General features: G+C 47.9%; 1 protein-coding gene across 1 annotated transcript; it reads left to right on the top strand.

The window, feature by feature from the left end:
* Positions 1 to 134,788: 134,788 nt before the first annotated feature.
* On the top strand, positions 134,789 to 243,346 carry LOC140429215 (interleukin-6 receptor subunit beta). Its single transcript, XM_072515934.1, has 15 exons — positions 134,789 to 135,060; positions 135,178 to 135,231; positions 143,028 to 143,148; positions 157,866 to 158,038; positions 159,572 to 159,702; positions 196,515 to 196,647; positions 203,451 to 203,536; positions 215,571 to 215,790; positions 215,892 to 216,074; positions 221,736 to 221,855; positions 221,973 to 222,134; positions 223,930 to 224,073; positions 225,969 to 226,065; positions 234,443 to 234,524; positions 239,102 to 243,346. Exons 1-15 carry the CDS (start codon positions 135,015 to 135,017, stop codon positions 239,588 to 239,590), a joined length of 2,241 nt encoding a protein of 746 aa, XP_072372035.1. The 5' UTR covers positions 134,789 to 135,014; the 3' UTR covers positions 239,591 to 243,346.
* The last annotated feature ends 26,990 nt before the right edge of the window (positions 243,347 to 270,336 follow it).

Below are 270,336 nucleotides of genomic sequence, written 5' to 3'. Positions count from 1 at the left end.
CCGGGACCCTCATATCTCCCAAAGCTCCTTCACCTTATGACATGTCTGTCCCCCTTATTCTCAGAGTGCCATCCAGTGTTAAGTAATGGGTTGAGAGACGTTGCAATTAGTTGTCTCATTTATGTTAAGTATCCATTAATTGACACTGATATGTAAAGGGGCTTCAGGTGGCCTCTGTCAGGTGATGTATAGTTAGAGTTTTGTGCAAAGGCTGTTGGAATGAAATAAATGGGTGTTTGTGAAAAAGGAACAGAACTTTAGACTCTTCATATCACAGCAACTAAAACATCTGACAATTGGTAGCAGAGGATGGTTGCTGTGTAAATGTGAAGGGTTGAAAGATACAACTTTTCCAGATCAAACCAAGGAGTGAGTGAGAAAAGAAAAAAAAAAAAGGATATATGGCTGAACCGAGGATAAAGATGGCTGGATATGACTATCCTCCCTTATTTTCTGAAAGGGAATCGTACGACCAATGGAGAAGTGCAGTAGTTATGTGGACTAAGGTAACTGCTTTGGGAAAGAGAAAACAAGGTATGGCATTGGCTCTTTCTCTACCATATGGCAGTAAAATCCGAAACAAAGTGCTTTCTGAGCTGGAATTGGAAGAGTTAGACTCAGAAGAGGGTCTGGAGACTTTATTACATTATATGGATAAGATTTATAAGAAAGATGACTTGTTAAGTGCGTATGAAGCATGGCCGGATTTTGATAAGTTCCGGAAAATGGAGGATATCTCCATGGAAGACTATATAATGGAATTTGGCAGACTATATAAAAGGCTACAGAAACACAACCTGGAATTTCCACAGTCTGTGTTGGCCTTTAAATTACTTGACTGTGCTAGAGTGAGCAACATGGATAGGCTCCTGGTTTTGACAGGAGTTCAGTTTACTGATAAGGATACCTTATTCGAACAGATGACAAAAGCTTTACAAAAGTTTCTGGGGAAACATTTGATTCCGATGGCTCTGATGACCCAAATAGGTCAGCGTGCAATAAGGCAGAATATGGAAGATACACTACTAACAGGATGGCGAAATCGTATGGCTACGAACAGGGCTCAAGACTATAGAAGGAGACCGAGACAAGGAAAATATGAAGACAGAAACCCAGTTAGAACCTACGATGAACCCCAGAAATGCACGGGGCATGATAAATCGATGTTTTCTATGTGACTCTCAATACCATTATGCTTTCAACTGTCCAACTCGTTATGATAGAGTGTTTGAAGCGACACATGACACAGAAGAGTCAGAAGAGAAAAAAGATAGTGACCAGAAAGAAGGCATTGTCCTATTGACAAGCAGTTTTACACCGGTAATGAGGGTGTTGGTTGCAGAATCCCTTCAACTGTGCTGTATTGGACAGTGGCTGCACATCTACTGTGTGTGGAATTGACTGGTTAAAATGTTACCTGGACTCGTTGAATGCTGAAAATTGTAACAAGGTTAAGGAATTTGAAAGTTCCACAAGTTTCAGGTTTGGGGATGATAATTCTCTGAAGTCGCTGAAAAGAGGGTGATCCCTTGCAATATTGCCGGAGTGAATCATTTCATTAGCACAGATGTTGTATCAAGTGAGATACCTTTGCTTCTGAGCAGACCGTCGATGAAGAAAGCACACATGAAACTGGATATGGAACAGGATAAGGCAACAGTTTTTGGAAAGACGGTGGACTTACAATTTACACAGTCGGGACACTATTGTATTCCATTACTGACAAATATTATTTCAAGTGGAGTGGCTAAGGATGTGTTAATGGCTGATAAAAAGCTTGTGGTATTAAAACTGCATAGGCAATTTGCACATCCGTCTCCTCGGAGGCTGAAAGATTTATTAAAGGATGCAGGGTTAAGGGATGACGACTATACTAAACTGATAGAACAGGTTAGTGACCAATGTGAAGTTTGTAGGAAGTACAGAAGGACACCAGCACGACCGATAGTAACCCTACCTTTAGCCAGGGATTTTAACAACATTGTCCTCCTAAAGCAGCAGCTAACACAGAAGGGGTACTCTGGAAGTTGAACAAATGTGTATATGGATTAAATGATGCATCTAGAGTCTGGTATTTTTCGGTTCGGTCAGTTTTGTTAAATTTAGGCTGTTGCCAGTTGAAAGCATATCCTGCAATGTTTTACTGGCACTACAAAGAAAATCTTTCTGGCATTTTTATGATGCATGTCGATGATTTTTTGTGAAGTGGGACTAGTGATTTTGAAGCTATTGTAATCTCTGGTTTGAGGAAAGAATTCAGGGTTGGAAGTCAGGCTTCCGTTGCATTTAAATATATTGGACTGGAAATTGGACAGACTAAGTTAGGGGCAACTTTACGTCAGCAATCTTATTTGGAAAGCATCACCCCAATAGCAATTAGTCATGGCCGAGTTTCACAAAAAGACGCAATGGTTTCAAAGACAGAAAAAGAGCAACTGCGAAGTTTTATTGGGCAACTGAACTGGTTAGGTCGACAGACTAGACCGGACGTGAGTTTTGATGTCTTAGGGTTGAGTACAAAAAAATGAATGATCCCAAAGTGGAAGACATAATAAGAGCAAATAAAGCGTTGGCCAAACTAAAAATACAGGAGTGTGTTTTGAAGTTCCCGATTTTAGGTGACCTTAAGCGCTTGAGTTTATAGTGATGCGTCCTACGCAAATTTATGTGATGGGGTTTCAAGCGCAGGAGGTTTTATAATTTTCCTTTTGGGGAACAATGGTAAATGTTGCCCGCTTGTGTGGGAAACAAAGAAAATAAGGAGAGTGGTAAAAAGCACTTTGGCTGCTGAGAAGTTAAGCCTTGTAGAGGCGGTGGATATGGCCTTTTATATAAGTATGATATTGACAGAAATTTGGGGATTAGGGGATTTGGGTAATATACCTATTGACTGTCACATCGACAATAAATCCCTGTGGGAAAATGTGCATTCCACAAAAAGTGTCAATGAAAAGAGGATACGGATAGACATCGCAAGTTTGAAGCAGATGTTGGACAGAGGGGGAATAACAAAAATTAAATGGGTCAACAGGAGCTATCAACTGTCAGACTGTTTTACGAAAAGAGGGGCAAGTTCACAGAAACTTTTGGATATTGTTAATGAAGGGCGCTTGTTCCTGTGACTGTTTTTTTTCTCTCGTCCAAACAAAAAAAAACGGGGGGAAATCATGTGTGTGTTTTTGAGTTTCTTGAAATTTTGTTTTCACCTAATTATTTTTTTTCTCCAAGGAAGGGGAGACTGTTAAGTAATGGGTTAAGAGACATTGCAACTAGTTGTCTAATTTATGTTAATTATCCATTAATTGACGCTGATATGTAAAGGGGCTTCAGGTGGCCTCTTATGTTCTTATGTTCTTTTGCACAAAACTCTCACTATACATCACCTGAGATGTATAGTGAGAGTTTTGTGCAAAAGAACATAAGAACATAAGAACTAGAAGCAGGAGCAGGCCATCTGGCCCGTCGAGCCTGCTCCACCATTCAATGAGATCATGGCTGATCTTTTTTGGACTCAGCTCCACTTTCCGGCCTGAACACCATAACCATTTAATCCCTTAATTCTTCAAAAAACTATCTATCTTTATCTTAAAAACATTTAATGAAGGAGCCTCTACTGCTTCACTGGGCAAGGAATTTCATAGATTCACAACCTTTTGGGTGAAGAAGTTCCTCCTAAACTCAGTCCTAAATCTACTTCACCTTATTTTGAGGCTATGCCCCCTAGTTCTGCTTTCACCTGCCAGTGGAAACAACCTGCCCGCATCTATCCTATCTAATCCCTTCATAATTTTATATGTTTCTATAAGATCCCCCCTCATCCTTCTAAATTCCAACGAGTATAGTCCCAGTCTACTCAACCTCTCCTCATAATCCAACCCCTTCAGCTCTGGGGTTAACCTAGTGAATCTCCTCTGCACACCCTCCAGCACCAGTACGTCCTTTCTCAGGTAAGGAGACCAAAACTGAACACAATACTCCAGGTGTGACCTCACTAACACCTTATACAATTGCAGCAGAACCTCCCTAGTCTTAAACTCCACCCCTCTAGCAATGAAGGACAAAATTCCATTTGCCTTCTTAATCACCTGTTGCACCTGTAAACCAACTTTTTGTGACTCATGCACTAGCACACCCAGGTCTCTCTGTACAGCAGCATGTTTTAATATTTTATCATTTAAATAATAATCCCTTTTGCTGTTATTCCTACCAAAATGGATAACCTCACATTTGTCAACATTGTATTCCATCTGCCAGACCCTAGCCCATTCACTTAGCCTATCCAAATCCCTCTGCAGACTTCCAGTATCCTCTGCACTTTTTTGCTTTACCACTTATCTTAGTGTCGTCTGCAAACTTGGACACATTGCCCTTGGTCCCCAACTCCAAATCATCTGTGTAAATTGTGAACAATTGTGGGCCCAACACTGATCCCTGAGGGACACCACTAGCTACTGATTGCCAACCAGAGAAACACCCATTAATCCCCACTCTTTGCTTTCTATTAATTAACCAATCCTCTATCCATGCTACTTTCCCCTTAATGCCAAGCATCTTTATCTTATGCAGCAACCTTTTGTGTGGCACCTTGTCAAAGGCTTTCTGGAAATCCAGATGTACCACATCCATTGGCTCCCCGTTATCTACCGCACTGGTAATGTCCTCAAAATTTCCACTAAATTAGTTAGGCACGACCTGCCCTTTATGAACCCATGCTGCGTCTGCCCAATGGGACAATTTCCATCCAGATGCCTCGCTATTTCTTCCTTGATGATAGATTCCAGCATCTTCCCTACTACAGAAGTTAAGCACACTGGCCTATAATTACCCGCTTTCTGCCTACCTCCTTTTTTAAACAGTGGTGTCACGTTTGCTCATTTCTAATCCGCCGGGATCACACCAGAGTCTAGTGAATTTTGGTAAATTATCACTAGTGCATTTGCAATTTCCTTAGTCATCTCTTTTAGCACTCTGGGATGCATTCTATCAGGGCCAGGAGACTTGTCTACCTTTAGCCCCATTAGCTTGCCCATCACTACCTCCTTGGTGATAACAATCCTCTCAAGGTCCTCACCTGTCATAGCCTCATTTCCATCAGTCACTGGCATGTTATTTGTGTCTTCCACTGTGAAGACCCACCCAAAAAACCTGTTCAGTTCCTCAGCCATTTCCTCATCTCCCATTATTAAATCTCCCTTCTCATCCTCTAAAGGACCAATATTTACCTTAGTCATTCTTTTTTGTTTTATATATTTGTAGAAACTTTTACTATCTGTTTTTATATTCTGAGTAAGTTTACTCTCATAATTTATCTTACTCTTCTTTATAGCTTTTTTAGTAGCTTTCTGTTGCCCCCTAAAGATTTCCCAGTCCTCTAGTCTCCCACTGATCTTTCCTTCAATTTGATACTCTCCCTTATTTCCTTAGATATCCACGGTCGATTTTCCCTCTTTCGATCGTCCTTCCTTTTTGTTGGTATAAACCTTTGCTGAGCACTGTGAAAAATCGCTTGGAAGGTTCTCCACTGTTCCTCAACTATTTCATCATAAAGTCTTTGCTCCCAGTCTACCTTAGCTAGTTCTTCTCTCATCCCATTGTAATCTCCTTTGTTTAAGCACAAAACACTAGTGCTTGATTTTATCTTCTCACCCTCCATCTGTATTTTAAATTCCACCATATTGTGATTGCTCCTTCCGAGAGGATCCCTAACTATGAGATCCTGAATCAATCCTGTCTCATTACACAGGACCAGATCTAGGACCGCCTGTTCCCTCGTAGGTTCCATTACATACTGTTCTAGGAAACTATCGCGGATACATTCTATAAACTCCTGCTCAAGGCTGCCTTGACCGACCTGGTTAAACCAATCGACATGTAGATTAAAATCCCCCATGATAACTGCTGTACCATTTCTACATGCATCAGTTATTTCTTTGTTTATTGCCTGCCCCACCATAATGTTACTATTTGGTGGCCTATAGATTACTCCTATCAGTGACTTTTTCGCCTTACTATTCCTGATTTCCACCCAAATGGATTCAACCTTATCCTCCATAGCACCAATGTCATCCCTTACTGTTGTCCGGATGTCATCCTTAAATAACAGAGCTACACCACCTCCCTTACCATCCACTCTGTCCTTCCGAATAGTTTGATACGCCCAACACCTCGTCTTTTTGGATCTCAATGTGACCCAGGCTATCTACACACCTTTCTCCAGACTCAGCATCCACCAATTCCTTTTCTTTGGTGAATACTGATGCAAAGTATTCATTTAGTACCTCGCCCATTTCCTCTGGCTCCACACATGGATTCCCTTGCCTATCCTTCAGTGGGCCAACCCTTTCCCTGGCTACCCTCTTGCTTTTTATGTATGTGTAAAAAGCCTTGGGATTTTCCTTAACCCTATTTGCCAATGACTTTTCGTGAACTCTTCTAGCCCTCCTGACTCCTTGCTTAACTTCCTTCCTACTTTCCTTATATTCCATACAGGCTTCGTCTGTTCCCAGCCTTCTAGCCCTGACAAATGCCTCCTTTTTCTTTTTGACGAGGCCTACAATATATCTCGTTATCCAAGGTTCCCGAAATTTGCCGTATTTATCCTTCTTCCGCACAGGAACATGCCGGTCCTGAATTCCTTTCAACTGACATTTGAAAGCCTCCCACATGTCAGATGTTGATTTACCCTCAAACATCCTCCCGCAATCTAGGTTCTTCAGTTCCTGCCTAATATTGTTATAATTAACCTTCCCCCAATTTAGCACATTCACCCTAGGATCATCTTATCCTTGTCCACCAGCACTTTAACACTTACTGAATTGTGCTCACTGTTCCCGAAATGCTCCCCTACTGAAACCACCTGGCCAGGCTCATTCCCCAATACCAGGTCCAGTACAACCCCTTTCCTAGTTGGACTGCCTACATATTGTTTTAAGAAGCCCTCCTGGATGCTCCTTACAAACTCTGCCCCGTCCAGGCCCCGAGCACTAAGTGAGTCCCAGTCAATTAAATGAAAAATCCCAAAGTCCCTTCCAGCTTTCCAGCAGAGGCTCATTTCTCCCTGCCATGCCAGCTCGAAACTCACAGTGTCCTTTGACAATTGTTCCATTCCTCCCAAGTTTTCACGGATATGGGGCTGGATTCTCCATCCCGCACCGCCAGATTTCTGGTTCAGCACACCGGTGGGATGCTCCGTTTCACCGGCTGGTCAATGGGGTTTCTCATTGTGGGGCAGCCCCACGCTATCGGAAAACCCCCGTGCTGCCGGCAAAATGGAGCATCTTGATGGCGGAGAATCCATGTCTTGATATTCACCAGCTGGGCACACCTTGCCAAGTTCCCTGTTTCTTAAATCTTCAAGAGCCCAGTTGGTTCTGCTTCCTTTCTCATGAGCAGAAACCAAACTCTGAGAAGCGGCGTGCTTGGTCTTTAACACAAAACAGTGCTTCCTGCACCTCCACAGCAGCAGCTACTTTGTTCCAGCATCTGAGCTGCAGCTGACCCTTTATCTGTGAGATACTGTGAAAGACGTTAAACTAACACTCCGCCTCAATGAGTTTCTGTTTGAATTTCTCTCACCAGGCAGAGATGTTTATCAGACATATATTACTTTTCAAAATTCTCTGTTTTGCTTTGAGTTAAATGGGACATTTTAAAACATCATCCTATAATGTTCACCATTCAAGCCAATTCCCAATTCCCTCTGCCTCTGCACGGTTTAAACAATTGTACGATCGAGTTGATATCGGTCTTTCATCATCCCAATTCTGCCAAAGTATATCATGTCATAAATATACACCAGTATATCATGGTGCAGACACACACACTGATGGACACACAGCAAGACCAATCACCACACACAACACCGCAGCCAATCACCAGTTAGAGCACACTCACTATGTAGACAGAGGGCATCAGAGTTCCCGTTCATTCAGGATGCAGCTTCTCATAAGGACAGAGCTTACAGCACAGTTCTTCACCATGTGCTGAGTGCATAGACTGGTTAGGACAGGCATAGGTCTTTAGTTTAATCGAACATTGTGTTAACCCACAGTGAAAGTATGTTCAACAGTTTCTAACTTAATAAAATAGTGTTGTACTATTTTAAGTGTTGGTGGCCTGGATGTGTTCCACGGATCCAGAGCACCAACACAACATGATACCAGGAGTTGAGGGATGTTAGAACTTTAAAAAATATATATATTTTACTCAAATTATTTCGGCCAAACAAAACAATACAAAGGTTTTCCCTTTTTACAACAATAAAACAATATAAATAACAGTGACCGTTTTAACAATAAATAATATATAAACTAAATGGCAACTGCCATAACAAAAATAATAACTCTCCAGATAATAAAATCAAACAATCCAATATACATAACCAAGTACAAATATCTATACAAAAACCACCCCTGAGGACCCACCCGAGCCCTCCCCCCACCCCCCCCCGCCTCCCCCCTGGGTTGCTGCCGTCACCTTCCCATTTCCTTTATCGTTCTGCGAGGTAGTCAATGAACGGTTGCCACCGCCTGGTGAACCCTTGAGCCGAACCCCTTAGCCCGAACTTTATCCGTTCTAGTTTTATAAACCCTGCCATGTCATTTATCCAGGTCTCCACGCCCGGGGGTTTGGCTTCCTTCCACAAAAGCAATATCCTTCGCCGGGCTACTAGGGACGCAAAGGCCAAAACATCAGCCTCTCTCGCCTCCTGCACTCCCGGCTCTTCTGCAACCCCAAATATAGCCAAGCCCCAGCCTGGCTCGACCTGGACCCCCACCACCTTCGAAAGCACCTTTGCCACCCCCACCCAGAACCCCTGCAGTGCCGGGCATGACCAAAACATGTGGGTGTGGTTTGCTGGGCATCTCGAGCATCTCCCACACCTATCCTCTACCCCGAAAAATTTACTGAGCCTTGCTCCGGTCATATGTGCCCTGTGCAAAACCTTGAATTGTATCAGGCTTAGCCTGGCGCACGAGGACGACGAGTTTACCCTACGTAGGGCATCAGTCCACAGCCCCTCCTCAATCTCTTCCCCCAGCTCTTCTTCCCATTTTCCCTTCAGCTCATCCACCATGATCTCCCCCTCGTCCCTCATTTCCCTGTATATATCCGACACCCTACCATCCCCCACCCATGTCCCTGAGATCACTCTATCTTGAATCTCCTGCGTCGGGAGCTGCGGGAATTCCCTTACCTGTTGCCTCGCAAAAGCCCTCAGTTGCATGTCCCGAAATGCATTCCCTTGGGGCAACCCAAATTTTTCCGTCAGCGCTCCCAGACTCGCAAACGTCCCGTCTATGAACAGATCTCTCAGTTGCACAATCCCAGCTCTCTGCCATGCTCCAAATCCCCCATCTATTCTCCCCGGGACAAACCTATGATTATTTCTTATCGGGGACCGCACCGAGGCTCCCATCCTTCCCCTATGCCGTCTCCACTGCCCCCAAATTTTCAGTGTTGCCACCACCACTGGACTTGTGGTGTATTTCTTCGGGGAGAACGGCATCGGCGCCGTCGCCAGTGCTTGTAGGCTGGTTCCTTTGCAGGACGCCATCTCCAATCTCTTCCACGCCGCTCCCTCCCCTTCTCCCATCCACTTACACACCATTGAGATATTGGCGGCCCAGTAGTATTCACTTAGGCTCGGTAGTGCCAGTCCCCCCCTATCCCTGCTACGCTGCAAGAACCCCCTCCTCACTCTCGGGGTCTTCCCAGCCCACACAAAACTCATGACACTTTTCTCGATTTTCTTGAAAAAAGCCTTCGTGACCATCACCGGAAGGCACTGAAACACAAAAAGGAATCTCGGGAGGACTACCATTTTGACCGCGTGCAACCTACCCACCAGTGACAGGGGCACCATGTCCCATCTCTTAAAATCCTCCTCCATCTGTTCCACCAATCGTGTTAAATTAAGCCTATGTAAGGTTCCCCAACTCCTGGCTATCTGAATCCCTAAGTACCGGAAATCTCTTGTTACCTTCCTCAGCAGTAAATCATCTATTCCCCTGCTCTGCTCCCCCGGATGCACACAAACAACTCACTCTTCCCCATATTCAATTTGTACCCCGAGAATTCCCCAAACTCCCTGAGTGTCTGCATTATCTCAGGCATCCCCTCCACTGGGTCCGCAACATACAGCAATAAATCATCTGCATACAATGATACCCGGTGTTCTTCTCCTCCCCTGAGTACTCCCCTTCACTTCCTGGAGCCCCTCAGTGCTATGGCCAGGGGCTCAATCGCCAATGCAAACAGTAGCGGAGACAGGGGACACCCCTGCCTCGTCCCTTTATAAAGACGGAAGTAGTCAGACCTCTGCCTGTTCGTGACCACACTCGCCACCGGGGCCCTATACAGCAGCTGTACCCATCCAATAAACCCTTCTCCAAAACCAAATCTCCTCAGCACTTCCCACAGATAGTCCCACTCCACTCTGTCGAATGCTTTCTCGGCGTCCATCGCCACCACTATCTCCGCCTCCCCCTCTGGTGGGGGCATCATCATCACCCCTAGCAGCCTCCGTATGTTCGTGTTCAGCTGTCTCCCCTTAACAAACCCAGTTTGATCCTCGTGGACCACCCCCGGGACACAGTCCTCTATCCTCGTTGCCATCACCTTGGCCAGGAGCTTAGCATCTACGTTTAAAAGGGATATGGGTCTGTAGGACCCACACTGCAGCGGGTCTTTTTCCTTCTTCAAAAGGAGCGATATCGTCGCCTCCGACATAGTCGGGGGCAACTTCCCCCTTTCCCTGGCCTCATTAAAGGTTCTCGTCAAAAGCGGGGCCAGTAGGTCCATATATTTCCTATAAAATTCCACCGGGAATCCGTCCGGTCCCGGGGCCTTCCCCGCCTGCATGCTCCCAATCCCTTTTACCACCTCCTCCATCTCAATCTGTGCTCCCAGTCCCGCTCTCTCCTGCTCCTCCACCTTCGGGAATTCCAGCTGATCCAGGAAACACATCATTCCCTCCTTCCCTTCCGAGGGCTGAGCCTTATATAACCTCTCATAGAATGCGTTGAACACCCCGTTCACTCTCTCTGCTCCCCGTTCCATCTCTCCCTCCTCATCTCTCACCCCACCTATCTCCCTCGCTGCTCCCCTCTTCCTCAATTGGTGGGGCAATAGCCGACTCGCCTTCTCTCCATACTCATACTGTACACCCTGTGCCCTCCTCCACTGTGCCTCTGCCTTACCCGTGATCAGCAGGTCAAGTTCCACATGTAACCTTTGTCTTTCCCTGTACAGTCCCTCCTCCGGTGCCTCTGCATATTGCCTGTCCACCCTCAGAAGTTCTTTCAACAATCGCTCCCTTTCTTTACCCTCTTGCTTCCCTTTATGTGCCCTTATGGATATCAGTTCCCCTCTGACCACCGCCTTCAATGCCTCCCAGACCACTCCCACCTGGACCTCTCCGTTGTCATTAAGCTCCAAGTACCTTTCGATACACCCCCTCACCCTTAGACATACCCCCTCATCCGCCAATACGCCCATATCCATTCTCCAGAGTGGGTGCTGTTCTTTTTCCTCTCCTACCTCCAGGTCTACCCAATGTGGAGCGTGGTCCGAAATGGCCATGGCCGTATACTCCGTCCCTGTCACCTTCGGAATCAGTGGCCTTCCCAAGATAAAAAAGTCTATCCGTGAGTATACTTTGTGAACGTGGGAGAAAAATGAGAACTCTTTACTCCTACGCCTACTAAATCTCCAGGGATCTACTCCTCCCATCTGCTCCATGAAGTCCTTGAGCACCCTGGCCGCTGCCGGCCTCCTCCCGGTCCTGGACCTCGACCGGTCCAGCCCTGGATCAAGCACCGTATTGAAGTCTCCCCCCATTACCAACTTTCCCGCCTCCAGGTCCGGGATACATCCCAACATACGCCTCATAAAATTTGCATCATCCCAGTTCGGGGCGTATACGTTCACCAGAACCACCGCCTCCCCTTGCAATCTGCCACTCACCATCACATATCTACCCCCACTATCCGCCACTATGGTCTTTGCCTCAAACAGTACCCGTTTCCCCACTAAGATAGCCACCCCCCTATTCTTCGCATCTAAACCTGAATGGAACACCTGCCCCACCCATCCTTTATGTAGTCTGACCTGGTCTATCAGTTTCAGGTGCGTCTCCTGCAACATAACCACATCTGCCCTTAATTTCTTTAGGTGTGCGAGTACCCGTGCCCTATTAATCGGCCCGTTCAGCCCTCTCACGTTCCACGTGATCAGCCGGGTTGGGGGGCTCTTTACCCCCCCCCCCTTGTCGACTAGCCATCCCCTTTTTTAACCCAGCTCCTCACCTGGTTCCCACGTACCCGTATATCCCACCGACGGTGCCCTCCCGCCTCGACCACCCCATCCCATAACAGCTCCCCCTTCTCCTTAGCAGCAGCAACTCAGTTAACCACCCCCCCCTCTCCGCTAGATCCCCCTCTAGCGTAGTTGCACCCCCCATGTTGCTCCCAGAAGTCAGTGAACTCTGGCTGACCTCGGCTTCCCCCCTTGTCCTCGGCCCCCACTGTGCGAGGCCCCCTCCTTCCTGCGTCCCCGTTCCCGCCACAATTACCATAGCGCGGGAGCAAAGCCCGCGTTTCCCACTCGGCCCCGCCCCTAATGGCGCATTTCCCTTCTCCTTCCCCTTTCCGTCCCACCGGCGCCCACAGTTCCTCATACTTCCCCCCCCCCCCAACATGGGGAAGAGAGAAAAGTTACAGGATCACAGAATTAACAAATTGAAAAATCCTCCCCCCCCTTTCCCCTTCCTCGCCCCACATAATCACCCTACCACTTTGTCCCAGAAGCTCTTTCTCTCGCCAGACTATTCCAGCTTCTCGTCCACAATGAATGTCCACGCCTCTTCTGCCGTCTCAAAGTAGTGGTGCTTCCCTTGGTGCGTGACCCACAGTCTCGCCGGTTGCAACATTCCAAATTGAACCTTCTTTTTGTGAAGCATCGCCTTAGCCCGATTGAAACTTGCCCTCCTTCTTGCCACCTCCGCACTCCAATCCTGGTATACGCGGATCACCGCGTTCTCCCACCTACAGCTCCGAGTTTTCTTCGCCCATCTGAGGACCGTCTCTCTGTCATTGTAGCTAAACCTCACCACTATATCTCGAGGTATTTCTCCAGCATTTGGTCTTCGCGCCAGAAATCGATAGGCTCCCTCCACCTCCAAAGGGCCCGTCGGAGCCTCCGATCCCATTAGCGAGTGAAGCATCGTGCTCACATATGTCCCGACGTCCGCCCCTTCTGCGCCTTCGGGAAGACCCAGGATTCTTAAATTCTTCCTCCTCGAGTTATTCTCCAGTGCTTCCAACCTCTCCACACACCTTTTGTGCTGTGCCTCGTGCGTTTCTGCCTTCACCACCAGGCCCTGTATTTCATCCTCGTTTTCAGCAGCCTTTGCCTTCACGACCCGAAGCTCCAGCTCTTGGGTCCTCTGCTCCTCCTTTAGCCCTTCAATCGCCTGTAGTATCGGGGCCAACACTTCCTTCTTCAACTCCTTCTTCAGCTCTTCCACACAGCGCCGCAGGAACTCTTGTTGCTCCGGGCCCCATAACAAACGGCCACCTTCCGACGCCATCTTGCTTTGAGCTTCCCTTCCTTGCCGCTGCTCCAGAGGATCCTCCGTAATCCGGCCGCTATCCTCTCCCTTTTCCATGCATGTCCGGGGGGATTCCCTTCTGGTTTACCGTACAGTGTTTTTGGCCGTTTAAATTGCCGTTGGGGCTCCTATTAAGAGCCCAAAAGTCCGTTCCAACGGGAGATGCCGAAACGTGCGACTCAGCTGGTCATTGCCGCACCCGGAAGTCGTTAGAACTTTTTAGACCTACCTGCAAGTGATCTGCCTTCCACCAGCATACAGCCATACTGCAAAATGGACAGCATCCGCCCGCCTCCGCCGCTCCGCATCACCGGTAACCTAGGGCCAAATGGAAGATATTCAAACAACGCTTCCAGCTCTACCTTGAAGCCACAGACCGGGAAGCTGCCTCAGACACCAGGAAGATCGCTCTCTTCCTATCCACAGCCGGGGAACATGCCATCCACATTCTCAATTCTCTCACCTTTGCTGATGGTGAAGCTAAATCAAAATTCAAGACGATCCACCTCAAGTTTGACAGTCACTGCAACATCGAGGTGAATGAAAGTTTTGAGCGCTATGTATTCCAACTGCGTATGCAGGGTAAGGATGAACCTTTCCAGTCCTTTCTCACCCACCTCCACATCCTTGCGCAGTCCTGCAATTACGGGCCCACCTCCGACTCCATGATATGCGACCAGATCGCTTTTGGTGTTCAGTCCGACCCCCTACGCCAGCAGCTCCGCAAGGTAAAGCAGCTCACCCTAGCGATTGCCATCGAGACCTGCGTGATACACAAACACGTCATTAGTCGGTATTCCCATATCCAAGCGGCTGAAACGGCGCGGCAAGGTCCCCATGAGGCAGAACGGGTCCAAGCAATCGAGTAACTCCAGGGCCTCAGCCTGGATGAGGGCCGCCATTTTGCGTGCTTTTCGCGGACTCCTGCGCTTGTGCGCACCGAACGAGGGGACGGCGACGTCGACGAACGTACTGCGCAGGTGCGCACCACGTACGACTGCACCGCGCATGCGTGGTGGTGCAGCGAATGTACTGACGCTACAACGTGCGGCAACTGTGGCTCCGCCCACTTAAAGCGGCAATGCCCTGCCAAATCCCGACGATGCCTGAGATGTGGCAAACTTGGCCACTGTGCTGCTTTATGCAGATCAGCTCAGCCTGCCAACGCTTGTCGCTCCAGCCAGCCTCGCAGGAATGTCCGGGCCATTCAACCCACGGTCACCGAGTCCGATTCGGACCTGCTACCCGATAATGACACCGAGGACCCGAAGGCGCCTTTTCGAGTCGGTATTGTTACAAAAAACAGAGTGTCCCCGAAGCAAAGAATCCAGCATCTATCGGTATACAACATTGATCCAGACGATGAGTGGTGTGCCACCCTTACGGTCAACCGGTCCCAAATACGATTCCGCCTGGACACTGGTGCCTCTGCCAATCTCATTGCGCGGTCTGATCTCCAAAGCCTCCGTGTCAAACCAGCCATCCTCCCATCAGCCTGCCAGCTATTAGATTATAATGGCAATGCCATTGCTGCCAGCGGCTCATGCCAACTTGAAGTGACGCACAGGTCACGCAAAGCCATCCTTCCCTTTGAAATCATCAAAAGCCTCCCTGCTTGGCGCGCAGGCATGCAAGCTGTTGAACCTAGTTCAGAGAGTTCATTCCCTCTCTCCTGCTGACGCGTCTGCCTTTCACGACACCGGCTTCAGGGTGCAGCTCGACGCCATTATCAACCAGTACCACACCGTCTTCGAGGGCATGGGCATGCTCCTGTACACCTACAAGATTTTATCAAAACCGAATGCCACGCCTGTGGTGCACACACCTCGCAGGGTCACAGCACCCCTTAAGGACCGCCTCAAGCAGCAGATGCAGGACCTCCAGAACCAGGGGATGATTTCCAAAGTCACGGAACTGACCGACTGGGTCAGCTCCATGTTATGTGTAAAAAAGCCCCACTTATCAGCGCTTCCAGTCGGCCCAACCACGGGAGACCCTGCAGCCCCATGAGTTGGTCACGTCACCATTGACCAAGGTGGGAATCGACCTGTTCCACGCGCTGGGTAGGGACTATGTCCTGATCGTGGACTACTTTTCGAATTACCCGGAGGTGATACGGTTGCACGACTCACCTCGTCTGCAGTCATTCGTGCATGTAAAGAAATCTTTGCTCGACACAGCATCCCGCTCACGATTATGTCGGACAATGGCCCCTGCTTTGCCAGCTAAGAATGGTCCAACTTTGCCAGGTGGTACAATTTTTCCCATGTGACGTCCAGTCCCCTGTACCCCCAATCCAACGGCAAAGCGGAGAAGGGAGTACATATCGTCAAACGGCTCCTATGCAAGGCTGCCGATGCTGGGTCCGATTTCTATCTTGCATTGCTGGCCTATCGCTCCGCCCCACTGTCCACTGGCCCGTCGCCAGCCCAGTTACTCATGGGTCGCACCCTGAGGACGACGGTGCCGTCCATCCATGTCCCAGACCTCGACCACGTTCCGGTCCTTCACCGGATGCAGCTGTCTCGTGCACAGCACAAGGCAGCTCATGACTCCCGTGCAGCTGATCTCCCTGCTCTGGCTCCAGATGACAATGTCCGCGTCCATCTTCCGGATGGTGGCTGATCTGCAACCGCTGTTGTCCTTCGGCAGGTGGCCCCCCGCTCGTTCCTGCTTCGTCTACCGGATGGCTCTATTCTGCGTCACAATCGACGCTCCCTTCGTCTCGTTCCACGCTCTCCACATGATCCTCCAGTGTGGCTTCGCCCTCCTGCTGACCCTGCCACGGACTATTCAGAGCTCCCTGTCACTCTGCCTCCCGCTGACTTTGACGCAGTCCAGCCCGCTCCTGAACCAGCCGCTCTCGACCCACCCTTGAGGCGGTCAACCAGAATTTGTCGCCCACCTCAGAGACTAAATTTATGAACTTTTCGAATTTATGGACTCTCTGAATTGTTTCGTTTCTTTGTTTGATCGTTTCCCTGGTTTGTATATAGTGTTGATCTCGTTACTCTTGTTGCATACTGCTTCTCTGCACCAGGCACCTTCCCATGTAAATAGCTTAGTTCTCATGTACGTAGTTCTGTAAATATGTCTTCGCACCCCACACATAGTTCGGAACATTCTCACCACGCATTATTTATTGCCACACACATACATTTTTTTATAAAAGGGGGGGATGTCATAATACCAGTATATCATGGTGCAGACACACACACTGATGGACACACAGCAAGACCAATCACCACACACAACACCACAGCCAATCACCAGTTAGAGCACACTCACTATATAGACAGAGGGCATCAGAGCTCCCGCTCATTCGGGATGCAGCCTCTTAGAAGGACAGAGCTTACAGCTTACAGCACAGATCTTCACCATGTTCTGAGTGCATAGACTGGTTAGGACAGGCATAGATCTTTAGTTTAATCTAACATTGTGTTAACCCACAGTGAAAGTATGTTCAACAGTTTCTAACTTAATAAAATAGTGTTGTACTATTTTAAGTGTTGGTGGCCTGGATGTGTTCCACGGATCCAGAGCACCCAACACAACACATCACTTTACGGTTTTCAGTATTAAATTTCATTCCCACTTGTCTGCCCATTCTGCTAGTCTATCTGTGTCCTGTTGAAGTTAATTGATTTCATCCTCACTGATTGTCACTCTTCCAAGTTTGGTTTCATCAGCGAATTTAGAAAATAAGGAGCAATAGTAGGAGCCCACTGGGTCCGTTGAGGGTGCAAATATATACATTCTTACGTAATTCGAAAACTATATACAATACTCCAGGTGCACCCTGACTAATGCTCTGCACAATTGCAGCAAGGCTTTTGGGCTGGAGCCTCCATTTGGGAGACTATGTTCTCCCACCGGAGCTGAATTGCACCAGTTTTAGGATCCCCTTGCAGTTGTAAAGCGGGATGCAATTCAGTCTTCCATACCATGCAAATTTATCCCAGGGAATCCCGCTATTGGACCGCCACCTTGAGTGGGCGACCCGATAGCGAGGTCCCGCAGGCGGCACCCTCGCTCCTGCACTACAAATCAGCCCCAAACCCCTCCGCCCACCGCAAATCAGCCCCACCCTCCCCGCCCCCCAGCATTGCAAATCGGATCCGATGCCCTTCCCACCACAAATCAGCCCCCGATCCCCCTCCCACCACACAGCAGCCCCCCCCCCCCCCCCCCCCCCCGATTGCCTCAGTTCCCTCCTACCCACAAGTATGGTGTCCCAATCTGCCAGCCCCACCGACCAGGGATCCCTGTAATAGGGGTCCCTTCCCAGAGACTCCTATAAAAGGGCTAGCCCCCAGGACCCCTCTATTGGGTGACCCTCCCCAGGGACCCATGTAATAGGGGGACCCTCCCCAACGATTCCAGTAATGGGGGACCCCCACAGGAACTCCTATATTAGGGGGACCCTCCCCAGAACCCTTGTAATAAGAGCATCGCCCACAGAGTCCCCTGTAATAGGGGGACCACCCCCACAGGGACATCCTGCCTAAAGGAACCCCCTCCACGGATCCCCCACACACGGACCCCCCCCCCCCCCCCCCCCCCACACACAGACCCCCCTCCAGTAAAGGGACCTGTGTTTGGAAGTTAGAGAAACGTCCAGACAACGGAAGTAGTGATGCACTATCAATTACCACAAAGACGAGAGTAGTGGAATAATCGAGGCTTTATTGAGCAAAGATGTTGTGCCTCCTGTAGCTGCCTACTGGGTGGAGCCAGCAGGCAGGGATTTACCCATGTACCTCTAGTATATGTGTCTTACAGTAATACATAGAATACAGCTAGTGGTGACTACCACAAGGAGGAAGCATTATAGTTGCAATACATACCTTGCAGCTCCACGTGTAAAATAATCAAAAGAAAGTAGCTATGCCTGCATCTAGTTCCCACAGATCCACAGTCTGCAATCCACTCCTAGCTTTTGAGTAGTGGTCTGTGATTGACAGCTCGTAGAAACCATCTGCAGCTTCGATCCATTCATAACCTTTCACGCTTCAGTGGCCTAAATGGTGAAACCACATTGTCTGTAAACATTTACCACATCAACTAGAGTTAAGTGCAGGGAAATCACATGCTTGAGTGATTTCATTCGTACATTAGTGCACTAGTGCAACTGTCGCCCTATTGGTCCTCCACGAGCTCCAGCACGCCAGGGCCACCATTATAGAGACCACAAGTGAACTGCACCCACGTGATTCCTGGCTGTACAGACTGGAGGATCACGGGAGGGTGCACAAAAGGCGCGAGCCTGCTAAACAATTACAAATGGCTCATTATGACACACTTGAAAGGGCAGCACGATGGTGCAGTGGTTAGAGCCCAGCCCAGGGTGACCGTCTGTATGGATTTTGCACATTCTGCCCGTGTCTGCGTGGGTTTCATCCCCACAACCCAAAGATGTGCAGGGTAGGTGGATTGGCCACACTAAATTGCCCTATACTTGGAAAAATTAAAAAAAGAAAGAAAAAGATTACGACCCACATGCATTTATTTACATGCTCCCGCTGGAGTGCAGCGTGGAAGTCATTCACGCAGCCAGCGGTGGGACGGAGCGTGTCGATCTTGCCCCGACACCCGATTCTCCATTTCATCGGGAAAGCATTCCGGGCAGGAGAATCAAGCCCCATTACTCCTGTACTCAAATTCATTTTCATTGTAGGCCAACTTACCATTTGTCTTCCTAATTCCTTGCTGCACCTGCATGTTAACATTCAGTGATTTATGGACAAGGACACCGAGGTCTCCTTAGACATCAACACTTCTCAATATCTCATCATTGAAGAAATACCCTGCATTTTTGTTTTTCCTACCAAAGGGGATAACGTCACACGTCTCCACATTATACTCCATGTCATGTTTTTGCCCACTCATTTAGCCTGTCTAAATCCCCTTGAGGTCGCGTTGCATCCTCTTTGCCTCAACTCACATTCCCAAGTAGGTTTATGTCATCAGCAGACTTGGGAATATTGCGTTTGGTTCCCCACATCCTAATCATTGATATAGTCCTTCTTCTATCCCCACCCTCACATCCCTTCACCACCTAGATGCAAGCAACCCAAACCAGGCAACTCACGCACTCATAGTTCATAATTTACATGGTTGTCTAATGTTTGGATATGTTTCAGGCCTGATGGAAGGACTTCTTCACAAATGAAATGCAATTTAGATAAATTCAATAGCTTAAGTCATATGTCAAAGTTATTCGCAGGACTTTGTTGAGCGCTGGACTTTCTGTCAGTCACAAAACATCCGTTTCTGACAGTCTTGTCACACGAGGTCAGTTTGCTGTTTCGGTGAACCCAAAATGGAATAGGTTTGAAGGGCTTACGAGGTTGTAGTTTTCTGATCTTTTGCAGGCAGAGATGTAAGCCTCCCCCCAGCAACCGCCCCCCCCCCCACCCCCAAGTCCTCTAACAGTGTCCCACTGTTATAAACCGCAAATATCTCACAGGGTGAGAACGATCAACTTCCCCGTGAGCCTTGCAGAATCCGAGCTCCCCCATTCAGGGGCAGGGGACCTTTAGGAGGGCACGGTAGCACAGTGGTTAGCACTGTTACTTCACAGCACCAGGGTCCCAGGTTCCCAGGTTTGATCCCCGGCTTGGGTCACTGTCGGTGCAGAGTCTGCATGTTCTCCCCGTGTCTGTGTGGGTTTCCTCCGGATGCTCCAGTTTCCTCCCACAAGTGATTTCCCGAAAGACATGCTTGTTAGGTGAATTGGACATTCTGAATTCCACCTCAGTGTATCCGAACAGATGCCGGAGTTTGGCGACTCGGGGATTTTCACTGTAACTTCATTGCAGTGTTAATGTAAGCCTACTTGTGAAATTAATAAAGATTATTATTAAGCAATGTACAGTTGTATGGTCTATAAAGCCGGCCAATAAATAAACTAAGTTTCTTTGAACTACTCTGTGTTGACTCCTTTGTGGCACAGTGGGCTAAACAGCTGACTTGTAATGCAGAACAAGCCCAGCAGCGCGGGTTCAATTCCCGTACCAGCCTCCCCGAACAGGCGCCAGAATGTGGCGATTAGGGGCTTTTCACAGTAACTTCATTTGAAGCCTACTTGTGACAAAAAGCAATTATTATTAAAACCCACCAGTCTCACAATTGTGGTTTCTTTACTAAATTTGATGGGCCCCACCCTGCTTCATTGTTCCTGGATTACTGGATCCATTGTTTCGAGACAACCATCTTGGTGAGTTAAGATAATTACTTTCTTCTTTTCAAAAAGACCCATTCACTTCAGGAATGTCTTCTGATGGTTTTTAGGATCGGTGTAATTTGTATCTCTTAGCTTGGAATATATCTGGTGAGACAGCGAGTCCATTTTTGAATGCACAGAAGAGGCCACCTGACTGTTGATGGCTAGAGGAATGAATGGAGGCATGCCCTAAGTACAACAATGTTAACTTCATAACCAACTCAAAAATCCACGAGAACAAAAAAAGACTGGTCCAGGAGAGACAGGACCCTCTTAAACTAATCAAGAGCCAAAACGCTCGCCTGAAACAAAAAGGCAGAAGGAGAAAATCAATTCTACTGGACAGGTGGTAGGGCAAGGATCAACTGAAACAGATCATGTGCTAAAAGTTATTCAATGAACAGGTATCGGCTCAGAAGCTCAGAGAGACTCATAGGAACTAGAATCCAGGTAAAACAAAGGATTGAGGAATGCGAGAGGAAATAGGCCCATCACAAAGTGTGAATATTGGAATGGTTGAAGCACCAGAAATAAAATACCAGAACTGGAGGCTGTGGTGCGTGGCATTCGAGATCTATGATGTGGCAGGAAAAACGGTCAAACTCTGGGGATGGAATTGGTCATAACACTCAGGCACGTAAGTGTTCAACAAAGGTAAAGTGGGGGCAGCACGGTGGTGCAGTGGTTAGCATTGCCGCCTCACGGACCGAGGTCCCAGGTTCAATTCCGGCTCTGGGTCACTATCCGTGTGGAGTTTGCACATGCCCCCCCCCCCCCCCGCCCATGTTTGCTGGGTTTCGCTCCCACATCCCAAAGATGTGTAGGGTAGGTGGATTGACCCCTTAATTGGGGAAAATGAATTGGGTACTCTAAAATTAAAAAAAGATTTTAAAAAAAGAACAAAGATAAAGTGGATAAGTAAGGCTAAATATATGCCAATAGTTTGTCCCACTTGATGCACTATCAATTACGACGAGACGAGTGTAGAGAGTAATCGAGGCTTTATTACACATAGATGTGTGGCCTCCTACAGCTGCTGCCAAAATGGCTGCAGTTCGGAGAGCACACACATTTATACTCCGCCTACTGGGTGGAGCCAGCAGGCAGGGATCTACCACCGTACCCATCGTACAGGGGCCTTACTGTAATACCCTTGTATGCAGTGCAGTATATACAATATAATACAACAGTGGTGACTACCACATTCACCCCCTGTTAAAAATGAGTCCAGTGGGGGTGGTGGAAAACTATTTATATACAGGTTGTCATTAAAATTTCAGAGAAGGTTACATATTTAGACGATCGGGCGCCTTGATGCGTCATTGAGAGCGCCCCAGTGCTGGTGGCGAGTCAGGCATCGACTCGGTCGTCGGTGACTCCGGGAGCGTGTCGACATCCTCTTTATCCCCGGGTGGGACCAAGGGGAGGACGGATTGTCCTGGAGCGGGGGCTGTGGTGGGGTGTGCTGGGGGGAGGGTGGCGCCGGGGCAGAGGGGGTGGTGTGTGGGGACCCAGCTGGTGCCAGGTCCCTGAGGGATACTGTGTATTGGCGGGCGTCGGGGTACGCTACGGAGGAGTACTGCGGGTTTGCGTGGAGTAGCTGTACCCTCTCAACCAACGTGTTGCCTTGTGGAGCCGCACATGCTTGCAGAGGGGAACGGGTCCTGGAGCTGTCAGCCATGTTGGGAGCAAAACCCCCGGAGGTTGACTTCCTGGGGAAGGCAAAGAGACGTTCATGTGGGGTTTCGTTAGTCGCCCTGCACAGGAGCGACCGAATGGACTGAAGTGCGTCGGGGAGGTCCTCCTGCCAGCGGGAGGCCGGGAGATTTCTGGACCGTATGGCCAGCTGGACAGCCTTCCAGACCTACCCGTTCTCCCACTCCACCTGTCCGTTTCCCAGGGGTTGTAGCTGGTCGTCCTGCTCGAGGCAATGCCCCTGTTGAGCGGGTACTGGCGCAGCTCATCGCTCATAAATGAGGATCCCCGATTGCTGTAGACGTAGGCGGGGAAGCCGAACAGAGCGAAGATGGTGTTGAGGGCTTTGATGTCGGTGGCAGACGTCATATTGGGGCATGGGATGGCGAAGGGGAATCTGGAATATTCGTCGACCACATTGAGAAAATACGTGTTGCGGTTGGTGGAGGGGAGGGGCCCTTTGAAGTGCACGCTGAGGCGTTCAAAGGGGCGGGAGACCTTCACCAGGCGCGCACGGTCTGGCCGGTAGAAGTGAGGTTTACACTCCGCACAGACCTGGCAGTCTCTGGTGACAGCCCTGACTTCCTCGATGGAGTAAGGCAGATTGCGGGCCTTAATGAAGTGATAAAAGCGGGTGACCCCTGGGTGACAGAGATCTTCGTGCAGGGTCCGGAGTCGGTCCACTTGTTTGCTGGCACATGTACCTCGGGACAGGGCATCAGGGGGCTCGTTGAGCTTACTGGGGTGATACAAAATGTCGTAATTAAAGGTAGAGAGCTCGATCCTCCACCGCAAGATCTTATCATTTTTGATCTTACCCCGCTGTGTGTTGTTAAACATGAAGGCAACCGACCGTTGGTCTGTGAGGAGAGTGAATCTCCTGCTGGCCAGGTAATGCATCCAGTGCCGCACAGCTTCAACGATAGCTTGGGCCTCCTTTTCGGCAGAGGAGTGCCGAATTCCAGAGGCATGGAGGGTGCGGGAAAAGAATGCCACGGGGCTGCCTGCCTGGTTGAGGGTGGCGGCCAGAGCGACGTCTGATGCATCGCTCTCGACTTGGAAGGGGAGCGTCTCGTCGACCGCGTGCATCGCGGCCTTGGCGATGTCGGCCTTGATACGGTTGAAGGCCTGGTGATTCTCGGCCATCAGTGGGAAACCGGTGGAGTGGATGAGTGGGCGGGCATAGTTAGGGACCCACTGGGCGTAGTACAAAAAGAACCCCAGGCATCGTTTGAGGGTCTTGGGGCAGTGGGGAAGGGGGAGATCCATGAGGGGGCGCATGCGATCGGGGTCAAGCCCCAGAACTCTGTTCTGAACCACACAGCCGAGGATGGCTAATTGGTTTGTGCTGAACACACACTTCTCCTTGTTGTAGGTTAGGTGAGGAGTTTGGCGGTGTGGAGAAATTTGGAAAGGGTAGCGTCGTGGTCCTGCTGGTCCTGGCCGCAGATGGTGACGTTATCCAGGGAGGGGAAAGTGGCCCGCAGTCCGTACCGGTCAACAATTCGGTCTATCTCCCGTTGGAAGACCGAGACCCCGTTAGTGACGCCGAAGGGAAGCCTAAGGAAATGGTAACGGTGGCTGTCCGCTTCAAACGCGGTGTACGGGCGGTCCGCCTTGCGAATGGGGAGCTGGTGTTAGCAGATTTCAGGTCCACTGTCGAGAAGACCCGGTACTGTGCATAAGAACATAAGAACTAGGAGCAGGAGTAGGCCATCTGGCCCCTCAAGCCTGCTCCACCATTCAATGAGATCATGGCTGATCTTTTGTGGACTCAGCTCCACTTTCCGGCCCGAACACCATAACCCTTAATCACTTTATTCTTCAAAAAGCTATCTATCTTTATCTTAAAAACATTTAATGAAGGAGCCTCTACTGCTTCACTGGGCAAGGAATTCCATAGATTCACAACCCTTTGGGTGAAGAAGTTTCTCCTAAACTCAGTCCTAAATCTACTTCCCCTTATTTTGAGGCTATGCCCCCTAGTTCTGCTTTCACCCGCCAGTGGAAACAACCTGCCCGCATCTATCTGTCTATTCCCTTCATAATCGTATATGTTTCTATAAGATCCCCCCTCATCCTTCTAAATTCCAACGAGTACAGTCCCAGTCTACTCAACCTCTCCTCGTAATCCAACCCCTTCAGCTCTGGGATTAACCTAGTGAATCTCCTCTGCACACCCTCCAGTGCCAGTACGTCCTTTCTCAAGTAAGGAGACCAAAACTGAACACAATACTCCAGGTGTGGCCTCACTAACACCTTATACAATTGCAGCAGAACCTCCCTAGTCTTAAACTCCATCCCTCTAGCAATGAAGGACAAAATTTCAATTTGCTTTCTTAATCACCTGTTACACCTGTAAACCAACTTTTTGCGACTCATGCACTAGCACACCCAGGTCTCTCTGCACAGCAGCATGTTTTAATATTTTATCATTTAAATAATAATCCCTTTTGCTGTTATTCCTACCAAAATGGATAACCTCACATTTGTCAACATTGTATTCCATCTGCCAGACCCTAGCCCATTCACTTAGCCTATCCAAATCCCTCTGCAGACTTCCGGTATCCTCTGCACTTTTTGCTTTACCACTTATCTTAGTGTCGTCTGCAAACTTGGACACATTGCCCTTGGTCCCCAACTCCAAATCATCTGTGTAAATTGTGAACAATTGTGGGCCCAACACTGATCCCTGAGGGACACCACTAGCTACTGATTGCCAACCAGAGAAACACCCATTAATCCCCACTCTTTGCTTTCTATTAATTAACCAATCCTCTATCCATGCTACTACTTTCCCCTTAATGCCATGCATCTTTATCTTATGCAGCAACCTTTTGTGTGGCACCTTGTCAAAGGCTTTCTGGAAATCCAGATATACCACATCCATTGGCTCCCCGTTATCTACCGCACTGTTAATGCCCTCAACAAATTCCACTAAATTAGTTATACATGACCTGCCATTTATGAACCCATGCTGCGTCTGCCCAATGGGACAATTTCCATCCAGATGCCTCGCTATTTCTTCCTTGATGATAGATTCCAGCATCTTCCCTACTACCGAAGTTAAGCTCACTGGCCTATAATTACCCGCTTTCTGCCTACCTCCTTTTTTAAACAGTGGTGTCACGTTTGCTAATTTCCAATCCGCTGGGACCACCCCAGAGTCCAGTGAATTTTGGTAAATTATCACTAGTGCATTTGCAATTTCCCTAGCCATCTCTTTTAGCACTCGGGATGCATTCCATCAGGTCCAGGAGACTTGTCTACCTTTAGCCCCATTAGCTTGCCCATCACTACCTCCTTGGTGCAATCTGATTGACCGTAACAGATATGCGTGGGAGGGGGTATGCGTCGAGCTGCGTGTACCGATTGATGGTCTGACTGTAGTCAACGACCATCCTGTTTTTCTTCCCCGTTTTCACCACTACCACTTGGGCTCACCAGGGGCTGTTGCTGGCCTCGGTGATACCTTCCCGCAGCAGCCGCTGGATCTCAGACCTGATGAAGGTCCTCGCCTGCTCCTGGTGGCAACAGGTTTGTAATCTGGGGTGAGGTTTGCAAACAGGGAAGGCGGGTCGACGTTAAGGGTCGTGAGGCCGCATACAGTAAGGGGTGGTAGGGGCCCGCCAAATTTCAGGGTTAGGCTCTGGAGGTAGCACTGGAAGTCCAGGCCGAGTAGCAAGGCAGCGCAGAGGTTGGGGAGTACGTAGAGCCGGAAGCCGCTGAACTCTACGCCCTGGATGGTGAGGGTGGTGATGCAGTACCCCCGGATCGCCACGTAGTGGGATCCGGTGGCCAGGGAGATTCTTTAGTTAATGGGATGTACCGCGAGGGAGCAGCGCCTTACCGTATCGGGGTGGATGAAGCTCTCAGTGCTCCCGGAGTACAGAAGGCAGGATATCTCATGCCCGTCGACCTTCACCTTTGTCGACGCGGTCGCAAGGTTGTGCGGTCCGGACTGGTCGATCGTGACGGAGACGAGACACGGCTGGTCGTCGGCGGTTGCAGGCGATGAGCGGCCTGATGAGATGCTTGACGGGCAGGGGTCCTGAGGCGGGGAAGATGGCGGCGCCCACGGGCCGCACGTGTCCTGGAGCAGGCAAGATGGCTCCGCCCATTGGTTGTGAGGCAAGCAAGATGGCGGCGCCCACGGGCCGCACGTGTTGTGAGGGGAGCAAGATGGCAGCACCCAAGGGCCACATGTAGTCTGAGGCGAGGAAGATGGCGGCGCCCCTGGCCGCACGCCAGGAGTGCAGGGGCAATAGCGGCGATTGAGTGGGCCTGGCACACTGCAGCAAAATATCCTTTCTTGCCGCAGGCCTTGCAGAGCGTGTTCCACGCCGGGTAGCGCTGCCGGGAGTGTTTTGTCTGTCCGCAGAAGTAGCACTTGGGTCCCCCGGGGTTGGTTGGCTGCCGTGCGGCGCAGGCGTAGAGTTGGCTGGGGCCGGTCGCTGATGGGGTCCACGATGGGGTGGCCGCTGGCGGGGTCCACGATGCCCAGGAGGGTCGGGGGCATACGCCTGTACGTTGCGTGAGGCGACTGTGAGCGAGAGCGCTTGTTTCTTGGTCGCTGCGAGGTCAAGCGTAGCCCCTTCTAAGAGGCGCTGGCGGATGTAGGCTGACCCTATGCCCGTAATGAACGCATCTCTCATTAGCAGGTTAGAATGTTCAGCGGCCGAAATGGCCTGGCAATCACAGTCTCTCCCCAGGGCGAGCAGGGCATGCCAGAAATCTTCCACAGACTCACCGGGGAGTTGGTGCCTCGTGGACAGGAGGTGCCTGGCATAGATCTTGTTGGTCTGCTGAGCGTAGTTCTCCTTCAGTATCGTCATGGCCTCAGCGTAGATAGGCGCGTCCTGGATGAGGGGAAAAACATCAAAGCTCAGCCGCGTGTACAGTGTCTGGAGTTTCTGTGCTTCTGGGATTGGGTCTGTCGCAGATGCGATGTATGCTTCAAAGCAAGCTAGCCAATGTGCAAAGTCCTTTTTGGCATTGTCTGCTTGAGGATGCAGCTGCAGGCGATCCGGCTTGATGCGGAGATCCATCTTTGTAAAATCTCTGTGTGATAAATTGATGCACTATCAATTACGACGAGACAAGAGTAGAGAGTAATCGAGGCTTTATTACACAGATGTGTGGCCTCCTACAGCTGCTGCTGAAATGGCTGCAGTTCGGAGAGCACACACATTTATACTCCGCCTACTGGGCGGAGTCAGCAGGCATGGATCTACCCCCGTACCTGTAGTACAGGGAGGGGCCTTACCGTAATACCCTCGTATGCAGTGCAGTATATACAATATAATACAACAGTTGTGACTACCACACCACTGTGAGACTAACACTAGGCTATTCAGTAGGCCTCCAGGCCAGCATAAGAAGCAGACAGTAATATCATCGAAGTCAGCTTCAGCCATCGCCATTGTACTGGATCCTGGGTCTCTTTCTCCATTCAGCAAAAGGGCACTTGATTTACCGGTAGCTATCAGATCCTGAGAATTTCGAGAGACACAGTAGACACCACGGCTGCCGTAGTTTGGACACTTTTCTCTCTCTCTCGCCCACTGCCAGTAAAGGTACAGTCTGTGATTTTGTGGATGTGAAGGCAGTGACTGATCCCGTGCCACTACCTCGATGAGAGTGGAAGAAAAGCTCCCCTCACATTGTTGCAAATTCGAGCAGTAGGCTCGAGTCACATCTGTCAGTTGCCACATGTCCTGGGACTGAGGTTTCTGTCAGGCTTGCTGCTGGAGGCACTCGGCAATCTGCCTCTTGTAGGCTCAATTTCATTCAGGAAGTCTCACTAGTCTCTTTCTGTGAAATAGTAACATCTGTGTTTCTGTCCCTCTGTTGTCCCTGATGTGTTGGGTACTCTGCTACACAGACGAACCAACACGGTTGCGAATGGTACAACTCAGTTTTATTGCTAACATTTATTTACAGTGGTAAACTGGTTACTGAGGTTCAATCATAACCCTAGAATCTGTGGACCTATTCCTAATACTACCTTGTAGTGGCACTCAGCACATGGTGGATGTCTGAGTGGCTTGCTATGAGCTCTGTGCCCTGAGCTGTCTCCTGCTGGAATGCCCAGGAAGTGTCGTGTTCCTGGTTTTGTACTGTGTATGCTCTTGCCTGTGATTGGCTGTGGTGTTGTGTGTGTGTTGATTGGTCCGTTGATCTGTCCATCAGTATGTATGTGCTATAATGTTCACCTGAATATCATGACATCCCCCCTTTTGTACAAGAACATGTGCCTATGTGGTTATAAATAGAGATGTGCACTGAGTGCAGCTGAATGTGTGTGTGTGCAATATCTACAGCATGTACATGGGGCTAAACTCTCTACAAGGGGCGATGTCGGGTCCGACATAACAACTAGGTTGTACCATAAACAAAGAACGGGGAAATGTTGAACGACAAAAACGAACTCCCGTAACGACAAGGAAGAACACAAACATATTAACACAGTGGTATTATGAGTTCAATGTACAAACAGGGTCATAAGTCTAGTCTAGTAGCTGGGCGACGAATTCGGGCTGACCGCCTCAAGGGTGGGTCTGGATCCACCGGCTGAGGAATGGGCCTGGTCACGGGCGACGGCGGAAGGGGCATGGTGGCAGGAAGCTCCGCGAAGTCGATATCAGGAACAACAGGAGGGCGCGGTGTCAGGGTAAGTTCCCGTAGCGAGCGTGGAATTAGTCGAAGAGCCCGGCGATTGTGCCTACGAATGGAGCCATCAGGCATGCGAACCAGGAACGAGCGGGGAGCCACGCGTCGGAGAACTTCGGCAGGTGCTGACCAGCCGCCTTCTGGTAGGTGGATGCGGATGTCGTCTCCAGGCGCCAGGGCGGGAAGATCAGTTGCCAGTGTGTCATATGCCGTCTTCTGGTGAACGCGCTGCTGTTGCATTCTGTGTAGTACCGGAGCATGGTTGGTTGTGGATACCAGAATGAATGGCACAGTGGTCCTGAGGGCGCGACTCATCAACAGCTGGGCTGGTGAGAGGCCAGTGGCTAGTGGGGCCGAGCGATAGGCCAGCAGGGCTAGGCAGAAATCCGATCCGGCAGCAGCAGCCTTGCAGAGGAGCCGCTTGATGATGTCAACGCCCTTTTCCACCTTTCCATTGGATTGGGGATGCAGAGGGCTGGACGTCACGTGTGTGAAGCCATACGAAGCAGCAAAGGACGACCATTCCTGGCTGGCAAAACAGGGCCCATTGTCCGACATGACAGTAATCGGAATGCCGTGGTGAGCGAAGGTGTCTTTGCAGGCCCTTATGACAGCGGACGATGTTAAATCGTGCAGACGTATGACCTCTGGTTAGTTGGAAAAGTAATCAATGACAACAACAACAAACAACAAAGAACAAAGAAATGTACAGCACAGGAATAGGCCCTTCGGCCCTCCAAGCCCGTGCCGACCATACTGCCCGACTAAACTACAATCTTCTACACTTCCTGGGTCCGTATCCTTCTATTCCCATCCTATTCATATATTTGTCAAGATGCCCCTTAAATGTCCCTATCGTCCCTGCTTCCACTACCTCCTCCGGTAGCGAGTTCCAGGCACCCACTACCCTCTGCGTAAAAAACTTGCCTCGTACATCTACTCTAAACCTTGCCCCTCTCACCTTAAACCTATGCCCCCTAGTAATTGACCCCTCTACCCTGGGGAAAAGCCTCTGACTATCCACTCTGTCTATGCCCCTCATAATTTTGTATACCTCTATCAGGTCGCCCCTCAACCTCCTTCGTTCCAGTGAGAACAAACCGAGTTTATTCAATCGCTCCTCATAGCTTATGCCCTCCATACCAGGCAACATTCTGGTAAATCTCTTCTGCACCCTCTCTAAAGCCTCCACATCCTTCTGGTAGTGTGGCGACCAGAATTGAACACTATACTCCAAGTGTGGCCTAACTAAGGTTCTATACAGCTGCAACATGACTTGCCAATACTTATACTCAATGCCCCGGCCAATGAAGGCAAGCATGCCGTATGCCTTCTTGACTACCTTCTCCACCTGTGTTGCCCCTTTCAATGACCTGTGGATCTGTACTCCTAGATCTCTTTGACTTTCAATACTCTTGAGGGTTCTACCATTCACTGTATATTCCCTACCTGCATTAGCCCTTCCAAAATGCATTACCTCACATTTGTCCGGATTAAACTCCATCTGCCATCTCTCCGCCCAAGTCTCCAGACAATCTAAATCCTGCTGTATCCTCAGACAGTCCTCATCGCTATCCGCAATTCCACCAACCTTTGTGTCGTCTGCAAACTTACTAATCAGACCAGTTACATTTTCCTCCAAATCATTTATATATACTACAAATAGCAAAGGTCCCAGCACTGATCCCTGTGGAACACCACTGGTCACAGCCCTCCAATTAGAAAAGTATCCCTCCATTGCTACCCTCTGCCTTCTATGGCCTAGCCAGTTCTGTATCCACCTTGCCAGTTCACCCCTGATCCCGTGTGACTTCACCTTTTGTACTAGTCTACCATGAGGGACCTTGTCAAAGGCCTTACTGAAGTCCATATAGACAACATCTACTGCCCTACCTGCATCAATCATCTTAGTGACCTCCTCGAAAAACTCTATCAAGTTAGTGAGACACGACCTCCCCTTCACAAAACCGTGCTGCCTCTCACTAATACGTCCATTTGCTTCCAAATGGGAGTAGATCCTGTCTCGAAGAATTCTCTCCAGTAATTTCCCTACCACTGAAGTAAGGCTCACCGGCCTGTAGTTCCCGGGATTATCCTTGCTACCCTTCTTAAACAGAGGAACAACATTGGCTATTCTCCAGTCCTCCGGGACATCCCCTGAAGACAGCGAGGATCCAAAGATTTCTGTCAAGGCCTCAGCAATTTCCTCTCCAGCCTCCTTCAGTATTCTGGGGTAGATCCCATCAGGCCCTGGGGACTTATCTACCTTAATATTTTTTAAGACACCCAACACCTCGTCTTTTTGGATCACAATGTGACCCAGGCTATCTACACCCCCTTCTCCAGACTCAACATCCACCAATTCCTTCTCTTTGGTGAATACTGATGCAAAGTATTCATTTAGTACCTCGCCCATTTCCTCTGGCTCCACACATAGATTCCCTTGCCTATCCTTCAGTGGGCCAACCCTTTCCCTGGCTACCCTCTTGCTTTTTATGTACGTGTAAAAAGCCTTGGGATTTTCCTTAACCCTACTTGCCAATGACTTTTCATGACCCCTTCTAGCCCTCCTGACTCCTTGCTTAAGTTCCTTCCTACTTTCCTTATATGCCACACAGGCTTTGTCTGTTCCCAGCCTTTTAGCCCTGACAAATGCCTCCTTTTTCTTTTTGACGAGGCCTACAATATCACTCGTCATCCAAGGTTCCCGAAAATTGCCGTATTTATCCTTCTTCCTCACAGGAACATGCCTGTCCTGTATTCCTTTCAACTGACACTTGAAAGCCTCCCACATGTCAGATGTTGATTTGCCCTCAAACATCCGCCCCCAATCTATGTTCTTCAGTTCCCGCCTAATATTGTTATAATTAGCCTTCCCCCAATTTAGCACATTCATCCTCGGACCACTCTTATCCTTGTCCACCAGTACTTTAAAACTTACTGAATTGTGGTCACTGTTACCGAAATGCTCCCCTACTGAAACATCTACCACCTGGCCGGGCTCATTCCCCAATACCAGGTCCAGTACCGCCCCTTCACTAGTTGGACTGTTTACATATTGTTTTAAGAAGCCCTCCTGGAAGCTCCTTACAAACTCCGCCCCGTCTAAGCCCCTGGCACTAAGTGAGTCCCAGTCAATATTGGGGAAGTTGAAGTTTCCCATCACCACAACCCTGTTGTTTTTACTCTTTTCCAAAATCTGTCTACCTATCTGCTCCTCTATCTCCCGCTGGCTGTTGGGAGGCCTGTAGTATACCCCCAACATTGTGACTGCACCCTTCTTATTCCTGATCTCTACCCATATAGCCTCACTGCCCTCTGAGGTGTCCTCTCGCAGTATAGCTGTGATATTCTCCCGAACAAGTAGCGCAACTCCGCCTCCCCTTTTACATCCCCCTCTATCCCGCCTGAAACATCTAAATCCTGGAACGTTTAGCTGCCAATCCTGCCCTTCCCTCAACCAGGTCTCTGTAATGGCAACAACATCATAGTTCCAAGTAGTAATCCAAGCTCTAAGTTCATCTGCCTTACCCGTAATGCTCCTTGCATTAAAACATATGCACTTCAGGCCACCAGACCCGCTGTGTTCAGCAACTTTTCCCCGTCTGCTCTGCCTCAGAGCCACACTGTCCCTATTCCCTAGTTCTCCCTCAATGCCCTCACCTTCTGACCTATTGCTCCCATGCCCACCCCCCTGCCATACTAGTTTAAACCCTCCCGTGTGACACTAGCAAACCTCGCGGCCAGGATATTTATGCCTCTCCGGTTTAGATGCAACCCGTCCATCTTATACAGGTCACACCTGCCCCGGAAGAGCTCCCAGTGGTCCAGATAACGGAAACCCTCCCTCCTACACCAGCTGTTTAGCCACGTGTTTGTCTGCTCTATCTTCCTATTTCTAGCCTCACTGGCACGTGGCACAGGGAGTAATCCCGAGATTACAACCCTCGAGGTCCTGTCTTTTAACTTTCTGCCTAGCTCCCTGAACTCCTGCTGCAGGACCTCATGCCCCTTCCTGCCTATGTCGTTAGTACCAATATGTACAACGACCTCTGCCTGTTTGCCCTCCCCCTTCAGGATTCCCTCTACCCGTTCGGAGACATCCTGGACCCTGGCACCAGGGAGGCAACATACCATCCTGGAGTCTCTTTCACGTCCACAGAAGCGCCTATCTGTGCCCCTGACTATAGAGTCCCCTATTACTATTACTCTTCTGCGCTTTGACCCTTCCTTCTGAACATCAGAGCCAGCTGTGGTGCCACTGTTCTGGCTGCTGCTGTTTTCCCCTGATAGGCTATCCCCCCCGACAGTATCCAAAGGGGTATATCTGTTCGAGAGGGGGAGAACCACAGGGGATTCCTGCACTGACTGCCTGCCCTTTCTGGTGGTCACCCATTTCTCTGCCTGCACCTTGGGTGTGACCACATTTACATAACTGCGATCTATGACGCTTTCCGCCACCTGCATGCTCCTAAGTGCATCCAATTGCTGCTCCAACCGAACCATGCGGTCTGTGAGGAGCTGCAGTTGGGTGCACTTTCTGCAGATGAAGCCATCCGGGACGCTGGAAGCCTCCCGGACCTGCCACATCTCACAGTCAGAGCACAGCACCCCTCTAACTGACATTGCGTCAATTAATTAAAATTTGTCTTTTTTTTTTTTAATACTTTTTTTTTAAATTGCAAAGTTACTGTCAACTATCTGTTTCCTAGCACTAGATTTCTAATAGAAATGCGATAGCTAACTATAATACTCTCCGATCTCTGGCTTAGATATCCTCTAAATTATAATTAAGTTATTATGTTTAATTAGTTCCCAAATACTCAAATTTTTTTTAAATTTAGGTTAGAATCCCAACCAGCCACTCTGGCCACAGCTTTTCTGTGATGTCACTTCAGTTTCCCCCCGACACACACAATTTGAAAAAAGGTATAAAAGTAAAAATCACTTACTTACCTTCTGAGTGTCTGAGATGTTCTCAGGTTCTCTCGCTGACAGAGACTGCTCCTCCACCTCCGATCCTTGACCTGCACAATGCTAATAATATAATAATATAATATGGCACTTACCTTACACCAATGGGTCTTATTATTAGGTTAGAGGAGGAGGGCGGGTGGGAGACACTACACGTGTAGTGTCTCGGGTTTCCTCTCCACCAGAATTTATTGGTTGAGGGGGGGGGGGGGACTTGCCAGAGGTCGAACTTCCGGTTCCCGCCTTATATAAAAACAAATAAAACAGAAAAGAAGAACAGACACGGGACCAGGTAAGGCTTTTTAAATTCACTACTCACCTCCCAGAAGGCCCCTGCGCACCGCTGCCGCCGAAATCCAAAGGGCTGCTCCTGTAAAGGTAAGAGCTTTTAAACTCACTACTCACCTCCCAGAAGGTCCCTGCGCACTGCTGCCGCCGAAATCCAAAGGGCTGCTCCTGTAAAGGTAAGAGCTTTTAAACTCACTACTCACCTCCCAGAAGGCCCCTGCGCACCGCTGCCGCCGAAATCCAAAGGGCTGCTCCTGTAAAGGTAAGAGCTTTTAAACTCACTACTCACCTCCCAGAAGGCCCCTGCGCACTGCTGCCGCCGAAATCCAAAGGGCTGCTCCTGTAAAGGTAAGAGCTTTTAAACTCACTACTCACCTCCCAGAAGGCCCCTGCGCACCGCTGCCGCCGAAATCCAAAGGGCTGCTCCTGTAAAGGTAAGAGCTTTTAAACTCACTACTCACCTCCCAGAAGGCCCCTGCGCACTGCTGCCGCCGAAATCCAAAGGGCTGCTCCTGTAAAGGTAAGAGCTTTTAAACTCACTACTCACCTCCCAGAAGGCCCCTGCGCACCGCTGCCGCCGAAATCCAAAGGGCTGCTCCTGTAAAGGTAAGAGCTTTTAAACTCACTACTCACCTCCCAGAAGGCCCCTGCGCACTGCTGCCGCCGAAATCCAAAGGGCTGCTCCTGTAAAGGTAAGAGCTTTTAAACTCACTACTCACCTCCCAGAAGGCCCCTGCGCACCGCTGCCGCCGAAATCCAAAGGGCTGCTCCTGTAAAGGTAAGAGCTTTTAAACTCACTACTCACCTCCCAGAAGGCCCCTGCGCACTGCTGCCGCCGAAATTATTGGTTGGGGGGGTTGGTTGGTTGGTGACGATTACATAGTCCCTGCCAAGCGCGTGAAAAAGGTCCACACCCACCTTCGCCCAGGGGGACGTCACCAGCTCATGGGGCTGAAGCGTCTCAGGAGGTTGCGCCGGTTGAAACCTTTGGCAGGTGGGGCAGATGAGCACCATATTGGCAACGTCATCACTGATGCCCGGCCACTATACCGCCTCTCGGGCCCTCCGTCTGCACTTCTCGACACCCAGATGGCCTTCGTGTAGTTGGTCGAGGGCCAGCTTGTGCATGCTGTGCGGAATTACAATCCGGTCCAGCTTTAGAAGGACACCATCAATGACGGCCAAGTCGTCTCGGACATTGTAGAACTGCGGGCACTGCCCTTTGAGGCACCCACTCGTCATGTGGCGCATCACCCGTTGTAGAAGGGGGTCAACCGCAGTTTCCCGGCGAATACGGGTCAGACTGGAGTCGTCAGCTGGCAGATTTGCCGATGTGAAGGCCACCTGCGCTTCGACCTGACAGACAAACCCCTCCGAATCGGGGGGTGTGCCCACTGCTCTGGATAGGGCATCCGCAATGATAAGGTCCTTTCCCGGGGTGTAGACCAGTTGGAAGTCATACCTCCTGAGTTTAAGTAGGATGCGCTTGAGGCGAGGGGTCATCTCGTTCAGGTCCTTATGTATGATGCTGACCAGGGGGCGATGGTCAGTCGCAACGGTAAACTGGGGGAGACCATACACGTAGCCATGCAACTTGTCTATTCCGGTCAGCAAACCCAGGCACTCCTTTTCGATCTGCGCGGAGCGCTATTCTGCGGGGTTCATGGCCCGCGAGGCATAGGCGACCGGGGCCCATGACGCAGTGTCATCCCGCTGTAGGAGCACCGCCCCAATGCCGGACTGGCTGGCATCAGTCAAAATTTTAGTGTCACGAGATGTGTCGAAAAACGCCAGTACTGGGGCTGTGGTGAGCTTAATTTTGAGCTCCTCCCATTCCTTCTGGTGTGTGGGCAGTCACTGGAACTCCGTGGACTTCTTGACGAGGTGGCGCAGAGCCGTCGTGTGGGAGGCAAGGTTGGGAATGAACTTCCCCAGGAAGTTGACCATGCCTCGGAAGCGTAGCACTGCTTTGTCTGCCAGCTGCGGCATGGCTGTAATGGCGCTGACCTTGTCTGCATCCGGACGGACTCCTGACCGGGAAATGTGGTCCCCCAGGAACTTCAGCTCGGTTTGGCCGAAAGAACACTTGGCTCGGTTGAGGCGCAGTCCGTTTTCCCGTATGCGCGCAAAGACGATTGATGTGCTCCTGTGGTGTGGTGGATCAGATGATGACGTCGTCCACGTAGACGCACACCCCTTCGATGCCCTCCATCATCTGCTCCGTGATCCTGTGAAAGACCACGGATGCTGAGATGATGCCAAATGGCATTCTGTTATAGCAGAACCTGCCGAAAGGGGTGTTGAAGGTGCACAGCTTTCGGCTGGACTGATCCAATTGAATCTGCCAGAAACCCTTCGAGGCATCTAGTTTTGTGAAGATTTTAGCCCGGGCCATTTCGCTCGTGATCTCTTCCCGTTTGGGTATGGAGTAGTGTTCCCTCATTATGTTGTTGTTGAGGTCTTTTGGATCAATGCAGATCCAGAGCTCGCCGGAGGGCTTCTTAACACACACCATGGATCTGACCCATGGCATGGGCTCCATGACCCGGGATAGCACCCCTTGGTCCTGGAGATCCTGCAGCTGCTGCTTGAGGCGGTCTTTGAGTGGCACTGGGACCTTGCGAAATGCGTGAATGACCGGGGTGGCGTCCGGTTTGAGCCGAATTCTGTAGATATAGGGCAGTGTTCCCATGCCCTCGAATGCCTCCTGGTTGTGGGCGAGGAGCGATTGGAGCTGTGCACTAAATTCTGGATCCGGGAAGTCAGATGTGCCTTCTGGAGACAGAGCGTGGACTCGTTGCACGAAGTGGAGAACCTTGCATGCCTGTGCGCCTAGCAGGGAGTCCTTTGATGACCCGACTATCTCGAATGAGAGTGTGGTCGTGTGTGTGTTGTGTGTCACCTGGAGCTGGCAGGATCCTATAGCCGGGATAACGTTCCCATTATATTCGACCATCTTGCAATGGGATGGCCGAATTGGTGGTCTGACCTTCATGGTGTAGAAGGCTGACCATACTATGAGGTTGGCGGAGACGCCAGTGTCCAGACGGAATGTTATCGGTGATCGGTTGACCGTTAAGGTGGCACACCATTCATCACCCGGATTGACAGTGTTCACTTGCAAAGGCCGGTGGGTCCTGGCTAGAGACATCCGGTTCCCATCAATGACCGCAACACGGAAGGCGTCCTGGTCGTCTGTGTCACTGGTCTGGATATTGTCTGGGTACGACTCGTAGTAAGGAGGCTGAATGGTCCATGTGGTGTTGGGCGTTCTGACACACAGATGAGCCAACACAGTTGTATATGGTACAACGCTATTTTATTTAAACTTTCTATGTACAGTTTTGTCTTGATACTCTGCACGTGGGGATTCCCTGTTTGTGATGTTAAAACAGGTCGTGTCCGTGTCCTTGTCCCCAGACCTACTGTCCACCAGGTGTCGTGTTCGTGCTTTTATATGGTTCCTGTCTTTGTGTGTGATTGGTTGTGGTGTTGTGTGTTCTGATTTGTCTGTTGGTGTGTCCATCATGATGTGTGTGTTTGAATATCATAACAGTCCGCACATCCCTGCGAGGTTGTTGGAATTGGGGAACATTGGCCGGTTGAGCTGCGCGACAGCAGGCAGCGTAGTGGCCCATCTTGCCACAGCGGAGGCATTGTCGGTTTCTTGCGGGACATTGACGCTTTAAATGTGCGGCTCCGCAGTTGCCGCACGTCGTGACGTCATGGCGTTCGTTGCGCCACCGCACATGCGCATTTCGGTCTTGCATCGAGCGCGCCTGCGCATCACATCCCTCTGTGTCGATGTCGTTTTTGGTGCGCACAAACGCGGGAGGCCTCGAAAAGCACGCAAAATGGCCGCCCTCGTCTCGGCTGGGGGCCGGGAGGAATTCGATCGCCTGGACCCGTTCGGCCGCGTAGGACCCCTGCCGCGCCAATTCGGCCGCTTGAAATTGGGAGTAGCAGCTAGTCGCGTTTTCATGCAGGACACAGGCTTTGATTGCGGAGGCTAGGGTGAGGCCTTTTATTTTTAAGAGCTGCTGGCGTAGGGTGCCCGAGGTGACCCCAAAGACGATCTGGTCCCAAATCATGGAATCGGAGGTGGTGTCGTAACCGCAGGACTGCGCGAGGATACGGAGGTGTGTAAGGAAAGATTGAAAGGGCTCATCCTTACCCTGCAGGCGCTGCTGGAAGAGATACCTCTCGAAACTCTCGTTGACCTCGACGTTGAAGTGTTGGTCGAGTTTGAGAAGGACCGTCTTGTACTTGGTCTTGGCCTCACCTTCCGCGAACACCAGGGAGTTGTAGACATGGATGGCGTGTTGACCTGCCGTGGAGAGGAGGATGGCGATCTTTGTGGTGTCCGAAGCGCTCTCCTTTTCGTTGGCTTCCAGGAAGAGTTGGAAGCGCTGTTTGAACAGCTTTCAATTAACGCCAAGGTTTCCAGCGACTTGTAGCGGCTGCGGTGTGCTGACGGTGTCCATGGCGCAGGATGGCAGATTCCGGAGGATCCGTAGGTAGGTCCCACAGTTACTCCTGGTACTATAATGTGTTGAGTACTCTGCTACACAGACGAACCAACACGGTTGCGAATGGTACAACTCAGTTTTATTGCTAACATTTATTTACAGTGGTAAACTGGTTACTGAGGTTCGATCATAACCCTAGAATCTGTGGACCTATTCCTAATACTATCTTGTAGTGGCACTCAGCACATGGTGGATGTCTGAGTGGCTTGCTATGAGCTCTGTGCCCTGAGCTGTCTCCTCCTGGAATGCCCAGGAAGTGTCGTGTTCCCTGTTTTGTACTGTATATGCTCTTGCCTGTGATTGGCTGTGGTGTTGTGTGTGTGTTGATTGGTCCGTTGATCTGTCCATCAGTATGTATGTGCTATGATGTTTACCTGAATATCATGATAGTCCCCTTGCTCCTTGTTTGGTTTCCTCTGGTGTTCTTTAATATACATTCTTAGAATATGGCAGGAAAACACTCATTTAATATCTAATCACGTTAGCTGGCCGTCAACTGAGAAAGCAAAACATATTTACACTTTTTCATTGCTTCCCAGTTGTTGCTACAGCCTTCAGTCAGTTAAAAAGCTCTACTGCAATTTCCATGCACCCATTTTACTCAAATTCTATGCTAACCACCGCTTCAATCGATATGTGAATGAGCGGACCCAGGGGAGTTAGCATGTTACTACATTTGCAGGCACGTTACACTTTTGTTTTCCATTGGTGGAACTGACAGTATGAAATCCTGAGGTGACTCGATGAAGTCCAAGGCTATAATCTAATCTTGGTGGTTCATAACCTTTGTTTCTAAGGCTAATCTGCGATTACAGTTAGATTTCTGCACAAGTCAGTTCATCATCAGAAACATTATTGGTTTCGCTGAAGGTTAAAATGAACAGATTCTACCGATGGGGTTCAACAGTGTACACAAGTACCTTGCAGAAATAGTCTTCAGCAAAAAATGTGCACACTGACTCATGCAATCTGCAAAGCCCATTCCATTCTGAAATTAATTTCTGCAAAACGTGTTGATTTCTTGTACCTATTAGTCTCAGAATAAATATTTGTACAAAACTGGAAAATGTGAGATTTTGCAGTCTGGGGAGAATTACTGTAATGAGGTTATATCTAGCACCTTAGTATTTTCTCACAAGTCACATAACAGTGGTGTGATGCCATGTGGTTATTGTTAACGTACTCTCTAAGTACCGTCTACTTGTTTCCAGGTATTTTATCAGATAAATCAGTTCAGTTAGTAATATGCCTAAATTGGTAAAGTTGTATGTATATCATTCAATAAGATTACAAATACATTGAGGGTAACTAAACTGCCTAACCAAAAATAATGGACATGATTTAACCACGGTGTTGTGCCCGGTGTGGATCTGGGTGCACCGGTTGAATGGTGCGAATTAGTTTGTGATCTAACCGACCCACTCCTGATGGCGCGTTCTGGATCATGCCCACATTGGCGAGTATATGATTCACCATAATTTGCATCAATTTCCATCTCATTAGCGAGATTGGATTGGATTGGATTTGTTTATTGTCACGTGTACCGAGGTACAGTGAAAAGTATTTTTCTGTGGGCAGCCCAAACAGATCACTAAGTACATGAAAATAAATTAAAATAAAAAGAAAATACAAAGCAGGGCAACACAAGGTACACAATGTAAATACATAGACACCGGCATCGGGAGATGTTTACAGGAGTGTAGTATTAATCAGGTCAGTCCATCAAAGGGTCGTTTACGAGTCTGGTAACAGCGGGGAAGAAGCTGTTTTTGAGTCTGTTCGTGCGTGTTCTGAGGCTTTTGTATCTCCTGCCCGATGGGACAAGTTGGAAGAGTGAGTAAGCCAGGTGGGAGGGGTCTTTGATTATGCTGCCCGCTTTCCCTAGGCAGCGTGAGGTGTAGATGGAGTCAATGGATGGGAGGCACGTTTGTGTCCCTGCCTCCGTTGCATTCGATTGAAGTCGCTTGGTTGGGAGGCTGAAGAGTTCCAGGTCGGGGGTCACCCCTGGGCTGGGGGAGTGAGAGGCATTTTGTCTGTGAGACCTTCAAGCCACCTTTAAATATTGTGAATACCCATAACAGCGGCAACGACAGCTGCTGCCTGCCTGTCCTACTGAACACGGTGTACTAATGAGTCATTCAAGAACACTATCGTTTTCCATCTGGTTTTGATGGCATCCAGTTTGTTCTTAATAGTTTTGTTCTTTTTTGAAATTATATCTTCATCTTTATCATAGAACATAGAAAATACAGCACAGAACAGGCCCTTCGGCCCACAATGTTGTGCCGAACCTTTGTCCTAGATTAATCATAGATTATCATTGAATTTACAGTGCAGAAGGAGGCCATTCGGCCCCCTGAGTCTGCACCGGCTCTTGGAAAGAGCGCCCTACCCAAACTCAACACCTCCACCCAACACCAAGGGCAATTTTGGACACGAAGGGCAATTTATCATGGCCAATCCGCCTACCCTGCACATCTTTGGACTGTGGGAGGAAACCGGAGCACCCGGAGGAAACCCACGCAGACACGGGGAGGACGTGCAGACTCCGCACAGACAGTGACCCAAGCCGGAATCGAACCTGGGACCCTGGAGCTGTGAAGCAATTGTGCGATCCACAATGCTACCGTGCTGCCCTTAAAAACAAATAAATCTACACTATATAATTTTACCGTAATCCATGTACCTATCCAATAGCTGCTTGAAGGTCCCTAATGTTTCCGACTCAACTACTTCCACAGGCAGTGCATTCCATGCCCCCACTACCCTCTGTGTAAATAACCTACCTCTGATATCCCTCCTATATCTCCCACCTTTCACCTTAAATTTATGTCCCCTTGTAATGGTTTGTTCCACCCGGGGAAAAAGTCTCTGACTGTCTACTCTATCTATTCCCCTGATCATCTTATAAACCTCTATCAAGTCGGCCCTCGTCCTTCTCCGTTCTAATGAGAAAAGGCCTAGCACCCTCAACCTTTCCTCGTAAGACCTACTCTCCATTCCAGGTAACATCCTGGTAAATCTTCTTTGCACCTTTTCCAAAGCTTCCACATCCTTCCTAAAATGAGGTGACCAGAACTGTACACAGTACTCCAAATGTGGCCTTACCAAAGTTTTGTACAGCTGCATCATCACCGCACGGCTCTTAAATTCAATCCCTCTGTTAATGAACGCGAGCACACCATAGACCTTCTTCACAGCTCTATCCACTTGAGTGGCAACTTTCAAAGATGTATGAACATAGACCCCAAGATCTCTCTGCTCCTCCACATTGCCAAGAACTCTACCGTTAACCCTGTATTCCGCATTCATATCTGTCCTTCCAAAATGGACAACCTCACACTTTTCAGGGTTAAACTCCATCTGCCACTTCTCAGCCCAGCTCTGCATCCTATCTATGTCTCTTTGCAGCCGACAACAGCCCTCCTTACTATCCACAACTCCACCAATCTTCGTATCGTCTGCAAATTTACTGACCCACCCTTCAACTCCCTCATCCAAGTCATTAATGAAAATCACAAACAGCAGAGGACCCAGAACTGATCCCTGCGGTACGCCACTGGTAACTGGGATCCAGGCTGAATATTTGCCATCCACCACCACTCTCTGACTTCTAATGGTTAGCCAGTTCGTTATCCAACTGGCCAAATTTCCCACTATCCCATGCCTCCTTACTTTCTGCAGAAGCCTACCATGGGGAACTTTATCAAATGCCTTACTAAAATCCATGTACACTACATCCACTGCTTTACCTTCATCCACATGCTTGGTCACCTCCTCAAAGAATTCAATAAGATTCGTAAGGCAAGACCTACCCCTCACAAATCCCTGCTGACTATCCCTAATCAAGCAGTGTCTTTCCAGATGCTCAGAAATCCTATCCTTCAGTACCCTTTCCATTACTTTGCCTACCACCGAAGTAAGACTAACTGGCCTGTAATTCCCAGGGTTATCCCTAGTCCCTTTTTTGAACAGGGGCACGACATTCGCCACTCTCCAATCCCCTGGTACCACCCCTGTTGACAGTGAGGACGAAAAGATCATTGCCAACGGCTCTGCAATTTCATCTCTTGCTTCCCATAGAATCCTTGGATATATCCCGTCAGGCCCGGGGGACTTGTCTATCCTCAAGTTTTTCAAAATGCCCAACACATCTTCCTTCCTAACAAGTATTTCCTCGAGCTTACCAGTCTGTTTCACACTGTCCTCTCCAACAATATCGCCCCTCTCATTTGTAAATACAGAAGAAAAGTACTCGTTCAAGACCTCTCCTATCTCTTCAGACTCAATACACAATCTCCCGCTACTGTCCTTGATCGGACCTACCCTCGCTCTAGTCATTCTCATATTTCTCACATGTGTGTAAAAGGCCTTGGGGTTTTCCTTGATCCTACCCGCCAAAGATTGTTCATGCCCTCTCTTAGCTCTCCTAATCCCTTTCTTCAGTTCCCTCCTGGCTATCTTGTATCTCTCCAATGCCCTGTCTGAACCTTGTTTCCTCAGCCTTACATAAGTCTCCTTTTTCCTCTTAACAAGACATTCAACTTCTCTTGTCAACCATGGTTCCCTCACTCGATCATCTCTTCCCTGCCTGACAGGGACAAACATATCAAGGACACGTAGTACCTGTTCCTTGAACAAGTTCCACATTGCACTTGTGTCCTTCCCTGACAGCCTATGTTCCCAATTTATGCACTTCAATTCTTGTCTGACAACATCGTATTTACCCTTCCCCCAATTGTAAACCTTGCCCTGTTGCACGCACCTATCCCTCTCCATTACTAAAGTGAAAGTCACAGAATTGTGGTCACTATCTCCAAAATGCTCCCCCACTAACAAATCTATCACTTGCCCTGGTTCATTACCAAGTACTAAATCCAATATTGCCCCTCCTCTGGTTGGACAATCTACATACTGTGTTAGAAAAGCTTCCTGGACACACTGCACAAACACCACCCCATCCAAACTATTTGATCTAAAGAGTTTCCACTCAATATTTGGGAAGTTAAAGTCACCCATGACTGCTACCCTGTGACTTCTGCACCTTTCCAAAATCTGTTTCCCAATCTGTTCCTCCACATCTCTGCTACTATTGGGGGGCCTATAGAAAACTCCTAACAAGGTGACTGCTCCTTTCCTATTTCTGACTTCAACCCATACTACCTCATTAGGGTGATACTCCTCAAACTGCCTTTCTGCAGCTGTTATACTATCTCTAATTAACAATGCCACCCCCCCCCCACCTCTTTTACCACCCTCCCTAATCTTATTGAAACATCTATAACCAGGGACCTCCAAAAACCATTTCTGCCCCTCTTCTATCCAAGTTTCCGTGATGGCCACCACATCGTAGTCCCAAGTACCGATCCATGCCTTAAGTTCACCCACCGTATTCCTGATGCTTCTTGCGTTGAAGTATACACACTTCAACCCATCTCCGTGCCTGCAAGTACTCTCCTTTGTCAGTGTTCCCTTCCCCATTGCCTCATTACACGCTTTGGAGTCCTGAATATCGGCTACCTTAGTTGCTGGACTACAAATCCGGTTCCCATTCCCCTGCCAAATTAATTTAAACCCTCCCAAAGAGTACTAGAAAACCTCCCTCCCAGGATATTGGTGCCCCTCTCATTCAGATGCAACCAGTCCTGCTTGTACAGGTCCCACCTTCCCCAGAATGCGCTCCAATTATCCAAATACCTGAAGCCCTCCCTCCTACACCATTCCTGCAGCCACGTGTTCAACTGCACTCTCTCCCTATTCCTAGCCTCGCTATCATGTGGCACCGGCAACAAACCAGAGATGACAACTCTGTCTGTCCTGGCTTTTAACTTCCAGCCTAACTCCCTAAACTTGTTTATTACCTCCACACCCCTTTTCCTACCTATGTCGTTGGTACCAATGTGCACGACTTCTGGCTGCTCCCCCTCCCCCTTAAGGATCCTGAAGACACGATCCGAGACATCCCTGACCCTGGCACCCGGGAGGCAACATACCTTCCGGGAGTCTCGCTCACGACCACAGAATCTCCAATCTATTCCCCTAACCATTGAATCTCCTACAACTATTGCTTTTCTGTTCTCCCCCCTTCCCTTCTGAGCCCCAGAGCCAGATTCAGTGCCAGAGACCTGGCCGCTAGGGCCTTCCCCCGGTAGGTCATCCCCCCCAACAGCATCCAAAACGGTATACTTGTTTTGAAGGGGAACGGCCACGAGGGATCCCTGCACTGTCTGCCTGTTTGTTTTTTTCCCCCTGACTGTAACACAGCTATTCTTGTCCTGTACCTTGGGTGTGGTTACCTCCCTGTAACTCTTCTCAATCACCCCCTCTGCCTCCCGGATGATCCGAAGTTCATCCATCTTCAGCTCCAGTTCCCTAACACGGTCTTTGAGGAGCTGAAGTTGGGTGCACTTCCCGCAGGTATAGTCAGCAGGGACACCGGTGGTATCCCTCACCACCCACATCCTACAGGAGGAGCATGCAACTGGCCTAGCCTCCATCCCCTCTTACCTGGCAGAATATAGCTGCCCTGTGGACTAACTAGATCTCCGCCCTCCGACTCTGCTCCCAGTCAGCTACACTTTCTGTAAACTCCTGGCTCTCTTCTCACTCTTTGCGGAAATGTCGGAAACAAAATGAAAGGAGCACCTTACTCCCTGCTCACCTAACTCCCTCAGTCACCAAACTCTCATTATAGCACTCAAAATGCACCAAATTCAGCTCTCCCTCGGTCACCAAACTCTTACTATAACACTCAAAATGCACCAAATTCAGCATTCAGTGCAAACAAAGTCTGCACTGTCGGGGATCACTTTTATACTGTGAATCTAGCCTCTGAAAACTGGCCTAATCCAATTAACTAATTAACAAGCTCCAGCTGCAAGTGCCTACAAGTAGAAGCTTGTTTAAAGCCGATTGAAAATTCACCTTCTTCTAAACCAAACAGCAACTTTTAAGTTAATTAACTAAATAAAAGAAAGACTAAACTTTAGATAAAAATGAAGCCTGAAACTCCCTCGGTCATCAAACTCTTACTATAGCACTCAAAATGCACCAAATTCAGCACTCAGTGCAAAAACCAATCGGACACTTCAAGTCCTTGGTTGCAATGAGACCGATGAAGAACTGTTCGTCAGGAGACATCTCATCAATCGTGTCGACTGATCATATTTTGTCCACTGCAGGACGCGAAAAACACTGTATCGTAAAATGGCCAACACGGCCGCACCTGGAACAGACTTTTCCAAAGGCCGGACATTGTCATGGGCCATGTCGATTGCCACATTTCTGGCAAAGATGGCGGCTCCTGTCGGCCGCTGAAAATAGCCGCCCGTACTGAGACAACATTTCTTTATAATGTGTGTCACAGTGCTAATGGCACTGGCGTCTTCCTCTATGTTGGCACCAAAATCCTTTGAGCTGATTTGCTGTGCAGCTAACTCACTTGCAAGGCAAATCTTTATTGGTTGTTCCAATACCAAATCTTCTTCCCACCACAACCTCTCACGAAGCTATAAAATAAATGGCAGAACCATCGGGACCATAGGGACAAAGAGAGATCTGGGCGTGCAGGTCCACAGATCCTTAAAAGTGGCAGCACAGGTGGAAATGGTGGTAAAGAAAGCATAGGGCATGCTTGCCTTCATAGGATGGGGTATCGAGTATAAAAGCTCAAACATTATGTTACAATTATACAGAACGTTGGTTAGGCCACATTTGGAATACTGTGTCCAATTCTGGTCATCGCACTACCAGAAGGACGTGGAGGCTTTGGAGAGAATACAGAAAAGATTTACCAGGATGTTGCCTGGTATGAAAGGTATTAGCTATGAGAAGTGATTAAATAAACTGGGATTATTCTCCCGAGAGAGACAGAGGCTGAAGGGCGACCTGATAGAAGTTTGTAAAATTATTAGGGGTATAGATAGGTTGGAGGCTTTTTCCCAGGGCGGAAATGACAATTATAAGGGGGCAGAAGTTCAAGGTGAGGGGGGGGAAAGGGTCAGTGGAGATGTGCGGGGGAAGTTTTTTACACAGGGTAGCACAAGTGGATAGCACTGTGGCTTCACAGCGCCAGGGTCCCAGATTTGATTCCATGCTGGGTCACTGTCAGTGCGGCATCTACACATTGTCCCCGTGTCTGCGTGGGTTTCCTCCCGGTGCTCTGGTTTCTTCCCACAGTCAAAAGACAGGTGCAGGTTAGGTGGTTTGGCCGTGCTAAATTGCCCTTAGTGACCAAAAAAAAAAGGTTAGATGGGGTTATTGGGTTACGGGGATAGGGTGGAAGTGAGGGCTTAAGTGGGTCGGTGCAGACTCGATGGGCCGAATGACCTCCTTCTGCACTGTATGTTCTAGAAGGTGGTGGTGGTCTGGAATGCACTGCCAAGTAAGGTGGTTGAGGCAGATACGTTAGCGACCTTTAAGACTTATCTGGTTAGGCACATGAACAGACGGTGTATAGGATACAGATAGGACACGTGATTGGCGCAGGCTTGGAGGGACGAAAGGACTGTTCCTGTGCTTTATTGTTCTTTGTAGCTTATCATTTGATATACCAAACACAATTTGATCGCAATCATAGAAGATTTCAGACGACTGAAATTGCAGGAGTGGGCCTTCAGCCTCAAGTCAGTGACAAACCTGTTGAAAGATTAACCGGGTTTCTGGGTATGCGAACGGAACATGTATCTCTCGAATGCCTCATTCTTTTTGGGGGAGAGCAATGTCGATCAAAGTACCCAATGACTTCATCATATCTCTTGCTCTCCTCATTATCAAAAGCAAAAGTATTATATATTTCAAATACTTGTGGACCCACCACCGTGAGCAGCAACGCAATTCGCCTTTTGTCAGGCTGTGCCTGCAGACCTAGGACTGATACCTGGAGCTTAAACTGCTGTTTGAAGACACGCCGCCAGTTTTTGTCTATGTTACCCGATACTTGAATCTGGTGAGGTGCCTTTAAACCTTCCACTCGAACTTCAGTGTCTTTTACTGCGTTGAGTCGACAATGGTGCCAGTTCACCAGGTCGGTTATTCAGCCGATTTAACTTTGCTTCTTCCGACATTACCCTCAAATCTTCAGCACTTCTGGTACCATGTTATGTTCCGTGTTCTTGTCTTGCAATGAATCATCAGAACTGCCAGTGACTTAGCCAGATGATTTATTAATGTACATGTGGTAAGGTAACGATCAGAAGACCAAGTTATTACAGTGTTACATTAGACTCTCCTGGAATTACCCTTATGTGTCACTGTCCTTGTGTACGCCTTACAAACTTCCTCTGGTAGCCGGATGTCATCTGCCAGATCTCTGCCACCACCTGCTGGTGGGAGGTCGCACTGCTGAGTACATGTAATGTTATCTACAGGCATATCACTCAGGTAGTACTACCACAGACCGAGCTGGCTGAGTCTTAAAGGATATAGCTGCTGGGCTGGGACTGCAGCAGGCTGTGAGGGAACGATCAAGAGGGAAAAACATAGAAACATAGAAAATAGAAGCAGGTGGAGGCCACTCAACCCTTCGAGCCTGCTCTGCCGTTCATTATGATTGTGGCTGATCATCAGGTTCAATGCCCTGGTCCAGCCTTCCCCCCCAATATCCCTGGATTCCTTTAGCCCCAAGAGCCATACCCAATTCCTTCTTGAAATTACACAATGTTTTGGCCTCAATTACTTTCTACGGTAACGAATTCCGCAGATTCACCACTCGCTGGGTGGAGAAATTTCTCCTCACCTCAGTCCTAAAAGGTTTACCCCTTATCCTCAAACCATGAACCTGAGTTCTGGACTCCCCCAGCATCCGGAACATTCTTTCTGAATCTCCCCTGTTAGAATTTTGTAAGTTTCTATGAGATCCCCTCTCACTCTTTTAAATTCCAATGAATATAATCTTAACCGATTTAATCTCTCCTCAATTGACAGTCCTGCCATCCCAGGAATCAGCCTGGTAAACCTTTGCTGCACTCCCTCCATAGCAAGAACATTCTTCCTCAGATAAGGACACCAAAACTGCACACAATACTTCAGGTGTGGCCTCACCAATGCCCGATACAATTGCAGTAAAACATCTCTATTTTTATACTCAAATCCTCTCATTATACTCTCATCCTCACCAGCTGCCTTCTGCAGATGCATCTGTCCATGACGGTATCGGTAGAATTGACCACCACACAGTCCTTGTGGAGACAAAGTCCTATCTTAATACCCTCCATCATGTTGTGTGACACTACCACCGTGCTAAATGGGATAGACTTCGAACAGATCGAGCGACTCAAGACTGGACATCCATGAGGTGCTGTGCGCCACCAGCAGCAGCAGAATTGTACTCAGCCACAATCTGTAACTTCATGACCCGGCATATCCCCCACTCTACCATTAGCACCAAGCCAGGGGATTAACCTTGGTTCAATGAAGAGTGTAGGAGTGCAAGCCAGGAGCAATACCAAACATACCGAAAAATGAGGTGTCAACCTGATGAAGCTACAACACAGGATTACCTGTATGCCAAACAGCATAAGCAGCAGGTAATAGACAGAGCTAAGCAATCCCACAACGAACGCATCAGATCTAAACTCTGCAGCCCTGCCACATCCAGCTATGAATGGTGGTGGACAATTAAACAGCTCACTGGAGGCGGAGGCTCCACAAATATTCCCATCCTCAATGATAGAGAAGCCCAGCACATCTGCGCAAAAGACAAAACTGAAGCAATCACAACAATCTTCAGCCAGAAGTGGCGAGAGGACGATCCATCTCGTTTTTTTTCTGGAGGTCCCCAGCATCATAGATGTCAGTCTTCAGCCAATACATTTCACTCCACGTAATATCAAGAAACAGCTGAAGTCACTGGATCCCGCAAAGGCTATGGGCCCTGGCAATATCCCAACAATAGTATTGAAGACGTGTGCTCTAAACCTTGCCGCACCCCTAGCCAAGCTATTCCAGGACAGCTATCACACTGGTATTTCCCGGCAATGTGGAAATTTGACCAGGTGTGTCCTGCACAGAAGAAACAGGACAATTCCAACCAAGCCAATTACCGCCCTATCAGTGTACTCTCCATCATTTGGATTGGAGTGGATTTGTTTATTATCACATGTACCGAGGTACAGTGAAAAGTATTGTTTTGCGTACAGTCCAGATCGTTTCATACATGAAAAATGAACATAGGGCATACATAAATACACAACGTAAATACATAGACACAGGCATCGGGTGAAGCATACAAGAGTGTAGTACTACTCAGTAGAGAAGATGTGTGAAGAGATCAGATTGGTCCATAAGCGGGTCATTTAGGAGTCTGGTAACCGCAGGGAAGAAGCTGTTTTTGAATCTGTTAGGACATGTTCTCAGACTTTAGTATCTCCTGCAAAGTGATGGAAGGCGTCATCAACTGTGCTATCAAATGACACTTACGTAGCAATAGCCTACTTACAGACATTCAGTTTGGGTTCCGCCAGGGTCTCAGCTCCTGACTTCATTACAGCCTTGGTTCAAACATGGACAAAAGAGCTGAATGCCAGAGGTGAGGTGAGAGTGACTGCCCTTGACATCAAGGCAGCATTTAACCTATTCTGACATCAAAGAGCCCGTGCTAAACTTGAGTCAATGGGAATCATGGGTAAAACTCTCCTCTTGTTGGAGTCGTACCCGGCACAAAGGAAATTGGTTGTGGCGGTTGGGGGTCAATGATCTCAGCTCCAGTGCCAGGGGGAACAGCCAAGGTGGGTGTGGAGGTGGGGGGGGGGGGGGGGGGGGGGGGGGGGGTGTGCAGGGTCTGCAGTGCAGATTGGGACCTGGTTGTGTATGGGGTTTGCACCATGCTAACATGTCTGGCTTTCCCGCCCTGCAGACAATGGACCTCAGAATCCAACCAGGAATAGTGGCCTTCATCCTGGTCGTTGCAGCCCTGAGGGATGCACTGAGGCTGTACAAGCTGGAGCTGCTTGGGGAGGACCTTGCAGTGGTGGAGCCTGCGCCAGAAGAACAGGAGGCAGCCGATGAGGGTAGGGAGCCGGCTGCCCAACAGGTCGAGGAGGAGGAGGTGGGAAGGCGGAGCCGCATGAGGCCTCGTGTGGACTGGCAACGCCCATCATTTGAGGACCTGCTGGATTGGCAATGCCATCGAAGACTAGCTGAACAGGGAGACAGTGCGACGTATCTGCCAGATCATGGCACACCTGGCACAGCGAGGGTATGGAGGAGGACACCCAGTCCTGGTGGCTGTCAAGGTGGCGGTCGCCCTGAACGTTTACGCCATGTGGGCCTTCCAGACGCCAATTGGAGACTTGTGAAGGATCTCACAGAGCTCGTTGCAGAGGAGCATGGGCTATCACGGAGGCCCTATATGCCCAGCCGCCACAATACATCAAATTCAATGAGCACCGAGCCCACCAGGTGCCTGAGCAGTGGGGTTCGCTGTCATCGCCGATATGCCCCAGGTCCACGGAGTGATCGACGGGATGTATGTCGCCCAATTAGCACCAGCCCATGACAGGCCAGTCTTCATAATCCAAAAGGGGTTCCATTCAATGAATGTGCAGCTGATATGTGGCCATGAACTGTGCATCATGCACATCTGCACTCGATATCCGGGCAGTGTGCATGACGCGTTCATCCTGGCACACTCAACAGTTAATGCCTCTTTGAGGCTCACCCCCGGCTGAGGGGTTGGCTCCTGGGTGACGCGAGTTATCCACTGTGGCCATGGCTGATGACGCCTATTTGGAGGCCACAGCCCGAGCGGAGACCCGCTACAACGACGTCCATTCTGTGACCAGGGGCATGATCGAGTGGTGCTTTGGCATCCTGAAGATACTGTCCAGACTGCTCTGGAGGGGCCCTCAAGGAGAGTCTCACACATCGTGATGGCCTGCTGCATCCTCCACAACACCACGCAGCAAAGGGACTGGAGGAGGAGGATGCACGGCAGTCCTCATCCGACGAGGAGGATGCAGGAGAGGGTGCGGACCGGCAGGACATGGAGCCCAGGTAGGCATTGCCCCATCCACCACCTGCAAACAGCTCTCCACCAACACTACCCCACCACCCTCACACAACCGCCTGCCCCCACACTCTGCCCCCTCCACCTCCACCCGCCATCCCAACTCGCGGTCCAATCATGCGTCTTTTCTTGTATCTTGCAGGATCATCTGGCAATCAGTCATGCCCTAAACAAAGAACAAAGAAAAATTACAGCACAGGAACAAGCCCTTCGGCCCTCCAAGCCTGCGCCAATCCAGATCCTCTATCTAAAACTGTCGCCTATTTTCTAAGGATCTGTATCCCTCTGCTCCCTGCCCATTCATGTATCTGTCTAGATACCTCTTAAATGATGCTATCGTGCCCGCCTCTACCACCTCCGCCGGCAATGCCTAACAGACCTGGTGGCTGTCAAGGTGGCGGTCACCCTGAACGTTTACACCATGTGGGCCTTCCACACCCTCTGGGTAAAGAACTTTCCACGTATATATCCCTTAAACTTTTCCCCTCTCACTTTGAACGTGTGACCCCTAGTAATTGGGTCCCCCACTCTGGGGGAAAAAGCTTCTTGCTATCCACCCTTTCTATACCTCTCATGATTTTGTAGACCTCCATGAGGTCCGCCCTCAACCTCCGCCTTTCTAATGAAAATAATCCTAATCTATTCAACCTCTCTTCATAGCTAACGCCCTCCACACCAGGCAACATCCTGGTGAACCTCCTTTGCACCTTCTCCAAAGCATCCACATCCTTTTGGTAATGTGGCGATCACAACTCCACGCAGTATTCCAAATGTGGCCGAACCAAAGTCTTATACAACTGTAACATGACCTGCAACTCTTGTACTCAATACCCCTTCCGATGAAGGAAAGCATGTCGTATGCCTTCTTGACCACTCTGTCGATCTGCGCAGCCACCTTCAGGGTACAATGGACCTGAACACCCAGATCTCTCAGTTCATCAATTTTTCCCAGGGTTTTTTCATTTACCGTTGTTATGGGCGAGGTGTTTTCAGAACCCCAAAATGTATCATGGAGTTCAACCAACTTCTCCTTTTAATGGATTGTTGCTTTTGAAGCACACGGCTTGTTCCCCAGGTGTGATATTACAATTATTAACACAAAACAATGTTTATTCCATGAACTCAACTTAACCTGTTAAATAAACATTGGATCCCTTAACACCCCTTACTTCAAAGATAACCCCGAAAATAATACAACACTAAATAATCCCTCAAAATGTTCCTTCAAACATCCAAAAGGCTTAAAACCTTCAAAACAGCAACACACCAGGTCACAGTTAATATATATATTTTGTTTCTCATAGAATTTACAGTGCAGAAGGAGGCCATTTGGCCCATCGAGTCTGCACCGGCTCTTGGAAAGAGCAACCCACCCAAGGTCCACACCTCCAACCCAGCAACCTCACCCAATACTATGGGCAATTTTGGACACTAAGGGCAATTTAGCATGGCCAATCCACCTAACATGCACATCTTTGGACTGTGGGAGGAAACCGGAGCACCCGGAGGAAACCCACGCACACACAGGGAGGATGTGCAGACTTCGCACAGACAGTGGCCCAAGCCGGAATCGAACCTGGGACCCTGGAGCTGTGAAGCAATTGTGCTATCCACAATGCTACCGTGCTATTGGATGGCAAAGATATATCAGCTTGGTTGACTTCAGCTCCAGCACCTTGCTTTTCTTCCTGCAGCTCTCTGGAAACACACAGACACACACAAGCTGCTTTTTCAAACTGAAACCAAAAGCAGAAGTGAGCTCAGCTCCCCCCAACCTCTGACATCACTTCAGTAATATGATCAACTCCATTCCTTAAAGATACATTGCTTAAACATCCATTTCTTAAAGGTACTCTCACATGACACCTCCCCCAAGGAAAAAAAGATAAACCATCAACTTCAAGATGGTTTCATTTTTCACCTTTGCACCATCAATTGAAAAATGTACACAGTAAATATATCTTTTCCTTTTTAAACAAAACAACACGCAAACAGGCATAATAATAAAGTCAATTTTTCCTCCAGGTTAACAGAGATTGAGAGTATGCTTAAAAATGACATAATTGAAGTGGGTTGCAGCCAATGGAGCTCACCCATAGTGATGGTACCTAAACCAAATGGTACTTCTTCCTCCAACAGAGACCCTTCTCGATCGACAGTCTCTTTGAACAAGAAAGTCTCTGCACGATCCATCCATTCCTCTATTCCTCGGCATTTCTCTTTAGATTCAGATACTTTAGTTCAATCTGACCACAGAGCCCCTTGCAATTCTCCAATACAGGAACATTGGTTACCACAGCTTTCGGGCAGTCAAATGCCTGTTGAAAGTCCGCTGTCCATTGAAATTTTTGACGTTTCATTAGCAAGTCCATCAGTGGAGTAATCACGCCACAAAACCTTTGCACAAAGGTTCGATCAAATTCATTCATGTTAAGAGATCGCATTGTCTCCCTTCGTCTTGAGGGTATCGGAAACTCCTCAAGGAAAGTGATTCGGGCTTCTCCAAATTCATTTTCGGCTTGGTTAATCACCAAACCCGCCTCCTGAAGTCGATCGAAAAACTCCATACGATGTTTAAAACGTTCTTTCCATGTCTGGAAGTTGAAAATAAAAGCAGATTGTCCCACTTTCTCAATGCAAATCTTCAAACGTGGGATAGGATAAGAGTCCGTTCTTGTAACTGCATTCACCTTACTATAGTCCACACACAACCGTTGGGTACCATCTGGTTTAGGTACCATCACTATGGGTGGACTCCATTGGCTGCAACCCACTTCAATTATGCCATTTTAAAAAATATATATATTTATTAAAGTTTTTTAACACAATTTTTCTCCCTTACAAACAATAATCCTCCCCCCCTCGTAACAAAAAAAAACGAGAAATCGCGCAGAGCAAGATATATACATGGCAAAATGATATATTTACACAGCTTTGTGCACTGGCCCTCACCCGTACGTGCCAGTTTCCCCAACCCTTCATGTTATCTCTTGCTCATCCACCCTCCCAGGCAGTCCCCCCTTCCCCCCCCCCCCCTCCCTCCCAGGACGTCCCCTCCACCCCCCAAGGTTGCTGCTGCTGCTGACCGACCTTCCTCTAACGCTCCGCGAGATAGTCTAGGAACGGTTGCCACCGCCTGTAGAACACCTGCGCAGACCCTCTCAAGGCGAACTTAATCCTCTCCAACTTTATGAACCCAGCCATATCCTTTATCCAGGCCTCCAGGCTGGGGGGGCTTTGCCTCCTTCCACATTAGCAAGATCCTTCGCCGGCATACTAGGGACGCAAAGGCCAGAATGCCGGCCTCTTTCGCCTCCTGCACTCCCGGTTTGTCCACTACTCCAAATATTGCTAGCCCCCAGCTTGGCTTGACCCGGACTTTCACCACCTGGGATATTGTTCCCGCCACTCCTCTCCAGAACCCCTCCAGTGCCGGGCATGACCAAAACATATGGACATGGTTCGCTATGCTCCCTGAGCACCTTCCACATCTGTCCTCTACCCCAAAGAACCTACTCAACCTCGCCCCCGTCAAGTGAGCTCTGTGGACCACCCTAAATTGTATCACAATTTAGCACACAAGCCTGGCACACGAGGAGGAGGAATTAACCCTACCTAGGGCATCAGCCCACAGACCTTCCTCGATCTCCTCCCCCAGCTCCTCCTCCCATTTACCCTTCAACTCTTCTACCAGCGCTTCCCCCTCTTCTTTCAACTCCTGGTGTATTTCCGACACCTTGCCCTCCCCGACCCACACGCCCGAGATCACCCTATCTTGAACTTCTTGTGCCGGGAGCGACGGGAATTCCCTCACCTGTCGCCTCACAAAAGCCCTCACCTGCATATATCTAAAGGCATTTCCCGGGGGTCAATTATGCCATTTTTAAGCATACTCTCAATCTTTCTGTTAACCTCTGCCAATTTTAAAGGAGTAAGTCTATATGGATGTTGTTTGATAGGAACAGCATTTCCCACATCTACATCATATATGGCCATTTGAGTACTTCCCAATTTATCTCTACAAACTTGCCCATGTGATATCAATAACTCTTTCAGGTCAGTTTGTTTTCCTCTGGAAGGTAATTTAACAATTTATCTCAATTTTTAAGAACATCCTTATTTTCCAATTTAATTTGAGGTATGTCAAATTCACAGTCATCTGGATTTGGTTCATCACTTTGAGTTAGAATCATTAAAACCTCCTTTTTCTCTCCTTCCCTTTCAAAGTACCTTTTAAGCATATTCACATGACACACTCGGTGAGTCTTCCTTCTATCTGGTGTTTTTACCACATAATTCACCTCACCTAATTTTAAAACCTAGCTTTTAAAGGCTCCCTTATCACTGGTAACAACACTAAAACTTTATCCCCACTGGCAAAACTACGAACTTTGGATTTCTTGTCCGCTACCCGTTTCATCACATTTTGTGCAACTTTCAAATATTGTCTAGCCAATTCACCTGCTCTATTTAATCGTTCCCTAAAATTTGATATGTAATCCTATAGTGTAATTTCCTATTTCTCACCCACCAATTTTTCCTTAATCAATTTAAGTGGTCCTCCTACCTCATGAGCAAAAATTAGTTCAAAAAGACTAAATTTGGTAGACCCATTAGGTGCATCCCTAATTGCAAACAATACGAATGGAATTCCATTATCCCAATCCTCTGGATAATCTTGACAATACGCCCTCAACATTGTCTTTAATATCTGATGCCACCTTTCTAATGCTCCCTGCGATTCTGCATGGTACGCAGTTGATTTAAATTGTTTTATTCCTAAGCTATCCATAACTTCTTTGAATAACTTTGAAGTAAAATTTGATCCTTGATCCGATTGAATTTCTGTGGGTAGTCCATATCTAGTAAAAAATTTAAGTAACTCCTCCACAATCCTTTTAGCTGTAATATTACGTACTGGAATGGCCTCTGGAAGCCTCGTAGACACATCCATTATAGTCAATATTGATTCCCACTTTTTGTTTTCGGAAGCGGTCCTACACAATCAATTAGGACCCTCGTAAAAGGTTCCTCAAATGCTGGAATGGGTATTAAGGGCACTGGTTTTATCACTGCTTGAGGTTTCCCTATCACTTGACATGTGTGACATGATTTACAAAATTTAACTACATCTTTATGTAGTCCAGGCCAATAAAAATGTTTCTGGATTTTAGCTTGAGTTTTCCTTATTCCCAAATGACCTTCCACTGGTACCTCATGTGCAACTCGCAACATCTTCTTTCTATACCCTACCGGCAATACTACTTGATGAACTTCTGCTCACTTTCCAACCGCCTGCATCTGTACAGGTCTCCATTTTCTCATCAAGATATCACTTTTACGGTAATAACACTCTGGTATACTTTCAGATTCCTCTTCCGTATATGCTTTCTGATATATCCGTTTTATTTCTACATCTTTCTGTTGTAACTCCGCCAATTTTCCTTAACTAAAAATATCCGCCTCATCCTCCACCTGTTCTTGTTCTTTTTCAACCATCTGATCAAAAATCGTTTCAGATAATTGCACTTTAACTTCATCTTCACTCTTTGATTTCTCCTCTTGTCTTAACCTGTGACTTTGCGACCTTGTTACTACAGAATCTGGAAAATTCCCAGGATATTCATCTTTCAACCCTTCAGTTCTCTGATTTTCCACTGGCTTATCAAACACAGTAGACATCACTCCTACCTGCAATCCAGCTATATCATTACCCAAGATAAACTGTATTCCTGGACAAGATAGTTTATCTTTTTCTCCTACTACCACTTCACCACTCTTCACTGGACTTTCCAACCTTACCTTATATAATGGAACACTATTCCTCTCACCCTGAATTCCACATATCACCACCTTTTCTGGCAACATTCTTCCCAAGCTACATAATTCCTCATTTCTTACCATTAAAGATTGACTAGCTCCTGTATCTCTTAAAATTGTTACTTCTTTGCCTGCTCCTCCTGATACACATAGTAAACTTTACCCACACAAGTAAATTCTTTAAAGACGTCTGGCACCTTCTCAACAATTACTTCTTGAACAGGCTGTACAATCATTTGCACCTCCTTCGCTTCCCTTGGGCGTTCCTTTACCACTCTAACAAATCCCACTTTCTTATCCTGTGTTACCACATCATCCTTTCCAGTGCTTTTCTTCAACCACCAACACTGTGACTTTACATGGCCTAGTTTATTACAGTGAAAACATTTGAATTTTTTCATTTCTTTTCCACCCTCCTGGATTTCTTTCTTAATCTGAGGTACACTCTCTTTATTGTCTCCCATCAGATCACCTTTACCTTTACCACTTGAGTATTTCTCATGTCACCAGTTTCTAAACCTCACCGGCTGAAACTGATGTCGGAAACCAATCTTTGATTTATGAACTAATTCATAATCATCTGCCATTTCTGCTGCTAATCTCGCAGTTTTAACCGTCTGTTCTTCCACATGAGTTCTCACTACATCAGGAATTGAATTTTTGAACTCCTCCAAAGGTATAATCTCCCTGAGAGCTTCATATGTTTGGTCTATTTTCAAAGCCCTTATCCACCTATCAAAATTACTCTGTTTGAGCCTTTCAAACTCCATGTATGTTTGACCAAATTCTTTCCTTAAATTTCGAAACCTTTGTCTGTAAGCTTCAGGCACTAGCTCATATGCACTGAAGATGGATTTCTTCACCTCCCCATACGTTCCAGATACCTCCTCCGGTAGTGATGCAAACACTTCACTAGACCGGGCAGCACGGTAGCATTGTGGATAGCACAATTGCTTCACAGCTCCAGGGTCCCAGGTTCGATTACGGCTTGGGTCACCGTCTGTGCGGAGTCTGCACATCCTCCCCGTGTGTGCGTGGGTTTCCTCCGGGTGCTCCAGTTTCCTCCCACAGTCCAAAGATGTGCAGGTTAGGTGGACTGGCCATGATAAATTGCCCTTAGTGTCCAAAATTGCCCTTAGTGTTGGGTGGGATTACTGGGTTATGGGGATAGGGTGGAGGTGTTGACCTTGGGTAGGGTGCTCTTTCCAAGAGCCGGTGCAGACTCGATGGGCCGAATGGCCTCCTTCTGCACTGTAAATTCTATGATAATCTATGATAATCTACCTACCAGCTTTGTTTGAATAAGTAATACCCACATGCCCTGTGGCCATTGCATTTGTTTAGCTACCCTCTCAAATGAAATGCAAAAAAATCTACCTCTTTCGCATCAAACCTTGGCTATGCTTGGACATATTTAAATAGATCCCCACCACGTCTTTGACTATGACACTCTGTCTCATTATCTTCATCCATCTCCTCCAACTGTACGTGTCCCTTTGCGTCTGCCATATTTTAACTGATTTTCATGTTTCAGAGCCATTGTCCGAAGTTCAACTCTCTCTTTTTCCCTTTCCTCTCCATCTCTTCCTTTGTTTCTTTCTTCTCTCTCCTTTTCTTTTTCCTCTCTATCTCTTTCTTTTTCTTTCATTGCATATTCAAGCTGCTTGAATTCTTTTTCATGTTCAAGTTGCTTTAATTTTTTTTGATGTTCAAATTGCTCAATCTGCAACTCGAGCTTTGCCATATCTGATGAGTCAGAATGTATCACAGGCAAACATAAATGCGCAGATACCGCATTAAGTACCTCATCTTTTCGTATTTTGCTAGGCACTGTTAACTGCAATGCTTTTGCCAAACCTAACAGTCTGTTTTTACTCTCTGTCCGTAAGGTATCGCGTGTTACCGCGTCCAACCCCAAAAACTTCTGAGCCTCCGAAAGAGCCATCGTTCACATTGTTCACTCTCCCCACTTAAACTAAAATACCATACCGGAAAAGCAATAATCATTCACTGTCTTTAAGTTCACAAAAGCCAATCCAATAGATAGACTTTTATCCCCCTCGAGCCCCCAATTGTTATGGGTGAGGTGTTTTCAGAACCCCAAAATGTATCATGGAGTTCAACCAATCTCTCCCTTTAATGGATTGTTGCTTTTGAAGCACACGGCTTGTTCCCCAGGTGTGATATTACAATTATTAACACAAAACAATGTTTATTCCATGAACTCAACTTAACCTGTTAAATAAACATTGGATCCCTTAACATCCCTTACTTCAAAGATAACCCCGAAAATAATACAACACTAAATAATCCCTCAAAATGTTCCTTCAAACATCCAAAAGGCTTCAAACCTTCAAAACACACCAGGTCACAGTTATATATATATATATTCTGTTGGATGGCAGAGAAATATCAGCTTGGTTGACTTCAGCTCCAGCACCTTGCTTTTCTTCCTGCAGCTCTCTGGAAACATACAGACACACACAAGCTGCTTTTTCAAACTGAAACCAAAAGCAGAAGTGAGCTCAGCTCCCCCCAACCTCTGACATCACTTCAGTAATATGATCAACTCCATTTCTTAAAGGTACTCTCACATGACACCGTATAGTTCACTCTTGAATTGGATCTTCCAAAATACATCGCCTCGCATTTGCCCAGATTGAACTCCATCTGCCATTTCTCTGCCCAAGTCTCCAATCTATCTATATTCTGCTGTATTCTCTGACAATTCCCTGCACTATCTGCTACTCCACCAATCTTAGTGTCATCTGCAAACTTGCTAATCAGATCACTTATACATTCCTCCAGATCATTTATGTATATCACAAACAACAGTGGTCCCAGCACGGATCCCTGTGGAACACCACTGGTCACAGTTCTCCATTTTGAGAAACTCCCTTCCACTACTACTCTCTGTCTCCTGTTGCCCAGCCAGTTATTTATCCATCTAGCTAGTACACCCTGAACTTTACTTTCGATTAGCCTACCATGGGGAACCTTATCAAATGCCTTACTGAAGTCCATGTACATGACATCTACAGCCCTTCCAACATCAATCAACTTTGTCACTTCCTCAAAGAATTCTATTAAGTTGGAAAGAAATGACCTTCCCTGCATAAAACCATGTTACCTATCACTGATAAGCCCATTTTCTTCCAAATGGGAATAGATCCTATCCCTCAATATCTTCTCCAGCAGCTTCCCTACCACTGACGTCAGGCTCACCGGTCTATAATTACCTGGATTATCCCTGCTTCCCTTCTTAAACAAGGGGACAACATTAGCAATTTTCCAGTCCTCCGGTACCTCACCTGTGTTCAAGGATGCTGCAAAGATATCTGTTAAGGCCCCAGCTATTTCCTCTCTCACTTCCCTCAGTAACCTGGGATAGATCCCACCCAGATCTGAGGACTTGTCCACCTTAATGCCTTTTAGAATACCCAACACATCCTCCCACCTTATGCCGACTTGACCTAGAGTAATTAAACATCTAATCCTAACCTCAACATCCGTTATGTCCCTCTCCTCGGTGAATACCGAAGCAAAGTACTCGTTAAGAATCTCACCCATTTTCTCTGACTCCACGCATAACATTCCTCCTTTGTCCTTGAGTGGGCCAACCCTTTCTCTAGTTACCCTCTTGCTCCTTATATATGTATAAAAGGCTTTGGGATTTTCCTTAACCCTGTTTGCTAAAGATATTTCATGACCCCTTTTAGCCCTCTTGATTCCTCGTTTCAGATTGGTCCGACATTCCCGATATTCTTCCAAAGCTTCGTCTGTCTTCAGTCGCCTAGACCTTATGTATGCTTCCTTTTTCCTCTTAGCTTGTCTCACAATTTCACCTGTTATCCATGGTTCCCTAATCTTGCCATTTCTATCCCTCATTTCCACAGGGACATGTCTGTCCTGCACTCTAATCAACCTCTCTTTAAAAGCCTCCCACATATCAAATGTGGATTTACCTTCAAACAGCTGCTCCCAATCCACATTCCCCAGCTCCTGCCAAATTTTGGAATAGTTGGCCTTCCCCCAATTTAGCACTCTTCCTTTAGGACCTCTCTCGTCTTTGTCCATGAGTATTCTAAAACTTACGGAATTGTGATCACTATTCCCAAAGTAATCCCCGACTGAAACTTCAACCACCTGGCCGGGCTCATTCCCTAACACCAGGTCCAGTATGGCCCCTTCCCGAGTTGGACTATTTACAAACTGCTCTAGAAAACCCTCCTGGATGCTCCTTACAAATTCTGCTCCATCTAGACCTCTGACACTAAGTGTATCCCAGTCAATGTTGGGAAAATTAAAATCTCCAATCACCACCACCCTGTTGCTCCTGCATCTTTCCATAATCTGTTAACATATTTGTACCTCTATCTCACGCTCGCTGTTGGGAGGTCTGTAGTATAGCCCCAACATGGTTATCGTACCCTTCCTATTTCTGAGCTCTGCCCATATCGCCTCAGTGCTCGAGTCCTCCATAGTGCCCTCCTTCAGCACAGCTGTGATATCCTCTCTGACCAGTAATGGAACTCCTCCACCCCTTTTACCTCCCTCTCTATCCCGCCTGAAGCATCGATATCCTGGGATATTTAGTTGCCAATCATGCCCTTCCCTCAACCAAGTCTCAGTAATAGCAATAACATCATACTCCCAGGTACGAATCCAAGCCCTAAGTTCATCTGCCTTACCTACTACACTTCTTGCATTAAAACAAATGCACCTCAGACCACCAGTCCCTTTGCGTACATTATCTGCTCCCTGCCTACTCTTCCCCTTAGTCACGCTGACTTCATGATCTAGTTCCATACAGGCTTTAGTTACTACCTCCTTATTGTCCACTAACCTACTCCCGTAACAGCCTCCCCGAACAGGCGCCGGAATGTGGCAACTAGGGGCTTTTCACAGTAACTTCATTTGAAGTCTACTTGTGACAATAAGCAATTTTCATTTCATTTGGTTCCCGTCCCCCTGCCACATTAGTTTAAACCCTCCCCAACAGCATTAGCAAAAGCACCCCCAAGGACATTGGTTCCAGTCTGGCCCAGGTGTAGACCGTCCAATTTGTAGTAGTCCCACCTCCCCCAGAACCGGTCCCAATGTCCCATGTAGCCATCTGGGATGGCCACTTCCAGAATACAAAATGAACGCTCACAAAGACTGTAGGGAACTGTGGACAATGTTAGGAAAGCAAGCAGGCATAGAGTCTGTATGCATATTGGAAAGACAGCTCCCAGATGGAGCTGAAACTATAGGTCAATTAACATATTGATGGCCCATCTCCGGGAACAAAGGAAAGACAGCCAAGCAACCGATACTGCTCCAGACATCCCGGCGCCAGTTCCCCAAACCGAAAGCACAAACAAAGCCAGGCCAACGGCCACCAAAGACACGCTCAGCCATCAGGGCACCCACCCCTTTATTGGTCAAGATCAATACCAGTGACCAAGAAGCAGCCCAATTAATTGGGGCCAAGTTTAAGGCCCGCCTAAAAGTGCGCAAAGCCCCTCCGGGTATAAGACGGAACCCCCATGAGAGAATCGCTCTCTTGGACTTGGCTCTCAAAGCGGAGAGACCCATCCACCAGCTGCACCAGAAGCAAGTAAGTCCAAGGTCAACACTCGCTACCAGACGGATGACCTTAGCTGTTCTCCTGTACCACTTCGAACTCAACAGCCTCAGATCCGAACAACGGCTATTGTTCCTCTGACTGAGTGGGCACCCGAAGCTAAGTACAGGCGTTAGCATTAGAGATGGTTTAGTTTGTAGTACTTTGTGCATGTGTAGATCTTACTGTGTGTGTAAATAAATAGTATTGACTTTGAACTAACTAACTGGTGTATTGGCTCTTTGATCAGTATTCGGGTTTGAACCTTGTGGCGGTATCGAGAGATGCCTGCCGAGTCTAAAGCAAACATAATTAGGATTAAGGAAGGCGATCATATTGACCGCCATATTCATAATCAGAGAAACAGAGCAACGTTACTGGCGACTCTGGTGGGATTTGACCTAGAAGTGAGTAGTCACTCCGAGAGAACCCAAAATTTGAATTAGATTCCAATTGGAAACAGAAAAACCACACGTGTAAGACCAATACTGATCAAACCTCCAAGATTCATAAGTGTGTTATTTGCATGCGTACTAACAGGGATATAAGGTAAACCTGAGTGATTTTGTTGCGTAAAACTGTCGGGAGTTTTGTAGGCCGGAAATTAGCATAAGCCGTACCCGTGTTTACATCACCACTTTATCACCCCCTGTTCCAAATTCGGTAGAGACCCCAGAGATAGCGATAGAAATGGCAATGAAGGCAATAGAACGCCTTATGAATCCCCAAGAATGTGAGGTCGCAGCGACCAGTAGAGTAGGACAGTGTCCCGTATGGGAGGAGGAGATTAGAAAGTACCTCAAAAGGAAAGGATGACCCTTTGGAGCGAATTCTGCGCAAATGATGAAACAGGAAGGAGACTTCTGGTTCGACCCTCGAGCCATTAATCAGAACAAAGAAGTTAGGGAAGTCCTGCAGCGACACAAAGCAGCATTTGCACAGCACAAGCAGCGACACAAAGCAGCATTTGCACAGCACAAGCAAGATAGCTGGCTTGGTGAACATTACAGGTCCCGACCCCAAACCCCAAAAGCAGTACGGTTTTCCCTAAGAAGCAGAGGGAGAAATCTCAAAAGTTATCCAATGGCAATTGTATCCTGCTTGGCACAATTGCGAGGCACAGAGGAGGTCGTTAGGGCGCTCCACAGAGAGATAGAGGAGAGAGACAGAAATAGTGAGGCGATGTGAATGAGTTTGAGAAGGAGAATATGGATTTGAAAGAACAGTTAACAGCAAGGGACAGAGAGGTGGATGATGCCAAGTGGGCACACCAGTCTTGTCTCGCCCATTTGAGTAGTTTTCAGACCCAATATGATAAGGCCTACCAGGACATGCAACGTGCGGTCTATGTAAGACAAGAAACAGAGCAACCGGTAGAGAAATTGCAGAAACAATGCAATGATTTGAAAGTAGCCCTACGAGCACTCCACACTTCCACGACGGAACAAAGGCAGAGCTCCGTAGATCACGCAAAGTGCTGGAAGCAAATTGCAGAATTGCAATCTCTGCTTTCTGTCCAGAATGGGTTTCAAAGTACGTTTGGACCCCAGTTAGACCAGGAAAACGGCCCCGATTGGCAGGAGTTAAATGAAACTGCCCACATATACGTACATGGGACATGTATGCAAGAAAAACCCCAGAAAAGGAAAGCGCCCCAACCCCCGACTGAACAGGCAGAACACATCCCCATGAACCCTGTAACCACACACCGCAGGGCCGCAGCAGAAGGAAATGCACATTTCCTATATATAACCCCGTTAACCGTGACCCAATTAAGGAACGCGTGTGGAAAAATTACACCGTTCCTTCCCATATCAGACCCCCGCCAATTTTTCGCTAGAGTTAAACAGCAGACTACCATGTACGGCCTGGATGAAAAGGAGCAAAGTGAAGCTCACAGGTTTAAGCCTCGAACCTTCAGCCGTGGCAGCGCTTCCCGACCCACAGAATGTAGGAGGAGGCACACTCCAAGAGATGCACACAGTAATCCTAGATGCAATCGGCTATAACAGAGAAGACCTCGTAGAAGGCCTAAACAAGTGTAGGCAAAAGAAGACAGAGCACCCCACAGCGTTTGTTGGACACTTGTGGATACATTTTACAGCGGTATTCGGAGAGTTAGCCCGCGCCCATTTGTCCGCGGGTAATATGGCCAAATGGGCTTGAATCCTAGTCTCTCATGCGACAGAGGCAGGACAGAGAGCTTGCGCAAATTATGACCCCTCAGACGAGGCGCACAACAAGAAATGGGCGTTGAGGAGATTGTCCCACACTTGGGAACAATACGTCCAAGGCAAAACCGCATTTGCAAAACCAGAGGAAGAGCAGGCAGACATGAACCCAGTTAAAGTGCACCAGAACCCCGCATGGGTAAATGAGGGCAGGAACAGCCCACCACAACCAAAACCCCAGGAATGTTGCAACTGTGGACAATTAGGACACTTTGCACGAGAGTATCAAGCGCCCCAGAAGCAGCAGAGAAACCAACAGACAGGCACCCTAAATAAGAATAGGGCAAAGCCAATCCATAGCGTTAGCGCCCGTTCAGAGAACGCAGACATGAACGGCACCGACTGACGGTGTTCTGGCTCCCCAACTTGGGTCTGCGATACCCTTTGGGACAAGTCCGGTAGACCGGTCGTAACAGGCAAAGTCCGGGGACACCCCATAGAATTTCTTTGGGACTCAGGAGGGTCCCGCACCACACTCAATTCCTCCATGATGTTTCAGCGAGACACGTGGCCCACAACAGACACCATCACACTCAGCGGCTTTACAGGTCATTTACAACAAGGACACATCACAGCCCCTGTAGCGATACAAATAGGGGCAGCACGGTAGCACTGTGGATAGCACAATTGCTTCACAGCTCCAGGGTCCCAGGTTCGATTCCGGCTTGGGTCACTGTCTGTGCGGAGTCTGCACTTCCTCCCCGTGTGCGCGTGGGTTTCCTCCGGGTGCTCCGGTTTCCTCCCACAGTCCAAAGATGTGCAGGTTAGGTGGATTGGCCATGATAAAATTGCCCTTAGTAACCACAATTGCCCTTAATGTTGGGTGGGGTTGCTGGGTTGTGGGGATAGGGTGGAGGTGTTGACCTTGGGTAGGGTGCTCTTTCCAAGAGCCGGTGCAGACTCGATGGGCCGAATGGCCTCCTTCTGCACTGTAAATTCTATGATAATCTACGAAAATAGGGAACATTACAACTAAACACCCCGTAGTTTTGGTCGATCTACCCCAGACAGCTGAACACATGCTAGGAATCGATTGTATGAGCTCCCATAACCTCTCTTTTGATCCAGTTAATAACTGTGTATGGAAAATGGCAAAGGCAGCACGAGCCCCCACCACGCTCACAGTTGGAGACTATGAAAACAGAATTAGCTTAGTCGAAGACTTCTGGTTCAACCCACGAGCCATTAGTCAGGACAGACAAGTTAGAGAGGTCCTGCAGCAACACAAAGCAGCATTTGCACAGCACAAGCACGACTGTGGCAAAATAGCTGGCTTGGTAAATATTACAGGTCCCGATCCCAGAGAGTCTGCTTGATCAAGGCGTACTCCGATCAGTAGCCTCCACAAATAACGCACGTCAGGAAACCCAATGGATCATGGCGACTGACCATTGATTACCGGAAACTGAACAAAGTAACCCCAGTAGCAGCCCCCACCGTAGCCACGAGTCCTGAGACCATGCTCAAACAGGGACTCCAGTCAAAACTATTTTCGGGTTTGGACATTAGCAACGGCTTTTGGTCCATTCCATTGGATAAAGCGTGCCAGTACAAATTCGCCTTTACATTCCAGGGACAACAATATACGTGGACGTGCCTTCCACAAGGCTTCCACAACTCCCCCTCCATTTTCCACTGACAGCTGGCAAATGGACTAGCAAAATTTTCCCGCCCCAATTGTCTGGTCCAGTATGTAGATGACTTGCTACTACAGACAGACACAAAGGGAGAGCACATTTTGCTTCTCGCCGAACTCCTAGTACTCCTAAAAGAAATTTGATGTAAAGTCAACCCCAAGAAGGCCCAGATTTTGTAGGAAAAAGTGATTTACTTGGGTACAGTAATCACACATGGTAAACGCGAGATCGAGCAAAAGAGAATTAACTTGATCATCAAATTGCCCCTTCCCCATAACGTAACAGCCCTCCGGTCATTTTTAAGACTGATTGGCTACTGCCGAAACCATATCGATGGTTTTGTCACAAAAGCAGCGCCCCTTTCCGAACTTCTCAAGAAGCAGGCACTTTGGGAATGGCTTCCACAGCACACGGATGCTGTGGATGCTTTAAAAAGAGCCCTCAGCACAGCCCCTGCATTACAGGTCCCAGATCCACTTTCCCCGTACGCAATCGAAGTTGCAAGCACCGACCGAACCCTTTCGCCCGTGCTCCTCCAGGAATGCTATGACCAATTACGGCCCATGGCATACGCCTCACGCGTGTTAGATCCTGTCAAGCAAGGATTTTCTGCCTGCGAAGGGCACCTGCTAGCAGTTTTCTGGGCAGTACAGTACTTCGCCTACATTACAGGACTCAACCCCATCACCATTCTCACTGAACACACCCCAACACAGCTATTATTAGACGGTCGACTTAAAGATGGCAGTCAGCCAAATCCGCGCAGCCCATTGGACCCTTCTTTTACAGGGACAGGACATTACAGTTAAAAGAACCAAGACCCACACATTCCGAGCCGACAATTTACAATATGCAGGTACCCCACATGAGTGTGAGATCATCACCACAAACCATAATTCAGGCCCATTTATACCTAAGTCAGCTCCCAGAAAAGCAGGTAATACACCCCAGAGACCCCAGCCCACAGACACATGCGCACCCCTGGAAATTTATGTGGATGGCTCCTCCACAGTTTTGAACGGAAAGCGAATTACCGGTTGCGGCATTTACGTAGAGGACGCGCAGGGATGAGATTTCACTAAAGTTGCCAGGACATCTAGGCTCGTAGGTAGCAGAACTGCCAGCCATAGCATACATTGTACACCACCCTGACTCGTTTCCGACCCCGGCAGACATATATTCGGACAGTTTATATGTCTGTAATAGCTTAAAGGAATTACTACCCCTGTGGGAAACTAGAGGATTTGTTTCCGCAGATGGAAAGCCCCTACCCTCAGCCCCATTACTCCGGCATATCCTCGAGACAGCCTAAAATAGGAAATATGGCATAATTAAGGTTTGCAGTCATCACTGTTCTTCCCCCCCTGGTAATGTTAAAGCAGACGCCCTAGCGAAGGCATGTTCCAGACATGGTTACTTTTGGAACCCCCCCCGGGAGCACCCCAATACATGCGGTTCAGGTCTCACAGACCAACATTCAGGACCTAGCAAAGGCCCAGAAGGAAGATGAAAAACGCAGAGGAGTTTTAAAAGGAAGCTTCCCAGCCCCGTATGACAAGTTTAAGAACACAATCACCACACACGACGGTGTGATTTTGAAAGAAGGCATTTATGTAGTTCCCAGCCAGGACAGGAACCAGATTATTTGTCAATTCCATGACAATCATGGACACCAAGGCATTGAACCCACCCTAACCCACCTCAGACCTCGGTGCTGGTAGCCTGATTTAAAAACCGATGTTACTCACTACATTGAAAATTGCTTGATCTGTGCCCAGAACAATCTGGACAGATATGCAAGAAAGGCTCAGCTTAGTCACACCAACCCCGTTAATGGCTCCTGGACGAATTTGCAGATAGATTACATAGGACCCCTACCCCCCCTGCAGAAATGGTTATAAGTATGTGTTGGTGGTCATCTACACCTTCACAAAATGGGTGGAAGATTTTCCATCGAGAACAAATACGGCCAAGACAACAGCTAAACTACTAACACAGCACATCATTACAAGATCGGGCCTCCCACGCAGTATAGAGTCCGATCAAGGCTCCCATTTTACAGGACGAGTAATGAAAAACGTCTTCACAATCTTCGGAATCAGGCAGAAGTTTCACATAGCCAACCACACCCAGTCAAGCGGCATTGTAGAGAGGATGAATAGATCTCTAAAAGCCAACCTCAGGAAAATGGTACAACAGAACAACAGCACCTGGGACTCAGTTCTCCCATTTGCACTGATGTTCTTACGAAACACGGTATCCACGTCCACAGGATACACCCCCCACACCCTCATGACCGGATGCCCCATGAAAGGGACAGAGTATTTATTAGGACTGGATTTGGCCAGCCCCGCACAGTCACCGCCCTCGCGCATGTAAATGCTGTACAGCAGTTAATTGAGAACATAAAGGCAGCCCAACTCGCAGCAGCCGGGAGAAGATGATGACATAGAGTCTGACTCCCACCAAACAAATCCCTTTGCGACCCTGTTCGCTACTGAGCAATGAGGTGTCTACATGATGGAAAAAAGGAACAGATGGAGAGATACGGTGTCCTTTCTGATGGAACCTGCACCATGTTTGTTGTATGTTTGTTCGTTTAATGTACATGTTTGTTGTTTGTGAATTTGAAAGTTTTTCATGGCCCCACACCACCACTATTTGACGACCAATGACTGTTAATTGAACAAGTTTGTTGACAGACAACCGTTCAGAGGTACTAGTTTGTCGACAGACACCACTCATAGCTACTCTCCTGATTCGATCATGAGAGGCAGCCCCCCACGACGACCACATTCTTACCCGTTCATGCTGGTCGCTCAGGCAGTGGAGAAACGGCACTGGTTCCCGCCCTGCCTGAGGACCCCCTCTGGTCAGCTACGCTCGGGTAGAGCACATACGGCACTGATCACCGTCCTACCCGAGGATTCCACCCATTTCTTACCAGCCGCGTCCCATACGCACTCCATTTTGGCTTGTTACGTTCAAAATTCTTTTGTTTGTTTTTGGCGACCCTTAGGTTGCTTACGTATGCTATTTACATCCTCAAACACTAGGATGGTAGATCGCACAGGCTGCGAGACAGCTCGCACTATGTCAGTATTTTTCTTGGATGTCTTGTCCAAAATATTCGGTTTAAAACATTTTTTTTTTTAAATGAGTGAGTCACAGATGGTGACCAATCATAATGGGTAATTGGCAACAAAGGACAGACAGACATACGAGATCTTAAGCAAGATAATAACAGATATTATGCTTGTGTCCATAGAACCTCCGGAACCTCAGGAACCCCAGAGGAAGAAAAAAAAGAAGACAGAAAGACGGAGAGATGAAGACAACCTTCATGTTCACCTGGACCTTAGCGGGATCCCTTCAGTTGCACGCGGACGCTACCCCCCTGACCCCTACCACACAGGCCGTGAATGATTCCCACCCCTACCATTCACTACACCCCGAGATAGTTAACCCCGAGACAGCTACCGACACCACGACCTGATGAGACACGTTCATAACCTGGTATTCACTATCGTACATAGTAGAATCACTCTTAGTACTGGCGATAATCTGCAGTGTCGTGCAGACACTTAGAATCAGAAAATGGCGAAGGAGAGCCTCCCGCTCTCGCACCCCGGTATACACGTTTCGGACTTCACCAAACCCCCCAACCCCTCGAGTGAATTAAAGTGCATCCGCTTTTTTTCATGCGTGTTTTGTTCAATAAAGAAATGTAAACCTCTGTGCTTGACTGCCAAGCCAGAGAAACTTGTGTTGCTGCTATTTGTACATTTAAGATGTTGTAGATTATTTTTGATTGTTTGAGTGGAATTAGTTTATTGAGGATAGTTAGAGGTTCCAGTTTTTTTATTTTGTAATGCATGCCTGAATGTCATAGCGCCCAGTAGAGTTTTATACTGATGTATGTAAGTAAAATGATTTTAGGTAAAATTTGTGTTTCATAGGATAGGGCAGTGTCGAGCCTGTGAAGTGCTTATGGGTGCCCCGCTTGGTCAGAGAACGAAGACGACGCAGTAATGTGATCCTTCACGCTTAGCGTTGAGAATCACAAGGAGAGAGTGTAGCCATCTGGGATGGCCACTTCCCGATTACAAAATGGACACTTTGCAAAGATTGCAGGGAAAATGGACAATACTGAGAAAGCAAGCAGGTGCAGGGTTTGTCTGTTGATTGGAGCCGCAGCTCCCAGACAAGACCGAAACTGCAAAGCCATTACCACACTAATGGCCCATCTCCGGGAACAAAAGAGTAACATTTGAGTAAACGATACTAAGGCAAACACCCCGGCACCAGAGGAGACCAGAACAAAGCAGGCCAACGGCCACCTAGGACACGCCCAGCCTTCAAGGCACCCACCCCTTTATTGGAGGAAATCGATAGGAGCGATTGAGAAACGGCCCAATTAATTGGGGCCAAGTTCAAGGCCCGCCCAAAAGCGCGCGAAGCCCCTTTTGGGTATAAGAAGGATCCCCCAAGAGAGAATCGCTCTCTTGGCTCCGGCTCTCATCGAGGAGAGACCTGCCCAAAAGCTGCACCAGAACAAGTAAGTCCAAGGTCAATGCACACTACCAGACAGACGATCTTAGCTGTTCCCCTTCACCATTTCAACCCCAGCAGCCTCAGAACCGAACAACGGACATTGTTCCTCTGACTGAGTGGGCCCCCGAAGCAAAGTATAGGCTTTAGCAGTAGTGATAGTTTAGTCTGTAGTATTTGTGCATGATTATATTTAACTGTGTGTGTAAATAAATCAGCTTTTGACTTTGAACTAACTAAACGGTGCATCAAGTCTTTGATCAGTATTCGGTTTCGAAAGATACCAGGCGGTATCGAAAGATACCTGGCGACTTTAGAGCAAAACGTAATTAGAATTAAGGAAGGCGACCATATTGGCTGCCATATTCAGAGCCAAATAAAGAGAAACACAAATTAGCCACATGCCCTGTGGCTGACCGTCTGAGATCCTCGGGTGAACAGGACATCTGTTCTGGCCTTGACCAACTCTAGGAGCCTTCCCAGGTCTGAATCCCTGAACCATGGGGCTGGTTGTCTCGGGGCCACGGCTGTGAGCCGAGTGGGGTTGGCTGTGCTAGAGCAGTTTAAGTGCTGCTCTACCTTGTTAGCGGGGGGCTGGCTTGTGTGGTCCCGACGAATCGGCTGGCGAGCCATGATTTGCAGCCTGAAGTCTGTGAGGCCTCCTTAAGTGGACAAATTAACGTTGGATTGCAGTGCCGGCCTCATTGGGCTGAGCATCGGGAAGCTCGTGGCCCACTCGCTATCACACTTAGAAACCTTTACATTGAATCACGCCCTTAGTTTCCCAAACAGAGAATGACACCCCTGGAGTCGCTGAAAAGGTGTATGTTAAATGAGGATTGAATTGTAAGAGAAAAATGGACCATTACCATGATTCTCAGGAATTATACCTTCAGCCTACTGGTCCAATAAGCATCAAACATACCACCTGACACTAACCCCCAAAAGTCAAATGCATTGTGGTACATTATCTCCATTGTTCTTTCATTTCCTCACCGGGTCGCTCCCGCTCAAGGTGTTTTGTTTTGTCCTTTCCGCATCTAAAGGGCGAGGTTTTGGATGGAAAGAGGTGTAGGAGTTCCTGGAGAAGGTGTAACTCCTCTGGTGTGGCTGGTGGATGGATGCATGAACTAGGAGTGGGGCAAGAAGAAAAGAGCTGCTGGAACAGGAGAGTCTCCGTGGTGCACCACAGGATAAGATGGCCGAGGGCAAAGTTCTTGTTCTGCCCGCCCAGTGGTCAAAGGAACAGTTGGTGGACTTTCTGAACACTAAATTCAGCCAGCAGAGGAAGGAGGCACGGGAGGATGTGGTCAATGAGTTGGAGCCGGTGAAAGCAGGGATTGAGAGAGTGGAGCAGAGGCTGGGGTCCCAGGGCCGGGCGATCCAGAAAGTGGAGGAAGCGGCGGGGTAGGACGAGGAGCAGTTGGCCTCATTGGTGGCCGAGGTTTAGGGTGATGTGGGAGATCCAGAAGAGGCTGAAGGAGAAAGTGGAGAATCCAGAAGACAAAGCCTGAAGATCATTGGGATGCCCGAAAGCATCAAAGGTGCGGCCGGCCTTTGACCGGGCCCTGGAGGTCGACCAATCGCACAGGGTGCTGATCAGGAGGCCGCAAGCCGGCGAGCCGCCAAGGGCGATGGTGGTGCAGATGCACCGCTTTCTGGATGAAGAGAAGATTCTCCGGTGGGTGAGGCAGATGAGGAAGTGCTTCTGGGAAGGGAACAAGCTGCGGGTGTACCAAGACCTGGAGGCAGAATTGGCGAAGATGAGGGCCGGGTTTAATCGGGTCCAAGCTGCCCTCGTCAAGATGGATATGAAATTTGGCATGCTGTACCCACCCCACTTCCGGGTGCTTTCCAGAAGTGAGAGCTCTACTTTGGCATGCGGAGGAGGTGATGGAGTTCATGGACTGGGAGGAGAAGAAAGACATTGAACTTTGGAGGAGTTTGTGAGGATGTACAATTTTTTGTTTTCTTTTCTCTGTTCTCAGGAAACCTTTCACCTTGAAATGTCCTTTTGTTCTTGATGGCCCCCTCCCCTGTTGTGGGAGCATCAAGGTGAGTGCTCCTTTTTCTGTTTATTGGGAGAGTGTGGAATGGGGGGGGGGGGGATTCTGGGGCCTTGGAGGGGGGCACCATGCTCGCTGGGCGGGCTGATTAATGGGAGTGCAGTGGGGGGTGGGCAGGAGATGGAGGTAGGGGAGGGGATGGGGAGGTTGTTTTGTTTGGGAGAGGGGGAGGAGGGTTGCTGCCAACGGTGTGGTTGGTGTGGCACAGTTGGAAAAGGATCAATGACGGTGGATAGTTGAAGGTGGGCCGGGAGGGTGAAATGACACAACCGGAGGCAGGCTCAAAAAGGGATATGGCTGGTCAGTAGGTATGGGGGGGCAGGGAGCCCCCCAACTAGGCTGGTCACGTGGAACGTGACGGGGCTGAATGGTCCAGTCAAACAGTCACGTGTGTTCGCGCATCTGAGGAGTCTAAAGGCGGATGTGGCCTTTTTACAGTAGACACATTTGAAGAAAGGGGACCAGGCAAGGTTGAGGAAGGGTTGGGTGGGGCAGGTGTTCCACTCGGGACTGGATATGAAGACGAGGGGTGTGGTAGTCCCACTGTTGTATTATATTGTATGTATGGGTATTACGGTAAGGCCCCTGTACAACAGGTACAGGGGTAGATCCCTGCCTGCTGGCTCTGCCCAGGAGGCGGAGTATAAACGTGTGTGCTCTCTGAACAGCAGCCATTTCATAAGCCGCTGTAGGAGGCCACACATCTCTGTGTAATAAAGCCTCGATTACATTCTACTCTCATCTCGTCGTAATTGATAGTGCAACAAGGGGGTGGCGGTGCTGGTAAATAATCGGGTGGCGATCGAGGTGGGGAACATTGTGGCAGATCCGCAGAGGGGGGGGGGGGGGTTCGTGATGGTGAGTGGGAAGTATTTCCAAATTGACTTTTTTGTGGTAGACCGGATGTTGTTGGGGGAGGTGGTCAATTCGGAATATTCAGCGAGCGTGGTCTCAGACCACCCGCCGCACGGGGTGCAACGGGGGGTGGGGCAATGTCTGTAGTGGAAGTTGGATGTGGGGTTGCTGGCGGATGAGGAGGTGTACGAACGGGTGCGGGCTGCCATCTGGGGGTATGTGGAACCTAATGGCACGGGGAAGGGTACGGCTGCCACGCTGTGGGAGGCACTCAAGGCAGTGGTTCAGGGGGAGTTTATTTCCATTCTGGCGCACAAGGAGAATGGGTGGGCGGAGATGGCAAGGCTGGTTGAGGAGATTTTGTGGGTGGACATTTCACTTCTAGACCCCCAGCTCTCACTTGCTTTTCATAGCGTTTTCTTTCCCTTCCGCCCTCGCCCAGTCTTCTCACTCTCCTCACACCTGGTCTGACCTACTCTTCCACTCCCACTTCTCCTATTGCTTTTCTCATCGCTCATTTGCACCAACCCCATGTTATTCTTTATCTCTGACACTCACTTTCGAGAGACTGAAAGGGAATTGATGTGAAACCCAGTCATTTTCACGGCGCACTGTGTAACTGTCACGGTGCAACGGTGTCAAATATGAAACTGGTTGATTTCTGAGCAAAATAGACAAATGCATCAAAAGCAGAGTAGTTAAAGAATCAACTTCAAATGCACGACGTAATCATTTCTGCTTTAAAAAACAGATTATGCTGCAATTGCAGCATTCCTTTCAATGATGTCATTTCCTCAAGTTCAAACGTTCAACGGCAATCACCTATCAAGATCTCAGGAACTAAGCTGATTCCTAGAAAAAGAGCCGATTGGCTGATTTCCTAGCAAGAATGTCAATCTAAATAGAACATAGGAAATCGGAATGGTTTTACTTTAACCCATTTTATTGTGCTTATCCAAATTGAATCAGATGCTGGTTAATATTGGAATTCAAAGATGACATGCTGCGGGTGATTTGAGCCTGCGTCAGCTGTCAGAGAGCATACTGTGGGCAGACAATTCAATGAGAATTGAAAAACAAGATTCTCTCCGGCAAGATGGCCATTTCCGATCTTCCACGTCCCGTGTCCTCCTTGCTGGGCTGGTGGTGATATAACCACCGAGGGATTTCCCTTCCAGAGCGGCAGTCGGAAAGTGGGTGGGAGCAGGTAAATCCACAGGGTCAGCACAGGAGGGTGACTAAGGTTCTTGGCTGGGGTCCCATGAGAGGCCCGGCTGCATGGGCAGAATGGGGTCTCTAAGAGGGGGTGTTTTCCAGCCTCATGAGGCCTGAGGACCCTCACACAAGGGTGAGGACGTTTGCAGTGAGAATGAACCCCACACTCAATCACCACTGTGAAGCCAGAGGGCATGAGCTGCATGGAAGTTCAAGTCCACTGGTTATGGATGCCAGGCTGTCAGAGATTAGTGTCTGGGTGGCTTGTTTAATCTGCATGTGAGCTGGGGTTGGGGGGAGCGTTGGCTTTGGGTTAGGGACCACTAAGACTCGAGGGTCAAAGCCCTTCATTCAAGTGGAGTTGAGAGGGACAACTGTAGGGAAGAGGCTATGGTGTGACAGGCAGGGAGTGAGACTCAGTGGAAAGTTGCTCACACGGGGGAAGAACATGGGTGGATGCCCCAGATCCTGAGAGGACTGAGGGTCAGTTTCTCAGGAATTCTCATCGTTCACTTTGATGTTCTCTTCCTTTCAGTTTATGTTTCTGAGGAATCATGGAGCCAGTTGAGTTGGCTATTCTATTGATTGCGATCGAGCAGCAGCGACATCGACGCGTTGTTGCCCTCGGCCAGGAACAGCACTCTGTACAGGAGGGGAAGGCAGGGACCATTGATCTTCCTGGAGCAGGGCCACATATGGCGGAGCCTCAGAGCGACACTACCAGCCATGAGTGTTCCAATGTAAAACTTCCTACCTCCAGATACCAGAGCACCAGTGCCGGAGAAGACTGCCTCTGTCCCAGGAGATGGCGGAGCATGTGCCAGGTGATACAAGAGTTGGCACCACATGAACTGAGAGGTCGCCTGTGGCCCTGAAAGTTACTGCCTCTCTCAACTTCTATGCCCGTGGCTCATTTCAGGGCAGCATGTGTAACCGGTGCGACATCTCCCAGTTAGCCCGCAAAAGTGCATCAGGGAGATTAGCAATCCATTATTCGCGAGGGCCCACAAATACGTGGACCAGGACCAGGCCAGAATGCCAGTACCATGGGCCTTCCACATATAGCAGGCATGCCCCAGGTGCAGGGTGTCATCAACTGCACCCTCTTGGCTCTGTGGTCTCCATGGCAACACGGGTGCCATTTATGAACCGCAAGGGATGCCACTCCTTCAATGTCCAGCTCGGCTGTGACCACAGGATGCACGTGGTGCGTGCCCGTTTCCTGCGGAGCGTCCATGATAATTATATCTTGGGGTGCTGGCAGATCCCAACCATATTTGAGGGAGAGCAGCGGCTGGAGGGAGAGCTCCTCAGGGACAAAGAGTACTCCCTCAGGAGGTGGTTGATGACTCCAATGTGGAGGCCACAAACACCCACTGAGACTCGCTACAATAAAGCTAATATGTCAACATGTGCACGGGTCAAGTAGGCGATTGGACTGCTCAAGTTGCGGTTCTGGTGCCCGGACCGGTTGGGGGAGCTCCCCAAGACAGCCCTCAGAGAGTGTCCCGCATCACAGTGGTCTGCTTCACTCTATACAACCTGGCACTGCAGCGGATGAGCAGCTGGACCAGGAGGAGGTGGAGGAGTGCCATGTCTCCTCGGATAAAGAGGAGATTGAAGAGGGTGGCGAGGGTCAACATGCAGAGGGGGAGGAAGAAGGACCTTGGGCGATAACCGGAGCCCGCACAGGGCGAAGGGTTAGGGATATCTTGGCATCTTGGTTTGGAGTCGACCAGGCTAGGGTGCGGAGGGCTGTCCCATCATGGGATTTGACATCAACTCACTATTGTGGTGCCTGCAGGAAGTGCTTGTAATGGTTCCAACATTCATGGGCAGGGTGCTAAAGGCATCAGCTGAACTCTGCAGGAGAATGATGCTGACTTGCATTGAGGACAGAGCGCTGTTCTTCATCCTCAGCAATATTGCTGATTCCTTTTTATAAATTCATTTACGGGATGTGGGCATTGCTGGTTAGGCCAGCATTAATTGCCCATCCCTAGTTGCCCTTCAAGAGGTGATGGTGAGCTGCCTTCTTGAACCGCTGCAGTCCCTGAGGTGTAGGTACAATGTTGTGAGGGAGGGAGTTCCAGGATGTTGCCCCATCGACAGTGAAGGAACGGCGATATATTGCCAAGTCGGGGTGGTGAGCGACTTGGAGGGGAACCTCCAGGTGGTGGGGTTCCCAGGTATCTGCTGCTCTTGTCCTTCTACTAGTGGTTGTGGGCTTGGAAGGTGCTGTCAAAGGAACCTTGGTGAGTTACTGCAGTGCATCTTGTAGATGGTACACACGGCTGCCACTGTTCGTCGGTGGTGGAGGGTTTGAATGTTTGTGGAAGGGGGAGCAATCAAACAGCTGCTTTGTCCTGGGTGGTGTTGAGCTTCTTGAGTGTTGTTGGACTGCACTCATCCAGGCAAGTGCGGAGTATTCTAATACACTCCTGACTTGTGCCTTGTAGATCGTGGACAGGTTTTGGGGAGGTCAGAGGTGTGTTACTTGCCATAGGATTCCTAGCCTTTGACTTGCCCTGGTAGCCACAGTATTAATATGGCTAGTCCAGTTCAGTTTCTGATCAATGGTAACCGTCAGGATGTTGATTGTGGGGATTCAGCGATGGCAATGCCAGTGAATGTCAGGGGGCGGTGGTTAGGTCCTGCCTGACAAACAGCTGAACATGTCCTGCCAATGAACAGGCTAATCATGGGCTCAGAGATGCTGGATGATAAATCTCAGTTACTACTGCCCTCTCTGACGTTAGGGGTCCTGGTGTTTTCTTTCAGCTTACATAATAGGTGGACAGGCTCCCAAAACTGTGTCAGCCCTTGGCATCCTCATCACTAGAGAAGAGTGGCTGAGAATGAGAGGCATGAACATTGATGTTGTGAAGGTTGCGGGGGGGGGGCACTGCTATTCTCCACGGGGATGAAGTGCTGAGTGTGCCCCAGGGTTTTGTGGACCATTGCACAATGAAATGACCATGTGGAGGATCTGTATGTGAACAAAGTGATGTTTAATAAAAAAGCAATATTACAATGGTGACTCATCTCTACTAGTGCCTAGATCCACCTGTGCCCACTAGGTGCCTTACTCTACGCCACCCTACCGCGACGTCTCGGTGAATCCTCAGGATTCACAGCTGAGGTTGAGGCAGCATGCTGCCTTCCATACCTTGTTGCCTAGGATGTCTGAGAACTTGAAAGTCCTGGCCTGTTTTCGGGCTGCACAGGTCTTCTCGTGCTGCCCTCCTCGGTGTACAGGGTTGGATGCGTGTCGCACACAAGGAGGGGGATGTCAGATGGGCTGGGCACCCCACGGTCGCCTGCTGGTAGGCCTGGGATGTGCCCCAGGTCATCTGTGCCCCTCCATTGGATAGAGGGGCAGCTGAAGTGAGATCCTCTTGAAGCCCTGTACCATGGAGTCCATGCGCTCATCCATGAAGGTCATCGCAGACGCAACCCTCGCAGTGTTGGCCTTCTTGTGTTGGAGTGATGGCAATGGGACTCTTCTAGTCGACCTTGCAGTTCGAGGAGGGATGCTATCGTCCCTTCCTGATGCTCGCAATTCTGCCTTTGCAATTCCCGCAGCTCTGGGATGACCGGATCCAGGGGCACGTCACCAGCCAAGGGATCAGCTGAGTCCTAGGCTCCGGCATGCCTCCGAGTGTTGGTTTCCTGGGACGTTCCTTCCTCTGGCTGCTGTGGATCTTCAGCTATGTGGTGCTTACCAGTCGGTGACCCAGAAGCCTGCCTATTCGTTAATCTCACCAAGATGTGAGTATCTGCGCTGGCGGAGCATGCGGGTGACAACTCCTCGATGCTCGTCTCCAAGATGTCTTCCTCAGGGGCTGTTTAGCACAGGGCTAAATCGCTGGCTTTGAAAACAGACCAAGGCAGGCCAGCAGCACGGTTCAATTCCCGTAACAGCCTCCCCGAACAGGCGCCAGAATGTGGCGACTAGGGGCTTTTCACAGTAACTTCATTTGAAGCCTACTTGTGACAATAAGCGATTTTCATTTCACTCATTTCAGAGCTGCTCGGGTCTGTATCTAGAGCATGTTACAGCCTTCTGGAATGTTACAGCCTTCCAGACGTAACATTGAGTTCAACAACTTCAGACCGTGAACTTTATCATCCGCCTTTACCCCACTTTGATTTCTGTCAATTTCTTCCATCAATCCATATTCCCCTCACCGCTGTCTACCCTCCCCCATCCCACCCCACTAGGGCCATCTGTTTCCTGTTCTAGGTTTGAAACACTGCCATTATTACATTCTGATCTCTCGATGTGCCACTATCAGCACCCTTCTTGGCCATGATCACCACTGTTTACATTCCCTTTGTCTTTTTGTCCACGGCATCGTTGTCTATCTCCACCTGGTCCCCTATCCAGCCCCACTGCTCTACCCACCACGCACCCACCCCCCCCTCCCCCGCCCACATAACAGTATAAATCTGACCCTATTTCCAGTTCTCTCTAGCTTTGACAAAGAGTTATCCAGTCTCAAAATGCTAGCAACCTTCTCTCTCTATTCAGGTTAATCCCAGAGCTGAAGGGGTTGGATTACGAGGAGAGGTTGAGTAGACTGGGACTGTACTCGTTGGAATTTAGAAGGATGAGGGGGGGATCTTATAGAAACATATAAGATTATGAAGGGAATAGATAGGATAGATGCGGGCAGGTTGTTTCCACTGGCGGGTGAAAGCAGAACTAGGGGGCATAGCCTCAAAATAAGGGGAAGTAGATTTAGGACTGAATTTAGGAGGAACTTCTTCACCCAAAGGGTTGTGAATCTATGGAATTCCTTGCCCAGTGAAGCAGTAAGGCTCCTTCATTAAATGTTTTTAAGATAAAGATCGATAGTTTTTTAAAGAATAAAGAGAAAGTGGAGCTGAGTCCACGAAAGATCAGCCATGATCTCATTGAATGGTGGAGCAGGCTCGAGGGGCCAGATGGCCTACTCCTGCTCCTAGTTCTTATGTTCTTATGTTCTATAGATGCTGTCAAACCTGCTGAGATAATCCAGGATTTTCTGTTTTTGCGATCGAGGATGTCACGCCTCTGCTTCACACCATCCAGGAGATTGGCGTTTTATTACTGGGCTGCCAATACGGAGAAGGTGTTGGGGTGGTGCGGAGATCCGGGATCTACCTGGGTGTAAGTGGAGTCTGTGTTGGGTAGAGAGTCCAGTTTGGGGGTGCTGGTGACGGCGTCTCTGCTATTTGCTCTTGCAAAATATTCATCAAATCCAACAGTTGTCTCCACTTAAAAAATATGGAGGCACTTCAAGTTGGGGTCAGTGTCAAGGTTGGCCCCCATTGGTGGAAACCATCTGTTTGAGCCGATGATGTTAGATGCAACATTTGGAGGGATGGAAAGGGAAGGGGCTGGAGTTTGTGAGTGATTTATTCCTGGAGGGGTAGTTTTGACAGCTTGGAGGAATTGAAAGGGAAAGTCGGCCTCTCAGGTTCGGATGCATTTAGGTACGCCCAGGTATATTTGACGGACATTCCCAGTGAATCTTCCATCAACCCTACTGGGAAGAATTTATCCTGTGCTGGTGGATACGGATGGATTTTGGGAAGGATCTGGTCTCAGTGGAAAGGGTGAAGGCCAAGTGGGAGGAGGAGCCGGGGCCTATATTAGAGGGGGAGGTGTGGAGTGAGGCCCTTCGCAGGGTGAACGCAATGCCATCCTGTGCGAGGCTGAGCTTAATCCAGCTCAAGATACTGTTTAGGGCCCACTTTACGAAGGCCAGAATGAGTTGTTTCCTTGTGGGGGTTGAGGAAAGATGTGAGGACTGTTTGAGGTGGCCTGCGAGTCACATGCACATGTTCTGGTCCTTTCCCAAGCTTGTGGGGTTTTTGGGTTTCTTTTTTCAGCACCGGTGATTCTGAACATTGAGCTGGAGCCCTGTCCTTCTGGTGGCTAATTTGGGGTGTCGGACCGGTCGGAACTGTGGACAGGGGAGGGGGCAGATGTCCTACCCTTCGCCTCGCTGGTTGCTCCGAGGTGAATCCTAATGAGTTGGAGGCTGGTGACGCCACCTAGTGTTAGGGGTGGCTGTGTGACTTTTTTTTCTTTGAAAAAAATTTAGAGTACCCAATTCATTTTTTCCAATTAAGGGGCAGTTTAGCGTGGCCAATCCACCTACCCTGCATATCTTTGCGTTATGGGGCGAAACCCACGCAAACACGGGGAGAATGTGCAAACTCCACGCCGACAGTGACGCAGAGCAGGGATCGAACCTGGGACACCACTGAATTGTATTGTATTGTATTGTACTGTTGTATTGTTACATGCTGGGCTTGTCCCTGCTGGCTCCGCCTGTGGCTCCTCCCTTCGGGCTCATGTATAAAGGTGGCTGGTCTCTGCCTCTGATCCAGTTCGGGATCAGAGGCCAGGAGGCTTTCTGTTTAGTGTATTATAGCCTCAGTTACGTTCATTACTCATCGTGTGTTCATTGATGGCATATCAATTTAATACAGTAAACATCTGATATGAATTCATCACTCAAGCCTGATCGCCTGGAGCTGGACCCACAGGCAGCCGACGCCACTGCAACTTTCGAGCACTGGCTAAGCTGCTTCGAAGCGTACTCGGATCCTTCACCGAAGATTTCACTGACCTCCAAAAGAAGCAGATCCTCCACGCACGGGTGAGCCCGCAAGTCTTTCTTCTCATCAGGGACGCCCCCTCGTATACGGAGGCGATAATGCCGCTGAAGGGACACTATGTAAAGTCCGTGAACGAGGTGTACGCCAGGCACCTTCTTGCCACGAGACGACAACGCCCTGGGGAATCACTAGCAGAATTCCTGCGTGCCTTGCGGGTACTCTGCGGAGCTGTGACTGCCAGGCGGTATCGGCTACACAACACACGGAGCTGTTGATCAGGGACAGTTATGTTGTGGGCATGAAATCCGCCAGCGATTGCTAGAAGGGGGTACACTCGGCCACCCAGAGACAGTGCAGCTCTCAATCTCGCTGGAGGTGGCCTACCAGAACATGGAGGCCTACACCTCCGACCGCACGGCACCCTTGTCGACCTCGTGGGCGCCGCCATCATCCGACCTGGGTGCGGCGCAAGCCTGTGCCGCGCAGGAGCCCGCCAACCCCGGAAGCCCCAAGTGCGATTTTTGCGGCCAGGGTAATCATCCCTGACAATGCTGCCCTGCACAGAACGCGACTTGCAAAGGTTGTGGGACGAAGGGCCACTTTGCGAAAGCCTGCCAGGCCCGATCTCTCCCTAAACCTTCTAGGCCCAGCAGCGCTACTTGCTGCCTGTCGGGGCCGTCCCCAGCTGCTGCGCCACCTGCCACGTGCGACCCATGGGCGCCGCCATCTTCGCCGCAATCTTCGATTTCGACCGCCACGTGCGACCCATGGGGCCTCCATCTTTAACGCCATTTTGTATTTCACCCGCCACGCGCGACCCACGGGGGCCGCCATCTTTGATGCCATCTTGGGACCACCCCGCAGCCTCCCGGGAGCCCTGCCCACCCCATCACCTTCCGAAGCTCGCCTCCATCACGCTCGACCAGTCCCGGCCTCATCACCTCACAAAATCGACGATGACCGTCCGGATCAACGGGCACGAGACGGCCTGCCTTTTCGACTCCGTGAGCACAGACAGCTTCATACACGCAGATACGGTAAGGCGCTGCTCCCTCCCAATCTTATCCGTGACCCAGAAAATCTCCCTGGCTTCCGGATCACATGCAGTAGAAATACGGGGGTACTATGTTGGGACCCTTACTGTACAAGGCGTAGAGTACACTAACTTCAAACTCTACGTCCTTCCCCATCTCTGCGCTGCCCTATTACTGGGGCTAGACTTCCAGTGCCACCACCAAAGCCTTACTTGAAAGTTCGGCGGACCCCTGCCCCCCCTCACCGTCTGTAGCCTCGCAACCCTTAAGGTCGCCCCACCCTCGCTCTTCGCTAACCTCACCCTGGACTGTCAGCCCATCGCTACCAGGAGCAGACGATACAGTGCCCGGGACAGGACCTTTATCAGGTCGGAGGTCCAGCGACTCCTACGAGAGGGGATCATTGAGGCTAGTAACAGCCCCTGAAGAGCCCAAGTGGTGGTCGGCAAGACTGGGGAGAAGCACTGGATGGTCATCGACTACAGTCAGACCATCAACCAATACACGCAGCTCGATGCGTACCCCCTCCCCCGCATATCTGACATGGTCAATCAGATTGCGCAGTATCGAGACTTCTCCACAGTTGACTTGAAGTCTGCGTACCACCAGCTCCCTATCCGCCCGGAGGACCGTCAATACACTGCCTTCGAGGCAGATGGCCGCTTCTACCACTTCCTCAGGGTTCCCTTCAGTGTCACCAATGGGGTCTCGGTCTTCCATCAGGAAATGGACCGAATGGTTGACCAGTACGGGCTGCAGGCCACGTTCCCGTACTTAGATAATGTCACCATCGGCCATGACCAGCAGGACCATGCCAAAAACCTCCAGCACTTCCTCCACACCGCCAAACTTCTGAACCTCTTACAATAAGGAAAAATGCGTTTTCCGCACAACCCGCCTAGCCATCCTTGGCTATGTTGTGGAAAACGGAGTCCTAAGGCCCGACTCCAACCACATGCGCCCCCTCCTGGACCTCCCACTGCACCAAGGCCCTGAAGAGATGCCTGGGGTTCTTCTACTATGCCCAGTGGGTCCCCAATTATGCGGACAAGGCCCGTCCACTTATTAAATCCACCGTCTTTTTCCCCTGTCAGCTGAGGCCCGCCTGGCCTTCAACCGCATCAAGGCAGATATTGCCAAAGCCGCGATGCACGCTGTGGACGAGTCCATTCTGATCCAGGTGGAGAGCGATGCGTCGTACTTTGCACTGGCCGCTACCCTCAACCAGACGGGCAGGCCCGTGGCTTTCTTCCCCCGTACCCTCCATGCCTCCGAAATTCGACACTCCTCCGTCGAAAAGGAAGCCCAAGTCATTGTAGAAGCTGTGCGACATTGGAGGCATTACCTGGCCGGCAGGCGATTCACTCTCCTCACTGACCAACAGTCGGTTGTCTTCATGTTCAATAGCACACAGCGGGGCAAGATCAAGAATGATAAGATTCTGAGGTGGAGGATCGAGCTCTCCACCTACAACGACGATATCCTGTATCGACCTGGGAAGCTCAATGAGCCCCCAGATGCCCTATCCCGCGGTACATGTGCCAGCACACGAGTTGACCGACTCCGGGCCCTCCACAATGACCTCTGTCACCCGGGGGTCACCCGTTTTTTTCACTTCATCAAGACTCGCAACCTGCCTTACTCCATCGAGGAGGTCAGGGCCATAACCAGGGACTGCCAGGTCTGCGCAGAATGCAAACCACACTTCTATTGGCCAGACAGAGCACATCTGGTAAAAGCCTCCTGCCCTTTTGAATGCCTCAGCACGGACTTCAAAGGGCCCCTCCCCTCCACTGATCGTAACGTGTACTTCCTCAACATTGTTGACGAGTACTCAAGATTTCCCTTTGCCATCCCATGCCCTGACATGACCTCTGCCACCATCATCAAGGCCCTGCACAGTCTTTTCACCTTGTTCGGGTTTCTCCTTCATGAGCGACAAGTTGCGTCTGTTCCTGCTCAGCAAGGGCATCACCCCCAGCAGGACAACCAGCCACAACCCCTGGGGCAACGGACAGGTGGAGAGGGAGAACGCGACGGTCTGGAAGGCCGTCCTCCTGGCCCTACGGTCTAGGAGTCTCCCAGTCTCCCGCTGGCAGGAGGTCCTCTCTGATGCGCTCCACTCCATCCGGTCGCTCCTGTGTACGGCCACCAACGAGACTCCTCACGAGTGTATGTTTGCCTTCCCCAGGAAGTCCACCTCCGGGGTCTCGCTCCCGTACTGGCTGACAGTCCCAGGGCCCGTCCTCCTCCGGAAGCATGCGAGGAGCCATAAATGAGATCCCCTCATCGAGAAGATCCTGCTCCTCCATGCCAATCCACAATATGCCTACGTGGCACGCAAGGACGGACGGCAGGACACAGACTCCCTCCAGGATTTGGCACCTGCAAGTTCCCCAGCGACCATCACCAACACCCCCGACCCTATACCGTCTTCCCCCACCTAACTCAAGAACTGGCACCCGCAGGCCCACCGGCGACCATCACCATCACCCCCGCCCATACACAGCACCCCCCTCCACCGACTCAACATCTGGGTGAAGAAGACAATGACGACACGCTCCCGGACGTGCAGGTCTCGGTGTCCACACCACAGCCGGGACTGAGGCGATCATGGCGGAAGGTCAAAGCCCCCAACAGACTCGACCTTTAAGCCCACTTCACCCCCGCTGGACTCTTTTTTTTTTTAAACACGGTGTGAATGTGGTAAATCACTGTATTGTATTGTAACATGCCTGGGCTTGTCCCTGCTGGCTCCGCCTGTGGCTCCTCCCCTCGGGCTCATGTATAATGGTGGCTGGTCTCTGCCTCTGATCCAATTCGGGATCAGAGGCCAGGAGGCTTTCTGTTTAGTGTATTAAAGCCTGTTACGTTCATTACTCGTCGTGTGTTCATTGATGGCATATCAGGGTTGAGGAAAGGTGCTTGCACTGTTTGAGGCGGCCCGCGAGTCACGCACACATGTTCTGCTCCTTTCCCAAGCTTGTGGGGTTTCTGGGTTTCTTTTTTCAGCACCATGTCGGTGATTCTGAACATTGAGCTGGAGCTACACAACTCACCAGAACACTGGTCCTATCACGGTTGAGCTAACGACCATCTCAAAAATATGACTCTCACTTTCTTTGATACTGATGCCAGTGTCCCATGAGTTGAAACCAACTTCTCCCACACCAATCTTTGAGCCACACATATAACTCTCTAATCTTATTAACCCAATGTTAATTTGCTTGTGATTCAGGAAATAATCCAGAGTTTATTACCTTTTGAGTTTCTGCTTTTTAAATTTAGCCCCTAGCTTCTCATACTCCCTCATCTTTCCTGGTCTTACCAAAGTTGTTGATACCTTTGTGGAACAAGATAACTGGATCCTCTCTTCTCCCAATGCAAATCTCTTCCCAGCCCTGAACAGATGGCCTGAATCCTGGTACTGGGCAGGCAACGCAACCATCTGGACTCTCGCTCTCGGCTGCAGAGAGCCCAATCTATACAGCCTCCAACGATCACTACATTCCTATTTACTCTCCAATTGAATGATTGATTGCCACACTGACACATGTCAAAATTTTGTATTAAAAACAGTAACCATTACAGTTGTCCAAGGCCGAACGGTACAAACACTAATTTTGCTTTGGAGAAACTGGGTACCCTCACCTCTGTACCAACATATGGGGAGGGGGTGGGGGTAGGATATTCTGATTATTTTTTTACTATGTTAAATGGTAAACAACACAGCTGTACCAAAACAAACAGTACAAGCACTAAACTTTGGGTTAGAGAGACCAGATACCCTCGCCTCTGTACCAACTGAACATAGAACATAGAACATTACAGCGCAGTACAGGCCCTTCGGCCCTCGATGTTGCGCCGACCTGTGAAACCACTCTGAAGCCCATCTACACTATTCCCTTATCGTCCATATGTCTATCCAATGACCATTTGAATGCCCTTAGTGTTGGCGAGTCCACTACTGTTGCAGGCAGGGCATTCCACGCCCTTATTACTCTCTGAGTAAAGGACCTACCTCTGCCATCTCTCCTATATCTATCTCCCCTCAATCTAAAGCTATGTCCCCTCGTGCTAGACATCACCGTCCGAGGAAAAAAGCTCTCACTGTCCACCCTATCCAATCCTCTGATCATCTTGTATGCCTCAATTAAGTCACCTCTTAACCTTCTTCTCTCTAACGAAAACAGCCTCATGTCCCTCAGCCTTTCCTCATAAGATCTTCCCTCCATACCAGGCAACATTCTGGTAAATCTCCTCTGCACCCTTTCCAATGCTTCCACATCCTTCCTATAATGCGGCGACCAGAATTGCATGCAATACTCCAAATGCAGCCGCACCAGAGTTTTGTACAGCTGCAACATGACCTCTACCAATAAAAGCTAACACACGGTACGCCTTCTTAACAACCCTCTCAACCTGGGTGGCAACTTTCAGGGATCTATGTACATGGACACCGAGATCTCTTTGCTCATCCACACTGCCAAGAATCTTACCAGTAGCCCAGTCCTCTGTCTTCCTGTTAGTCCTTCCAAAATGAATCACCTCACACTTTTCTGCATTAAACTCCATTTGTCACCTCTCAGCCCAGCGCTGCAGCTTATCTATGTTCCTCTGTAACTTGTAACAGCCTTCCGCACTGTCCACAACTCCACCGACTTTAGTGTCATCTGCAAATTTACTCACCCATCCTTCTACGCCCACCTCCAGGTCATTTATAAAAATGACAAACAGCAGTGGCCCCAAAACAGATCCTTGTGGTACACTACTAGTAACTGGACTCCAGTCTGAACATTTCCCGTCAACCACCACCCTTTGTCTTCTTCCAGCTAGCCAATTTCTGATCCAAACTGCTAACTCACCCTGAATCCCATGCCTCCGTATTTTCTGCAGTAGCCTACCGTGGGGAACCTTATCAAATGCTTTACTGAAATCCATATACACCACATCAACTGCTTTACCCTCATCCACCTGTTTGGTCACCTTCTCAAAGAACTCAATAAGGTTTGTGAGGCACGACCTACCCTTCACAAAACCGTGTTGACTATCTCTAATCAAATTATTCCTTTCCAGATGATTATACATCCTATCTCTTATAAACCTTTCCAAGATTTTGCCCACAACAGAAGTAAGGCTCACTGGTCTATAGTTACCGGGGTTGTCTCTACTCCCCTTCTTGAACAAGGGGACAGCATTTGCTATCCTCCAGTCTTCTGGCACTATTCCTGTAGACAAAGATGACTTAAAAGATCAAAGCCAAAGGCTCAGCAATCTCCTCCCTAGCTTCCAAGAGAATCCTAGGATAAATCCCATCCGGCCCAGGGGACTTATCTATTTTCCCACTTTCCAGAATTGCTAACACCTCCTCCTTATGAACCTCAAGCCCTTCTAGTCTAGTAGCCTGAAACTCAGTATTCTCCTCGACAACATTGTCTTTTTCCTGTGTGAATACTGACGAAAAATATTCATTTAACACCTCGCCTATCTCCTCAGACTCCACGCACAACTTCCCAATACTGTCCTTGACTGGCCCTACTCTTACCCGAGTCATTCATTTATTCGTGACATATCTATAGAAAGCTTTAGGGTTATCCTTGATCCTACCTGCCAAAGACTTCTCATGCCCCCTCCTGGCTCTTCTTAGCTCTCTCTTTCGGTCCTTCCTAGCTAACTTGTAACTCTCGAGCGCCCTAACTGAACCTTCATGTCTCATCTTTACATAAGCCTCCTTCTTCCTCTTGACAAGTGTTTTGACTGCTTTAGTAAACCACGGTTCCCTTGCTCGACCACTTCCTCCCTGCCTGACAGGTACATACGTATCAAGGACACGCAGTAGCTGTTCCTTGAACAAGCTCCACATTTCCATTGTGCTCATCCCCTGCAGTTTTCCTCTACATCCGATGCTTCCTAAGTCTTGCCTCATCGCATCATTCCCCCAGATACAACTCTTGCCCTGCGGTATATGCCTATCCCTTTCCATCACTAAAGTAAACGTAATCGAATTGTGGTCACTATCACCAAAGTGCTCACCTACTTCCAAATCTAACACCTGTCCTGGTTCATTACCCAGTACCAAATACAATATGGCCTCGCCTCTCGTTGGCCTATCTACATACTGTGTCAGGAAACCCTCCTGCACACATTGGACAAAAACAGACCCATCTAAAGTACTCGAACTATAGCGTTTCCAGTCAATATTTGGAAAGTTAAAGTGCCCCATAACAACTACCCTGCTGCTTTCGCTACTATCCAGAATCATCTTTGCAATCGTCTCCTCTACATCTCTGGAACTTTTCGGAGGCCTATAGAAAACCCCTAACAGGGTGACCTCTCCTTTCCTGTTTCTAACCTCAGCCCATACTACCTTAGTAGACGAGTCCTCATCAAACGTCCTTTCTGCCACCGTAATACTGTTCTTGACTAACAATGCCACCCCTCCCCCTCTTTTACCATCTTCCCTGAGCTTACTGAAATATCTAAACCCCGGCACCTGCAACAACCATTCCTGTCCCTGCTCTATCCATGTCTCCGAAATGGCCACAACATCGAAGTCCCAGGTACCAACCCATGCCGCAAGTTCACCCACCTTATTCCGGATGCTCCTGGCATTGAAGAAGACACACTTTAAACCACCTTCCTGCCTGCCGGTACACTCCTGCAACTTTGAAACCTTACTCATGACCTCACTTCTCTCAACCTCTTGTATACTGGAGCTACAATTCAGGTTCCCAAGCCCCTGCTGAACTGGTTTAAACCCTCCCGAAGAGCATTAGCAAATTCCCCCCCCCCCCCCCCCCCCCCCCGAGGATATTGGTACCCCTCTGGTCCAGGTGTAGACTATCCCGTTTGTAGAGGTCCCACTGGCCCCAGAATGAGCCCCAATTATCCAGAAATCTGAAACCCTCCCTCCTGCACCATCCCTGTAGCCACGTGTTCAACTCCTCTCTCTCCCTATTCCTCGTCTCGCTATCACGTGGCACGGGTAACAACCCAGAGATAATAACTCTGTTTGTCCGAGATCTAAATTTCCACCCTAGCTCCCTGAATTCCTGCCTTACATCCCTATCCCTTTTCCTACCTATGTCGTTGGTACCTATGTGGACCACGACTTGGGGCTGCTCCCCCTCCCCCTTAAGGATCCCGAAAACACGATCCGAGACATCACGCACCCTGGCAACTGGGAGGCAACACACCAACTGCGAGTCTCTCTCATTCCCACAGAATCTCCTATCTATCCCCCTAACTATGGAGTCTCCAATGACTAATGCTTTACTCCTCTCCCCCCTTCCCTTCTGAGCAACAGTGACAGACTCTGTGACAGAGACCTGTACCCCATGGCTTACCCCTGGTAAGTCCCCCCCCGCAACAGTATCCAAAACGGTATACTTGTTACTAGGGGGAACAACCACAGTGAATCCCTGTACTGACTGCTTCCTCCCACCCTTCTCACCGTCACCCATCTATCTTGATTCTTCGGAGTAACTACATTCCTGAAGCTTCCATCTGTGACCACCTCTGCCTCCCGAATGATCCGAAGTTCATACAGCTCCAGCTCCAGTTCCCTAACGCGGTTTCTGAGGAGCTGGAGATGGGTGCACTCCCCTCAGATGAAATCAGCAGGGACACTGACGGCGTCCCTCACCTCAAACATTCTGCAGGAGGAACATTGCACTACCTTCCCTGCCATCCCCTCTAGATAAAAAAAGAAAGAGCTTACCTGTTATTCACTCCCCTTCTCAGCAAGCACTCACTCAGCAACCTCTGCGCCCCGCACAATAACACCCGAGGGAAAATAAAAGAAAAACTACTTACCAGTCACCAGCCAGTCCCTTACCTGCAGGCTGTGACATCACGGTTCAACTTCTTGCGACTTCTACCTGCCTTCCTCTTGGAGAGGAAGGGGAACAGGGAAGGGGGGGTGGTGGGGAGAGAGAGGAAAGAAGGATGGTGGGGAGGGAGGGAGAGTGGGGTTGGTGGAGGGGGTCCCAACAGGGCACTGCCTGAACTACCTTTGGAGGCAGGGGGAAAAAAAGAACCTTTGATTATGATGTGTAGATTCCGAGAGTCCCCCGGGGGGCTGAGAGGCGACATATTGTCGGCTGCCATGTGTCAATGTACTATTAATCACTGTATATGGTCATTACCTTGTTAAGGGACTTGCTAGTTAAACATGTCACATGGTTATCCTATAAACACAGACAGCGAGGACACTTTGGTGGGAGAGCATTTTGTGGGTTAGTTAGGCCAGACTGAGTTGATTGTTCCATTGTATCCCCTGTTTGATGCTCCAGTTGATACCGGTACGCCACCAGTAGTAGGGCCTAGCGTTGGATCCGGGCCGAAGCTATTGGTGGTATTGCTTTGTCTTCTTTCAACAAACCAAGCAATGGCTTATGGTCTGTAATTATTGTGAATTTCCGCCCGTACATGTACTGGTGAAATTTCTTCACCGCGAAGATCACAGCCAGTCCTTCCTTTTCGATTTGGGCGTACTTTCGTTCTGCTGCTGCCAGAGTCCTGGAAGCAAATGCTATAGGTCGTTCCTGTCCGTTTTGCCCTCTTGTGCCAAAAGTGCACCAACGCCATATGGAGAAGTGTTGCACGTGAGCACCAACTCTTTCCTGGGGTTGTAGTGTGCCAAGATGTTCTCTGAAGAAAGCTGTTCTTTTATCTTCTTGAAAACCCCGTCTTGGTGGGCGGACTACTCCCAGGTTTGCCCCTTTTTTAGTAATTGGTGTAGGGGGTCCAAGATGGAAGCTCTGTTCTGTATGAACTTTCCATAATATGTCACCAGTCCTAAAAAAGACCTTAACTCCTGGATTTTGGTGGGGGCCAGGGCATCTTTAATCACCCTCACCCGAGCCTCCAAAGAGTGTAGCCCTGATTTGTCAATCTTGTACCCCAGATAGGTTACTTGAGGTGCTAGGAAAACACATTTTCCCCTCTTTGGGAGCACACCTGCTGCTGAAAATCTCCTAAGGACCTCCTCCAGGTTTTGCAGGTGTTCTGCCTTTGTCTTTCCTGTAATGAGGACGTTGTCTAGGTAAATGGCGACTTGTGGTCGCCCTTGCCATATATTCGCCATTGTCCTCTGGAATATCGCACAAGCTGACGATATGCGTGGCTCATCTCCAGCTTTGAGAATAGGAGTCCTCCAACCAGCTTTGCATACAAATCCTTAATCCGGGGAACTGGGTATTTGTTCAGTTGTGAGTAGCGATTAATCATTTGTTTGAAATCTTCACAAAGGCGGACCGAGCCGTCCGGCATAAGGATAGGCACCACGGGTGCCGCCCACTCTGCAAACTGGACTGGTTTTATTATTCCCTCACGCTCTAATCGTTTTATTTCCATATCGACTTTCTACCTTAATGCGAAGGGTATTGGTCGGGCCTTGTGGAACTTTGGGACTGCCTCTGGACCTACATGCAATGTCGCCTTTGCTCCCTTTATTGTTCCGAGCACTTCTCAGAAAACCTCTGGGTAGTTGCACAGGAGTTCGCTCAGGCGGCCATTTTCCAGCTGGAAAATGTTTACCCAATCCAGCTGGATCGCTTTTAGCCAGTTTCTTCCCAATAAGCTCGGCCCCACACCTTTCACTACGATTAAAGGCAGCATAACCAGTTGCTCTCCATAAGCCACAACATGTGTTATGCCCAACACTCTCAGTGGTTCCCCTATGTATGTCCTCAGTGTTGCCGAGGTCCTGGTTAAGCATAAGAGTTGGAGTCCAGTATGAATTTTCTTGAATACTGTATCCCCCATTACTGATACGGCTGCTCCTGTGTCGACTTCCATCAGTGTGGGATGTCCATTCAACCTTATGGTTAATTTAATGGGTTTTGATTTCATCATCGTTACACAATTTAGTTGTTCCTCGTCGGAGGTAGGTGGGGCTTCTAGGGTATGAATTCTCCTGTACCCCGGCCTACGTGACCTTCTCCAAGATGATGGTTTTGGGCTTCTATTTCTCCTTTTTGGCTCTGATCTCTGGCAACAACTACAATATTTTGCCGGGCGAATGGCTGCAGAGGATGCTGTCTGTCTGGATCTAATTTTCCCTTGCTTGGGAGGGCTTCTGCGAGTGGGCCTGGTGAACTTAGTATCCGAGTCATTCCTGAGGGTGGCTATGCAGTTGCCTATCCCCCAGCGGTAGTCCCTTAACTCAGTTTCACTGATAGGGGCGTCTACCTCCATCGGGGCGTCTACCTCCATCGGAGTACCCTGTAACACATGCGTCCCGCTTGCCGCTTTTTCTAAGGACAAAGCCAGCTGCTATGCTTGTTTGCAATCCAGCTCGGCCTCTGTTAACAGACATTTCTGGACTGCTAAATTCTTTATTCCACATACCAAACGGTCTCGGAGCATCTCATTTAGCGTCAGGCCAAATTCGCAAGCAGGGGCAAAGACTTTATCGTGAAACAGTTGAGTATCAGTGGAGAACCTTCCAAGCGATTTTTCACAGTGCTCAGCAAAGGTTTATACCAACTAAAAGGAAGGACGGTAGAAAGAGGGAAAATCGACCGTGGATATCTAAGGAAATATGGGAGAGTATCAAATTGAAGGAAAAAGCATACAAAGTGACAAAAATTAGTGGGAGACTAGAGGACTGGGAAATCATTAGGGGGCAACGGAAAGCTACTAAAAAAGCTATAAAGAAGAGCAAGGTAGATTATGAGAGTAAACTTGCTCAGAATATAAAACAGACAGTAAATGTTTCTACAAATATATAAAACAAAAAAGAGTGGCTAAGGTAAATATTGGTCCTTTCGAGGATGAAAAGGGAGATTTAATAATGGGAGATGAGGAAATGGCTGAGGAACTGAATAGGTTTTTTGGGTCGGTCTTCACAGTGGAAGACACAAATAACATGCCAGTGACTGATGGAAATGAGGCTATGACAGCTGAGGACGTTGAGAGGATTGTTATAACTTAGGAAGTAGTGATGGGCAAGCTAATGGGGGCCAAAGGTAGACAAGTCTCCTGGCCCTGATGGAATGCACCCCAGAGTGTTAAAAGAGATGGCTAGGGAAATTGCAAATGCACTAGTGATAATTTACCAAAATTCACTAGACTCTGGGGTGGTCCCAGCGGATTGGAAATTAGCAAACGTGACACCACTGTTTAAAAAAGGAGGTAGGCAGAAAGTGGGTAATTATAGGCCAGTTAGCTTAACTTCGGGAGGGGGGGGGGGGGGGAAGATGCTGGAATCTATCATCAAGGAAGAAATAGTGAGGCATCTGGATGGAAATTGTCCCATTGGGCAGCCGCAGCATGGGTTCATAAAGGGCAGGTCGTGCCCAACTAATTTAGTGGAATTTATTGAGGGCATTAACAGTGCGGTAGATAACGGGGAGCCAATGGCTGTGGTATGTCTGGATTTCCAGAAAGCCTTTGCCAAGGTGCCACACAAAAGGTTGCTGTGTAAGATAAAGATGCATGGCATTAAGGGTAAAGTAGTAGCATGGATAGAGGATTGGTTAATTAATAGAAAGCAAAGAGTGGGGATTAATGGGTATTTCTCTGGTTGGCAATCAGTAGCTAGTGGTGTCCCTCAAGGATCAGTGTTGGGCACACAACTGTTCACAATTTACATAGATGATTTGGAGTTGGGGACCAAGGGCAATGTGTCCAAGTTTGCAGATGACACTAAGATGAGTGGTAAAGCAAAAAGTGCAGAGGATAGCGGAAGTCTGCAGAGGGATTTGGATAGGTTAAGTGAATGGGCTAGGCTCTGGCAGATGGAATACAATGTTGACAAATGTGAGGTTATCCATTTTGGTAGGAATAACAGCAAAAGGGATTATTATTTAAATGATAAAATATTAAGACATGCTGCTGTGCAGTGAGACCTGGGTGTGCTAGTGCATGAGTTGCAAAAAGTTGGTTTACAGGTGCAACAGGTGATTAAGAAGGTGAATGGAATTTTGTCCTTTATTGCTAGAGGGATGGAGTTTAAGACTAGGGAGGTTATGCTGCAATTGTATAAGGTGTTCGTGAGGCCACACCTCGAGTATTGTGTTCAGTTTTGGTCTCCTTACCGGAGAAAGGACGTACTGGCGCTGGAGGGTGTGCAGAGGAGATTCACTAGGTTAATCCCAGAGCTGAAAGGGTTGGATTACGCGGAGAGGTTGAATAGACTGGGACTGTACTCGTTGGAATTTAGAAGGATGAGGGGGGATCTTATAGAAACATATAAGATTATGAAGGGAATAGATAGGATAGATGCGGGCAGGTTGTTTCCACTGGCGGGTGAAAGCAGAACTAGGGGGCATAGCCTCAAAATAAGGGTAAGTAGATTTAGGACTGAGTTTAGGAGGAACATCTTCACCCAAAGGGTTATGAATCTATGGAATTCCTTGCCCAGTAAATCAGTTGAGGCTCCTTCATTAAATGTTTTTAAGATAGAGATAGATAGTTTTTTGAAGAATAAAGGGATTAAGGGTTATGGTGTTCGGGTCGGAAAGTGGAGCTGAGTCCGCAAAAGATCAGCCATGATCTCATTGAATGGCAGAGCAGGCTCGAGGGGCCAGATGGCCTACTCCTGCTCCTAGTTCTTATGTTCTTATGTTCTCTGCCAATCACCTTAATCTTGTTAAAAAGTTTGTAACTGACTCTCCAGTGTCTCGGAATGCTGAATAAAACCGGTGCCTTTGCAGGATCAGAGGTGGCTTAGGGTCATAGTACTCTTTTACTATGTCCGCCAATTCCTGGAAAGTTTTCAGGTGGGATTCTCCCCTACCCAGTGGGGCATGTGGTCCCGGCGCCGAGGAGTGGCGTGAACCACTCCGGCGTCGGGCCGCCCAGAAGGTGCGGAATCCTCCGCACCTTTGGGGGCTAGGCCGGTGGTGGAGTGGTTTGCGCCGTGCCGGCCGGCACGGAAGGGGCTTGGCGCCATGCCAACCGGCACCGAAATGCCTCAGTCAGCCGGCACGAGTTGGCGCATGCACGGGATCGCCAGCGTGTGCTGGCGTCATCCCAGCGCATGCCATGGGGGGGTTCATCTCCGTGTCGGCCATCGCGGACTGTTACACCGGCCGACGCGGAGGAATAGAGTGCCCCGACGGCACAGGCCCGCTGGCCTCCGATCGCGGGCCAGGCCACCATGGGCCCGCCCCCCCCCCCCCGAGGCCAGATCCCCCCGTGCCACCCCCAGGACCCCGGAGGTCGCCCGCAGAGCCAGGTCCTGCCGGTAAATACCTGTCATAACATACACCGGCGGGACCAGCCAAAAACAGGTGGCCACTCGGCCCATCACGGGCCGGAGAATCACCGGGGGGGGCGACAACGGAGCTGCCAACGGCCCCAGACTGGCGCGGCGTCATTCCCGCCCCCGCCAAATCCCAGGCACCGGAGAATTTGGCAGCCGGCGGGGGCGGGATTCACACCGCACCCCGGCAATTCTCTGACCCGGTGGGGGGTCGGAGAATCCCGCCCTTCGTGTCCAGTGCCTCCAGAAAAGTGAGACTGCGCACATTTGCAAAGGCTGCTGGCTCACGTACGGTCAGCAGAATGACCCGTTGCTTTTCATCCGGAATTATATCGTTTGCTCTAAAGCGGTACTTCATCCGCTTTACATATTGGGCCCAGTCTTCCACTGCAGAGTCAAAAGAATCCAACTTCCCAAATAAAGGCATTTTGCCTGTCAGTGGCTTACCCTCAATATGCGGCAGCTGCTGACGAGCATGTTTCGTCGGGTCGTTCTGTTTTCCTCATCGCCACTGTAATAAGTCCACGGAGGCAGAAGTCCCGTCACCAGAATTCCTTTTACTTACAAACCCAACAGCTGAACAACCATGACCATTCAGTCTGCTATCTACACCGGGAGTGCAGAGGATCTGACTCCCTGTTGTATACACAGAAAGGGGTTCCCTGATTGGGCCACTGATCAGGGAACTCGTATTCGAATTGGCCAATCTCAAAGGCCTGGCCTAAGTCATTACAGTTTTACAAAAATTTGCTGATTATTTGATGCTGCTATTGGTGGAGATATTTGAGGATTCGGTGGCATGGGGGACTCTTCCTGAGACAATGATGCTGGCGTCTAGTTTGTTTCTGCTAAAGAAGGATAAGGACCTGGTGGAGTGTGGGTCTTACTGCCCGATCTCATTATTGAATGTGGATGCCAAGATTCTGGCAAAGGTATTCGAGGTGAGGTTGGAAGGGTGTCTCCCGCATGTTATTGGGGAAGATCAGACGGGTTATGTGAAGGGTAGCCACGTGTCGTCTAATGTGAGCCGACTTTTGAATGTGGTTTTGTCCCCGACAGAAGATGGGGAGCAGCAGGTCTTTGTGGCATTGGATGCTGGGAAGGTCTTCGATAGGGTGGAATGGAGGTATTTGTTGTCTTTGTTGGAATGGTTTGGAATAGGGCCTAGGTTTGTGATGCGGGTTTGGTTATTTTATAAGGTGCCTGGTGTCCATACAAACAATGTGAGTTTTGCATATTTTCAGTTGCATTAGGGAACGAGGCAGGGTGTCCTATGTTCCCCCACTTGTTTGCGTTGGTGATTCAGCCTTTGCCATTGCCCTGAGAGCTTCAGAAAGGTGGAGAGGGATAGTGAGGGGGGAGGGGGGGTCGAACAAGGGTGTCCTTGTATGTTGATGACCTTCTCCTATATATGTCGCATCCTATCCTCACAATGGGGGATATTATGGCGCTGCTGCGGCGATTTGGGGCCTTTTAAGGGTGTAAGTTGAATTGGGAGAAAAGTGGACGGATTCTCCGAGCATCTGCACCGAAATTGTGCTCGGAGCGGGGCGGAGAATAGGGTGTCAGTCCCACAATTGGGTCCGATGTTTTCCCGCGATTTTCCACGGACCGTGTTGGCCGAGTTCCCGCCAGTGTGGTTCTAACATGGTTCTATCCGGTGGGAGCTCGGAGTGCCGGCTGCGGACCCAGTCTGCGGCCGCCCTGGTGGGGCACGGGGGATATGTCGCCTGTGGGGGGACCCCAGGATGGCCAGGGTTCCGATCGGCGGGCGCACGTGATCTGGGGGGGGAGAACCTATATTTTGGGGGCCGGCTAGCTGTGTGGGTCCGCCATATTGCGCGGGGCTGGCGCCACAGGCGGCCGCCGTGCGCATGCACGGACCCGCGGCCGGAAGTGCAGGGCCCCTTATCGGCAGCCGGAGCTGCCTGGAGCACTCCGGCGCCCTGCTGCCCCCTTCAAAATGGAGAATCACTCTGGACTTTCTCCAAGAAAGTCCAGAGTGATTTGCGCCCGTTTTTTCACGGGTGTGGTGACATAGACCCATTTTCAGAGAATTACGCCCCGTGAGTTTTTCCCGGAAACTCAGCTGGGGAGAGGGGTTCCCATTTTAGATGCTTAGGGATGCAGGTGATTGGGATTGGGCATGGCTGAGGAAACTGAATTTTCCGAGCCTAGTGAGCAAGGTTAAAGCGGACTTGCAGAGGTGGGACAGTCTCCCTCTGTCCTTGACTGGCAGAATTCAGTCGGTAAAAATGAATGTTTTGCAGCATTGTTTGTTTTTATTTCAGTGCTTGCTGGTTCCCTGGCCAAAATCCTTCTTTGGGGAAGCGGAGAGATTGATCTCTATATTTATATGGGTGGGAAAGGTAGCTAGGATTCGGAAGACAGTACTACAGGGACTGGGAGGCAAGTCTGATATATTATTACTGGGTGACAAACGCTTAGAAAGTACTGGGATGGTGGGGGGATCCGAAGACCGTATTGGTGCGGATGGAGTTGGGTTCGTTTAGGGGGTCGTGGCTAAGGACATTGGTAACAGCTTTGTTATCCTTCTCTCTGGGGAAGTATTCGGAGAATCTGGTGGTGGCCTTCACATTGAAAATATAGAGACAATTCCCACAGCACTTTAAATTGGGGGCGGTGGAGAAGCTAGTGTCGGTTTGCGAGAAGCACATGTTCGAGCCAGCGAGGCTGGATGCCAGGTTAAAGGGATGGGAGGAGAAGGAGGTGGCCGTGATGAAGGATCTGGGTTTGCAGGGCCAATTTGCGAGCTTGGAGGAGTTGGGGGAGAAAGTTGGACTTTCAAGGGTGGATACATTTAGATATTTGTAGGTGCTCAACTTCGCGCAGAAGGTTTTTCCGACATTCCCGGTGATCCCGCCTTCCTCGCTGTTAGAGAGGGTTTTGACGTTGGCGGGGACGGAGGAGGGGAGTTCCTAAGGGATTTATGGGAGGCTCATCGAGGACGAGGCAGTATCCTTACAGGGGATCAAGGCCAAGGGGAAGGAGGAGTTGGGGTCCGAGCTGGAGGATGGGGTGTGGTGAAATTCTGCGTCGAGTAAACGCAACGTCCATCACGTGTGAGGTTAGGGCTGATACAGTTGAAGCTAGTGCATAGGACCCATTTGATCAAATAAAGGACGAGTAGGTTGTTTAAGGGAGTAAGGATTGAGTGCAAGCACTGCGGAAGGAGCCCCGCCAACCATTTCCAATAAAGGAGCAATTTAGCATGGCCAATCCACTTACTCTGCACATCTTTGGGTTGTGAGGGTGAGACACATGCAGACAAGGGGAGAATGTGCAAAGTCCAGATGGACAGTGACGCAGCGCCAGGATCGAACCCAGGTCCTCAGCACCATGAGGCAGCAGTGCTAACCGGCAGCATGGTAGCACAGTGGTTAGCACTGTTGCTTCACAGCTCCAGGGTCCCAGGTTCGCTTCCCGGCTTGGGTCACTGTCTGTGTGGAGTCTGCACATTCTCCCCGTGTCAGCGTGGGTTTCCTCCGGGTGCTCCAGTTTCCTCCCACAAGTCCCGAAAAACATGCTGTTGGGTAATTTGGTCATTCTGAATTCTCCCCCTGTACCTGAACAGGCGCCGGAATGTGGTGACTAAAGGCTTTTTACAGTAACTTCATTGCAATGTTAACGTAAGCCTATTTGTGACAATAAAGATTATTATTATTAACCTTGTTAATCAGATCCGGAGCCACCACCAACTTCCCTGCCCTGTCCCTCACCTGAACAATTTCCCTTGCTGCTGCCTCCCTCCGGAGCTGACCTGCTAACATATCTCCATGTTCGTAAACTGCACCCCTTGCTCGCCTCAGTTGGCGCACCGCCTCCCTGGTAGATAGCCGGTCAAAGCTCGCCTATAGTTCTTTCCTATTTTCCAGCTTCGCTGGGTCCCCATCTTCTGCATAACTCCTATCTACCTCCAACATCTCATCTATTACCCTCTGCCGCTCCAACTTCTCCTCTTTGTCCACCCTGGCCTTAAACAAAATCACCTCACCCCTCACCATCGCCTTTAGAGCCTCCCAGACAACTGCCTTCGACACCTCACCCGTGTGTGTCCAAGTCGGGGATGGCCCCAAACACCTTCTTTGCGAATCCCACATTGTCCCACTTGGGACCGTATACACTTAACTGTGCCACTAACCTCCCCCCCAGCGCCCCTGTCACAATCACATATCTAACCCCCTGATCTGCCACCACCTTCTCCATCTGGAAGTGTAATCTTTTGCTGACCATTACCGCTACCCCTCGAGCCCTTTCGTCAAATCCAGAGTAAAACACCTGACTAACTCAGCCCTTTTTCAGTCTCACCTGGTCCTTCACCCTCAAGTGAATCTCCTGCAGCATTGCTATATCAGCTTTCAAACTTTTAAGATGCGCAAGCACCCTTGACCTCTTGACCGGACCTCCTAACCCCCTCACGTGACCATCCTAACCGGGGGTCTCTCACATCCTCCTCCCCCCCCCCCCCCCCCACCACCCTTCTTATCCACCATCATCATACCACCGGGCCCTGCCCCATGAGCCTGACCCGCCCCTATCCATTATTAACATCGAACCCCTTCCCTCCCCCCCCCCCCTCCCAAAACCCCTCCCTACATTTCCTCTCGAAAAAACATCTCCCAGCATCAATCCCTTCCCCCCCCCCCCCTCGCTCACCTCGTAGGCCCATCAAAACCTGCTAAGCAGGCTCCAATGTCCGCAGCCCTCCTCTCACCTCACGTCCGTTCACTAGCCGACTTTAGTTAGCTAGCGCGGCTGGCTCCCCCACCAAGATATACTGTCCTCTCCCACCCAGTCCCAGAGAAAGAAAAAACAAAAACAACAATCCAACCCATACAATTCACTAAAATAAGATATAACCGTCGCAATACAGAATGCCAATCAACCCAACCAATAACTTGAACTCTGTAACAATGTGAAGAGAAGTAAATTACAATACACGTCAGTAAAAAGAAAGTTATAGCATTTATACATTATCCAGCTCCCCAATTACAGTCCACAGTCTCTCTTCCAGCTCCGCTCCTCATGTCTGTCCCTTCTGCCTTATGAACACCTCAGCCACCTCTGCTGTCTCAAAATAAAAGTCTTTCGCATCATACGTCACCCTCAGCTTCGCCGGGTATACCATGCCAAATCGCACCCCCTTTTTGTACAGTGCCGCCTTCACTCGCCTGAACGCCGCTCGTCTTTTTGCCAACTCCACCGTCAGGTCCTGGTAGATCCGGACTCCGGCACCATCCCACTGCACCTCGCGCTTCTGCTTTGCCCAGCTTAAGACCTTCTCCTTCATGCAGTACTTATGGAAGCAGATAATTACTGCTCTTGGCGGCTCATTCACTTTGGGCTTCGGCCTTAATGACCGATGAGCTCGGTCCAGTTCGTACAGGGAGGGATTCTCACCCTCCCCCATCAGCTCCGCCAACTTCTTAGCGAAGTACTCAGTTGGCCTTGGACCCTCTGCCCCTTCGGGCAAGCCCACAATTCTCATATTGTGCCGCCTCGAGCGGTTCTCCAAGTCCTTAAGCTTTGCTCGGAATCCTCTGTTGACGTCCACCACCCTCCGCAGCTCGTCCCCCATCGAGGTGAACTGGTCGCTGTGCTGCGACACAGCCTCCTCCACGTCCTTCATCTTCCCGCCCTGCTCTCTCACCTAGGCCAATAACCGGGGCGATTGCCTCCTCCACCAATGACTTCAATGCGGCCGCCGTCACCTTCCTCAAAGCATCCATGTGCCTCTCAAACTGCTTTTCCAACTCCACCGCCATCACCTCGGTCATCTTCTCCACCGCAAGTCGTGCGGCCCCACCATGCGGTCCGGCTTTCGCCAAATTTCTTTAAAACTTCTTTTTTTGTATTCCTCCAGAGTTTCCCTGGGTCCGGGCTTCAATCTTCTCACCACATTCTCGGCAGGAGCCATCCGACGTGGGACATCTCACCCACACCGCGCCCTGGCTTTGGGCCTGCCAGCTGGGCCTCCATTTAGATCCACCCCCGCTGACCCGACCTCCGCGTGCGCTGGGCCCGACGCCTCAGCACCAGCCGCCCGACAGCCGCGCGGGGTTCCTCGCCGGATTTCAAACCGGCCCCAAAGGCGGCCAATAATCGGGGGGGGAGCGAAGAATCGGGGAAACCCCCGAAAGCACCACAAAGAGTGGCCACCGGCAGGAGCTCTTCTCAATGCGGCCGACCCGCTCCGATTACCAGTCAATCTAATATGCCGTGCTACTAATAGCAAACCTCTCTGAGTTTCGAAAGATAAATGAGAAAAGTACTCACCAACCAATCACCCATCTGTTTTCTTGCGATCGAACACTTTGCTTTATCTTCGAACACAGTCGGGCTGCCTCTGGAATCACAGCTTGGGCTTGGGCGGACTGTACTGGATAGCACGCCGCGTGCTTTTGTTCATCTCCAGGTGCTCCCATCTCCCGCTCTTTTCGGTGTTGCTGTCCGTCCGTCTGTTTGCCCGACAGTAACGCGGGCCTGCAGTATTGTGGGTCAATAAACAGCAGTCCTTAATCAGAAAACTGCAGGTAAAGAAACTTTCTGAACCTGTGGATAGAATGCAGCGAATATTGGAAGTTGCAGATTGCCACCAGACTATTGCAGAATCTCCCCCTTTGTCTCGGAAATACCAGCAGTTAAAAAGCATTTTGAGGACCTGGGGGTGCTGGTAATTGTGATTTTATTGTGCTCTCTCCTTTACAGCAGCTACACAGTGGAATTATCTGATGCAGCACAAAGAAAGCTGACCCCAATTATTAAGTTGCACAAGATAATAGCTACCACCGTACACAATTGGCCAAACTTCTACCGTATCTCAAAAACCCCAAATTGATTTTCAACTGTGGTCCCCATCTTAGTTTTAAACAAATGTGTCAAGCCTTTTTCTTGGTGGGTTAGTTTTGTGGATATCCACCTCTTTACTGAGCTCCATCTGAAGCACAAGAAGACGAGTGAAGTTGTCACTATTAGTGTTACAGATAGGCAGGTGTTGCTGCTGCAACAAGCATTGGGTTAGCCACAAGGGCGGGAATGAGAAAAAGTTGTTTAACAGATAAAGTTGTTTCTTTCACAGGCCAAGTGAATCTATATCATGGTGGGCTCTGAGCCTCTAATCCTGAAGTTTAGCTCTGCGTAAACACTTCCTGAACTCCAGAGGTAATCGAGCAAAACTCCAAAATATTTATTTTTCATGTTCGATTGTTTTCGTGGCCACAGAGGAGTCCAACACGAGAGGTGTAAAGACACTTATTTTATTGCAAAGCAAACGATACACACAGTACGCGCCAGGTCCCAGCCGGGACTACTTCTGCTCAGCTCCCAACAGGACCGGCTTTTATGACAGAGTCCATTACTCTGCTGATGGGCCCCTGCCCCTTAGCGAGGTAGCTCGTATCCTACGAGACTCATGGGGAGGCTAACTGGGCGGCCCCTTAAGACTCATGTGGGTTTTAACATCGTAATCTCTGAGGTGATAGTATGACATATATGAGCAAATGTACAGATGTATTTTAAATTCCACCATGTCATGTCATTTTTAAATAAAAAATTATTGAATGAAATTGCATTGGTTTGAACCCTTAATGTACTTTAAGAGATAACATGTTTTAAAAAAGGCACAAGCCCTAATTGTACAGCAAGCTTCAATCCATGATTGTCAACCACCATTAAAGGTCTTTTTTAAAAGTAGAATTGGTCCCAGATCAGTCCAAACACTGGAATAATTTGCATTCACCTCATGAATTTTCCAAATGTTGTTTCTTTGCAAGAAGCATCACAACACTTGGTGGAATTTAAATTCAATTAATACGTCTGGAATATAACAAAACTAATCTCAGTAATAGAGACTGTGACAACTAGACTTAGATTTATTGTCACGTGTACCAAGCTAAAATGACAAGTATTGTTCTGCGTACAGTCCAAGCAGATTGTTGCATACATAGGACATACGATAGGACATACGATAAATTCACAATGTAAATACATAGAAACAGATATCGGGTGAAGCACATGGGGCGGTATTCTCCGAGCCTCTGCGCCGAAGTCGCGCTCGGCGCGGGGGTGGAGAATGGGGCGTCAGACCCGCAATCGGGTCCAACGCCTTCCCATGATTCTCCACGGACCGGAGAATCGCCACCAGTCACGCATGCGTGACCGACGCGGCGCCGGTTGGGAGCCATTGAAAGAGGCCCCTGCAGCGATTCTCCGCTGGCAGCTGGCCGAGTTCCCGTCAGCGTGGTTCACTCATGGATCCACCCTGCGGGCAATCAGAGTGGCGGCTGCAGACCCACTCCACGGCCAGCAGCGGGGGTATCCGTCACTGGGGGGGGGGGGGCACCTCCAGGATGGCCAGGCTCGCGATCGGGGGCCACCGATCGACGGGCGAGCGCAATCTGGGGGTGCCTATATTGTTGGGGCCAGCTTGCTGTGTGGGTCTGCCGTGGCCGGAAGTGCAGGGCCCCATATCGGCAGCCGGAGCTGCCTGGAGCAGTCAGGGCCCTGCAAGTCCCCTTCAAAATGGAAAATCACTCTGGACTTTCAAGAAAAAAGTTGAGAGTGATTCGCGCCTGTTTTCTCACAGGCGTGGGGACATAGCCCCATTTTCAGAGAATTCCACCATGGAGTGTAGTGCTACAACAGTAGAGAAGATGCATAGAGATACCAGTTCAGTCCATAAGTGGGTCATTCAGGAGTTTTGTAACAGCGGGGAAGAAGCTGTTTCTGAATCTGTTGGTGCGTGTTCTCAGACCTTTGTATCTTCTGCCTGATGGAAGAGGTTGGAAGAGTAAATAACACGGGTGGGAGGGATCTTTGATTATGCTGTCCACTTTACCCAGGCAGCGGGAGGTGTAGATAGAGTCAATGGATGGGAGGCAGGTTCATATGATGGACTGGGCCATGTTCACGACTCTCTAGTTTCTTACGGTCCTGGGCCGAGCAGTTGCCATACCAGGCTGTGATGCAGCCAGATAGGATGCTTTCTATGGCGTATCTGTAAAAATTGGTAAGAGTCAGTGGGGACATGCCGAATTTCCTTAATTTCTTGAGGAAATATAGGTGCTGTTGTGCTTTCTTCTTTGTAGCATTGATGTGGGTGGGCCAGGACAGATTGTTGGTGATGTACACACCTAGGAATTTAAAACTGTCAACCATCTCCACCTCGACACCATTGATACAGACGACATGGACGACATTTCGCTTCCTCAAGTCAATGACCAGCTCCTTAGTTTTGCTGGCGTTGAGGGAGATAATTTTGTTGTTACACCATGCCACTGGGTTCTCTATCCCCCTCCTACACTCTGACTCATCGTTGTTCAAGATCCAACCCACTACGGCCATGTCATCAGCAAACTTGTGGATAGAGTTGGAGCCAGATTTTGCAACACAGTCATGTGTGAATCAGGAGTATAGTAGGGGGGCTAGGTACGCAGCATTGTGGGGCCCCGGTATTGAGGACTATCATGGAGGAGGTGTCTACCTTCGATTGTTGTAAAAACCCACCTCGTTCACTAATGCCATAAAAGAAAATCTGCCGTCCTTACCAAATCTGACCCACATGTGACTCCAGGCTCACAGCAATGTGGTTAACTCTGAAATTGAATAGGAAGCCACTCAGTTCAAGGGCATTAGGGATGGGCAACAGATATTGGCCTTTTGAGCAACACCCACATCTCATGAAAAAATAAAGAAAGTAGAAGCAATTTGCCTCTGCATTTGTCCAGAGTGAGTGTGAATGGCAGAATGATGAACAGATCTGTCCTCTATTTTGATTCTGTTATTTTGTCATGCCGGTCCCAATCTTGTTTTCCATGTTTCTGTTTTTGGACAGAGCTGCTCATTATTCTGCCATTTACACTCATCCTGTACAGATGCTTTGTTACATTGCAACAACCAGTACCATTCCCTTTGCCTTTTATTCCATGACATCCGTGTCATTTAATCTCTCCTGGCAAGTACCCTTTTTCTGACCTTCCCTTAAGTTCTTGTTTCACCGCCTTTCAGTGGCGAGATGTTGGAGGAGGTCGCACGTTGGGTAGCTCCCGCCGGAGTCCTCGGTTTTTGGCCGATTTTCAGGGAGAATATGTAAGCAAGCTCGTCCCAGTTGAGGCTTGGTTATTAAAGGATGTCTAAGAACCTAAGAAAGAACATTGGGAAGAAAGGTGCGAACACTAGCCCAGAGGATAAGTCGAGCATAGTATATTGGGGTGGCGGGGGCAAGCTCACCGGGTGGGGCTCCTCCTATTATGCTGGCAGAGGTGAAGGCAGCTGAATTCAAATGGCAGTTCAGCAAATACTTTGAACGGTATGGGAGGGAGATGCTGGTGACACTCAAGCAGTCGGTGGAGTGCGTTTTGGAGTGGTCTACCGAGCAAAACGGAAGGTCACACATAACTCCTGGGATGACTTCTTTGAGACGGAGGAGGAGGCAGAGGTGTTCGAGAAGGCTGAAGGAATTGGGCTGAACTGAGAATGGTGAAAGTGGGACTTTGCTGTTGTTGGTGGGATGGGTTTGTTTGGGGATATTGTTGTAATAGGGGGTGTGTTTTCTTTTGTTTATTTTTTCTGAAACCCCTTATTCTCTCTGTACATTGTTGTTGTCAGTTGTATGTTTGGGGAATTGTTCTTCTTGCTTTGGTTGCTTCTCTCCCTTTCCATGGATTTGTGAGGGTGTATGGAAGTGGAGAGGGAATTAGCAGTTGCTAGGGCGGAATAGGGGGCGGGGGAGATTTGATACTTTGAGGTGGATGGGGTTGGGTATGGGGATTTGCTTTTCCTTTGTTGTTCATTGCTGGAAGAGGGACTCTGGTGGGGGTGGGGGGGGGGGTAGCAAACTGCAGTTCGCTAGTGAATGGGAGAGAGGTGGGGGAGGGGCTGCGGTCTGCTGAACCTGTTAAGGCAGGTTTCGGCGTGCCTAGGAGGTGTGAATGATGAGGGGATGGGGTTAACAAGGTGCTATTTCAAAAGGAAGTGGTTGGGGGATTTCTGGGAAAGGGGAGGGGGGGTAGTTTTCTGATGGTGACTGGAGGTTGTTCTTTGTCTCAAGAACAAAGAACAATACAGCACAGGAACAGGCCCTTCGGCCCTCCAAGCCTGTACTGGTCATGATACCAACCTTTGCCAAAACCCTCAGCACTTCCTTGTGCCATATTCCTCTATACCCGTCCTATCCACGTGTTTGTCAACTTGCCTTTTGAACACCGTTAATGTATCTGCTTTCACAACCTCTCCTGGCAACGTACAAAACCTGCCTCACACGTCTCCTCTAAACTTTGCCCCGCCGACCTTAAATCTATGCCCCCTGGTGACTGACCCTCCACCTTGCGAAAGAGTGCCTGCCCATCTACTCTATCCATGCACCTCATAATATCAGGTCACCCCTCAACCTCCATCATTCTAATGAAAACAGTCCAAGTCTATTCAGCCTCTACACATAGCTAACGCTCTCCAGACCAGGCAATATCCTGGTAAACCTCCTCTGCACCCTCTCCAAAGCCTCCACATTCTTCTGGTAGTGTGCGCAATATTCCAAGTGCGGCTTTATCAAGGTTCTATATAACTGCAGCATGATTGCCAGTTTTTATACTCGATGCCCCGTCCAATGAAGGCAAGCATTCTGTATGCTTTCTTTTTTTTTGAGGTGGGCCAGGCAGACGAAGCGCTGCACCTGGGAGGGCACTGAAATCCGAGTGTACTAGGACCTGGGTGCAGAGCTGGCCAAGAGGAAGGCAAGTTTTAACATGGTCAAGGCAGCCCTCTACAAGAAAGGGTGAAGTTTGGGCTAATGTACCCGTCTGAGGGTGACCTACGAAGGTCGGGAATTGTACTTTGGTTCAATGGAGGAGGCGGTAGAATTTGTTAAAGATAATGGACTGGCAGGAGAAGGTGGAGTTTGAACTTTGGTGGAGATGCTGTGATGCTGCTGTTAACTTGTGTTTATGGACATTTTTTTTCCTTTTCGGCTTCAGCTTTGCTCTTTGTTAGAGGATGGGGGGTTGGTGTCTTTGTTTGGACTCGGGGAGGGGTTCTTTTTGCTTGTTTGCACTAATGTTCGAAGGGGGCGGGGGGGTGAAATCAGTGCTGGGTAGGATGCTAGGCGCCATGGGCGTGGACTGCCAGGCTAGATGGGCAGGTTAGTTCATGGAAGCGCAGTGGGGTGTGTGTGGACGGTTAGTTGGGGATGGGGCAGGGGTTGTTGCTGGGGGAATTGGGGGTGAGAGTACTGCTGACAGGGGTAGGGCTTTTAAAGTGTAGGGGGAGGAGTATCGATGATGATGGGTGCCCGAGGACGGGTCTGGGGAGGCGCGGGACACGGGCCAGAAGATTGGACAAGAGGACTCTGGTTGATCAGCAGGGGGGGGGCGACCAGGATGGTCACATGAAATGTGCAAGGAATGAATGGGCCAGTCAAGAGGGCCCGTGATTTCGCACACTTAAAGTGCTTGAAGGCAGGGCAGCACGGTGGCGGAAGTGGCGAGCACGGTTGCCTCATGGCGCCGAGGTCCCAGGTTCGATCCCGGCTCTGGGTCACTGTCCGTGTGGAGTTTGTATATTCTCCCCGTGTTTGCATAGGTTTCACCACCACAACCCAAAAGATGTGCAGGGTGGGTGGATTGGCCATGCTAAATTGCCCCTTAATTAAAAAAATTAAATTGGATACTCTAAATTTATATTTTTAAAAAAGTGATTGAAGGCAGGTGTGGCCATGCGATAGGTGACTCATCTGAAGGTGGGGGACCAGATTCGGCGGAGGAAGGGATGGGTTGGGCAAGTATTTCATTCAGGATTGGACTTTAAAACAAAGGGGGTGGTGATTTTGGTCCATAAGCGGGTGGCATCCGAGTCTGGAGCAGTCGAGCTCGAGGAGGGTGTCAGCTACAACTAAGAAGCTTTGGGGGTTCATGGAGCATATGGGAGGGGGGGTGGATCCATGGAGATTTGGGAAGCCGAGGGTGAAAGAATTCTCGTTTTACCCCCATGTGCACAAGGTGGACTCCCGCATATATTTCTTTGTGTTTGATAAGACATTGTTGGCAGGGGTGGCAGATATCAAGTATACGGCAATAGTGGCGTCGGACCATGCCCCACACTGGGTAAATTTCCAAGTGAGCCGGAGGAGTGGGGGGGGGGGGGGGGGCAGCACCTGCAATGGAGGCTGGATGTGGGACTGTTAGCGGAGGGAGAAGTGTGTAAGCCGGGTGAGGAAGGCCATCCAGGGGTACGTAGAGATTAATGATATGGAGGAGGTGTCGACAGGTATGGAATTAAATTTGCCTCGAGGTTCGTTGCAGAGGTTTGCTTGGAGGTGGCAGCCATTCAGCGACTTCTTTGAGAAAACCTAAGCTGTCAGCAGGGGAGAGTGGGAAGGGGAGGCATGGGAGAGGCGACTAAGGACAGGAGAACCAACAGGAGGGTGGTTGGAGAAGGTGGCTGTTTGTTGGCTGGGGTTTGTTGGTTATATTGTTGCGCTTTTGTTGAAATTTGATATTTAAAATGATAAATGCCTCAATAAAATATTTTCTTTAAAAATACGAAATACACATGCATTCTTTTGTTATTGATCAGCTTGATTTTGCCCTTGTTCCATATTATGTGAATTGTAATTAAGCAATGGCTCTATTACATAATTCTATGATTTTAGGCCTGTGCATCCATCACCCAAGTCCTCCATTGCAATAATCCCACCCTCAGCAAATTGAAGCATTTTCCCATTTGCCTTAACACGGTTAACACAGAAAAAAATACCATAATACTTAAGATGCTGTAAGCATATTTCAAGAAATATAGCTGCTGTCAGAGGAGCCTCAAGATTGATTCAACACAAAACAATTTTTGAAACCATTACTGTTTTGGAGTGGGGAGGAGGAAATTGTAATTCTAGTCATCAAGCTTCCTCTCCTTCCAAATTTTCCGACTGACCAGTAATCAAAGGACAGATTGATTTTGTACCATTTGGCAAATATCTTAAAACATGCAGCTACAAAAATCCAAGCTACATCTAAGCATTTTCTGAAAATAAGCGCATCAACTCAATGCTGACTTAGTGACTCTGGAAATATCACTGGACATTTTCTGGGGCGGGGAACCCCAAATTAGTTATCAAATTTCTCCGTGACGTCGATTATTGAAGTGAGCGAACTTTTTCTTGCCCAAAGATACCGGGCTTAGATATCATTACCCCCAAACCTTAACAAGTAATTCCGAACCAACCTGTTTCCTTATGCTTTCTTGACTGCCTTGTCCACTTGTGTTGCCACCTTCAAAGACATGCACGCCCAGATCTATCTGACTTTCTATATTTCTAAGAGTTTTGCCACTTACGGTATATTTCCCCTTTATGTTAGACCTACCAAAATGCATTACCTCACATTTGTACGGATTAAACCCCATTTGCCATTTCTCTGCCCAAGTCTCCAACCAATCTATGTCCTGCTGTATCTTCTGACAATTCTCAACACTATCTGCCACTCCACCAACCTTGGTGTCATCCGCGAACTTACTTATCAGACTGGCTGCATTTGCCTCCAAATCGTTTATGTACACCACAAACAACAGAGCCCAAGCACAGATCCCTGTGGAGCACCACTAGTCACAACACTCCATTCAGAAAAACATCTTTCTACTGCTACCCTTTGCCGTCTGTGACCGAGCCAGTTCTGTATCCATCTTACCCCCTCACCTCTGAACCCATGTGACTTCACCTTTTGTACCAGTCTGCCATGAGGCACTTTGTCAAAGGCTTTACTGAAGTCCATGTAAACAACATCCACTGCCCTCCTCTCATCAGTCATCTTTGTCACCTCCTCAAAAAACCCAATCAAGTTAGTGAGGCACGGCCTCCCCTTCACAAAACCATGCTGTCTATCGCTTATGGGTCGCATCTGAAGGGTGGTGCTGGGTGCCATCTTGGGTGGGTTCTGGAGTTTGGTGGGGGGATTGGGGCATCCCTTGTGGTGGTGATGGCTGAGTTGAGGGCGATGGGGTGGGGGGAGAGACCCCAGATCCTTTTGGTGACATGGGATTTGTGGGGGCTGGATGGCCTGGTAAAACGGGTGAGAGTCTCTGCTCACTTGAAGAGTCTGAGAGCTGATGTGGTGCTGTTTCAGGAGACCCACTTGCGAGTCAAGGACCAGGTAAGGCTCTGTAAGGGTTGGGTAGGTTAGATGTTCCACTCAGTCTTTGATAGCAGGGCCTAGGTGGTAGCAATCCTGATTAACAAGAGAGTTAGATTTCAAATAGAGAAGGTGGTAGCATGTCAGAGGGGCCGTAGGGCGCCGCATATCCGTTCCTGCGGCCATTGCTAGTGGCCCGCCTCGCCATTTTCCACCCCCGACTGGCCGAAGTCTCGACGGTGTGGATCTAATGTGGTTCTGCCGGTCGGGATACTAGCATGGCAGCTGCGGACTCAGTCCACAGCCACTATGGTCGGTGGTGGGCAGATCAGAGGGCATGGGGAGCCTTTTACGGCACTGGACTAACTTTGGGCGGGCGGTTGGGGTCGGATGCGCGGCTGATTGGGGACACCATTTGGAGAGTCCAACACCACGGTCTGAGTCCGCCATGGAGCACGGCGCAGCCGCTGAAGGCCGCCACTGTGCCCATGCGTGGCCTCTGACCCAGAAGTGCGGGGGCGCGTATCTGCAGCAAAAGCTGCAAGCTTCCCGACGGTTCACTGCTAGCCCCCTGCAGGGCTATGAATATGTGGCCCATTCATGCCAGTTTTTCTGTCATGAAAGGCCATAGATTTTGCGATGGCGTGGGGACAGAGTCCCAAAATCGGAGAGTCCAGCCCCATATACCTGACGCTGGTAGAGGGGAAAATTATATAGTCCATTATCAAAGGTTTTATAGCTGACCATTTCGAAAACAGTGTCAGGATCCGACAGTCAGCATGGATTTATGAAGGAGAAATCATGCTAGACAAAAATACTGGAATTCTTTGAGGATGCAACTAGTAAAGTTGACGAGGGGTAGCCAGCGGATGTGGTATATTTGGATGTTCAGAAGGTTTTTGACAATGTCCCGCTTAAGAGATTAGTGTGTAAAATTAAAGCACATGGGATTAGGGGTAGTGTATTGTTATGGATAGAAAACTGGTTGTCAGACAGGAAAGAAAGAAGGAATTAACAGGTCTCTTTCAAATTGGCAGCAGTGACTAGTGCGATACTGCTGGGACCCCAGCTATTCACAATATATATTAATGATTTGATGAGAGAACAAAATGTAATATTTCTAAATTTGCAGTTTACACCAAGTTGGGTGGAAGGGTAAACTATGAGGAGGATGCAGAGATCCTTCAGTGTGATTTGGACAAGTTGCGTGAGTGGGCAAACGAATGGCGGATGCAGTATAATTTGGAGAAATGTGAGGTTATCCACTTTGGTAGCAAAAATGCGAAAGCACACTATTATCTGAATGGCCATAACTTAGGAGAAGGAATATGCAACAAGACCTACGGCTGTCCTCATACACCAGTCACTGAAGGTAAGCATGCAGGGACAGCAGGCTATAAAGAAGATAAAGGTATGATGGCCTTCAAAGTGAGAGGATTTGAGTACAGGAGCAAGGATGTCTTACTGCAATTATACAAGGACTTGGTGAGACCACAATTGGAATATTGTATGCAGGTTTGGTCTTCTTATCTGAGGAAGGATGTTCTTGCTCTCTAGGGAGTGCAGCAAAGTTTTACCAGACTGATTCCTGGGATGGCGGGACTGATGAATGAGGAGAGATTGAATTAGTTAGGATTGTATTCGTTGGAGTTCAGAAGAATGAGGGGGAATCTCATAGAAACCTATAGAATTCAAACAGGACTGGACAGGGTAGATGCAGGAAGGATGTTCCCGATGAATAGTGTGTCCAGAACCAGGGGTCACAGTCTGAGGATACGGGGTAGACCATTTAGGACAGAAATTAGGAGAAATTTCTTTACCCAGAGAGTGAGTGAGCCTGTGGAATTCGTTGCTACAGGAAGTAGTTGAGGCCAAATTATTGTATGTTTTCAAGAAACAGTTATGATTAGCACTTAGGGCTAAAGGGATCAAAGGATATGGGGGGAAAGCGGAATTAGGCTATTGAGTTGATGATTAGCCATCGTCATAATGAATAACAGAGCAGGCTCGAAGGACCGAATGGTCTCCTTCTGCTCCTATTTGCAATGTTTCTATAATCTCGCCCTTCACCTAGGCGGGCAAGGTAGCCAGGATTCGGAAAATGGTCCTGCAGAGGGACTGGCTTGGAGTTGCCAAGCCTGATATATTGGGCAATTAATGTGGAGAAGGTGTTGGCCTGGTGCGGGGACCAGGAGGCAGTTTGGTAAAGATGGCGTCAGGTTCATGTAGGAGGTTGGGGCTGTGGGCGTTGGTGACAGTCTCATTTCCGTTCTCTCCAGGGAAATATTCGGGTAACCCGGTAGTGGTCGTTGCATTGAAAAAAATGGAGACAATTTCGACAGCACTTTAAATTAGGAATGATGTTGAATTTGGCGCTGATTTGTGCTAACCAGAAGTTCGAGCCGCAAGATTCGAAGCCAGGATTAGAGGCTGGGAGGACATGGGGGTGGAAGGGCTGAGGTATTTGTGGGAGGAGGAGTTGGGGGTGGATCTGGAGGAAGGAGTGTGTGTGAAGCCCTGCAAAGGATGAATGCTACATCTCCGTGCGCAAGCCTTATACAGTTAAAGGTGGTACACCGGACAAGTTCTAGCATGGGTCGGCTGTTGAGGGAGCGGAGGATAAGTGTGACCACTGAGGGAGGGGCCCGGCCAACCACGTACATATGTTCTGGGCATGTCCTGAGATTGAGAGATTTTGAGTCTCCTTCTTCAGCACCGTGTCAGCATTTCTACAAATCGAACTGGAGCCCAGTCCCTTAAGATCCATATTTGGGGTGTCAGACCTGAGGGAGCTGCAGACAGGAGTGGGGGAGGATGTCCGAGCCTTCGCCTCAGACTGCTCACAGGTGGGTTCTGTTGGAGTGGAGGTCAGCTTCTCCACCCAATGCGTCAGTATGACTGGGGTTTTTATACCTTGAAGGGTGCAATTGAGGGGTTCTGCAAAAAACAGCAGCTGTTTATTTTGTACTTTAAAGAGCTCGTCACCGTCAGCTGTTAGGAGGGGAGGCAGGTGTAATGTTCTTGTCGGATGGCCTGATTTATATTCCAAGAACACTTGTCGCTAAAGCTATAAACAAATTATTAACATTAACCATGGGTCAAATATATTATAATAATCTTCATTGTTGCATGGTAGCACAGTGCTTCACAGCGCTAGGGTCCGAGGTTCGATTCCCGATTTGGGTCACTGTCTGTGCGGAGTCTACACGTTCTCCCCGTGTCTGCTTGGGTTTCCTCCGGGTGCTCCGGTTTCCCCCCACAAGTTCCCAAAGACGTGCTGTTAGGTAATTTGGATATTCTGAATTCTCCCTCTGTGTACCCGAACAGGCGCCAGAATGTGGTGAGCAGGGGATTTTCACAGTAACTTCATTGCAGTGTTATTGTCACAAGCAGGCTGACATTAACACTGCAATGAAGTTACTGTGAAAATCATATGCAAAACAACAGATGAATAAGAGTATAACCATGCACATGCAACCTCTCTCCCAGATCCCTAGTCAGTCTGAGGTCACCTGATCTAACATTCACTTATATACTAATGAGGTTCCTAGTGGTCAGTCGGCAAATTACAACACAACCATGAGATCACTATATTCCCTTTCCTTTGAAGGAATAAATTAATACATTATGATCAGTATATTTACATGTGATATCATTAGCTTGTGAGTCTAACAGTATTAATTTTTTTCTTTAAAATTTAAAAAACTGGTTCAACAAATATATATATATAAGAACAGCAAGCATAGTATGAAAAATAGTCTAAATCTGCAAATTGAGTCATTCAGGTTTTCTTCTGACTCCAGTTGATCTTCTCAAAGTTTGTCCTTGCTGCTCAGAATTTACAGATTCAATGTTCTCCATGACATTCTCATGCTCAGGAAGTGCTGAACTATCTGACACTGCAGCTGACATTGATTCTGACCTAGATTTGTCATCCATCACTATGTTGTGAAAGTCTTATCTGGTTTTAAAAAGTGCACGATGATTTCTTCTTTAAACCAACCCTTCCTCTGTCTGTACATTGTAGGAACAAGGTGCTACTTCTCGACCAATTACCTGAATCTTCTGTTCTCACAATGTCATCACTACTCAGAGATGGTAAAGTTCCAGACACTATCACATAACTGCATTTGTTTTGCTTTAATGTTCTGCATTTCCTGCAGTACTACTGTATTCTCCTCCTTCTTTGCCATGTATGGAAGTGTGATATGCAAACCTCTATTCACTCTGCTGCCGATCTACCATGTGACAATGGTGGCGCTTTGTAACGTGATTTCACGAGATATGGATCAGGTTGGCTGTCCATTGCTTTCTGTAACCATTGTTTTACAATATATGTCCACTTTTTTCATGAAGATCTTTGGGATCCATGCCTAGAAGAGCATCATCATTTTTTTGTTTACCCCATTGGTAGGTTCTTCCATCTTCTTGATAACTAGTGGTTTCATATCTGATACAGTGGTCGGGTAGAAATGAGATTGACATGCAGATCTGCATCTTCGGCAATTTCACTACAAATATTTGTATTGGTGCTTTAGATAATGCATCTTCTTTAAATTGTGTCTCATTGGCGAATTGTAGTGCACTAAAATCAGTGAACTCATCGCTGAATTTTCTGATAATTTTCTCAAAATCATTGGAGTGTTGATCCAATCCATTGTGGATACTATATACCAACTGCATTAGACCTAATTCTTCACTGGATTGACCACCTAATAATGACTCCAAGCCCTTGGATACAATACAGAATGGGCCGGAATAAACTATGTTCTTCACCACCACACTCAGGTCACAAGCACCATAATATTTAATGTTTGAACCATTATAATCTCTAAGAGATATATTGTGATTTCTTCTAATTAGCTGAATTTTTTGATTTTTTAAAATCAGTTATGCTGATTAAATTGGCTTTGGCACCAGTGTCTAAATTCAATTGGATTCACTTCAAGTGGGAGCAGCCATTTGCCCTCATCAACTGCATTTATTTTAAATGGAGTATCAGTTTGTATTTTTTAAAGTACTGGAGAATTTTTTGATGTCTCCAAAAAATTCTTCTTCTCTGTTATTACTCCAACAAACAATGATGTTTTACCACTGGAGATTGTGTCTTCCACTGTGCTGACAGATCTGGGGCTGAGCTTAGAGTAACAATTCTGAGCAAAGTGATTTTTCCCTTTGCATCTGGAACAAAAGTTGCCAATGCTGGGTACTGCCTTCATTTGTGCCTTTGACCACATGTTTTACGCAGAAGTACTTTGTCCTGATCTTTAACCTGTTTCTTGGTGTGCGCGGAGCTGCAGGAACTTTCCCGCCTTTTTTCAGAGTTTCCTGCCTTTTGGAAAAAGGGCAACAACCGGAGAGCTTTCCTTCAAGAAGATGCCATCATTACGGAGAAACATTTTAGAATGCTGTGCTGCTAGCTCGTGAGCCTGACAAATCTTAATTGTTTGATCCAAGGACAGCTCCGATTCCCTCAGCAACCGTTCTCTCAGCTTATTTTCATTCACACCAAATACAATTTGGTACCGAATCATGGGAGATTCCATGGTTGAAAAATTACAGGTTTTAGCATTTAACTTTAAATCAGTCTTTAGCATTTAACTTTAAATCAGTGATGTAATGATCTATGGACACTTCCGTCTTCTGTAAACGTGATCTAAACACATAGAGTTCATGAATTTCATTCTTTCTGGGGGACAATGTTCATCAAATCTTCAAATTACTTTGTCAAATTGTTTACCATCTTCATTGTTTACAAATTTAAAAGTATTAAATACAGCAATTGCTTTGGGCCCTGTCGCTGTTAGGAGCATCGCTACCTTACGCAAATCTGATTGATCTCCTAAACTTACTGCAGTAAGAAACAGTTTAAATTGTTGTTTCAACACATGCCAGTTGCTGACCACATTACCATGACATCTGAGACTCATTGGTGGTTTAAATGATTCAATGTAGTTCATTCTTGCAGTCGACAAAATCTTCAAATCTCTGTGGACCTCGTGGCAGGCTTCACTCGATGATGTGATAATTTTTTCTCTGTGTTTAATACCATCCAAACCTGGTACCATGTAATGATCTTGTCAGGTGGCCTGATTTATATTACAAGAACACTTGTAACTAAAGCTATAAATGATTTATTAACATTAATTGTAGGTTAAATATATACAAACAACAGATGAATAATAGTATGATCATGCTCAAGCAACCTCTCTTCCAGCTCCCAAATCAGTCTGAGGTCACCTGACTCTAACATTCATTTATATACTAATGCGACTCCTCGCGGTCAGTCGGTGATTATAACACAACCATGATAGCACTACAGCAGGGTTTTTGGGAGATGAGGGTACTATCATTTTTTGTCTGTTTTCCTGTTTTATCATCATGTATTCATCAAAAAATGTTCACTAAAAATATATATATATTTTTAAGTTCTTGGGCTGGATTCTCCACCGCGCCATGCCACATTTCAACCTCGACCTGCCAGCGGGTTTCTCTATTACGCCGGATGGTCAATGGGGTTTCCCATTGTGGGGCAGCCCCACGCCATCGGGAAACCCCTGGGGCGCCAGCAAAACAGAGAATCCCGCCGGCGGAGAATCCCGCCGCTTGTTTCCACTCCCTCTTACAATTGCAGAAAAGCCATCACATTTTTACCTTGTGACAATCTGATAAAGAGTCTTATTCAACTCGAAACATTTGGCGGGATTTGTCCCCCCCCCCCCCCCACCTCGTTTCGCTGCGGAGGAGGTGGCCCACCATTGGGGGACAGCGGGATCTTCTGATCCGACCGCTCTCAAAGGGGTTCCCCTGGGACATGGGCTCAACCAGAATATCCAGGCGGCAAAATTCTGGCCAAATTAACTCTGCTTTTCTCTCCACAGATGCTGCCAGACGTGCTGAGTATTTTCGGCACTTTCTGTTTTTTTCTCAGCTTTCAGGCATCTGCAGTATTTTGCTTTTATTTTAGTATTTAATTCAGCGCCAATTCTCTTCCAAAGATTGCAAAAGCGGACAGCCTGGCTTTTTATTTCATTGCAGCAGGAGCTAGATGTGTGGAAGTTGGTTGCCGTCATTCCTATGTGACAGCAAGAATCATACTTTGAAAGTGCTTCGTTGGCTGTGTTGTGGTTTGGGATATCCTGAGGTCAAGCTTGTTGCAACATTGATACAAGTTTTTCTTTGTGCCTTAGTTCACTCTTGTACACCTCATACACATCTTCTCATCTGGGAAGTTAGTTATATAAACCTGGCTCGAGCCAGGTTTATATAACTAACCTCCCAGCTGAGAAATAGTCCAGTGCTTAGGAAGGTCGGAAGATAAAGAAAGCCTAGAAGTGTAACTTGCTGTCTCTTCAATAGATTGCACAGTCAACCTCAACCTCCTTTAATGCTTTGAACCCTTTCTACAAAAGATGTAAAGTGATTTGATGATCTGATATGATTAAAATCATTGACGTTGTTACAATGATTATGTTCATAGCATCCACAGGTACCACTGATTGAATGGTCTGATTAAGTTTTCTGCAATGGGTTGAGATTAAATTGTGTGACATGCATCTACGTACGTAACTCAGAATTGATGCAAATACAATGCTATGCATTACAGTTGTCAGACCGCATGGTACAGCCGCCAAAAAGATTATTGGCACATTTTAATAATCATGTTTATACGAAAAGTAGATACCAGAAAATTCCAAGGTGTCTATCACAATCTTCTGCCAGAACCTCAGGGTAACCTGAGTAATCTGCGGTTTACATTGTTTCTTCAGCTAATCTTCAACTATTGCTCTGCTGTCATTGAGTTGGAGATCCGGGACCCTTGCAGAGATTCTACTCCAGTTCAATGCCAATAAAAAAAAGAGATGAGATTCCCATTTTAATGGAAAAGGTGGAGCGTGCCCAAATTATTCTCGTAATTGATCACCCTCTTAGAAAATTGGAGAATAACATGGGGTTTGATAAAAGCAATTTTTGGCTTCACGATTTTGTTAGCAAGTCAGAAAATATGGGCATTGTCATTGAGGTGGGTGTGGGGGAAGGGTAAACACAGGGGCAATGCGGAAGGGGGCTGTGCAAGGAGGGGGGAAAAGAGTGAAAGGCTCATGATGGTAGGTAGAGGGGCAAAGAGATGGATGACGAAGGCGAAAAATGGAAGGCAGAAGGAACCAAGGGGAGGAAAGTTGGACACGGCTGTGTAAAATGGAGATAAAGGGGTCTAAGGGATAAAACATGTATTATTGGGAGGGGATGCACACAGACTGCAGATTATGAGATGGGTGTGGGTCAGTGTGGCACATTAGGGATAATTCCCACAAACACTTAACAGGTCGGGCTTGCAGGGGTTTATGAAGGTCACTGTTGTCCGTAGTCTTCTTTGGAAATGGAAGCTATGTCAAGGCTGTTGTTTAAATTCAGGGACTGGCAGACAGGAGTCAGAGAATGCAGATATTACTGCTGTGAAATGGAAAAGAATCACAGATGACAGGCAGTTCGGGGGATATGTGGACCTCAGACTGAAGTCAGAGATAGGAGACAGTGCAGAAGAACAGTGAGCATGCAGCAGGAGCAATCATTATAAAAATGGTATACCCCAGCTGTAGGGATGGTCAAGGGCTGTGTGCTTCACAGGAAAATTGCACAGCTTGGTGTGCAGAGCTGCCCTACAGTCAATACCCCTGAGTGTGGCAGGCTCTGTACTGGGCTGCAGAGGGTATGGTGATGGTCACTGAGAGCAGCTGCAGCCTGTAAATAAGAAACAAATTAATAAAGAGTAGTATGTGCAGCTGGCATGGGGGGAACCCTCGTACGTTATGGAGCACACTGAATATAGATGGGATGGGTACAAGTCCATATGTGGCATGGATGTCTTGCAGGTGATGGGCTCGGGAAGGAGGGTGGGAATGCCCACCATAATGGCAAGATACAGGATTAGAATCCATACAGTGCTGAAGGAGGCCATTCAGCCCATTGAGTCTGCACCGACCCTCTGAAGGAGCACTCCACGCAGGCACACTCCCCGCCCTGTCCCCGTAACCTAACCTGCATATCTTTGGACACTAAGGGGCAATTTTAGCATGGCCAATTCACCTAACCTGCACATCTTTGGACCGTGGGAGGAAAGCGGAGCACCTGGAGGAAACCCATGCAGACACGGGGAAAACGTGCAGACTCCACACAGACAGTGACCCAAGCTGAGAATTGAACTTGGGACTCTGCAACTGGAAAGCAACAGTGCTAACCACTGTTCCAACGTGCCGCCCTAGACAGAATAGTTCTTTCTGAGAACATAAGGACCAGGAGCAGAAGTGGGCAATTTAGCCTCTCGATCCTGCTCCACCATTCAATATGATCATGGCTGATCTCATCATGGCCTCAACTCCACTGTCCTGACCGTTCTCCATAACTCTTCAACCCACTACTGATTAAAAATCTGTCTAACTCCTCCTTAAATGTACTCAATGTCCCAGCATCCACCTCAATCTTGGGTAGCGAATTCCACAGATTCACAACCCTTTGGGAGAAGTAGTTTCTCCTCATTTCTGTTTTAAATTTGCCACCCCTTATCCTGAGACTATGATCTCTCGTTCTAGAATGTCCCACAAGAGGAAAGATCCGCTCCACATCTACTTTATCCATACCTTTTATCACCTTATATACTTCAATTTGATCTCCCCTCATTCTTCTAAACTCCAGAGAGTACAGCCCTAAACTGCTCAATCTCTATTCATAAGACAAATCCCTCATCTTTGGAATCAATCTAGTGAACCTAGAAGGGGAATGGTAAAGGGACCTGGATTTGATTCCAACCTCAGGTGACTGTCTGCACGGAGGTTGAATATTGTTCCCTTGGCTGCGTGGGTTTCCTCCGGGTGCTCTGAAGTCCAAAGGTGTGCAGGTTAGGTGAACTGGTTGTGTTAAACCCCTAAGTGGGGTTACGGGGATAGGGTGGGGACTGGGCCTTGGTAGGGTGCTCTTTCAGAAGGTCGGTGCAGACTCGATGGTCCGAACAGCCTCCTTCTGCACAGTAAGGGTTCTAGGATTCTAGGAACGTCTTCTGAACTGCTTCCAATGCCTCTTCATCGTTCCTCCACTAAGGGGACCAAAACTGTGCACAATACTCCAGGTGCGGTCTCACCAATGCCTTGTATAGTTGCAACAACACTTCCTTACCTTTATACTCTATTCCTTTAGCTATAAATGCTAACATTCTATTTACTTTCTTTATTATCTGCTGTACCTGCGTGCTAGTTTTCTGCGACACGTGCACGAGGACACCCAGATCCCTCTGCACCGGAGCATCCCAGAGTCTCTCCCCATTTAGATAATAAGTTGCTTTTCCATTTTTCTGACCACTTATCCACATTAAATTCCATCTTCCACATTTTGACCCACTCACCTAGCTTATCTATATCCTTTTGTAAGTTTCTTATTTCCTCATTGCAACTTACTGTCCCACATATTTTAGTGTCATCTGCAAATTTGGCTATAGAACCTTCTATCCCTGTATCCAATTTGTTATCATAGATTTTACAGTGCAGAAGGAGGCCATTCGGCCCATCGAGTCTGCACCGGCTCTTGGAAAGAGCTCCCTACCCAAGGTCAACACCTCCACCCTATCCCCATAACCCAGTAACCTCACCCAACACTAAGGGCAATTTTGGACACTAAGGGCAATTTATCATGGCCAATCCATCTAACCTGCACATCTTTGGACTGTGGGAGGAAACCGGAGCACCCAGAGGAAACCCACGCACACACAGGGAGGATGTGCAGACTCCACACAGACAGTGACCCAAGCCGGAATCGAACCTGGGGCCCTGGAGCTGTGAAGCAATTGTGCTATCCACAATGCTATTGTGCTGCCCAAGGGTTAATATGGATTGTAAATAGTTGGGGCCCAAGGACCAAACCATGGGCAGCACGGTAGCACAGTGGATAGCACAATTGCTTCACAGCTCCAGGGTCCCAGGTTCGATTCTGGCTTGGGTCACTGTCTGTGCGGAGTCTGCACATCCTCCCCGTGTGTGCGTGGGTTTCCTCCGGGTGCTCTGGTTTCCTCCCACAGTCCAAAAGATGTGCAGGTTAGGTGGATTGGGCATGATAAATTGCCCTTAGTGTCCAAAATTGCCCTTAGTGTTGGGTGGGGTTACTGGGTTATGGGGATAGGGTGGAGGTGTCGACCTTGGGTGGGGTGCTCTTTCCAAGAGCCGGTGCAGACTCGATGGGCCGAATGGCCTCCTTCTGCACTGTAAATTCTATGAAACTATGAAACTTCTATGTGACACCCCACTAGTTACATCTTGCCATCCAGAAAAGACCCATTTATCCCGACTCCTCCCTCCGCCTTCTGTCTGACAGCCAGTCTTCTATCCAAGCTATTCAATTACCTCTAATCCCATTTGATCTAACCGTGTATAGTAACCTGTGTAGTCTTCCGGAAGTCCAGGTATACTACATCTACAGGATCCACATTATCCACTTGGCTTGTTACATCTTTGAAGAACTCAAGCAAATTTGTCAAACATGATTTGCCCTTCATAAAACCATGCTGACTCTGATGGGTTGAGTTTTGACTTTCCAAATGTCCTGATCATACTTCCTTAATAATGGATTCTAACAATTTCCCAACAACAGATGTTAAACTAACTGGTCTGTAATTTCCTGCATTCTGCCTCCCTCTCTTTTTGAATAAGGGTGTTGCATTAGCATTTTTCCAATCCACTGGAAACTTTCCACAGAATTTTGGAATATTATAACCAATGGATTCACCGTCTTCGTTGCCATTTCCCTCAACAACCTAGGATGTAGGCCCTGGGGACTTGTCTGCCTTCAATCCCAATGGTTTGTTGTTTACTGTTTCCCTCTTGATGCTGATTGTTCCAAGGCTTTTTATTACCTCTGAATTGCCTGTTCCTGTAGGAATGGTGCTAGTGTCCTCCACTGTGAAAACTGAGGAAATATATTGATTTAGCATCTCCACCATTTATTAACTCACCAGTTTCATCTTTCAATGAACCAACATTCACTTTAGTGATTCGCTTCCCTGTTATGTACTTGTAGTAGCTTTTGCTATCCGTTTTGACGTTTTGCACTAGCTTTCTTTCGGAATTTACCTTAGCTCTTTTAATTACGTATTTAGTAACCCTTTGTTTATAGAACATAGAACAGTACAGCACAGGACAGGCCCTTGGACCCTCCATGTTGTGCCGAGCTTTGTCCAAAACCAAGATCAAGCTATCCCACTCCCTAACATTCTGGTGTGCTCCATGTGCCGATCCAATAACCGCTTGAAAGTTCCTAAAGTGTCCGACTCCACTATCACAGCAGGCAGTCCATTCCACACTCTAACCACTCTCTGAATAAAGAACCTAGCTTGGACATCCCTCCTAAATCTCCCACCCCAAACCTTATAGTTATGCCCCCTTGTAACAGCTACATCCACCCGAGGAAATAGTCTCTGAACGTCCACTCTAACTATCCCCCTCATCATCTTAGAAGCCTCTATTAAGTCGCCTCTCATCCTTCTTTGCTCCAATGAGAAAAGCCCTAGCTCCCTCAACCTTTCCTCATAAGACCTACCCTCCAATCCAGGCAGCATCCTGGTAAATCTCCTTTGCACTCTTTCTAATGCTTCCACATCCTTCCTATGTTCCTCCACATTCCTCAGAACCCTGCTGTTGACCCTGTAATCCGCAATCAAATTTGTCCTACCAAAATGAATCACCTCACACTTATCAGGGTTAAACTCCATCTGCCATTTTACGACCCAGCTCTGTATCCTATCAATGTCTCTTTGCAGCCTACAACAGCCCTCCACCTCATCCACTACTCCACCAGTCTTGGTGTCATCAGCAAATTTACTGACCCACCCTCCAGCCCCCTCCTCCAAGTCATTTATAAAAATCACAAAAAGCAGAGGTCCCAGCACTGATCCCTGTGGAACCCCGCTGGTAACTGGTCTCCAGTCTGAAAATTTTCCATCCACCACCACCCTCTGTCTTCTGTGTGATAGCCAGTTACTTATCCAATTGGCCAAATTTCCCTCTATCCCACACCTCCTTACTTCCTTCATGAGCCGACCATTGGGAACCTTATCAATGCCTTACTGAAATCCATGTATACGACATCAACTGCTCTACCTTCATCTACACACTTAGTTACCTCCTCAAAGAATTCAATCAAATTTGTGAGGCAAGACTTACCCTTCACAAATCCGTGTTGACTATCCCGGATTAAGCTGCATCTTTCCAAATGGTCATTAATCCTATCCCTCAGGACCTTTCCATTAACTTACCGACCACCGAAGTAAGATTAACCGGCCTATAATTACCAGGGTCATTCCTAGTCCCTTTCTTGAACAGAGGAACAACATTCGCCACTCTCCAGTCCTCTGGCACTATTCCCGTGGACAGTGAGGATCCAAAGATCAAAGCCAAAGGCTCTGCAATCTCATCCCTTGCCTCCCAAAGAATCCTAGGATATATTCCATCTGGCCCAGGGGACTTGTCGACTCTCAGGTTTTTCAAAATTGCTAATACATCTTCCCTCAGAACATCTACCTCCTCCAGCCTACCCGCCTGTATCACACTCTCATCCTCAAAAACATGGCCCCTCTCCTTGGTGAACACTGAAGAAAAGTATTCATTCAACACCTCTCCTATCTCTTCTGACTCCAAACCTCACCCCGGTCATTCTTTTATTTCTCACATAAGAGTAAAAAGTCTTGGGGTTTTCCTTGATCTGACCCGCCAAGGACTTCTCATGCCCCCTCCTAGCTCTCCTAAGCCCTTTTTGTAGCTCATTCCTTGCTATCTTGTAACCCTCAAGCGACCCAACTGAACCTTGTTTTCTCATCCTTACATACGCTTCCTTTTTCCTCTTGACAAGACATTCAACCTCTTTTGTGAACCATGGTTCCCTCACGCGGCCATTACCTCCAGCCTGACATGGACATACCTATCAAGGACATGCAGTATTTGTTCCTTGAACAAGCTCCACTTTTCATTTGTGCCTTTCCCTGACAGTTTCTGTTCCCATCTTATGCTCCCTAATTCTTGCCTAATCGCATCATAATTACCCCTACCCCAATTATAAACCTTGCCCTGCCGTATGGCCCTATCCCTCTCCATTGCAATAGTGAAAGACACCGAATTGTGGTCACTATCTCCAAAGTGCTCCCCCACAAACAAATCTAACACTTGGCCCGATTCATTACCCAGTACCAAATCCAATGTGGCCCCACCTCTTGTTGGCCTAATCACATATTGTGTCAGGAAACCCTCCTGCACACACTGTACAAAAACTGCCCCATCCGAACTATTCAACCTACAGAGGTTCCAATCAATATTTGGAAAGTTAAAGTCACCCATGACAACTACCCTGAGACCTCCACACCTACCCATAATCTGCTTTGCAATTTCTTCCTCCACATCTCTATTACTATTTGGGGGGCTATAGAAAACTCCTAACAACGTGACCGCTCCTTTCCTATTTCTAACTTCAGCCCAGATTACCTCAGTAGGCAGATTCCCCTTGAACTGCCTTTCTGCAGCCGTTAAACTATCCTTGATTAACAATGCTACTCCTCCACCTCTTTTACCACCTTCCCTACTCTTACTGAAACATCAATGCCCTGGAACTTCCAACAACCATTCTTGTCCCTGTTCTAACCATGTCTCCAATGGCCACAACATCCTAGTCCCAAGTACCAATCCACACTCCAAGTTCACCTACCTTATTCCGGATGCTCCTTGCATTAAAGTAGACACACTTCAATCCACCTTCCTGCCTGCCAGTACACTCCTGCGGCCTTGATACCTTCCTCAGTACCTCACTACTCTCAACACTGGCTTCTGGGCTACAGTTCGTTTTCCCACCCCCCTGACAAATTAGTTTAAACCCCCCCCCCCACCCTCCCCAAAGAGCCGTAGCAAATTTTCCTCCCAGGATATTGGTGCCCCTCTGGTTCAGGTGCAAACCATCCTGTTTGTACAGGTCTCACCTTCTCCAGAATGTGCTCCAATTATCCACGTAACTGAAACCCTCCCTCCTACACCATCCCTGCAGCCACGTGTTTATCTGCACTCTCTTCCTGTTCCTCAACTTTATGTTTGAAAGTTTCCCAATCTTCCAGCCTGTCACTGGTCTTTGCAACATGGTATACCTTAGTTTTTGTCTTTATATTGTCCTTAACCTCTCAGCAGGTCTGGCAGTGTTTGTAGGGAGAGATGACCCTTTGTCAAAGCGATGTTGCGTTGCTCCCTCACCCATCTCAGGACCCACTCTTTTTCTTTGAAGCTGTGAAACCTCATGATTACTGCTTGCGGTGGTTCATTGGGATGGGGCCTCTGTCAGAATGTCTGGTTGGCTTGGTTCAGCTCAGGAAAGGACCATCCTCCTCCACCATCTTCTCAAACATCTCTGCAAAATACTCTCTGGGAGTTGGGCCTTCCATCCCCTCTGGCAGCCCCACAATCCAGGTGTTTTGCCTCCTGGAACGATTCTCCAAATCATTCACTTTGGCCTTCAGCGCTTTATTCGCATCAGCCATCAGACACATCTCCGTTTCCAGAGAGGCAGTCTGGTCACTGTGCCTCGAAAGGGCCTCCTCCATGCCTTGTATCATGGCTCCATGTGCCATTACTATTTTGTTGGTCCTCTCCAACGCCAAACGGATGGGAGCCGAGGCCTCTTCTGTCAATTGTCGGAAGTCCCTCAACACAACCCGCCAGTGTTTGTCAAACTCTGCCGCCAAGGTGCTCGCAAGCATTTCACCATCAGTGCAGTGGCCGGAGTCCCAGAGGCTGCCTCCACCATTGTTTCCACCAACGAGACTCGACAGACCTCTGACTGGTGGGGATGGCTCCCTTATTTTGGAGGGTGACTTGGAGGATACAAGTACCTTGTGGTAGGCCTTGTCCTTCTTATCATCCTGTATGTGGTCATATACTCCTCCTTCACTGCGTGCGCTCTGACTGCCGATTAAGGATCCCTCAAGCCCCGGGTAACAACCCAGCAGCCCAGCTCCTTCTCCTCAATGATCATGACCCTACGGGTAAGGAAGCCCAGGGACTAGGGAAGATGGAGATTTAGTATAGTTCTGAGTTGTCCTTGAAACTGTTCCTTAGCGAAGGGTGTTGATCTGCTGAGCTCAGAATGATGAAGGTAGCCAAACAAAATGTACTCTCTGTAAATCACAACCACCTGAGGACAGGTGATGAGATGGGATATGCAAACGAAAGATTGAAAATACTAGTTTTCTATTGGTCTAACATATACCATTTTCGATTGGCCAGAGTATGCTACCGTTTCATTGGTTTAAAATGAAAATTTAACTGTGATATTATTGGTGTGTTGACATGCAATTTAAGGAATTGGACTGTTACTGTAAACCTATTGGCTGAAACATGTTCTCAGTATCATTGTTTCACTGGATTCGGCAGAACATCGCAGTGAATCCCATTGTGTTGTTCTCCTTGTGCACAAACCAATAAATTTTGATTACAGAGTACTCGTCCTGCCGACTTGTTAATTTCGACACAATGGCAAGGTTGCTGAATGGCTCCGGTTCTGTTTGTCATTTACATTTCACCATATTCTTGTACTCACTCAAAGATTTTGGCATAAGAGCACACATTACGTTCAGGATGAACAGCAAACTCGTCAATCTGCAAAAGTTCAAGGCTTGCATAAAAATGACACAACAATTGCTAAATAAATCTGCTTTGCTGACAACCATTCTCTGATCGTACACATTCTGCTTTGCCCAAACCTCAAAATGTTTGGAGACAGACATCTTGTAGCCCTAGGCACAAACCCCAAGTCTCCACAGTCACAATCAGCAATACACCCCTCAACCCAGCTCAGGAGTTCTGCTATATTGGGAGTATCCTTTCCAACAATATCAGGTTGGATGATGAAATTGCTCATCGCCTGGCAAAAACAAGTTCAGTATTTGGCAGCGTCACCCACAAACTTTGGAAAGAGCATGCAATTTGTCTCAAAGTAAAAATCAAAGTCTCGCAGGCAGTGGCTCTCACATCACTTCTCTGTGGCTGGGAGGCATGGACAACCTAATGGTGTCTTATGCAGCAATTAGATGCGTTCCACCTTCTCTGCTTAAGTTATATCTGCAGCTTCAAATGGCAGGACCAACAACAACAATAAAGACGTTTTTGCAATGTGTCAGCTTCCTGGAGAGCTTGCTCATCAGAGCTCAGCATCCCAGAGTCAGCCATATGGTTCCCTTGGGGGATTCCTGAAACACAAAGGCAGTATTCTACATCAGCTGAGCACAGGAAGCCAGGCCATAGCACAGCCCCAACCGAGATACAAATAGACATGCTGAAAGACAATCCCAGAGCATGGAGGGTAGTGGGTGCCTCAAACTCGGAGGTGGTGGAAGCAGGGACGATAGTGACATTTAAGGAGCATCTTGACAAATACATTAATAGGATGGGAATAGAGGGATACACAGAACATAGAACATAGAAAATACAGCACAGAACAGGCCCTTCGGCCCACGATGTTGTGCCGAACCTTTGTCCTAGATTTATCATAGATTATCATTGAATTTACAGTGCAGAAGGAGGCCATTCGGCCCTTTGAGTCTGCACCGGCTCTTGGAAAGAGCACCCTACCCAAACTCAACACCTCCACCCAACACCAAGGGCAATTTGGACATTAAGGGCAATTTATCATTGGCCAATTCACCTAACCCGCACATCTTTGGACTGTGGGAGGAAACCGGAGCACCCGGAGGAAACCCACGCAGACACGGGGAGGACGTGCAGACTCCGCACAGTCAGTGACCCAAGCCGGAATCGATCCTGGAGCTGTGAAGCAATTGTGCTATCCACAATGCTACCGTGCTGCCCTTGAGAACAAATAAATCTACACTATATCATTTTACTGTAATCCATGTACCTATCCAATAGCTGCTTGAAGGTCCCTAATGTTTCCGACTCAACTACTTCCACAGGCAGTGCATTCCATGCCCCCACTACTCTCTGGGTAAAGAACCTACCTCTGATATCCCTCCTATATCTTCCACCTTTCACCTTAAATTTATGTCCCCTTGTAATGGTTTGTTCCACCCGGGGAAAAGGTCTCTGACTGTCTACTCTATCTATTCCCCTGATCATCTTATAAACCTCTATCAAGTCGCCCCTCATCCTTCGTTCTAATGAGAAAAGGCCGAGCACACTCAACCTTTCCTCGTAAGACCTACTCTCCATTCCAGGCAACATCCTGGTAAATATTCTTTGCACCTTTTCCAAAGCTTCCACATCCTTCCTAAAATGAGGCGACCAAAACTGTACACAGTACTCCAAATGTGGCCTTACCAAAGTTTTGTACAGCTGCATCATCACCTCACGGCTCTTAAATTCAATCCCTCTGTTAATGAACGCGAGCACACCATAGGCCTTCTTCACAGCTCTATCCACTTGAGTGGCAACTTTCAAAGATGTATGAACATAGACCCCAAGATCTCTCTGCTCCTCCACATTGCCAAGAACTCTACCGTTAACCCTGTATTCCGCATTCATATTTGTCCTTCCAAAATGGACAACCTCACACTTTTCAGGGTTAAACTCCATCTGCCACTTCTCAGCCCAGCTCTGCATCCTATCTATATCTCTTTGCAGCCGACAACAGCCCTCCTTACTATCCACAACTCCACCAATCTTCGTATCGTCTGCAAATTTACTGACCCACCCTTGAACTCCCTCATCCAAGTCATTAATGAAAATCACAAACAGCAGAGGACCCAGAACTGATCCCTGCGGTACGCCACTGGTAACTGGGATCCAGGCTGAATATTTGCCATCCACCACCACTCTCTGACTTCTATCGGTTAGCCAGTTTGTTATCCAACTGGCCAAATTTCCCACTATCCCATGCCTCCTTACTTTCTTCATAAGCCTACCATGGGGAACTTTATCAAATGCCTTACTAAAATCCATGTACACTACATCCACTGCTTTACCTTCATCCACATGCTTGGTCACCTCCTCAAAGAATTCAATAAGACTTGTAAGGCAAGACCTACCCCTCACAAATCCCTGCTGACTATCCCTAATCAAGCAGTGTCTTTCCAGATGCTCAGAAATCCTATCCTTCAGTACCCTTTCCATTACTTTGCCTACCACCGAAGTAAGACTAACTGGCCTGTAATTCCCAGGGTTATCCCTAGTCCCTTTTTTGAACAGGGGCACGACATTCGCCACTCTCCAATCCCCTGGTACCACCCCTGTTGACAGTGAGGACGAAAAGATCATTGCCAACGGCTCTGCAATTTCATCTCTTGCTTCCCATAGAATCCTTGGATATATCCCGTCAGGCCCGGGGGACTTGTCTATCCTCAGGTTTTTCAAAATGCCCAACACATCTTCCTTCCTAACAAGTATTTCCTCGAGCTTACCAATCTGTTTCACACTGTCCTCTCCAACAATATCGCCCCTCTCATTTGTAAATACAGAAGAAAAGTACTCGTTCAAGACCTCTCCTATCTCTCCAGACTCAATACACAATCTCCCGCTACTGTCCTTGATCGGACCTACCCTCGCTCTAGTCATTCTCATATTTCTCACATATGTGTAAAAGGCCTTGGGGTTTTCCTTGATCCTACCCGCCAAAGATTGTTCATGCCCTCTCTTAGCTCTCCTAATCCCTTTCTTCAGTTCCCTCCTGGCTATCTTGTATCCCTCCAATGCCCAGTCTGAACCTTGTTTCCTCAGCCTTACATAAGTCACCTTTTTCCTCTTAACAAGACATTCAACCTCTCTTGTCAACCATGGTTCCCTCACTCGACCATCTCTTCCCTGCCTGACAGGGACATACATATCAAGGACACGTAGCACCTGTTCCTTGAACAAGTTCCACATTTCATTTGTGTCCTTCCCTGCCAGCCTATGTTCCCAACTTATGCACTTCAATTCTTGTCTGACAACATCGTATTTACCCTTCCCCCAATTGTAAACCTTGCCCTGTTGCACGCACCTATCCCTCTCCATTACTAAAGTGAAAGTCACAGAATTGTGGTCACTATCTCCAAAATGCTCCCCCACTAACAAATCTATCGCTTGCCCTGGTTCATTACCCAGTACTAAATCCAATATTGCCCCTCCTCTGGTCGGACAATCTACATACTGTGTTAGAAAAGCTTCCTGGACACACTGCACAAACACCACCCCATCCAAACTATTTGATCTAAAGAGTTTCCACTCAATATTTGGGAAGTTAAAGTCGCCCATGACTACTACCCTATGACTTCTGCACCTTTCCAAAATCTGTTTCCCAATATGTTCCTCCACATCTCTGCTACTATTGGGGGGCCTATAGAAAACTCCTAACAAGGTGACTGCTCCTTTCCTATTTCTGACTTCAACCCATACTACCTCAATAGGGTGATACTCCTCGAACTGCCTTTCTGCAGCTGTTATACTATCTCTAATTAATAATGCCACCCCCCCCACCTCTTTTACCACCCTCCCTAATCTTATTGAAACATCTAGAACCAGGGACCTCCAAAAACCATTTCTGCCCCTCTTTTATCCAAGTTTCCGTGATGGCCACCACATCATAGTCCCAAGTACCGATCCATGCCTTAAGTTCACCCACCTTATTCCTGATGCTTCTTGCGTTGAAGTATACACACTTCAACCCATCTCCGTACCTGCAAGTACTCTCCTTTGTCAGTGTTCCCTTCCCTACTGCCTCATTACACGCTTTGGCGTCCTGAATATCGGCTACCTTAGTTGCTGGACTACAAATCCGGTTCCCATTCCCCTGCCAAATAAGTCTAAACCCTCCCGAAGAGTACGAGAAAACCTCCCTCCCAGGATATTGGTGCCCCTCTGGTTCAGATGCAACCCGTCCTGCTTGTACAGGTCCCACCTTCCCCAGAATGCGCTCCAATTATCCAAATACCTGAAGCTCTCCCTCCTACACCATTCCTGCAGCCACGTGTTCAACTGCACTCTCTCCCTATTCCTAGCCTCGCTATCACGTGGCACCGGCAACAAACCAGAGATGACAACTCTGTCTGTCCTGGCTTTTAACTTCCAGCCCAACTCCCTAAACTTGTTTATTACCTCCACACCCCTTTTCCTACCTATGTCGTTAGTACCAATGTGCACCACGATTTCTGGCTGCTCCCCCTCCCCCTTAAGGATCCTGAAGACACGATCCGAGACATCCCTGACCCTGGCACCCGGGAGGCAACATACCTTCCGGGAGTCTCGCTCGCGACCACAGAATCTCCTATCTATTCCCCTAACCATTGAATCTCCTACAACTATTGCTTTTCTATTCTCCCCCCTTCCCTTCTGAGCCCCAGAGCCAGACTCAGTGCCAGAGACCTGGCCGCTAGGGCCTTCCCCCGGTAGGTCATCCCCCCCCAACAGCATCCAAAACGGTATACTTGTTTTGAAGGGGAACGGCCACGAGGGATCCCTGCACTGTCTGCCTGTTTGTTTTTTTCCCCCTGACTGTAACCCAGCTATTCTTGTCCTGTACCTTGGGTGTGGTTACCTCCTTGTAACTCTTCTCAATCACCCCCTCTGCCTCCCGGATGATCCGAAGTTCATCCAGCTTCAGCTCCAGTTCCCTAACACAGTCTTTGAGGAGCTGAAGTTGGGTGCACTTCCCGCAGGTATAGTCAGTGGGGACACCGGTGGTATCCCTCACCACCCACATCCTACAGGAGGAGCATGTAACTGGCCTAGCCTCCATCCCCTCTTACCTTACAGAATATAGCTGCCGTGTGGACTAACTAGATCTCCGCCCTCCGACCCTGCTCCCAGTCAGCTACACTTTCTGTAAACTCCTGGCTCTCTTCGCACTCTTTGCGGAAATGTCGGAAACAAAATGAAAGGAGCAAAGGAAGTGTAAAAGATTTTAGTTTAGACGGGCAGCATGGTCGGCACAGGCTTGGAGGGCCGAAGGGCCTGTTCCTATGCTGTACTTTTCTTTGTTCTTTGAGGTTGGACCCCGCTGGATGGGCACAGTAAGACGTCTTACAACACCAGGTTAAAGTCCATCAGGTTTGTTTGGAATCACTAGCTTTCGGAGCATAGCTCCTTCATCCGCTGAGCTAGATGGGAAATGGATTAGATTGGATTGGATTGGATTTTGTCACGTGTACCGAGGTATAGTGAAAACTATTTTTCTCTAGATAACTCTGGACAGGGAGAAAAGTCAGCTGGTCGTCAAGCAACCTTAAAATTAGCTTCACCCTAGCCCACCAACAATGTCTTCGTGTGTAACACTTGCAATGCGGGCTGCAAATGAAGACTTGGTTTAGCTTCACACCTGAGACCACGCCCAGCCCTGGTGTCCCTGGTCTCCAGCACCAGCCCTTGCTGCTTGCACCAGCTCTTGGAAAGATCCTCGGAAACCAGAGCACCGGAGATTTATACCAGCACCGCAAGGCTGACAAAATAACATGTCATTTTCTGATGCGCAATCTCTTCTTTGAAGTGTAACACAGACTTTCCAATTGTCTCGAACAACACATTTTAATTAACTGCAGTAAATCGGCAGCAAAGCAATTCGTACAAGTTGGGTCTTCGAAAATTTGAAATTCGTTTATTTTACATCATGCAGTTTTTGTTATACTTTTTAAAACAAAATCTAAAACTCCAGATAGACCGAGGAACGTCCAAAAGGGGATGTGTGACTGGGAGAGGGGAGGCTGGGTGTGAACTGATGAATCATGTGAAAAAAGTACCAAGCTGTGAGGGGGCGGTGCACACCCCGCCTCCCCAGCCTGGCGGGGCTTATTCATCAGTCCCGCAATGTTCTCCAGGCGGAGACCAGCGTTTCCCATCAGCCCCTGACCACCTCATGGCACGTCCCCGGCTCTGGTGTGGGACCTTTCTGCCTGAACTGAAATCCAGCTGATGAACCTTTCTTCCCCACAGTATGTTTGGCAGCCGCGCTGATGTGTGCAGCAGCTTCCCAAGGTGAGAGAGAGTGTGAGGCAGACATCGCCCGCCCTGTGGGTCCCACTGCTGGATTCAGGGAAGCAAGATGAAGCGTGTTACTCTGCTGTGCCTGCTCGCCGCCCTCAGGACAAGTGAGACCCTTCACTAATTCCCCCCTCATAGTGTTACAGACCAATTCATTCTTGTACAGCAATGGCTACCCAGACATAACTGTGGTGACAAAACCTTTGTTATTTATTTTTTTGTAGGTTTTTCCCAAGGCAGCGAAAGTTGTGAAAACGAGCCACTGTGTGAATCTACAGGTAAGTGACCGTTATAAACTAATCCTGGTTATTGGAATATTGTGTGCAGTTACAGCTACTTTGTTAAACATGCTTCCTCTGTCTACCCTCACATACTGCACACATGCGTTTCATGATTCAAGTCAGCTATCTGCTTCTCGATCTCTTCTAGTTTCAGCGTCCTGTAGTTTAACATTGAACCTTAAAGAGTCACAAATCAGGAGTCCTTGTGGCCAAATACCTCAAACCCCTGCCTCCCGTTTATTGCCTCCTTGACAATAGAAACGAAGATTCCTCGTTCATCAACAGCCCGTCATGATTCTGAAGACCTCCATATATTCTCTCTTTAAACTTCTCTGCGCCGGCTTTGCAGTCTGACAACACTGTATCTCGGTGCCTGTCAGATTCTGAGCTTCAGGATTTGATTGAGGAACATAGGCACCGAGAGTAGGAGCATTCATTCAGCTCCGCCAGTCAGTTAGATCATGGCTGGGCTAATCTGTGTCTTAACTTGTCCAGCCATTTTAGTTGATTGTGTAAGCTTCAATATTCTTACCCAACAAAAAAAATCTACCCATCTCAATTTTGAAATATTCAATTGATCAAGCCTCAGAATATTTTCTTTGTGAGGGAGCTCCAGATTTCGTCCACCTTTTGTGTGGAGGCGTGCTTCCTCACACAACTTCCCTGAATGCTTTAGCTATAATGTTGTGCCCCTTGTTCTATACTCTCCAACCAAAAGAACTTCTCTACCTACTCTATGAACACTTTTAATCATCTTAAGGACCTCAATTAGATCACACCTTAATCTTCCCTATAGAAGTATAATCTATGCAACTCACCCTCCTCATTTACCTCTGTTAGTCCATGTAGCTTTCTGGTGAATCGACATTGCACTGTGTCACAAGCCAGTATAACTTTTCTGAGATGTCGTGCCCAGCACTAAATGCTGAACTCTAAATAGGATCGAATCCAAGAATTGGGGAAGAATTTTATCCCCAGATGAGGGCAGGTGCCGCAATGTGGCGACTAGGGGCTTTCTCACAGTAGCTTAATTTGAAGCCTACTTGTGACAATAAGCGATTCTCATTCTCATGTGTTTGAAACTGGAGTTTCAAATGATGGCCCATTCTTAACTTGTACAGCAAAATTAACAACAGGCCACAGCCAAGTCGCTGGCTTTGAAAGCAGACCAAGGCAGGCCAGCAGCACGGTTCGATTCCCGTAACAGCCTCCCCGAACAGGCGCTGGAATGTGGCGACTAGGGGCTTTTCACAGTAACTTCATTTGAAGCCTACTTGTGACAATAAGTGATTTTCATTTTCATATTGATGTGTTTCATATTGATATTAATGTATAGCTTGCAAGTCACAACTATTAATCTGACATTTTAAAACGCAAATATTATTTGCGATTTTCATTCATTTCAAGTATGGAGGTGCACAGGCACAAAAATTGGCACCGTTGCCTTGCCGGCACCCGTTGGCTCTTGAGTCACCTTCACTCCCAGATAGATGTCTGTTCCTCACACAATGCTGGATCCCTTTTTGACCCCAATGTCAGTGCGTAAGAGGTGGTTCTTATTGAGAAATTGGGAATAAGTGAGTTATAAGGGGCTGGTTTAGCACAGGGCTAAATCGCAGGCTTTGAAAGCAGACCAAGGCAGGCCAGCAGCACGGTTCAATTCCCATACCCAGCCTCCCCGAACAGGCGCCGGAATGTGGTGACTAGGGGCTTTTCACTAACTTCATTTGAAGCCTACTTGTGACAATAAGTGATTCTCATTCTCATGTGTTTGAAACTGGAGTTTCAAATGATGGCCCATTCTTAACTTGTACAGCAAAATTAACAACAGGCCACACTCAGCTATTGATATTGATGTGCTTCATATTGATATTAATGTATAGCTTGCAAGTCACAACTATTAATCTGACATTTTAAAACGCAAATATCATTTCAATTTCTTTGGATAGGTTTTCCTGTTATCTTCATTAATCATTTTTGCTTTTATTACATTGCATTTCCGTCTGATTTTTAAAAAGATTTCTTCCATCTTCCCATTGTTGTCAAACATATTTCCAACTTCCTGCAGCATTGTAAAAATGATTTGGAGCTGATTATTTTATCATTTGCAACTCTATTTTAATTTAAATATGTTTTGAGTATTTGAACTCGAAGCCAAATGATACAAACACTGAGCAAAACTGGCAGACCGTTTAAAAAAAAAAAAAATTCTCTCACCACAACTAATCTTTATCTGTCTTTTTGCTCATTATCATCGTGTTTGTTTCCTAATCAGTACTTTACATTTTTCTGAAAATGTTTAATGACCTTATTTTAAACTAGTGCCAAGACAAAGCCTTTCCAGTACAGCTACAACACTGGCATCTCGCTGACAATGTTGAAAACTGACAGGTGCGCCCCATCCTCTGAAAGTAGGGGTGCACCGGGTGCCAGCCAATACGGTCCTATCAGCTTATTCTCAATCAACAAAGTGACGCACCAAGTCATTAAATATGTTAGCAAACGGTATTTACTCACCAACAACTGGTTCACCAATTCTTAGTTTGGATTCTGCCAAGTCCACTCAACTCTAGACCTCAATGCTGCCTTGGTCCAAACACGGGCAAAAGAGGCGAATTTAAGAGACGAGGTTAGAGTGATTGCCCTTCACACCTAGCCAAGAGTGACATCAAGGAGTACTGGTAAAATTGAAATTGAAGTCAATGAGAATGGGGGAGGGGGGTAGACTTTCCACTGGCTGGGGTCATACCCAAGGCGAAGGAAGATGGTTGTAGTTGTTGGAGGTCAATTAGCTCATTCACAGGACAACTCTGCAGGAGTTCCTCAGGGCAGTATTCCAGGCATAACCATCTTCAGCTGCTTCATCAATGACTTTCATCCATCATTAGGTCAGAAGTGAGGCTGTTCACTGATGATTGCTTAGTGTTCATCATCATTTGTAATTCCTCAGATATTTAAATAATCCATGTTCTCATGCAGCAAAATAATAATAATAATCTTTATTATTGTCACAGCTAGGCTGACATTAACACTGCAATGAAGTTGCTGTGAAAATCCCCTAGTTACCACACTCCGGCGCCTGTTTGGGTACACTAAGGGAGAATTCAGAATGTTCAAATTACCTAACAGCATTTCTTTCGGGACTTGTCAATTACATCAAGTAATTGAAATGCACTTAAGCCAACTATAAATCAAGATTTTAATGTCTCTATCTTGAGATGTATGGCTGGTTTACCTCTCCCAATGATATCTGTTCTTTGTTCTCCTCTCCTCAGTCTTCTTCCTTTGCTTCTTTGTTTCCTCAAGGCAGTGTCCAACAATGAATGCAGTTTCACAATTGTTGGCAGCCTTCCAGTATCTCTCCTCAGTAACTAAATAAATAAAGAACCCTTATTGTCACAAGTAGGCTTACATTAACACTGCAATTAAGTTACTGTGTAAAGTCCCTAGTCACCACATTCCGGCACCTGTTCGGGTACACAGAGGGAGAATTCAGAATTCTCAACTGGTACGGGAATTGAACCCACACTGCTGGCCTTGTTCTGCATCACATACTAGCTGTCTAGCCCACTGAGCTAAACTAGCCCTTCATATGTGTCTCTGGACAGTGAATTGTCATAGAAAGAAGGACATCACAAGCATATCTGATCCTGTTCTCACTCAATGCTGACATAAATTCAATGCCTAGTGAATAGTGATTAAGAACAGGAATATTAGATGCTTTTCTTTCCCTCCGCTGTCTGGGTAAAGAAAACTTTAATGTCTCAAACACTGTCTTGATTCAGGATGGACTGGATAAGCAAACGTGGCATGGGTGCCGAAGCTGGCCGGCGTGGGACCCGAAGGTCAACCAGCATTGGCTCCGAAGGATGGCCAATTGACCATTGACCAAATAAAGTTTGAGAAACCCTGGTCTGGGGGTCTCCATTGACCAGAAGCTCAACTGGACCATCCACATAAATGATGTAGCTATTGGAGTAGGGTAGAGGCTGGATATCTTGTGGAAAGTGGTCATCCTTTGATGCCACTCCACCACATGCGAAGCACAAATCAGGTCTCCGACATTATTCACCTGCCAGGGTCGGTGCAGACTCAATGGGCCGAATGGCCTCTTTCTGCACTGTGGTGATTCTAGGGTGGCTACTGCTGCAACACCATCCAAGGAGTATGGGATCATCCAAGACAGAACCACCCACTTGATTGGCAGCCCATGCAACACCTTAAGCATCCACTCCTCCCCTCCCCCACCCCCCGAGCACACTGGGGCTACAATATGGCTAAATGATATTGCAGAAGGCAATGTGTGATGTTCGGCATTCTTTGCAACGGTATTCTTAACTATCGCACAAATAATAATTATGGCTGTAGCTTATTTTGTTGTAGAAATTAGAAGTGCACTGTCATTTGGACCTTTATTTAAACTAACGAATGCCAAACTATATAGACTGAGATTCCTTTGTCTTAGATTTCCATCTGCATCAATTTGTGCTGTAGACATTAAAGGCCAAACTATCAATCTAACTCATTTACAGTACATATTATTTTCCTTAAATAGTGAATTTAGACAGCTAAATGTATCCTGTAATTCTGAAACTGACAACATTCTACTTGTTATTCTAATCCACGGCACTGACAGTTCAAGCATAATTTCACATTCAAGGAATGAAAGTAGCAGCTCAGCTTTTACTCTGTTACTCTCAAGGCTTCCTGACACAATGTGGTTTGTCAGTTGCCACTGTTCTATGTTCCAGGCAATGAAATTAATTAAACAACGGTAATGTTTTTGGATTTTATTAGTCAGTTATTCACAGTCAGTAAAGTTTCTCTTGTGCCAGCAACTAGCTAAATACCTGAGTGTTTTTTGAAGAAAGCAACTTTGAGTTAGGTTCCGTTTATATTCCGCCGCATTTCAATAGCCAGTTCACAGACAGCTTCTCTGTCACAAAGGATGTAACTGGACTATCCTTTATTCGCAAACTGAAGGTTGAGCTTGAATGGTGTAAGAAATGCAGTCATAGTAACTTTAGTAACGTAGAAAAGTAGTGTGCGTCAATTAGATGAAAGCTTAACTGATTTGTATCAAATTTTGACTAAAAAAAATTAAAGCAATGGAGGAACAGCTGAAAGTTGTATTTGGACACTTTCAGTGGTGATACTCATCTGTTGGGAGTACACATTGGGAAAGTGAGTTCAAACAGTCTATGGTCCCCCAGCTACTAAATTAACGGAATGAAAATGAAAATCGCTTATTGTCACAAGTAGGCTTCAAATGAAGTTACTGTGAAAAGCCCCTAGTCGCCACATTCCGGCGCCTGTTCGGGGAGGCTGGTACGGGAATTGAACCGTGCTGCTGGCCTGCCTTGGTCTGCTTTAAAAGCCAGCGATTTAGCCCAGTGTACTAAACCAGCCCCAGAATGTCTGGACAGCCATTACATGTTCCCAGTGAATGATGTTGATCAGGAGTGTTCAAATGGAAAATGTACCCTTCATTAAACATCCAAAATACCAATGAGTATTGTGAATACTTTTCAAAAAAACTCATAGTTTTGATCACTTTATAAAGTATAGCACGGAAATTCCCTCGCCACTATTCCATTACAGACTGCATTTGGTGTCATAGAATCAGGAAATCCCTACAGTGCAGATGGAGGTCTGCACCGACCCTCCAAAAGGGCACCCTACCCATGTCCACTCCTCCGCCCTGTTGCCATAGCCCCACCCAACTTTTGAATACTAAGGGGCAATTTAACGTGGCAAATTCACCTCACCTGCACATTTTTGGACTGTGGGAGAAAAGCATATTTGGTCATGAGATTAACTTGGACTAGAGGGTGGCATGGTGGTGCAGTGGTTAACACTGCTGTCTATGGTGCTGAGGACCCGGGTTCGATCCCAGCCCCGGGTCACTGTCTGTGTGGAGCTTGCACATTCTCCCATGCCTGCATGGGTCTCACCCACACAACCCTCGGACCACAACATTCGGACCAGTCTGTTTTCCCGTTCTAAGTAGACTTGACCAAGCTAAGTCTGATGTTGCTCATCCTGGATGTGCAGGTTAGGTGGATTAGCCACACTAAATTGCCCCTTAATTACAACCAACTTGGACTACACATCGGTGCCATCACTATGACATCAATTTCCACCGTCAGAATTTTACCTGACTCTGCCTCAGCTCAGCTCATAGAATCATATATCCTATCCTCGAAACCCAGTAACCCCACCTAATCTTTTGGACACTAAGGGCAATTTAACGGGGCCAATCCACCTAACCTGCACATCTTTCGGGGAAACTGGAGTACCCGGAGGAAACCCACGAAGACATGGGGAGAAAGTGGAGGCTCCACACAAACAGTCACCCGAGGCCGGAATTGAACCCGGGTCCCTGGAGCTGCGAGGCAGCCATGCTAACCACTGTGCCACCGTGCTACCCATCTGCTGCTAAAACCCTCATCTAAGACACTTACTTCTAGATTTGGTTATTCCAATGCAGTCCTAGCCAGCCTCCCATGTACCACCATCCATAAACTTGAACTCTCTAAAATGGTGTTGCCTGCGACCTAAGTCGTACTAAACAGGGGCAGATTTACACTTTGTGGGCCTCGCGCTCGCTTTTGTTTCTGCTCCCCTGCCCCACCCCCATGATATCAGGCCCTCCCGACTCCACCCGCTCTTGCCCCACAGAACACAAAGACACAAGCCACAAAAATACAACCTTGATCACTGCCTAAGTGCAAGTCTGTGACACTGGCTAATCTCACCCCTACACACTCCCCCCCCCCACACCCTCACAGTCTGTGCCAATTCCTCACACTCTCAGCCTCACTAATCTCGCTCACCTGGAGTCATCAAGGCAGCCTCTTGCCTGACTATCGTTGGTAAGGCTTGATTTGGTACCTCTCACCATGCTGTTGCTGGCCTGCCCTCAGCTGTGGCTGAGTCGAGTCGCTCCTTGCCTGCTCCCCATGCTGCTCCACGGCTGCTGATCCTGACCGGCTCGCTTACTACCTCATGGCTTTTGCTTATGCCTCGCTGTTGCTGGCTGGCCTGCCCTCAGCCGTGGGTCGAAAAATCTAGTGGCTGCATCTCCTCGGCTAGTTGCTCCTCATCCCGCCTCAACGTTCTGACCAGTCTGTTTTCCCGTTCTAAGTGGACTTGACCAAGCTAAGTCTGATGTTGCTCATCCTGGATCTTAGACATCCTTGTTTTCAAATCTCTCCATGGCCTCACCCCTTCCTCTCTCTGTAATCTCCTGCAGCTCGATAACCTGCCGAGACAACTGCACTTTTCCAATTCTGGCCCCATCAGCATCCACAATTTTAATCACTCCACCAATGCCAGCCATACTTTCAGCTACGAAGGCCGCAAGCTCTGAAAATCCCTTCGTAAAGCCCACTGCCTCTCTATCCTGCTTTCTGGCACTCTTTAAAATCTACCTCTTTGATCAAACTTTTAGTCAGCTGGCCTATATCTCCTGATGTGGCTCAGTACTAAATTTTGTTTGTTAATGCTACTGCGAGGCACCTTGGGATGTTTTACTCCATTAAAGGTGCTAAATTTACATAGGTTCTTGTGATTTTAAATTGCAGTGAGTAGAATTTTGTATGTGCATGCGAAGAGGCTATATATGACAGCATTGCTCACAGTGAGTTCCAGGCTCACATATAGCTCTGGAGCCAAGCTCAGCGCAGCTTGACCCTTTTACAAAATGTCAAGCATGAAACAGTGGTTGTGATGAAAGATAATTTCAGTTTGCATCGTCATAAAGAATGTGTGTTTAATCTTGTGCACGTCAGATGGACCACACGACCTGGAATGCTACTACGTTGGAGAAATTGAAAATGGCTTGAACTGCTCATGGACCCCTGGAAGTCACCACACAAATGCTACTGCCTACACACTAAACATATCCTGGCTGTGAGTTCAGTTGGATTCCATCTTTGCAGATTCTGTCTTATTTTAACTTGGATGTGTTAAATAATGAATGTATAAAAAGAAAAATTGCAAATGTTGGGAATGCAAAACAAAACAGGCTGAGAAAATAACAGTTAAAGAGCGGGGGGCGGGGGTGCTGGTGTAAATGGAATTCCCGACATGTCTAAAGATAACTTGCTTGAGAGGTATCTTATCAGCCAAATGGAGAAAGAAGCAACGTTTTTCCTGGATCTGGGCAGTGAGTGACCAAGTGGAGTAGGTTTCAGTGGGGGAGCAGTTGGGAAACAGTGATCACAATATCATAAGTTGAGAACAGTTGTGCAAAAGGACGAGAGAAAATCAAACATGAAAACTCAACTGGAGAAGGACTAATTTCAATGAGTTCAAAAGTTATCTGGCTGAGGTAGATTGGAATCAACAATTGGCAGGAAATTAAGCAAATGAGTTCAATGAGATCTTCAGAGAGGGTTTTTTTGGGGGGTATAGCTTCGACACATTCGCACGAGAGGGAAAGGAAGGTCATCCAAAGCTAGAGACCCCTGTGTGACTAAAATTATGGAAATTAAAATGAAACCGAGAAAGGAGGCTTATGATAAATGCCAGATCCATAATTAATTGGAGGACTAAGCCGAAAACAGAAAGCACAGGGAAAAATTAGAAAGGAAATAAGAGTAGCAAAGGAAGTACATGAGATTCGATTAACAGGTAACATACAAGTGAATCCACAAATCTATCATAAACATATAAATAGTAAAAGGATAGTCAAAGAAAGGATGGAGTCAATTAGGGTCCGAAAAGGAGATCTTCCTGTGGAGGCAGAAGGCATCACTTGAGGTACCAAAATGGCGTTCATCATCAGTCTTAATTAAAGTTGAGGGTGCTGCCAATGTCACAGTAAAGGAGGAGATCGTAGAGAAATTGGTTAGGATAAAAATAGATAAAATGGATAAAAGAGGAGGTACTAAGCATTGGCAAGTCACCCGGTTTGGATAGGATACACGCTGAGCTGCTGAGTGAAGTAGGGTGGAAGTTGAGGAGTCTCTGTCCGCAATATTTCAATACTTTTTACGTTTGGGAGAGGTGCCGCTGGACTAGAGGATTTACAATCATTAGACCTCTGTTCGTAAAATAGGAGATAAACATGGCATCTACAGGCCCAGTCATGCTGGTGGTGGAACGCTTAGAGAATAACCCAGGAGAAGATTACTTGGAAAAATATGGGTTAATAAATGAAAGTCAACTCCGATTTGTAAAAGGCAAAATGTGTTTTGACTAACTTGATTGAGTTCTTAGATGAAGTAATGGAATTGATCGATGAAGGTAGCATGGTCAACGTGCATGCGTGGACTTTCAGGAGGCATTTGGTAAAGTACCTCATGCGTATTAGCAAAATTGAAGCCTTTGAGATTAAAGTGGCAGTGCCTGTATGGATGCAGAATTGGCTAAGGGACAGACAGCAAGGGCGTATTATTGTTTTCCAGACCAGAGGGAAGTTGTAGTGGCGTTTCCCAGAGGTTGGTGTTGCAACTACTGCTTTTTTTGACATCTATTGATATGATAATGGTATAACAGACTTGAGGGGTAAATGGCCTGCCCTTGTTCTTCTGTTCCTCTTTAAGTTAAATGGCCAAAGAATCAGAAACACGACAAAGGAAACAAGTTCTTCTGATTTGAATGCAGTGTCTTAAAAATTAATGGAAACAGATTCAGTGATCACATTCAACAGGGAACTCGATAAATGGTTAGGAAGAGATGGCAGGACTCCATGCAAAGAAGAGGGGAGTGAGCTATTTGGATAGTTCTTTAATGACACAGCTATGCTGTACGCTATCATATCATTTAATGTTCCTGGAAATGTACCAGATTCAGTCAGCTGTTCTGAGTCTTTCTGGTGGGATCCTTCATCAAGATTTGGTCAAGATAAGTAGAATATCTTTCTAAGACTGACCAAAAAAGCCAGGGAGGGGGAAGCCAGAAGTGGCTGCATATTTGCGAGCTCTGGTGTTAATCATCCTTTAATCCTTTTTTTTCTTTGATGAACAACCATAATTATTTGATATTGGTGTGTATGTCCTGTGCTATGTTCCTGGAAGATCCTGGCTAGATTTTGGCAATGGGAAATTGTGTTAAGTAAAGAGAATCCTTGTTTGACTGAGGCGGTCAGAGGCAGCTGGCATGGGCCCCAGTTCGCAGTGATGGTTTCGCTAGTGAGCAGGCCTACACCTCAGCGATGCCATTGACATCGAGATGGCTGCCATTCTGAGGGAAGTAGTGGATGACGATCTTGGTCCCATGGCACAGGCTATTTATTGGTGCTCACATTGATGAACTGCGAGATAACCTAAAGATGAAGCGGGGAAGAGAATTCTATCAGTAAATAGGGCAGTCTCCTCAGTGGGGGCTCATCTTCTGTCCTTGGAACTCCAAATGCACGCAATGTAAAAATATACTGCTCAATTCAGGGAGATGGGGCTGGACAGGGAGTGTCCGTGCACCGGGACTTCCGAGGGATTTGGGAATGAGTGCTCGGCCGAATTTGAGAAATGGCTGCCAAGCTTTCACAATCTCGAGCTAAAGGTTGGGCGTTTTGAGTTCGATGGAGCACATTGTGTCCGGTCTTCGAGGTGGAGTCGGTTGAGGGTTCGGACCACTGCTCTTGTGTTGTCTCGTCCCCAATGTTCGCCGAGAAGGGTTGGAGATGACCTGACGTGACTGGTCGTCGCCACCCTCCAGGGCCTAGGTTTCCTACTACTGGGGCTTCAGGACTATGACATGGCGGGGGTGCAAGGGGTTTGGTGAAACTGAATGGATCCTGGATGTTGCTAGATGATCCGTTCATGGTTTTGGCCTTTCCAAGCTCTGTAGACAATGATATTATCCTGCGGTTCATCACTAATCCTGAACTTTGTTCCTTCATGATTATATCGCTGATTTTGTGTTAATATCTTTCATCCTAACTATGATATATGAGCACAGAGGTGTTTGTCGCCCGTTATCCTGTTATATTGCAAAGATCATGCTGAGTTGGTAGTGTGACATGAGGGTTGTGCTCTATTTACCTAGTTGTGTGTTTATATATATATATATATATGTGCTGTAATCCTTGCTTTTATAATGAGGGAGTACATTTTTTAAGTACCCTTCATTTTGTGTACAGAGAAGGCAGTATGGTGGCATAGTGGTTAGCACGGCTGCCTCACAGCGCAGGGACCTGGGTTCAATCCTGGCCTTGGGTGACTGTGTGGAGTTGTATGTTCTCCGGATTACTACATTTACTTGGCTGTGCCGGTAATGGCAGTGGCCACTTGATTGAGTAGGTTAGGACAGTAGTAACTGTGTTTACCTGGGTCATGTGGAGAGTATGTTGGGTGGTGAAGTAGGTCACCCTCCCCCGAGATTTTAAACATTTTTAAAATTCATTTTTACGGGATGTGTGCTTCGCTGGCCCTTCCCTAGTTGCCCTTGAGAAGGTGGTGATGAGCTGCCTTCCTGAATCCATGCAGTCCATAGGGTGGAGGTACACCCACTATGCTGTTACGGAGGGAGTTCTAGGATTTTGACCCAGTGACAGTGAAGGAACTGCAATATATTTCCAAGTCAGGATGGTGAATGACTTGGTGAGGAATTACCAGGAGATGGTGTTTTCATGTATCTGCTGCCCTTGTCCGTATAGATGGTCATGGGTTTGGAAGGTGAATGATTCACCTGAGGAAGGAGCAGTGCTCCGAAAGCTAGTGGTTAGAAACAAATCTGTTAAACTTTAACCTGGTGTTGTAAGACTTCTTACTGTGCTCACCCCAGTCCAATGCAGGCATCTCCACATCATCTTTCTTTGTGCCAGGTATGACTCCAGCCATTGGAGGTTTTCCTTCCGATTCCCATTGACTCCAGCTCTGCTGGGGCCCCTTGATGCCATACTCGATCAAATGTTGCATTGATGTCAAGGATAGTCACTCTAACCTCATGTCTGGAGTTCAGCTGTTTGTCCATGTTTGAACCAAGGCAATAATGTGGTCAAGAGCTGAGTGACCCTGGCGGAACGCAAACTGAGTGTCAGTGAGCAGCATATTGCTGAGTAAGTACTGCTTATAGCACTGTTGCTGATCACTTCCATTAATTTACTGATGATTGAGAGTAGATTGGTAGGGCGGTAATTGGCCAAGTTGGATTTGTCCCCCTTTTTGTGTACAGGACAAACTTCTGCAATTTTCCACTTTGCCGGGTAGATGCCAGCATTGTAGCTGTACTGGCTAGGCTCATGGGAAGCTCTGGAACATGAGTCTTCAGTACCATTGACGGAATATTGTCAGGGCCCTTGGCCGTTGCAGTATCCAGTGCCTTCAGCGATTTCTTGATATCACATGATGTTAATTGAATTGGCTGAAGACTGGCATCTGTGATACTGGGGACCCCTGGAGTAGATTGAGATGGATCATCCACTCAGCATTTCATGTTGAAGATTATTGCAAATGCTGCAGCCTTGTCATTTGCGCAGATGTGCTGGGCTCCTCCATCATTGAGAATGGGGATATTCGTGGAGCCTCCTCCAGTAAATTGTCCACCACTACTCATGACTGGATGTGGCAGGACTGCAGAGCTTAGATCTGACCCGTTGCTTGTGGGATCGCTTTGCTCTATCTACCACTTGCTGCTTGAGTTGTTTGGCACACAAGTAGCCCTGTGTTGTAGCTTCACCAGGTTGACACCTAATTTTTCGGTATGCCTGGTGTTGCTCCTGGAATGCCCGCCTGTACACTTCTTTGAACCAGGGTTGATCCCCTGGCTTGGTGGTAGAGTGGGGGACATGCCGGGCCATGAGGTTATAGGTTGTGGCTGAGTACAATCAGTCTAGCAGTTACGTACTGTTATAACCTGCCTGCTTACCATTGGCTGGGGACTAATGACAATCCCACAATCCTGTGGGAGTATGAGCTTCCCCAATGAGGGGGGCGGAGAAACCATTAGTAAACTCCAAGTATAAATAAAGCTGGCCAGTTTAGGAACCAGCAGGGAGGAGTGTGCAGCAAGGGGTGTGCAGCAAGGGAAGTTGCTGCTGCTGTTATATATATACATATGTTATTGTAAATAAATGTTATTACTTTGTATCCTTAAACTTGTGCTGGATTCTTCGTGGCCCTTACAAAACGTACTTTAGGACACAACTATCTTGGCTAGTAGCAGTGCTACCGAGCCACACTTGGTGATGGACATTGAAGTTCCCTACCCAGAATACATTCTGTGCCTTTGCCCCCTCAGTGTTTCCTCCAACTGGTGTTCAACATGGAGGAGTACTGATTCATCGGCTGACAGTGGATGGTCTGTGGTAATCAGAAGGTGGTGGCGAGCTGCCTTCTTGAACCGCTGCTATCCCTGTGGCCCAGGTACACCCACAGTGTTGTTAGGGAGGGAGTTCCAAGATTTTGCCCCAGCGACATGAAGGAATGGTGATATATTGCCAAGTTCGGAAAGTGCGGGTTTGGAAGCTTCCAGTTGCCGGTATTCCTTAAGTCTACTGCCCTTGACCTGCTAGATGGTAGGTCATAAGTTTGGAAAGTGCTGCCTAAGGAGTCTTGGTAATGCCATTGAATGTCGAGGAGAGATGGTTAGATTCTCGCTTACATTAACACTGCAGTGAAGTTGCTGTGAAAATCCCCCAGTCGTCACACTTTGGCGCCTGTTCGGGTACACTGAGGGAGAATTCAGAATGTCCAAATCACGTAACAGCACGTCTTTCGGGGCTTGTGGGAGGAAACCGGAGCACCTGGAGGAAACCCACCCAGACACAGAGAACGTGCAAACTCCACACAGACAGTGACCCAAGCTGGGAATCGAACCCGGGTCCCTGGCGCTGTGAAGCAACAGTGCTAACCACTATGCTAAGTGGTCATTGCCTGTTACTTGTGTGGCACAAATGTAACTTAGTATTAGAAGTATTATAAAAAAGCGACTCTGAAGACTGACAATTCCCCAGAACTTGTTGGTTTGTACCGTAGGTTTTTAAAGGAGGTAGGTCAGAAAAATGCAGTTACTTTATCCATAATCTTCCAAGCTCCCTCAATTTAGGAACTGTGCCTTTAGATTGGAAAATTGAAAATGTAACTCCATTGTTTAAGAATGGTGAGAGAAGAACTAGGAAATTATATACCTATTAGTCTAACATATATCGTGGGGTAGTTACTGGAATCTACAATTAAGAACAGAGTGACTGAGCTCATTAGAGAAAGCCAACAGGACTTTTCAACGGGAAGGTCACGTCTCAAATCTAATTGAATTTTTTGACGGAGCAACTAAAGCAGTAGACAAAGTCAGTAACAACAACATGTCTCTGGATGAAGCCTATATGGACTTCCAAAAGATGCTCCATAAAATTCCACCTAAGAAAACATTGCTAAAATGGCGGCACAGTGGTTAGCACAGCTGTCTCACAGCTCCAGGGTCCCGGGTTCAATTCCGGCCTCGGGTAGCTGTCTGTGTGGAGTTTTCACTTTCTCCCTATGTCTGCGTGGGTTTCCTCTGGATGCTCCGGAGTTTCCTCCCACAGTCCAAAGATGTGCACCTTAGGTGGATTGGCCATGCTAAATTGCCCTGAGTGTCCAAAAGGTTAGGTGGGGTTACTGGGTTACGGGGCTGAGGTGGAGGCGTGGGTTTAAGTAGGGTGCTCTTGCCGAGGGCCAGTGGATACTCGATGGACCGAATGGCCTCCTTCTACACTGTAAATTTTATGAAGTAAAATGGAGCTCATGGTTAGGAGAGTGATTATACGGTAGAACACGGAAGGTAGGGATAGTGGGTGTGTACTCAAATTAGTAGGAAGTGACTGGCGGTATATCCCACAAGGAACTGTATTGCAGGTTCAATTATTGACAATATTAATTACTTGGATATCACAGTAGAGAGCCACATATCAAAGTTTGCCAATGGTACAAAGATTGGTGGCATGGTCAGTAGTGTAGATGAAAGCAGACAGTTAGAAAAACAATATTTATAGATTAAGTGAGTGGGCTAGATTGTGGCAGATGGATTTCACTGTTGGTAACCACGAGGGCATTCATTTTGGATCAAAAAAGGATAGATCTAAAGATCTAAAAGGATTTTCTAAATGGTCAAAAGCAAGGAACAGTGGGGGTCCAAAGAGATTCAAGGATCTGTGAACATAGATCATTAAAATATAGTGGTCAGGTACAAAAACTAATTCAAAAGGCTAACGTAATATCAGCTTTGCTATCTAGTGAGACAGAATGTAAAGAGGAGGCAGTTTTGCTGCAGCTATACAAAGCTCTGGTTGGACCACATCTGAAGTACTGCGTACTGTTTCAGGTACTATATCTTAGGAAGGTATGATGGCCCGGGAGGAATTCCGGCACAAATCCATCAGAAAATTACCAGAGCTTCAAGGGTTAAATTAAGTGTAGGGATTCCATAAACTCGACTTGTAGTCTCTGCAATATAAAGATTGAGGTTTTTTAGGATTTTGAGAGGAATTGATAGGGTAAACCTTTTCCATTGATGAAGGAGTTTACAACAAGGGGACATTCACCTTAGTATCAGAACCAATCTGTTCGAGAGAGAAGTTAGGAAACGCTTATTCGTACAAAGAGTGGTAGAAGTGTGAAACTATCTCCCAGTTTTTACTAGCTCAAGGGTACAATGGGATATGGAGTTAAGATGGGCGTTGATACAATTATGGGAACTGAGAGCACAGGAAGAAGTCATTCAGCTGCTCATAACTATGCTGATTCTTCGAAAAAGCAGTTGTGCTTAGTGCTTCGTTACTGATTATAATCCATTGCCCATGAGGTTCCTCATTCCCAACTACCAGTCCAGTTCACTCTTAATTTATTTATGGAATCAACTTACGCTACTTTTTCAGCATATGTTTCAGATCCCGACAACTCTCTTAAGTGAAGATATTTTTCTTCATCTCCCCTCTAGTTCTTTTGCTGATGATTTTGAACCTCTGGCTATCGACCCACTAGCCAGAGGGAACAGCTTTTCTCTGTCTACTCTGGCAAAAGCCTCGCATCACCTTGCAAACCCGTGTTAGGTTCTGTGTTCCAAGGAAGACAGTCTCCTTGAGGAGAAGGTTCAACCTCTCCTCGTAACTGAAGCCCCTTATCCCTGGTAACATTGTGTTAAACCACCTCTGTACCCTTTCTAAGGCCTTTACATCTTTCCTGAAGTGTGGTGCCTGGAATTTCTCTGTTGGCCAAAGCCTAACCAGTGATTTATAAAGTTCAAACACAATCTCTTTGCTTTTCTATCCCTCCATTTATATATAAACGTCACCACAATCCCAGAGGACTATAGGCTGCTTTCCCCTTTGAGGGCTGACGAGTGGTGATTTAACCTGAGGGTCACCACACCTCAGGTGAGGAGCAAGGTTAAGAAGAACGGGCCTTTGTGAGTAACCTCAGCCAGTACGGAAACTGAACCCACGCTGCTGGCATCGGTCCGTATCAAGAACCAGCATTCCAGCCAACTGAGCTAATCCACCCCCCATTTCCATCTATACATACAAGTATTCCATATTCTTTTTAGTCACCGTATCAACTTGCCTGGCCATCTTTAAGGATTCATGCCGCTGGACACCAAGATCTCGCTGCTTATCCACACTTTTCAAATTCATGCTATTTGTAGTATTCTACTGATAAGAGTATAAATCAGTCATAATCTTGGTGAAATGCTGGCAGGGGCTGGTTTAGCACAGTGGGCTAAGCGCCCGCCGACCGGAGAATTCCGTCCGAGGTCAATGGGTTTTTCCATTGTCGGCGTCTTGCCCGTAGCGTTCTTGCGGCGGGCGGGGCGGGAGAATCCAGCCCTGTGTCCAGAACAAGATAAAACATCAAGTTTGGGTCACCTTTCCTGGGCATGGGAAACGTCAGCATTAAGATCAGTGGGGTAGACTCACAGTCACAGATCATGCCTGAAATACACACTTTCTCCATTGGTGGCACTGTGACTCTGCTTTCCATTTCAAACCCTGAACTTCCCTCAACCTCGAGGGGGTCCTTCACCATCATCAGAGGTCTGGACAGAATAAATAGGAAGAAACTATTGTTGCATCTGTCCAATTCATATACTTTTGACTAGTTTACTTACTCAAGTGTTTTTAACTTAGGTGTCTTTTAATAGAGAGCAGAACAAAGGACAAACACAAGTATAAATTCAACAATCTTTATTAAACACAATGAATCCATAAATTAACCCAAAATATATTATCCTAGAGATAACCAAGATTCAGTTATACTACCCACCAAAGATGGCTTGATTGAACGGTGGGCCCGATTCTTGAATCCATCTGGTCTGTCGTCATGGAGGTGGGTCTTGCTAACAGTTTCTTCCTTCCTGGTCAGTCTTCAGATGGTGAAGGTCACGTCCCACATCGAGCCTTCGCTGCCGATGTATCTCGGGTGCCTATTTTTATCCTCCATCCATTCACCCCCTTTTGCCACTTCCTCTGGCTTCCTGCCAATGAGGCCTCGAGAGGAGGTCTCAGCACCCAATGGTCTGGATGATGATCATTTGACAGGACAGCTGAGCCCGCCCAGGTGTCCATCTCCAGTGGCGTGGTCTGCACCTACCCCCTTAGCAAATAAGGTACCGGCGGGAACTCTGGGCTCCCGGGAATCTGGCTCAATCTAGGCTGCGGACAACAGACCAGTGCCTATAAATAGGGTGCGATGATCTCTTGATGGGTGATTGAAAGGGCAGGTCCAGTCAAGCCCAGGCAACCTGTCTGAATTTAAATGTTCCAACTTGGCCAAGTCCGAATTCTCATCAGGGTCTGTTTAGCACAGGGCTAAGTCGCTGGCTTTGAAAGCAGACCAAGGCAGGCCAGCAGCACGGTTCAATCCCCGTGCCAGCCTCCCCGAACAGGCACCGCAATGTGGCGACTAGGGGCTTTTCACAGTAACTTCATTTGAAGCCTACTTGTGACAATAAGCGATTTTCTTTTCATTTCATTTCATCAGGCCGTTTGCTGGAGCACTGCAATTTTTTTATTTAAAAAAAAATCAGTTCCCTTTTTTAAAAAATGTATTTTATTACAAACGTGTGTCAAAGCACCTCTCACACGCATCTGCTACCCCACTGAAAGAAGCCACTCATTCTTGCCCGAGTCATATGCACCCTGTGCACCACCTTAAACTGTATCAGGCTCATCCTTGCACAAGAGGAGGTTCCATTTACCCTGTGCAGTGTCTTACTACATACTCACCAATTGGTCTCCCCTCCCAACTCCACTTTCCATTTCTTCTTGAACTTCACCACACGTTCACCTCCCTGCTCCCCCAACCACTTGTATATATCCCCAATTCTTCCCTCCCCTTCCACATCCAGAAGCAGCAGTCGCTCCAGCAGGGTCTATCCTGGCAACCTAGGGAACCCTCTCCAGACCTTTCGCGCAAAGTCACTGATCTGCAGATACCTGAACCCGCTCCCCTTCGGCAGCTCTACCCTCTCCCTTAGCTTCTCTGGACTGGTGAACCCTTCCTCCAAATACAAATCCCTCACCTTGACCTGCCCCACTTCCCTCCACCTCCTGTGTGCACTATCCATTCCCCCCCCTGGCTCAAACCCATGATTCTCACACAGTGGCATTTGCACCGACACCCCTTCCACCCTAAAATGCCTCCTCAGCTGATTCCATATCTTCACCGTGGACTGCACCACTGGGCTCTCTGAATACCTACTCGGAGGCTTTGGCAACGCTGCCGTCACTATAGCCCTCAAACTAGACCTCTTACAAGATTCCTCCTCCATTCTAACCCATTCTGCCCCTTCTCCTTCCCACCACCACCGCACCTTGTCCACGTTTGCCACCCAATAATAATGAAACAAGTTTGGCAACGCCAACCCCCCCTGCTGCCTCTGCTTCTGTAGCAGGGTCCTCCCCACCCTCGGTACCTTCCCTGCCCATACAAAGTCCGAGATGATCGTGTCCACTTTCCGAAAAAAGGCCTTTTGTATAAAAATCGGGAGAGCCTGAAAGATAAACAAGAACCTCGCCAGAATATTCATTTTCACCACTTGGACCCTCTCCGCCAACGTTAAGTGCAGTGTGTCCCATCTCCTAAGATCCTGCCTGGCCTCATCCACCAGCTTCGTTAAGTTCCACTTATGGAGCCCCGACCATTCCCTCGCTGCTTGAATCCCCAAATACTTAAACCTATCCTTCGCTACCGTAAATGGCATCCCCCCTAAATTAGCCCGCTGTCCCAGCTCATTCACCGGGAATACCTCGCTTTTCCCTACATTCAGTTTGACCGTAAATGGCATCCCCCCTAAATCGGAGTACTGCAATTTAATTTAAAGTGTCCCATTCTTTAATTTGAGATGTCCAATTTTAATCGGGCTCAAAACTAGGCCTACGTTGGTTACCACATTGTCCTCATTGGTGGCATGGTTGAGTACCAGATGACACCGAATTAAGGTGAATGGCAAAGAACCAAAAGGGACATGAGGATAAACATCTTATGCACAGTCTGAGGGTGTGAGGCACCTTATTTCAATCTTTTGTTACCTGTTTCATTTGCTTATTTTTCGAGGTTCTTGGCTTCATTTTGATGACTCTCTCAAGTCGGATCCTGGGGTTTTGCGGAATTTCCCTGAAATGAAAGGAAATATTTTTACCCAGGGGATTCCCACTTCGCCATTCTTAGAGGCGAAACAGCAGGCACTGCAAGGAGCTCAAAGCAAAATGAAATTTAAAACATGGGTAATGCTGGAAATACTCAGCAGATTCGGCAGCATTTGTGAAGAGACAGAGTTAACGTTTCAGGTCGATGACTTTTCATCAGAGCACAAGAAGCCAGGCGCATTGGCAGCATTCCAGGAAAGGCAGATTCTCCTGTTAATAGCCAGCTCTGCCAGGGTTAGAGATCACTCCCCAGCAGTTCCATGGAGTTCCAAGAAATCTCTGTGTGATGTGGACCATGTGCACGTTACTTGCTTCAAGGATGCTTGGCATTGAAGAGAAGCTGTATCTGGATGATCTACTTCACAGCAAGTTAACTTGCCTGGGTTGATGTGTGAAACTAAGAGTTCACAAGTGGGTCAGTATCTGCCTACAGTGATGGACATTGAAAGATCTGCCACTCATTGTACAGCATTTTTACTGCTAGAGATGGTGAGAAATGCTGTGAGTTCCCTGCAGTCCACTTGCTTTGTTTCCCCCCGTTACGCATGTAAAGGCCTTTGCAGCGCGTCCACTTCAATAGGGAGAAATAATTTCTAATCTTTGACGATCAGCAGAGGTTTATGGGTACACACCCAATTGTCCATCTCTCATAGCATTAAAGGATTCCGTTCTTCCAACCTCTTGATTTGCTTCCTGCTCCTCCTCCTGAAATCTGTCCACCTTGGGAATGAAGTGCAATTGTTTCCTGTGTAACAGAAGAATGCTTGTTATAGTCAGTTCTAGACTTCTGAATTTGACAACTATTTGAGAATTCGAATCTTGTCTTTCAATTCCCTGCAAAATAGTGCGGCTTGGGCAGGTGTGCATGATGTAAGTGCAAAACAGCTTTAAATGGAACAGATGCATTATTGAAGGGTCTCATCCGATGCACCCACCTCACCCCTGCAACACCCCTTGCAATATGTCTTCTGGGATTCTCAGTGTTAATTGGATAGTTGCTATCAGGGGAATTTTCTGGTCTTGCTGTTCCGGACAGGCTCAGTGTCGGGTCAGTGGGGTGGATAGGTGTCTCACTTTGCAGCATTTAGAATGACATGATCGGAATCAGCATTTTACTGCCTTTGAATATGTTGGTATTCTACAAATATCCCATCCTAACTTTCACTTCTTTCTCCCCTCATGTTCCTCCCTCTCTATCCTACATCAACTTCTTTCCCAGTCCAATTACTGACCTCTGAGCAATGCTGAATCTAACTTAGAGACTGAGCACTGTATGGCTAGAAAAAGACTACCAACAATGTTGCTGTGTATGTCGGATGCGATTTAATGGCCTTGCCGTGCCCGAGAGGCCTTTCACGAGATTCGAGACGCTCAAAACATCTCGCGAGATTTAACGAGATCTTGTCACGATCTGGATCTCGCCTTTGCTGGGTGAGGTCAGCGAATGGCTCATTTAAATATGTCTGCACCGTATTCTCCAGAGCCCAGGAACTAACGGCCATGCTTGGGAAACCTCGCCTGCGTGCTGTTATGCATTGGTTTCCACAAACGTGGACCAGGCATAACGACACCTGGGGAGGGTTGTAGCCACCTAAATTGGCCAACTCCCGATTTAAAATGGCGAACAGCAAAGGCTGATGGGAAAGTCAGCCAACATAGACAGAAACCAGCAGCTGCAGGTTTGCTGTGTATTTACCTTTGCAAAGGCCAGACAACATCGATACCAGCGACCATCAGCATAACAAAATAGCAGCCATCTGCATACTGATGAGCAATCCCCGGGAACAATAAGTAACATTTTGGACACACAAAGCAAAGCCAGACTCCGCGGCGCCAGCAGGAGCCAACACAAAGGAGGTGAACGAGCACCTCAAGACCGCCCATCGATCAGGGAACCGCTCCATTATTGGAGAAAATCGAACCAAGCGATTGGGACAAAGTCCAATCACTTGGGACCAGGTACAGGGTCCACCCCGAAAGGCGGGAAGCCCCTGGGGACTATAAGAGTTGAGCCCCAAGTTCAAATTGCTCTCTCTTCACCTCTGCGTCCTGCCCGGGTCACCCAGCAACACGAACCAACCTTGACCGTGATCGGTGCAGTGACTCCTGACAGAAGTAAGTCTTAATTCAACGCTTGCTACGAGATAGGCGCTCCTAGCTACCAATCCATACCAACTTTGAATCCCGCAGGCTCAGAACCCGAACGAAAGGCCATTTGTTCCCCTGACCTGGTGGGCCAGTCCGAAGTTAAGTATAGGCCTGTTAGTTATAGAAGTAGCTTAGACGTAGAATTTGTGCATGAGTAGCGATTACTGTGTATAATAAATGTGCTTTGATTTGAATCTTACTAATCGATGTATTGGGTTATTGATCATTACTCGGACTTGAACATCGTGGCGGTATCTTCCTGGCGACTCGAGAGCAAAGGTAATAAAGCAGAGCAATTGAAACGAGAAAATCAGCAACAGAGTCTCGCAGGCCTGGGTGGTCAGGCTCTGGTCAGGGATCCCCCCTTAGAGATATGTTGGGTGCAATGGGGTGGGGTGGGGGTCCACAGGTTGCGGTAGGGTGTCTGAGGGGGGGTCGAAGTTCACGGCGACAATGGTGCCCGGACTCTGTTTTTGTCTCGTTAAATTGCACCCAATATTTCTCTATTATTTCGACTGAAGAATTAATGTATTGATTTTTAAATAAACTAAATGATGTTAAAATAACGGAGAGTGGAAAATCATACACGTGCATCAAACATTCATCCAATTATATGATTGGCAGCAATTTCTGCTATGAAGAAGTCATATGGATTGTTCCTCTCTCCACAGATGCTGTCAGACCTGCTCAGTTTTTCCAGCACTTTCTGCTTCTATTTCAGATATCCAGCATCTGCAGTATTTTGCTCATTTTTTTAATAGTTATTTCCAGACTTGTATCATTATGTGCCAATAATTAATGCCCTTACAAGAAGTTTTGATTGTTTTTATGAAAAGTTATTTACAATGATTACATAATATCATATTTTCCACGTGTAAAATGATTGAAACAACAACTCTGTTTTGCTTTTCAGAAGTAGAAAAGCTCGTAACGATGTAAAATCTGTAATCACCACCAGTACATATTACACAATTCAACGAAAAAATCTTTACATTTCGGAAAATGCAACAATATGGGTAGAAACAACAGATCAGAAAAACATGAGTCAGAGAACAAGGTCCATCACACTGATACCCAAGGAGTCAGGTAACGTACTCTAATTTCTGGTAAGCATCTCATTCGTATCTCTGTATTCTATGAAGGACCCAGTCATAAGACATCAATTACTGGTTCTAAATTAATGCTTATCAAGGTACCAGGAATAAAATACTAATTGGATAAAACAAGTCATACCGGTCAATTCTCAAAGTTCCTCAAAATAATCAAAAGTGAAAGTTACACATACGTTTTTTTGCTAAGGTCTCGACACATTTGTAGCACCATTGTATCGGTGGTAATGTTGAGAATACTTTGTGAGTTGTGTTTTCAACTGTTCACTGCAGGGTGAATGTGCAACACTTTCAACGGCCTTTAACTTAGAATAAGAGGATTCCTTCCAATAAATAACTAGGTAATACATTTTGGAACAGATCTAGCATGTAGCTATTTGTGCAGCTAAATGTAGATCTAAGGGCAGTTTCTGATCACTTGGCAGGTTTAAAAACTCTCGTGCTAGGTTCATTTTCAGAAGCGTACCTCATGTACCAATTCAAGGAGCCAACACTTCTTTACGTACGTACAGTATAGTGGCACAGTGGTTAGCACCGCTGTCTCACAACACCACAGACCCGGGTTCGATTCCAGCCTTCGGTGGAGTCTGCATGTTCTCCCCGTGTCTGTGTGTGTTTCCTCCGGGTGCTCTGGTTTCCTCCCACAGTCCAAAGATGTGGAGGCTAGGTGGATTGGCCATGATAAAATTGTTCCTTGGCGTCCAGGGATGTGTGGGTCGTGTGGGGTTACAGGGTTAGGATAGGGGAGTGGGCCTAGGTGGGTGCTCTTTTGGAGGGTCAGTAGGAACTCGATGGGCCGAATGGCCTCCTTCTGCACTGCATGGTATTCTATAATTAAGGAGCCAAAATTGATTTGCGCTTCAATTTTCTTCTCTTCCTATTGGGAAGTCCCCACCTTCTGTACAGTGCAACTGAGTAGCCTGATTAATGCGGCAATTTCAGAGAGTAGTCATCTTGCTGCAACAGACTAGTGTTCCCATTATCCTGCCCATTTTTGCCAGCTCACACCGGCATCTGCCCATGGATGCAAGCCTAGCCTGCGCAACCTTTCCTTATAAGCCAACCTACCCGTTCCTGGTATTCCTTCTCCAAATTGCTTCCAGTGTATTTACATCTTTCCTAAACAAGGAGACCGATCTTGTACACAGTACTCCAGATGTGGTTACTCCAATGCCATGGAGAGCTGTTTTACATCACAGAAAATACAATACAGAAGAGGAGCTTCGGCCCATCGAGTCTTCACTGACACATCTGGACTATAACAGATGTGTAAGGATCTGATGGATAATTATAGCTCAACTCTGCCGATTTTGTGATATGAAAACCCTTGATGTAAAATTGAGCCAAATCATGAAGGTTAAAAGAAAAGCTAATGCTTTTCTGTCACAAAGTTGAGGACACCACTGTGACTGAGCAGTTCAGGGAGTCACATTCAGTTAAAAAGATCCTACCATAACGAAAGTTGGATGATTGCACCTGAATTTTAATTGGTTGGTATTGATTGTTTCAGAGAGACCCAAAACACCTTTGAACATATCGTATAAGAGGATGACTGGTCAGTTACATTTGAAATATGATTTTTCAGAGAAACTGCAGTACGAGTTGAATTACAGGAAGCCTGGAACTGCAAACTGGCATTTGGTAAGTAAAATCAATCTTTGGAATTACATATTAAATATTTATGTGCAAATTAAATGTCTTGGAGGGATGCGATTGGGGGGGGGGGGGGAATAAGGAAAGCACCAACATTAGAAAGCTACAAAAACTAGGAAGAAGTTGGAAAGGCCCAACAGGTGGTTCTCAGTATCGCACCCGATTGGCGCTATTCTCCACCCACCCCCCCCCCCCCCCCACACGCCGGGTGGGAGAATCGCCGGGGCGCCGCGCGAATCGCGCCCCGACCCCCGCACGCGATTCTCCCACCCCCCGGAAAACAGCGGCGCGCGATTTGCACTGGGCCGCTCGGAGAACCGGCGATTCTCCATTCGGATGGGCCGAGCGGCCGCTACAACACGAAAGGTTCCCGGTGGCGCCGTCAACCCCTGGTCGCTGCCGGCGGGAACTCTACAGGAACACTGGGGGGGGGCGGCCTGTGGGGGGGGGGGGCTCCTTCACCGGGGTGGCCTCCGATGGGGCCGGCCTCACCTCCTCCACCCCCCCCCCCCCCCCGGGTCTACCTCCTTCCGTGCAAGGCCCCAGAACACCGGCTCCATGTTGGTGAGGGGCCGGCGTGCGTAAGACGTTCTCCGCGCAAGCATAGGATGGCGCGGCCCAATTGCGTGGGTTGGAGCGGCGCCCATTTGGCAGCGCGTAGGGACGCTGGAGCTGTGGGGTCCAGAATAGGTAGTGTGCGGGCCCTGTTTGCGCTGTCGTGAAATGCAGGATTTCCTGTGGTCGTTCCCCTTAGTAACAAGGATACCACTTTGGATACTGTTGGGGGGGGGACTTACCAGGGGTAAGCCATGGGGTGCAGGTCTCTGGCACAGAGTCTGTCCCTGTTGCTCAGAAGGGAAGGGGGGAGAGGAGTAGAGCATTAGTCATTGGAGACTCCATAGTTAGGGGGATAGATAGGAGATTCTGTGGGAACGAGAGAGACTCGCGGTTGGTGTGTTGCCTCCCAGGTGCCAGGGTGCGTGATGTCTCGGATCGTGTTTTCGGGATCCTTAAGGGGGAGGGGGAGCAGCCCCAAGTCGTGGTCCACATAGGTACCAACGACATAGGTAGGAAAAGGGATAGGGATGTATGGCAGGAATTCAGGGAGCTAGGGTGGAAACTTAGATCTCGGACAAACACAGTTATTATCTATGGGTTGTTACCCATGCCACGTGATAGCGAGATGAGGAATTGGGAAAGAGAGGAGTTGAACGCGTGGCTACAGGGATGGTGCAGGAGGGAGGGTTTCAGATTTCTGGATAACTGGGGCTCATTCTGGGGTCGGTGGGACCTCTACAAACGGGATGGTCTACACCTGGACCAGAGGGGCACCAATATCCTGGGGGGGAAATTTGCTAATGCTCTTCGGGAGGGTTTAAACTAGTTCAGCAGGGGCTTGGGAACCTGAATTGTAGCTCCAGTATACAGGAGGTTGAGAGTAGTGAGGTCATGAGTAAGGTTTTAAAGTTGCAGGAGTGTACCGGCAGGCAGGAAGGTGGTTTAAAGTGTGTCTTCTTCAATGCCAGGAGCATCCGGAATAAGGTGGGTGAACTTGCGGCATGGGTTGGTACCTGGGACTTCAATGTTGTGGCCATTTCGGAGACATGGATAGAGCAGGGACAGGAATGGTTGTTGCAGGTGCCGGGGTTTAGATATTTCAGTAAGCTGAGGGAAGGTGGTAAAAGAGGGGAGGGGTGGCATTGTTAGTCAAGGACAGTATTACGGTGGCAGAAAGGACGTTTGATGAGGACTCGTCAATTGAGGTAGTATGGGCTGAGGTTAGAAACAGGAAAGGAGAGGTCACCCTGTTAGGGGTTTTCTATAGGCCTCCGAAAAGTTCCAGAGATGTAGAGGAAAGGATTGCAAAGATGATTCTGGATAGGAGCGAAAGCAACAGGGTAGTTGTTATGGGGGACTTTAACTTTCCAAATATTGACTGGAAACGCTATAGTTCAGTACTTTAGATGGGTCTGTTTTTGTCCACTGTGTGCAGGAGGGTTTCCTGACACAGTATGTAGATAGGCCAACGAGAGGCAAGGCCATATTGGATTTGGTACTGGGTAATGAACCAGGACAGGTGTTAGATTTGGAGGTAGGTGAGCACTTTGGTGATAGTGACCACAATTCGATTACGTTTACTTTAGTGATGGAAAGGGATAGGCATATACCGCAGGGCAAGAGTTGTATCTGGGGGAAAGGCAATTATGATGCGATGAGGCAAGACTTGGGATACATCAGATAGAGAGGAAAACTGCAGAGGATGGGCACAATGGAAATGTGGAGCTTGTTCAAGGAACAGCTACTGCGTGTCCTTGATAAGTATGTGCCTGTCAGGCAGGGAGGAAGTGGTCGAGCAAGGGAACTGTGGTTTACTAAGGCAGTCGAAACACTTGTCAAGACGAAGAAGGAGGCTTATGTAAAGATGAGACATGAAGGTTCAGTAAGGGCGCTCGAGAGTTACAAGTTAGCTAGGAAGGACCTAAAGAGAGAGCTAAGAAGAGCCAGGAGGGGACATGAGAAGACTTTGGCAGGTAGGATCAAGGATAACCCTAAAGCTTTCTATCGATATGTCAGGAATAAAAGAATGACTCGGGTAAGAGTAGGGCCAGTCAAGGTCAGTAGTGGGAAGTTGTGCTTGGAGTCCGAGGAGCTAGGAGAGGTGCTAAATGAATATTTTCCGTCAGTATTCACACAGGAAAAAAACAGTCTTGTCGAGGAGAATACTGAGATTCAGGCTACTAGACTAGAAGGGCTTGAGGTTCATAAGGAGGAGGTGTTAACAATTCTGGAAAGGGTGAAAATAGATAAGTTTCTGGGCCGGATGGGTTTTATCCTAGGATTCTTTGGGAAGCTAGGGAGGAGATTGCTGAGCCTTTGGCTTTGATCTTTAAGTCATCTTTGTCAACAGGAATAGTGCCAGAAGACTGGAGGATAGCAAATGTTGTCCCCTTGTTCAAGAAGGGGAGTAGAGACAACCCTGGTAACTATAGACCAGTGAGCCTTACTTCTGTTGTGGGCAAAATCTTGGAAAGGTTTATAAGAGATAGGGTGTATAATCATCTGGAAAGGAATAATTTGATTAGACATAGTCAACACGGTTTCGTGAAGGGTAGGTCATGCCACACAAACCTTATTGAGTTCTTTGAGAAGGTGACCAAACAGGTGGATGAGGGTAAAGCAGGTGATGTGGTGTATATGGATTTCAGTAAAGTGTTTGATAAGGTAGGCTACTGCAGAAAATACGGAAGCATGGGATTCAGGGAGATTTAGCAGTTTGGATCAGAAATTGGCTAGCTGGAAGAAGACAAAGGGTGGTGGTTGATGGGACGTGTTCAGACTGGAGTCCAGTTACTAGTGGTATACCACAAGGATCTGTTTTGGGGCCACTGCTGTTTGTCATTTTTATAAATGACCTGGAGGTGGGCGTAGAAGGATGGGTGAGTAAATTTGCAGATGACACTAAAGTCGGTGGAGTTGTGGACAGTGCGGAAGGATGTTACAAGTTACAGAGGGACATAGATTAGCTGCAGCGCTGGGCTGAGAGGTGGCAAATGGAGTTTAATGCAGAAAAGTGTGAGGTGATTCATTTTGGAAGGAATAACAGGAAGACAGAGTACTGGGCTAATGGTAAGATTCTTGGCAGTGTGGATGAGCAGAGAGATCTCGGTGTCCATGTACATAGATCCTTGAAAGTTGCCACTCAGGTTGAGAGTGTTGTTAAGAAGGTGTACGGTGTGTTAGCTTTTATTGGTAGAGGGATTGAGTTTCGGAGCCATGAGGTCATGTTGCAGCTGTACAAAACTCTGGTGCGGCCGCATTTGGAGTATTGCGTGCAATTCTGGTCGCCGCATTATAGGAAGGATGTGGAAGCATTGGAAAGGGTGCAGAGGAGATTTACCAGAATGTTGCCTGGTATGGAGGGAAGATCTTATGAGGAAAGGCTGAGGGACTTGAGGCTGTTTTCGTTAGAGAGAAGAAGGTTAAGAGGTGACTTAATTGAGGCATACAAGATGATCAGAGGATTGGATAGGGTGGACAGTGAGAGCCTTTTTCCTCGGATGGTGATGTCTAGCACGAGGGGACATGCCTTTAAATTGAGAGGAGATAGATATAAGACAGACATCAGAGGTAGGTTCTTTACTCAGAGAGTAGTAAGGGTGTGGAATGCCCTGCCTGCAACAGTAGTGGACTCGCCAACACTAAGGGTATTCAAATGGTCATTGGATAGACATATGGACGATAAGGTAATAGTGTAGATGGGCTTTAGAGTGGTTTCACAGGTCGGCGCAACATCGAGGGCCGAAGGGCCTGTACTGCGCTGTAATGTTCTATGTTCTATGCGACGGCGTTCACGACGGCGCGAACACTTGGCCTCAATATCGGAAAATCGCCCCATACGAGTTTCGGAACAATCTCAAAGCACTTTCCATATAAATGCAGCAAGGAAAGTGGGTAAGATCCTGTTAACACTGGTGAGGTGAAAGCCTCATCAATGTGTTTGTGTGTCACAAGCCTCGAGAGAAATGTTGATGAGGACAGCAGGAGAACTCTCAGCGTTGAGTGTTATGGGGCGGTTTTAACTGGCACCTGTTCAGTTAAACAGGAAGTGGGATCTTAGTTTAGCACGTAATTTGAAGCAAGCACAACGAAAAGTGCATTTGCTCAATTTAGATTATGAGCCCACGCGCAAGGTATGGGATTTAAAACACCAATTTTTCACCAATAAATGAGCTAACAACTAAGTCAAAGACACACACACACAATAAAAGGAAAGGTAAATTGTCCCACCAAAGACTAAGGCATCGGCAGCAAATGTTGCCATGGATGGTAAACGGTGACCATTATTTTACACCCTGATTCTCCATTGAAGCCAATCAGGCATATAAAAGGCAGGAAATCCTGACCACCAGATTCTTTTATGATGTTTGTGTTTATCAATATTACCACTAGGATATATTGCATTGTATTATTGTTTATCAAGTTGAAACTTCCAGGAGTCATAACTCTGGGATACCCCAAAGATACACTGGGATATCCCTTCCTGGAGGTCCCATGACTGCCCTGCATTCAGAACCATCTTAAAGTATAAATGAAATCACAAACTTCGGGTGGTTCTGAAAAAGTTAGAAGAATTAAAACCACTTCTAATTCCTGTTAGTACTGACCCACCCCCCCTCCCCATGGGACTCCACCCACTCAAGGAAAATAAATGGGTAAACCCCCCTCCCCCACGAGACCCGCTGAACACTTGACCTCCTCCCAGGGACCACCCCCATTGACCAAATGCCCTGAACAGCCGCACCCCCCAACACTGACCACCCTTCCCTCCTGAATACTCGACCTTCCCTCACTGACCAATTGACCACGCAAGCACCCCACCCCGACTAACACCTAACTACTTGACTCCCTCCCTGACCATCCAACCCTTCTTCTGCTGACCACCTGACACTGTCTCTCCTCTGACCGACCTACCAGACAAACCGACCCCCCTCGACCACCCAACCCCCTCCCACTGACCAACTGATGCCCCCCCTTCCCAGACCACCCGACCCATCAACCCCCCTCCCCCCATTCCTACCCATATACTTTACAAACTTGCCTTCTCCCTGGCATCTGAATGTGACTGGACATTTAAACATTCCTGCTTTATGGCAGCTGGTACCATAAAAGGCTTATTTACTTCTTGCTCTCCAGCACTCAGCGAGGCCTCAGGAATGCGTTGCCCTGCACAGTCCTCGCCCGCCTGAGTCGAAGATTGGGCGAGAAAGGAGCAGCTGGCATGTAACTCGGAGTGGAATGGCAATCCTACTCCTACAGGTTTTTGCTGACCTGTGACACAGGCTGCATTTGAATTTGAGCTTCATTTAATTGCAGCCGTTGTCAGTAAGATGCACACTAGTGGAGGTGTGGAACCAACAGAATATTTGAAAATTCAGGTGAATAGAGCACGACAAACTGCATTCATCACCTATCCCTGATTGAACTCTACACACCAGTATCAGGTCTTGTGGCTCACTGAGAAACATACTGCCTCTAGGCCAGAAGCTGCAGGTTTAAGTCCCGCTGCTACACTTGATGGCGAAGGAAGGTGCTTTCATAATGCAACCAAACAGCTTGCGTATCAATGTGGAAATCCTTCCCTCACAGACCAATGGTAGGTGGTGAGAGTGGGAGAGATTCCTGGTCAGCCATGTGATGGTGTGATGAATGTAGAAATTTCAGATATATTGCATTATATATAGTATATTTGTATTTGGTGCAGTAAGGGTTAAAGTCTTGGGATAGTATGTGTACGACTGCTGCAGTGGCATTTTTAAAATCCTGGTTTCTAGGACAGCAAGGCTTTTTGGGAGCCAGAGGTGCAATTAAAACATCATAAAATGTTGGACTAATGGATTTTTGTTTATATTAAGTGGGTTCCCTGTTGAGTATTTAATTAGAGCATTGTGTTCAGTGGGGCCGCACGGTGGCACAGTGGTTAGCACTGCTGCCTCACAGCTCCAGGGATCTGGGTTCAATTCCAGCCTCGGGTGACTGTGTGGAGTTTGCACTTTCTCCCCGTGTCTGCGTGGATTTCCTCCGGCTGCTCCGGTTTCCTCCCACAGTCCAAAGATGTGCAGTTTGGGTGGATTGGCCATACTAAATTGCCCCTTAGTGTTCAAAAGGTCGGGTTACTGGGTTACGGGACAAGGAGGAGGCATGGGCTTAAGTAGGGTGCTCTTTCCAAGGGCTGATGCAGACTCAATGGGCTGAATTAGCCTCCTTCTGCACTGTAAATTCAATGATAGTAAGATGATGTAGTTAATGGGAAGAGCCAAGGGCTGAAGCAGTCAAGTGTTGAGAGTTCAGTTTGGGTTTAGATTGGGGTGTGAACAGAAGTCAAGCATCCGCTCTCTATACAGTTCAGTTAAACATTTGTCTGTGGACAGACTAGCAGTTTCTTTCCAAGCAGCTCAGATTTTTAGTTGGGAGCTGGAAGTCAAGCTATGAAGGCAGTTTCTGAAGACTTCAGCTAGAGATCCTGCATTGTTCTGACAAGGTCAGCTCTCTTTCTTTAAAGCAGTCTCAAAAGATTTCTCTTTTTCAAAGTGGAGCTTCAAGAGATCTGTGTACAGCAAATATCCCTGAGTGCTAACTGTATTTAAAAGTGGATTGGGATCTGAGATGGTCCTGTTGTTTGAGTGGAAGTAAAGATAGCGGTTGAGGGTTATTGTGTCACTGTACTGATTAGCATTGTTCAAAGGGTAATTCTAAGCTATTTTTTGTGTGATGTTAAATATATTTTAATACTGTGTTAGTAATTAAGTTTGTTTTAATATAACACATCCCAATTTTGTGTCCAATCACTCCTGGAGTGAGGCATCCTTTCCTCACAGTCTTACAAAATTAAAATAAAGTACTAGGGTCTCTGTCCAGTATCCTAGCCACTGTTGGGGTTTGGTCTAAATCATTATAATGGAAAGAAAGCTGGAGCCTACACCATCACTATCCATAGCTTCAGATAACAACATTCCTGTAAAAGTGCATGTTGCTACAACAATCCAAACTCCCTGCGTGAACTGTAGCACACAACACCACAGGTGGGATTTTCCAGCCGTTCCCGCCGGTGGGATCTCCGATCCTGCCAACGACGACCGGCCAATGGCGACCCGCTTCTGCCGCCATTTTGGGGCGGGTGGGAGGTGTGGAAAATCCCGCCCCATGTCATTGTGTTCGAATTCAGAGGGTTTTTGGAACAGGCCAGGCCTCGGGCGCGTGGCAGTTGTGTCAGGTCCGGCTCTTGTGTGAGAGTGCTGGGGTCAGGAGTGGTGGAAAGTCAGGCCTGGCAGCGGCGGCGGCGGGGATCGGGGAGGGGGGTGGAGTTTGCCTTGGGTGTTTGGGGAAGAAAGGGTCAGCAATCAGGAAGGGGAGTTCCCATGTGGTGGAAGAGTCCAAATAGTATGGGGAGAGTCCAGGTGGGTGGAGAAATCCTGTAAGGGTGGGGCATCCCGTGGGGGTGGAAAGTAATCTGGGGGAGCGGGCTAGCCCCATGGTGGGGATGGAGGTAATCAAGGTGGGGAGGGGCAATCCTCTGGGAGTTTGGGGTTGTGCGAAGAGGGGCTGTTGGAGTTTCCTGGGGGTGGGGAAGTTATTACAGCTGCAGTGATATATTAAGTCAATCATGATTATGCCAAGTTAATGGCTAAAATATGTATTAAAGATAAGTACGTAAGGATGAATGAAAATATTGAGACTTTCCACCTCAGCTAAGAATGAGCAGTGGGTTAATCTTTTGAGATAGAGATTATTTTGAAAACATAGATTTTGCACTATTTTAAGCATATCGTACGATTAGCTCTGAACAAGAGGGGGAATGAACCAGAATAGCAATGACACATTTTGGGGTTGAGATGAACCACAAAAGTAAAAACGTGAATACTTTAATTAACCTCTTCTCAGTCCTCCAGATAAGCTTAAGTGTACTTGGAACTCTTGAGATATGCAGCCAGCATGCAGGAAAGATTTGGTAGATCATAGTTCATAAAATTTACAGTGGAGAAGGAGGCCCATTGAGTCTGCACCAGCCCTTGGAAAGAGCACCGTACCTAAGCCCTACATCTCCACCCTAGACCTGTAACACACCAACCCCACCTAACCTTTTTGTGGATATTAAGGGCAATTTAGCATGGCCAATCCACCTAGCCTGGACTGTGGGAGGAAACCGGAGCACCCGGAGGGAACCCACGCAGACACAGGGAGAACATGCAGGCTCCACACAGACAGTGACCCAAGCCGGGAATCGAACCCAGGACCCTAGAGCTGTGAAGCAACTATGCTAACTATCATGCTACCCCGGTAATATTCTGTGTGGCAGCAACAAAAATAATGGGTGCAATTTTCCCATCGGGAGTCTTAAGTGCCGACGCCGGAGTGAAAACCGGACTGTTTCACTCCAGCGTCAGAGCCCGCTCCCAGCCCCCATTCTCCCGCCCCCAGGGCGCTAGGAGCAACATCGCGTCATTTACGCGAGCCAGGCCTTGGCGCCGTGTAAAAGCGGCGCCGCATAAATGACGCAGCCAGCGCCACGTAAATGACGTCACCCGCACATGCGCTGGTTGGCCAGTGCCAACCCACGGTTGCTGTCCTCCCAGAGGCCGGCCCGCAAGAAGATGTCAGATGGATCTTGCGGGCGGGGGAGGCATGGAGGTCCTCCTTCAGAGAGGCCGGCCCGCCGATCAGTGGGCACCGATCGCATGCCAGACCCCATTTGAGGCCCCCCCTGGTGCAGGAACCCGCCCCCCACAGGCCACCCCCGACGTTCCCGCCGGCAGCAGCCAGGTGTGGACGGCGCCACCAGGAACCCGTCGTGTTGGGCAGACCGCTCGGCCCATCCAGGCCGGAGAATCGCCGCTCGTCTGTTGCAAACGGCGAGCAACAATTCTCCGAGCGGCCAGCCATGATTCTTGCCGCGCCGTTTGGGGGGGGAGGGGGGGGGGGGAGAATCGTGTGCGGGTGTCAGGGCGGCGTGGCGGGACACGCGCTGCGCCCCGGCGATTCTCCCAGCCGGCGTGGGGGGGGGGAGAATTCGGCCCACTGCCTGTGCTCTGAATGGCAGTGGTATCACACTACACATGTAGACTAACAGTGATACACTATTATGCTGCAACTCCTTAAAACAATAACATGTGACTGGAACTACCATGTGATACAGAATTACAGAGCATAAGTGCAACTAAACAATATCATGTGATTTGAACAGCAGTACCATTAGATATTGGGCATGATCTAAACAAAATAAAACCGAGCACTGTTCTGGGCGGGATTAGCAGGGCCAAGCACTGGGAATGACCCTGCTATCTATTGGCACGCTGTCCTGTTTAAGTGCCCTGGCGGGTATTGTCCCGATGAGGCCGTACTTAGTCGCATTTCCTGCACTGAGGGGCCCCAACGATCAGAGCTCTTCAATGCAGGAAATGATCGGGAAACCATTAAAAAAAAAAATATATATATATTTTATTCAAGATTTTTGGCCAAACATAACAGTACGTAGTGTTTCTTTTAAACAACAATAAAGCAATATAAATAACAGTGGCCAGTTTTAAACAAATAAATAAATAATATATAAACAAAAACAAAACTACATGGCAACTGCCTTGTCCAAAATAAATACTCTCCAAAAATACAATCCAACAATCCAATATACAATTACCTATAACAAATACCTATACATATTATACATATACACTAACATCTCTGAGAGTCTGTCTGATTCCTCCCCCTCCCCCCCCCCCCCTCCCCCCTGGGTTGCTGCTGTTGTCTACTTCTTTTCCATTCCCTCTATCTTTCTGTGAGGTAATCGATGAACAGTTGCCACCGCCTGGTGAACCCCTGAGCCGAACCCCTTAACACGAACTTAATCCATTCTAACTTTATAAGCCGTGCCATGTCGTTTATCCAGGTCTCCACGCACGGGGGTTTGGCTTCCTTCCACATTAACAATATCCTGCGCCGGGCTACTAGGGACGCAAAGGCCAACACGTCAGCCTCTCTCGCCTCCTGCACTCCCGGCTCTTCTGCAACCCCAAATATAGCCAACCCCCAGCTTGGTTCGACCTGGACCCCCACCACCTTCAAAAGCACCCTTGCCACCCCCACCCAGAACCCCTGTAGTGCCGGGCATGACCAGAACATGTGGGTGTGATTCGCTGGGCCTCTCGAGCATCTCGCACACCTATCCTCTACCCCAAAAAATTTACTACGCCGTGCTCCAGTCATATGCGCCCTGTGTAACACCTTAAATTGTATCAGGCTTAGCCTGGCACACGAGGACAATGAGTTTACCCTACGTAGGGTACCAGCCCACAGCTCCTCCTCAATCTCCTCCCCCAGTTCTTCTTCCCATTTCCCTTTCAGCTCATCTACCATGATCTCCCCTCGTCCCTCATTTCCCTGTATATGTCCGACACCTTACCATCCCCCACCCATGTCTCTGAGATCACTCTATCCTGCACCTCCTGCGTCGGGAGCTGCGGGAATTCCCTCACCTGTTGCCTCGCAAAAGCCCTCAATTGCATATACCGAAATGCATTCCCTTGGGGCAACCCATATTTTTCCGTCAGCGCTCCCAGACTCGCAAACGTCCCATCTACAAACAGATCTCTCAGTTGTACTACCCCAGCTCTTTGCCATGCTCCAAATCCCCCATCCATTCTCCCCGGAACGAACCTATGATTGTTTCTTATCGGGGACCGCACCGAAGCTCCCGTCCTTCCCCTATGCTGTCTCCACTGCCCCCAAATTTTCAATGTAGCCACCACCACCGGGCTTGTGGTGTATTTCTTTGGTGAGAACGGCAACGGTGCCGTCACCATTGCTTGTAGGCTAGTCCCCCTGCAGGACGCCCTCTCCAATCTCTACCACACCGCTCCCTCCCCTTCTCCCATCCACTTACACACCATTGAAACATTGGCGGCCCAGTAGTACTCACTTAGGCTCGGTAGTGCCAGCCCCCCCCTGTCCCTACTACGCTGCAAGAATCCCCTCCTCACTCTCGGGGTCTTCCCAGCCCACACAAATCCCATAATACTCTTCTCGATTCTTTTGAAAAAAGCCTTCGTGATCACCACCGGGAGGCACTGAAACACAAAAAGGAATCTCTGGAGGACCACCATATTAACCGCCTGCACCCTACCTGCCAATGACAGGGACACCATGTCCCATCTCTTAAAGTCCTCCTCCATCTGTTCCACCAACCGCGTTAAATTAAGCCTGTGTAATGTACCCCATTTCTTGGATATCTGGATCCCCAAGTATCGGAAGTCCCTTGTTACCTTCCTCAACGGTAAATCCTCTATCTCTCTGCTCTGCTCCCCTGGATGCACCACAAACAACTCACTTTTCCCCATGTTCAGTTTATACCCTGAAAAATCCCCAAACTCCCCAAGTATCCACATTATCTCTGGCATCCCCTCCGCTGGGTCCGCCACATATAGCAACAAATCATCCGCATACAGAGATACCCGGTGTTCTTCTCCCCCCCTGAGTACTCCCCTCCACTTCCTGGAACCCCTCAATGCTATGGCCAGGGGTTCAATCGCCAGTGCAAACAATAACGGGGACAGAGGACATCCCTGCCTCGTCCCTCTATGGAGCCGAAAATAGTCAGACCCCCGTCCATTCGTGACCACGCTCGCCATCGGGGCCCTATACAGCAACTGTACCCACCTGATATACCCATCCCCAAAACCAAATCTCCTCAGCACCTCCCACAAATAATCCCACTCCACTCTATCAAATGCTTTCTCAGCATCCATCGCCACCACTATCTCCGCTTCCCCCTCTGGTGGGGGCATCATCATTACCCCTAGCAGCCTCCGTATATTTGTATTCAGCTGTCTCCCCTTCACAAACCCAGTTTGGTCCTCATGAACCACCCCCGGGACACAATCCTCTATCCTCATTGCCATTACCTTGGCCAGAATCTTAGCGTCCACATTCTGGAGGGAAATGGGCCTGGAGGACCCGCATTGCAGCGGGTCTTTTTCCTTCTTTAGGAGGAGCGATATCGTTGCCTCTGACATAGTCGGGGGCAGCTGCCCCCTTTCCCTTGCCTCATTAAAGGTTCTCATCAGTAGCGGGCCAGCAAGTCCATATATTTCCGATAGAATTCAACTGGGAATCCGTCTGGTCCCGGGGCCTTCCCCGCCTGCATGCTCCCAATCCCTTTGACTACTTCCTCCGTCTCAATCTGTGCTCCCAGTCCCACCCTCTCCTGCTCCTCCACCTTAGGAAATTCCAGCTGATCCAGAAAGCACATCATTCTCTCCTTCCCATCCGGGGGCTGAGCTTTATATAATCTTTCGTAAAATGCCTTGAACACTCCATTCACTCTCTCCGCTCCCAGCTCCATCTCTCCCTCCTCATCTCTCACCCCCCCTATCTCCCTCGCTGCTCCCCTTTTCCTCAGTTGGTGGGCCAGCAACCTGCTCGCCTTCTCCCCGTATTCGTACTGTACACCCTGTGCCTTCCTCCATTGTGCCTCTGCATTACCCGTAGTCAACAAGTCAAATTCTACATGTAGCCTTTGCCTTTCCCTGTACAGTCCCTCCTCCGGTGCCTCTGCATATTGTCTGTCCACCCTCAGAAGTTCTTTCAACAACCGCTCCCTTTCCCTACCCTCCTGCTTTCCTTTGTGTGCCCTAATAGATATCAGCTCCCCTCTAACCACTGCCTTCAGCGCCTCCCAGACCACTCCCATCTGTACCTCCCCATTATCATTGAGTTCCAAGTACCTTTCAATACACCCCCTCACCCTTAAACACCCCCCCTCATCTGCCAATAATCCCATGTCCATTCTCCAGGGTGGACGCTGTTGTTTTTCTTCCCCTATCTCCAGGTCCAGCCAATGTGGAGCATGATCCGAAATGGCTATAGCCGTGTACTCCGTCCCCGTCACCTTTGGGATCAGTGCCCTTCCCAAAACAAACAAATCTATTCGTGAATAAACTTTGTGGACACAGGAGAAAAACGAAAACTCCTTACTCGTTGGTCTACTAAATCTCCAGGGGTCTACTCCTCCCATCTGCTCCATAAAGTCCTTAAGCACCCTAGCTGCAGCCGGCCTCCTTCCGGTCCTGGACCTCGATCTGTCCAGCCCTGGGTCCAGCACCGTATTAAAATCTCCACCCATTACCAACTTCCCCACTTCTAGGTCCGGGATTCGTCCTAACATACGCCTCATAAAGTTGGCATCATCCCAGTTCGGGGCATACATGTTCACTAATACCACCGCCTCCCCTTGCAATTTGCCGCTCACCATCACGTATCTGCCCCCACTATCCGCCACTATAGTCTTTGCCTCAAACATTACCCGCTTCCCCACTAGTATGGCCACCCCCCTGTTTTTTGTGTCTAGCCCCGAATGAAACACCTGCCCCACCCATCCTTTGCGTAGTCTGACCTGGTCTATCAGCTTCAGATGCGTCTCCTGAAGCATAACCACATCTGCCTTATGTTTCTTTAGGTGTGCGTGTACCCGTGCCCTCTTAATCGGCCCGTTCAGCCCTCTCACATTCCACGTGATCAACCGGGTTGGGGGGTTCTTTACCCCCCCCCTTGACGACTAGCCATCTCCTTTTTCAATCCAGCTCCTCACCCGGATCCCACGTAGCCGTATCTCCCCCAAGCGGCGCCCCCCCGCCCCGACCACCCCCCCCCCCATACCAGTTCCCCCTTCTCCCCAGCAGCAGCAACCCAGTTAAACCCCCCCCCCCCCCGTGCTAGATCCCAAATTAGCGTAATTGCACCCCCCATGTTGCTCCCAGAAGTCAGCAAACTCTGGCCGACCTCGGCTTCCCCCCGTGACCTCGGCTCACACTGTGCGAGGCCCCCCTCCTTCCTGCTTCCCTGTTCCCGCCGTGATTACCATAGTGCGGGAACAAAGCCCACGCTTCGCTTTTGGCCCCGCCCCCAATGGCCGGCGCCCTCAGCTCCTCATCCTCCCTCCCCCACAACATGGGGAAGAGAGAAAAGTTACAGGGTCGCAGGATTAACAACTTGGGAAGTCATCTCTTCCCTCTTTTCCCCCCCTTCATCCCACATATTCACCCCCCCACTTTGTCCCAAACGTTCTTTTTCCAGCCCGCTCACTCCAATTTCTCCTCGACAATAAATGCCCACGCCTCATCTGCCGTTTCGAAGTAGTGGTGTTTCCCTTGATGTGTGACCCACAGTCTTGCCGGTTGCAGCATTCCAAATTTAATCTTCCGTTTGTGCAGCACCGCCTTGGCCCGATTAAAGCTTGCCCTCCTTCTCGCCACCTCCGCACTCCAATCTTGATATACGCGGATCACCGCGTTCTCCCACCGACTGCTCCGAGTTTTCTTTGCCCATCTGAGGACCATCTCTCTGTCCTTATATCGGAGAAATCTCACCACTATGGCTTGAGGAATTTCTCCAGCTCTCGGTCTTCGCGCCATAACTCGATAGGCTCCCTCCACCTCCAGCGGACCCGTCGGGGCCTCTGATCCCATTAACGAGTGCAGCATCGTGCTCACATATGCCCCTTCTACACCTTCGGGAAGACCAAGAATCCTTAAATTCTTCCTCCTCGCATTGTTCTCCAGCACCTCCATCCTTTCCACACACCTTTTGTGTTGTGCCTCGTGCATCTCCGTTTTCACCACCAGGCCTTGTATGTCGTCCTCATTCTCAGCGGCCTTTGCCTTCACGACCCGAAGCTCCTGTTCCTGGGTCTTTTGCTCCTCCTTTAGCCCCTCAATCGCTTGTAATATCGGGGCCAACAGCTCCTTCTTCATCTCCTTTTTGAGTTCTTCCACGCAACGCCGCAGGAACTCTTGTTGGTCAGGGCCCCATATTAAACTGTCTCCTTCCGACGCCATCTTGCTTTGTGCCTGCCTTCCTGGCCGCTGCTCTAGAGGATCCACCGCAATCCGGCCACTTTCCTCTCTTTTTTCCATCCGTGTCCAGGGGGGATTCCCTTCTGGATTACTGCACAGTGTTTTTTGCCGTTAAAATTGCCGATGGGGCTCCTATTAAGAGCCCAAAAGTCCGTTCCACCAGGAGCTGCCGAAACGTGCGACTTAGCTGGTCATCGCCGCACCCGGAAGTCCGGAAACCATTTGTAAATGGCACCCTGATCTCATGACGCCCTGATGCAACCCGACCCGCACCCCCTGCACCACAACTCAACTGTTGGAAGGTCCTCCGGCCCCTCGCACCCCACCTCGTACAGACAGGGCATCACTGGGGCCGCCGGTTCTTGATACAGACACAATGCCAGCTTGCACCTTGGCACTGGCACCTGACAGTACCAGGCTGGCACCAGGTGGCATTGTCAGGGTTCCAAGATTACACTGCCAATGTGCCAGGCTATTGTACCAAGGTGCCCTGGTGGCATCCTGCCCAGATGCCGACCTCGCGGGGGCCTCCACTCACCTGGGAGACCTCCCCAGGTACCATTCCACATGGTCCCCATTTATGGGGACCAGTACTGAATGGTGCCAGGCTGGGGTGACCTTGGCGAAGCCGGTAGATGCCGGGTTGCCATTCAATCCAGCGAAGGCAGTGGTATGTCAGCTGGTAAACTGACTGCACTCTGCAAGACTGGATCCCGCCCATTATGCGTGGGATCCAGGTTGTGACGTCTCTCAAGACCTAACCAGATCTCGCGAGGAGTAACGGTCATCAGGAATCCCGGGGGAGTCTATCGGTGAGGGTGGTGATATCTTACAAGGTACATAGAGATGGGGGAGATGGCGGAGTGACAGAGGTTGGTGGGGCAATTTTGGAAGTGGACCAGCGGTATTCAGCTGCCCCGACCAGAGAGCAGATGAAGTTGCAAGGGAATTTGATTTGCCGATGACAGGGAAGGCGATGGGCCAGTTTTGGAGATCGAGGTGGGTTTCTGGGGAGAAAGCCAGCCACCTGTTAAGCACACTTAAATATTTTCACATCAGAGTTATCCAAGGTGCAGACCTAAAGGCCTCGCCTCAGAGACCCCGAGGGGGCGCTGTTGAGCACTGGTTTCCACAACATGGACCCGACGTACTGGCACTCGGGGCGGGGTCTCCAAGGCGAAGCGAGGCCCCCCGAGAGGTTGGGATCTGGGTAGAGTGGTACCCTGGCACTGCTGATGCCACTTGGCGTTGCCAGCTTCGCACCCTGGCAGTGCAACCTGGGTGACACCCTGGCAATGCCAGGCTGTCAGTGCCAAGGTGCCCAGGTGACATCTTGCCCATGCCAGGAACTGGCCTGGAGGTGCCCTGTCCTTATGACGTGGGGTGCGAGGGGGTTGAGGACCACCTAATTGCTCAGCTGGGCTGTTGAGGGGGATCCGGAGGCCACACTGGGTGGGTCCAGAGATCAGGAGGGGCATTGGAAAATGGCACCCCGATCTCTTCTTGCACTGGCAAACTGAGCTAGTTAGTGCAGGAAATGAGTCTAACTGCAACCTCGGCCGGCCGTTCCTCACCAAGGCCCGAAAATTAAGCAGAGTCCGTTTAAATGGTGTCGTAAGCACAACCCCACAAAACAGGACTGTTTCTTGTCCATTAAATCACGCCCTTTATCTATAACTACAAAATGCACATTCACCGGGCCAGCACGGTGGTGCAGTGGCTAGCACTGCTGTCTCATGACACCAAGGACCTGGGGTCGATCCCGGCCCGAGGTTACTGTCCGTGTGGAATTTGCACATTCTCTCCGTGTCTGCGTGGATCTCACTCCCACAACCCAAAAATGTACAGGGTAGGTGGATTGGCCACACTAAATTGCCCCTCAATTGGGGAAAAAAAGAATTGGGCATTCTAAATTTTAAAAAATGCACATTCACAGATTATCAAAAACAAACATTGAAATATTTATAAAGATTTGATTGGATTTGTTTATTGTCACATGTACTAAGGTACAGTGAAAAGTAGATCATTCCAGACATGAAACAAAACATAGGGCAAACGTAAATACACTATGTCAATGCATAGCCATAGACATCGGGTGAAGCATACAGGAGTGTAGTACTTCTCAGTAGAGAAGATATATGAAGAGATCAGATCAGTCCATAAGAGGGTCATTCAGGAGTCTGATAACAGCAGGGAAGAAGCTGTTTTTGAATCTGTTAGTACGTGTTCTCAGACTTTTGTATCTCCTGTCCGTTGGAAGAAGTTGGAAGAATGAATAAGCCGGGTGGGAGGAGTCTTTTATTATGCTGCCCGTTTTCCCAAGGCAGCGGGAGCTGTAGACAGAGTCAATGGGATGGGAAGCAGGTTTGTGTAATGGACTGGACTGTGTTCATAACTTTCTGTAGTTTCTTACGGTCTTGGGCCGAGCAGTTACCATACCAGGTGAGATGCAGCCAGGTAGGATGCTTTCCATGATGCATCTGTAAAAGTTGGTAAGAGTTAATGTGGACCTGCTGAGTTTCTTAGTTTCCTGAGGAAGTATAGGCGCTGTTGTGCTTTCTTGAACGTAGCATCGACGTGGGTGGACCAGGACAGATTGTTGATGATGTGCACACCTAGGAATTTGAAGCTGCTAACCACCTCCACTCGGCCCCGGTGATGCAGACAGGGGTGTGTACGGTACTTTGCTTGCTGAAGTCAATGACCAGCTCTTTAGTTTTGCTGACGTTGGGGGAGAGATTGTTGTCGTTACACCATGCCACTAGGTTCTCTATCTCCCTCCTGTACTCTGACTCATCGTTGTTCAAGATCCGACCCACTACGGTCGTTTCATCAGCAAACTTGTAGATGAGTTGGAGCCAAATTTTGCCACACAGTTGTGTGTGTATATGGAGTATAATAGGGGGCTAAGTACGCAGCCTTGCGGGGCCCCGGTATCGTGGAGGAGGTATTGTTGTTTATCCTTACTGATTGTGGTCTATAGGTCAGAAAATCGAGGACCCAGTTGCAGAGTGAGGAGCCAAGTCCTAGGTTTTGGAGCTTTGATATGAGCTTGGCTGGGATTATGGTGTTGAAGGCAGAGCTGTAGTCAGTGAATAGGATCTGACGAGATGCTCCAGGGATGAGTGTAGGGCCAGGAAGATGGCGTCTGCTGTGGACCGGTTGTGGCAGTATGCGAATTGCAGTGGATCTAGGCATTCTGGGCGTATGGAGTTGATGTGCCTCCTGACCAACCTCTCGAAGCACTTCATAATGATTGATGTCAAGGCCACCGGACGATAGTCGTTGAGGCACATTGTTTGTTACATACACAACCATACACATTGTCTGGATTGTTACATACACGACCAAATCTACGTATGTACTCTTTATATTCATCACACAATCAAAAACATTTTAGTATATTGAAACTGCTCGGGCCCTTGGAGTCAAGCACATGGCCCTCGCTGTGAATCGTTTAGGTTATTGTGTGACATTAGGCCTCCTCTTTGGACACAGAGCCTCAAGCTCCAATGAACCCCCAGCCTGCCACAGGGAGGATGTCTCCATTGATTTGATGGGCTCCACATGGTGGGAGAGCGTACAAAAAGCATCCCTAACTGAAGCCTGATACATCCAAAATGGCTGCCCACCTCTGTCAAGTAGTTCCAAGCCCTCCCCTGGAAATGTTCCCCGGCAGATGCTCCTCATTTTTCCAGCACACGACAACCTCCCACCTTCAAGCCCACCACCACGGGGCCTGGAAAATTCATCCCTCTTGAGTATTTTTGCGATAACCCCATTTTCAGTTGTAATAATCAAACTGCATTCTTAAATATATCAGGGATTTTTTTATTTTTAAAAGCAGATCCTTCAGTCAAATTCCTTGTGAAACGCTTCTCAAACTGACTCATGGCAGTTTTTGGGTTCCCGACATACAAATAGGTTTGAGTAGAAACTTGAGGAGGAAAAAGTACCGTCTCATTTTGGTGCCGTTTTAATCAATGTCCTGGGAGTTACCATTGACCAGGACTGAACTGGACAATCCATAAAAATAGTATGGCTACAAGAACAGGTCAGAGGCTGGGAATTCTGCAATGAGTATCGCACCTTCCGACTTTCCAAAGCCTCAAATCAGCAATATGATGGAATACCGTCCACTTGCCTGATGAATGTACACTATTGTGTTGTTGGATTGGAGTAGTTTCAATAACTCCTGAAGAGGGTTGGCTGCAAACACAGATTTTATTCGAACATATTGTAGTTATAAGAGCGCTGCTTTACACAAGCTTCTTTCCATGCTGCTTTCTCCCAAATTCTATGATCACATGACTGTATAATAATAATAATCTTTTATTGTCACAAGTAGGCCTACATAAACACTGCAATGAAGTTACTGTGAAAAGCCCCTAGTCGCCACATTCCAGCGCCTGTTCGGGTACACACGGGGAGAATTCAGAATGTCCAATTCACCTAGCAAGTACGTCTTTGGGGACTTGTGTGAGGAAACTGGAGCAATCGGAGGAAACCCAGGCAGACACGGGGAGAACGTGCAGACTCCACACGGACAGTGACCCAAGCCGGGAATCGAACCTGGGGTCCTGGAGCTGTGAAGCAACAGTGCTAATCACTGTGCTACCTTGCCGTATATGTCACTTCCTTCAAAGACATTACGGACTATTAAAGTTACTCTTTATGGGATTTAGTCCAACATAGTCTATGATACTGTATCCCCCACCCCCAAAGTCTCTGTTCAGACTTCAGTATTCACTGAGATTCCTGGAAACTATGTTTGAGTCTCCTAGTCATTCTGAAAATTTCAGTGTTCTGTCGACCTATGGGTAATGTACCCCATTTTAGTTCTCTTCAGTAAATGTTGTTTTTATTTCTTTCTCCGTGATCCCCTTGTTTTCTCATTTCTCTCCTTCTGATGGTTTGTTGAGCTCCTCACCTTCCCATACTTTGATAAGCATTGTGGTTCCTTTACTAGTCTCCCGTAACACGTTCTCCTCTTGTTTGTAGGGGACAAGACCTTTTCATTCAGCTCTTGGTTCTCTGGATGCCATTGAATGGAACTCAAACTGGTAGATGGTTCAGGATCTGCTTCTGTGTTTTCTTTCATTTCTGATGATTACAACCTCTCTGGTCTCTGATTTTCACACTGTTGCTCAATTGTAATCAAAGCTCTTCTGTTTCTTTTTACTGTCCTGTACCATCAGCACAAATGTAACATCTCGGGTGTCCCAATTTTTCTGCTACTTCTCCAAATCGTGATTGATCTCTAATCCAAACCTGTTCTCCTTGTCATAGATATGATAATGTGGGGGGCGATTCTCCGATATGGTGGCCAAGTCTTCGCGCCGTCGTGAACGCACGTCCTATTCTAGCCCCCCAGCACGGCGCTGGAGCGGTTCACACCGCTCCAGCCTCTGTACGCGGCACCAAATGGCTGCCGCGCCAACCCGCGCATGCGCAGTTGGGGCAGCTCAATTATGCGCAGTTGGGCCGCGCCATCCTGCGCATGCGTGGGGAACTTCTTGCGTGCGCTGGTCCCGACGCAACATGGCGTGGGTGTTCAGGGGCCGGCCGCGGCGGAATGTAGGCCCGGGGGGTGGAGAGGCCGGCCCGCTGATCAGTGGGCCCCGATCGTGGGCCAGACCTTTTCAGAGGCCCCCCCCTGTGAAGGAGCCCCCCCCCCACCCACAGGTCGCCCCCCCCCCCCCCACCCACAGGTCGCCCCCCGAGCGTTCCCGCAGAGTTCCCGCTGGCGCGATTCTTGCGGTGCTGGTTTCGGGGGTGGGGGGGGAGAATCGCGTGCGGGGCAGCGTGGCGCGATTCGCAAAGCGCCCCGGCGATTCTCCCACCCGGCGGGGGGAGGGCGTGCGGGGATCGGGGCAGCGTGGCGCGATTCGCAAAGCGCCCCGGCGATTCTCCCACCCGGCGGGGGGAGGGGAGGATACCGCCCCACGGGCTTCTCTGTGAAGGTTATAATAGTGTTTCATCTGGTACAGGTTTCCTCTCTTTCCGCACTTCCTCTGAGTCTCTGCCTTTGACCTGTGGCATCAGTAGTGATTTGCATATCTGTGTATATAGACAACGGGTCAATGTAAATGTAATACAACTAAGCAACCACTAGAGGGAACACGGGAGATGTAGAAATACAGACAGACAGGAAGTCAGGGGCACTCTTCACAGGAACGGCAGCTGGTGAGCAGGACACAGACAGGCAGCTCAGATGTAACATAATATAAGCACTGGAGAGAGAACAAACTCACACAATAAAGCATCCACTTCAGCTGTAAGACTACAAGCTTTATTCAGACACAAGGAATAATACATGGTATCAGGATAATTCAGAACGCTTACTATAAGATTACACAAGATGCAGACATAGAAACATCGAAATGACAAGAAATTTTGTACCGGACATTCAATGTGGGGAGACTTCGCTGATTCAATGAAACTCGTTAGACCTCCACCACAGCTGAAAACAACCGGTAATTGGAGTCATAGGTGGAAAATCTTTAAACAAATTATCGAAATATATATTATAGCTAATGATTTGAGAACAGCCTCAGAAGAAATGAAACTAGCACTGCTCCTAGCAGGACATGAAGCTAGAGGAATCTATAACGGCTTTAAATACTTGAAAGGTGAAGACAACACCAAATTAGAAGTCATACTCAAAAATTTGAAGATCACTGTAACACCAGTAACAATGCTGCTTTAAGACATTCAATGCTTGGAGACCAAATTGCACAAGGAATGAGTGATGCGAAACTCAAACAATCATTACCAGAACAGAAAGGGTTAACGCTGGAAATCGTGATTGAAAAGTGCAGATCTCAAGAAAAAAATAATATTAAGTGCTAGAAAGAACACCGAAAAAGCTCTTCACCACGGGTCTGAAATTTCATCCAATGGTTTTGACAGACCCAGCCACCAACCCAAATATCGTGCTCTGGCTCTTGGCAATACCTAAATGACCTTGATATAGATGTTGTAAGATTTCAAGTCTCAATGCACTTGGAATTACTATTCTATCATCACCATTGATCACTGTCAAATGTGCTGTCTGCTCGGTGGCGCAGTGGTTAGCATTGCTGCCTCATGGCACTGAGGACCCGGGTTTGATCCCAGCCCCGGGTCATGTGTGGAGTTTGCACATTCTCCCTGTGTCTGCTTGGGTCTCACCCCCACAACCCAAAAAGATGTGCAAGGTAGGTGGATTGGCCATGCTAAATTGCCCCTTTATTGGAATAAAAAGAATGGGAACGCTAAAGTTATTAAATGCAAAATTCTCTGATCTGCCTACTTTCGCCGTCTGACTTTTGAGCCTCTTTGGCTTCACTAAATCTAGGTGTAATTGTTAGTAATGTAAGGGCCGTCATTACCTGTTCCACAAATTCAATATCGCAATTTATGGATTACAAAGAACAGGAACAGGCCCTTCGGCCCTCTAAGCCTGTGCTGATCATGATGCCCTAACTAAAAAATAACCTTCTGCCCTTACTCAGTCTGTATCCCTCTATTTCCTCCCTATTCATGTACCCATTCAGATGCCTCTTAAATGTTGCTAATGTGCCTGCTTCCACCACATCCTCTGGCAGCACGTTCCAGGCACCCACCACAATCTGCGTGAAAGACTTACCCGCACATCTCCCTTAAACTTTCCTCCTCTCAACTTGAACTTGTGCCCCCTTGTAATTGACACTTCCACCCTTGAAAAAAGCCTGACTATCCACCCTATTGATGCCTCTCATAATTTTGTAGACCTCTATCAGTTCTCCCCTCAGCCTCTGTCTTTCCAGTGAAAACAATCCTATTTTATTCAACCTCTCCTCATAGCCAACATCTCGTGACCAGGCAACATCCTGGTGAACCTTCTTTGCACTCTCTCCAAAGCTTCCACGTCCTTCTGATAATGTGGTGACCAAAACTGCACGCAATACTCCAAATGCGGTCTAACCAAAGTTTTATGTAGCAGCAACATGATTTCCCAACTCCTGTACTCAATCCCCCGGCTGATGAAGGCAAGCATGCCATATGCCTTCTTAATCAGCTTGGCCACTTGTGTTGCCACTTTTATGTGACTATGGACCTGTATGTCCGGATCCCTCTGTGTGTTAATATTCCTAAGGGTTCTGCCATTTACAGTATAATTGACATCTAGATTTGATCCTCCAAAATTCATCACCTACATTTGATTAAACTCCATCTGAAATTTCTGTACCCAAGTCTCCAATCTATCAATATCCTGTTGTATCCTCTGACAATCCTCGGCACTGTCAGCAACTCTGCCAATCTTCGTGTCTTCCGCAAACTTACTAATCAGACCACCCACATTTTCCTCCAGATCATTCAAATATACTACAAACAACAGAGGTCCCAGCTCTGATATCTGCAGAACACCACTAGCGACAGATCTCCATTCTGAAAAACACCCTCCCACCGCTACTCTCTGTCTTCTATAACCAAGCCAGTTCTGTATCCACCTAGCCAAAGAGGGTGAATGTTGACCTAGTCAGTGACGCCATATCCCTGGAATGAAAAAGAAAGCCCCAGCGTTTTGCACTAATGGCATTGTGCGTCTTTAGCAGGACAATTCCCAGGCCAGTGCCTTTCCCTTTCTCACCGGCAATAGCTGGTTTGGGCTGCATTTCATATCGCAGATGCCTCCTTTTCTCAGTTTCTCATTTTTTATGTCTGACAAATTCAACTGTGAATGCTACGTCTCTCCCTTCCCCCTGATCTCCATTTGTCTACTTAATTGAATCACCTTTACCAGCCTCAAGTCTCCTCAGGACTGCAAATGATCTGATAATGCCTTGGCATTAATAAGGGCAGCACGGTAGCCTTGTGAATAGCACAATTGCTTCACAGCTCAAGGGTCCCAGGTTTGATTCCAGCTTGGGTCACTGTCTGTGCGGAGTCTGCACATCCTCCCCGTGTGTGCGTGGGTTTCCTCCGGGTGCTCCGGTTTCCTCCCACAGTCCAAAGATGTGCAGGTTAGGTGGATTGACCATGATAAATTGCCCTTAGTGTCCAAAATTGCCCTTAGTGTTGGTTGGGGTTACTGGGTTTGGGGGATAGGGTGGCGGTGTTGGCCTTGGGTAGGGTGCTCTTTCCAAGAGCCGGTGCAGACTCAATGGGCCGAATAGCCTCCTTCTGCACTGTAAATTCTATGATTCTATGAATGCAACATGCCCACTCACCTGAGGAAGGAGCAGCGCTCCGAAAGCTAGTGATTCGAAACTATCCTGTTGGAGTTTAATCTGGTGTTGTAAGACATCTTACTGTGCCCACCCCAGTCCAACGCCGGCATCTCCACATCATGTCTTCCCTACTCTAACAACTGTTCTGTCATGAATCAGTTCCTCTTTCAGGTGCCCGGACTCACCATTTTCTGCTGTTCGGAGAAAATCATCAATAAATGTTTTGATGCTTTCCCAGTGTCTCTGGGTACATTTAGCACAGTGGGCTAAACAATGCCAGCAGCGTGGGTTCAATTCCCGTACCGGCCTCCCCGAACAGGCGCTGCAATGTGGCGCCTAGGGGCTTTTCACAATAACTTAATTGAAGCCTACTTGTGACAATAAGCAATTATTATATTATTATTTACTGAACTTTGCGCATTCCCTAGTAGTGTTCTTTAGATTTATTGACACATGTACTGAGTTACAGTGAAAAGTATTGGTCTGCGTACAGTCCAAGCAAATCGTTCCATGCCTGAAAAAATAGGACATTCGATAAATACACAATGTAAATACATGGACATAGACATCGGATTAAGCATACAGAGTGTAGCGCTACAACTGTAGAGAAGATGCATGGAGAGATCAGTTCAGTCCATAACAGGGTCATTCAGGAGTCTGGTAACAGCTTGGAAGAAGCTGTTTTTGAGTCCGTGTACTCTGACTTTTATATCTCCTGCCTGATGGGAGAAGTTGGAAGAGAGAATAATCTGGGTGGGAGGGGTCATTGATTATGCTGCCCACTTTCCCAAGGCAACAGGAGGTGTAGACAGAGTCAATGGATGGGATGCGGGTTTGCGTGATGGAATGGGATGTGTTCACGACTGTAGTGCTGTAGTTCTTGCGGAGATTGAAATATGTCCCCAATGAATCAATAACTTTGGCGTATGTGGTTTTAACTGAATCAATTCCCAGGGTAATTAAAATGTCGACCGAGCAGTTGCCTAATGTGTACAAAGGTATACTGACCTGCTCACAGTCTGGCTTCGCTGTGAGACAACCAGTGTAGTGTAAAAAACCTCTTGTACCACATTGGCCACGCTTCAGTCTGATTAAGGACTGCAACTTTGTCAAAGCACTCTGTTACAGGTAAAATGTTGTTACAATGTTGTTGGAGTAGAGAAGTGTAGTTTCAATAACTCCTGAAGACTTGTTAGTTGCAAACACTCTAACTTTATTGTAACAAACTTAAGTTGTGAGAACATTCCTTTACACTAGCTTCTTTCCGTGCTGCTTTCAGCTGATCTTTAGAAGCTCAAATTGCCAAAAGGCTCAGTTAAGCATAAGGAAACAAAACATATTATTTTCTCCCTTACATTCATTCATTCATCTCCCCCCCGCGCCCTGCTGTCGATCTATTTTCCCTTAACGTTCCGCGAGATAGTCAAGGAACGGTTGCCACCGCCTGGAGAACCCCTGAGCCGATCCTCTCAACGCAAATTTCATTCGTTCCAGCTTTATGAACCCTGCCATGTCGTTTATCCAGGCCTCCACACCGGGGGGTTTCGCTTCCTTCCACATAAGTAGGATCCTTCGCCGGGCTATCAGGGACGCAAAGGCCAGAATATCGGCCTCTTTCGCCTCCTGCACTCCCGGCTCTTCCGCTACCCCAAATATCGCTAACCCCCAGCCTGGCTTGACCCGGACCTTCACCACCTTTGAGATCACCTTTGCCACTCCCCTCCAGTACTCATCCAGTGCCGGACACGACCAGAACATGTGTGTGTGGTTCGCCGGGCTTCCCGAGCACCTCCCGCACCTGTCCTCCACTCCAAAGAACCTGCTCATTCTTGCTCCCGTCATATGTGCTCTATGTAGAACCTTAAATTGAATCAAGCTAAGCCTGGCACACGAAGACAAGGAGTTTACCCTACTTAGGGCATCAGCCCATAGCCCCATCTCAATCTCCCCCAGCTCTTCTTCCCATTTTCCCTTCAGCTCCTGTACCAGCGCCTCCCCCTCATCTCTCATCTCCTGATATATTTCGGACACTTTGCCCTCCCCGACCCATACCCCCAAAATCACTCTATCCTGGATTCCCTGTGTCGGGAGCTGCGTAAATTCCCTCACCTGTTGCCTCGTAAACGCCCTCACTTGCATATATCTGAAGATATTCCCCGGAGGCAACTCATATTTTTCCTCCAGCGCTCCCAGGCTCGCAAACGTCCCGTCAATAAACAGGTCCCTCAGTCTCCTAATTCCTGCTCGTTGCCAACTCTGGAACCCCCCGTCCATCCTTCCTGGGACAAACCTGTGGTTATTCCTGATCGGGGACCACACAGAGGCACCCGTCACCCCCCTGTGTCACCTCCACTGCCCCCAGATCCTTAAAGTAGCCAACACCACTGGGTTTGTGGTATACCTTTTCGGGGAGAGCGGCAGCGGCGCCGTCACCAGCACCTTTAGGCTCGTTCCTTTACAGGACGCCATCTCCAGCCTCTTCCACGCCGCCCCCTCTCCCTCCCTCATCTACTTACAAACCATCGCCACATTGGCGGCCCAGTAGTAGTCGTTCAGGCTCGGCAGCGCCAGTCCCCCTCTATCCCTACTGCGCTGCAGGAACCCCCTCTTTACCCTCGGGGTCTTCCCTGCCCACACAAAGCTCATAATGCTCCTATCTATTTTTTTGAAAAGGCCTTTGTAATCAGAATGGGGAGACACTGAAACACGAAAAGAAACCTCGGGAGGACCATCATTTTTACCGCCTGCACTCTGCCCGCCAATGAGAGCGGCAGCATATCCCACCTCATGAAATCCTCCTCCATCTGCTCCACCAGTCGCGTCAGATTAAGTCTGTGTAGAGTTCCCCAGTTCCTAGCTACCTGGATCCCCAAGTATCGGAAGCTCCTTTCCACTCTCCTTAACGGCAGAGCGTCTATTCCTCTTCCCTGGTCCCCGGGGTGTATGACAAAAAGCTCGCTCTTCCCCATATTTAGCCTGTATCCCGAGAAATCTCCAAACTCCCTCAATATCTGCATAACCTCTGGCATCCCCTCTACAGGGTCCGCAACATATAGCAGTATGTCATCAGCGTAGAGTGACACTCGATGCTCTTCTCCCCCTCTAACCACCCCCCTCCATTTCTTAGAGGCCCTCAACGCTATGGCCAGTGGTTCAATTGCCAATGCGAACAGTAATGGGGACAGGGGACACCCCTGTCTTGTTCCCGTGTAGCCGAAAATACTCCGACCTTTGCCGGTTTGTGACTACACTTGCCATTGGGGCCCCATATAGGAGTCTGACCCATCTGACAAACCCCTCCCCGAACCCAAACCTCCTCAGCACCTCCCACAAGTACTCCCACTCCACCCTATCGAATGCCTTCTCCGCATCCATCACCGCCACTATCTCTGCCTCCCCCTCCGCTGGGGGCGTCATCGTCACCCCCAGCAGCCGTCGAACGTTGACATTCAGTTGTCTCCCTTTACAAACCCTGTCTGGTCTTCATGCACCACCCCGGGACGCAATCCTCTATCCTTGTCGCCAGCACTTTTGCCAGCAGTTTGGCGTCTTCATATAGGCCTATATGACCCGCATTGCAGCGGATCTTTATCCCGCTTCAGGATTAATGATATCGTCGCCTCCGACATTGTCGGGGGTTGTATCCCTGGCCTCGTTAAAGGTTCTCGCCAACAGCGGGGCCAACAGGTCCACATATTTCCTGTAGAATTCCACCGGAAACCCGTCTGGTCCCGGGGCCTTCCCTGCCTGCATGTTCCCCAGTCCCTTAGTCACCTCGTCCACCTCAATTGGCGCCCCCAGACCTGCCACCTCCTGCTCCTCCACCCTCGGGAACCTTAGTTGGTCCAGAAAATGTAGCATTCCCTCTTTTCCCTCCGGGGGTTGGGACTTATATAGCCTCTCATAAAAGGTCTTAAACACCTCATTTGCCTTCCCTGCTCTCTGCTCCATAGTTCCCGTTTCATCCCTAACTCCCCCAATCTCTCTCGCCGCTATCCTCTTACCAAGTTGGTGGGCCAGCAGCCGGCTTGCCTTTTCCCCATACTCATATCTCATCCCCTGTGCCTTCCTCCACTGTGCCTCTGCCTTTCCTGTGGTCAGCAGGTCAAACTCCTTCTGAAGTCTTTGCCTTTATATAGTCCTTCGTCTGGGGCCTCCGCATATCTTTTATCCACCCTCAAAATCTCCCCCACTAATCTCTCCCTTTCTTTGCCCTCTTGTTTCTCCTTGTGGGCTCTAGAGCCGGTGCAGACTCAAAGGGCCGAATGGCCTCCTTCTGCACTGTAAATTCAATGATAATCTATGATTAATCTAGGACAAAGGTTCGGCACAACATCGTGGGCCGAAGGGCCTGTTCTGTGCTGTATTTTCTATGTTCTATGTTCTATGTTCTAATGGAGATCAGCTCTCCCCTAACCACCGCCTTCAGCGCTTCCCATACTACTCCCACCTGGACCTCACCATCGTCATTGACCTCCAGGCATCTCTCAATACACCCCCGCACCCTTCCACAGACCCCCTCATCCGCCAATAGTCCCACATCCAGTCGCCAAAGCGGGCGCTGCTCCCTCTCCTCTCCTAGTTCCAGATCCATCCAGTGCGGGGCATGGTCTGAAACGGCTATGGCCGAGTACTCCGTTCCTGCCACCTTCGAGATCAGTGCCCTACTCAAAACAAAGAAATCTATCCGGGAGTATACCTTGTGGACATGGGAGAAAAAGGAGAACTCTTTGGCCGACGGCCTAGCAAACCTCCACGGATCCACTCCCCCCATTTGCTCCATAAATCCTCTAAGCACCTTGGCCGCTGCCGGCCTTCTTCCGGTCCTGGATCTAGACCGGTCTAGCCCTGGATCCAGCACAGTATTAAAGTCCCCCCCCCATTACCAGGCTTCCCACCACCAGGTCCGGGATACGTCCCAGCATCCGCTTCATAAATCCCGCGTCATCCCAGTTCGGGGCATATACATTTACCAGCACGACCGCCTCTCCCTGCAATCTACCACTCACCATCACATATCTGCCCCCGTTATCCACCACTATATTCTTAGCCTCAAACGCCACCCATTTCCCCACCAGTATCGCCGCCCCCCTGTTTTTCACGTCCAACCCTGAGTGGAATCCCTGTCCCACCCATCCTTTTCTTAACCTAACCTGATCCGTCACCTTCAGATGCGTCTCCTGGAGCATGACTACGTCCGCCTACAGTCTTTTAAAGTGCGCGAACACCCGGGCCCTCTTAATCGGCCCATTTAGGCCTCTCACATTCCACGTGATCAGCCGGATTGTGGGGGCCACTCGCCTCGCCCCCCCCTTGCCTCGCCTCGCCCCCCCCACACACACCCTCGCCGCCCCTCGCCCCCCCCTCCCTCGCCCCCCCACCCCCCTCGCCCCCCCCCCTCCTCGCCGCCCCCCCCCCTCCTCGCCGCCCCCCCCCTCCTCGCCGCCCCCCCCTCCTCGCCGCCCCCCCCTCCTCGCCGCCCCCCCCCTCCTCGCCGCCGCCCCCCCCCCTCGCCGCCCCCCCCCCTCGCCGCCCCCCCCCCTCGCCGCCCCCCCCCCCTCGCCGCCCCCCCCGCCCCCCCCCTCGGCCCCCCCCCCTCGGCCCCCCCCCTCGCCGCCCCTCGCCCCCCCCTCCCTCGCCCCCCCACCCCCCTCGCCGCCCCCCCACACGCCCACCCCCCCGCCGCCCCCCCCCCCCCCCGACTAGCCATCCCCTTTTCTGGGCCAGCCCCCGTCCAGGTCCCGCGCACCCACCTGTCCTAACCCAGTTAGTTCCCCCCCCTAGATCCCCATCTAGCATGGTTACTCCCCCCATGATGCTTCCGAAAGTCAGCTAACTCTAGCTGACCCCGGCTTCCCCCGTTCTCTCTTTGACCCCCCTGCATGTGGGGCTCTCTTCCTTCCTGCGCCTATCTTCCCGCCATGATCACCATAGCGCGGGAAAAACCCCGCGCTTTCCTATTTGCCCCGCCCCCTATGGCGCAGCTCCCTCATTCCCCATCCCCCCTCTGTGTCCCTTTTTCCGCCGGCGCCCACATTTCTTCGTGTCCCCCCATCAAGGGGAGAGAAATTCCCCATCCAACGTTACTACATTATAAACCTCCCATTTCCCAGTTTACATTTCTGTACCCCAACCTTGGTGTTTCCCCCCCAACATCAAACTCTCAGTTCTTGTCCAGTTTCTCTTCTTGGATGAAGGTCCATGCCTCATCCGCCGTTTCGAAGTAGTAGTGCTTGCCCTGATGCGTGACCCACATTCGCGCCGGCTGCAGCATCCCGAATTTTATTTTCTTCCTGTGAAGCACCGCCTTGGCCCGATTGAAGCTCGCCCTCCTCGCTCACCTCCGCACTCCAGTCCTGATACACTCGTATCACCGTGTTCTCCCACTTGCTACACCGTACCTTCTTGGCCCAGCTCAGAACAGCCTCTGTCCATGAAGCGGTGAAATCTCACCACTATCGCCCTTGGTATTTCACCCGCCTTTGGTCTTCTCACAAGGACCCGGTGCGCTCCTTCCACCTCCAGGGGGCCCATTGGGGCCTCAGCTCCCATTAGCGTATGGAGCATCATGCTCACATAAGCCCCAACATCAGCTCCCTCTGTTCCTTCGGGGAGACCTAGAATCTGTAGGTTCTTCCTCCTCGAGCTGTTCTCCAGGGCTTCCAACCTTTCGATACACCTCTTATGTAGCGCCTCATGCGTCTCCGTATTTACCACCAGGCCCTGTATCTCATCCTCATTTTCGGCTGCCTTTGCCTTCACTCCACGGAGCTCTATCGCCTGGACCTTTTGTGTTTCCCTCAGTCCATCGATTGCCAATAGCATCGGCGCCAACACCTCCTTCTTTAGTTCCTCCACGCACCGTCGGAGGAATTCCAGCTGGTCCGGGCCCCATGTCGTCTGGGCTCCATCCGCCGCCATCTTGCTTCTCCCTTCTCTTCTCTGCCGCTGCTCCAAAGGATCCTTCGCAATCTGGCCACTGCCAATGGTCGTTTCCATGCACCCCCGGGGGGACACCTTCCTTCGTCACCCCACACTGGGTTTGGTCTGAAATAATTTCCGTTGGGGCTCCCGAAAAGAGCCCTAAAGACCGTTAGAACGGGAGCTGCCGAAACGTGCGGCTTAGCAGTGCATCGCCGCAACTGGAAGTTCCGCACACGGTCCTCCCTTACATTCATAAAATATAATCTCACAAATTATAATCTCATAGCAGCAGCAGTTTTCAGTGAGTTTGAAATGAGTGTGTGAAAATAGGACATCATGTGACCAAGTCAGGTCTGATAAACATCCCACAATGAGGCTGACAGTGTCACTAACGAGCAGCACTGTCACATTTGACATATAGTTAGGGCCACAAGTGGAGGAGCTAACCAAAATGCCCACTGTAACTTCGTCAAAAGCTTCCCAGAACAATCAGATAATAGGCTCCGAGCTGGCTACACATGGGCACCTGGCTTTAATGCCAACATTTCTGGGTGAGTGCTGAAGAACAGAATATCTCCTGTCTCTGACAAAGTCATTACTAAAAGACAGTGAGAATGGGAGGATGGATTTCGAACACTGGAGTTTCCTGATCCCGGGACTTTTTGGAGACTTAGCAGGTACCTGAGGAGAATTATGCAAATGATGCACCTTTCCACTGTGGGGTCTGGCCCACCTCAAAATAGTACCCCTGTCTGGATTATAGACCCATCAAAAACGTAATATTGAAAGCAAATAAAGGAGGGAAGTGAAGTGGCTAACAGCTACGCCTGACTGAGATACCACATTTCACACATCTACAATATTTCCTACAGTTTCTTATTCTGTAAACAGGCGATGTTTGCAAAACTGAGAGTTTTAAACCACAAAAAATCTAGCTGCTTAAATTTTTTTTTTTTTAAATAATGGCTACAACAAGTGTAATTACTTAAACTATTCTCTGTTTGTCTACCATGGCCTGCCGCTGGTTATCCACAGACTTGGTTGTTATTGATGTATGTTTTCTAGGGCTTCTCTTTACCTGTCGCTGACTATTCATTCCTTCTTATGGGGCATATGTCTTGAGCTCTTACCTACAAAAGGATACAACATTAAAAGAAGATTGGAGATACCACTTATCTTCGTCATCACTGCAAGTATAATTTTAGGCTTGTGTTCAAAGGTAATTTCCGCTCCCGCATGAAAAAAAACCCAGTCATAGACGTCTGACTTTAGAACAAATTGCATGACAACATCAGACAGTTTAGTCCAGCTTAATTTACTCACTCTATCTAACATGGCATCACAAAGTTTCATATGCTATTACAGGGTTTTCGCCTGCACTGCTTGTTCTGGAAAATCATGTGTAGAAAAACTCCCTGATACCAGGTCCACCACTCATTAAAAGTTTAAACCTGTGGACCTTTATCGTACGCACCATTTAGTTTGAAACACTTCATTCAAGTGTTTAATCCTTTGTAAAAACAAGCTTGTTTTTCTTATCTTTTATATTCTGTCATCTAATAATAAGTATCACAATTTATTAGTGTCACAAGTAGGCTTGCACTGCAATGAAGTTACTGTGAAAAGCCCCTAGTCGCCACATTCCGGCACCTGTTCGGGTACACAGAGGGAGAACTCAGAATGTCCGATTCACCTAACAAGCAAGTCTTCCGGGACTTGTGGGAGGAAACCGGAGCACCCGGAGGAAACCCACGCAGACACAGGGAGAACATGCAGACTCCGCACAGAGAGTGACCCAAGACAGGAATCGAAACTGGGACCCTGGTGCTGTGAAGCAACAGTTCTAACCACTGTGGTACTGCGTCGCCCCATCTTATATATTCGGTCATCATTCACATGTTTGCTTACCTGGCTGAGAAGTACAGATTTCTCCATAACAATGATATCTATACTGGGACCATACTTGTGGCTCTTCTTTGCACTGCTTCTCTGCTAGAGTGTCTCCTATGACCATATTGTTCAAAGCGCAATTTATCAGATAATTCTGCAGTTTGATCACACTTCTGATGACTTGCTGGTCATGCTGTTACGGCAATGTTGACTGATGCTCTGCATTGGCTGGACATATTGAGCAATGAATGTACGATGGCTTCTAGGTCTCTTCACCCGTGGGTATTTCAAGCCTCTTCATGGTGTACGTGTTGCTCATTTTTCCTTCCTGTGAGTCAAATTTTACACTTGTCCTATTAAGGCCTGGATTTGCGCCAAGAGGGAAAGCTTGAAATGGCAGATGAGGTTGAAATCAGGAAGTCCTGCTCCTGAACATAACACCTCCCATTTTTGCGGGAGTGAGTCACATTTCATGCTTGTGTGTTTCAGTCAGCCAGCTGCCCATATAAACCAGCAGCTACCTCCACTCATGTCTGATTTTGGTAACCTAAGAGTGCAAAACATTACCTGCGGAATTCTCTGTTGGCGGGATCCCCCGCTCCGTCGACAGCGCACCCACAGGTTTCCCGATGGCATGGGTGGCCACAATGGGAAATCCCGTTGGCCGGCTGCCAGAATGGAGGATCGTGCTGCAGGCGAGGGTGTGCAGCGCAGGAAAACGTGGCTGGCGGACAAGAGAATCCTCCCTACATGCATAGATTAGATCTGATAGGAGCAAGTCTGAACTTTGCAGAATCCTTTGGAGAGGAGGGGTATCCTTTTGTAGAGGTAGGATACCCCTTTGGATATGGTCCCAAGTCACCTTTAGGGGAGATCAAGTGCCCTGTAGGGAGAGGTAAGCTCCCTTTAGGAGAGATGAAGCGCCCTTTAAAAGTAGAAAGGTGCCCTTTGGAATTTTAACCAAACTACACATAGGAAGTATAATCCCATTGGAACTGTCAACAGAGCTGTTAAAACAAACTTCCAGAAGTAACTGTCAAAAGCAGCTGTCAAGCTATCAAGGCATTTACACTCCTTGTTCTTTAAATCTTTGAATGATAATCTTTGAGTATTAAAAAAACTCAATTGCTTACCGTTTTACTCTGTCTGTTGGCATAAACTTGAGTGTTATAATTACTGCTAGATGACGGATTTTACAACCTTCAGTTATCACAGTAGATGCTTTCCATTTCACAATTAGATTGGCAGCCCCAAGAAGTTATCAATGCTTAGGAGTGGGACTACGAATTCCAATGCTTATTTTTGTAAGGGATTAAACACTTGAATGAAATGCTTGTTTTATTTGGGATTATGCAGTTGAAGGAATGTAAATGTAATAAAAGGGCTTATGTGTGAGAGGGTCTGCGCAGTGGTTCTACAGGCGGTGGCAACCGTTCCTAGATCATCTCGCGGAGCGTTAGATAAAGGTCGGACAGCAGCAACAACAACCCGGGGGGGAGGGGGGGACATCGTTCGTGGGGGGGGGGGGGGGTTCTCTGGGGGGCATGTAAGCAAGAAAACACATGAATGATCCAGAAACTGACATGTACGGGAAGAGTCCAATACAAAGTTCTGTATCGTATTGACTTGCCATGTTCATGTCTTGCCACGTGAGTTCTCTTTCTTTTCTTTGTTGTGGGGGGGGGGGTGTGGGGGGGGGGGGGTTTGTTTGTAAGGTGGAAAATATTGTTGAAAAAATTCTTAATAAAAACATATTAAAAAAAAAAAAGGGCTTATGTGAATGAGTGCGTTTTTTTTTTTGAATATAGGGCGTGATTCTCTGGTCTCTCTGGAGCATGTTTCTTGGTGGCAGGTGTAGGCCGGTGTTGGCCGACAGCAGGATTGTCTGGTCCCTCCGCTGTCAATGTGATTTCCTATTGAATCACCCCAGAAGGGGTGAGCCATCAGCGGGACCAGAAGATCCCGGCAGTGTGAACGGCCGGAAGATCTCACCCATAGTCTGCAATAGACACTTTAGTTTATTTAATCTCGACAGGGGTCCTGAGGTCTATCCATGGTGGATATAGGTGAGATATAGTGGATATGGTGGATATAAGTGAGTTGGCATTGCAGGGATAAGGTGGGTGACAGGGGGGCTATAAATGGGCTATGGGGGCTTTTATACTCTATACCCCATCGCTTCTGCTTTCTTTATCACCATTTCCACCTGTGCTGTTACTTTTAAGGATCTGTGGACCTGCACACCCAGATCTCTCTGTGTCTCTATACTCCTGATGGTTCTGCCATTTATTTATAGCTCCCACCTGAATTGGATCTACCAAAATGCATCACCTCGCTTTTGTCCGGGTTAAATTTCATCTGCCATTTCTCTGCCCAATTTTGCAGCCCATCTATATCCTGTTGTGTTCTCTGACAATCTTCATCACTATCCGCAACTCCTGCAATCTTAGTATCATCCGCAAACTTGCTAATCAGACCCACTACCTTTTCTTCCAAGTCATTTTTTTGTATTACAAAGAGTTGAGGTCCTGGTACTGATCCCTGCAGAACACCACTAATTACAGATCTCCATTCGGAAAAACACCCTTCCACTGCTACCCTCTGTCTTCTATGGCCAAGACAGCTCTGATTCCATCCCCAGGGCTAGGTCTTGACCGAGTCAATCTGCCTGATTTCAATTTAAATAAAACTTGGCAGTGCACTGCCAGTCATGAGTTAATTGGTGCATTCTCCATGGCAACACCTCTTCCAATCAGGGTCCACTTGCCAACTAATCAGCACTCTCTTTTCCCAACATTTAAATCGTTCCCTTCATATTTCGTGTTCTTGCAAATTGTCCTGATGAGTGTAAGCTGAAAAGCTTTGACAACATAACTTTTTTTTAGCAACACTCAAAAGCTTATTTCTTAAAACAAACTTCTGCCAATTCTTTTAGCATTTAGCTTCTCCATTCCCGTGGCCATTATGATTTCCTACAGCATTTGTTCTGGTTCTTCTCTTGCATGCTCCTAAAATATCAATGCCTACCTCCCTCATTATTTTAGGATTCTTATTACTCTCCCAATTTCTTACAACAGATTTTGATATGGGCCATTTTGCAATCACTCCACTCAACTGTACTTGACTATCTCCAAACCTCTGAGTTGGAAGTTGTTCAAGAGCAACATGAACAGGAGAGAGAGCTCCTTTCTGTGCTCCCTAACACCTTAGGAAACAACACAAGTCCAAAGATATGAATGTACTTCCTAACAGGCGGAAGTGTCCTTCCAAAGTTGGACTCTAGTTCTGACAATGAGTACTCAAATGAAAACATGCAATAACTTGACAAAATAAGTAATGTAATCTTATGTTTTGCAGCAAGAATGCAAATACTAATTACATCTCTATTTTCAAGGTTGATTTGACATTGTATATAACACCACTAGAATTGGAACAACTGGCTGCTTATGAGTTTCGGATGCGCTGCACATATGTCTCAAAAGTCAGCCTTTGGAGTTTGTGGAGTGACATATACCATGTCCCTCCCGGTAAGTAGTTACGCTTTATGAATTATAAAATTAACGACACAGCCCACGAAAGGTAATGGATGCTGGTTCTATGGAAAGTTTGAAGACTGAAATTGATAGGCACTTGATGGGTAAGGGGGTTAAGAAATATGGTGAAAAGGAGTGTCTGTGGGTTGTAAAAAAATATTTCGCGGACAGTGACCCAGAGCCGAGATCGAACCATGTCCTCGGCACCGTGGGGCAGCAGTGCTAACCATTGTGCCACCCTGCCGCCTGAGTGTCAGTGGAGTTGGGGCAACGGTCACCAATTGACTAACAGAATGGCAGAGCAAGCGCCAGTAGCAGATTGACCAGTTCCCATTCCTATGTTCTTGCTATTTATTGTGCCTTCAAACCAAATGTGAATTCATTGATTTTAATAGATGCTCCATAGCTGGTACTGATAACTTCTTTGCCAGTGCGATTGGTGCAGCAAGGCTGATTGCAAACAACCATTTCTGTACAACCATGGTTGTACAGTCTAGAATTTTGTGTTTGCAGCAGCTTAAACATCTGTATTTTATTCTATTTTTCATAATTAAGGAGGTGTATCTTCCAGTCCCATTCTAGGCACACAATTGGAGCATTGAAGGAAGACAAAGGTTTGTCTCAGTAAAAACCATCTGGTCATTGACCTTATTTCTAGTGGTGGGATCTTACTTGTACTAACTCCCTGCTGAATTTGTCAAATTAATGGTCACTGCAATGTGTGTGAAGAGACATAATAAACTGCTCCTTAAACATTTTTTTTCCACAAATATATTTCTTTTAGCATTTTTATCAGATGTTTTATTTGCTTTCTGTTGGCAATCTCAAATGTGCTGCAATAACATTGGCAAATTCTTAAGCGAAAGAGGAGCTTTATTTACAAGGGAAGGAAATCCTCATCAGCTGTACAATATATCTGTATTTGTTTTCTATGACATGCAATATTTACCCTTTTGAAATTGAGGACTATGTGTGTTGACCAGGATGGGGCAGCGGGGTGGGGGGGGGGGGGGGGGGGGGAGTGGGAGGTGCTGGGTAGAGGAGAGGGAGGGTGGAAGCTGGGGGGCTTGGGGTTGGTGAATGAACACACATTGACATTGATCATAATTGTTTGTATAATGTCAAATTTAATGTTAAGTCTATTGCTGAAAAAAGACACCTCATGCCAAAGCTGTTGGCTTAGTATTCATCAGGACATACAGAAGAATGTCAAATTTCAAACGATCGCAACACTTTAAAAAACAGTACCGAAGGGGTGCTGATTAGTTGGCAGGTCGATTCTAATTGGCTGAGGTTTTGTCATAGAGAAAGCAATGGGGAACATTTGTGTTCAATTGTGGAATCACATTGAACTGTAGATTTATTTGGGGGCTCTGCAAGCATGGACTGGGTCGGTCCAGTTTGTACTCCGCCTATTACCAACAGCCAGCGGAACATGTTTGAATTGATCAGCTGATTGTTGGGACATACAACCTACATACTTACCCATGGACTTTACATTAACTCACGGAATGTGGGCATTGCTGGTTTGGCCAGCAGTTATTGCCCAGCCCTAATTGCCCTTGAGAAGGATGGTGGTGAGCCGCCTTCATTAGCCCCTGCAGTCGTTATTCCGTAGGTCCATCCATAGTGTCAGTTAAGAATGGAGGTGCCAGGATTTTGACACAGCGACAATGAAGGAATTTCGATATAGTTCCAAGTCAGGATGGTTTGTGGCTTGTACTTGCACACATCGCATGTTTACAGAATAAGGAACTTTTAAAAAAATTCATTTACGGGCCAGCATGTATTGCCCATCCCTAGTTGCCCTTCAGAAGGTGGTGATGAACTTGCCACTTGTCAGCCCAAGCCTGGATCTTGTCCAGGTCTTGCTCACTATCTGAAGAAGTATTGTAGATGCATGAAATGTAGTACCTCAACCAGGCATAGCTGTTAGCCACTCCACTTCCCTCCTTTGTCTGCTATCAATATGATCATTACGTTGGACCTATAATCCAGACAGGAAGTACCACGTTGAGATGGAAATGCAGCAGGAATTGAAAAATTACAGTTTGCATGATTCTCCTCAGACAGTGCAATGTCTTAATTTCAGACACTCAAATAATTTCAAAAATATGGAAATCTGCAGCTGCTTTGAGATTATCCGTCACAAGATTACATTTTATGAATCTCTGGGGTTTACATCACAATGATGCCTAGAAAGCTCAGCTTTTCCTGCCATTTAGCTAAGAATTTTGCCAATTTTGGACTTTTAAAAATTCAAAATACGTACACACACGCGCCAGAGAATTTAATCATAGTCAGACTAAGAATATCTCCATTGTAGTGTAGAGAAAGAACAAGTGCACGGGGTAGAGTTTTGACTTTGGACAAAATCAGAGATCCAGGTGCAAATGCGGCCCAATTGTTTTTAAACATAGGTTGTGGGTGCCACTGGCTAGGCCAAGATTTATTACCCATCTCCAGCTGCCCTTGAGAAGGTTGTAGTAAGCCACCTTGGAACATAGAAAAATACAGCACAGAACAGGCCCTTCGGCCCACGATGTTGTGCCGAACCTTTGTCCTAGATTAATCATAATCATAGAATTTACAGTGGAGAAGAAGGCCATTCGGCCCATCGAGTCTGCACCGGCTCTTGGAAAGAACACCCTACCCAAGGCCAACACCTCCACCCTATCCCCATAACCCAGTAACCCCACCCAACACTAAGGGCAATTTTGGACACTAATTTTGGTCCTTGTTGAGGGCTGCAGTCCCATGTGCTGCAGGTACATCCACAGTGAAGGAACAATCTTATGGTTCCAAGTCGGGATGGTGTGTGGCTTGGAGAGGAACCTGGAGTAGAACCTGCAGATGGTGGTGTTCCCATGTGGCTGCTGTCCTGGTCTTTCGAGGTTGTAGAGATCGCAGGGTTGGAAGGTGTTGTTGAAGGAGCCTTGGAGGGGGAGATTTACCTGGATGCTTTGTTTCAGGAGGTGGCCACACCCCGTAGATTAAGTACCTCAAAGTCAGTCAGTGGTCAGGTACAGCAGGGTATGATGACTGAAAGTGCAGCAGGTAGAGGGATCCTGAATTCAGGAACGGAGAAGCCTCAGCTCTTGACCTTGTCCAACTGGTATGAGGTACCTGCTTCCTGTGTGGATGAGGAAAAGGGCTATAGGGAGGATGAGCTAGCGGACCACTGCACTGTGGTACAGGAGGCCATTCAAATGCGGGGAGCAAAAAGACAAGTGGTAGTTGTAGGGGATTCTATAATTAGGGGGTTGATAGCATCCTTTGACCGAGAGTCCAGTATGGTATGTTACTGCCCAGTGCCAGGGTGAGGGACATCTCTGATCGGCTTGAAAGGATATTGGAGTGGGAGGGGGAGGATCCAGTTGTTGTGGTCCACGTTGGGACAAACAACATAGGCAAGAGTAGGAAAGAGGACCTGTTGGGGGATTATCAGGAACTAGGAACAAAATTAAAAAACGGCTCCTCAAGGGTTAGATTCTCAGGATTGCTATCCGAAACAGATGCAAATTGGTGTCGGAATGAGAAAATTAGGGAAGTAAACACGTGGCTAAAGGAGTGGTGCGGGAGAGAGTGTCCTCTACCCTCTAAAACAACCCGCTCATCGTCCCCTTTGTCAGGTGAGCCCTGTGTACCACCTTTCACTGTATTAACCCCAGCCTCGCACATGAGGTTGAAGCATTCAACCTCCTCAACACCTCATACCACAACCCCTCCTCCAATGCCAACCTCAGCTCCACCTCCCACTTGGCCTTAACCGCCCCCAGCGACGTGATATCCTCTTCCAAAATCTTCTTATAAATCGCGAGAAGACCCCCCATCACCGACAAAACCACCTCCAACAATGAGGAGGGCGGTGTCACCGGAAACGACAGGAAAACCTTTTTTGCAAAGTTCCGCACCTGCATAGACCTAAAGGCCCCCCCCTTGGAATCCCAAACTTGTCAATCAACTGCCCCAAACTCGCAAACCGCCCTTCCAAAATAAGTTCTTCATTTCCATCACCCCACGCTCCTCCCATCCCTGAAACTTAACATCCAGCCTCATCGGCTCAAACATATGATTCCCTCGGATCGGCATTACCTTCAACTCCGCCCTCAATTTAAAATGTTGCCGAAATTGCCTCCATATCTTCAGCATGGCCACCACCACCGGACTACCCGAGTATTTCCCTGGGGCAAACAGCAGCACACTGATTGTCAAGCTTGTCAAATGCGAGAAGCCTCTCACCCGTTTCACCGGTCCCCCCAACCCTCGCTCATTCCACGTTACCATTTGGACTGGGATGTCTCTCGCTGTCCATCCCCCCCCCATACACCCAACCCTTCTAAACAACCAAACATGATAAGCCCCGAACAAAAGGGGGAAAAACCCCAACGCATTATCCCAAGCTTCCCAAACCATCCCCTCCCAACCACCACATACGAAAACAAAGCCCAAACTCAGTTCAGTCCCAATCCTTCAGTCCTCACGAACGCCTCCACCTTCTCAAAGTAATAGTCCTTGGAGTTATGCGTAATTCTCAACTTTGCCGGGTAGACCACACCGAACTCACTTTACTCTTGTAAAGTGTTTCCTTCACCCTGTTAAAGACCGCCTGCCGTCTTGCCAGCTCCATTGTGACATCCTGGTATATACGAATACCCCTGCCCACCTCGCCTCTTGATTCTGCTTGGTCCACCTCAGCACTTCCTCCTTAGCTGTGAAAACAGACTATCACAGCTCTTGGTAGCTCATTTGCCTCTGGCTTCAGCCGGAACGACCAAAGAGCCCTATCCAGCTCAAAGAAGGAGGGATCCTTCTCCTCCCCCAACAACCTAGCGAACATCTCCGAAAAATACTCCGTCGGCTTTCGGCTCTCCAACCCCTCAGGCAGACCCATGATTATATATTCAAGAGGCAGCTGGATATAGCACTTGGGGAGAATGGGATCAAAGGCAATGGGGAGAAAGCAGGATTAGGCTGGCTATTGAGTTGGATGATCAGCCATGATCGTGATAAATGGCGGAGCAGGCTTGAAGGGCCAAAAGGCCTCCTCCTGCTCCTATCTTCTATGTATCTGTGTATCCGCAGATTCTGCCATCGTGACCTGTTCTCCAAGTCCTTCACTTTGTCTCTCAGCCCTTTATTATTCTCCTCTCCCTTCCACAGCTCCTCTCCCATCAAGGTGAGTTGGTCGCTGTGCCGCGACAATGTCTCCTCCACCTCCTCAAGACATCCTTGCTCCCCCACCGCCGTCCACGTCTTTTCAAGAGCCTCCTTTATCGGGCCCAATGTATCGTCCACCAACTGTATCAGCGTTCCCATCATCTCCTTCCCATGTTGCTCAAAACGCATGCCAAACTGCCGCTCAAACTCCACCACCATCACCTCGGCCAGCGTGGTCACCGTAATGAGCGCAGCCCCGCCCAGCGAGCTTGCTCCCGCCTGCCTTCCTCCCACAGTTCTCCGCACCAAACCCGAGCTCTCAGATGGACTAGCACTCATTCCTTTTCATCCCGTATTCTTCCATTGGGTTTTCGACATCCTCGAATTACCACAACTTTTCTGAAGGCAGATCGTATAAAATTCCACCTACATGTTATCGCTGGAGGTCCCGGAGGGAGTGAATGTTGAGAGTGCTGGATGGGGTGTCCTGGATGATGCCGAGCTTCTTGGGTGTTTTTGGAACAGTATACATTCAGGAAAGTGGAGAGTGTGCCAATGCACTCTTGACTTGTACTTTGTGGGTGGTGGCCAGGCGTTGGGAGTCAGGAGGCGAGTTACTTGCCACAGAATTCCCAGCCACTGACTTGCTCTTGTAGCCACAGTATTTATATGAAATGAAATGAAAATGAAAATCGCTTATTGTCACAAGTAGGCTTCAAATGAAGTTACTGTGAAAAGCCCCTAGTCGCCACATTCCGGCTCCTGTTCGGGGAGGCTGGTACAGGAATTGAACCGTGCTGCTGGCCTGCCTTGGTCTGCTTACAAATCCAGCGATTTAGCCCTGTGCTAAACCAGCCCCATGCTAAACCAGTTTAGATTCCAGTCAATGGTAACCCCCACCAGGATATTGACAGTGGGGGTTTCAACAATGATAATACCATTGAACGTCATGGGGAGATGGTTGGATTCTCTCTGGCTGGAGATGGTCATTGACTGGCACTTGTGTGCACAAATGTCACCTGCCACTAAGGAGCCCAAGCCTGTATGTTATCCGAGCTGCAGCGGTTCAAGGCAGCAGCTCTTCAAGGCAGCAGCTCACCACCTTCTCAAGGACAATTAGGGACGGGGAACAAAGCCAGCGATGTCCATACCTCAAGAAGGAATTTTAGAAATATATAGCGTAAGGGTTTGAAAGCTTGCTTTGTGTGCCAGACTATCATATAAAGGGCAGTTAACTTATATCATGGACTTCACCTTTCTATTTTGATTTGAAATGGTAACCAATTTTCCAATATTGAGGAAAGATAGTCCAGACACAAATATAATGAAAACAGAAATTAATATTTTATCAAGTCATCAATCAAAATCTAAATCAAATGCACCTTTACATTTTAATTGAAAGAGAACGTTGATAGTTAAAGTCATCACTGATTATCCTTGTTAAAAATGCAAGAGGAATAGTCACTGGCTACATTCACATCGGATCACCATCTGTATATCATGCTTTTCTAACCAAAATAAGTCTAAGCGAAAACGTTCCTGAGCAGCACAGAAGACTCAAAACAGATTACTGGGAGTGCAGGATTACTTTCACAGAGTAAGGTTGAAAAACACTTATTGTTTCTGCTTTATCACAGAGCTTGTAGACATGCCACTGATTCATACACCAGTCACTGAACTATTGCACAATGATGGGAAACGCATTATTACGATACAATGGGAGGTATGTGTACTAATCTTAATGTTCCTGAACAGGGGAAGCACTATTTTTATTATTGCATGCTTGTTCTTTTAACTGAAGACCATATTATTCGACTAACTAGCTAAAATTAGTAACATATGTGGGTATAAATATTAACGAACAATGTATTCCAGAAAGTTTTCAATGAATAGTGTTACAATCCCCATAGAGACCAATAATTTTTGAAAGATTTCAATTCCCAGGTTCGATTCCCGGCTTGGGTCACTGTCTGTGTGGAGTCTGCATGTTCTCCCCATGTCTGTGTGGATTTCCTCCGGGTGCTCCGGTTTCCTCCCACAAGTCCCGAAAGACGTGCTGTTAGGTGAATTGGACATTCTGATTTCTCCCTCAGTGTACCCGAACAGGCACCGTAGTGTGGCGACTAGGGGATTTTCATTGTAATTGTTAATGTAAGCCTACTTGGGACACTAATAAAGATTATTCTTATTATTAAATGTGAAAAGCACATTAATGTGGAATCTGAAACAGAAACACAAAATACTGGACAATCTCAGCAGGACTTACAGCATCTGTCGACTCAAAATGTTAGCTCTCTTCTCACTCCACAGATGCTGTCAGACCTGCTGAGATTGTCCAGTAATTCCAGTTTCATGTCAAATATTTAGACTTTTATGGTAACAAACAAATTAAAAGTAGCATTGGCTAAACAATATTTCAACTTACACTTTGCACTACAGGAAAGTTTCCTCATATAACTTTCAAAATGACTGAAAATCTGCACCCCCTCCCCCCCACTTTACTCTCTACATTTAGTAGACATTGCATTATCCAGGAAGCGGTCCAAAGCTATTGTCAGTTCCCAATGGTTTGCTTCTTTTCCACTAAGATAACGTCTGATCACCAAACTGATTTTCTGGATGAGCGTGAGTTTCTTATGTTTTTGTGGTGTTACCCTGAAAACTCCTCCCTCTAACCAGAGCTAGGTGAATCTTCTAGTCTTTCATTTAAATCATCATGAATTATCTCTCTTCAATGAAAGCACAGCTCCCAACTGCGTTCAGCCTGATGAACAATAAAGTCTTGCTACCTATGTCTCTCTGCTCTTTCTCTCTCTCTCTCTGATTTTTTTTTTTTAACAAACAATTTTATTGAGGTATTTTAGGCATATAGAAAAAGTGACATTGTACAGTACAAAAAAAAAGAAGTCAAGGCACAAATTAAACATAGTGCAAACCATGGCTCTGTTCATGCACGGACCTGCCTCAATATCCCCCTACTCTACTCTTCTCTACTCTAGCCCCCCCCGCCCCCCACCGCTGACAGTTACTCCTGCCACCTTCGGGCGAACCCTAGTAGCGAGCCTCTCAAGGCGAACTTGACTTTCTCTAGGCCGAGAAAGCTCGCCATGTCCGATAGCCATACCTCAGCCCTCGGGGGCTTTGAGTCCCTCCATGCTAACAGTATTCGTCGGCTGGCTACCAGGGAAGCAAAGGCCAGAACGTCGACCTCTCTTTCTTTCTGGACTCCCGGATCCTCCGAAACCCCAAAGATTGCCACCTCCGGGCTCATTACCACCCCAGTTTTCAATACCCGGGACATGACATCTGCAAATCCCTGCCAATGTCCCCTGAGTTTAGGGCACAACCAGAACATGTGTACATGGTTAGCCGGCCCTCTGGCGCATCTAGCACACTTGTCCTCCAGCCCGAAGAATTTGCTCATCCGGGCCACCGTCATGTGGGCCCGGTGCACGACCTTAAACTGGATCAGGCTGAGCCTGGCGCATGTTGCGGTTGTGTTTACTCTGCTCAGGGCTTCTGCCCAGACACAGTCCTCCATCTCCCCCCCGAGCTCCTCTTCCCACTTAAGCTTCAGGTCCTCGATCTGCGTATCCTCAACTACCATTAGCTCCTTGTAGACATCTGAGATTCTACCCTCTCCCACCTCTCCCCTGGAAACTACCCTGTCCTGCCTCCCCTTCGGCGGGAAACGTGGGAAGGACGGCACCAGTCTCGTACTAAATCCCGCACCTGTAACTATCTAAAGTCGTTCCCTCTCGCCAGCCCAAACTTCTCCTCCATGCTCGGAAAGCTCCCTTCCAGGAGCAGATCCCCCATCCTCACAATCCCCGCCCTCCTCCACAGTCGATATCCCCCGTCCATGTTCCCCGGGGCAAATCGGTGATTGCCGCAGATTGGGGTCCACACCGATGCTCTTACCTCCCCTACATGCCTCCACCACTAGCCCCAGATCCGAAGAGCTGCCACCACTATCGGGCTGGTGGAGTACCGTGCCGGCGGAAGCGGCAGAGGCGCCGTGACCAGGGCTGCTAAGCTAGTGCCCCTACACGAAGCAGTCTCCATCCGCTCCCAAACCGACCCCGCACCCACCATCCATTTCTTTATCATCGCTATGTTGGCCGCCCAGTAATAGTTGCTGAAGTTCGGCAACGCCAACCCCCCTTCTCCTCTGTTCTTTTCAAGCATCGCCCTCTTCACTCGCGGGGACTTCCCTGCCTATACAAATCCCAGAATAATTTTATTCAGCCTCTTAAAGAAGGACCGCGGGATAAAGATGGGGAGACACCTGAAAAACAAACAAGAACCGCGGGAGAATCATTATCTTAACAGTCTGCACCCTCCTCACCAATGACAGCGGGAGTGCATCTCACCTCCGGACCTCCTCCCTCACTCGTTCCACCAGTCGGGACAGGTTCAGCTTATACAACCTGCCCCAGTCCCGTGCCACCTGAATCCCCAAATATCGGAAACTCTCCCCCACTAGCCTGAACGGCAACCCCTTCAGCCTACTCTCCTGCCCCCTCGCCTGAATTACAAACAACTCGCTCTTAGCCATGTTCAGTTTGTATCCGGAGAACCGGCCAAATTCCCTCAGGGTTGCCGTAATACCGTCCATCCCCACCATTGGGTCCGATACATATAACAGCAGATCATCTGCGTATAACGAGACTCGATGTTCCACTCCCCCCCGGACCAGCCCTATCCAGCTCCTAGAAGCTCTCAGTGCAATTGCCAGCAGCTCTATGGCCAGCGCAAACAGCAGTGGGGAGAGAGGGCAGCCCTGTCTTGTCCCACGGTGCAGTCTAAAGTAGTCCGATGTTGTCCTGTTCATCCTTACACTCGTCTCCAGGGCCCTAATACAATAGCCTAACCCAGTCGATGAACCCCGAACCGTCCTAGTACCTCCCACAGATAATCCCACTCGACCCGGTCAAAAGCCTTTTCAGCATCCATGGCTACCACTATCTCTACCTCCCTGCTCTCCGGGGGCATCATAATCACGTTGAGCAGCCTTCTTAGGTTGGCCACCAGCTGCCTCCCCTTTACAAACCCGGTTTGGTCTCCACAATTACATCCGGTACACAGTCCTCAATTCTAGTCGCCAAAATCTTGGCCAGTAACTTGGTGTTTACGTTGATCAAAGAGATCGGCCTGTATGACCCACAAGCCCCCAGGTCCTTATCCCGTTTCAGAATGAGCGAGATGGGGCCTGCAACATCGTCTGGGGGTAAACTCCCTCTGTCTCTTGCCTCGTTAAAGACCCTGACCAGCACCGGCCCCACTATCCCGGCAAATGTTTTGTAAAACTCCACCGGGTACCCGTCCGGCCCCGGGGCTTTACCCGACTGCATGACATTCAGGCCCCCCCAACACCTCTTCGATCCTGACCAGGGCCCCCAGTCCGTCCACCGACCCCCTCCCCACTCCTGGGAAGATCAGTCCGTCCAGGAATCGCCTCATCCCCCCCGGTTCCCCCGGTGGTTCCGAAGTGTACAGCTTCCTATAACAGTCCCTAAAGACCTTGTTCAGCCCTGCGGGGTCACCCACGAGATTACCTTCCCCATCCACTACCCTCCCTATTTCCCTAGCCGCTTCCCTCTTCCTCAGTTGCTGCACAAGCATTCTACTGGCCTTCTCCCCATGCTCATAAATCGCACCTTTTACCTTTCTAAGCTGCTCCCCAGCCTTGCCTGTAGTCAGCACCCCAAATTCGGCCTGCAGCCTCTGTCGTTTCCTGCGTAACTCTCGCCTTGGGGATTCCGCGTAACTCCTGTCCGTCCATAGAATTTCCTTAATCAGTCGGTCCGTCTCTGCCCTATCTGTCCTGTCCCTGTACGCCCGGATTGAAATCAGCTCCTCTCTCACCACTGCCTTCAGTGCCTCCCAGAGCACCGCTGCCGAGACTTCTCCAATATCGTTCACCTGCAGGTAATTCTGCATACATTTCCTCAGCCTCTCGCACACCGCCTCATCCGCGAGTAGGCCAACTTCCAGCCTCCATGGTGGGCGCTGAAAGCTGTCCTTACAAAACTGCAGGTCTACCCAGTGCGGAGCATGGTCCGATATGGCAATTGCCGAATATTCTACCCCCACCATTCCGGCCAGCAGGTCCCTACTCACAACAAAGTAGTCAATTCGGGAGTACACCTTGTGGACATGGGAGTAGTACAAGAACTCCCTCGCTGTCGGCCGGCTAAATCTCCACGGATCTGCTCCCCCGTTTGCTCCATGAACCCTCTCAGTTCCTTTGCCATCGCTGGCAACCTGCCCGTTCTTGAACATGACCGGTCCAGGCTCGGGTCCAGGACTGTATTTAAGTCCCCACCCAAGTTCAGCTTACGCAAGTCCAAGTCGGGGATCTTCCCTAGCATCCTCCTAATAAAATCCACATCGTCCCTATTAGGGGCATACACACTGACCAGGACTACACTCACATCTTCGAGCTTACCCCTCACCATAACAAACCTGCCACCCCCATCCATGGCTGTGCCCTCCGCCTCAAATTGTACCCTTTTATTAATCAGGATCGCAACCCCCCTCGTCTTAGAATGAAGCCCCGAATAAAAGACCTGACCGACCCAGCCCTTCCTTAACCTAACCTGGTCTGCCACTTTCAGGTGCGTCTCCTGCAGCAAGACTATGTCCGCCTTCAGAACCCGCAGATGCGCAAACACACGTGCCCTCTTCACTGGCCTGTTTAACCCTCTAACATTCCAGGTGATCAGCCTGGTTGGGGGGCACTTCACTCCCCCCTTTGCCAATCAGCCATCCCCTTTCCTTGGCCAGCCCCCCAGCCATGTGTCACGCTTCATCTGGCCCGCCTCCTGACCGGTTCCACCCATGACCTCCTCACTGTTGCCGTGCCCAGTTTCCAGCCCCGTCAGCAGACCGACTCCCTCCCCCCCCCTCCCCTAGCAACACCATCCTATCACCTAACCCCTGCTCTAATCTAACTATATGCACCCCCCCACCTCGGCTACCGTTGACTAGCTGCACTCAGCTAGCCTGGGGCTCCTAGCCTCGGCGCCAGCATGTCTCCCACCCATTGTTCCCAGTCACCCTGACCCCGACCCACCCATACCACTTCCCCAGATCAGCCCGACTTAAGCAAACACTCTATACAAGTCATAAACAACCCCCACAATAGCACAATTCAAGTTAAACGAAAAAAAAAGAGAGAGTCCTTCCCATACAGACACAGAAAATGATTGCACAAAGTTCCCCTGAAGCATCCATTTTAACCCAACCCTTTTAACTGTTTTCTTTATTATTTTCCCCCCAGCCAAACTCTAACTAATCAAAGAGCCCAAACAGGAAACATTCAGGTAAACCACGCAAAAAGCACACAAAAAAACACATCCCTACCACCTTCCAACCCCCTAAAATGGTCGAAAAAAGAAACGACAAAAACGGACCCAACATGCAGGCAATTTTCAAAACGGAAGAGACACCACATATACTTAAAAGTTCTAACACGAGTCCAAACGTCCTCAGCTCAGGGCCAGCCCTTGCTTCTTAACAAAGGCCATCGCCTCTTCAGGTTCCTCGAAATAGTGGTGCTGACCCTCGTACGTAACCCACAGTCGCGCCGGAAAAAGCAGCCCGAATTTCACCTTGTTTTTATACAGTATCTCCTTCACCTGCCTGTAGCCTCCCCTCCTCCTGGCCACCTCAGCGCTCAAATCTTGGTAAACACGCAGGAAGGTATTGTCCCAAGTACAGCTTTGTGTGCTCTTAGCCTATTGCAGCACCCGTTCCTTGTCCAGGTACCTGTGAAAGCGTACCACCATCGCTCGTGGGGGACCCCCTCGTCACGGCTGCCTCACCTGCACTCTGTGTGCTCTGTCCACCACCGGCGGGCGTGGGAACACCTCGTTCCCCAGCAACATCTGAAACATACCCTCCACATATGCGGCAGCGTCTAGCCCCTCTGCCCCCTCTGGGAGGCCCACGATTCTCACGTTCTGCCAGCGAGATCTGTTGTCCAGGTCCTCCAGCCTTTCCAGGAGCACCTTTTGCTGGTCCCTCAGCCTCCGAATCTCCACATCCGCCACCATTTGAAAGTCAGCCTGCTCCTCCACTGACTTCTCCAACTGCTGGAGCTTCTCAGCCTGATCATCCAGCCTTTTTCCCATCCAAACAAAGAAATGTACAGCACAGGAACAGGCCCTTCGGCCCTCCAAGCCCGTGCCGACCATGCTGCCTGACTAAACTACAATCTTCTACACTTCCGGGGTCCGTCTCCCTCTAGTCCCATCCTATTCATGTATTTGTCAAGATGCCCCTTAAATGTCACTATCGTCCCTGCTTCCACCACCTCCTCCGGTAGCGTGTTCCAGGCACCCACTACCCTCTGCATAAAAAACTTGCCTCGTACATCTACTCTAAACCTTGCCCCTCTCACCTTAAACCTATGCCCCCTAGTAATTGACCCCTCTACCAAAATCCGGTCAATCGACTTCTGTAGCGGCTCCAAGTTGTCACGCTTCAGAGCCAAAAAGCCCTCCTGCATAGTCTGCAGCAGCTGCTCCATTGTGGGCTGGGCTGTCGGCGCCTTGCTCTGAACACCAGCCATGCTGGTCTCTCACAGCCTCCACTGTGCCCTTACTCGACCACTTCTTCTGCTGTTTATGGTCCCTCCGGCTTCTTAGGTCCATACAATTCTGTATGGGTCCTCTGCCTGAGTACTATTGCTTTCCAGTTCCGCGCTCAAAAGCGCAAAAAAGTCGGGGGAAAAGGTCCAAAAGTCCGACCGAAACGGGAGCCACCAAATGTGCGACCTACTCCCTCATGGCTGCCACCGGACGTTCTCTCTCATAGCTGCCACCGGACGTTCTCTCTCATAGCTGCCACCGGACATTCTCTCTCATAGCTGCCACCGGACGTTCTCCCTCATAGCTGCCACCGGACATTCTCTCTCATAGCTGCCACCGGACGTTCTCCCTCATGGCTGCCACCGGACATTCTCTCTCATAGCTGCCACCGGACATTCTCTCTCATAGCTGCCACCGGACGTTCTCTCTCATAGCTGCCACCGGACGTTCTCCCTCATGGCTGCCACCGGACGTTCTCTCTCATAGCTGCCACCGGACATTCTCTCTCATAGCTGCCACCGGACGTTCTCTCTCTCTGATTCTTAGAGTGCCCTGTTTCTGTCATGTTCCATGATATCTTAGAAAAACCCTGTAGGCTGATCCTACAATGACTTTCTGTTGACTATTCCTTCCTAAAGTCCAATCCCAAGATGCTGTGAATCGTATGGAAGAAATTGTAATTAGGTATCCTTTAAACCCTAAATTCTATTCTATCTTGAAATTAAATAGATATTTTAACTTTATATCTTTTGTAAAATCTTGATATTCCCAACATCTGCCTGTGAGACTTGGCAACGAACAGTTTACCCAGAGTCAGCACAAGTATTCTTGCTGTTGTCTACAGGTGTTGAGATCTTTCACTTTCTTCCCAATAAGAAAACCACTGTCCCCCTTTAACCCAAGCTTGTTGTTGGGCAGGATTCATAGCAGGTCACATGAGCCCCTTCATTCCTCCCCTTTACCCAAAATTAAAGGAGCAGTCCCAAAACATAAAAACCTTATAAACTTCATATTTGTGACACTAGTGAAGCAGAGAAAAGGAAGTGGGTGCTTGTCAATCTGGGCAAGATGAGCAAATACAAAAAGACCCAATTTGTGCACAGCAAGCTCCCATAAACAGCAATGTGATAATGTTCAGATGATCTGATTTTATTTCTTAGAGATGTTTTTTGAGGGATAAATATTGGCCTGGATACTGGATAATTGGCCTCCTTGCTTTTCTTTGACATATTGCCATGGGATGTTTTACATCCACCTAAAGGACATATGGGGCCATACTTCTTATCCAAAAGATGGCATCCCCGGAGGAGCAACAGACATAGAAACAGGAACAGGAGTAAACCATTTAGCTCCTCAAACTATCCCACCATTCAATTAAATCATGGTCAATCAGCCATTTAACTCCATACATCCACCTTTGCCTACAGTCCTTAATACGTTTGATGAACAAAATCGTATCAATTTCAGTTTTAAAATTGAACTAGCATCAATTGCCTTTTGTGGACGAGAGTTCTGAATTTCTACGACTCTGTATGCAGATGTTTCCTAATTTCACTCCTGAAATTTAGGCTAGTCTCCTGACTCCCGAATCAGCAGAAATAGTTTCTATTCACTGTTACGATCCCTGTAGAGAACAACAATTTGTAAAAAGAGGTTGAATTCATAGAGATCGACTCAAACGAATCACACAGAATTTCAAATTTTAAGACTTTTACTGTGACAAACTAAAATCAACATTGACTAAACATTTCTTAATTACCAACTAATAGGTGAAACTATAGAATAAATATCCCTTAAATTAGATTCTTAACATGACCCATTTCTGCACACCACATTTATACATTATGCCACACTCACTGTTAAATTATATTGCACTCACTGCTGAATTTGGACGCGATTGAGCCAAAAAATTTCAAGTGTCATTTTGGGCAGGGCTGCCGGCTTTTTGTGTGAGATCCAGACTCACACTTCGTCACTTTTTTGAGAAGCCTCTAGCATGATTCAACGGCCTCGTCCCGACATCAAGTCTGGTACGATGCGGCCATTGAATCACACCCATAGTCTTCACTGCAACAAGTTCAAAGTTACTTGCAACTTCCATGGGCTCACGTCTCCCCATTTCACTGAGTCATAAATCAAAAGTCATTTCCCTCAGTCTTCTGAGTCCCTGAACCAACTGCAAGTAGCCAGGCCCACTCTCGCGATTCCTTCCCTGGGCCTCATCAGGACAAATCTTCCAGTGTCCTTAAACCTATGCAGGCTCCTTCTCTTTGGCAAGAAGATAAGCCCCCACAAACATTATGCCTGGTAGGTAACAGAGAATAGCCTTTTTCTTGTTGTCCACAATGGCCACTGTTTTCCTCTCTCTGGGCCGAATTATATGAGAGTCCATTGTCCCTGCACCCCCATTGCCTGAACGCAATACCAGCACTGACCACCTCTTCTGCTGGTGCTATTGGTACTGGAGAGAGCTGCCAGCCTCTGAATGGCTGGCAGTTTTCTGAGGTGGGATTTTCTGTCTCTGAGAAGTGACAAGCGCACGTCCAGGCATGGCTGCCTGTTCTTCATCCATTGATTCTTCCCATTTCATTCATGATCTGATAGAGGCCTTAACTCCCCTTTGCTGCCTGTCCCTCGTAAGCTTTGACACCTGACTGTAGATCAAAGATGGGTCTAGTTCAGCCTCAAATATATTTAATGACACAGTCTCCACTGCTGTCTGTGGAAAAGAATCCCAAGGACTAATGATTATCTGAGAGAAGACATTCCTTCTCATCTCCGTCTTGAGTGGAGCACCACGTAAACTGTGTCCCCTAGCACTAGATTCCCCTTTGCCACGAATCAGTATCCACCCTGACAAACCCCCTTTGAATCGTCTCCATTCTTCTAAATCCCAATGAGTCCAGGCCTAACCTACTCACCATTTCCTCATAATACAACCCCAGGCATTAGTTTAGTGAAATAAAGGCAAAATATGGCACAGTGGTTAGGGGCAGCACGGTGGCACAGTTGTTAGCACTGCTGCCTCACAGCTTCAGGGTCCCGGGTTCAATTCCAGCCTCGGGTGACTGTGTGGAGTTTGCAGTTTCTTCTCGTGTCTGCGTGGGTTTTCTTCGGGTGCTCCGGTTTCTTCCCACAGTCCAAAGATGTGCAGGTTAGGTGGATTGGCCATGATCAATTGCCCCTTAGTGTGCAAAAGGCTAGGTCAGGTTACTGGATTACGGGGATAGGATGGAAGCCTGGGCTGAAGTAGGGTGCTCTTTCCAAGGGGCGGTGCAGACTTGATGGGCCGAATGGCTTCCTCCGGCACTGTAAATTCTATGATACTGCGGATGCTGGAGTCGCTTACCACTTCAACTCAGCATCCTGTTCTGATGCTCGCACCTCCAAACCTGGCTTGCTGCAGTGCTCCGATGAAACCCAACTCAAACTGAAGATGCATCTCACCTTTTGATTAGGCACGTTACAGCCTCAGGACTCAACACTGAGTTCAACAACTTTAGGCTGTAATCTTTCTCCCCCAACTTTGTAACATCAGCAAATTTGGCTACAATGCAATGGGTCTCTTCCTCTGAGTCATAAATGTAGATTACAAATATCCCAGGTCCCAGCACTGGGTCTTGTGGGACTCCACAATTAGTTGGTGAACCTTAAATTACTCAATTATGCCAACTCTCTGTTTCCTGTTTGTCAGCCAATCCTCTAGCTGCGCCAATATATTATCCTAATTCTCATCTTATTAATGTCTTTTGGAAAGCCAAGTACACTGCATTTACTGGTTTCCATTTATGCACTCTGCTCATTACATCCTCAAAGAACTCTGATAGATTTGTCAAACAAAATTTGCCTCTCATAAACCATGTTGACAACCTCATTATATTATGATTTTCTAATGTTCTGCTAATACCTTCATAATAATGGATTTTAATGTTTTCCCAATGACAGATGTTTGACTCGAGTCTGTAGTTTTCTGTTTTCTGCCTCCCTCCTTTATTGAAGAGTCGTGTTACATTTGCGGTTTTCCAATCCGCTGTGCCCTGTCCAGAATCCAGGTAATTTTGGAGCACCACCCTCGAGGGTTCTCAGCTCTCCTCAACGGCCTGGAATTGGCATCAGGCTCCCACACCACGCACTGCGGTGCAATGCTCTGGCTCCAGGCTCACACTCCAGGGGAGGGTTCTGGTGTTGGTGCTGGTTGGAGTAGTGTATGGGATCTGTCACTCACGTACACAGAGAGGGAGCCAGGTCAGTGAGTCGCCACTCTGCTGAAACTAACAGCATTGCCTTTTACTGCACGGGTTACTGTTCCGTCTTATGATGGACTCACTCATTCCAGCAAGATGCCCCAGTTTGAAAGACTGGCAGAACTCCCTCTCGAGGAGTAGGTCAGAGAAACTCACAGTTTTGAGAGAAATACCCCCCCCCCCCCCCCCAACACACACACACACAAAATATGGAGCAGATTGATTTAATTGCACCTGCCCAAATGTGATCGCCTGGACATTTCTATACTCTGCAAATTTGATAGTAAGATTTCAAGGAATTTGCTTTGAAGTGTTTTTTCTGCTACATCCCCTGCCTTGTGATATCACTTCCAGGAACTTTCCAGGACATCACTCCCACCAATGTCTCCTGGAATATGTCCACCCAGAGTTGGCAAACCTGTTACCCTATTAATATCTTAAATTCCCATGAATATCCTAAACTTTGATTCAAGTAGAGTTCTGTTTACCAAGGACACATTTTGTGTTCTTTAATTCGTAATACTTTTCCACATGTGTGACAAGTGAAATTAATAGCTTCCACATTATAGGAATGTAAAAAAAAAAAAGAATCTAAGGTAAGTTTGAAAGTTAAAAATTAAAACATGGACTGCAGCAGTTCAAGGCAGCAGCTCGCCTCCAGCTTCTCAAGGACAATTCGGGATCGGCAGTCAATAAATAAACAGTATCAACCATGTTTGTTGCTCTGGATGTTCGGCATTGTGCCTTGTGCATATCCTGAAATAATCTTACCCCAACAGGAGATTTCTGTTTGCCTCACTCTTTTCTCCCCAGGCCACTAAAGGGGCTTGTGTAATTGTTACTTCTTAAGGTGCGATGTTCATTTTGTTCCAGAAACTCCTGTCAATCTTTTTCATTAAGAGGGTTTTCTTTCCAGAATCCAGTGACAGCCATCAATGCAACTGTACTTGGATACAGCATCAGTATTGCAAGGATACTTGCAAACAAAATTAATGTCAACCAAACATTTGACACAGTCAACAAAGAGTGTACCTTCATCCTTTCACAAGGACCTTTCAAATTCCGAGTGAAAGCTTTCAATTCAGCCGGGTCTTCACCTGCAAACGAAATAGCAATCCCACCTTTTAATCAGCTGAGTAAGTGTAAATTTTATTTGCATTTAATTAATCTCACTCTGAAAAATTACACCAAATGTCTGAGTTTTGCACCCAAAATGTAATGTTTTAATTTAATGCAGATTTAAACAATAAGATAAATGCCACTCCACATGGAAACAACAGTATTTTGATTAGCTGGCACTCAGAATGGAATGAGTTGCCAAAAGGTTATATTGTCGATTGGGGCCCTATCATTGGGAACGAAACACGTATTGAGCACTCAGAAAAAATAAAGAAGCAACGTTCGACTTACAATCTGAAAGGTATTTCGCTTTCCATTCTTGCTCTTTCATTGACACAATTATCATTTTGGAAGTAGAAAGGTTAAACATCTTTCCGAATCATTACATGGGATCGTTTTTTCTTAATTGACTTTACAGCCGTGCTTATCAAAGTTGGAGGTAATTGTGCCAGGGAATTGAACTTTATATTGTACAACAGAAATGAAATGAAAATTACTTATTGTCACAAGTAGGCTTCAAATGAAGTTACTGTGAAGAGCCCCTAGTCGCCACATTCCAGCGCCTGTTCGGGGAGGCTGGTCCGGGAATTGAACCGTGCTGCTGGCCTGCCTTGGTCTGCTTTCAAAGCCAGCTCTTTAGCCCTGTGCTAATCCAGCCCCAGAATAAAACAAATTTCTTGCCGGTTGCAGGAGTTGATAGTCAATTTGGTGCAATACGCTGCTCTGAACATGTGGCTCAATCTCAAAGAATTTTGTATTGCCTCAATAGGACATTATTGTTTCACATTTGTTTCTCCCACGCCAATGAAGGCACATTAAGTAACCAGGCAGAACTGAGTAACATAATTTAGCAGCTTGGCTTCATGACAAAGAGAATACAGATTAAGACTGCCTAAGATTAAGGATTAGCAGCCTGAACACAGCCATGTAACTGAATTGATTCAAAAATCATGCATACCCCTTATTCCACGATGCTCAAATATGCAGATAACCGGACAATATATTCACAAGAATCTGGGACAGCATGAAGATGAGAACATAGACCATAGAACATAGAAAAATACAGCACAGAACAGGCCCTTCGGCCCACAATGTTGTGCCGAACCTTTGTCCTAGATTAATCATAGATTATCATTGAATTTACTGTAAATAACGATTGTGTCCTGATGACACAGAATCATAGAAACTTACAGTGCAGAAGGAGGCCATTCAGCCCATCGAGTCTGCAACTACCCTTCGAATGAGCTACACATTTACACTCCCCCTTCCACCCTGCCCTATCACTGTAGCCCCTTACCCTAACCTACACATCCCTGGACACTAAGGGCAATTTAACTTGGCCAATCCACCCGCACATCTTTGGACTGGTGGGAGTAAACCGGAGGAGACGCCGCAGACAGTGGGCCAAGGCCGGAATTGAACCCGGGTCTCTGGCGCTGTGAGGCAGCAATGCTAACCACTGTGCCACAGTGCCGCCCGAATAATGAATAACTCGCCTGACACCATGAATAACCCCGCTGTTCGTCTTCGAAATGTTGTCAATCGGATCTTTTACATCCACCCGAGAGGGCAGATGGTGTAAGAGGTGCAGAGACCAGACAATACATTTCAGACAAGTAGGGGCTGGTTTCGCTCACTGGGCTAAATCGCTGGCTTTTAAAGCAGACCAAGGCAGGCCAGCAACACGGTTCAATTCCCGTAACAGCCTCCCCAAACAGGCGCCGGAATGTGGCGACTAGGGGCTTTTCGCAGTAACTTTGAAGCCTACTTGTGACAATAAGAGATTTTCAGAAGACACTTGATTTTATTCGTTCTTGGGATGTGGGTTTCACTGGATGGGCCAATCACTAATTGCCCTTGGACTAAGCGGCTTGATGGGCCATTTCAGTGGTGGAGCAGTTACGAGTCAACCACAAGTAGTATCAGCACAATATGGTCAGCAACAAACATTATTCTTAACAAAAGAATACAGTCAGTATTCTGGTTCATACACAGAAAATGCTGGCCGGGGGGGGGGGAAAGAAGAAGAAAATGCTGGTCTGACAGCATCGGTGGAGAGAGAACAGAGCTAGTGTTTCGAGTCTGGATGACTCTTTGTCAAAGCTTACTGGTTCTTGCTTCCCACTTACTCCACCAGCTACCAAAGGCTTGTTGTGACTTCTGCTCTTTGTTTCCATGTCTTCTTCAGATCTGCACAACAAATCTCTTCAAGTGAGTTCTTTCATTCTCTGTACCAAGGGGTCTTCCTCTGTTCTGATATAGTGGTTATTCCACTTTTCCAATGGTCATGGTCCCGTGGTCAGAACCTGAACAGGAGAGACGTCCGGTGACTGGGTGTGCTGAGCAGTCACACATCAGGTGGCTCTCCTCCAAAAGACAAGATAATAGGCACTTTTAGCCAAAATTAGCCCATAAAAACCAGACCTAAACATCCCCTTGTTCAAAGCACAGAACAGGGCCAACTCCACCTCCACTTGCATGCGCAAGTGGATGTGGTGCAAGGCTGAGCCACATGCAATTGAAAGTGGTGCACAGAGCACACCTAACCAGAACCCGAATGAACAGGTTCTTTCTGGAGGTGGAGGACAGGTGTGAACAGTGCCAGGGACGCCCAGCCAACTATACCCACATCAGCAGCACCAGCCAAAGCTGCCGACTAGCTGGCAGACCTGTCGGACTTTCTCCACCTGGTTTCCTCCCACAAGTCCCGAACGCCGTGTTGTTAGGTCATTTGGACATTCTGAATTCTCCCTCTGTGTATCCAAACAGGCGCCGGAATGTGGCGAATAGGGGCTTTTCACAGTAACTTCATTGCAGTGCTAATGTAAGCCTACTTGTGACAATAAAGATTATTTTTTTAAAAAACAAATTCGCCATTCGAAGGTCAGAGGAGGGCTTCCACAAAACTTGGAGGCCATTCACCAAGTTGTTTGAAGCCAACAGCCAATAGAACAAGGGAAGGTGGGGGGGGGGGGGGGGGGGGGGGGGTTACACAGAACCCAACAAACACCAGGGAGCAAAAACAAAGAACAAAGAAATGTACAGCACAGGAACAGGCCCTTCAGCCCTCCAAGCCCGTGCCGACCATGCTGCCCGACTAAACTACAATCTTCTACACTTCTTGGGTCTGTATCCCTCTATTCCCATCCTATTCATGTATTTGTCAAGATGCCCCTTAAATGTCACTATCGTCCCTGCTTACACCACCTCCTCCAGTAGCAAGTTCCAGGCACCCACTACCCTCTGTGTAAAAAATTTGCCTCGTACATCTACTCTAAACCTTGCCCCTCTCACCTTAAACCTATGCCCCCTAGTAATTGACCCCTCTACCCTGGGGAAAAGCCTCTGACTATCCACTCTGTCTATGCCCCTCATAATTTTGTAGACCTCTATCAGGCCGCCCCTCAACCTCCTTCGTTCCAGTGAGAACAAACCGAATTTATTCAATCGCTCCTCATAGCTAATGCCCTCCATACCAGGCAACATTCTGGTAAATCTCTTCTGCACCCTCTCTAAAGCCTCCACATCCTTCTGGTAGTGTGGCGACATGAATTGAACACTATACTCCAAGTGTGGCCTAACTAAGGCTCTATACAGCTGCAACATGACTCGCCAATTCTTATACTCAATGCTCCGGCCAATGAAGGCAAGCATGCCGTATGCCTTCTTGATTACCTTCTCCATCTGTGTTGCCCCTTTCAGTGACCTGTGGACCTGTACTCCTAGATCTCGCTGACTTTCAATACTCTTGAGGGTTCTACCATTCACTGTATATTCCCTACCTACATTAGACCTTCCAAAATGCATTACCTCACATTTGTCTGGATTAAACTCCATCTGCCATCTCTCCGCCCAAGTCTCCAAACAATCTAAATCCTGCTGTATCCTCTGACAGTCCTCATCGCTATCCGCAATTCCACCAACCTTTGTGTCGTCTGCAAACGTACTAATCAGACCGGTTACATTTTCCTCCAAATCATTTATATATACTACAAACAGCAAAGGTCCCAGCACTGATCCCTGTGGAACACCACTGGTCACAGCCCTCCAATTAGAAAAGCAGTTAGAGACAGTGGGGGAGGGAAGCCACGGAGAGAGGAGACGGGGTTGGGAACGGCCAGAATAGACAACGGAGGGCCAAGAATAAGGCCACAAAGAACAAGATCCCAAAGAAACATCTAAAGCATGGGGGGGGGGGACACATCAATCAATAGGGTGGAAGAAGGGAAGGGGGAAAGAACTATACATATATGTAAACAGATGATCACCATGTTTTGTAAAATATGTATTCCAATAAAATACCTTAAAATAACAAAAAGGGTGTGTGTGGGGCGCTAAGAAGATGGGGTTATGGGGTCCAATTCCAATGTTGAACTCTTGTAAATTATATCTGATCCACATACCTTTGTTTATTGTTCAGTGTACAAAATGAAAAACTTCAATAAAAACATTTTCAAAAAAGAACCCAAAGAGGATATTCTCAACACTTATACAGCCCAGCATGAACGTTTTCCTGTATAACCATTTGCCAAATTTGATCATTAATATCCTTGTTGAGTTATAGTCCCAAAGTCCATTGATCGATACATTTGCGCCCCTCTCCCCTTCAAAGCAAATCCCTTGATCACAACTTATAACTTAGTTCAGACATCTGTCCCTACTTTCCTTCTCCTATTCACAATTCATACCAGTAATTCCTGTTACAGTGTGTCACAGGCAGTACACATCTAAAATTAACCCTTCATCTACCAAGTGCTCATACATAATACAAAGAAGTAGACATTTCTTACAATGGGACCTCTGTTTAAAGTGTTAACCTAAAAGCGGCACCTTCAATACCACATTTGAGTGTCAGTTTAGCATAATGTGCTCAGGCCCTTGAAGTGAATCTTGAACCCACAGTCTTCTGACCTAGAGGCGAGAAAGTCCTATTACTGGGCCTCAGCTAATACTAAACTGAGAATCATAGAATCCCTACAGTGCATAAGGAGGCCATTTGGCCCATCAAGTCTGCACCGACCCTCTGAAAGACCACTCTACCTAAGCCCATTCCCCCACCATATCCCAGTAACCCCATCTAACCTGTACATCCCTAGACACTAAGGGCAATTTAGCATGGCCAATCCACCTAACCTGCATATTTTTGGACTGTGGGAGGAAAACGGAGCACCCGGAGGAAACCGACGCACACACGGTTACCCAAGGCTGGAATTGAACCTGGGTCCGTGGCGCTGTGAGGCAGCAGTGCCAACCACTGTGCCGCCCTTAAATACTAAACTTCATTACATAACCAAATTTTAGCACTGAAATAAGAATTATGGTTGTGTTACTCCGGAAATTTCTTGGAAAAATTGTACTAATCGGAACAATATATTACTTTCAGAAGCATGGGACACCAAAGTTTTCATTGCTCCTTAGTGTTGAATGAAGGTAACCAAACGGAATGACAATATAGCTCCAGGTCAGCATGGTGTACAGCTTGGTGGGGAATTAGTAGGCAATAGCGTTCCCATGCGTCTGCTGCCTTGTCCTTTTAGGTTGGAGAGGTCGAAAGTTTGGAAGGCCCTGTGGAAGGAGTCTTGACACTTTGCTGCAATGCATCTTGTATCTGGTACTCACAGCTGCCATTGTGCATCCATGTTTTTTTTGGGGGGGGGGGGGGGGTGAATTAAGAGTTTTTATTTTAATCTCGAAAACTACTGAATGAACTACAACGATCTAATTCTGGGGTCCTCCCTGTTGACACCTGTAACAGTATCCAAACTTTTGAAATCCACCAAATCTAGCCCCTTTTCAGCACTCAGCACTTTCTATTAATCGCTGGATTAAAATTGGTAGCTCAGCAGATGGGAATTAAAAGGGGAAGGCTACCACTCTGCTGTTAGAATGATCTTGCACTTGATCTCTGATTTTTGTCAAATTGCTGGCTGGTCAGAACATAAAACCATTTTCATTTCTACAGGAATCTTTCAGCCAAAACAACGATACAGAATAATGTTACACAGAAAAACAGAAAAATGGAAAAATGTGAACAATACTGAGATAACAGTTGGGATGGTTGATGTTTACGCATTGGAAGGAAGTATGTTGGATCAAATCTATATTATTATATTTCTATTAACACTTGCTATTTATTTATTTAATTAAAATAAATAAGATTACTAAACATATGTATATTTGAATTTTCTCTCAATCCAAGCACCAAGATCTGGTCCCAATAATATTATGGTCACCAATATTTCAAAAACCTCTGCAATGATAAGATGGGATCGAATACCTGAAGACGAATGCCAAGGTTTTCTTCAAGGCTACAAGATTTTCTGTTATTTGAACAAGGCTTCCGAAACAAATACTTTTATACGTAAGATTACAGTATAAATTTCTATTGATATTTAAAATCTAATATTACCGTAATATTTTGAATTCTTAATATTGCTACGATCCTGGTTGGTGTTACTACTGGACAGGGAGGTCCCAGAATGGAATGCTGGCTCAGAAGACTGAAACATTTTACTTTTTGTTTGGAGAATATGGAGGAAAAGATTAACAGGACTGCTAATTAGTTTTTAACAACAGGAAAAAATATATATTAACCATGAAAAGTTTAACTATAATACAATACTCCTTTACTCCCATGTAACTTCACAAAGGTACACAGATTTCAAGGATAACACCCCACTCTGAAACCCAGTGGCAGATGCCACTCAATCGATCTCCTGCGGATTTCTTCTCAAAAAGACATCCTTTAAAATCTTTCAAACAATGCCTTCCTTCAGCTGTTTTCATCAAGGATCTGCCTCCAGGTTTTCCAACTGTCCTTTTAAACAAGTATTCCTCTTCACTGTTTTCGCAAGGGTATGTTTTCAGGTTTTCCAACTGGCTTTTCAGAGTTTTCTTTGCCTTGAATTGCCGCAGAATCCAAACTGCTACACAAAAACTCAGGTACTCAGTTCCCAACAGAATACTATTATTTCCAAAGGCTAGAAATAAGGACACCAAACTTTTGATTGATTCCGATCTCTGGCAATTTCACCCAGGTTTGCACTTTGAGTTCTTTCTTTAGCTTCAATGACCAATGCCCTGTTGCAATGGTAGTTTATGTGTTCCTTTAACTTCAGACTTCCTGGAAACTTCTCTTAATTCCTGAACTGTTCTTTGGGTTTCTGGTCCTTGTTTCCTAGCCCCTTCATCCACAGTATGGCTTTTCTTCTAGGAAAGCTGCAAGTGATGTTCCCTCTTTCCCTACAAAGTTCAGTCTACTCTGGGTTCCAGTTAAAGCTGACCTCAAAAAGTTATTTTCCTTAAAAGTAGCTCCTGGTTGCTAAGCAACATCTCATTCTATCCCCAATCTTTTATTTATTATGCACGTCATAAACTCTCTCAGTACAATAGAAACACAGCTTGAACTGAAACCAAAAACTCCTATACACCTTTGTTTAACATAGAGTTTTACCCTTTCCTACACAAAAACACTAAATTAAACCCACTTAAATCTATATTTCTAACATTTAACAATATAGTAATAGACCACTTAAAACTACCTCTGTTTTCATGACAGTATTCATGCGCTTTACTTATTTAATATACATAATAAAACCAAAATGTCAGGGAATAGTTTATGGGTTGTGAAGAAAATCAAGTAACATTCAATGATAAGGGCAATTACTAAATAATAACTCAATTTCATCCCTGAATCCATGCACAGAACCCTGTAATCTGGGCAGAGGTGGGTGGAGGAAGTGGTGTGAAATCTGCAGCTCTTCCCTGGGTATCTGCCCATTTCGGATCCTGATGCAGGTTTATAAGAGCCAGATGCTCTTTCTGCCCATTGCCCCCATCCTGACATCACTGTCAGAGGCAGGACTGGAGGAAAGGATTCCCATCAGTTCTACCTCTCCTGTTGTTGCTGCATTTGATTGCAGGTGATGTAAGCAGGCTCATAATGTAATTTTCCAATGGACATTGGTTTAAGAGCAATTAATTGCAGGTAAAAATCGGCGACTAAACTAATGCTCAACTCTGCTGTAAAACCCAGCCTTTAGCTGGGCTGACTTTGCACCCTCCACCCCCCAACCTCACTCCTGGTAGTCCAGTGGCCCACCAGGCTATTCTAGGTCATTATCTAGCTAATCCTTTGCTGTTTTGTATCTTTGCAGCCATTTCAGTGAACTCATCTACAACGCACTACATGCTTACAGGACTTTTGCAAAAAACTGTCTATGCCGTACAGATCTCAGGATTTACTAAGGCAGGAGAAGGAAGCAGAAGTGAAGCAGTGTCTTTTGCCACAAAAGAATTTGGTAATGTTCACATAAACACACTGTTGCAGTCCATGAATACAGAACATTGAGAAATACAGAACAACCAATTTATTTCCCTAACTACTCATCCAGCTGTTGTGATTACACCTAATTGTTTCATGGCATGTTGGGGAGATGATGGTAATGTCACTGCACCAGTAATCCAGAGGCCCAGGCTAATTCTCTAGGGTTCAAATCTCATAATGGAATTTAAAATGTAACCATTAAATTTGGGTTTGAAATCTCTGCCTCAGTAGTGGTGACCATTATCAGTTGTTGTAAAGACAAGTATGGTAGGGAAGGAAATTTGCTGTCCTTGCTTACGCGTGACTCCACGCCTTCTGAAATGCCTTATCAAGCTAAGGGCTCCCATGTACGAATAGAAAAATAGGTAGAGTTGCATGAAGGAGTCAATTTTCTTTTTTTACCTGTACCAAAGGGATGCAATACCATCAGATACGGTGTTATTCATATCACTTCCAACCAAGGAATTCTGTATAGTTTTGGCCTTTAAATGCCCTGGGCGGGATTCTCCGTTTGCCAGCGCCCGGGGGTTTCCCGATGGTGTGGGGCTGCCCCACAATGGGAAACGCCATTGACCGGCCGGCGGGTCAAGGCTGAAAAGTGGCATGGCAGGGCGGAGAATCCAGCCCCCTGTTTTCCTTTTTTGCTCTGTGGCAAGATAAGAAGACCACAATTGTACACACTACACCAGGTTCGTTTTGACTAAGGCCCTACACAGATGTAGTAAGACATCCTTGCTCCTGTATTCAAGTCCTGAAACAGTGGAGGCCAACATACCATTTGCCTTCCTAACTGCTTGCTGTACCAGCTTGTTTGCTTTCAGTGACTGTGTGCTAGGACACCTAGGTCCCTTTGTACGTCAACATTTCCCAATCTATCATCATTGCATCTGCCATGTAGTTGCCCACTCACTCAACTTGTCTAAATCACCTTGAAGCCTCTTAACAGCCTCTTCGCCATTCCCATGCCCACTGAATTTTGTGTCATCAGCAAACTTGGAAATATTACTTTAGTTCCCACATGCAAATCATTGATGTATATTGTGAATAGCTAGAGCCCAATCACTGATCCCAGAGGGACTCCACGAGTCACTGCCTACCACTCCAAAAAAGACCCAGTTATTCCTACTCTCTGTTTCCTGTCTGCTAACCAATTCTCAATCCCTGCCAATATATTACCCCCAATCCCATGTGTTTTAATTTTGCATACTCACCTCTTGGGCTCGATTTAAGAGGAAAAGAAACAGAGTCCCGTTTTGCGCACGTTTAGCGGGGTGTTTCTCGGTGCCTGTATCGGTGAGTCCCGGTATCAAACGGGACTCACCGAGTCGGGCGCAATGAAGTCGTTCGATCGCGCCCCTTATCTGGGACTTTATCAAATGCTCTCTGAAAATCCAAATATACCACACCCACTGGTTCATCCTTATCTATTCTGCTGGTTGCATCCTCAAAAAACTCCAGTAGGTTTGTCAAACGTGATTTCCCTTTCATAAATCCATCTTGACTTTGTCTAAACCCATTGATATTTTCTGTCCTGTAATCAGATCCTTTATAATAGAAACCAGCATTTTCCCTACGACAGAACGTTAGGCTAACCGGTCCATAATAATGGGGTTACATTTGCCACTCTCCAATCTGCCAGGACTGGTCCAGAATCTAGTGAATTTTGGAAGATGAAAACACTGCACCATGATTTCCATGGCCACCACCTTTTAGTAGCCGCAAATGTATTATTATTCAGTCTGCACACATCACAGAATGTTGCATGTTCAGGTGGATTAAATGTAAACTAATTACACATGGATGTTCGGTATATATCTGGATACCATTAGATACAGCATGCTTTCTAATGGTTTTCTTTTTTCAATTCAGACGATGGTGAATTACACAAAATTGCTGCTGTTGTTAGCATTGCCATTATCGTCTTTGTGTTTCTGGTGGCAGGGAGTTGCTTGTTCCTTATTAGAAGGTGAGATTTATAATAAAAGGGGATCTTTTAAAGGTACATTACTTTCACTGTTGTTACGATACTTTTTCCGTGCAAATAACATAACCAAAAATGAGTGCCAGACTCTGTGGTGCACACACATTCGGGTCCTGCATTCACCTGACCAGGCAACCCGGGCTTCAGTTTAGCATCTCATCCAAACCATGTGGCACATACTCAATACTGCTCTCAAGTGTCAGACACAATGACGTGATTTAAGTCCTGGATGGATCTGAACACACAAACTTCTGAAGCAATGCTGCCATTCAGGTCACCTCTGTGGGACATGAGGGAGGAAAGTCTTTCAAAGTTCTTTGCCATTGCATTCGGTGGTCAAGTGCTTTATTCATTCATGAATGCTCTTCCTGAAGGCAAGTCCGTGGCCCATTGCCTCATGATGCTTCATCCTGAGTTATTTTTTTGTCACTCTACTTTGTGAGTTATGGTTTGCCTTCCACACTCAAGGGTGGGATGAGGAGGCACGTCCCCAGTCTACTTCAGCCAAAATGACAATCGAACCCAAGCTGTTAGTCTGCATTATTATGAACCCACCATAACCATCTATCCAACTGAGCTAACCAGCCCCCGTTAAGTGCAAGGCCTCATCATTGGGAGGCGGTGGCACAGTGGTATTGTCACTGAATTAGTAAACGAGAGACTCAAGAGTACTGCTTTGGGGACCCAGGTTCAAATCCCGCCACTGTAGATGATGAAATTTGAATTCAATAAAAAAATCTGGAATTAAAAGTCTAATGATGACCATGAAACCATTGTCGATTGTCATAAAAATCCATCTGGTTCACTAATGCCCTTTAGGGAAGGAAATCTGCCATCCTTACCTGGTCTGGTCCATATGTGACTCCAGATCCATAGCCACATGGTTGACTCTTAACTGCCCCTCAAGGGCAATTAAGAATGGGCAATACATACTGGCCCAACCTGCGATGCCCATGTCCCATGAATGCATAAAAAAACACTAATATGTTGATTGAACTAAACATTTAATTCGTGACAGGTATTTATTTTGATCATTTACCCACTGATACTCCTCATTACTATGCCCCAGGTTCAATTGTTTTTATCATTAATAAATGACTTAATGGCACTTAAGAGCTGACAGAAATGTAGATGAATGTGGATAAAATAAAGTTAATACAGAAATGTCACAAAAGCAGGCCAAAACAAATCAGCAATGGTTTAAAAGTTTTGTTGTTAACAATCTGAACAGAGGACAGTGATCTTGAGAAACATGGAAGCACTGGAAGACAGTGAGGGAGGTGGGCCACCTACTTTTGGAGAATGGTAGCAGTGGGACATTCTCTTGTCAGGGCAGTGAACATTTGGCAGGATTCTCCATCGGTGGGATCCCCCGTTTCACCAGCAGCGCACTCAGGCTCACGGATTACCCGATGGCGTTGGAGTGCCCACAATGGGAAATCCCATTGGCTGGCTGGCGGGACGGAGAATCCTGCTGTCAGTGGGAGCATGCCGCACTAGAAAACGGGTGAAGTGGGACGGGGAATCCTGCCCATTGTTTTCTACTGTTAAGCCCAGGGGTTCTGAATGGCATGTTACTGCACTGGTATCAGGAATGAATCACAGAGTAGAGGAAAAACTCTTAGAGAGGGAAGGAAAGCAATCAAAAGTCAAGTTATAACCGACAGACAGAACTGCGCTTAAACCCTTCAGATTAACTTTAAAAGTGGCACATTAGATTGAAAAACAGGACTTCCTTGGTTTTAGTACTAATGAATGACTGTTCTTGAAAGCAATGATAACCTGAATTGTCCCTTCTTATTTGTGAATGAATATTGTGGTATTTCCAGTTTCTAAAATAATTGACAGATAATAGCAACAAATAATATAACTTGAGTGATTTGAGAAAAAAAAGAAAAACAAGACTTTCAGGTGGCAATCTCCAGAATGTTTCCTAAACACAGATTAAGGAGCAGAAGATTGGAAAAATCTAAGCAAAGCTATGGGGTTGGCGAAAGAGGGAAGGGTTCACATGTTGAGGGTAGTGAAGTGATTTCTATAACAACAGGAAACTATACCATACAATGGCCTTCACTGAACTGAAATGGCACCAATGTCCTGAGCTGCTGTAGAGAATTTTATCTAATAAAGCAAGGGATGAGGAAAGTCTGGGTTTAAGACAGAAGTAACATTGGTGTTGGAATGGAAGCAAAACACTTCACTAAAATGACTGCTCAAAGGAGAAAGCAAAGGGAATGGAGTATCATGTGGAGAAAGGTGAAATCGGAAGGGACAAAGGATATCAAAAATTAAATAAGGAAACCAAGAAAAAGAATAAAATTCAACTTGCCAAAAAATTGGAAACTGAATTCAATGTTCAAAACCAATCTAGAAAGTTAAATGGATTAATAACTGCAGAAGAAATAATTGTAGGTGGGAGATATGGAGCCAGAATGTCAAAGCAGAGTTGGGAAACCAGTATTGGATGATCGTGGGTCCTGACCCTGTACCTCAACTGTGTCACTCACATGAGTAGCTTTGAGTGATAATGCCTTAGTTAGACAAGAGGCCAGCTTGGCACCCAATTAGTGGCCTTGAGCATCTCCTGGAGACAGGAGTGGTCTGCCCGGCCTGAGCAGCAAAGGCAGGTGGCAACCATTTTGCACTCTGCCTTGTTGAATAGAGCAAGAGAGCAGGCAGCTCATCAGGAGGTCAGAAATTGGAATGTGGAGGAAATTGACCGCCCAAATCCAGGGAAGGTACAACTCCGGGCCCAGTGATACTTGGCTGATTGAAATTCAGTCTGCAACAAAACCAAATATGCTTTCTGAAGTTCCTGCAATGTGCATTAAACTGTGATGGGCCACCAAATTAAAGGGCACGATTTAACCACTGCATTACACCGGCGCGGTTCTGGGCACACTGGTTAAATAGCGGGAAAGGGGCGAATCAGTTTGCTATCTAACAGGTCCGCTCCCAATGGCGAGTTCCAGTTCTCACCCAAATACGACGAGCATATCATTACCCCTAATTTGCAGTAATTCCCATCACATTAGCGAGATTGAAGTCGAATGTAACGGCCTTCTGCAATTAACCAGCTCCCCATTGAGAAATCACGCGGGCGTCATTTAGTACGCCTTCTTAAAAACGTGAAGCTGGCGTAATGGCGTTGAGGGGAACTGAGGAGGTGGTTAGCCATTTCCATTTTCTGGAATGCAGCTAAAGGGCACTGGAACTGCTGTCCCAGTGCTGGGGGGATCCTCAGGGGGGTTGTGCTTGGTCAGCGGGCTTGTGCTTGGTCAGGGGACTGAAGCATTCCAGGTCAGGGGCAGCTCCTTGGGTGAGGGACTTTTCGTCTGTGAGGCCTTCAAGCCATCTTTAAATATTGTGGATACCAATAACGGGGCAACTACAGCTGCTTCCCGTCTGTCCTGCCAAACACTTCCAGGACAGAGCCCTGCTCTTGGTTATATGCTGAAAGTCACTTTAATTCCCTTTGACTGTGAGTAGCCTCTAGCTTCACAACTCAAGGCTATTGCTAATAAGGAATTGGCCTTGTTAGTTGTGAAAGCACTTCAGAGCTGCAGGTTGTGTTTGCTGCTTGCTCCAGCTGGTGGCTGCAAATGCCTGGAGGCTGCTGTTGTTGTTTCCTTCCGTTTCTGTAGCCAGAAAGAAGGTACATTTTTTCTAAGATACCTGGGTCCTGGAACATTGGCTCATGGGGACATATGAGTCCAGAAAGCAATCCGGTTTGAAGCAAGACGACGCTGAGGGACCTGGTGCGCAACATTGATCCAAATGGACCACCTGCAAACGCCGTTAAAGGAATGCTTCACAGATTGTTGATGCTTTTGTTGTTGGTGTAGTGAGTGCTGCATGTAACTGGCTCGTCACCGCAGGGTAAACACGCTATTGGATGTTGAACTGCATCTTGAGCGGTGGTGGAATATGTGGATGCCAGGATTTGGTTCCAGAGAGATTGGGCTGTGTGGGAGGGCCTGCACAGCTGCTCCTCCTGCACGGAGATTGGCACAGATACATGGAACAAGTCACACACTGATGGACAGATCATTTCTACAACAAAGTTCTGGACATGATAACACAGAATATAGAACATACTGTGCAGTTTAGAAGGAGGCCATTCGGCCCATCAAGTCTGCACCGACCCATTTAAGCCCTCACTGCCACCCTAACCCAATAACCTCTCCTAACCTTTTTGGACACTAAGGGCAATTTAGCATGGCCAATCCACCTAACCTGCACGTCTTTGGACTGTGGGAGGAAACCAGAGCACCCGGAGGAAACTCACGCAGACACGGGGAGAACATGCAGACTCCGCACAGACAGTGACCCATTAGGGAATCGAACCTGGGACACTGGTGCTGTGAAGCCACACTGCTAACCACTATGCTTCCGTGGTGCCCCCTCAGGCTTATCCTCCATTTCCGTTGAGGACCTGTGAGGGGTGATACCGTGTTTGTTTTTTTGTGAAATGTGCCCCACCACCAATTCCTGACCCCACCCCCCCCCCCCCACCCTGACTATCCTGTCCTACCCTCGTAGGGTGTGTGACATCACCCAGGGTGATGGGCCTGTGCCGGCCCTGTCAGTGGGTCACTATACATGCCAGGAGAGTGATGATCACTTGCTGTGAGGTTAGCTCAGGTGTTCTTCAGTTTATGCCAAAGTCTGACTCCTGTCTTTCTGCTGACAGAGCACTCACACCCATCCTCAGAACAGGGTCTGCATCGTGGGTGTTTGATATTGGACTTCTGTGCCTGTGGCGGCAAAGGGTGGGGGGAGCAGAGGGCAACAAGGGGTGGGATTGCATGCAGGTCTGCTGTGAAGACTAACATGACAGAGGCTTCACATGTGTCAGGTGTAACATGTTTTAATAGTGAACATTGGACATTTCCATTTCCCCTAGCTACACATAGTGACCACCCCCCAGTGCCCATTCAGTGCCTCTCAATCGTCTTGATCATTACGTGGAAGAACTGGAGACAATCGTCATCTCCCTATTGTCTGCACCGTGGTGTAAACATCCGTAGCGATGTCCCTCAGTTACCGGGCCATGCTCTGCAGTGCCTCGGCAATGTCCACCTGCATGTGGGACACATCCCTCAGCGACTGGGACATGCTCTGCGATGCCTTGGCAATGTTTACCTGCATGAGGGACACATCCCTCAGTGACTGGGACATGCTCTGCGATGCCTCGGCAATGTCTACCTGCATGTGGGACACATCCCTCAGTGACTGGGACATGCTCTGCGATGCCTCAGCAATGTCCACCTGTGTATGGGACATGTCCTTCAGTGACTGGGACATGATGTCGAGGCCCTGAGGCATGGTCATCACAGACTGAGCCATGCTTTGGACACCACCACTCAAGACTCTGGCCTCATGCTGCAGGTTTCCATTGCAATCGCAACCCTAGCAGTGTTGGCCTCGGTACCAAGCAATGTGAGCATCATCTCCTGCACCCATAGTCGTTGGGACTCCTCCAATTCAATATGCACTCACTGGAATGTCACTGACACACCCCCTCGTGAATCTCACAGCCGTGTCCTAGCATCTGCAGCAGCTCTGTTATAACATTGTGCAGAGGCTCGGCATCTGACTGGAACTCGGCAGAGTCCTGTGATCCAGCAGACCTCCCACTGCTGACTCCCTTGGATGTTCCTGCCTTCACCTGATGTGCATCAGCAACTGCGTAGTGCTCACCAGATTGTGCCCCACAAGCCTGTCCGCTAATGCCTTCCCCAAGGTGTGTGTCTCTGAGCTGGCGGAAGGTGGGGATGATAGCTGTGATTCCTCGATGGTGGTCTCCTCGGAACTCTCCTCCGAGGTGGTTTCTTGGGGCCAAGGTGGGGGGAATGACTCCGGATGGCCTGGCCCCATCAGATGGAGTTCCTGCGAGACAATGGACATGTGGTCAGTGAGTGGGAAGGATCATTTTGTCTGACCTGAACGACTACTTTGATACAGGTTGATGTGTTGGGTGTTCTGGATCCGTGGAACACATACAGGTCACCAACACTTGAAATAGTGCAACACTATTTTATTGAATCATTAACTGTTTAACATACTCTGACTGTGGGTTAACATGATACCAGCTTTAACTAAAGACCTTTGCCTAGTCCTAACCAGTCGATGCACTCAGCACATGGTGAATGTCTGTGTTACAGGCTGTGAGCTCTGTCCTCCTAGCTAGCTGCAACTCGAATGAGCGGGAACTCTGATGTCCCCTGTCTTTATAGTGCGTGTGCTCTAACTGGTGATTGGCTGCGGTGTTGTGTGTGTTGATTGGTCCCACTGTGTGTCCATCAGTGTGTGTCTGCACCATGATATACTGGTGTATATTATGACACAGGTCACCTTGGTGAGTAAGCATTGGATCCTCACATCTGCCATGCAGGCCAACCTTGCTGTCGGTGACTGCTCTCTCCTCGGACAACCTGCAATTTCCAGGGCCCATTCTTCATAAGGGGTGAGGACTCAAATCTCTGGTACTCCACCCCCCGCCTTGGCCCTTTCCCGCTTATTATGGGCTATTTTTTCTTGAGGGTTTTGTGAGCTGCGTACTTGATGGGTCAGGGAGTCTATCATAGGTGGCATGTGTGGGTACCGCACCTAGACATGTAGGGGTTGTGCTGGTGTGTTCCAGGGGGTGCTGAGGAACAAGCACAAAGATCAGATGTGGGGAGGGTGTGAGGTGTCAGCCAATGAATTGTAGAGGAGGGGGCGCATGGTTGGGAATCTGAGGGGGGCAGGCGGAACTGATGCCAGGAGAGAGGTGGTAATATACCCCTTCAGCTCGGTGAAGGTCGTTGGTCCTCTTCTGACATCGGATGCTGGTCCTCCTGGTCATGCTGCCTGCACTGACAGCCACTGCCTCTGCCTCCCAGGCGGTACAGGTGGACCTGCTGATGTCCCACCGACCCCTTTGGGGGAACAGGATGCCCCGTGTCTCATTCGTAGCGTTGAGAAGCCTGTACAGATCAGCATCCCCAAAGTCAGCACGCTGCCATGCTTGTGTGTTGAGAGGAGAGGGATATTAATTAAATTTGGCAGGGCTGAGGAAAACCTATTCTTCCAAGTTTCCCGAACACAAAACATGGGGCGCAAATCTCCGGCCGCGTTAGACTCTTGCTTGAGCGTAACATGGCTGGAGAATGCCGAGAAAGGCCTCCAAGCTAGCCTTCCGACAGCCTCCGCGCCTCGTGAGGTTCTCTGAGGCACCGGGAGACGTTGGAGCCGAAACCCCGCCCCAAATGGGCAGGAGCAAATGACGCTCACGGAGGTAGGTCGTAAACCTGCTTATGACCTGCCTGCGCAGGATTCAGCAGCCTCCCTCAATTCTTCGGCCTCCCCAGGGAGGCTGCAGCCGGGCGGCGATCAGTGCTGGTCCACACAAATGTGAACCAGGGGAACTGCACCTCAAGGGGTCTCCCGGGCCATCAGAGACCCCAGGATGGTCAGGGTATCTGCAGGTGGCCCTCGGCCCTCCGCCTGGAACATGGGCACCTTGGCATTGCCCAGCTGGTGCCTTTGCACCACCACCCTGGCACTGCCAAGGTGCCCAGATGGCATTGCCAAGCTGGCAGGAGCACTGCCTGATTGCCAGTGTGGCAGTGCAAGGATGCCCAAGTGCCAGGGTGGCACTTGCAAGGGCCAGTGGGCGAGGTTGGCCATGCCCATGAAATGAGGATGGAAGGGGTGTTTGAAGAGTGAGGAATGCCCCGACACTTGGGCAGCTCCCCAATGCTAAAGAAAATTCTAAGGGTGGGCTAAACCAGTGAGAAACTCCCCAGGGCCCCCAAAAAAGAGTCTAAAGTGTAATTGAATAGCGGTGGGGAACCCCCTGAAAAACACTGCTAAATTAAATAAATTTGTGGGTGTAGAACAGGAGTGCAGAGGTTCAAACTAGAAAAAGGCAATTTTAAGGATGTTAGCAGGAAATTCTTCACGCAAAGGATGATTAATACATGGAATAAACTTTCATACACAGTAGTGGAGGCAAGAACTCAAGAATCATTTAAGCAACAGTTCTGGAGATTTGAGGGCTCTGAAATGATGAATGAAAATGGGCTGTATGGCCCCTTGTTTTAGTAATTATCCTGTGAATAATATATTAGTTTCTTGAATTGTTTTATTTGATAATGAATGAAGATGGTTCTTGGTGAAAAATATTATTTATTGGTTTTGTTGTGCAACAGTAAATGGCACGGATTAATCCATGAGCAGCCTGCATTGAAAAATAGAAGTCGAATGAATTGCCTCACAAGGTTAATTTGGACAGTGACATTCTTTCGTGAACAACTAGATGTGTTAATTGTAGCCATTGTAAAATATCTAATACTGAAAATAACTCTAATTTTAGAACAAAGAAAATGTTTTGGCCAAGTATACCAAATCCTGGAAACAGTCTCGCAATCCAGATTATAGGAAGAGGTTCATCATTGGTATGTCAACATTTTCTTTCCATTTTATACATGTACCTCCATAGCCATTTACCCAGTAACTGTGGTGATATACATCACTAAGTACACAAAGGGTTAATGTACATACACTACACCTAGCTAGACACTAGAGGGAACACCAGAGACATGAAACACGGGCAGTCAACCAATAGGTCAGTAAGATAGGACATGACCAATGGGCAGTCACGATACACACAGATGTGACACTACCACAGGAGGGCATTACACCAACCCATATAAAAGGACACATCACGCATGCTGTCTCTTTCCAGTGGAGACTCTCAGTGAGCACAGACACAAGGTTGATTGAACCTCATGGATTGTAGCAGACTGGTTCGTCAGTCTGAGTAGCTATAGCAGGATTAACAGTAGCGTCGAATCCAAGTAGGAGAATTGTTAATAGTTTAATAAATGTGTTAAAACTATCTCCCAGTCTGAACCTTTGTCAGAGTGCTCACCAAGGAAGCAGCTTATGCTACGTCAAGAGCATAACAAAACATGGTTCCAGGAGTGAACAGTTTCAATTCATATAGTTAAAACTCAGCAAGCAGTGACTACCAGCAACAGCAGCCAGGCAAGATGATGTTCGAGATTCCGGTCCCACAGCAGCTCAAATACCAAGGCAATCTCAGTGAAAACTGCCGTTGGTTCAGGCAGAGATTCGAGATCTACCTGGTAGCGTGCGACCTAGATGGCGTGGCGGATGCAGAGAAAATAAAGCTTCTACTGACCATCGCGGGTGCAAAAGCAGCTGAAATCTTCCAGACCTTCAAATACTCAAAGGGGCAAAACAAGAGAGATTTCCAGGCAGTCCTGGACAAATTCCAAGAATTCTGCGAGGAACATACAAGAAAAAAAGGTAAAAGAGGCGCCAAAACTCACCGCGAGGTAGGCTTGCAGCAACGAACGTCAGTTTTGAATTGCAGCCATCTTGGAAAAGGTGCTGCACGTGCGCAGTTGCGTGAAGAGCGCACAGAACGGGAAGGTCCATTTGCGCATGCACGCAATTGCGAAAAAGTCCTCAAGTAAAGGACCAGCGATCTGCGCATGCCCAATCGCTTCCTACGACCTACGTCACACCCGTCAAGACGTCAGAGGCCCAGACCACGCCCACTTAAAGGGGAAATGTCCCAAAACACAGGGAAAAAACTTTAAAGCCGTAAAACCAGATTCTTTCACCTGGAACGACAGCACAATGCCTGAAATTCGACCAGTAGCTGAAAGTAACCTCGGCAGAACCCTGCAACAAGCAGTTAGCACTGCCCAAAGAGATGATACAGTCCTTGAAGACTATGACTCAGACCTTGAATTCTTCTTTGGACATCGCGAGCCCAATGCCAGCTCCTGCACAGAACGTGATGATATGGTCTTGGAAGACAACAACTCAGATGAAGCTTTCATCATTGGAAATGGCCACCCCAGTACCAAATCCGAACCGCAACGAGATATGTTCTACAGTGAAGAATCCGACACAGATGCGGATGTGTTCTTCGGATTTGAGGATCTTCAGCCCAGCATATAAGACATCCCGACCCGTGAGTGCAGGATTATGCTGCGGCCTGACGCCAAGAGACAGAGAGAGGTACAAGACCACAGAGAGTGGCCTGCTGCCACACAGAGAGTGGCCCACGCACCACGAAGGGTCTCCGACTCCACACAGTGAGTGGTCCACGCACAACAAAAAGTCCCAGCCTCCACACAAAAAGCGATGAAAGACTCCACAGCGAGACAACTGCACGTCTCCACACAAGAAGTGACTCCAGTGACACAAGCCTCCACAGCGAGCTCGTGGACAGACTCCACGATAGAAGCAACGCAAGACTCCACAGCGCAGTCCTTGCGTGAACAAGAAGTGTTGACAGTTTCCACAGCGAAACCAATGCACGATTCCACACAAGGATCGCTGCAAGACTCCACAGAGGGAGTGACACAAGCCTCCACCGCGAGCTCGTGGACAGCCTCCACGATAGAAGCAATGCAAGACTCCGAAGCGCAGTCCTTGCATGAGCAAGACCATGAGGGTCTAGCAACCTCCTCTGGGCAACCAGCAGCAGACAATGCAAGTCTGCCACGCTCAAGTGAACAACAGAAAGACTATAACAGTCTGCCACGCTCAAGTGTGCAGCAAGCAGACTGTGACAGTCTACCACGCTCCAGTGAACAAGAAGAAGACTGACAGTCTATCCAGCTCAAGTGAACGACAAGAAGACACTGAGGCTCTACCCACTGTATGTGAGACAAGTGACGACGGCATCCCACTTCCCATACCAGATGTGCAACGTGACAGACCTCAGCTAGAATGTACAGAGGCTCTCGGCAATCACAGTGAGACGACTGGTGACTCCGGTGACACCACGTTACTTCAAACCTCATTCGCTCGAGCCTCTCCACAAGCAAATACATTCCTGAATGTTTTGACTCCGGACGTGGAGCATCAAGAAACCTCAGAAGATGCAAGTGAACCTGAAATGACTCCGGACAGGGAGCATCAAGAAATCTCAGCTGACTCAAGTGAACCAGCAGTGACTCTGGATGGGCAGCATCAAGAAACCAAAACTGATTCAGGTGAACCAGAAAGGGCTCCAGACGGGGAGCATCGACAAACCAAAACTGATTCAGGTGAACCAGAAAGGGCACCAGACGAGGAGCATCGACAAGCCAAAGCTGATTCAAGTAAGCCGGACATGACTCCAGACGGGGAGCGCCGCGAACTCAGTGATGGCACGCTCAAGGAGACAGCAGAAGCCACAAAGCACGCTGGCACGAGTAACTGTGTGAAGGACTCGTGTTATCCACAGAGTGTGGTCCTTGAGCGCAGCAAACACGCAACAAAACCAACCAACACAACAACAACATCACAGACAATAGCAAGAAGTGTACCAAAGGCACCAACGTCGACAACAAGCACGACAAAAACAACACCGATGGAACTACGACTGGTACGACATGGTACAACTCTGCAAATGAGAGACACTGTTACTGCTCAGCTCAGTACAATGACATGCCATGGCAGGACGATGCATCTTACCAATTCACGTTTGCTGCACTACCAACAGGCAACCCGGCTTTCAGGACAGATACCATCAAGAATTACCACCACAAGCATCTAAAAAAAAAAAGAGTCCAAATCCGACAACGAAGCGATTTGACCACTTCTTGGTTCCTTCAGCACACGGACACTGATGGCGTTTACAATACAATACCACCATCAACATCACTAACTCACCAACCAAACAAGAAAGCCACTCAACCATAATAATTAATGAACTTTGGACTTATTGTTTAATGATCACTGTTATCATAACTTATACAGAGTATCACTCGTCTACCTAGTTTGTTCAATTTTCTTTAACACTGTACAGAAAATATGTAACATGAAAAAAGGGGGGATGTGGTGATATACATCACTGTAAGTACACAAAGGGTTGATGTACATACACTACACAGCTAGACACTAGAGGTAACGCCAGAGACATGACACACAGGCAGTCAACCAACAGGTCAGTAAGATAGGACACGACCAATGGGAAGTCACGATACACACAGAGGTGACACTAGCACAGGAGGGCATTACACCAATCCATATAAAAGGACACATCACACATGCTCAGTCTCTTTCCAGTGGAGACTCTCAGTGAGTACAGACACGTGGTTGATTGAACATCACTCCCACCACGTGGATTTTAGCAGACTGGTTAGTCAGTCTGAGTAGCTATAGCAGGATTAACAGTAGCGTCGAATCCAAGTAGGAGAATTGTTAATAGTTTAATAAACGTGTTAAAGCTATCTCCAAGTCTTAACCTTCCTTTGTCAGAGTGCACGTTAAGGAAGCAGCTTATGCTACGTCAAGAGCATAACAAAACAGTAACCACTATGTACAGACCTCAGATTCCATTAAATATTGTGGGCAAATATTTTACACACCTAGGTTGAGGGGGGGGGGGAATATTTTTTGCATCCCCATTCTCCTGCCTATTCCCCATAACCCGTGATCCCCTTATTAATCAAGAATCTATCTATCTCTGTCTTTAACACACTCAGTGATTTGGCCTCCACAGCCTTTTGCAGCAAAGAATTCCACAGATTCCCCACCCTCTGGCTGAAGAAATTCCTCCTCATCTCAGTTTGAAAGGATCATCCCTTCAATCCGAGGCTATGCCCTAGGGTTCTAGATTCTCCTACTAATGAAGAATCCTGCTTTGGACACCATGAAGTAGACTTTATAGTATTGAGTACATAAACAGAAAGTATTTTTTAAAAATAAATTATTTAGAGTACCCAATTATTTATTTTCCAATTAAGGGGCAATTTACCCATCAGGCACATCCTTGGGTGTTTGGGGTTGAGACCCATGCAGACACAGGGAGAATGTGAAAACTCCACATGGTCGACTCAGGGTCCTCAGCGCCGTGAAGCAGCAGTGCTAACAGTGCACCACCGTGCTGCCCCTTAACAGAGAGTCTTTATTGACAGCTCATAACTATATACATATATACAGCAAAGGGTACAGGTATTGAGCTGACTAATACATCTTGGGTTTTTTTCTTTTGAATCAACAGCCGTATCTGGATAATGAATTGTTAAATCTCAAAGCAAACTCACCTCTAGTAGGAACGGAAGAGGAACTTGAAAGCCTTCACACAATCGAAGAGGTCACCAGTACACTCACAGATTACGGGCTGCAAGAGAACGAACAATACAATGCAACAGATCAGGAACCTGGAAGTGATCTCCATGACAAACCAACGGTTATACAGATAACTGATTACACAACCATGGAGAACTTCCGACAAATAATGCCAACTATCACAAGCAGTGATACAGTCATCCAGGCTAACAGAAGTGAACAAGAGTGCAATGATCAACAGAGTGACTCTTTAATTCAGACCTATATGAAACAACATGTTGGTCAAATGACCATACAGAGAGCAGAAGATAATCCACTGGGAACGCTTGCGACTTCAGATCCAGAGCTGGTTAAAAATCTTGATCAGGTCAAGGTCGCACAGAATCTGCATTTTCAGTTACTATTAGAAACAAATTATTGAAAAGTTGTAGTAATAAAAGCAAAATATCGCATTGCAGGAGGTCTGAAATAAAAAACAAACGGGCTGGGAATACTCAGCAGGTCTGGCAGCGTCTGTGGAGAGAGAAACAGAGCTAACGTTCCGAGTCTAATATGACACTTCTTCGGGAACTGAGAACTTTTGAAGCTCAGTGCTCTGCTCACGACGATGGCAGAATCAAGTTAAAGCAAATTTGGTGTTTGAATGCATTAAAAGGTCGATGTTGAGCCAAAATAGTTCGATAATCTCACCGCTTTATAGATCATTGGCGGCATGGTAGCACAGTGGTTAGCACTGTTGCTTCACAGCTCCAGAGTCCCAGGTTCGATTACCGGCTTGGGTCACTGACTGTGCGGAGTCTGCACGTTCTCCCCGTGTCTGCGTGGGTTTCCTCCTGGTGCTCCGGTTTCCTCCCACAAGTCCCGAAAGGTGTGCTGTTCAGTTCTTTGGACATTCTGAATTCTCCCTCTGTGTACCCGAACAGGCACCGGAATGTGGCGACGAGGGGCTTTTCACAGTAACTTCATTACAGTGTTTATGTCAGCCTACTTGCGAGAATAAAGATTATTATTATTTTAAAAAAACATTGGTGCAACTACACTTAGAATACAATGTACAGCTCTAATTGCCACAGTGCAGAAGGAGCATTTGTGGTGACACGAGACTGGCAACGAAAAAGTGTTTATTAACAGTAGGCAAAGGTAACTCTATACAGGCACAGAGCAATGCTGGGTAGGTCTTGACTCTCCAGCTGTGGAGTCCACACTGCCCGGGCCCCTGCTCCCAGGGGCTGCTCTCTCTCGCTATTGGTAGGGGTTTGGGTGCTACTGCGCGATGGGTCCTCAGCCAGTCACGTGAACCGCAAAACCCTCCTTAAAGGGGATCGTACTACCACATCCTTCCCCCCCTTAAGTTCCTTAATATGTTTTACAAGCAAAATATATACAGGGTTAAGAGACATGAGGGGGAAAAAAGTTCATCACGTCTTCAGTCTGGCTGGAGTCCTTCGAATCCTCATGGACCTCCTTGGTCCCCCAACCGGCCCCAAAATCTCCGAAGTAGCATTGTTGTCAGCAGGAGGCAACACTTCAAGTATCTTCATCTCTTCAGTCAGGTTGCTCACCTCACTGGCTCCCTCCTGGAAAGCTGGTGGATCTGGCTCTGAAATTCCCGACTTCCTCCGCTCTTGAATGCCACAGAGTGCCAATGACACTAGTTGGAACTATCTGATCTGGAACGGGGTGTGTACCAGCCCTGGCTCCTCACATATCCTGCCATTGTCTTTGCCCACAGACGATACAGATTCTGACTGGGACGCAATCCGACTGGCCAACCAGCGTGGGACCAAGGCAAAATTCCAAACGAGAACCAGGTCCTCCACCTGGAATGATCTGTCACCCCACTGTGATGTATTTTATGTCTCTGGGAGGCCTGATGTGCCTCCACCCTCCCCACCAACTTTGAGTCCAAACAGATTCTAACACAACAGCCCATAAGCAACTCAGCCGGTGTAGCCCCCGTGGTAGCATGGGTAGTTGTGTTTCATAGAAACATAGAAAAGAGAAGCAAGAGGAGGCCATTGGCCCTTCAAGCCTCCTCTGCCGTTCATTATGATCATGGCTTGTCATCAAGTTCAATACCCTGATCCCCGTTTTCCCCCCCATATCCCTTGATCACTTTAGCCCCAAGAGCTATATCTAATTCCTTCTTGAAATTACTCAACGTTTTGGCCTCAACTACTTTGGTAATGAATTCCACAGATACCCCACTCTCTGGGTGAAGAAATTTCTCCTCCCCTCAGTCCTAAATGGGTTACCCCTTATCCTCAATCTATGACCCCCTAGTTCGGGACTCCCCACCATCGGGAACATTCTTTCTGAATCTACCCTGTCTAATCCTGTTCGAATTTTGTCAGTTTCTATGAGATCCCCTCTCACTCTTCTAAGCTCCAATGAATATAATCCTAACCGATTGAGTCTCTCCTGGTATGACAATCCCACCACCTCAGGAATCAGCCTGGTAAACATTTGCTACACTCCCTCTATAGAACCTTCGCTGCACTCCCTCTATAGCAAGAACATCCTTCCTCAGATAAGGACACCAAAACTGCACACAATACTCCAGGTGTGGCCTCACCAATGAACTATATAATTGGTGTAAAACATCTCTATTCCTATCGTCAAATTCTCTCGCTTTGAACATACCAGTGGCTTTCTTTACTGCCTGCTGTATTTGCGCACTTACTTTCAGCGACTGATGCACGGGGACACCAAGGTCTCACTGAGTATCCACCTCTCTCAATTTACACCCATTCAAATAATAATCTGCTTTCCTATTTTTGCTACCGAAGCGTACAACCTCACATTTAGCCACAATATACTGCATGTGCCCTCTCACTCAGTCTGCCCAAATCCCGCTGAAGCATCTCTGCATCCTCCTCACAGCTCACCCGCCTCCCCAACTTTGTATCATCTGAAAATTTGGAGATAATACGTTTAGCTCCCTCGTCCAAATCTAGTTCCCTTGTCCAAATCGTTAATGAGTCCATCAGCTCTGATGCATTGGATGCCACACATGGAGATATTTGAGATATCACCTGCTCCAACCTGGAAGAATCCCAATGCAAAGAACGTGATAGCTACGGTCACCTTCAAAGCAGGGCCATCCTCGCCTTGCTCTTCAACTGCATTTCTACCTTCAGCAAGTCATAGACTTCAGTGAGACCTTTTTCATAAAATTGAGACTTCACACACACTTTTCATCAGTGAGTTTAAGATAGAAGAATTGCTCACTGAATCTCTTGGTGAATAAGGCAAGAGTGTGAGTCCCTCAACTTCCTCTTCTCTCTTTAAGCAGCTTGTTCTCCTCTGTGTTGACTCTGTTCATTCTTCCTGTCCTGTTACAGGTCCAGAGTGTTTATAACTACAGCATTGAGGATCATGATGCTCCACGACTGTATGGGACCAGCTTTTCCTGTCTCTCATTTTCATATGTTGATGAGGGGGAGTGATGTCAGAGACAGCTGCATGAATGATCCATTTGTAGTTGGTTTTGAAAGTAAATTTGAGGGTGAATGGATAGGACCATGGAGAAATGGAAATGAGTAAGTCGCCGGAAAAGAGAATTGAGTGGGTTGTAAATAGGGGAGCCAATCTACTATCACCTACTCACTGTCTGGCAGTGAATATCTTTTTCATTCACAGGATATGGGTGGCACTGGCAATGTCAACATATATTGTCCATCTGTAATCACCCTTGAGAAAGTGGTGGTAAACTGGCGGTAAGGTCGCACAGTGGTTAGCACTGTTGCTTCACAGTGCCAGGATCCCGGGTTCAATTCCTGGCTTGGGTCAGTGTCTGTGCGGATTCTGCATGTTCTCCCTGTGTCTGCGTGGGTTTCCTCCGGGTGCTCCGGTTTCCTCCCACAAGTCCCGAAAGACGTGCTTGTTAGGTGAATTGGACATTCTGATTCCAATTAGATGTCCGGAGGTGGCAATTTCTGGGGTTTCGGAGGACCCAGGAGTCCAGGAGGAGGGAGAGGCCGACGTTCTGATCTTTGCTTCCCTGGTAGCCCAGTGACGAATTCTGCTGGCATGGAGGGTCTCAAAGCCCCCGGAGGCATTGCTATCGGACATGGCGAGCTTTCTCGGTCTGGAGAAAATTAAGTTCGCTCTGAGAGGGTCACTGTCAGGGTTCGCCCGGAGGTGGCAACCATTTATCGACTTCGTGGGAAATTAATCGGCAGCAGGGGGGTGGGGGGTGGAGAATGAGGGGGGGGGTTAGGGCAACGTAGATCAGGAGGTTAGTTAGGCGCGTCCTTGTGGGAGGGGAACTGGTTTTTTGCACTATGTTGATTGTTTTTTGCACACTGTTCTGTACTGTTGCTGTTTACTATGCCAAAATGCCTCAATAAAATTGTTTATTTTTTAAAAAGTATCCAATAATTGACACTGATATGTAACCAGGAGTTGCAGGTGGCATTTGTTTGGTCGTGTGTGGTGATAGAGTGTTGTATAGAGTGTGTTCAAGGGAAAATAAAGGGGTCTTGTGAAAGGAGCAGAACTCTTGACACTTTACTCAACAGTAGCCACAAGCTAACAGTTGTAGCAAAGGATGGTTGCTGTGCAAATGTAAAATTCTGCATCACTCAAGGAGTGAGTGAGAAGAAAAAAAAAAATATATATATATGGCTGAATCTAGACTAAAGATGTCCAGATATGACTATCCACTATGATTTTCTGAAAGGGGATCATATGACCAATGGAGAAGTGCAGTTGTTATGTGGACTAAGGTAACTGCCTTGGGAAACAGGAAACAAGGTATGGCATTGGCTCTTTCTCTACCTAATGAGAGTAAAATCCGAAGCAAAGTGTTTCCTGAACTGGAATTGGAACAGTTAGACTCAGAAGAAGGTCTGGAGACTCTATTGTGTTTTATGGATAAGATTTATCAAAAGAATAACTTATTAAGTGCGTATGAAGCCAGGTCAGAATTTGATAGATTTCGGAAAACAGAGGATACCTCTATTGAGGACTATATAATGGAATTTAGCAGACTGATGTGTTGGGTGTTCTGGATCACATACAGGCCACCAACACTTGAAATAGTGCAACACTATTTTATTGAATCATTAACTGTTTAAACATACTCAGACTGTGGGTTAATACGATACTAGCTTTAACTAAAGGCCTTTGCCTTGTCCTAACCAGTCGATGCACTCAGCACATGGTGAATGTCTGTGTTACAGGCTGTGAGCTCTGTCCTCCTAGCTAGCTGCAACTCGAATGAGCGGGAACTCTGATGCCCCCTTTCTTTATAGTGTGTGTGCTCTCACTGGTGATTGGCTGCGGTGTTGTGTGTGTTGATTGGTCCTACTGTGTGTCCATCAGTGTGTGTCTGCACCATGATATACTGATGTATATTATGACACAGACTGTACAAAAGGCTGTACAAACACTGCCTGTAATTTCTACAGTCCGTTTTGCCATTTAAGTTACTGGACTGTGCTAGAGTGACCAATATGGATAGGCTGCTGGTTTTGGCTGGAGTTAAGTTTGCAGATAATGATACCTTATTCGATCAGATGACAGAGGCCTTAAAGAAGTTTCTGGGGAAACATTCAATCCCTATGGCTCTTATGGCACAAATTGGTCAGTCAGCAATAAAGCAGACTATGGAAGATACACTACTGACAGGATGGCGAGACTGTACGGCTACAAACAGGTTATGAGAGTGTGGAAGGAAATCGGGACCCGGAAATTATGAGAACGGAAACCCTTTTAAATCCTATAACAGGAGGAGGGACATGGAGAGTGGAAATAGGAAAATGAACTGCAGAAATGTCCTGAGTATGATAAACCGATGTTTTTGGTGTGACTCTCAATAAATACCATTATGCTTTCAACTGTCCAACACGTTATAATAGAGTGTTTGAAGCTACACATGACACAGAAGAGTCGGAAGAGGAAAAAGATAGGGACCAGAAAGAAAGCGTTGTCCTATTGACAAGCAGTTTTACTCCGGTAATGCGGATGTTGGTTGCAGAATCCTTCAATTATGCTGAATTGGACAGTGGCTGCACATCTACTGTATGTGGAATTGACTGGTTAAATGTTACCCGGACTCGTTGACTACTGAAATCGTAGCAAGATTAAAGAATTTGAAAATTCCACAAGTTTCAGGTTTGGGGATGATAATACCCTGAAGTCGTTGAATAGAGTGATGATTCCTTGCAATATTGCCGGAGTGAATCATTTCATTAGCACAGATATTGTATCGAGAGATACCTTTGCTTCTGAGCAGGCCGTCAATGAAGAAAGCACACATGAAGCTGGATATGGAACAGGATAAGGCAACAGTTTTTGGAAAGACAATGGACTTACAAATTTACGCAGTCGGGATACCATAGAAAGCATCACAGCCTGGTATGGCAACTGCTCGGCCCAGGACCGCAAGAAACTTCAGAGAGTCGTGAACACCGCCCAGCCCATCACATGAACCTGCCTCCCATCCATTGACTCCATCTACACCTCCCGCTGCCTGGGGAAAGCGGGCAGCAAAATCAAAGATCACTCCCACCCCGGCTTACTCACTCTTCCAACTTCTTCCATCGGGCAGGAGATACAGAAGTCTGAGAACACGCACGAACAGACTCAAAAACAGCTTCTTCCCCGCTGTTACCAGACTCCTAAATGAACCTCTTATGGACTGATTTCATTAACACTACACCCTGTATGCTTCATCCGATGCCAGTGCTTATGTAGTTACATTGTATATGTTGTGTTGCCCTAATATGTATTTTCTTTTATTCCCTTTTCTTCTCATGTACTTAATGATCTGTTGAGCTGCTCGCAGAAAAATACTTTTCACTGCACCTCGGTACACGTGACAATAAACAAATCCAATCCAATCCAATTGTATTCCATTACTGAAAAATAATATTTCAGGTGCAGCTGGAAATGGGACTTTAGCTGATAAAAAGCGTTTTGTATTAAAACTGCATAGGCAATCTGCGCATCCGTCTCCTCGGAGGCTGAAAATCTTATTAAGGGATGAAGACTATACTAAGCTGATAGAACAGGTTAGTGATCGTTGTGAGGTTTGTCGGAAGTACAGAAGGGCATCATCACAACCGATAGTAACCCTACCTTTGGCCAGGGATTTTAACGGCGTTGTGGCCATGGACCTTAAGATCTGGGATAAAGCTAACAATATATTTATTTTGCATTTTGTATATTTAGCGACCAGATTTAGTCAATCAACCAGTGTACATAGTCAACAAAAGAGAATAATCCTGGATCAGATCGTGGAAAAGTGGATCGGGACAGGAATGGGTCCACTGGCAAAATTCCTTACAGACAATGGGAGAGAATTTGATAATGATGAGTTAAGGGAAAGGTCTATATCACAGTTATGAAAACGGCTCAGAAAGCCCATTTAGTATTGGTGTGTGTGAAATAAACCATGCTGTAATGGAGGACATGCTCCGGATAATTTTGGCAGATAGACCAAATTGCAAGTTAAATTCAGCCTTGGCATGGGCAGTACATGCAAATAATTTGTTGCAGATGGTTGGGGGCTATAGTCCCTATCAATTAGTGTTTGGTAGAAATCTTAAAATTCCATCCATTTTGGATGACCAGCCTCCAACTTGGGAAGGGACTACAATTAGCTCTGCCTTTGCTGAGCATTTAAAGCATTACATAGCAGTAGAAGAGCTTTTTTGGAAGAAGATTTTAAACGCATTGGAGAGAGCACAGAAGAGATTTACAAAAATGGTTCCAGGGATGAGAAAGTTCATTTACGAGGATAGATTGAAGAGGTTGGGACTTTCTCCTTGGAGAGAAGGCCAGGAGAGGATTTGGTAGAGATGTTCAAAATCATGAGAGGGCTGGACGGAGCAGATGTTCCTGTTCATAAATGGATCAAAAACGAGAGGGCATAGATTTAAAGTGATTTGCACAAGAAGCAAATGTGATGTGAGAAATAAATTTTGGGTCTTGAATGCACTGCTTGGAAGTGTGGTGGAGGCCGGTTCAATTGAGGCATTCAAGAGGGCGTTCAATGAATACTTGAATAGAAACAATGTGTCAGGGTACATGGAAAAGGCAGGGGAATGGCCCTGGGTCATAATCCTCATTTGGAGAGTTGATGAAACGATGGGCTGAGTGGCCTTCTTCTGCACCTTAACAATTCTGTGATTCTGTAAAACAGCCCAGTAATTACGTGGCAGGCCCTTGGCCCCATACTCAACAGGCCAATCCCACTGTTATCTCGGAAAGATTTACAATAGTAACTATGTCGGACTACGCAGTTACTAGACATAGATGTGTCTTGACTGAAGACTGGAGCAGTTCAAAGAACATCAATAACATGACCACTTGTCCTACTTGAGTGTAGCCACATTAATTGGCTATCAAACAGTAATTTGGACAATGTACGTTTACTGGAGCATAGATTTTATTGGATTAGAGACTGATCCTTGCCAGTCTATGCAATTAAAGGAGTTTTCTGCATTTCATTAACTGAGAACTGGGCATTACTTAATAAAGATAGAATAAAAATGCGAGCTGTTCCTGTGACTGTAGTAGCTGTTCTTTCAAAAGATGAGGAGGTAAAGGCAAAAGTGTCTATACAGAGACACTGTCAATTAATTACATACCAGACTTGAGGCCTATCAAAGCAAATGTTCAGATTGGAAGATGTGTACATTATCTGTGTCTGCCCCCTCCTCCCCCCCCAGCTCCCCCCACGCGCACACCCACACACACATCCTCTCTGAATAGTCACATCTCATTGTGGTTAGAGTGGAATTTTGTTTTGAAGAGTTACTCAGTCATTTCACTCTTGAAAAATCTTTCAAATAAAAGGCACAGAGACAGATTGGAAAGTATTGAATCAAAGGTAACAATGACCCAAACCTGGTTTGATTGCTCCGTCTCTCCTCATTGGCTGTCTCCCATCCAGCATAAGGAACTAAAATATTTAAATTGCGTGAAATCTTCTAAATGTTGAACAGAATTGGCGAAATGACCACAAAGAAACGGGTCCAACCAGCCTGTGCTGTTTATGTTACTTGCAAATGGCAGTCCCAATCACATGTGCTCACCCTGTTCCTGTATCAACATCTCCTTAATCCACTTATCTAATCTTTTCATAAAAGCTCAGGAGACCCAAGAGATGGAATCAAAACGAAGGCTTATTTCCAACCAAAACAAAGGGCCGAAGCATGGCCTACAGCACATAGGTCCCAACTGGGACGACCGATCATGGCAGTCCCTATCCAGGCCGGCTTTTAAGGGTTGATTCTAAGACCCCCAGCTGATAGGCCTCCACCCATCAGCGGGAGAGCTCATATTCCACGGGTCACACAGGCGATCAATCGAGTCATTCCCATGGTTTTGGGAGGGTTATTACATCCCTTCCGTGCCATCCGCCTCCCCCCCCCCCCCCCCCCCCTCCCCGAAAGTCCGTAGTTCTTCAGTTGCTGGATGCAGAGGAGGTCTGCTTCGCTGCTTCGCCTGTGACTGTACTTCCAACAGTTGTGGGGCTGGGCCAAGGGTAACACATCAGGGAGCGTGATTTTCACGCTGACCATTGCGTCTCTGACCATACTGTCTTCCGAAAGTATTGAGGATTCCGTACCCTTATCTGATGTAAAGTCTTGTTTCTCATACAGACCTGAGACGTGATCCCTGGAGAGCCGTGCTCCCTGGGTTTACGGATAGTAGGCAAAGGGGTCGGGGGGGCCGTTTCATCTGGCAGGGCTACCTCTGGTGAAGGCTCCCTGTCTTTGAGGTGGTCCACATGCTTGCATACAGTCCGTTTTCTAGTTTTGACCCCAAAATTCCAGACATATACTGTGTCCCTTGGTTTGACCCCTCTGTCCTGCTTCTGGTAATCATAATGCCTCTTCTAGAGGTCTTGTTTCTTCTCCACCTTTCACCAAGGTTGGGAAATGTTAGGCTTAAATGGGTTTGGAGCCGTCGGCCCATCAGTAGCTCCGCCAGTGCTACCCCAGTCGTAACAGGTGGCGTGGTCCAATAATTAAATTTTAAAACGTGCCAATTTTGTTTCCATTGATCCCGTGGTTTGTTTTTTCATGTCTCCCTTAAAGATTTGCACTGCCCACTCAGCCAGATCGTTAAAAGGAGGGTGATATGGGGCAGTTCGAATTTGTTTCACCCCATTAGTCTGCATAAACCCAGAAATCCCTCACTTGTGAAGGGGGTGTTGTTATTAGTGAACGCTGAATGATTGGCGTATGGTGGCTCCCAAAGTGGCAAAAGGCATCCGGTATATAACCATTCAGTTTGAGTGAGCATCGATCAACAGTAGTGACATTGACTCCAGGAAGCGTCCAGTGAAGTTGGCGTGCAAACACACCCAAGGGCGCCCTGGTCACTCCCATGGATGGAGCAAGGCTGATGGTGGTGGCTTTTGATGTTCTTGTCACGCCGCACACTGCTGCACCAACCTCTCAATATTGCCATTGAACCCAAGACACTGCGCGTAGCTCCTAGTGAACATCTCTGTTTTGGATGTCCAATGTGCAAGCCCTGCAAAATGGTTTTTCGACCTTGTCTTGGTACTACCACGTGGGCTCCACACAGGAGAACCCCGCCCTCTAAACTATGTCCTGTTGCTTGGTTGCAAATGCTCGCATTTCTTCTGGAGATTTCCGCTGTAGTCCCCCATGTAGAACAACCTGGTGCAATGTTGCCAAAAGGGGTCCTTTTGAGCCCATACTCAAATTTGTGTGGCCGTGACAGGCAAATTGTCCATAACATTAAGTGCCAACACAACATCTTCTACTGGTGGGGACCGGGGGATGGACGCATAGGCAATGGGTGTCGGCTAAGGGCATCCACGTACACAATCTGTCCACCTGTGCAATACTTGAAAGTATACTCATGCTGCCAACAGCAATGTCTATCACTGGATCCTGGCCCAAACTATAGGTGGTATCTTGTCATCTTCTTTGAAAAGGCAAAGTGGGCGGCAAGGTAGCACAGTGGTTAGCACTGATGCCCCAGGTCCCAGTTTCGATACCCGGCTTGGGTCACTGTCTGTGCGGAGTCTGCACGTTCTCCCCGTGTCTGCGGGGATTTCCTCTGGGTGCTCTGGTTTCCTCCCACAAGTCCCGAAAGATGGGCTTGTCAGGTGGATTGGACATTCTGAATTCTCCCTCGGTGTACCCGAACAGGCACCGGAGTGTGGCGGCTAGGGGATTGTCACAGTAACTTCATTGCAGTGTTAATGTAAGCCTACTTGTGACAATAAAGATTATATAAAAAAAATATAAAAGTAAGGGCTTGTGGTCCATGAGTATTGTGAAATGACGTCCATAGACGTATCGGTGATTGTTTTTGGCTGCAAAGATCTCGGCCAGTCTTTCCTTTTCAATGTGAGCGTAACAGCACTCCGCATCAGCCAAGGTTATTGATGCGTAGGCTGTAGGCTTCTCTGTTTCATTGTCCCTCCGATGAGACAATACTGCCCCAATGCCAAATGGGGAGGCAGCGCAATCAGTATCAGTGGTTTTGACAGGTCATAGTGCTTCAGTAGCCTGGAAGATAATAGATGACGCTTTACTTTAACAAATGCCTTTTCTTGTGGTACCTTCCATGCCCATTTCTGGTGCTTCTTTAAGAGCTCATGTAGAGGTGCCAGTATGGTTGCCAGATTTGTAATAGATTTCCATAATTGGTGACGAGCCCTAGGAATGACCTCAGCTCATTCGTGTTCTCTGGGATTGGGGCCTGCTTAATGGCTGCACCTTTTCTTCTCCTGGGTGAAACCCGTCTTTGTCAATCCGGTATCCCAGGTATATAAATTCTCTCGCCTGGAAGATACATTGCCTCTTTTCAGGCGGACACCTACTTCCGATAATCCGTGGAGAACTTTTTCTCGGTTATCTAGGTTTTCCTTCTCGGAGGCGAATGCAATCAACACGTTGTCCATGTAGACAGCCATTGAAGAATTCTTTCCATAACCCGCTGGAACATAGCACTTGCGGACGATACTCCAAATGGGTGTTTTGTGTACTCATACAATCCTCTGTGGGTATTAATGGTTACATATTTTCTGGACATTGTGTCCAACTGCAGCTGGAGGTATGTGTGGCTCATGTCCAGCTTCGTGAAAGAATGGCCCCCAACCAACTTCGCATATGTTTTCCAGGCGTGGCATGGGGCCATTCTGTGAATTGGACTGGGCGAATAATTCCCAAGTAGTCTAGCTGGCTCAGCCACTTTTGACAGCAGGCGTATGGACCTGGTTAGGCCCTGAAATACTTGGGCCTTCCTGGAAGACATCCAGGTATTTTCCCAGGACCCCAAACAATCCGCCTGTATCCATTATGAAGATCTGTTGCCAATCTAGGCAGAGCCTCTCTAACCAGAAGACTGGGTCCAGGCCCCTGCACCACTACAGTGGCAGGCGAACAGAGTGTCATCCATAGATAACCGGGGTCATCGTAGTCCCAATAATTGTTCTCCGGTGTATGTCGCCAGCCTTGCCTTAGTGTCCTTTAGGTCCAGGTGCTGGATCGGCAAAAGAATTTTCTGGAATGGCTGGTGTCCCATGACCGAGACAGAAGTCCCTGTGTCTATTTCCATATTGTTACGACACCCTGGGTGAGTGCGCGATCAGTTCCAGCCCCTTGGACCCCAGAGTCCCAAGGTAAGTGAATTAACCAATAATTAGTGTTTTCCTGAGATCTTTAACCCCTGGTTGCTCCGATGAGTTTTTAAAAATATTTTATTCAGGCACTTTCATAAAAACAAACCAAAGCAGAAGAAAAGTCATACAACATTATAAATAACCAATATTGTAGTCAATATTTTCCTGCTTCTGTAGTAGAAAGATTCAACAACGCTCATTGAGACAAAATAACAAGGCTTTATTTACGAAGAGACTGCATGCAGTAATGGCTGAAACTTGAGGTCAGAGAGCAGTTAGTGAAACTGCTGATTCCTTCTAAAGTCCGCGCTTTTACAGAAAATCAGTTCAGTGTTTATACATTATCATTATCAAGATTGCGTGACTATAGTTTAGTCAGGAACTTGATCGGTAGTAGAAACGGAAGCAATGTCATAAACCTGCTGACCTTATTGGGCTCTTTGTCGCATCACTCATACCATTATCTTGTCCTTGGAGGGAACATTGAGAGGACGGAGGAGACTTACTTATTCCTGACCTTATCTTGTCTTATTCCTACGGCCTTGGGTTATGACGAGTTAGTCTTATCAGGAGTTGCCGAGGTCCGGTATTTTGGAATGGCTTGACCTTCTCTGATCTTATTCATACTCCAAGTTATGCAGAGTCGGCCTTATTAGTCCTACAGGGGTCTGAAATGGTTAGAGCAGCATTTCTTACATTGTATCAAATATTTTGACCAGTCTTCACATTGACCAGTTTTCCCATCATACCATTACTTTGTACCATATCATACCAATACTTACTCCCCCCCTACTCCCCATCATAGCCCCCTTCTCCCATCCTGCCTTCCCCATTTTAACACCCTTACACCCCCCCCCCCCTTCCCCACTCCCATTTTGCTGACCCCTTAATCTTCCTTAAAGAAGCCAATGAATGGCTTCCATCTCCGAGCAAACCCATCAGCCGACCCCCTCAGGACGAACTTGACTTTCTCCAGCCTCAGGAATTCCGCCAGGTCACTGCTCCAATGAGTTACTGACACCAGATTCATAAGTAAAATATTAACAAACTGGTTACTTATAACAGGAGTAAAAGATGAACATATAATGGAAATAATAATAATAATCTTCATTGTCACAAGTAGGCTTACATTAACACTGCAATGAAGTTACTGTGAAAAGCCCCTAGTCTCCACGCTCCGGCGCCTGTTCGGGTACACTGAGAGAGAATTCAGAATGTCCAATTCAACTAACAGCACATCTTTCGGGACTTGTGGGAGGAAACCAGAGCACCCGGAGGAAATCCACGCAGACACGGGGAGAACGTGCAGACTCCGCACAGACAGTGACCCAAGCCGGGAATCGAACCTGGGACCGTGGTGTTGTGGAGCAACAGTGCTAACCACTGTGCTACCGTAATTGGAACTATGGTGTACTAGTTTACCTATTCACAAAACCCCGTCCTACCATCCACCCAGACACACTCAAGACACATAGATTCGGTAAGGGGAAGGGAAGAATTAAAACAACGGAATTGAAGGAAAAGGTTTGAGGTGAATCTTCACTACTGGGATAGTGGCCTCAGTAGGTGCTGGTCTTCTCCGATGGCGACCCTCTGGGGAATTGATTCACGCAAGAGATTCGGGTCGGTGCAATTCTAACCTCCGACTACCAGGTGGAGCTTCACGCAGGAGATTAAGGTCAATGCAATTCTGACATCCGACCACTGATGGAACCTCCATCTCCCTGAAATATTACTGGAACTTTAAACCAGAGAATTTTTCAGTGTTTTCCGTTTGCCTGACCTCTGTGCAGGAATTCCAAATGTACTATAAAGAGTGTTCTCAGATTGTGTTCGTCCCAGCCATTCATAGGATTAAAGAATCACAGACCTGGTTGAGAAACTGCTTGCAATCTTTCATTCCAGAAGTTTCCCTTTACATATCTGACCAGGTGCTTTTAAAATTGCGTGGCAGATAGAGAGAGAGAGAGCAGAGTGCCTTCCAGATGCTTGCAGGCTGAATCTCTTCACAGAACTCAGGACAAAATGGAGCTCTTCACTTGACCCACCTTTCTTCTGGAAGATTTTGAATGGCTCCACCAAACCCAAGCAACAACAGGAGATAGTTCAGAATTTCAGATTCACCGATTGGCTGCTTGCCAAGTCTATCACACTGACGTCATCAGCGCTGCCACAGAACCTAAAGGGGAGGTCCTGGCTGGACAAAAATCATATCTTCTTAGTTTCATTAGCATTCATTGCAACATGTCATTTAGACCTTTGTGAGTTATATGCACAAGTGGCCTATGATCAGCCTCAATCACAAATGTAGGTAGACGATAATATAATAGTGACATTTTTCAACGCCCGTCACCAGACGAAGACATTCTTTTTCAATTTGTGCACAGCGCTGTTCTGAGGTCTTTTGTAGAACAGCTCCTATCCCACCTTGACTCGCGTCTGTCGAGATCCTAGTCTCTTTTATCGGATCGAAAATGTGAACTGGGGCTCTGATCAGTGCGGATTTGAGGTCGGACCATTCCTTATCGTGTTGTGAAGTGCAAGAAAAAGAGACATTTTTCTTGATCAGTTGTCGAAGAGCTGGCGTCCTGGACGAAAGATTCGGAATAAATTTTCCAAGAAAATTGATAACTCCAAGCATTCTCAAGACTGCTTTTTTGTCTGTCGGAAAAGGCAACTTTGTGTATAGCTTTAACTTTATCACTGTCTGGTTGTACACCATCCTTAGATATGAGATCTCTCAAGAAACTTCAGTTTCGAAATCCCAAATTGACACTTGGATTTGTTGAGCTTCAATCCATATAAATCAATGAGCCTTAGCACTTGTAGTAGTCTAGAATTGTGCTCTTCTGGTGTTGCAGACCCTGGAATGAAGAACAAAGAACAAAGAACAAAGAAATGTACAGCACAGGAACAGGCCCTTCGGCCCTCCAAGCCCGTGCCGACCATACTGCCCGACTAAACTACAATCTTCTACACTTCCTGGGTCCGTATCCTTCTATTCCCATCCTATTCATATATTTGTCAAGATGCCCCTTAAATGTCCCTATCGTCCCTGCTTCCACTACCTCCTCCGGTAGTGAGTTCCAGGCACCCACTACCCCCTGCGTAAAAAACTTGCCTCGTACATCTACTCTAAACCTTGCCCCTCTCACCTTAAACCTATGCCCCCTAGTAATTGACCCCTCTACCCTGGGGAAAAGCCTCTGACTATCCACTCTGTCTATGCCCCTCATAATTTTGTATACCTCTATCAGGTCTCCCCTCAACCTCCTTCGTTCCAGTGAGAACAAACCGAGTTTATTCAATCGCTCCTCATAGCTTATGCCCTCCATACCAGGCAACATTCTGGTAAATCTCTTCTGCACCCTCTCTAAAGCCTCCACATCCTTCTGGTAGTGTGGCGACCAGAATTGAACACTATACTCCAAGTGTGGCCTAACTAAGGTTCTATACAGCTGCAACATGACTTGCCAATTCTTATACTCAATGTCCCGGCCAATGAAGGCAAGCATGCCGTATGTCTTCTTGACTACCTTCTCCACCTGTGTTGCCCCTTTCAATGACCTGTGGACCTGTACTCCTAGATCTCTTTGACTTTCAATACTCTTGAGGGTTCTACCATTCACTGTATATTCCCTACCTGCATTAGCCCTTCCAAAATGCATTAACTCACATTTGTCCGGATTAAACTCCATCTGCCATCTCTCCGCCCAAGTCTCCAGACAATCTAAATCCTGCTGTATCCTCAGACAGTCCTCATCGCTATCCGCAATTCCACCAACCTTTGTGTCGTCTGCAAACTTACTAATCAGACCAGTTACATTTTCCTCCAAATCATTTATATATACTACAAAGAGCAAAGGTCCCAGCACTGATCCCTGTGGAACACCACTGGTCACAGCCCTCCAATTAGAAAAGCATCCCTCCATTGCTACCCTCTGCCTTCTATGGCCTAGCCAGTTCTGTATCCACCTTGCCAGTTCACCCCTGATCCCGTGTGACTTCACCTTTTGTACTAGTCTACCATGAGGGACCTTGTCAAAGGCCTTACTGAAGTCCATATAGACAACATCTACTGCCCTACCTGCATCAATCATCTTAGTGACCTCCTCGAAAAACTCTATCAAGTTAGTGAGACACGACCTCCCCTTCACAAAACCATGCTGCCTCTCACTAATACGTCCATTTGCTTCCAAATGGGAGTAGATCCTGTCTCGAAGAATTCTCTCCAGTAATTTCCCTACCACTGAAGTAAGGCTCACCGGCCTGTAGTTCCCGGGATTATCCTTGCTACCCTTCTTAAACAGAGGAACAACATTGGCTATTCTCCAGTCCTCCGGGACATCCCCTGAAGACAGCGAGGATCCAAAGATTTCTGTCAAGGCCTCAGCAATTTCCTCTCCAGCCTCCTTCAGTATTCTGGGGTAGATCCCATCAGGCCCTGGGGACTTATCTACCTTAATATTTTTTAAGACACCCAACACCTCGTCTTTTTGGATGACAATGTGACCCAGGCTATCTACACCCCCTTCTCCAGACTCAACATCTACCAATTCCTTCTCTTTGGTGAATACTGATGCAAAGTATTCATTTAGTACCTCGCCCATTTCCTCTGGCTCCACACATAGATTCCCTTGCCTATCCTTCAGTGGGCCAACCCTTTCCCTGGCTACCCTCTTGCTTTTTATGTACGTGTAAAAAGCCTTGGGATTTTCCTTAACCCTATTTGCCAATGACTTTTCGTGACCCCTTCTAGCCCTCCGGACTCCTTGCTTAAGTTCCTTCCTACTTTCCTTATATGCCACACAGGCTTCGTCTGTTCCCAGCCTTTTAGCCCTGACAAATGCCTCCTTTTTCTTTTTGACGAGGCCTACAATATCACTCGTCATCCAAGGTTCCCGAAAATTGCCGTATTTATCTTTCTTCCTCACAGGAACATGCCTGTCCTGTATTCCTTTCAACTGACACTTGAAAGCCTCCCACATGTCAGATGTTGATTTGCCCTCAAACATCCACCCCCAATCTATGTTCTTCAGTTCCCGCCTAATATTGTCATAATTAGCCTTCCCCCAATTTAGCACATTCATCCTCGGACCACTCTTATCCTTGTCCACCAGTACTTTAAAACTTACTGAATTGTGGTCACTGTTACCGAAATGCTCCCCTACTGAAACATCTACCACCTGGCCGGGCTCATTCCCCAATACCAGGTCCAGTACTGCCCCTTCCCTAGTTGGACTGTTTACATATTGTTTTAAGAAGCCCTCCTGGATGCTCCTTACAAACTCCGCCCGGTCTAAGCCCCTGGCACTAAGTGAGTCCCAGTCAATATTGGGGAAGTTGAAGTCTCCCATCACCACAACCCTGTTGTTTTTACTCTTTTCCAAAATCTGTCTACCTATCTGCTCCTCTATCTCCCGCTGGCTGTTGGGAGGCCTGTAGTATACCCCCAACATTGTGACTGCACCCTTCTTATTCCTGATCTCTACCCATATAGCCTCACTGCCCTCTGAGGTGTCCTCTCGCAGTATAGCTGTGATATTCTCCCGAACAAGTAGCGCAACTCCGCCTCCCCTTTTACATCCCCCTCTATCCCGCCTGAAACATCTAAATCCTGGAACGTTTAGCTGCCAATCCTGCCCTTCCCTCAACCAGGTCTCTGTAATGGCAATAACATCATAGTTCCAAGTAGTAATCCAAGCTCTAAGTTCATCTGCCTTACCCGTAATGCTCCTTGCATTAAAACATATGCACTTCAGGCCACCAGACCCGCTGTGTTCAGCAACTTTTCCCCGTCTGCTCTGCCTCAGAGCCACACTGTCCCTATTCCCTAGTTCTCCCTCAATGCTCTCACCTTCTGACCTATTGCTCCCGTACCCACCCCCCTGCCATACTAGTTTAAACCCTCCCGTGTGAGGAACGGTTGAGGACCTCAAACTTGTCGTATGAGGAACGGTTGAGGACTCTGGGTCTGTACTCATAGGAGTTTAGAAGGATGAGGGAGGATTTTATTGAAACTTGCAGGATACTGCGAGGCCTGGATAGAGTAGGCATGGAAAGGATGTTTCGACTTGTAAGAAAAACTAGAACCAGAGGACACCATCTCAGACTAAATGGGCGATCCTTTAAAACCGAGATGGAGGAATTTCTTCAGCCAGAGGGTGGTGAATCGGTGGAACTCTTTGCCACAGAAGGCTGTGGAGGCCAAATCACTGAGTGTCTTTAAGACAGAGATATGGGGAGTAGGCAGGAGAATGGGAATGAGAAAATATCAGCCATGATTGAATGGCAGAGCAGACTCGATGGGCCGAATGGCCTAATTCTGCTCCTATGTCTTATGGTCGTAAAAGTACAGAGCTTTCTGCTGGACATATCAAGTTGTAGCTTCCAAGATCCTTTTGAGGCATCTAACTTGGAGAAAATTTTCACGTGTGCCATCTCTCCCATAATCTCTTCGCGCTTAGGAATTGGATAGTGCTCTCTCCTGATATTCTTGTTCAGATCCTTTGGGTCGATGCATATTCAGAAATCTCCATTAGGCTTTCATACACATACCATGGAACTAACCCAATCCGTAGGTTCAGTTATCTTCGATATGATGTTCAGTTTCTGCATACAATCAAGTTCCTGCTTGAGATGTTCTTTGAGAGGGGCTGGTACTCTTCTCAGAGGGTGTATTACTGGTATAGCATTTTCTTTAAGCTGTATTGTAACATACCCATACCAGTGAACACATCTGGAAACCTAGCAAGGATATCCTCTACGTCATCTTGCTTAGAACCAACACATCGATTGGCGCTGTGAATCCTTTTCACAAGATTCAGCATTAAACAAGCATCAACACCCAGTAGAGACGATTTATTGGCATCAACTATTTCAAATAGCACTGGCAGGTGGATATAATTGTTGCTTACTGTTAGACCACACGATCCTCTTGTGCTAATGATGTTGCCATTGTAGCCTCTCAATTGGCATTGAGTACCTTTAATTCGACATTGTATGTCAGAGCAGTCTGATTCAGTGATCAAATTTGCATGAGCTCCAGTATCCAACTTGAAAAATTGTTTGGGCTCATTTACTTTTAATGGTATGTTCCAATCTTTCTTCACATGAACAGATGATATCTGCTTTAAATAAGGCTTTATTAATAGAGCCTTTTGTGTTAATTTGAGGCTTGTTTATACTTAAACGGCAATGTGAAGCGCAATGAGTTCGCAATAATTCGCGCATACATTCCCGATGGCTGGGCATTTTTCTCCTCGGTGGGCATGGCCACAACATGCACATGTCACCATGCTGCTTACTCGCGAAATGGCCACCAGCTGCAGCGCGCCATTTTCTAAACTGCGCCACAGCATTAATGGCATCATCCACGTTGTCTTCTTTTGCGCCTTTTCCCCGGGATTGTATATCTGCCTACTGACTCGCGACAAGCTCACTCACTCGACATTAACTTATGGCATCTTCGAACGATAAATTGTGCTGCCTAAGCAAAAGCTCACAAAGATTTTCGTTTTTTAATACCAAATACGATTTGGTCATGGAGGAGGGAATCTGTCAACGCTGAAAAATTTCAAGTCTGCGCTCTTAAACGGAGACCCATGACGAAAAAATCTACCGATTCGCCTGCTTTTTGGACCCAATTTTTAAACATATATCTCTCATATATTTCAGTAATGCGAGCTTTACAATGCAGATCAAACCTTTCCATTACCGCATTAAAATTTTCTGATCATCACTATTTTCAAAAGTAAAAGCATTAAACAGTTCTATAGATTGTCGCTCAGCCACAGTGAGAAACAGCACAATTTTCCACTGACTCAAGAGGTGAAGCTGAGAGATATAATTGATATCGCTGTTCAAAACTTTTCCAATTCATATCCAGCTTACCAGTAGTCTTGAAGTGATTAGGAATGTGTAGACATTCCATCTTTGCTTCTTTCACTCAGCGTTGTAGGATGCGACTGGCTTGGAGAGTGCGATGGTTTTTTTTTTTCGATTATTTTCTTTTAGGCAAAGTTTTTTTTTCCAACGATCTTCTTTCTAACTTTACTAAACCTAACTAAAACGCTTTAGCAATCACTCCTGGTACCATGTTGTGTTCTTTGTATTGTTCTTCAGGATGATGAAGGTTGTGGTGTTGACAAAGAACAGCAAGCAGTGTTTAACAAACACAGCCAATTTATTACACTACACTTAATTAGATTTGAACATTTGTGGAGGAATTAGATAAGTAAAGAATACACTATGTTCTATAATACTAAACCGTGCTATTAGCTAAACTATCTCACATCTACTCAGTCTGGCTCCCTGCCACTGTCTCCCAGAAGTCAAGGAGGCATATAATTTATATGGTTGCTCCATAGCACCATCTAGTGACTAGAGTAGTAACTTTACATTAAACCTTTATGTTCCTTATAATATCCACATGTGACATGTACATATTGTTGTAAATAAAGTTACTTTCTGTTTGACTCCGCAAACTTGTGCTGGATTCTGCGTGGCCCTCACAACAGCACAGAAAGAGGCCTTTTGGCACTTCATGTCCTTACCAGCCATCAAGCACTATTCTAATCCCATTTTCCAGCACTTGGTCCATAACCTTGTATGCACTGGCATTTCAAGCGCTCATCTAAGCCTCTACCATTCTTTCAGGCAGTGAGTTCCAGATTCCCACCACCCTCTGGGTGAAAATATTTTTCCTCAAATTACCACTGAATTTCCTCCCCCTTACCTTAAACCTATGTCCCCTGGTTATTGACCCCTCTACTAAGGGGAAACATTGTTTCTTATCTACGTGATGTTCCTCATAATCCTGTACACCTCGACCAGGTTCCCCCTCAGCCTTCCCTGCTCTAGAGAAATGTTCCAGCCCAAGCAACATCCTGGAGAATCTCCTCTGCACCCTTTCTCATGCAATCACATCCTCTATAGTGTGAGGATGAGAATTGAAATGAAATGAAATGAAATGAAAATCGCTTATTGTCTCAAGTAGGCTTCAAATAAAGTTACTGTGAAAAGCCCCTGGTCGCCACATTCTGGCGCCTGTTCGGGGAGGCTGGTACGGGATTGCACACAGTACTCTAGCTGCTTCTTAACGATTGTTTTATACATTTCCCTACAGTAGGTGGTGGTTAGCTGCATTCTTGAACCGAGGCATTGAATGTAAGAGCAGCTCACCACCACCTGGGGATGGACAATAAATACTGGCCTAGTCAATGATGCCCACACATGCCATGCGTGAATCGAAAACACTGAACTTCCCTCACCCACGCACCGAGTTACCTCCTTGAAACATTTGTGAGACACGATTTCCCCTGACAAAGTCATGCTGACTATCATTGATTAATCCTTGCCTCACCAAGTGGAGATTAATTCTGTCCCTCTGAGTTTTTTTCCAATAAATTCCCTACTGCTGATGTTAGACTCACAGGCCTGAAATTACCTGTTTTCCTCTACCTCTCTTCTTGAATAATTTTACCACATTCATTACCCTTCGGCTCTCTGGCACCTCTCCTGTGGCCACACAACCATATAATTCATACAGTGCAGAAGGAGGCCATTCAGCCCATCAAGTCTGCAACAACCCTTATCCAACTTCTCCTTCGCTTCTCACTCTCATCCTGAAAGGTGGCATGACTTGGAAAGTGAAGATGGAATGACTGAGGACTTTGGCTTTCTCGAACCTGATCAAAGTGTACAATCCCCTTTCCTTCATCCATTTCCACTCCCCTTATGTTGTTGTGCTTTCTTAAATCAAAAACGGTCACAGTTAGGATGTAAAGTACCCAGGTGTCAAGTTGACGCACTAGTTCTGTCTGTGCAAAACAGGAAAGCTTTTGCTGCGAGATCAGAATGCTGGTGAAAATGGATTCTCCATTTGAAGAGAAAGAGCTTTCAGAGATTTAAAGATGGAGAAGCCATTTTTAAATGCTGCTCGAAATCGATTGTTATACTCAGGAAGATTGAGTGAACGCACTTTTAAAAGGGCTGTGAAGGTTTGCCCTGGTGTAGCAGAACAAAGAACAATACAGCACAGGAATAGGTCCTTCGGCCCTCCAAGCCTGCGCCGAGCGAAGAGAGCCTGTTGAAATGCCGGGAGGGATTCGAGACTTTACAAATAAGCCTACATTTCTGCTGAGAGTGCGGTGGAATGTATAAATGTGGATGGGATGTTTTGGTTCAGTTAAGAAGAAATGCCTTTTCTGTAACTTAGAATATTAGTTGCATGCTAATTAATGCTTAGCCGATGTTGATTTTGGTTTGTTTGTTACAGTAAAAGTCCGAAAATCTTAAAAGTTTTAAAAAGCGAAATCTTGTCATGTGACCACCTTGTGTTAGTGACTGGAAATTTCTGTCACTTTTTCAAAGTTACCGATCTCTACAGGGGTGGTAAAAAATGGAACAACATCCTTAATGTTTCCTTGGAGTTCAATCAGTTCTAGATTGTTCATTGGGGAAATCGCAGGTCGGACAGTGAAAACAGCGTGAGAGGTGAGTGAGCCGGGACAGTGAAAACAGCGCGAGAGGTGAGTGAGCCGGGACAGTGAAAACAGCGCGAGAGGTGAGTGAGCCGGGAAATTGAAAACAGCGCGGGAGCTGAGTGAGCCGTGACAGTGAAAACAGCGCGGGAGCTGAGTGAGCCGGGACATTGAAAACAGCACAGGAGCTGAGTGAGCCGGGACAGTGAAAACAGCGCGGGAGGTGAGTGAGCTGGGACAGTGAAAACAGCGCGAGAGGTGAGTGAGCCGGGAAATTGAAAACAGCGCGGGAGCTGAGTGAGCAGGGACAGTGAAAACAGCGCGGGAGCTGAGTGAGCCGGGACATTGAAAACAGCACAGGAGCTGAGTGAGCCGGGACAGTGAAAACAGCGCGGGAGGTGAGTGAGCTGGGACAGTGAAAACAGCGCGTGAGCTGAGTGAGCCGGGACAGTGAAAACAGCGCGGGAGCTGAGTGAGCCGGGACAGTGAAAACAGCGCGGGAGGAGAGTGAGCCGGGACAGTGAAAACAGCGCGGGAGCTGAGTGAGCTGGGACAGTGAAAACAGCACGAGAGGTGAGTGAGCCGGGAAATTGAAAACAGCGCGGGAGCTGAGTGAGCCGGGACATTGAAAACAGCGCGAGAGGTGAGTGTTTTAATGCAAGAAGTATTACGGGTAAGGCAGATGAACTTAGAGCTTGGATTAGTACTTGGAACTATGATGTTGTTGCCATTACAGAGACCTGGTTGAGGGAAGGGCAGGATTGGCAGCTAAACGTTCCAGGATTTAGATATTTCAGGCGGGGTAGAGGGGGATGTAAAAGGGGAGGTGGAGTTGCGCTACTGGTTAGGGAGAATATCACAGCTGTACTGCGGGAGGACACCTCAGAGGGCAGTGAGGCTATATGGGTAGAGATCAGGAATAAAAAGGGTGCAGTCACAATGTTAGGGGTTTACTACAGGCCTCCCAACAGCCAGCGGGAGATAGAGGAGCAAATAGGTAGACAGATTTTGGAAGAGAGTAAAAACAACAGGGTTGTGGTGATGAGAGATTTCAACTTCCCCAATATTGACTGGGACTCACTTAGTGCCAGGGGCTTAGACGGGGCGGAGTTTGTAAGGAGCATCCAGGAGGGCTTCTTAAAACAATATGTAGACAGTCCAACTAGGGAAGGGGCGGTGCTGGACCTGGTATTGGGGAATGAGCCCGGCCAGGAGGTAGATGTTTCAGTAGGGGAGCATTTCGGTAACAGTGACCACAATTCAGTAAGTTTTAAAGTACTGGTGGACAAGGATAAGAGTGGTCCGAGGATGAATGTGCTAAATTGGGGGAAGGCTATTTATAACAATATTAGGCGGGAACTGAAGAACATAGATTGGGGGCGGCTGTTTGAGGGCAAATCAACATCTGACAGGTGGGAGGCTTTCAAGTGTCAGGTGAAAGGAATTCAGGACCGGCATGTTCCTGTGAGGAAGAAGAATAAATACGGCAATTTTCGGGAACCTTGGATAATGAGAGGTATTGTAGGCCTTGTCAAAAAGAAAAAGGAGGCATTTATCAGGGCTAAAAGGCTGGGAACAGACGAAGCCTGCGTGGAATATAAGGAAAGTAGGAAGGAACTTAAGCAAGGAGTCAGGAGGGCTAGAAGGGGTCACGAAACGTCATTGTCAAATAGGGTTAAGGAAAATCCCAAGGCTTTTTACACGTACATAAAAAGCAAGAGGGTAGCCAGGGAAAGGGTTGGCCCACTGAAGGATAGGCAAGGGAATCTATGTGTGGAGCCAGAGGAAATGGGTGAGGTACTAAATGAATACTTTGCATCAGTATTCACCAAAGAGAAGAAATTGGTGGATGTTGAGTCTGGAGAAGGGTGTGTAGATAGCCTGGGTCACATTGAGATCCAAAAAGATGAGGTGTTGGGTGTCTTAAAAAATATTAAGGTAGATAAGTCCCCAGGGCCTGATGGGATCTACCCCAGAATACTGAAGAAGGCTGGAGAGGAAATTGCTGAGGCCTTGACAGAAATCTTTGGATCCTCACTGTCTTCAGGGGATGTCCCAGAGGACTGGAGAATAGCCAATGTTGTTCCTCTGTTTAAGAAGGGTAGCAAGGATAATCCAGGGAACTACAGGCCGGTGAGCCTTACTTCAGTGGTAGGGAAATTACTGGAGAGAATTCTTCGAGACAGGATCTACTCCCATTTGGAAGCAAATGGACGTATTAGTGAGAGGCAGCATGGTTTTGTGAAGGGGAGGTCGTGTCTCACTAACTTAATAGAGTTTTTCGAGGAGGTCACTAAGATGATTGATGCAGGTAGGGCAGTGGATGTTGTCTATATGGACTTCAGTAAGGCCTTTGACAAGGTCCCTCATGGTAGACTAGTACAAAAGGTGAAGTCACACGGGATCAGGGGTGAGCTGGCAAGGTGGATACAGAACTGGCTAGGTCATAGAAGGCAGAGAGTAGCAATGGAAGGATGCTTTTCTAATTGGAGGGCTGTGACAAGTGGTGTTCCACAGGGATCAGTGCTGGGACCTTTGCTGTTTGTAGTATATATAAATGATTTGGAGGAAAATGTAACTGGTCTGATTAGTAAGTTTGCAGATGACACAAAGGTTGGTGGAATTGTGGATAGCGATGAGGACTGTCAGAGGATACAGCAGGATTTAGATTGTTTGGAGACTTGGGCGGAGAGATGGCAGATGGAGTTTAATCCGGACAAATGTGAGGTAATGCATTTTGGAAGGTCTAATGCAGGTAGGGAATATACAGTGAATGGTAGAACCCTCAAGAGTATTGAAAGTCAAAGAGATCTAGGAGTACAGGTCCACAGGTCACTGAAAGGGGCAACACAGGTGGAGAAGGTAGTCAAGAAGACATACGGCATGCTTGCCTTCATTGGCCGGGGCGTTGAGTATAAGAATTGGCAAGTCATGTTGCAGCTGTATAGAACCTTAGTTAGGCCACACTTGGAGTATAGTGTTCAATTCTGGTCGCCACACTACCAGAAGGATGTAGAGGCTTTAGAGAGGGTGCAGAAGAGATTTACCAGAATGTTGCCTGGTATGGAGGGCATTAGCTATGAGGAGCGGTTGAATAAACTCGGTTTGTTCTCACTGGAACGAAGGAGGTTGAGGGGCGACCTGATAGAGGTCTACAAAATTATGAGGGGCAAAGACAGAGTGGATAGTCAGAGGCTTTTCCCCGGGGTAGAGGGGTCAATTACTAGGGGGCATAGGTTTAAGGTGAGAGAGGCAAGGTTTAGAGTAGATGTACGAGGCAAGCTTTTTACGCAGAGGGTAGTGGGTGCCTGGAACTCACTACCGGAGGAGGTGGTGGAAGCAGGGACGATAGTGACATTTAAGGGGCATCTTGACAAATACATGAATAGGATGGGAATAGAGGGATACGGACCCAGGAAGTGTAGAAGATTGTAGTTTAGTCGGGCAGCATGGTCGGCACGGGCTTGGAGGGCCGAAGGACCTGTTCCTGTGCTGTACATTTCTTTGTTCTTTGTTTGTTCTTTGTATGATCTCCCTTTAAGATTAACATAGATTAACATAGAATTTACAGTGCAGAAGGAGGCCATTCGGCCCATCAAAACTGCACCAGCTCTTGGAAAGAGCACCCTACCCAAGGTCAACACCTCCACCCGATCTCCATAACCCAGTAACCCCACCCAACACTAAGGGCAATTGTGGACACTAAGGGCAATTTATCATGGCCAATCCACCTAACCTGCACATCTTTGGACTGTGGGAGGAAACCAGAGCACCTGGAGGAAACCCACGCAGACACGGGGAGGATGTGCAGACTCCGCACAGACAGTGACCCAAGCCGGAATCGAACCTGAGACCCTGGAGCTGTGAAGCAATTGTGCTATCCACAGTGCTACCGTGCTGCCCATAGATGCTGCCAGCTGTGGCACTGTTAAGATTGTGTCTCACTGTCCAACTTGATACGCCTGCTCATGTGGAGAATCAGAGTTGTGTGGAATACTTGGAACAGACTGATAGGAGATTACAAAAACGATTAAATACAATAAGGGTGAAGAATATCATATAAGGTAGCAATTGCTTCTTTATCATTTAGCATTTTTTGCACACCGCAATAATTCAGTGGTCTTCAGTTCACGGCAGGAAGAAGCCATTCTGCAGGTTTGGGTGGTAGAGACCCAAGCCTGCAGGAAAGAATGCAACCAATCCAAGGATGATGATGATTCAGATAGAGCAACATTCCTTTCTTTACAAACAGCAGGTCAAAGAACTCTCTCTGTCCAGAGAGCGGTGCTACTTCAATTTTCCAATTTATTGCTCAAAAATCGATATTCCTGGAGCCTGATTCAGCCAGTGATGAGAAAGAAAATAGCTGCGTAATGACTGATACGCATTGCAGATTTGTGCTGATCTCTATCATGAGGCTTCCTCTTGCACACACGCCTAACCACTTTGACTCTTTAGTAATGCAGGCTACAGTGTCTCATTTGCTAAAACCATTCTCCACAGCAGGCTCATTCTCAAGGGCAAAGATAACCCTTAGCTTACTTTATTTAGAAGCACCAGTGTAGTTTGGTAGCACCCATCTCCCCTGCCATTCCACCCTCATCTCCAATAAAATAAGAGGAGCCCAGGGTTTTCTTTGAGGCAATCCGTTGGAACAAAGGAAGACCTTTCAGTACCTTGCACAGGGTTTGCAATTGATTTAGATCATGGCTGATCTTTCTCTTAAATCCATTTTCCTGACTTTATTTCATAATTGCTAAATACTCTTGTCGAATAAAGATCTATCAACTCGTACTCAATTGAATCTCAACTGATGTAAACTGTGCATGAAAATTGACTTGTGATGAGATCCCCATACTATACATTCAATTGAGTATTCAGATGCAAACCATTGGTTTCAACAGCAATACTTGCTTACTGTGGTGGAGAATATGTGCAGGTGTTAGTCATTGCAAAAATGCAACGCATCATGTTACAGATAGGTCATCTCAGCAAGATAGATGGGTTCAGGGGAACAAGTGGGCAGCGGGAGTGGAGTGTCGTGTCACAATGTTTGCTACTGTCACTGTATAATTGCCAATAGGTGCATAATGGCAGGGATAATGCGAAAATGTTGAATAAAAGCACGTGCAGAAACAAAGACAGAGACATTGTAATACCTCGAAACAGCTCAATCCGAAAAGGATGCAGATGGTTTTAAAAGCTGGTTTGACCAAAGGTTTAAATAAAAATGCTTAAATAAAAGCAAAACTGCAGATGCTGGAAATCTGAAATAAAAACAGAAAATGCTGGAAGAGCTCAGCAGGTCTGATAGCAATGTTTCGAGTTCATTGACCTTTCTACAAAACTGAAAGGGGTAGAATGTGATGAATTATGTACTGGGAGAGGGGGAGTGGGGCAGAATGAAAGTCAGTGACAGGTTGGAGCCAAGGAAAAGATTGGCAAGGATGTCGTGGACATGAGACAAAGGGGTTGCCATTAGAGACTGAGATGTTAGGGCACCACGGTGGCGCAGTGTTAGCACTGCTGCCTCACGGGGCACCGAGGTCCCAGGTTCGATCCCGGCTCTGGGTCACTGTCCGTGTGAAGTTTGCACATTCTCCCCGTGTTTGCGTGGGTTTCGCCCCCACAACCCAAAGATGTGCAGGCTAGGTGGATTGGCCATTCTAAATTTCTCCTTAATTGGAAAAAATGAATTGGGTACTCTAAAACTTATTTTTTTTTTAAAAAGAGACTGAGGTGTTAATAGCGGCAAAACGAGGGGTGGGATTATCCGTTCCGCCCCCGCTGGCAGCCAGCCAATGGGGTTTCCCATTGTGGGCACTCCCACACCATCAGGAAATCCGTGGGCGTGAGTGTGCTGCTGGCGAAACGGACGACCAACCGACGGAGAATCCAGCCCAGGAATGCAGAATGTGTAATAGGAAATGTCACTGCTTAGGGGAAGCAACAGTCAACAACAAGGGACAGTGGCCAGTTCCCACAGCTACCTTGACTACAGCTCCTCAAACCCCGTTCCCTGTAAGGACTTAAAAAAATAAATCATTCAGGTATGTTGGCGCTGGCTGGCTAGGCATTTATTGCCTGTCCCGAATTTTTTAAATATATATTTTTAATATCTTCCTTTTTCACATTTTCTCCAACAATAAACAATAATCAGTAACGAATGTAATGTCAATCCCCATATCAATAAAAATGATCCCATCCTCCCACCAAACCCCAGTCATTAACCCGCATGTTAACAAATGACAAAAAGGAATCAGGAATCACCCATAGTGAACATTAACACATACAGTCCCTCTCCTCCCCAACCCTCCCCTAATGTCGATGTGATCCAATTCTCGAAAGTGCATAATGAATAACGCCCATGAATTGTAGAACCCCTCCATCCTTCCCCTCAGTTCAAATTTAACCTTTTCAAGCATCAAGAATTCCAGCAGGCCCCCCGCCACGCCAGGGCACAGGGTGGAGAGGCTGATATCCCTAACAGGATCCACCTTGGGCAATCAACGAGGCGAAGGCTACAACATCTGCCTCCGCCCCTTTCCAACACCGGCTGTCTGACACCCCTACATGGCCTCCTGAGGGCCCGGTTTCAATGTGCACCGCTTAAGAGATTACCCTAAAAAACCCCTTCCAGTAATCCTCCAGCTTTGGACAGACCAAAACATATTAAGGGTTGCGCCCCCCCCCCCCTCCTTCCCCCCCCCCCCTCCCCCCCCCTCCCTCCCCCCTCCTCCTCCCCCCCCCCCCCCTCCCCCCAACCCCCCCCCTCCCTTCCCCCCCTCCCTTCCTCCCCCCCCCTCCCCCCCCTCCCCTCCTTCCCCCCCCTCCCCCCCCCCTTCCCCCCCCTCCCTCCACAACCCCCCCCCCCCCACCCTCCCACCCCCCCTCCCCCCCCCTCCCTCCCCCCCCATCCCCCACCCTCCCTCACCCCCACCCACCCCCCCACCCTCCCCACCCCCCCCTCCCTCCCCCCCTCCCCCCCTCCCTCCCCCCCCACCCCCACCCCCTCCCACCCCCCCCACCCCCCCACCCTCCCCCCCCCTCCACCCCTCCCCCCCCCCCCCTCCCCCCTCCACCCCCCCCCCTCCTCCCCCAACCCCCCCCCTCTCCCCCCCCCCCCCCTCCCCCACCCCCCCCCTCCCCCCCCCTCTCCCACTCCCCCCAACCCTCCCCCCCCCTCCCCCCTCCCCCCAACCCCCCCCCCACCCACCCCACCCCCCCACCCCCCACCCCCCACCCCCCTCCCCCCCCAACCCCCACCCACCCCCCCACCCCCCCCCACCCCACCAACCCCCTCCCCCACCCCCCCAACCCCCCACACCCCCCCCCTCCCCCCACCCCCCCCACACCCCCCCACCCACCCCCCCCCCCCCTCCCCCCTCCCCCCTACCCCCCCCCCTCTCCACCCCCCCCCCTCCTCCCCCCCCCCCTCCCCCCCCCCTCACCCCCTCCCCCTCCCTCCCCCCCCTCCCTCCCCCCCACCCCTCCTTCCCCCCCCCCTCCCCCCCCCCTCCCCCCTCCCCCACCCCCTCCTCCCCCTCCCCCCTCCCCCTTCCTCCCCCCCCCCACCTCCCCCCCTCCCCCCCCTTCCACCCCCCCCCCTCCCCCCCCCTCCCCCACCCCTTCCTCCCCCCTCCCCCACCTCCCCCTCCCCCCCTCACCCCCCCCTCCCCCCTCCTCCCCCCCTCCCCCCCCCCCCCCCTCCCTCCTCCCCCCCCACCCTCCTCCCCCCCCTCCCCCCCATCCCTCCCCCCTCCCCTCCCCCCCCCCCCCACCCCCCTCTCCCCCCCCTCCCCCCCTCCCCCCCCTCCCCCCCCCCTCCCCCCCCCCCCCTCCCACCCCCCCTCTCCCCCTCCCTCCCCCCCCCCCCCCTCTCCACCCTCCCCCCCCTCCCCCCCTCCCCCCCCCTCCCCCTCCACCCCCCCTCCCCCTCCCCCCCCCTCCTCCCCCCCCCTCCCCTCCCCCCTCTCCCCCCCCCTTCCCCCCCCCCCCTCTCCCCCCCCCCTCCCCTTTCCCCCCTCCCCCCTCCCTCACCCCCCCCTCCCCCTCCCCCCC

Source organism: Scyliorhinus torazame, chromosome 9 (assembly GCF_047496885.1).
Source record: "Scyliorhinus torazame isolate Kashiwa2021f chromosome 9, sScyTor2.1, whole genome shotgun sequence".
Classification (NCBI taxonomy): Eukaryota; Metazoa; Chordata; class Chondrichthyes; order Carcharhiniformes; family Scyliorhinidae; genus Scyliorhinus; species Scyliorhinus torazame.
Note: the sequence above shows the minus strand (reverse complement) of the source record. Positions and strands in the feature narration are given on the sequence as shown.

Coding starts and splice junctions, on each gene's coding strand:
- LOC140429215 (XM_072515934.1), top strand. CDS start 135,015: ATGAAGCGTGTTACTCTGCTGTGCCTGCTCGCCGCCCTCAGGACAA. Junction 224,074..225,968: donor TTTTGCCACAAAAGAATTTG/GTAATGTTCACA, acceptor TTTTCAATTCAG/ACGATGGTGAATTACACAAA. Junction 226,066..234,442: donor TGCTTGTTCCTTATTAGAAG/GTGAGATTTATA, acceptor CTCTAATTTTAG/AACAAAGAAAATGTTTTGGC.